Raw genomic sequence first — 288,358 nt, forward strand, 5'->3', positions numbered from 1 at the left:
GAAAGGAAACATGACCAGGATGTGTAGTTATGCAAAGATAAGCAAAGGAGGTGCAGAGAGTGCTAATGAGCTGTGAGACACTGCCATCATAATTCTGTGTATAACTCAGTTATCTAAGTATCAAAAGTTTTGGAAGGGTTTGCCGTGTCACACTCCAACAGAAGTCAAGCGGTTCTTCTCAAACTTGATCTGATTGACACCACGTGGTACTTTTTCACATATTCAGATGTAGCACATGAATACATCAAGACGATATCGCATCAGAGTTGTGTTTTTGTTCAGTCGGTACCGTGCATGTCACTCTCCTTATACGGACGAAAGTGATGCAATGACCTTGATGTTTGAAATGACTTGCTATCCTTTCTGACATCGTTACGATCACAACAGATGCATCCGGCGCTCGTGTCTTCCACTCAAATGCAAATATTGTATTGTACTTTGAGATGCGCTATGGCGGTTGGACGTCAGCAACGCCCGACCGGCTTGTTACAAAACTGAGGCTGGGGACTCTCGGGAATCTCGCCGTCAATCTTTTGCGTGTCAATATCCAAGCGATTCTGGCCCCAATAAGCACAGAGTGAGAAATCAACCATGGTCAGCTAAATCCTGAAATCAGCCCATTTTCCATGCAGTGGCCTGTGAGAACACCAGCTGCCGTGGGGCCATCGTGGTGGACGTGAGCCCTAACACAAAGCAATTTACTCTGCAGAAGCAGGGCACCGGGTTTTGTTTGTATCGGATGGCGAGGTGGAGATCGGAGCGCCTGCTTAAATATGCCTCTATACTGGTCCCACGGGGGGGACCAGTGTAAGATCCTGGGTTTGTAAAGTTGAGACAAAAAGACCAACATTGATTGAATTATTACAGCTCTGTGCTCTTTGAGCTGCGCAGTAATGATACAGTGATTGCCAATGCGTCTCTTCTGGCCCCAACATGACTCGTCTTTCAAATGGTACTGAAATGTTGTACTCGAGCGAGAGAAGAAAATAAACCGAAACCCTCTCGAAGCAAAATATGTGTCATGATATTTAAAATCTGAGGGCATTTTTATGGATAATAGGGCATTTGGGGGGTATTGTGTTAATGTTTTATCATATATTTTAACACTGTTCAATGTTTTGTAGTTTGTTGAGTTCCATTTTCAATAATCCTGAGTGGCAGGGTGTTTCTGAAGGTTAGGTAGATTGAAAGGAGAACATGGTTGTCCTGGGGCCTGTTTCAACTTTCTAACCTAGAAAATGTGTCTGTATCTGACTCCTACAGTACATAGCTGACTCCGGCCTCCTCTGAATTTTAACTGGGAATTCATTATAGGTCAGTTGTATTGAGCTCGGCCACAAATTAAATATTATTAATAATTTAGGACATAGTTTCCAAATTCATTTTTACCTGTAATGGAACAACAAACCAAAAAAACATTTTGGTGAGCTACACAAAAGCAACACTACAATCTGATGTTATCAAATAAAATTGCTCTCCTGGACCCATTTTGACCTCTGCACTCAATCGTTTGTTAATTTGTCATGCTGTCACAATGTGCCATTTGCAAACCAAATCATTCTACGTGTTATTGTTACCTGTCATACAGGAATGCATTTTTGACCATAATAAAAATGTTTGGTTTAAATCCAATTTTTTAAAAACAGTAATCAGAAACCTGCATGTACAACAATCACAACATGGCAAACTGAGTATATTTGTGCATATCTGAGGCTGAATTTAAATTATTAATACTGTTGGGAATAGATGCGGGGTGCATGCATCTCAAGACAACATATTTAAGTGATTACTAGTAGTTTTGCAATATATGATGACATCCACACGGTGCTGATTGCATGTCCTTTGCGTGGTAGAAAAACCCATTAGCAAATATGTAATTTCCCTATGTCCCATTGATGAGGTAATAAAGCCTCCGATAGCAAATATTACAGAGATGAGAAAATGCACAAAGATCACAAAGCTCTGATTGTAAAACACTATCAAAAGATCATGTTTTACAAAGCTTGAGAGAGCAGGTGTTATTTCCCTGTGGAGTACTGACAGAAAACAACAACAACATGTATATCAGACACATTGGATTATATAGAAAAAAGGCTCATATGGAAAGTGCCGGTTACCGTCAGTGCAGTGGTGGAAAGGCACCTTATGAGCTGGAGTATTTCTGTTTCTAAAAACTGAAACAATTAGATTTTTGCACCTAATAAAACTAATAATTTTGTGTTATCTTGACACACTGTTGTGAAATGCAAGAAACACATCCATAGACACATCTTTCCGAGAATGAATTTCTCTTTGTCTGCTACCATCTTTAATAGAACACCCTACCATGTACCCACTGCACATCATTACACAGAAGTATGCTGCAGAATAATTAATTAAATGTGGACTGAAAGTATTAGTGTTTATCTCATTGTGATAAACACTAATACAATAAAATAAAACATTAAATTGCAGGTTATTTGCTACCTCTTTTACATATCTTCCACAAATGATATGCAAGCACTATTGTATGCCCAAGAAGATTCAATATACAATATACTCTTTATTAATATGTTGCAATAAATTGTGACCCTCCTCAGTCAAATCTGCCAGGACTTCTTTCCAAATAAAATGACAACTTTCAACAGAGGGAGACAGAAGCAAAAAAAAATTTCATTTTTTATTTAGGGGACAAGGGCTGACTGAACATTTTTGTCCCAGTGTCATAATAACACAGATGTATACTGCAGGAACAGATAGTTGAATACAACACTATGCATCTTCTTCAAAGCAGGCACATTTAAATTGACCTGAGTGTGCTAAACCTGATATCTGATATAAACTTTCCATGTATAACTGGTTCACCCTTTTTTTGTATTCTTTATCTAAAAAAAGAATTTCCCAATGTGAACCATTTACCACAACAAGAACAATATACTGTAGAATGCAAATCCAAACACACACACACACACACACACACACACAAACACACACACATACAATGAAAATGGAAACACAACACTAAAAAATGAACAAGTGTGAGGGAAAACAAGAGACAGGGGAATATGAAGTGAACATCAATATAAAACAGGAACCAACGACAAGGGATAAAAAAAGTGACTTAACAGAGTTAAATAACCTTCCAAGTCATTATAATAATAATAATAATAATATAAATTTTGTTTTATTAAAAAACTGAGGTGGTACACTAAGTGTTGAAAATACATTTGTAAATGTTGTGGATTCATTTCATGATGGCAACATTGTGTGCTGCCTCAAGTATCTTTAAACGTGTCAAACATCTGCACTGTAATTTCAAGATGATGATGATACCAGGCTGTGACGAACTGATTTTCCGGTTAATTATCAGTCAGGCCATTGTACAATTCAAAATCCAAGCAGAAGCAAACAACACTGCAGACTTTCCCTGTCTCATTTTATATAAATATATATATATATATATATATATATATATATATATATATATATATATATATATATATATATATATATATATATATATATATATATATATATATATATATATATATATATATATATATATATATATATATATATATTGTGGCAGTGACCTTTGCTGTATGCGTAAGTAGTGGTTTTCTGCAGTTTTATTTTGGAATATTCTGTTTTTTAAAACTACAGAAGAACATATTAAGGTATTCAGTGCAAAGCTTGAGACGAAGACCTTCGGTTGTGAAGAATAACAATAAAGCAAATTTCTATTTTATTTCACCACCATTTAAAAAAATTAAATTAAATAAAAAAGACCGAAACAGCCGATGTCCTGCTCATTTGAGCAGCACTTCAACTCCTGAAATGGACCACATGGAGAATTCAGCCTTCACGACCGCTGTCACTCAGGCCCAAGCTGAAATGGATTGTGCACCAAGTGTGTCTGGATTAGTTGTGTTTTCGATCAGTGGGGAGGATTAAATGCTATCAGTGACAAGTTGATGCATATTAATGTATTGCAGCTTAGCCTAAACTTTTGTCTCCCGCTTTGTTTGGATTCCGTCGTTGATCCTCCCACTTGGCAGGCGGGAACCTAGAGAATCTCATGTTGTGTCATTTTCAGTGGAAACTCTGCATTTTCAATCTAACGCGAGGATGAAAACAGTATGATACAAAGCCCCCTTTTTTATATTGTTTCGTGTGCAGGTTGGTTGCACTCTCACGCGACGCCGGAGACCTTGTTAAATGTGCCAACGTAAGTGACACAAAGCATAGTATGCACGGTCCCAGAGGTAAGTGAACCGGGTATTGTGCTCCTCTGCATTACAGATCAATGTCAGCACCCATGTGTGTTTTTTCTTTTTTGCCGAACCCACATTGTCAATACATTCTCACTGCTTAAAGGGCACATGAGTAGAATTCAGCTCTCAAAGATCTAATGAAATGACTTGGAATTGACCTTGAGGACACATGGGATTGATTCTTTACCACCATCCTCATGGTAATTAGGTTTGCGTTGTTCTGCTCTGAATTATAAGTGAGTTGTATAGAGAATGTATGTCACACAAGAACGCTCAGACCTTCAAGGTTTACAGTTCAGAAAGGCAACAATGGTTCCTCAGGGATTAGGGATGTGCATGGTTCCATGCTGAAAAGCTGAAACGCAGCATCAGCATCCAAAACCTGAGCGAGCACACATCGTTGTGAGCGATATACTGATTCGAAACGTTCTGATTAAAAGCTGTAATGGATTAGAACATGCCGAAAAAACACTGCATTAATTTCTTGTTTGGCAATGAAAGTTAGTGATCCGACTGATTGCTTGTTTAGATAATGAATGAAGGAGCTTCACATGTCATTTACATTTATTCCCGCTGAGACAAAAGCAGAGGATTTAAAAGCCTGGGATGCATTTTTCCAGCACCGCAGCTTTCCCCCCAGGTGGTATGGCCAGGTCAGCAATTTGATTTGAAGTGGGAGTGGCGTGGAAGGCCACTGTGCAAAATTGAACCAAATTCACCCGGCAGCATGTTAAACCAAGTGTAAAATCCTCAGGATGGGCTTAGAAAACGATCCCCGGCTGGAGCCGCTGATTTCCCCCCACACACCTGTCTTTAGGGATGGTCACACTCGTTTCCGTGCACCGCTCGTGGGGACCTTTGAAGGTAGAGGGGTGTGCAGGAGCCCATTAACTTCCCCTGTGCCCGTGCCCTGACGCCCAGACACCAGGTCGCCAACCACCGTTTCCCAAAAAAAGGTGGACAGCTCTTTCTCTTTTATCACGGCACAGCCAACTGTCATTTTTTTTTATTGCATCCCCTGCAAGATTTCAAGGGAGACACTTGGTATGCGTCGTAAAATGGTCCGTGTGGTAATAAGTGTTGATTTTGCAGTGACGCTTATTTGGAGTTGTCTCTAATGTTGACTGCAGGCTTGTGTTTGTCTGTTCGTGGAGCCGTTGCGGCTCAGGGGCGGCTGTTCAAAAACGGTTTAAAGGTGTTAAATTGACACTGCCTGCTGTGGGCACATTTTAATACATTAAAACCACTGGCGTGGTGAACAGTTAAGACTCACACTGACAACAAACATGGACAGAATCATCACTATACATCCTTTTGGAGCCTGACAGATGGGGGGTCCGGGGCCCAACATTGGCCCCCTCTTGACCTCACAGATCATAATTCATGATATGGTTAAAGGTCGTGCGAACGCCTATTGTCTAAGGCAACCCTTGTGTCACACCGGTGTTGTTGTTTGGACAGTATACCAGAGGATTCAGGAGTATCCCTAGGTGTTCTCCATTGGTGAAGGCGTCTTCATTAGTCAAAAGGCGTGGGCGGGACTCTTGCTCTCTGCAGCGAGTTAAAGAGAAAGGCAATAAAGGGAGGCAGGAGCTGCACTTTGCCGACGAGCATCTCTGCCGTCCTGCCTCACTACATTAACCACTGCGCCCCCTCCTCCTCCTCCTCCTCCTCGGAATCTGCGAACAATACGCACGGACTTCTCCGGAACGGGCAGAGTTCATCAATGTAACTCCGGTCGGTCCGACAACTGCGCCGTTTACCTGGATAAGTCCATCCCGACGAGAACACACAGAGACAGACATCGAGAGGGGGAGAGAGAGAGAGAGAGAGAGAGAGAGAGAAGAAGAAGAAGACTGAGACCACCCGAGTGGAGTGTCGACGTGACGTTGTGCAGGAAAAAGAGAAGAATATGATTGTCAAGCAGCACTTTGTCCTCATCCTTTACAGCCTGTGCGCGAGCGTCTTGAAAGGTGAGCGCCGGGGCTCGTGTGCGGGGCTCGTGTGCGGGGCGTGGTGTGCGGGGCGGCGGCGGCCGCGCAGCGAATGTTGTCATGTCAAACCCGCGAGTTGAAGTGTTTCAGTGCAAAGGGAGTTGATTATTATTATTATTATTATTATTATTATTATTATTATTATCATCATGATGTCTTCTTATTTAAATGATGCGTGTTTTGCCGCTGCAGCTCTGGCCGGCTGTGCTGGAATGTCTGGAAGTTGAATTGTGCGGCGCAATGAAAAAGGCACAATGCGGCTGCACAAGTTTGTGTGTGTGTGTGTGTGTGTGTGTGTGTGCGCGCACGCGCGCGGAGACAACTCCGACGTTTCCCCCCTCGCCTTTGTGTCAAAGTGTCAGACAAGACCCCGGGCTGTGGATGAGTGGTTCACAGTCCGGTTGTGTCCCGTTGCCCTGACGCGGATTCAAGGGATGCAAGAAAGAAAAAAACAAACAAACATGTTCCAGCGATCTGCGTGGCGTGTGCGTCTTGGTCGTGGCGAGAGCGGAGTCAGTGAGTGGATCACATCCAACTCGCACGTTTTGCTCTATCGGGGCCGTTTGAGTCATTTTACGCACGACTTTGAATCAGCGGTTCGGGGAAGATGCAATTCCTGCATCTGACTTGAGCTTTTTTCCGTGTGTCCGTGTGTGTGCGTGCGCGCGCGCGTGCGTGAGTGTTAGTGCGCGCGTCTTATACTGACCCTGCAAGTCATGGAGCCGCGCAATGAAAGTTGGGACGGAGGTGCGGTGGTCATGTGTGACGCCTCAGTGCCATCGGTGACTCCTCATGTCGACTCCCCGCAGACCGTCCCGCTCTCGGACATGCCTGCGCAGCCACCGCCCTGCAGATACAGACCGCACACAAGACGGGGGAGGGGGGCTGTGATAAATAAATACATAATAACATAAATAAATAAATAAATAGATAACCCCATTGACCCCAGCTTAATAAGATTGTGTCCCACAAGACAAGAGGAGGCAGTTTCCGGACACTGCTGATTCAGTATGGTGAGGAGATAACAGCGGTGGCACTGTCAGACCTATAAATACAATAATTGTAATGATTATGAGTTAATTTAAACTATTTGTGTTCTATAGGGTCCAACATATAGACCCATTGAATCAGTGGGAATCCTAGAGTCAGAGTCTCTGAATGGCTGCTCGTGTCTATCTTCTCATCAGAAAATCTAATCTTCGATGACTCATTTTTCAGTCTCTTTCAGTCTTTCTTCAAGAAAATCACTGAAATGCCATTACCTCGTTGATGTCTGTTGCTGTGGGAAGTCTCTCTGTCTCTCACTTTGGCTAGTTTCCACCTGACACATTTCACTGTAGCTGCTCAACTTGAGGTGCCATCAAGTGGTGCACATCCGGCTGTGACTTGATGACACGTCCGGCCACATCCTTCTCACACCGTGCCCCCTTGCCAACGATCACTTTGATCATTTTTTTTTACACCGTAATCCTTCGTCTGAACAAGAAGTTTCCCTGTTCATTTTGAGCATCAGAAACCTTTATAGGATGCTTCCGTGAGCTCTGCCATGCTCAACATAAAGCACATCGCTGGCGGTGTGCAGCACTGACAGATTCATCTGTCACTGAAGGGTTTAATCAGCATTGTGTGGACTTGTTTGGCATGAGCTTGAATACAACTGACATTCATTTATATGTAAAAGTCCTGCAGTCCAGCTTTAAAGGTTCGTTGTTTGGCAACAGACCTGGAACACACACACACACACAAAAGTGATAAATTACTGCACATGCTGGTCTACCTTTGTTGCTTCTAGCAGTTCTATCCTGACTGAAGTATTCAGAATAATTAATAAATAATATAATATTAAAAGTAGTTTTTATTTAAATGTCAGATGCATACCAGAAATACCAAATGTTCAATTCAGATGAACCCACTGTTGTTGGTTTAAGATGGTTTATATTTACATTACATTACATTGTATTATATTACAGCATCTCTTAAAATAAGTGCATTCAACCATGAAGATATTACCCAAAAGTGCAAGAATCAATAGAGTCTGCATATGAGTTTAACTAAATTAGCCCCAGAGCATTGGGAGCACTTTACCTGGTAGCCTTATAGCCTGAATGAATTATAAATAAACGTAGAGAGCTAGTATTTGCAGCATGAGGAAATATTTAAACCCAATAATTTGACCGAACATATGAAAACATGCCAATTCTCATATGTTCACACGAAAGGCCCCGAAAGCGTTTAAACACAAGGTGGAGCATGTTAATGCAGACAAGTCTTCAGCTCATCGTCTTCAGATGATGTGCCACGTTGGTTGCTGAGCTGTTGTGCCCAAACTGTGCAATTTTCACGGTTGACTTTTTGGTCATCCGAGCAGCCATACAGACGACTTCACTGATATGGTTTCAATTCATTCTGAGCCAACAGAGGAAACATTCAGTAAACGTTAAACATGGCAAGTGTCCATTTGGTTGGAGCCTCCTCCTCCCGCTGCCTAAAATATTTTTTTTTATTCTAGATGGCTATCAATGTATCACCTCTCTCCTTTTGAATGTAACAGTCAATGTTAAAATAGGGCTGGGCGATATATCGATTTTTAAAAATACATCGATATATTTTCAAACACGATATAGGATAAGACAATATTGTGTATATCGAGATTTACGTTTCGTTAAAATAACGTTATAAGTTTCTTTCTTGGAGCAGCCAGTTCACCTATTTCTCCTCTCCCTGTCTGCCCCTCGCACAACTTCGCCTTGCCCCGCCTCTCTGAGCGAAACCAATACCCGCCCCTCCCCTTCGGGTTGCAACTAAAAGTTAGCGCACGACGAATCTCTACCAGCGTTTACAACAGCGCCATAAAGTGCACGAGGAGTGTGTAAAACGTTGTGCTGCAACCCAGATCTTCAAGCCTTGGCAGCTTCATTTAGCCTTGCTGTGCCTTGTTTGCACAGCTCTTTGTATTCTGTTATGCAAGAAAGGATAATTTTTATTAAAGGAACATTTTTATTTAATAGTATTTTTTATTGTTATTTAACAAGCCATGAGTTCATTTTTGTGTAAATTTCATGTACATGTTGATATTGTGCAGCTGGTTATAATTATTATTATTATGTGACATCTGGTTTGACTTGGATCTGACTTTGTTTTTGTTATTTCTTTACCGGAAAAAATATCGAGATATCTATCGAGTATCGCCATTCAGCTAAAAAATATCGAGATATGATTTTGTGGTCCATATTGCCAAGCCTTATGATTTTTGATTGGACAAAATCATAACCCACCAAAGAAAAGCACATGATTTTGGTTGCTTTCAAAACTCAAAGCGGCATTAGCTTACACTATAGTGTTGAGAATAGAAATGGACGGCAGCAAGCTAGGCCATTTTGGAACAGTTTTGGGTCCATGACATCCTGCCAAAGAGAACAGGGCACCGAGTTTTATCATCTTGTCCAAGAGCTCTGCAAAGATAGTGACCACTTCAAGGGCTACTTTAAATATTAATGCTACGTGGCATAACTTCAAACACATGGAGTAAGGGTGCCCAGGGCAGTGCCCCCGAAGTCTGTGTCTGAGAAACTGAAACACTTACTTTGAAGACGACGTGAGCAGTTCAACAAAAAAAGACTAATCAAATAAATCTAGGAAGCATCCAGATTGTGCACACCTCCGAGAAGTTTGCACAATCTTCCAAGTGTGTCGTTATTGTAAGACTATTTTCTTTTCAATTTACTCTGGGATCGGGATCTGCTGCTAAATACACAGAGGTGGGGATTTATTGGATGCAGACTTTTTCATGTGTCAAGTAAGAGCAGCAGTATGTGTGAAGTATTCAAAGAATGTTCTATCTTGCAGTGTTAACAGGTCCTCTTCATGAACTGCTGATTTCCATCTTGATTTAGAAGCCATTGCTTACAGGGATAGTTCAGTGATTTTGAAGTGGGGTTGTATGAGTTACTTATGCATAGTTAATATGTTACCTTATGGAGATGGTGATCAGCGATGTCATTTAACGGAGTTTGGAGGAGAAGTGGAAGTAGCGAAAGTCCTACTGTTGCAGACACGTTACCCTCCCCAAAAAATATATACGTTCAATTTTAAGGCTAAAGGATTTAATTTTTTTTTCTGGTGGTCCCCTCTGCAACAGTGGGACTCAGACTTTTGCTACTTCCACTTCTCCTCCAAACTCCGTAAAATGACATCACTGACACCATGTCCATAAGGTGACATCTTAACTATGCATAAGTAACTCATACAACCCCACTTCAAAATCACTGAACTATCCCTTTAAGCTTTCAACAGATTTCATTTAAATCTGCGGACCGATTTTGAGACGCCACGAAGGCCAACAGACAAACAAACCAACGAGACTGCAAGTAGAACCCCCTCTGTAAGCAATAAGGGAAATGCATCGTCTGTGTGATCGCAGCCTAATCGACAGTTAAATTGCAATGCGCGACATTACACACTGCATTTACATTGTAGACAAGACTTCAGCATTAGCGGCTTTGTTCACGCTCGACAATGCTGATAGTCCATTCGTGCAGGCTCATCCTTCTTAGAACAACTGCATTAAAGTATTTTTGCTTAAATGCATTGCCGGACTCTTATCCACAGCTGCAGCCTATGGCGCGCTTCACTGCCTAAATGTTTAATATGCTGTCGTGACCGAATGGATTCATTTTCATGAAGGGTTTATCCGTTGTACCCTCTGTATTGTGCACCAGTGGGAACGTATGTCACTCTGTGAAGTGTCGGTGTATCACCACACCAACGTATTTCAGCAAACGCAGCCGATGCAGACACCTGACTGACTTGTCAGGTGTCAGGCAGGCTACATTAGTAACGCTAAATAGCCACGTGTCGCGGCTATAATTAGTCCTTTTGCAGACCTGCAGGCTGGTTTTGTGACGGATGTAAGTTTTATGACCTGCACGTTTCTTTGCTGGTTCTCTGCTTGGTCTTGCGTTCCTTTTCCTCGAGTGTTTCATCATCATCCTTCTTACAGAGCCCCAAAAAGCCCCCCATCCCGCCAAGGGAACTTTTCTTTAGTTTGACCACGGAGCCTTTCATCGTTTCCGACCGTGTCAGACATTTTGGCAAGAACAAGCAGTGGTGTGTGTGGGTTTGACCATAACGTGTGGGGGCAGTAATGAGGGCAAAGTGGAGAGTGTCTCTCTCCCTTTTTTTTTGTCTCTTGAATTTATTCAGGTAACCAAACACGTCAAAACTACAGACAAGGAGGTCGAGGATGAATAATTCCCTCATAATGTAAATGAAGAATTTCCTCCCTGATAAGGGAGGAAGCTTGTCATCAATTATGCAAAAGTGTCTGTCCAACGTTTGATATGTCTTTTAAATATTGGCCTAAGCGAAGACCCATGCTATGATAATTGATTTGAAATTGTGAACATATTGTGAAGGGTAGAACACGTTCATCCAGAGTAGAGTAGTTATTGAAAAGTAACATCTACTGCATCGCAACATATCATAAAATGTCTGATCATGTGACACAACATTTGACAGAACTCTTAACAATGATCCTTGTACACTTCCTGAAATATTAGAGATGCAACAACATTTAGGTGATTGGAAATTGTTTATGATTCGATATTTGAACACACATTCAAAATAATGTTATGCACAATACATGGGTGGACATTAACACATTCATAACATGTGATCAAATGCTTTGAATTATTTCATTGCCTTCATTTGCATTCATCAGGATGGAAGCTTAAACAAACAGAGTGAAACTGAAACAAAATATACAGAATTTATTCTCGTTTGTATGCATATTATTTGGCCCATATGCATACAGTCCAGTAGTCAACCGGCTTTCACCAGAAATATGAAGATGAAATGAAAGGCCGCAGAATTTCCGATGATTCCGGGATTAAACGTTTTTTTATGTGCAGATCTCACTTGGCTTATTATAGAATTCACTGATGAGTCACCAAAACTGCCATTAAAACCCTTGATTCTTGCTGCTCAGCTTTCAGAAAAGAGAGTGGACATCGATGTGAATGACTGTCCTCCCCTCACAGTGGATTGAGTGCACTGTAGCATCGCCGTCGGTGCGCCACCTGTGCAGTCCTTCCATGTGAGAATGGAGTTCTGTTTCAGCTCGGATCTGGTTTGTTTTGAAAATGTCCTGAAATGAATACATATTGGGCTCAAGTGCAAGTGAACCCCCAAAAAATGTCACATATTGTGAGACACGGGAAGCCCGTGAGATGTATGCATGGGCGCATCCCCTGTGGGTTGGAATAATCAGGCACGAGGAATAAGCTGGCTGAGCCGAAGGCGAGGTATGGCAGGAAGGTGGTTTACACTCAAGGAGACCCATTCCCCTCTGCTGAGGGGTTTGCTTATCCCCGCAGAACGTCACCCAGCTGCCAAGTGCCGGCTCGGGAGCCCTGCTGCCGTACACCACTGCAAATGAATAATCCAGTAAAGGGGACAAATGTGTTTTGTTGACAGATATACATCTGTAGGAATAAGCCTCAAGCCAGAGGCAAATGTGCTCAGACAAGTGGGGAATGGGCTTAGAGATTAGCCGCTCGCTGCCCCAACTATGCGGCGTGCTGTCAGTCCGCCTTTGCGATGCTCTTTGTCACAGCACTTCTACGCACGGTGCCCTCTCCGAGTGGGTATGAGCTCAGCAATGAGGCTGATGGACTGTAAGGGCAATTACACTATTAAAGATTATTTTGACCCATTTTTTGGGAGTGAAAGAGGTTAAGAGATTGTTCTCCTTGCCAAGAAGCCTGTCTGAAGATACTCGTGATAAGTTTAATGCCACAATTGGTCACGCCGGATAGTGGTTAAAGCAGTGCTCGCTCCAATCTCAGGCAGCTGAAGGGGAACCTGCCGTTCTCACATCCTTAAAGCGGGAAATCCACCTCGAAGCAGAATGTATTCCTATCATCTCAATACTTTTCTTTTTCTAAGCATGAATAGGTTTGCCGCCCAAGCTGCAAACCCAGAGCACTAAGTATTTAATTTGTCATGTCATCAAGTAGCAGCGGTGCCACTATTTACGACTGAGAGAGCTGCTGCGTGTGTCGAGTCTCATAGCAATGCAGGAGACCGACTTCATCGCTGGGGTGGGATTTTATATTATCGTTTGCAGCCGCATTGATCCAAACCCTGAGGGAATGGAGGCTGGATGTTAGAGTCAAATAACTGGAGATTGGTAATGCAGGGAACACTTCCCATGTTGCATCTTGAGTAAACTATGGCTCAAAAATATAGGAAAAAGAAAAATAATTGAATAGAATTAATAAATACGGTCTATCAACAGATCCCCCCCCCCCCAAAAAAAAAAATCCATTGCTTTATCAGGGATAATAAACACTAAACTATGACAAAATGATATATTGGTCTCTGCTAAACATTATATATTGGGGCGACCTGCTTGGGTAAATTAGCAACTCCACATTTAATTTGTTTGCCATTGCACGCAAAACTGATCTTAAAACTTGCCACTTCTTGTCATGTGGGGTTTATAAATGACTAATATTTACTTTCTGTTAACCTTGCAAACGTATTAGTGAATTATTGCATCCATTACTCATTGTGCTCCGAATATAGCACACTGCTTCTTAAAAAAAACAAATAATAGAAATGAAAAATGTTGAGCATGAGAATTATTGCATTGAACACTGAAGGTTGCACTTTTTGGACAAAACGACAATCCAGCCCCAGACTAAAAGCTGATGTGTTAATGTCTTAATACTGCAGAATTTCACTCTTTTTTTGTCACAAAAGTAATCTGTAGTCCACCGCTGAAGGATTAAATTGTCCTCAATGTTAAAAAATTTTTTGACTATAAAGATGCACTCAAATCAGTACACCCACATTATAAAAAGAAAAGAATGTACTCAAACTGCATTCGTAAGGAATCGGCACAGAATGGAATACAGAACATTTCTGGCTGAAGTTTTGATGAATGCGATTCAGCTGTCTTGTTGGAAAGATGCTACTGTAGTTGTCTGTTCTGCAAGAGCTTTATGCATTCCCCACATTTCAGTGTTGTGGCCAAAATGAAGCCTATGCTTCATTTTTGTGCCGGTTTGCAGTGTTGACCTTTACCAATCTCTCTTGGCTCTCATTTCTGTTCAAGTGGGCTTTGTGCCCGACTTTTGGATGAGGCCTCTGAATCTCATATTGCCCATGTGATGATCTCCCTTTTCTCCTCTTGCTGGAGTCGACATGAACAAAGTTAGTGTTTTTTTGTTCAGATATGACAGCCGTGCACCAGACGATGACCTACAGGGCACGTAATCTGTTTTTACGCTTTAGTTTTTTTCTGGAGTAGATGTTGTATCACCCTTATGTCACCTGTGTGTTTTTTATTATTGTCTGTCCAAAAGCTGCATTCTTCGTTGTCTCTGAAAATCACAGAGGTGTGTCACAAACGTAGTGCTCATTGCAGAGAGATGCCGAGTGCACAGTATTAACCGTGACATACTGGGAGCATCGTCTGTGTGGTTGCCACAATAGATGTCCCTTTTTGTCCTGTGTCTGCGCTGCATGTTTGGGAGGCCTCCAAAAAGAGTGATTGACTATCTGAGGGCGTCGCACTGCAACCAAACACCTGGCAGCCTGATCCGGAGTGTCCGTGCTCGTTTTGAGTAATGTCAGGATCTTTTGCCAAGGCGCAAACAAAGCTGCAATACTGACAACAAGCTGGGTGAGCCTTTGTTTAGTGCTGTATGGCGGATATGGCGATTGGCATGTGTGGTAAGTTCTCACAGCCTTTCTTCATGTCAACCTTTGTTTATTTGAATCTCTTTCAGCTCTCCTGGGCTATTCTTACGAATAAGAGTCCATTATCCTTTCAAATGCTTTTATTATGGACAGTATTCCAGAGGTAGCTCATTAGTTGTAATGTTTTTAAACATCAGTGTATAGTTTGAACCAATACGACTCATTGTGCCGTTGTGAGCACCTTGCTTCCCCGCTTCTTGTGGAAAATCATTTTTTTCTGGACATTGACGTGTAGGCGGCCAACCAAACAGTGGCCTCACAAAGTATTCAGTCCGTTTTTTCATTTTTGCATTCTTCAATTCATTTAGATTTAATACGTGATGGATAAAATAGCATCTTTTGCCCATCAGTTGACACACAATTATAACCTGTAATCGATAACGTGCTCACGTGTTTTCAGAATTATTTTTTTTTTCCAAATGTATTTTAAAAGCTTTCATTTACCAAAAGTATTCAGACCCATAGTTCTGCGTTCGTTTACAGCTTCCGAGTCTTGGCCCCCGCCCTTTATAGTCCGGCATTAAACCCCACAGACCGTCCTGGAGATGGCAGTTCACATCTGATTCGCCTCTCAATCTGACGAGGCTTGAGAGGATCTGCCAGGAGGGATGGTCTCGGACTGCACAAGTGCAGAGCGGGTGTGCAGAGCTCTCAGAGACTCGCCCAGGATGACGCATACGGTGTCTGTGACGGCTGCCGAAGGAGCAAGTGAATCAAGGCTCTGAATACTTTTGTAAATTACAGATTTCAGTTCTTCATCGTTTTGGGTTATTGAGTGCAGATGGTCGGACAAAAAAAAAAAGACATTTGATCCATAAAGATATATTAGTATATATATATATATAAGTGTGCAAAAAGAGGAGTCCTACTATCTTCCGAAGCCACTGTATTTCAAACAGTGCATTTGGAATCAACGCAGAAATTCCATTAGTCTCATACAGTCCACAGGATTTTGCATCAATGGGTTTGCTGTGCTTGTAAAGTCCCTGCAGTCCAGCGGTCGGGCAGGACATCTGAGCTCCAGATAAAGGAGACTCTGTTGCTATCTTTGGAAATTTGATGGCTTGCTGGAATAAGTCATGCGTTTTCATCGACTTGTAAGCAGCAAATCATGGTACATGTAGTCATTTATTCCAAGGCGATGTGTTGTGTTTCATGGCTACATGTTATTATGCGGTTTGCTGCACAATACAAAATTAAAGACCCAGGAAAGAAAAGAAAGAGGATTCGACAAACCTGCTGAGAATAGAGCTTGTAACTATTTGTCAGGGCATGACTAAAAAACATTTATATTCCCAGCTTCCTGGCCCCCCTAGAGGAGCTGTGGAGGATCCCAGCATACATTTTTGTAGAACGCAGGCAGGTCGCCTGTCCATCATAGAGGCCAATCGTACACAGACGGGGGAAAAAAAATCCACTCTTGTCATGTATATCTCTAAATTTGTAAGGGAAACCCACAGGAACTTGGGGAAAACATGCCACCTTAAAGAGAACACACTGTAAAAATGGTGAGGCTAATTAAAAATGTCTCCAAGTCTGGCAGTATTTCAGAGCGTTTCATGACATTTCCCCATGTGCTTTTGGTTTTTCTCTTCTCCCCAGTGTTGTTATCACTGCAATATCAGTAAAGGGACTGTTTATGTGCATAAGAGCATTCTGGAGAAAAAAAAAAGAAGAAATTGCTCCAGTCCAACCTGCTCATTTTCTTTTCCAGCAATTATATTTGACAATTTTGCTGAGCAAATCTTCTTGTAGTCATCTGTAAAATTAATCCCCACTGCAGAGACTGTTGGAAGGCAACCTCGGCATCTTCAGAGCCGCCGTTACAGAACCAGCTCCTGACAGTTTTTCAAAGAAAAGTTAACGACTGCATCCATGAGTAATGTTTCACGTAAAAATTATTTTTCTCTTGATAGCCACAGACGTTATGTTATATGGCTGGAGCAAAGCCCATATTTCATAAAAACATTCATATCATGCTGTTTAGCCTGTGCATAATGAGTGGAAAAAAGGTAAATACATTAAACAACATTAATGTATTGAGTAAATTTAAACAGACAGTTGATATCAATATTTCTTTATTCACCTAACAGCAGAAATATTTGAAATTCTCCTTCCGCTTCAACGTAACAACAGGAAGAAACGATTTTGTTCTCCGACCCCTGCTAGAGTGAGATGCATCCCGCGAACCTAACTTTGGAATAAAGACACAAAAAGCACAAACTTAAGCTCATGCATGTTTATACCGTTTTATTGACTTCCTCTTTAAAGGCATCCCACGGGTCCGTAAAGCTGAAGTGTAGATACTGAGCGCAGGCATATTTGCAAGTGAAGGTGGGGGATAAAAGCATTGAAACTCATGTCCTCATAAAGAGGGATCAGCAGAGTGAACGGGAGCTGCATACCGATGCAGGAGATGCCAGTGCTCGGAGCCAGAGAGCATGCTTTGCTGAGAGAGAGAAAAAATAAAAGGCCTTAAAGCTGCTAAGCTGAGGAGCAAGACAGGGAAAGGAAGGGAAGGTGTGAAGTGGGAAGGCACACAAACTGAGAGAAGCTGAGAGATCTCAGATTTACATCTGCCATTTCCTTCACGCGCTACTACAGCTGAGAATTGTGAAAGAGGTTAATGCAGTTTTAAAATAAAGGTTAAACCATTACATGTGGGACGGCATAGCACATTCCACAAAGTTATCTCCGATTCACTTGGTTTGGTGTGACTTAAGAACTGAAGAGGAAAATCTCGATATATTTTTTCCCTCTACAGGTTTATGTGAGAAAAGGAAAGCTTCGGGATTTGTGAGGAAATGAAACATAACATCTAAGTCCCGGTGAGTTTCCCTGTGCTCAGTGGGGCATTACAATTAGTGAAGAGAGATGACCCCGTTCGAAGAGACAGCATTGCATGACACCAGGATGATGCCTTTTGTGGAGAACGTTTCACCACCCGCCGGCTGCTGCACGAGTGGGACACCGACCGAACACTGGTCGGGGAAGTTCATTCCCACCCTCGAGCGTTATTCTCATTTCAGGTGCGTTTATTTTTGCAGGCACGGACTGCGCCTCTCAACTTCAGGTGTGCACGTTAATGAACTCATCATACATGTTGATATCTCACTCTCTTTGATTTCGTCGTTGAAACCAGATCAGAGTTTGCTGGAAGTCATTTTTTGTCGAGTGCAGGCACTTAGTTGCAGTTTGTGTCTGCAGCCTACATAAAACTAGAGATGTTGATTTTCCTCGTTGAGACCAAAAAGCAAAAGAAATAGCGGAAGGTTAAAAAATCCATTGGAATCCACATTAAGAATCCACAATCTATAGGAGACTGGTGAATGTTATTTTTCACTTTTTTTTTTTTTTCTTTCTTCTTTTTCCACAATTCCCCAAAAGCTCGCTGCAGCAGAACTGTGATTTGCCCGACTATAATTGTGTCCACACAGGCATTGAGAATTGAATCAGTCCACGCCTTTGGGGAACATTTGGTCCGACTAACATGAATTATTCTATATGGGAGTTTAAACACATACAGTAGATAACACAAGCGGTGTACCACTGGGTAAAAAGAAATGCCAACTTAGAGAGCCATTTGGACAACGTCCACATGGGCAAGGATAAAAGTAGTCTGCAGAGGGGCCGTACGCGCAAGTAAAGACTTAATTCACTCATTTAGCTCTTATTGATATGGATTTCTTGAAAAGAGAGAAGCGAGGGCTGACGGATCTCTGCAAACCATCCGAATGGTTGAGGTTTTGCTTGAAACGTGACGAAACATGAGCGATTATCAGATTATCCCAAAAGATCCCGATTGCATGTCCGTCGGTCGACTGAATGATTCATCGTGCAAACTGTTGGTACCTTTGGAATATACAGTGCCGCCTGAAACAGCGGATACAGTGCACCCGAAGAGAGGAGCAGGCACTCGCTTTGCGTTCGCTATCAATTTTGAGCCCAATATGCGTCCAGCTTTCACCGTAGCCCGTTATGTCTGCTATCTGTTAGAAAATACCCCAGGAAAGATGCACTATTTTGGCCGGGATATAAAGCCAGGATGGACCCTGCAATAAGCCCTTATAATGGCCAGTCTGGATAGACCCTGCCTTTCGTGGGCTCAGAGATGATTACACATTTAGTATCCTCCAGTACTGGTGGAGTGCGAGGACATCCGGTGAACCAGGTGACCTTAACTACTGGCGCCGTAGCATCCCCCAGATAATGACCACTCTGAACGCAGGGAGCAGGCCTCATCACCCCATAAATACAGGGACCATATGGACTCGCGGTGAAAAGCTGCCGGCAGTCACTTTTCAAATGGACGTACACTTGTGGGAGGCTTTTGTGCTGTTGGGGGAAAAAAAAAAAAAGGCAGGGATGTTATTTTCACAGGTTCACAGCAGTGTGTTTTGTAGAGGCATCGAGTTCAGTTACACTGGCCAAAGGGCAGATGTCTCAGAAAGTATGATGCTAATTCTTTTTTTTTTTTTTCAGCGGAGGTCTCAACTTGATGAAAATGATATGGTCAGATACAGTAAAGTAACTGGATTCACGGCTGTGGGAGAAAGGCCCGTCAGTGTTCGAGTGCCTTGCTTGGGGCAAACTCAGGGTCATCGCGCGACGGATTGCGTTGAATTCCTATTTAGCAAAGAGGTGAAGTGTTTGTAACAGGGTGTCATGAGCTATCATTACCTGTTATTTTAATTTTTTTAAATATTTTTTAATGATAGTGAGACATTGCCAATATGACAGCGTTTACATTTCAAAAACAACTTGACCGACAAAGCAAGTATGAACGATGCACTTTAACAGAGTGGCAAATTAATCGGTGAACAAACCATTGTGAACAAATTGAACTGAACTCACTCGACCTTCTGCGGACAGGCCTGAACTCAAACCCTCCTCCTGGTCCACATGGACTCACACAGGGCGCTCGCTTGAGTGTCATCAGACACATCAGACGGAGATCACCGCAGAGGTGCTTCTCCTTCGCTCTCGCCCGCAGACAGACGGACTTCTCTCTTTTTTTTTCCTGAAGGCCTAACCCTGCGCTCGGCCGCCACAGCGGAGACTGGAACTACCAGGGGGAAGGTGGTGTACATGTGCTTATCGACAGCGAGAGTGAATTGCTTAACGTCAGTGTAGATCGCCCGCAGTTTGCTAATCCGTCAAAATGATGGAGGGGCCTTCCGACTTTTTTCCCCATGAAACAAGTTAAGTTGATGACGGAAAATATTTGGTCAATGCCACCCTTGTTTTCAAACTCCGAATATGATAGCGAAGGCGCTGTTGGGAGCCACTGCCGTCAAAGTGCCCTTATCGATGCTCGTTGACAATGTCACAGGGTCCGTAGGAAAGGGCACGTGAAATAAGAACATTGATCACTCAAACCAATGGGGATTTTCAGAGCTCGCAGATGATTAAACATCTAGATTCCCTTCTTTCCCCACAGTGTATGACGTGTTTGCCTGTATTTATAGTTTCAGTCCTGATTGAACAATCACTGTGTGAGGCAGCTTGATGTAGAAGTAGTCTCTCCTGTAATAATGGCCGTCCGTGTTGTACGCCCGACCGCACCCTGCTGCTGCACTACTGCCATGTCTTGCCAAAGCCGTTGTGTGATTGGTTGGCCTCGTCTAATTGTTTGTTTATTTGTCTGTTAGCGGGATTTCCTCAAAAAGTCAGTTCTCGGGCCATGGTAACAGGTGATTCAATTTTGGGAGGGATCGAGATCTGAATCCAGGAATGGTGAAGAAGGAGGTCTGTTTAAACTTGCATTTGGTAGTAAATTATGTAACAACAACGACAACAACAATATTCAATTATATACAAACCACAAAAAGTAATAAGGACGAAAAAGAATCTATTCTCTTTGGTGCAAGTGTTTAACAAAAGAAAAACAACAACATCCATATGAACAACAATGGCCCTCGGAATGTCACGCTCCAATGTCGAACATCTCATGATTGTGTAGTTCTTGTAGTAGAAATATAAAAGAAAAAATGAATGGGCCTGATAACCGAAATTATTTATTTGTTATAAAACGTACACAAAGCGAAGAAAGAAAAAAAAACCTGAAACTCCTTGGTAACGGTTATAACCATTTAAAGTATTTTTGTTTATGTTTTATTGAAAAACAACACTAGATTTTGACAAATATCCACAACATTATTTACCACACGTGGGACTTCGCTGCGGCTGATAGACTCGGAGTATGTTTGCGTGTGTGAACAATGGCTGCGATCGCTGTCTGTTTACGTCCCGGTGTGTTTGTGCCCGTTGTTGTCTATTCACGTGTGAGCAACCTGGATAAACATCACATCAACTGTACTCGAGTTTGCATTATTGGTGTTCCCTTGCGCCCAGCTGAACACAATGCAACCGGGACGCAGCAGCTCTAGTGCCACGACTAAACTCTGTCTGACCTCGTATCGACACGTGATCTGCGTCTGGACGTCTTATCTGTGTAATGACATCTTCTAACGGCCCGTTGCGGGGCTTTTTTTCCTCTCTATTCTGCTTATCTTGATTTTTGGCCCCGCGTTATGATTGGATCCCTCGATGGATGTGGAAACGTTGGATATGCAAATGATATAGGTGGAACTGTATGATAGTAGACAAACTCTGGTTCAACTCAGGTCAAGAGAAGCCAAACTGCGATAGTATGGCCTTTCTTTCTTCCTTTTTTTTTTTTTCCATTTCTGAAGGGACAGATTATCTAGCTTGAGATAGTGAGATGTTGTTGGGGGGATTCATTTCCGTAAAGTGTGGCTCGGTAACAATATGGGTGTTTTTACATAAACAAGCCTTTTTCCGCATTGAAAATGTGATGCTCAGAAGCGCATCACGTGATTGTATCTGATGTGAATACGGTTTCTTTGTTGCAGAATATCAGGGTGTTGACTGTGTGTGTGTGTGTGTGTGTGTGTGTGTGTGTGTGTGTGTGTGTGTGTGTGTGTGTGTGTGTGTGTGTGTGGGGTGTGCTCCACACTGATGTTCACATTCAGCAAAGTCAGTTGAAAGGGTAAACAGGGCAACTACATTAGTGCCCTTCATTCACCCAGATAAGTTGCCTTTTTTACCTTCTTTTTTGAAACAATGATGATGATGATCAGTGTTGTCGCGATGAGCACAGGAGGATTAAAGCGCCACTAAGTGGTTTCAGGTCTGCTTCATTAGACGTCTTTTCATGTTTCGTATGGAGCAACAAGAAAAATAGAAAACGATAAGTTTCAACACTTGGCTTCATCGGGTGAAAAAAGAAGAGTAATAATGTGCGCAGTGCAAGTAGAACTGATGATACTCGCCCGTGTGTCCGACTTTATCGTGTTCTCTGTGCTCCACTTTGCTCGGTTTCAAAGCACAATCAGTGAAACACAATCAGGATATTTTTGGACTTTCTTTCTCGAACAGCGCACAGGGCTGATCCTGAATTACTTACCCTTTTGCCAATGGCAACACAGGAGCAGTAATGGGAAATGTGGGTTTTCAAGGTATTCTCAGCTTTGCAAAGACTTTGTCAAATTTGCCCCAGATTGACGGGCTCCAGTGGGGATTTCCACACGGAAGCGACGACTCGCTGTCATGTCTTCACTGCAGGACCAGCGTGAGCACAGAAAAATGGTGTGAGGTTTGTGCACGTTTGATCAGGTGCATATGCTTCTTTGAAGATCCTGGGGTTTCATTTAATTTTTTCTCATGATATTGGGTTGGCTCCAGCCCCCCCGCGATCCTTCATGGATAAAGTGGTGTTAATAATAGGATGGATGGATGGATAATGGGTTTCTGTCATAGTAATATATAATATAACAATACTATATAACAATACTATAGAATAATATATTGACTATCGTCAGATAAATGAAAAAAAAATGTCACACTTGCTTTAGAAGACAATATATTGTTTGGAGTTTTAAATGCTACAGTGAATTTATAGTGAGTAAATTGCAAGTAAATTATTATCTGCTGTTATGAGCTCGGCAAAGGGAATCATTCGGTTTATGAAAGGTCTAAATGGCATTTCTGTAAGGTGAAATTATTGTTCTCATTAAAGGGGCAGTAAGAGATTTTGTTGTGGAATTTTCGACTGTGCTGGTCGGGGCTCGAACCCGAAGCCTCGGGTATATGGGAGACCGTCGCGCTCACTACAAGGCCAAAACCCCTGAGTTGTACTGTCTATCGCTTGCACGTCTCTTAAGGTGTCGGGAGTAATGTTTATAAACTGCACACACCGTGATGTGAGATGTGGTCCTCACCATTTCGAAAAGCCGAAAAAAAAAAGCCGGGAAAAAAAACCCGACAGCTAGCGGACCGCGAGGAGATATTGGCCAAATTTGACTTTGATTTGTGTGTTGGATTAAAATATCCATCCGCTTCTTACCCCATTAATTGTACTCAAATATGTGGAATGATTGGAAATGTTTCCCAGAGCAGAGAGTGCCTGAATGCGACATCACAACATCATGGCATTGAACTCGCCCTGCTGCACAGCGAGCACCCTGCTGCTCGATATACTGTACCTGATAATGATTTGACACTTTGCATTTAATGCACGAAAAGCAACTCATTCTGACTCATATTCTCAAGTAGCAGGTGGTGTGCTGTCAGGCATTCATATTTTGGCCTTTGCAAATTATTAATACCCCTCAGATTCTTTGCTCTGAGAGGGAACTAAGTTGATGCATTATAACTGTGAATTAAGAGAAACCATGGAAACAGCCCTTGTGATATGCAGTCCTGAAGTCAAAGAGCCCAGCTCTTAGAATTGTTTCCAATAATTGACGTAATACTTCAACAACATAACGAATCTTTTCAAAGAACAGAGAACAGCCATGAGCACGTTTCTGCTGCAAACAACATACATGAATTATTCACTGTTCTGTTATTTTGACATCATTTTTTCGTACCCTTTTATACTGACCGAAGCTGTTTTAATGAATCCAGTAAAAATACAATTAATGTTGAGATTTAAATAATTTTGTGCGCAGAGCTCTGAGTTTTTCAGTAATTGGAGATATGCCGTGAAGACTGGTTAGACGGCTAATTTGCATTCAAATGAAATTTACTTTTAAGTGAACCTCTAACGATTGAAAGGTTTGGATATACAGTATAAAGTATGCAAATATCTGTTATGAAAAGAGCGCAGAGTTGCAGCAAATCCTCAACGGTGGTTCAGGATAGCGCGGATGAGAAAAATAAAACAGTTTTTTCTTCTACCACATTTTATATGTATTACATTAATGAAAGTGATTGGCACGGGAGACTATAATAGCATAAGTAATTACATTGATAGACATTTAATGCTGCTTACACCTTAAAGAAACAGCAGTACGGGACAGTCTGAAAGCAACATCTATGGCATGAAACCTAAAACATAAAAGCCAAACTTTAAATCATTAGTTGCCGCGACTTTTCTTTTCCACTTCAAATTGACAGAATCTGTGCTAATGTCAATGTAACTCATGTTAATTAATTTCTGGTAAGTACAGTATGGTCTTTAAATTTATACACCGCTTTGAGTTAAGTGTAGCAGCAGAGGTCTGCCAGGCGCTGGGTTGTGCATAATGATACCGCACTAGATTATTCACATCCTGCCTCTCTGAATGTAGAGGTGAGCAGTCAACCTTTTCATTTCCTATCAAAACAATTTGTTTTACTGTATACATGGTGTTAATCAGTCCCGGTCTCAGGAAATATAGAAGTCTTATTCAAAATATGTCGCACATACGGTGTAGGAGTTGAAGCCCGACGGGCGCCTCTGCAGTGGCTAATGATTCAAAATCAACAAAAGAACAGGAAGATATTTAATATTATATTATTTGTCAATGATTTGACAACTGATCATCGCATCAATGTATTCTGTATTGCTGCAACATTGGTGCAGCATGAAGAATGTCTCGATCAATCAACATCCCCAATGTCCCATTCCTTAAAGCACAGGCGGTGATTTCCTCCTCCAGCTTACAGCTTCAACCCCGACAACTAAATTTACAGCAGTTGTAACTAATTTGAAGGACTAACTCTTACACCCAAGCCAGGGAACTCCAAACATTAGTTACCACAAGTGTATATTGCAAATTGTTTCAGTGTTTAAGGTCTGCGCATATTTGCTCTCACACACTGTGATGACAATATTAGCCATATTTTATATAACAACAATAGCAACATAGCATATATTAAAAGCCCCTTAAATGCCAGAGCTTCCTAATAATGGATGAATCATTCATTCATCCATTATTAGAATAAAAATAAGAACAACCCCTTAATCTATATTAAAAGGAAGTGCTTCTCTTTATGATATATAAGGCGAACAATTCCTCTCCTTTCCCTCCTCTCGTACGAGAACAGCGCCTACACTGAGTCGTCTTCACCGTGGGGTGCTCACATTCTCCTCCTTGTTACATTATGATCAAATCAAACGCGTACTTCCTTCAGTGTATCCTTAAGGAGACGGGCGGGACGGATTTATTTGATAATGATTTGATATTTGATGATGTGATCGCATTACAACCTTTCCTTCCACCGCTCCTCCATCAGAAACGTTGAAGCTAAACGGATTTACCAGGAAGTGCCCCACATTTTTTGAAATACATTTACGGTAAAGCACTTTCCAGTGACTTGCACATTTGTTTCATACTAGTGTCACCGTGGAACTGATTCGAAGAACATTTAAGAAATGCAAATGCTGAAACCGGAGTGCAGGAGCAGATGTTGAGTTTTCTGATCCTCACTCATTTCATTCCTTTACACTTTCCTCCCACTTGATGCTTGAGGGAAAATCTGGGCTTCTTATTGGTTTGTTTGGGGAACTACTTCTCGAAGCAACTAACCCTGACCATGCTGCAAGGAAAAAAAAGAAATTTACTCTTTGTTATTGATGGTGGCAAACCGATGCCAGAAATTGTGATAGTTAACTTTCCACAAGCCAGACATTATTCCTCAGTGTGTGCAGGGTGTTGAAGTGCTTTTTGCTCCGGCCTGCTCCGTCTGAATGGCAGCACAGTAGCTGCCTTATACGTCTGTCTGTGTCGAGCAGTTACGTAATTGGCCTGCATTCACAGGAGATTATAGTGGGGTGCTTGTTGCTTGGGGTTTTCACTCAGCCTCTATCAAAAATGTATGTTAGGCCTAGATTAGGTGGTTTGACATAATAATACTCCTAATTAGAAGGGTGATTTTAAGTATTTTCAAGTTACATGTTGTCTTATTGCGTCTTAGACTCATAAAAGGTGCTTTTTGGATATAATCATGTAACACCTCATAGCGGCTGTATGTAGTAAGTGCAATTAATAATAAAAGCAATTGGCAAACATTAAGATTGCAAACATTGTGCAAACAACAGTGCGAATTGGAGATGCAGAACTCGCGAGGCCTCCAGAGCTCTCCTATTGCACATGTAGTGTATGGGTCGAAGTTATTTGTTAAGAAAAACAGGCCCCTTATTTACAGCTGAACACCAAGTGAGACTGATTAGCTGGTCACTTCGGTTGATGAAACAGAATGTTTGGGAAACCGGAGAGCACAAGGGCAAAAAAAAAAGCTTTAATCAGCTGAGACTCAAATATTGGTATCAGCACAATAGCCAGTCAAAAAACTGTAATTACCAAACGTATCTCATCAAAAATAACCAAGAAACAGAAGTGATGAGGCACAATCCTCTTGGTTTGCTGATCAGAGGAGAAATTACTATTGATTTATGTGTCTCATTGTGGACAGAGATATTTATGAAAGCAAACCCCCGCGACTAATGACGGCCATGCGTCCTCAACTGATCACCAAAGTCTGTCGAAAGCTGTTAGTCATCCGTCCTTGATCCAAAAGGTTCTCTTTTCAAACGGTCTAATACCGTGTTAAATGCAGCTTCCAGGGAAGCGAACTAGCTCGTATTAAACGTGACACTGTCGGTTCGGAGGGAAGCTTCAAGCACTACCCATGTTTCCATGCTCATCATTGCCACTGCTGAGTTTCGAGAGGCTTTTTTTTATGCTTATCAAAGAGTGAATTATCAAGCACGACATAAACGGGCATAATTAGACCATCAATCAAGTAAATTAGTTATGGATTATCTCTCTGTAATTGACCCTTTTGTATTACAGGTTCAAAGTGAAACCAAGTCGAAGATTTTAAAAAGTGGGCCGGGTGGCTGTGATTTGTGTTTTCCTTCCTGCCTCTTATGAATATAGCGGAGCCTTTTGTATATGCTCATCAAATTCCAGCAATTATAATCTCTCTCAGCTCGGCTGCCGTTATTTTTTTCTCTGCTGCATTTGTTGATGACGGATCCCCTTGAAATGTGTCTGACGGCTCGGATAATGCCATGAGAGAATGGATGTACTCTGGCTTTTATTATTATGTTTTCTTAAATGAAATATTTGATCGTGAAACAGGGCGGGGGTTTAAGTAATAAATCATAGGCTAATACTCAAAGGCAAAACTTGGCCGCAAGCGGCCTACGCCAGTGTGGCACGTCACGGAGCCTGCAATGTAAATGCTTTCTGGCCAGGTTTCTGTGAGATCCCTAAATGAACTTGACGCACTGTATCAGAGGAGATAACAACCAAAGAGCTGCCTGTGTGCGGAGGTGATTTGCATCGAGGCACTGCTGGGCCCTCTGCTATAGCTGAGTGAGCTCTCAGACAGGTTTCCAGACACGCTTTTGGTAAAGCGAGCGGCAAGCCGGCGATTGTGATGTCTTGAGATGTTTACTGCGGAGCTGAGCGCGGGGAGGCGGCGCCTCACCCCCTGTATAGCCCCACAAGTGCGTGATTGTCGCTTGGAGAAAGAAAAAAAATCACTCGAGCAGAAAGCAGAGTGCGAGGAGAGTTGAGTGAGCACTTTGAGATCTGGGTTCTGTGTATTCATATTGCCCTGTGTTTTTTCCCCCCAGACATTGTGGCTGTGGGTGTTTACTGTATGTGCTGCTCCATGACACACGCAAGCTCAGCTCAAAGACTGTCGGAAAGAGTTCATTCAGCGTTACGCGATGCTACGGGATTTGTTGCCCTTCTCAGTATTTCTGTCATTATAAGTAGAACATCTCTGGGTTTTAGACTGTTTGTAACACACAAAAAAAAAAAATACAAGCTGTTTCCTGTTTTACCTACGCGACCGACATTTAATGTCTTTGTTTATTATCTGTGATCTGAAAATATGGGATTTACAAAGTCAGAGAAAGTAAAAGTACGTATTAGGTTTTTCACCTTAAAAAACACTCTAGTTTGAACTAATTTGACCTGACATTAATATGTTTTTTATATGCATTCCATAAACTGTATATAGTACATTGGTAAATAATTGGTTAACTTGTGATGGTTATTTTTCACTACATTAATACTTTTTTTCAAATTGCATACAATAAAAAAATAAAGATTATGTATCTGTGTTTTAAAGCCTCAAATGCTATCGGTTACTGCCGACTCCGTTAGAGAAAAAGAAAAAAAACACAACATAAGCACAACAGAAGTCAGGTCTGGGAATTAGTGCGGTTTATCAGCAACCACACAGTCGAGTGTGATAGCATGAGACACGTCAGTCAAGCGAACTGCGGCTCAAACATACTCTTTATACATGAATGTCCCCTAAGCAGAAATGACACATTAGAAGAGGTGATATTAGTTCTTCAGAGTGCAAGTTCTGCCAAAAAAAACGCCAACCAAACAAACAAACAAACAAAAAGCAGTTGACTTTGTATTTCCAGAGAGATGTTGGAAATGTTCCCATTCACTTCAAAACAGTTATTTTCAAAGCCAGCATCTAGCAGCCATCAGGGAGCTGCATCTTAAGGCACTTGCACATTCATTTCTGCGTTCAGACGTGGCTGCTGGCGCTCCAGGCTCAGTTTGGCATCCGTGGACCTTGGCAATTCTTCTTGTCCTTTCACGGTGACTGAAAGCTTCCCAAGTTTGAGAAGAAAAAACTTGACTGAACGCATTTTGGGGTTTTAATCCCTTAATTTTGGTTGCATTTACATCATTTACAAATCTACATGTCATGTCTAAGTGTTACGGCAGCAGCAGGAACCAAATAGAAAGTAGTACATGGCTGCGCTGACAATGACTTCTGCTGTGGTTTACAGAATACGCTTCTCAGGGGCTGAAAAAGGTCGACGTCTTCATTTATTTTATTAACTCCACACACAAAAAAGAATGCATCAAGGAAAGTAAACCTGCCCCCTATTAAATCGGAACATTTTCTGTCTTACAATCGACTCTAACAGATGTGATCGAGCCCCTTTTTTTCTATAGGACATTGTGAAATTCAAAACTAATTGGCATGAAGATCAAACTAGGTATGAGTGTGTTTGTCTGCTGTGTTGTATCTGACATGAAAATATTAGAACATATTCCTTTAAAAAACAGACACCCGACACCTTCCTCATCTGTTGAGAATGACTTGAGAAGGACTCCTGACTCCCTTTGGACAAAAAACAGATAATGACGAAAAAGTGTGATGATATTTCGGGAAGCAGCATTCCACTATTTCAGACTTTCTTGTTTGAAAGTGCTAATTCCCTTGTCTGACCTATTTTCCATTTTACCATTGCATTCATTGTAACATGAGGTAATGTGGAACAGCAGTGTCCTCAGTACAACTGCTGTCCTGTGTTCCACTTATCAGAGTTGTGTGTGTGTGTACAGGAGCCTGCAGGGAAGACCCAAACTGCGGATATCTGTCACTACACTATCCCAAAGAGCTTATCACAGAGAGAACATTTTCTTCTTCGCAAGTTATTTGAGTTCTTTCTGTACGTCTGAGTAATACCGATTTTCACGGGGTGAAATTGGCGGTGTTAATATGCAATATATTAAATACCAGATGTGCCACCTTTGTGATGCAGATATACCAAACTATTTTAAAATTCATCTAACATTGATCGAGGGCATTAAATGATGTCAGCTGACCCCAGCAAGTGTTTCTAATTTTACAGCAGCGTGAATATGGAACTTTTTCAAAGGTTACCGTATTTTCGAGAGCTAAATTAACATTCACCTTCGGTGTAATTGTGTCCCCGCGATGAGTGGAAGGCTTTGCATGCGGCGGCTCTGTGTTCTCGCAGTACGTGCGAATGTCAAAGCCGGGATGTGGCAGATGGCAGGGAGATGCCTCAAGTGGACGTCCTTAAAGGCATCTGTTAATTGTTTTTTGAAGATGAACACAAGTTGCTGCCGTATGCACGGGCAGTTGCGGGGTTTTGAAATACTCCTCAGTTTGATTTCGTTATCATATCAGATGATCGGAGGACTTTCTGATCAACATCAAGCACATTGCCACAATCCTCTGCGCCGATCGCAGTTTTGGACTTTTTCAGAGCTGATGGAAGTTGTGAAGGATTTGCTGGTACTGGGGGGTCCGACTGACTGTGTTACAGCACAACGGCTTCTTGATCATGATATAATATAAATTACGCATGTTGCGAATGGGTGAGAGATTCTGATAATTATCTGCTGTACAGCAGAATCGCAGTTCACAAGATAAATGTAATAGGAAGTACATTTTCCACAGCGATCATTTCATCTGTACATTAACTTAGTAATGTGATAATCACTAAGCTGCTGCTCTCACTTTCTCTTTATTCATATAAATAGTTTTTACCTCATATATTATCTACATTCATTTTTTTAAATACATTTTAGGATACCAATCAATCATCCTGTAGCTATTACTCTTGAAAAGCCTGTCCACAAATTGAGGGATCATGCCCTGGTTTTTTATTTGAATAATTTTTGCAGAATACTTTAAAGTTCCACAGACTTTAGCTGTAGGCAAAGTGGAAGTGCCAGGAAATTATTAGTGAATTACAACAATATTTCTGTCAAAAAAAGAGAGAAACCCAGTGATGCACAGAGGTGAGCTTGTATTTGAATTAGCAGTCTGTAAATGTCGATCATCCTGAGTGTATCAATAAAACAGTTTAACATGGAGGGAATGTGAATTTCTGTGAACACCAAACATAATCAACAGTAAATTAAAGCAGATGAGGAAACAGAAAGCCGGAGACATAAAAGCCGGTTTCAAATATAACTCAGTGTTTTTACTCTGATGCACGGTTTGCACATACAAATCAGTTTTAGAATGCCTCTGTAATGTTTCCTGCGTTATGTGCAATTAGTTAATACAGTGTGTCTGTCAGCTCACCTGTCAGGTCATCAGAGGTCTAGTCAGTCACTTTTCAACTTCAAACACACTTGAAGTAATCTTAAAATAAATCCTTAATATTCATGAGAGTTCAACTGATTTTTTCTGCAATGCTTCTTAGCAGTGATGAAATGAACCGCCTGCAGATCATCACTACCACACAAATGCATGAACGAGGTTAAATGGTGCTGATGTGCAAAGTTCACATGGTTGGGACTTTAGATGAAATGTCAAATGTAATGTCCGTCAATGCAGTGGCAACCCTTACTCATGATAGATGTTAGGCAAATAACATAAAAGAAATGTCAAATAGCATCCTGACATTCATAATATTTGTATTTTACATCCCACCGCTGCTTAAATTGCCTGCAACACATTGATTTGGCCTCTGTATGCACTGACAAGCCCCATACTAATTCCTCGAGTAAGATATTCAGCGATTGCCCTTTTTAACAGCCCAAAGTTTCCTGACCAACTTCGCGGTAATAACCAATCGGCCCTAGAGTCTGGTGTTGTGTTGTTGCCTGGAATTTATTTGTCCCCCCATAAATTATTCAGTATTTTGCATCGACTAACTGCCATACCTTTAAGGTTGTGGATCCAAGACCTTGGCACACCTTGCATGTTAATATAGCCGGACTCGCAAGGTGAAAGCCAGTCCCAAGATGACCAAGGCTGAGATAAGTTTTGTCATTCTTTCTTATTGTTCGTCAACTTTTTGTTGCACCGGGAGATTTGTCCAGAAAATGTCTCTGCCCTGTGTGTCATGCTCTAAGATGTAACAGATTGTCGGGCACAACGTCCGATTATTGCACAGTGGAATGCTCCTTTGTTGTCAAGCCAACATAGTGTGAGGTATCATGGCCTGTCACCATCAGGATGTCAATGCAGAGCCTCGGTCCATCTGTCTATAGATATCTACTGTGAGGGCACATCCCACCCACCCCCTGACACTGTTCAATTAAAAGCGCCTGACAGGGACAATGGCAGCTTGCAGCCGTGATAAAATAAGCTCACAGTGAGCCTTATTGCTTACATTCAATCTCAGAGTTAGGTCAGTAAAAATTAAGTTGAACCTGTACTAGGCGGTTGTCCAATTGTTGTAGGAGCCTCTATTGACCATCATCTGAACTAATGGTACAGGGCTGTTACACTGTAGCTGGTCATGTCGCATAAGAGCAGATTTGTGGTGTTTTAAAATTTATTTTAACTTGTGGTCAGTTTTAGTTTGATGATATTATGTTGCAATTGTTATTCACAGTGTTGGACATCACAGGTACAGATTATAAGTATAGAAATATTTAGTACAGCTTTATTTTTTTAATTTTTACTGCAGAAATTGAAGTGCTAAAAGTCAATGATGTTTTTCTTTTAATTTTCTTTTAATCTTCTGCTCTGTATAATAACAGAGAAGGACAGGTGAATCCTTTCTATCGTGCACACTGAGTTTTCCCACGGACCCAGAAAAGTAGTGAACATCTCAACTTTCAGATTATTCTCCAGCTCATTTGTTAATCTTACTATTATATGTGCTGTGGTGAGATCATGTACATCTCATCCTAGTGGCAGCTATTACAACTTGGAGCAGAAACACAGAATGAATTTCCTTCCACCTCGGTATACATCCTTGCATTTTGACCTGTTTGCACAAATTAAGAAATCGGTATAAAAAAGTCACTGCAGATTTGACCTTTTTACTGTTGAAACATTTCGCCTTCAACCACCAGCCGCTAAGAGGAAATATTCCAGGTCCGAGTAATGTGCCGCTCCCTGACGTCATGTGAGATAACGGATAATGAAGACCTTTAAACTTTCAAAAATTGAAATGCCTATCTCCTGCTGCCACCTGGGGCTACTAGAGTGCAAAGTTTCCTACAGCAGGTCTTAAATGATGTACAGATGTACTGATCAGCATTTAAGTACTTTGAAAGAATATTTACCTAAGCCTTAGCTGCAAACATAAGGGGTCATTGAATACGTGTGTTTGTGTGTGTGTGTGTGTGTGTGTGTGTGTGTGTGTGTGTGTGTGTGTGTGTGTGTGTGTGTGTGTGTGTGTGTGTGTGTGTGTGTGTGTGTGTGTGTGTGTGTGTGTGTGTGTGTGTGTGTGTGTGTGTGTGTGTGTGTGTGTGTGTGTGTGTGTGTGTGTGTGTGTGTGTGCTGTAGCTGTGGATGTGCTATGGGAAGGTGAGGTGATAAGACACCAGGGGTGTAAAGAAAATCACACCCACTTTAGGTGCGACTTTGGTTTTTGGGGTCACTGACGACTCACGCTGCTCAGAACATGTAGCACCTCAGGCAGGCTCCAAAATCACATGTTCGCTCGGTACGGTGGAACCGAGTGTTTGAGTCTTTTGGCTGATCTGGGCCCCATCTAGACTTCTTATGTTTGATTAAACACGATGAGTGGCAGTCTTTGATATTTAGTGTGTTGAGGAAATAGCCCACTGTTTTGGGTAACTGTGCTTGAAGAAGTCTTGCTTGTTCCTATTCCTTTTTTTTCTGAACTTGACATTCCATAAAATTACTTTCATCAAGGTTCATTTAATTTCTTCTTAATTTCAACGAAATATCTGCATTCTGCCAAACTCTTACAAATGCTCCGGTGTCACCTTAAAATGATGCAGGATGAATTGTGACAACAATTTTGCTGTAGTTGGTTCTATCAGCCATTTTGAAAAAATAAAATTAAGACCATTCGGTTGAGCACAAATTGTGTCTCTATAAGTCTAATCAATTCTAAACAAACGCTAAAACTCCTACACCAAATGTTTCTACCTCAAAGCAATCTAGGCTGACAATATTACTGCCTGTGACTTATTTTAGTTTGATTGTTGCTTTTCAGTTTAATGTGTGTTGCATGCTGTTTTTACCATTGTTAGTTGGCAACTCTGCTAACGGCTGACGAGTGTTTCTTGCAATAATCCCTGGCAAATCACAGCGTCTGCCTCTAGAAAGTAAAACATGTAACTTCTTTAATTCAACAGGATTTTAGGGGGGGAAAAATATCCAACAGTAAGTGTTCAGAATAGTCATTGTAAAAGAGTTAATCTGTGTTGGATGGTTCACTGTTTTGTTGTGACAGTCAGCACAGGCACTGGTAAAACATAAATGTATTCATGTTCACATGTTCTGGATTATTACTTTACACCGTTGAAGCTCTTCATTGAATGGGAATACAAGTCCTTGTGTAAAGTGCACAGAAGTATTCCATTGAGAATAATAAAAACATCCAGCACTGCAGGTAGCCATGGGAAGCTACTGGTGCAAATGGAATCTGCTAACTTTGCAAGCATTTGTATTGAACTAGCGAGGGAGTAGCTGTCTGACGTCAATGTACTGACACCAGCCATCTCGTTCCTTTAAATTGGCTCAGGCACAGTAGTGCTGATGTGGTGGCTGCAAGCAGACCAGCGTTTCCCCGTGTAAATTTATTCAGGGAAGGATTGCCGGCCACAGATGCTCACATCGCTCCATACCTCACATTCGAAACACGCCCACACATGGGAGCTGCCCGGTACAACGAAAGTCTTATGCTGCTGATCGCCGAGCAGCTGAAGGTTACGTGCCTTGCTTAAGGGCAGCTTTAAGGTAATCATGAAACAGATTTTCCCAAATGATACATGGATTAGAACCAATGACCTTCTGATCCTGAGTCCGCATAAGTTTACTGCTGCTGCTGCTGCTGCTGCTGCTGCTGCTGCTGTAGGTTTTTAACCCCAAGGCTTGAAATTGGCTTTATTTGAACTGCTTTTTTCACATCATGAAGATTAGCATGGTGCAGGTTAGTGAAAAGCTATATGTGATGACTCTGCATTGACATATTAACTTCTTATTCTTGGCAATTTTGTAATTGACTCCAACATGTGGGTTGGGTAGTGTTAACCTTAACTTGACACCTTTTAAAAGGTAAGATGAATGAATGAATGTAATGTAATAATGTAATGAAACAGTCCACGTGGCGAGATATTGTTGGTACAGTTTATTCACACTTCATAATTCATGTGTGTGTGTTTGTTCACTTCTGCATCCTCTGCCAGTTCCTTAAATATGCTTAACTAGATAACCAACAACATTTGCAAATAATCTCCATGTGACTCGAGAATCTCGGCAAAGAAGTTTACTTACTTAGATAAAAGGAAGAGTCGGAGGAGGCGAGAGGAGGACTACACATCGAGTCTGATGTCCCACGCTCAGCCATTGCAGCAATATGTTGCATATGTGTAGTGATCGTGAATAGTGCTTTGTAATAATCACTTAAATTCTGCAAGATAATCATTCTTTGCCAGTCTGGGTGTAGAGGTGTTTTAGATTATCCAGTAAAATGTGACATTTCCAGTAATAAGGGATGCTGCTGGATAAACCTGAGATCTGCTGCATTGCTGACAACTAAATGGGGAGTTTATACATTAAGATTAAAGGACAATTCAGAGCACTTCCGAGGAACAAACCAGTCTTTACAATTTCAGTGCTCATCTAAACATACTTACCCTTGCAAGGTTAAAAGCCTGATAGATTCAACCTCAGAAAATTCACTGCTTTTTTCAGCTCTGAGTTTGCCTCCATTATGCTTTGTTGGCTGTGAGCTCTGGAGTTTGCAGAAAATTGATGAAGGTTGCTTGAGCGAAATGCCTTCCATATTCAAGCGAAGGACGGTTCTTATTTTAAAAAACTAGACGGATAATTATGTATCATTTCTTCCAACAATTATGTGTCTGCGAGCCAAGCTCAACATCAGACATAAGGGGGCTAACTTAACTGAGAAGTGTTGATTAGGATTCCAGTTTCAGGATACTGGGACCCTAAGGGTGCTACACACCAAATTGACAGTGTTGACAGGTGTGCTCTGCACCGTTGAAAGTGTTGGCCATCTATACTTGTCGATAAGCGGCTTTGAATCGGCGTCGGATTCAGTTGACGAAAGAGATAACTCTGGTTGGATGTTCAGAGAAACAGAAGTATGAAAGAAAGCAAGCGAGGGGAATCAAAAGGAAACACACTGAGGTTGCCAGTTCATCTTCATCGCTCAATCTGGGTCGACATGGCTGTTTCGACCAAAGTCGTGGAGTATCAACTGATCCAAGAGAGGCCACCCCCTTACAACATTACCAATAAACTTTCTCTCACGCAGGCGCAGAACTTACGAGCTAGTTGGCCCACTTTGGCAGTGTGTTGTGGCCAGTCGTATGCGACGAGAGAAGCCACAGCAGGCGTTCTTTGTCAATGTGAGTTGTTTGACGACGTGTTGGTGTGTCCCTATCTTAATGGTAGGCCTGGTATCTCTTCTCTCCTCCTGCAGTGGAGGCTTTTTTGATTCCAAATTGTGAAAAGAATTGTGAATATTTTGTCCATCACTTCATTAGTCTTCTACAATATACAATACAGGATGAAATAGTCAAGATTGTGTATTTTTTCAAGTAGGAAATAGCAATACACAAAGACGTTTGAGTGCTTATTTTGCTGAAAGTGGACTTGGGAGCTATGATGTAAATGACTTTAAAAATGAATCACCTAGTTACCAAAACAGTCCAGCCCTACCTTACGGTCTACAAAAGAGGGGGTTAAGAGTATGACTGTAAAAGGTATTTTGAGTTGTTTCTATAGATTTTGTAATTCTAAGCATTCACGGCTGAAAAGTACTGTGGTAATGAAAAATAAAATGTCTGGAGGAAATGTTCAAAAGCAGCTGATGGTGTAAACCAGGGAGAGAGCAGGTACATTGGTGTCAGAGAAAGTGTGCAAGATTGAATAGTTTGCTTGAGGTAATGTGCAGATTGGAAAACCGGCTTCTAATCCTATAAAGCAGCTCAAAGTTGTGCAGTCCAAAGCAGTATTGCACCAAGTCATTACATAGAGCTTTAAAGGGTCAGTTCATCCAAATTATCTGAAGCCATATATTTCTGCTTATCTATAGTGGTGCTGGGCTTGGGCTTATTAATTTCAGGTATGCATCTTTTAGATTCTTGCTGCCACTCCAGTACAGTGGAGGTGAACGGATTGAGCTCGAAGTGCAGGGAAACTCAAGAGAAATGTCTTTTCAGTGTCCTGGTTACTTCGGATAACAGACTACATTCGAAAGCTTATAATCACAATGTAATTTTTTTCAGCAACTATCTTCATAACCTCTTATATTCTCTGCCATGGTTGAGATTAAAAATTCCAGCAGGATTGGACAGTTATATGAATTCAGAGATTCAGAAAATATGCAAAAACTAAATTTACGTCATCGTCTCTGCAGTAAAATTGGTGCCCGCGCAACTTCAGCCTCCCTCAGTGCCAGAATCTCATCAGATGTGTGTTATGGAAGTTAGCGTGTTTGGGGTTAAAGTTCAGTTTGTATTATAAATCGTTTCCTTGCTCTGCGTATGTCAAGCTTGTGCATTTTGTGTGAAAGCCCTGTGTGAGTGGTGGTGCTGGAGCTACTGACTGGATATTGTTCATGTCGTCCCAGTAGGATATTGTAGTAAACTGTATCATGGGATAATCTCATGCAATGAGTGTGCTGACAGTCAATATAAATTACACTCAGCGCTGAAAATAAATGGCATTTCATTAGGGCTACACAATAAAACAGACATTATCATCAAATATTAAAACGTGAGTTATTCTTTGAGTGAATCCAGTTACAGGCTCTCAACTGTTGCCGACATCAAATCAGCCACCACATGCACGCACGCACGCATGAACGCACATACACACACACACACACACACACACACATATTTATGCTTAACAACACTGCTGTGCAATTAGCATTTTGATTTAATGGAATTACAGGTTCCTGTATACTGCATTATACAGTAATGTAGTATTTAATGCAAGTGCTGTTCATGATTGTCAGCATGGAATCAAAAAGAAAGTTTGTTTTTCTCTAAAGGCACATATATGATAGTTTATTAAACATTGTGGTCTGATAACCTCAATTATTTATTTGTCAAAAAAGGGATGTGGCACCGTTTAAAATAACATACAAGACGCATATGCTAAAACTAATTAAATTAACCACAACTACAAAACGTGTTTTCTCTGAATATACTCCTGTAAAGTAAAGGTACACGCAAACGCTGAATGGTTGTTGATTGTACTGGATGAAAAGGCTGCTTTGCAACAGAAAATGCGATTTATTCTCACCTTTGTTTATAAATGAATCTATTTTTTTAAACTTATTTTTGCAGTTGCAGCAGAGATTAAAAACACATCTAACACTATGACTATGAAGAATTTTAAAGATGTGTGCCATGCACTGACAATTTTTTAGAGATGCACCCTCCAAATCTTTAGCAAACATTTCACGATGCTCTTCAATATTAAACTAATGTTGTATATTGGTAGTTTCAAAAATTTCAAATGAAACAAATCCTTGCCAGCAGGGAGTGGCAAAGTATCCAGAAACTTACTTGAATATTTAAGACTGTCAGAAAATATTGCACTAAATAGTAATTGGGGATATGCACGCATGGTTACATGGGATTAGACAAAACAATTGTAAAGGAGCTCCCGAAGATTTATCTGTAATGTAATGTATGAAAAAATGACACGTTGGTTACAAGTTTCCATACTGGAGCCCCACACTTGACTTGTAATGTCCCCGTTGAGCTATCAGATAATTGGGAAATAAACTAGTCGCTTAATAAACGAGATATTACTTCAGTTGGTCTTTCCGCTAAAAGTCATCTGAGCTGTTAGGAACCCACGATGGGCTCATTTCCATATTGTTTGCAGTTGTATGACTCAAAATTAGCTTCTAATTAAAGCTGAGGAATTCACACTTGAGTGGAGACTGTGTGTCAGTCTGTATGTTCACATGTCTGAGTGTGTGTGTACGTGGGTGGTTGTGTGTGTGTGTGAGTGTGTGTGTGTGTGCGTGTTTGCACTGCGTCCACCGGTATTCCTTCCGTTGTTCCTCACAGAGGAGGCAGAAAATAATGGGTGGAACACTCAAGCGAAAACATATCATTAGGCATCATCAAGCAGATCTGGGAGTCAGATTTTGACGCGAGTACAAGACGTTCAGGGGTTGATTCAGTGAAATTTCTGAGAACCAGTTGAATCCCGAAAGCTGCCCACGTCTGAGAGTGGAATATGTCTTTTACATATTTAACAGGTTTGGCACAGAGAAATGGTGTAGCCGGGTTTTAGTTGTATCGATTCTGTTATCCATGTTTCTACACCCCCGGCATTTCAGATGTGGTTTTCCTCCACTTTGTCTTATCCTGCCAGCTACTGCATGGTGTCTAGCCTGAAAAATCACTTATCAATAAATGTGTTGGTGCACGCTAACAATCAGCAAACATGAGGAATGCAGCAAACTAAGTAGAGAAACAGTTTTCCTCGTCTCGGCTTTGAGTCTAAATGGCATGCGATATTATTCGACTGGCTTTTGTTGTCTCCCTTTTACATGATTAGCACTCCTTGATTTATGGTAATTGCACTGTAAGCTCATCGAGACAATTTGCTAATTTACTGCACAATGTAAGTGCATTCCTATAAACTATTCATTTACTTCAGCTTTTTCCGAGGCAGATGGTTTCATATGTATGTGGTCGTTAAACCACACATCCTGAGCTGATAGGTTATTTGAATTTGCATTTAAATGTGTTTGACCTTGAGACTTTGGTCATGCTGCTTCCTCTGTTTTTGCTTCACACCTTTAATTGGCTAATTATTTTTGGGTTTTGTGCTCGGCCTGCTTCATTATGCTTTGTGTTTGCTTTTGCTTTTTCATGGGTTGCTGGCGAGAGGTGATTAGGCAGGAGATTTGTAAGTGTCGGATTTTCCCAGTAATTTTATTTTTAAGGATTCAGTGGATTGGCTTGGTATCTGGCAAACACTGGGTGTTAAACTGTTATTTGTGATAAGGCTGCATGGCCATTTATCCTGGCCTGCTGTGAAAACAAGTTGGTGGTTATGAGGTCAGCATAATCTAAAATGACCAACTGACTGTGATATCTTTGGTCTGTTGTCTTGACAGAAATATGATAAACAGTCAAGTCTGCACGGGGATCACGGAAGAAGAGCCTGTGCGGTAGACCCAATGATTTATACAAAAAAACTTACAGTAATAAGTGGTAGGTAACAATAATGTGAGCCAAGGCTAAAAATGCACTTTTAAGATGAACACATATTGGAGCCTTGTCGTCTGTGTTTGTTAGACTTTGCCTCTGTGAGTCTCTGAGGCATGCAACGTTTCAGCTGCATTTTGCTTAATCATCAACAGAAAAATGATTAGAAAATGTTAATATCTTGATTCTGTTGATCACAATGAATCAAATATATTGACACATACACTCTTCAATTTGTGGTGCAGCTCACCTAAAGCTGACGGGTGATGTTTGCCATGCACATAAAAAAAAAATTGCCATGACAAATCCTGCAGGAGGAGTCCAGTTCAGACCTGTCACCTGCGCACCAATGTTATGTAAAACCAGAAATATCACGGCTACACCTCATGGGCTACTCTATATCTGTCCATCCCTCCGTCCATCCATCCACATACAGCATCGCACTGCAACGCTCACTACAGTAGTTGCTACCCCACGAGAGTGTGCTGTGCTCAGATCACAGCTGCGAAATAAGTTTTGAAAAACAGACTTCTACCGGCCGAAGCATCTCACACGGAGTCTCCGACACTGACAGGAGATGCAATGCGTTTATTTTTACCAGTGTGCCTGGCAGCTGGCAGCACACTCTCAGTAAGAACAGAACTCCTCTATTGGCAAAGTGAAAATTAGTCAATCACCTTTGTTTTAAACAGGTTTAGCTCACACACTTTTTAAACATGCTGATTTGGGTGGAAACGTCTGCAAAAAAAAAAATACAGGGAAAAATAATGCCTCATGACCTTAAAAGCTCAATATTACAGTGGATCTTTGTGCCTTACAAAGAGGAAGCCATTCTAAGGGAGAACAAAGGTAAGGCTTGTGCTTTTTTAACCAAGGCACAGGGACTGTGCACTGAATATCTAAGATTTTCTTTGATAAGATCGTCGATTACGTTTTCCAGGTTTATATTATGTTTTGTTAGACTGACTGAGTTATATAGAGACACTCACTGATGAAGGGCAACAGCGTGTATGAATGAAACATTATGTCCTGCTTGGCAATATCCCGGCAGGAGGGGAAAAAAAGAAAAAAGAAATCATGTAAGTGATTAGCTTGTTGATGCATCTCTGTCTACCTCAACAAATTACATTTTAATTTGACATCACACAAGGATTTTAAGTCACCTTGGATGTGCTGTGGTCCTCCCCATCAGGAACATTAGCATGCAGCGATGATCCCTGCAGCCTTATGAGCTTAATGCCAAAGAGCTGTCGCATCACAATAACAGTTTGTCATTTTGCTCAGCCGTCCACCTGGGCACAAACCACAGCCACAGTGAGGAGTGTTCATATCCCAGTAAGCAGATGACACAGATAGCCGAGCCCTTGTTTGACGAAGAGTCGCGGAAGCAATTGGGTTCATTTGAGGTTACATAAATATTCTAAGCAGATGGAAATTGCCCTCTTGCGAATCAGTTCTGGAAGTTGTTGCAATGGCTAACTGCAGATCGGGAGGGACTGGTCTCTGTCAGAATGGGACACGCGTCTCTTTTCATGCCCATCATATCTGTCTCTCTCTCTGTAGATAAGATCGGAACACAGACTGCAGGTTTGAGGAGCTTTTCAAGTTTCCTGGCTGCTTTTATTGGGCCTAATTGGCTCTTGATAGAGGAAAATACAAACTGGCTTGGATGTGTTCGCTTTCCCTGCAATCCTATGCATGTTTCAGTCCAGGTGTTAGTTGGGAGCGTCTGGAAAAAGACAACAAATTCCACATTAGGTGCCTGTGGGCCACAGTTTTCTGAGTATCGCCGGCCACACCTAACAGCTCTTGTATCCAGGGTTTACAATGAGAAGGATAACAGAAGCTTATCCCTGCTAGTGTAACACAGTACAGTTCAAGAGAAGTTCTCCTGTGTTGTACACGTGGGTCAGACTTGACCATCAAAAAGATAATCTTCATTTAAATGATATTCATTCGGAGAGGAAAATGCCAACGAGCAGTCTTTATGGTGGCTAAAGGACAAACGTTAAAACCTTTCCCCATTATGTGATGCAAGCCTGGGGAACAATAACTAAAAATCTAAAATGTCAAGGAACCTCTTCATCTATCTCTAGCAAGATGGCAATTTGAAGCCGCATGAAGAGTGCTCTTGATTGTCTCCTTTAGTTTTCTACGTTTTTAGCACATTGTTGAGTAGAAATTTTTAGGGCTTTATGCAATATAGACCGAATTGTATCATCAAGCTCGAGGACCCCCTTTGATGGATCTCAATGCTTCTCAGTTTTGAGACAGGGAGCAACACCATCTGTTTTTGTGTCAGGAAATGGAAACACCAACCGGCTTACTCTTCAGCAATGTGGTTGCATTCTATGAGAAAATAATTACAGCTTTCTGAAATTATTATTCAGAAGAAATATGACTATTTTCAAATGTCTCTTGATTACACCAAAGTTTCAATTGATGTTTTTTTGGATTTCAATTTTTAATACCACTTTCATAGCTGAGGTGCAAGTTACTGCTAATGCTACAGTAGCAGAGTGCAGACGGCATTTATGGCTTTAGTAGCAAGCTCCTGAGATAATTAACAGTGAGATCACTCTGTGTTAAGAAGGTAGCTAGTGTATCAGTTATAATTAGATTCAATGCTTCACTTCAAATGGTCTGAAATGTTGCATTTGTTCAGCATTCATGATTGTTGTATTTTTATTGTGTCATTAATCATTACCCTTCATGGACCCTGCGGCTTTCATGTTTAATAATAGTAATAAGTAGTGAATTTCTCTCTCAAAACACACATCACATCTCTTTGCTCTCAGATTTAGAACAACCACTGGAAAGAAATGCAATAACACATGATTTTGTCACAGTACCAAAATTTCAGTGGAGGACATGCTCTGCTCCTTTTGGGGCATGGCGCCATAGTAGAAGATCTTCTACTTCACCCTGTCACTAATTTATGTTCTGATTTTTGGCTCTGTGTTGTTGTATTGCAACGGTAGAAGGTGCAGGCCATTTAACAGAACTAATGGAGAGGAGCATGACCCTGTTTTCAGGGGACAGTAAAGTCCCCAGATCAACCACATGAAAAAATAATGAGATCCGACTGTAAAAAAAAAAAAAAAAAAAAAAAAAAAAAAAAGACGCCGGCCACAGCACAGGTGCAGGAGGCTGGGCCCAGTGTGAATACTAGCTGCTGTTTATGACCAGCGCCCATCCTCTGCGTCCCCCTTCAGCTTATTGTGCAGAGTAATATGATATCGTAACATGTCCTCAGATTCACATGAAGGACTCCAGCTGGTCATGTTTTATATATAACTTTTTTTTCGACCACTTACACGACTGTTTGATTTTTGTGTTTGATTTCAAGTTGTTGATGATAGCGTCGAGTCAGGAAATCAGCTTATGGTCTTTTTTGTGTCCTGGCGACATAGGGTTCATACCTACAACGGGGTTTTTTTTCCTGTTTTTTTCCCAAATCCATTTGATACTCTACTCTGCTTAACAGTGTGCTGCTGCCCAGGTATCACCATACGAATGAGAACACATGTAGATAGACTGATCTGAGGTTTGCCCCTTTCAGCTGAGGTGTTGCCTCATAATTAATGTCAAAAGGCATTTCAAATATGTTTATATTGGGTCTCATGTGGTGGGAGATTTTTCTTCAACCAAATTCATCTTTGTCAAAGTGTAAAAATTACCAAAAACACCAAGCTCTCCATTAGATGATGAATAATAAGCTTGGACATTTGCAATACATTTGCAAAATATTTTATCCAAGTTGTACAGCAAGTAATATTATATATTATTCAAGTAATATGGCAGGATATCGCCTGAAGAATTATACATATATATATGGAATTGTCTTTATCTTATAGTTCATGATTTATTATTACAACTTTCTACCTAAAGAGAAGAAAAGCTTTTACCAATGTTGCTTTATTTTGTTAATACACTTTAAATTGTTTTTATACAGACACTGAAGACAGCTCAACAGATACACATTTCTTTGTATTAGTAGTGTCAGAGGTTGAAGGCCAGTCGAGTCAGAGCAGGTACAAAAGTGTGCTGAAAAATATCTGTTGTAGCAAAGTGAAAGTTTACCTGAACAAAGGGCAAGTAAATTGTTCTTTTGTGTCATTTTTTTTTTTTTTTAAAAAAAGGAGACTTTTTGTCAAATGGTTCAAAGACAGAAATGCCAACCGGATTCCTCTCTTGAATTATTCCCTGTTACTGTGGATATTTTTGCACAATGCTTGCACGTAATTGTATCCTTACAGCTTTGATGGATGAGGCTCAAGAGTCAAAGTCATATAGATTATGTAGGTTTGTGCAGTGTTATTTTAGTAGTCTCTTCCGACTTTCCCCCTTTTTTCCCCCTTTTTTTTAACAGACGGATAAAGGTAGGGTATGGGCACAGTGAGGGCAATGGAGTGTGGCTTGCCTCAACCCTGTCACTTTGATAGAGTGAATACATTGTGAGAGATAATGGAAACTTTCTATTCAGCGAGGGCTGGAATAAAGAGAGCCTTCCTACTCATTCATCAACATTGATTACTGTACAGCCCGTGGCCTGGAAAGAGCATGGGAGCACTACTTCTCACAAAGACTCTGCTGAATTGCAGGTATAGGAATCAGAAAACAACAAAAGTGCAATACTGCCCTTTTAAGAAACATCACCCCAATTTGTTTTAGGGTTGAAACCGAACAACAGCTGAAACACTGAGCTTCAGGATTATAAGGAGGGTTGTTCCTGTAGCTAATGTTTTATTTAATGTACACATGCAGCACAAAGGGCAAACGGTTATGGTGCAATTTACATAAGGCAAATAATACTTTGAATTGAGGAATCTCTGTTCGTCTGTCCGACTGTCCTCTGTTTTTCCTGAAAGAAAATCGTCAGAGAGGGATTCCTCCATTTATTTTAAACTGTAAACCGCACATGGTTATCAGGTTTTGTTCCAAATCAAGAGACAAGCCTATGGCGTCAGTTTAGTTTCAAAACTCGCGAGAGAGCAGATCAACACCGCGAGCGTAAAACACACCCGCGAGGGAGCATTACTACTCTGCACGCGCGCAGAACGGCATCCGCGCGCCCCCAAAGGCATTCTCGCGTGTGGTTTGTGCGTGCTCACGCCGTACAAGCCATCCATAACTCAATCGATGGTCTCGCTCCATTGTGATGAGCAGTGCATTAGTGTGAAGAAACTCACATTGACGACAGATTAGCACTTCACCAGATAGTGATGGTTTGATGGCTGCTCTGCTTCCTCTCACTTTGGGATCTTGGTTGTACGACTCAGGTTGTTATGACCGCTGGTACCAGGCATTTCACTGTGTCGCTGTGTCTTCTGATTGTCTCAGGTAGATATTCACACATTGACTGGGAAATTTAAGGTCAGTCCTCAACATCATTATCATTTTTGCAATATTGCAAACCAAAGGTAGAAATAAACATTCTTTTTTTTATTTAGTTATTCCCTTTTAGTCAAACCCATTATTTTTGTTCACCATGCACTGCAAGTAGAGATAAGCTGGACTTCATATCTTTGTTGACAGGCTTTTTCCCCCCCTTCAGACTTCAGTACGTCGTTTAGCCAAGGAGTTAAAGCAGCCCTTTCTTTGCAGGATTCCCCAGCATGTGTACTGTATATAATTAACTTGTTTTTCTCCATTCCATTAAATGTCACAAAAATACTAGGTAACTTCTTTAAATGGCTGCTTTTTTTCTGACTTACTGTCCATAACACAGAGATATTTAATTTACGATGACATTTGCAATTCTAACAATTGAGTATGTCGGCCCAAGTTTGGCATTTTTGCTTGACAGACGACGTGATTCAGATTCAGACGGGCGACTGTGGCCCAGGAGGTAGAGATGGTCTAACCAGAAGGTCGGCAGTTTGATTCCTGCTTACCCCAGTTCACATGCTTCAGTGTCCTTGGGCAGGACACTTAACCCGTGACAGAAAAAGTAGCAGGGGTGTGTGAATGTGTTCTGAGTGGTCGATGAGTCTAGAAAAGCTCTATATAAATACAGTCCATTAACCATACAGTAGCTTCTGTGCTTTGGGGCCTTTGCTCCAAACCCCCGTTTTTTTCTTCCTCTTCTTCGCAGCCTCTCAAGCCAGTTGGAAAAGACACATTCAACTTCTGTAGTCATATGTCATATGTGTGCAGAGTTTCCAGAGTGAGCTGCTGAATGTGAAGTAATTCATGTGTTTAGTGACAATCACAACCAATCCAAACTAATTATTTTTCCCTCTGCTACTTGATGATGGTTTCTCAGTTTGCTTCGACACACTCCAGTGGTGCTTGCTTGTCAATATTTTCCCCTCTACATCCCTGGAGTCGGGAATGCATATCGCTCACCTCCTGGTTGAGCACCGTGTGTTGTGCACCTCATTTAGAATGTGGTCCCTCAGCATTACTCCGGTGTCATGTCATATCACGCTTTAAGTTGGCCATCAACTTAAAACCGTGTGAGCTAAACAGACCTTGTTTCCCTTTTCATTTATTTGGGCCCAAGAGTCACTGTTGGCAAATGCTGCATCAGAGGGCCGCCTTCTTAAGCCCCTCTGGGTGTGGATTTTCCGGCCATATCTTTTTTTTTAATCTTTTTTTATCCAAATGTAAAATTCAAACAGGTTATGTTCTAAAACAGGGGGAAAAAAATTCATCATTCATTCAGTCATATAAAAGCAAAATGCTCACTGATAAGGATGCTAAGGGATTTGCTAAGGCCTTCTTCACAAACTAACAGCTGCGAAAGCTTTGTGAGGATGTCCCAGACACATGAGAGGTGGTTTGATGTCAATAAATTAGGATGCAAAGGGATTTAGGGTGGCACAAAGACTGCTTTTGTATAGAGCCCAGGATTTTTTGCTGCACCACTGCTTGCCACACTTCTTAATCATAACAACTCCAGGCTTTGTTTGTGTTGACATAGTTTTTCCTGCTCACTTGTTCTTGGACAAATTGAGCTACCCTACTTGTATTGTCAGTACGTAAAGGCCTGTTTACTCAGCATTAACAGAATGAGGCTTGCCCCGACAGACATAATTACACACGGCGGACAAAACACAGACAAGAATGGATGAAAGTTATCAAAATACATTTCTCCCTGCATGATTCACTCATTCAAGGTCTCACACTCTACAGTACGAAAGGAAAGTGTTCTTGGTGACCCATCGTTGCAGTAATGTCGCCGCAATGGTTTACAATCAGAAGAATAAGAAATCTAGCTGAATACGCTGTTGTGTGTTCATACAGCATGTTTATCATATTTCAGCTGGAGTGCCATTATAAAGCTGGCCCATTGAAAAGACTTTCATTTCAAATCTTCTGATGGGCTTTTGTTGGTTATTCAAGTGATAGGTACAATAGCAGCAAGCTTACAAATGACATAGCTGACAACATGGCATTTTTATGATTTCTTTTGTACACTAGTTAATCATTTAAGCATAAGCATAAATTCATTGAATTGGATTAAATGAGTCCATGTTTAAGAATTTCCAGAAATTCTTGATTGGTAAACTCTTGTGAAATGTCTGCACTAAAGCTAGGCAGAAGTGCAATCCAGTAGCTAGTGCCCTCAGCAGGTAAACAAAGATGTGAATATGAAAATGAAGAGTGATCTGTGCTACAACAGCTGGTACTTGCTTTCAGTACATGTGTCGGCCTGTTTCATTTTACTGTTTAGCATAATGCAAGTTTTGCAAGGTGGCTATTCCTCAGGGTAGAATTGTTCTAGAGGAAATGGCGGGCCAGATGTGTCTCACCAAGGATGGTGCATATGCAAAGATTTAAATGTGGCTTTCTGCGTCGGTGTCAGCTCACTTGCATAACTACTTCCACACAAACACTGAAAGGCGAACAGAATAGCAACCACAACACGAGCACAAAACCTGGCACAAAATAGCGGTTTAATCTTTAAGTTTTCATGTAGCGGCAATGGTCTCTTGAAAAGAGCATCAGCTATTCTTGTGTTTGTAAGACGAGAGGTTATAATACGCCCTCCGAGCGGTGCGACTTCTACGGTTGGCCTGATGTCTAATGAATTGGCTCATGACAATGTGTACAATGAAACATCGTGATGGACGATGACATCAGTGGGGTGGGTTGGGGGAGTCTGAACAGGTCATCCGCAATCATTATCGGCAGTGTAGAAAAACATTCAGTTAAAAAATACATTCAAGATGCTCGAAAAACATTCTCAGTACCGTAGCCTAAAACTTCCCCTTCAACACCTGAACCTGTGGGGATTTTTTTCTGCTTCCCTTGTGATGATCTTGTGATGTCAAAACACACTGCCGCAGCCAGATCTTGTCCTCATTTATACAACTCATGCTGAGGTGAACTTAATGACTCTCATCTGGCTCACCAGGACATATAGATCGACTTGCAGACTCAGGCACAGTGGCATTAAGAACTGTGTTTGACCTTGAAGATGTAGGAATTTGGCTCAATATACCATGGAGTCCAATCCAATATGAAACAGTCTTTCGTTAAGATTTAATACACAGTTTGACACAGCAAAATGGCCATTCTGAACTCTTACGATTATTTTTTTATTTTGACAATGATTTTAATGTTAATCCTCTTACGTTATATTGTTTCTAACATGACTGTAGCTTGTGAATGGGTGTGCTGAGGACAGTCACATTTTTCAGCAGGCTTCTGTAGGCTTATTAAACATGTTGGATATTAGGTGGGAAGACAAATATGTCCTTCACGCAGAGGATTAGATACTATCAGCTTGTGCTTCCCACAGCTATCCAAGCCAACTCTGTGCAAACCTCAGCACTGCATACTTCAGCAAACAGAGAGGGCTGAAGTCAGGCGTGGTCGCTGGCAGGATGAGGAGGAAGACCAGGGAGTCTGACAGCAATGTAGAGAGGGCAGGAATTTACCTGTTTTCTGTATTTAGCCTGCCCCACGTCCCCATTTTCTGCATGTGTGTGCTCTCAGGTTACCAACCACTCTCAACAGATGATTCTATAGATTCGCTTCTTTGTTCACCTGATCACCGCCTCATTATTGAAACTGACACCTTAAATTTCGTCAATATCATTGTGCACATGTTGTTGTCATGATTTTCTGCTGCAATGCTGGTTTCTCATACGGGGCATGCTTCTTAAAGGGGGGGGGGGGGGGGGTATTCCTAGTATAACATTCCTATCCTGGACCACAATTGTGCTCTATGGGATGTAGGGGTGTAACGATTCTCCCGATATCTGGTTCAATTTTTGAGTTACAGTTCGTTTTATTCCTCAGTTGTGTGAAAATGGCAGGTGATCATTAATGACTGTGTGAACAAAGATCTACAGCCCAGGTGACAACAAGGTCAAACTCAACTGCAAGTTTATCGCATCATGCTATAGCCTTGTTTCAGTAGTCATAACACGGTACACCACAGTGCTTCCTAGTTTTCTAATGAAGTCTGCTTGTTGCGTTGGGGTTGAGGGCTGGCTTGTCATGGCCACCCACTGAAAATCAAACTAGTCAATTTTCTCAATGCCAGATTCACTTGATGGGATGAGAAAAAAAGATTGAGGGAACATGAGTTCAAAGACTTGCTAAGATAAATCTGTCTGAACTCTCCCATTATGTGGCAAGTGGGATGCAGAGATTAAATCTGCTGTTGACTTGTTGTTTTATCAGCAGTCACATCGCCCTTGGTGAGGCCTCCCATTGCTTGACTTAAGCGCCGCTTGTGGGCATGTTTGCCATTTTTTGGGGGTGAAAAAGGGTTAGCCTTTATAATTGAGATGGGAGAGTTGACATCAAGGCCTTGATAGTCTGTCCCATTTCAATGCTTTTTCGTTGTACTCCAAGTAAATTAAGTTTACTTTCTCAATGTAAGCTAAGAGCGTCATGAGCACTGAGCCCTCAATCTTTGTGGAAAGACGGTTCATAATAATTTTTGTCATGAAATGAAAAGCTTGCAGAAGCAATCAGGCTATTACAGACAAATGTATGACAAAGTGACAATGGGTATGGGTTTGTCAATTGCTGGATGCTGTTTGTCTTCTGTTGAGTTTAACCCTAACCTAATTCAGATTGCTGTTGTGCTTTAGTCAACAGTTTTTAGATAAAAACAGAGACTTACACATCTACTACATCGCAGTAAAACTGTCTTGAAATATTCATGTTCATGTTTTTTATAGATCAGCTACAGTGGCTTGATTACCAAAATGATTGTCGCTGAACAGGAATATTAGTCGTTGCAGGCAGACAACAGATGATATCTGTGTCACCTGATTGTGGGAGGCTTATTTAACTACACCATTGTAATCAGGGCTGATGGAGCGAACTTCAAGATTTGTGTTAAAGCTGGATGCTCTTTCTCTTCTGAGTGTGCAGTTTGACCCGAAAATCACCAAAAATCACTTCTGGAGGGCTCTCAGAAGACTCTGCATAGCGTCTTGTGCAATTTAAGGAAGGCAGACCCCCTGCAGTTCAGGATGAGTTGTAGATTAGTACCAACAGAAATTAAAGGAACATGACTCGAGTCTTTAAAATAGGAATTATTGCATTGGAGCCTGTAAATCACTGCCTGTTTTGTCATAACGTTGCTCCCTTTATCATACAGTCAGTTAACCAGAGAGCATTGAGAGATTTTTCTCTGTTCTCTGGGGGACGGTAATTGATTGTAATCAGATACACTCTGTAAAATTCAGCAAACATTTCCTCACGAAATATATATCCACTAGCTGTCGGTTCGTTGTGTGCGCAAAAAAATAATCAGATGTGCGGACCGCACCACAAACCACTAACGTATGCAGTGTGTAAACTGGTTTACCAACCAATTCAAAATGCGTTCCGCGGTCCATGGCGGAGAACATGACTTCACCCTTTGAATTGAGTTATCCAACTTTGGCAACTTGACATTACCAAGGCAATGAGTTCAGGCTTGTTTATTATCTGTTTTATCCACATTTCGCCAGCGTCTACAACACAGGCCAGAGATGGCATCTGCCTATGCCATTTTAGGTTTGGTGCCAGTGGCTGACAGTTTACAAGGGCACTAGAGCTGGCCAGAGTATCACTGCAGTCCTTTTCAGACGTGACAGATGGATGTGAGTCATAAGCCAAAGACTGCGCCAACCAGTGGTCGATAAAATGGCAGATGGGTAGGAACTTGTGAAGTATCCCATTAACTATGTGGTATAACTGTTATCTTCCTAATTACTTTTTGACTTTGGATCACTTGGACATGATTTCACCATTTCCAGCTAAAGAAGTTTTAGAAAAAAATTACTGACTGCTCCAATCTGCTCTATTCATGCTGATATGAGAAGAAAAAGAAATCATGGCCATATGTCATTGCTTGTGCTCATATCATTCATTACATTTTTTCTCAAATGAGGCCATTTCACATGAATTAAATAAATAAATGGAACAATACAGCTTAAATGCACTACTTATCAGCATTTCACTGATGTATGTTTTTAAAATCCTTTTGGATTTCTTATTCAATTATGGCTGGAGTTGTCGGGGGCTATGGGGGAATGATGGTCCACTGATGTTGAATAATTAGATTAGGACAATAATAGGATTCAATATATTTCATTGTCCTCTGTGGCAGATATTTTAATAGGAGTTGAGACCCTACCAGGCCATTAGCCAGATGGGTCAGAGCAACTTAATCTCCAAACAGTGTCTTCACTGGAGCAAATGACCTAATTAGCTTCATAATATTGGACATACCATGCAGTGAGTAGCAAATGAAAATATGTAATTGTACTTCTCTATTAGGTTGATTATTATTGCATTTTTAAGTGAAACAGACAAGCGATGAGAGGCACAATGACAAACCAAATAGAACAAACTTGCTCTTAGTTAGGAAGTGAAAGTGAAAAAAAATATTTAACCTTTTGTCACAACTGAAAGACAGTTGAGGATAAAAGGCTCTCAAACTAAACATATTCACTGCTAGATTTGAATACAGAAAGACTGATGAAGAGGTGATAACCTGCTCAGTTAACCTTCATTAACTTTGTCAAGTGACTTTGAAAGGGAATCTACTCTGTAAAGCACCTTAAGGCCCCGAGGGTGCCATCACGGAGAACTGCTCATCTGGCAAAGTAACATGGATCATTTGTTTTGAGACAAAATTTATTGGCTTTCGTTTACTTAAATTCAGTCTGTTGTGACAAGCTGCTGCACTGATTCAGGAAATCCAGTGTGATGGGCTCCACACGTTGTGGAGCGACAGAAGACAGAGCCTGACGGAACACAACCGCCGTCCATGTGAACGACTTGGCTGGTAATGCAGGTCTGGGGCGGATCATGGGTCTGAAAAGTTGGAAAATTAATCCTATTGCCATTTGTGAAATGGCTCACTTTCGGAGGAAAAATAATCAGGAAAGAACTAAATGTTTTAATGTGATAATGTAAAAATTAAATGTCCGCCATATGGTGACACTCACCTCAGGCACTGACTTACACTGTATGTGACATTATACTAAAGAAACCTCAAACGAGGTAGTTAACTGATGGAACTTTTAGATGAGCATGTGATTTACCATGTGTCGTCCAAATGAGGTTAAGAGTAATGCAACTGCAGTCGTCCAGTTATATCAGCTGGGGTGCTAAAGTATGATGTGTAAATCCAGAATGCACACACAGTCACACACACACATAAAAAGTGAGGATAAGAAAGTGACGTTATTCCCCTAATAAACTGGTGGCACGCAATGACTGTGATACTTACTGACAGTAGTTATCAGTCTCATTTATGAGCACAGGGGGGGATTGTGGGAATTACACGTCCTTAGACTCTCCTGATAACCACCCACCCACAGCCTTTGTTTAACATCCCCTCATGCAGAGTAATTGTTAGTTATGAATGGGTTGTGTTGAACTGGCATGTGGCAATGGCGGCTACATTTGTGAAGAGACATTGTGCAGGTGTCATTTCCAGATCAAGTGGCCATTATCAGGTGTTTTTATTGTGTTGCTGCAGTTGCTTTGGTTGTTGGGCTCCCGGTTTATTCTTAAAAACCAAAACAGCATCGAAAACATAAAATTAATCAATTTGAATATATAAGGGTTGCAATAGTATGACATTTTCACGTTATGATAACGGTCACAGAAGATATCATGGTGGATAGTGGTTAGCGCTGTCGCCTCACAGCAAGGAGGTTCTGGGTTCGAATCCCAGTTCCAACCAACCAGGGCCTTTCTGTTGTGGAGTTTACATGTTCTCCCCGTGTATGCGTGGGTTCCCCCGGGTTCTCCAGCTTCATTCCCACAGACCAAAGACATGCAGAATGGGTTTAGGTAAATACAAGACTCTAAATTGACCGTAGGTGTGAATGTGAGAGTGAATAGTTGTTTGTCTCTGTATGTGGCCGTGCGATATGCTGGCGACCTGTCCAGGGTGTACCCCGCTTCTCGCCCAATGTCAGCTGGGATTGGCTCCAGCCCCCCCGCGACCCCCAAATTATTAAAGCGGTAGATCACGGATGGATGTTAGCAGCAGCATGTGACTTAATCAAAAGTACAGCTCTGACACTTACTGTTAGTTATGAATGAGTTGTGTTGAACTGGGGAAATTTGGAATAAAACAACGGCAGTCAAAAATATGCCAAATAAACGTACATATACACAAAGGTGTTAAAGGTTTTTAGGTGATAATAGGTGATAATCATGAAGTAAAGAACAAGTAGACATTAAGCATAGTATAACAGATTACCCACAGTAAAATTGCTGAATTATTGTAACTGAATCAGTTACAGGTTTAGTCAGAAACACTTAAGGTTTTTTATTTTACGTCAGCTATTTTTTGACCATGTCAAAAAGTACATAATTTCTGAGGTCACAAGTGGAATGCATTTGTGTGATAAACGCACCTGTACAAATCCATTTGTTGTTTCGTAATGAAGAACCTGCCAGTTACAGAAAATGTGATATCATGCCATGGTATTCTAATTCCGAGAGCACATGCGAGTCACATTCCCTGCCTTTAGGCATAAATGTAAGTGTGAATGATTGTCTGTTGTAGCGCGATGATTAACTGCCATCCGTCGTGTTTCCCCGCCTTTTGCTCCAGTGTGTTCCTGGATTGTCTCTGTGACCCTGAATAACAATAAGGGGATTAATTATTTATTTGATATCGTTCATTTTCACATCTGATTGAATCTGCTATGTACTATAGACTGTAGCGCATTTTGGACGTGATGCATCATCCTCGCAGTGAATGATGGGTCTCCTCTTTTAATCCCATTAGCCAAAGTTAAAGTCTGACTCGTCCTAAATTGGCACATGAGCTTCTGGGATTTTTGTTTGTCCTTTGTCGTACTTCAACTGTTGGAGAGTGTGCCAAATCTGTTGTTAGTGTAAAATGAAACATCTGACTACCGTGCCAGAAAACAAGCCCAGGGGTGTGACATCCCAACTGATCTTCTACGCTCCAAGCGGAGCAGGGTTTCAGCCCTGACATTGAGCAGGGTCATTTCATCGGTCCGTTTATTTTAGATTAATCTTTTTTTCTGAATGCTAATTCACATATATCTCTTGACGATTTATCCCTTTTGAATAATCATAATGTGTATTATCACCTGTATTTTGTATAAATACAGTTGTATTATTTAAACATGCTTAATCTCTTCATTCAGTTTTTAATAGTTTTTGACTGATTTTCTTGAACTTCAACATCCTTAAAGGTTAAGGGTTGTTTTTATGGTTTTGCAATTTAATCTTGCAGTTTGGGGGAATGCCATTATTTATTCTGTCAAAAGCTATTGATGATTTGCCTTTTTTTGCCTGAGAGTAAAATTGCCTTTATTGTCACATTTATGTCTGTTGAGACTCCACCGATCTTTGTCGGTGTTATTTATTTTATTTTATTTTTTCATTTTATCCTTGGATCATAAGTTGTTTTATTTATTTATATATCTTGAAAACACAATCCATTTGTTTTGACAGATGCTTGTTCTGGGGCAGCGGCCAAAGCTCAGCTTGATTTTCTGGATTGTCAAGCAAGACTTGTGGTTTATACTTTGTTGGGAGACAAACAAAATTGATTCATTTGGCACATTGGTGAATAATTATCTCTCCTCAAAGGGATGTAATTGTTGAACTTGTTTTGGTTAGTGGGGAAATGCAGGCCCAACATTTTTTTTGTTTGGAAACGTGCTATGGCCAACCACGTCAGTTTGGCTGCCATAGAAAGCTGCGGATGTAGCTCTAGTAGTATTTTAAAATACATGTATCTTGGAAGGTGACTGCAGAAAGATGAATTCTTTCAGGTTTGATTCCAGGGACAGACACACTTTGAAAGATTGAGAAAGTTTTCATTTGCTCCAGGCAAAGAGGTTTAGTTCATGTGTCTGAGCTGAGTGTTTTGGGCAGAAGAATGGCTTGTGGGAGATTCATGCTGGCTGATCAGGAATCACTCGAGATTTCACAAGCCATGCCCTTTATGCACTAGCTGTTAATTATGTGTTTAATCGTTCAGGATGTCTTTACTTTCAATCTTAATAACTCACCCTTTCCCTTCAAGCATTCAGCACATGCAGTAGATTAGCAGTCATGTTTGAAGGTGTATCTCTAAAGGTGACGGCAATGTCATTTGTCACGGGGCATAAAGATTGGTGCCTGTCAGAGATTTTTATGTGGGCTTGAATAGGAACCAAAATGTCTGTGATATACAAAGCGGGAAGAGAAGTAGAAGCACATCTATTTCCTGTTGCTGCGACAGCCCAGAGTGATCAGATTTAATCCTCACAGGTAGCTAATAGGCTTTTATAACTGAGGAGGTATGTTCCTTTATTTGTATAGGAATGGAGCTGTTAGCGAACACACTGCTGTCCCCGCTGACAGGGGCGTGCTCATTCAACTGTATAGCGTCAAATACAGTAATCACGCTGTTTCTCCCTCCATTAAATTCTTTTAAATGTGTTGGTTGTAATGGATGCACACACAGTTTTCTGTTACAAGAACCTTCTGTACGATTCCTCTGAAGAGCAGATCATATGCGAAATAAAGATCGTCCGCGGTATAAGATCACCAGATCGCCCACCCCTACCTCAGAGAACATTCAAAAAACGTTTTGCAGTTTTGTGCGCCTCATTTATGTTTTTCTTCAGCTTTTAGATTGAAAACTGCTTCCGTTTCGAGCTTTATATTCTAGCGTTATATCATCACAGATGTTTGCAGCAGCAATCAGTAGGTAACGGTTCACACAGCCCCGCTCCGGCAGCTGGCGTTACCTCTGAGGAGTGGTTCAATCACAGGAGACTTTCATGTGTCAAAGAATTTGAATGGTGACCTCTGTGACTCGGTGGCACACTGGAGATGTGTTCTGCAGGTTGCAACGCTAATCTTGGCTGAAGTCTAAACAGGGAATTTATTAGCACTGCTGTGTACATGCATAACAAATTCCCATCTCAGCCACATTTTAAAAGCTTTTGAGTATTCTGGAGGTGTCTGCAAGGATATTTGGAGGTGAGTTTAATTAGAGCGCAACTCCCCTCTGCAGTGCTGGCAAAAGAATGCATAATAGCTTGAAGACACAAGAAAACCGCTTTATAAGCTTGTCATGGTTTTGATTTCTTTCTTTCTACTCAAAGTTTTAAATCAATTTGGTCCGCAGCAAATCAGTGCTTACATTCACAAGCAAACAGTATTGGTTGATGCAGGGTAATATATTAACCACACCATATCCCAAAGGGTGTACAAACTAAATAACTTTCTGTTATGTAACGTTTAATGGAAGACTTTTGAATAACATGTTTTCCATTTCAGATTATGTGAAATGTTAATGTCAGCAACTGAAAAGGAGTATGTTTCTTTGTGTGTGTTACTCATATGTGAATGCAGTGTTCAAATGTGAACGAAAAAAACATATTTTTCCCTTTCCTCTGGGAAGGAGCCAACATGAGTCTGCCGCATGACAAAACAAAGGAAGGGTAATCATTGGTCATGTGTATCTTGGCCAAATGTTGGCTCCTCAGACATCACACCAAGTTGTGGAAGTGGGCCAAAGAATAATTCTCATGTAGCTGCCAAAGCCAATCCAGCTTTGACCTTATAATTATGTGGAAACATTCAAACTGCACCTTTTTATTAGGATTCAAATAACAGTGAATTCAATGGGGAAAAAATGTTAATGACCCCAAACAAGGTAAGAAGATTGTCACTGTTAAAGACTTTGTATGGATTGAGAGACAATGGGGCACAACTGAAAGAGACAGTTTTCCGAGTGAATGACTTTATCTCATGATTATTTGGCGAGGATTAGGCGAGTAATCCAGAACTGGCTTCCTAGCATTCAATCCATCTCTTAATCGTGTTTGGTTGCTCAGGTGGATTGTCACATGTTATGTGTAATTAGTTTCATGGCTGCAGTTGATGTGAATTTAATGATGTCACAAGTAAAAATTTTGTGGGGCTGTCTTTGTGCTCGATTTTTCCCTAGCGTTTGCTAGTTGGCGGGTAGGCCACTAACTAACTAGGTAGGTGGTCCTGGTGGGCCAGTGGACTGTCCGTACGAGACAACTCGAGAGCGGTTCTAGGACTGAACTCATTGGCCACTCACAACCAAGTGTGTTAATGCGATTTTACGATTGTAGAATCTACCTGAAGTAAGCCTTCTCATGCCCTCCCATCCACCTCCACTGTGCGTCAAAGACAATTTCTTTGCTTTAATCCCTTTATAAGGCGTTTGTTGTGACTACATGGTCACACAACTTTTATTAACCGTTGCCCTGGATATTGAAAAGAAATTTAATGGAAACCATCAGACCAGCACCCTTGTTACGTAGCCGCACAAGGTGAATGCAAATGTGAAATTAGAGGCCCTTTTATTCTCTTGTGTGTCTTACCCTTGTTTGAAGCGTTTCTCCATTCTTTATTTTCAACGTAAATCACAAAGAATCTTTAAGGGGAATTGAGAGCGCAGTTTTTCCTTACAGTGAACCCTCAACATCGAAGCAAAGCAGAAGGGTGACCCCTCTCTCTCTCTCTCTCTCCCCGTCTCTCTCCTGAATTGGCGTTCAGGTATGAATCAGACAGCCAGCTGTGACGGCTGATCATGGGAGCTGTCAGCCAGAGAACTTTTCAAGGCAGACCAGGTTCATCGCCAACTGCTTCCAAGCAAGATTGATGCCAGGGCTGCGTTGAAGGATTGCTCTGTGGTGCAGTCATCGGGCACGGAGATTGAGACTCACCCATGGCAAAGCAATGGTGACATGACTCATCACCGGAAAATTATACGGAAAGAAAGGAGATGGAAAACAAGGCTCCTACTCAATCAATCCTGTTTACTGAAAATTCAAAATGAGCGTTGAATGGGGGGGGGGCTCGAATACAGTAAAACAGAAAACCTGGAACCGACTTGCCTTATTTTTGCAGTGCTGCTGTGTTGTTTTTTCCTACTGAACGTTGCTTGATGTGCTGAGTATCACAGCATCCCAGTGGTTCACGAATAAACCAGCAAAAATAATGGCTTAAACAAACAACAGCAAAACCCAAATTCCCCATGCATCTCAATGTTTGTTCATTGACAGAGGAATAAACCCTAGTTAGTTAGCGTAGCAGGAGAAAAACCAGCAACAGGGTCTTAAAAGGATGCATTTCAGCAGAAATATGGCAGTTCAGCTGAAACTGAATTCTGAATACACAGTATTTGTCCTCAGCAGCCTTGTTTCCCAGTGCGTGGTTCTGTATGGGTGATGCGGCAATGTCATTGTGCCACAGAGCAATGTCAATGCTGTGTTAATATTTGGTCATAATACATCCATAATGTGGCTTTCGATAAGAAAGGCATTTGTATTCGCATTCTCAGACTGATACAGAGTGTGCTGTGCGTATTTTATTCAATAATAATTCTTCAGGAAAGCATTGTCATTCTGTACTGACATCGTCGAAGATATGGCATGTTCCCATATTTCTTGCTTCATTTGTTTTTTTTACACTCCCTCATCCATTACTTTCATCCCCTCATGGTTTTATTTGGCTCCTCAAAGGTGACTTGTGTCCAACGAGTTATTATTTATTTATTTTGAAGTACAGATGGACTTTCTAGACAATTATTTTAGTGGAGTGAACGATTACCTCTCTGAACAAATTCCTTCACCTATTCTCACCAAGGAGGACTGAAGGTCATCCATCTGTCTGGCTCTATTTTTCCCTGTGCTTTGTTGTTGAGTTGCTTTTCCAATATGTGAGGAGAGTCATTCCGTTCAATACACCGCCTGCCCCGGCACTACTGCTCGGCACAGTGATAAATCACAACACAGAGAAACAGAACTTTATTTGCATTCAGCTTCCATCCACTTTTGAAGCCGCAGATTTGAAATTGAATTTTTTCCGCTCCCAGCTCTCCCTTTCTCCTCAGTATGAGGCTATGATCTCAGAGCTCTGAGGTATCTACCTTGTTTGTTTTTTTTCCGGGCACACCTGATTCAGCCTGAAACTGTAAAAGCGCAGTGAATATTTTGCATACACAAATAAATGCCACCTGCAGGTTGCAGTGTTCTCGGCTCAATACCAGATCCATTGGGGGACTATCGGTTGTGGTGCGGCAGTCTTTCAATCTTGACAAAACACCTGAAAGTGCATGGTCATTTATGTCCCCATAAGTTATGGTGATTACGGTGAGAGGAGAGCGCGGCTGGGGCAGGCCCAGAGGATGAAACCCGCCACCAGATTTTGGAAGATAAACAGCGGGGCATGTGGCAGGATGTCGACTGGCTCCCTCCTGGCTATGCAGGCTGCAAAGGGAATCTATCACGTCAAAGAGGCCATAGCCTCCAGCACACTCCAGATTGCTCTCTCTGCATACGTATACACGCACGCACGCACGCACGCACGCAAGCACGCACGCACGCACGCACGCACGCACGCACACACTCACTCAGACAAGCGTGCCTGCTCAAGGGCTGGCCCCTTCCACTTGACCGCTCTCGGTGGCAGAGAGGGTATAATCTCTGCGTGACAATGGCACTCTCTTGTCCTCCTGGAGATGGAGCTCAGCCCCTCCAACCTGCCTGGCTGCCGAGAGCTGGCCGTCGACCCTCGTGTGCTGTGACCTTCATGTCCGACAAGCAGAGGTGAAAAGCAGAGTAATCCTGGCCCTCTCATCCGGCCTGACGCTTGGTGTGTCCCGTGTTTGCTCGTTCCGGGCGAATTAGAGATAATTTCGGATTCATCTGCGAGTCAAATGAGTCAACAGTGTCGCTGGTGTGGACCCGGGCTAATCTGCTTTGCCTCGATGCTGTTTGGAAATGACTGACAGAGTGCTGATAAAGCCCAAACAAATCCAAAGCTCAGGCCACCGGTTAATCACAAAATGCCAAAAGATTGTTCCCCCTGGACTCGGGGGACACAGGAAATCACTGTGATAATGGAACATATACTATATTGTTCTTTATTATTTTAGAATATATAAATCGGCATTAATTAGAACCACGAATAAGCATGAATATAAACTCATGCAGTGACATCTGCAATTTGAAATTAAGGAATTTTCCTATTTCTTAAGAGAGGTCAAGCTTCTAAACCTATGCACTTCTGTGGAGGGACTGCACTGTTGGTGCTGCATGGATTTATATTAGATCACCATAATCAAGACAGAAGTTTTAAAGGGGCACCTTTTTCAATAATATTGTTTGTGTTTATTTTTTTTATTTTAGAGATGGATGTGTCTTTAGACATGGATTTGTCTCTTAAAGCACAAGACATTAATATTTACACCCAACAGTTTCAGACTACCCCACCAACAATTGGTGACAAGAATTATCACAATGAAAAAGCAGGGAAAGAAAAAGACGGCCAGGCAGCAACATCATAGATACATATGTACAAAATCAGCTCTACGATCGTTTTGTGAGCAGGGGAATGCAGTTAACACATTTTTAGACCCTTTGGTTGCAGTCACGGTACCACCGTTGGTTGGAGGTCACTTGGGATATCCCCAGGCCATGTAAGATTTACCTTTTCTGCAGAAATTCTGTGGTTTTTATGCTCTTAATGAAAGTAAGACACAATAATCAAAAGTTTCTTGGTGGGATTATTGTGTCTCATAGAATAATAGTATTTCCTCAGTTACTTCACATACATGTTTTGTAATGCGCTGCCGGCCTTAACAACATTAAATACACTCAGCACGCCTTGATTAGATCTTGAGTGAAGCTTGAGTGATGTGAAAAATTGATTTGATCCATAAAAAAATCATTCCAGCCCTCCTTAAATATTGTCAATACAGTGGGCAGTAATGAGTAGCATGCAGGATGGAATTTGAGGTCCTTCGACATTTCCCTTGGAATCCCAGATTGCTCTGGGCACAGACATCCCTCCTTGCGAGGCCTAATGAAGCATCATGCATTCCTGTGGCAGCCTACTTATTCTCCCTAGCATGGCTGCATTGTTTGAGAAGAAACCATGCGTTGGGAGGTTGGAGGTGTGATCCTAACTACCCATCAGGAGGTCACAGAGTCGATATAAGGTGCCATCTGCTCACCTGTTATATCTAAGGTTCAGTCAGAGTTGAATGCTTTTACTGTAGGTTGCTTCAGCATCTTTAGACTTTGATTGCTGGTGAAAAGGAAGCGTGCCTGTCACGCAGGTGCTTCTCAAACAAGCGCATCTGTAAAGTATGTCTTTGCTCTCTGTCTCCTAGATCTATATTTTATAACTGGGTATTATTGGCAGCACAAAATGATAAGAAAACATAGGAAAGTATGTACGTTTTATACTATATTTTGCATTTGGGGATATAAGGTGAAATCTGATTCCCTGTGTCTATAGAGTTTTTTTAATTATCTAGGTCATAATAAATCTAAAAGTACAATGTCAAAGGTAAACGGATTATCTCTAAATTATCAAAAAGGGTACTTTTTACTGTGAATATGTCTGTTTCTGCATCGTAGCTCCTCCCTCATGTAAATGATTCTTGCTTTTGACAGACAAAACAACCATTTACAGTACTTCTCTCTAATCTATAAGACGGAATGCTGCAGTTGCCATTCACAGCACTGTTTGGTTAAACGATGCAACACAGATACAGGAGAGAAGGATTTTTTGGGGTTGTTGGTAGCTCTCACTGCACGCTGGATACCCTCACTTGTCACACTTTGCCACACTGGAAGCCAACAGTACGCATCCAGAAAAAAAAGTTTGACAGCCCCTTTGTTTCTGAAAGTGCTGCAGCCCTGACGCTGCTGAACGACGACTGGCTTCCCTCCTTTATTGATTATAGAGTCAGCGGGTGCTTCACCAGATGTCATCACACTGTTCTGTTTATATTGGCATGTTGAGGGGTGAAACATTGTTATAGAAATGCATTAACACCCTTCATTAAACTGAGACCGGTCGTAGGCAGGATTATGTAAATGAACCCTGATATGAGAATCAGTATGCCCAGGACAGAGAGTCGGGAGTGCCAAAAAGAGCTGGCTAGGTCGCTTGCACTCTGAGCCAAGAGTCTCTGGCTCCAGCAGTGGAGAACATGTGTCGGTCTCGATGTTGGAGTTACTTTGCATTTTCGCTCCTGACAGTCATCCGTCTGGAAATCACAAAGGTAATTGGGGAATATGTCAGCACAGGGATAAAAAGGTAGTCATTTACTCCTCTTGGAGAAAGCGTTCTTTCTTAATTGTTCGGCATTGTTCAGTGCAGTGTTCCAATTTGAGTACGATCTCAATGCAAATCAATCAAGTGTTGACCTTAGCCATCTGTGTATCTCCCAGTTCTTCCGTAGCATCAGACTGGCTTGCTGCAATCTAGCACACACACACACACATAGGCGCATGCATAGAGACACACAGAGGGCAGGTGACACCCAGTCATTAGCAGCTTATTTTTTGAAGTAATCACTTTGGTCCAGTTGCTGGAGCAGTTGCAATTAATCTACACTGCTTGTTATTCCACAAAGAAAACTGCGCCTCCATGATAAGTTAGCTGCATGCTCTGTAGAAACAAAGGAAGGGATAAATACATACATACTTTCAGATTAGGCTGCATTGGACACTGGAAACGTTCTAATTCAGAAAATATGTGACGGTCTCATTAAAGTGATTCTGATCTCGTCACCTCAGGGACAGGGACCTGCTTAGCTCCATGTATCTGCTCACTCTCCCCACACAATAAAGATGGACATCTTCCCAAGCGGGCACCACCAGGCACATTTTTTTAATTCCTGCCATAAGGAGCATCAGCATGCCTGAGTGTGTGGCTGTCCAGGGAAGTGAAGCTCCACAGTGCTGAAGGTAATGGCCACGTTGCCTGCAGCTCTACCTGGGGAGGGATGACTGTGCCGGAGGCCACTGTCAGCAGAGGAGGGCTGAGCGCGGTATTTGTCAGGCTCCTCTGTAAGAACCATTTTGAGATCCCTACCCCAACGGAGAGCTTTCCCCCCGTACCGGTGGAGGAAAATCCCACCGATATGAAACCACTGCTGTAACAAACCTCTGATGCGGTCTCCGTGAAATGGTGATCAGATGACAGCAGCTAGAGACATGCTCTGGATTGAAAATTAGACTGTATTAATTATTCAAAGATTCACCTGGCTTCTTCGCTGGCTTCCTGTCACTGAGATTCTGTGACGCTCCGGCCAAACCTCTTTGGGATGTTCACGGTGTGGCAGAGGCAGCCTGTATGGATGGCTGTGTAAAACAAGAACAACATTAACTTTGACTGATGTCACTTGTAACCATAATTAAACTGAACATCATCCCTAGGGCTAGACATATAAGAAAAGATGAGTCAGTGCTCTGGACCTGTGGAACGGCATGATGTAATGCCCTTGGCATCGCCACGGAGCTGCAGACCGCAATGTGCAGACCCCATGGCACCGAGGACCACCACTGGGCAGTGGACATCATTACAGAATGGCAAGTTGTTCTGATGTGATTTAGTGTCTACCCAGAGGACGTGCTGCACAGACAAAAGAGCTATTTCTTTCCTTTTACGGTCAGTCTGTTAGTGATGTATTGTACATAATTCAAAATGAGTGGAAATGTGTGTCTTTCTTTAGTAGCCTTTAGCATCTCACAGCGCAGACTGTTGCCTTACTGATGTCTTTTTAAGTATGTGGGCTCTTTCAGTTCCTTTGATATCAAATTGTGTGTTTGCAGGATTGTGATGAAAGCCAAAACGGATCACAGCACATTCACAGTCTTTTTTTTCTTCTTCTAACATTCAGTAAATGACAGCACGCTCTATCTTCAATGTATTTAGGTCGTTTCCAGGGAGTGTTTACAGTCTCTCACTACCCAGTGGGGGACGAACACCTTGCCTATAGAATTAGAGAGTTGAAGAAGAGGAAAATGATTTTGATGGACGCATCATTGAGAGCTCCAGAGCACTGTCTGAGTTCTCTGTGACGGATTATACAGAGGTTAGTGTAAGAGGTGCTTCTCACTTCTGCTAAGCTCTTATAAGACCCAGTCAAACGTTGTAAGATATTTTATGAACAGTGCAATAACAGTGACATTGCTGAAGTTGCCAGTGAGGTTTCCTTTTTCGTGTTTGAATTGTCGTCGTCCGGTTCCGTCGAACAACTCATTATTATAGTACGAGTTCAGAATGCCTCACTTTTGAAAAACCCAAGGGTTTTACCATTTATAGAAATCTCATCCTGTGCATAATCAATTAATGGAGGCATTTGGCATTGAGAATGACGGATAAATCTAAGGTCAAAGAGAAGAAGGAAGAGAAGCTGTGGATGTGCTGCAGCTGAGCACTGGAACTTGAGGCCAAAATATTGGGCAGCTCTGGTTGCTCTTTCTGGAAGCCTGCTGGGCCCCTCCCGGGAGCAGAAACATGATCAGATTTATAGGGCAACAGCTGCCACCCCGCTAAGTTCAAGCTACTTGGCTGGAGGGAGATTTGTTAGTATTCACTCTCATCACTGATAATCTGATACCCATTTCTGACAGAGCGGCATAATGATGATAATTCTTAAGAGTGTCAGCTTATCCCTGACTGCTTCAGTAGATCAGTTAATTCAAGAGTGCCGCTTCTTACCCTCGCACAATAGAAAGAGGGTGTACGGTCACATTGTGTGTGTGTGTGTGACCGTATGGATATTTTGAATGTCGCCGGAGAATTGAGTATAGGGAGGTGTCGAAGTGGGGGTCAAGCGCTCCAACCGTCCTGATGCACATTGATCTGTCTGCACAAAGTTCATTGACGGCACAATCAGTGTTAGTTTTTTTTTAAATGCTCAAAACGTTCAAGTCTTGTTCGGTTCAGCTCAGTGGTATTTTGTTTCAATGAATCCATACGCTGATTTGTCTGTGAAAGGGTAGCAGACATTTTCCATCAGGCTCTGGGAGGACCTACTGAAGCATGCAGGCTTGTCAAATCCTGTAATGCCACTTCAAAAAATCTTTTCAGTCCTCAACTTTTAAAGGCGTCCTGCTCCTGCTTTTGACGGGTCTTGTGTATCAGTGTATTGCATCCCACTTTTAAACAGAGAAATAGCTATCTTTGTATTGACTTATGAGATGATTAAGCTCTCTTAAAGACCTGATATTACTACTCCAGTACTTTAATTTTACTTAATGGTAAACTGATTAATCAGTCACATTTAATGGGCATTTAAATTTAAAAAAAAAAATGTCAGTGAGAGGTCAGTGGATGCTGATTACCTACGAATATTTATCTCGTTGATACATTGTTGTGTAGTGCAAGTGTATCAGATCATGATATTGACATTATATCTCTGACATTGGCCGCCCTGCTCTCTAAATATCTGTATTTGCCAAACTTATATTGGTCAACCACTTCTTGAACTGGAATATTTTTTTTTCATTGTATTACTAAAGTTTTGACTAAAACTCACTTGTGCTCAAGCTTTTTTTTTTTTTTATCTCAGAGCCGTTAAAAGCAATGTCTACTTGAAAGCAATCGTCTAAAGCGGAAGTTTTGAGAACCGGTGGATTCAGTAAAAAAGTTTTCAATATTTCTTCCACCACTTGTGGTTGAAGCAGTTGTGTCTGTGGAAGTTTTTAGGACAAAGTTGCAGTTGTACCATATGGGAAAAATACTGTCGGGTAAATGGAGAGGGAGAATCCAGTGTGGTACCGTTCTGGCCTCACCGTGGAAGATGTGTGAGCAGTGGCTTGTGCTGGCGAGTCGGAGGAGCTGTAGTACTGAGTCACAGCTGTGCATCCTGGGAAGCCAAGGCTCGATAGTTCCGGTGAAAGAAAACGTTCATGCTGAGCAGATGATACAGTCTACTGGAACTCTAGAGATTTTCTGTGCCTCTGTGTTCTGCCCGTGCTTCCTCGCCAAAATTGGATACCGTCCCCCTGTCATGAGTCATTGGTTCTTTTCAGATATGTGAAACCTGTTCAGTCTGGCTCCTTCTCGTGTGCCGATGAAATTGAGTGAACAGAACACTTGTAACAACAGAATAATTTGCTGCTCTTCATGAAAGAACATCGGTTTGCCCGAGTCATTCTGTGGCTTTACCCCAGGTAACATCTTTTAACTTGCAAACAGACAGGTACAACAGACAAATGTTACCATCCGAACTTGGCTGGTCGATTCTTGAAAAAAAAAAACAGGTCGTAGAGGAAGCAGAAAAGGCTTTCACCCTGTTTGACCCTCCTTACAGACGCGCAGAAATACTGATATGGTGTTTCCCCAGTGCAGGAGTCTACCTACGGTGCAACTGAGACACTCATTAGTTCTCTTTTTCGCTGTGGCTCTTGGCCCAGATGCTTATGCTATAGTAGTTCTGTCAGGCCCGGCTGCTGGTGTCAGAAATAATGGTACTGTAGGTGTATGGGTAAGAAAAGTGCGATGAGTGCAGTTTCCTTCTCTCCAAAAGAGGAATAATGAAGTACATGGTCTGTGGTTCCCATGGGAGGTGTAATTTCGTTTGCACACCTGACAGTCTGTGATGTGCATTCCTTTCTCGGGGCAGAGAACATGATTTATTTGCTCTGCTATATTTGTCTGACCTAATTGGACATTATTCACCTCACATCAATGACAGGTGTATATCCACCCGAGGAATATCAAAGTTAAATTTTATTCCCCAAAGGCTCAAAATATACACGTTCAGGCTTTACAGTGATGTATAAAATACTTTATGCTTGCTGACCTTGGTTATTGCTATATTTCCAAAACTCTGTCAGCTCAGCCCTGAGTCACAAATTAACTGCGGGGAGAAAAAAATGCAAGCAGAGAAGTATTGTGACAAATTCCGGCTCATCTTTAAACCCTTGCTGGGCTGGAAAACCTGATCATCGCTGCCCATGCTGTGACCACATGTGGCCAAATGAACGGATGTCGTATCACCTGTGTCAACACATCACTATTAACTTGGGGTCCACTTTTGATGGTTCTGTTGCCGTTGCAACTTTCAATTTTACTGTTATCCATGTGTAAAATGTTGTTTGGGCTGCAATCTGCAGTCCAATATCCGCTGCCCCGTAAAACCAGAGCAATCTCTCCGTGCGCCTCTGTTATGGGATGTTCATCTCGCAACAGATGTGTCAGTAATGTGGCCCAGATAGAGGAGCTGCTGGTATTATTGCCTGGTATAAACTGAGGCCGTGTGAGTCATGCTGAACTTCATCAGGGATATCATCTATGACCAGCCCATCTTGCGATGATGATTCAGTTCCATGCAAAAAAATTGAACCCCGATATAATGGGCTTTGGGCTTGCAGTCATTAGCTTGTGTGGACATGCATTTTAAAAAACCACAAACAGAATTAAGAACTTAATCTACATCCGTAATATAACTTAATGTCTAAAAGATTTAGCTGTTGTCACGTTGTCATGATTATTTGAATGTTTGCACTGGGGTGTGATTTAAAAAAAAAAGAAAAAGCAGTAACATGAATTGGGCGTTGCCGTTAAGTGGCATGTCTTGCAGTCAGGGAGTCTCCGAAGGGTCTTTTAGCCTCATTGGCTGCTGAGAGCTGAATAAAACTTTAAAGTTTTACCCAGAGCATGTATTAGTTCACCATATGGCAAGATTTTTGTGCTGTGGAATAAGCATGACTGAGATTCCAGGCCTGTGTTGAAACATACAAAATGAACTGTTGCAAGCGTTTCTACATGCATGGGGGTCGGGAACCTTGTGAGGGACATTGTTCTAAAGATCTTTTATTTTTCTTCCTTGAACTCATTCATGAATGTGTTTCATAATGACTTGTTCCATACACCATATGCAATTTAGGGGCAACTGATGAAACTGCTTGTAGGTCATACTTTAGAAAATGTACAGAACATGTGCAAATGTACAGTATAATACACTATGCATTTTGATGATGTGGTAATTTTATTCATCCTTTAATCAATCTTCATTTATGATTCTCTGTCCAGAACTAAGCTATTCATAGTTTCACAAATCACCTATTTATCAAAACTCAAGCGATATTTGATTTTGATTTCACACCTGTGGTGTGTTAGCCTTGACCACCTAAACTTTCCAATTTGTCCTACATATAAAGTGTATACATTTTCAAATACATCAAAACTACGCTGAACGCAGCTAGAACCTTACTTGCCCAAGCCCGCAAGGTTAATCTCTGCCGGCAGCTAACCGGTTGCAATCAATCTCTGCAGAGGAAGAGTATTCTGACTGTCCGTTTTGTGAGGAGTGTGATGGAGGGCTCAGTCAGGGACATCACTTAGCTAACACCCTGCCATGGCTCTGCCCTCTCTCTAGGGGCTGAGCTGATACTTCAGCAACCATGTGTGAACAGCCCCTTCACACATCGCGCATCCATCACTACAGACACATAGCAATCCAGACACATTAGTCCAAGGTGATTTTATTTTAATTGCAGAGATGTTGCTCGAAGGGTGATGTAATAAAATGCTGGGTAAAAGCCACGGCGTGCCTTTTCTTTTTCGGCATGTTTTAAACAAACGCATGAATAACAGCCTGCACAGAGGTGCATTTTGTAGTCAAGGGCATTCGATGTGGCTTGGCTGGGATGGCTGCTGAACTGACAACGTTAATCAAACTGAAGCTCTTGTTTTTCTGTCAACATGGGGACATGAGCAAATCTGATGATTGTTAGTCTATGAAGGAACTATCAGCAAGTCTGTCATAGATATCAGTTTTGACAGTGCAAAATTACACATTGCACAGGCGGCCGAGAAGAGAGTGAAAGATACACTGGTTTGGACAAGAGGCTGAGATCAGAACATGCTGAAGTTGTGGTATTCAGAATGTAAGAAGCTGGCCCTGGCAACAGCAGTCAATACTTATGTCGTTCCTATTTCCTCTGGAGTGAAGAGAAAAGCCATGAATGCATAATTGAACAAAGGCGAAATAGTCCAGTGCAAACAACAACAAGATCTATCAGTATTAGCTGCTTGAGCTAAACAAAACATGAATTTGACTTCCTCTTCAATGCCGCTGCACTGCGAATAAGGACTGGTGGCAACATGAAATGCTCTAAGAGCAGACAGTCGTCATCACTGTACAATGGATCAAATCCTGTAGCAAGTCACAGCTTCCACACGATTGCAATGATGAACATACCCGGCCTTATCTTGAAGCAGTGTCTTCGCCCTTACACCCTGGCGACTGGTGGATTAGAGAGCTGTAATTATTGAACACAGTGTGAGAAAATGGTATTTATTGGCATTATCTAAGTTCATGATGTCAGCCTGACTCGATTAACTCCTCCAGTGAAGAGTGAATGAGGTTGTGGGCCTTATCAGGTGGGATTGTGCCTGTGAGCTGTTTGCTGTTTGCCTGTTTGCCTTTGTCAGTCACAAAGACCTTCTTATTGATGGCCGGGGTCCGGGGGGCTAAACCGATATTACAGTTTTTAATGGCGGCCGTGCAGATACTGTGCTCCCCTGTACTGCACTGAACCTTTGTTCTTCCTGCCTCTGAGCGAACATGCCTTTAATCAACTTCCAGACCTTGCGCTGAAGAGTAGCTTTGGAGATATGTTAATGGAAGCAACCAAGGAGCACATACTCCGTGTTCACACGGGCGAGGGCTGACAGTTCAACACACTGTGAAAGCTATTTGCAAAGCTATCATCCCAACAGCTTATGTCTCCGCTCGTACTCTTGGCTCAGATTCAGCCCGTCGTAGGCATCATCTGAGGTGGGCAGACTCAGATGGTGCAACACAGACCTAATGACCGATGAGGTGTTTGTTGTTAGCTGAAGATATCTGTGGCAATCTAGGCAAAAAAAAAACAGATAACACATGATGGATGAACAGTGTTGACTGCTTCTTCATTGGGTGCAGGCTCCCAAAAAAGTGTAATGAGTTTGAATGCTTACATCCATTTCACAAGATTTCAGCAGATCTGTTCTTATCACGGGGCGATATGGATTTTATTAAAAAAACATAACATGCTGAATGTACCTTTATGACAGTGATGCCATAAAATCACTATGCAGGAATAATGCAACATGGAATACAGCTACAAACTGCAAATTATTTTTAAAAAAGAAAGAAAAAAAGGGAGAGAGATGTTTACAGCGGCAGGTGATTCATTTCCAGACTGCTCATTGCGCAAATGATGGTGATAATCATGAAGGCATCGCAGACGTGGTCAGTTTCCCGTTCGGAGAGGAATCAACAAGTGGACTCAGCTGTTTGATGTCAGGGTTATTTTCATACATATGTTTTTTTTTAAAAAGCTGCCTCTGAGAGCCTTGTTCATTTGAATCGTTGTCAGCTGCTCCCGCGTGGCGATGAGAGGAGGTTTAGGTTAGAGTGTGACTAGGTGGTTTGAATATATACATATTCTAGTGATCAAATAAATAAATACTAATCTACCCTCGCGATTGGCTAAATGTAAATTTTCCATTTATTATTTCCTACAGTCATGGGTTATTCAAAGCGGTGTCCTGTTGCTCAGAAGCTTTACAATTTCTTTCAAAGGCCTTTCAGCAACGGTAATTGGTGGCATGGCGCAGTCTCAAGGTGAATGTGTTCCATTTCTCTCCTCCGTTCCATGCGGCATGTTGCAGAGAGACTGGATGCCCTCAGAGAACAACTTTGATGATCGCTCGTGATGGCCTGCCCAGGTGCAAGTATAACATTAGACCTGCTGGACAGGTGGCAATGCGGAGAGAGGAGGGCTTGGAGGCTCAATAATGAGGGGTACAGCTAGACCCCCATCTGTTGCCATGCACAGAACTCTGATCCATTAAATTGTGTCACACTCAAGTTTTGTCACAGATGAGGAGATGTCTACTCCTTGAAGCCATTTTTGGTAAGCACATATTTCAACAGGCCATCTTTTGTCCTACTCTTGAGCGTTGTTTGCAATGGCAATTTTTGTCCTCATGAAGAACAGCTACTATTTACATGCAGAGCAACAGCATCTTTTTTTTATCTATTTATTTTTTTATTTTTCACTAGAGCATATTCAAGCATTGAGCATATTGACAGAGCAAGACTACTATATTATGACACTATACATATGTTTAGTTTGTGTTGTTATTAATTTGACTCGATAGGTTGTACTGTAAATACCATAGGACCAATATCTCCCTGGTAATGAGGCCTACATTGTTGGTATGTGGAAAGCTTTGGGGAAATATTACTTAAAATAAGCAAAATTGTGGGGGGAAAAATTACCTCCAGAGATTTTTAAAACCATGAAAAAATGAGCTTGAAACTGGTAGAATATCCCTAACAAGAGTCTGGATGTATCAAAAAAACAAGTACACTTTGCCTCGATTTAAGATATTTCCTGTTTCATATGTCAACTTACTTAATTCATTTTTTTTGCAGTGTACCTGCTCTCGCTCTCTCATCTCCATCCCCTTCCCTTTTTCTTTTTTTTTTATCTCAGTTTAATGTCTCTGTCTCTGTCACCTCCGTCTTGTCCCGAATCGCCTCCCTTCCCGAAGATGAGCTTTAATTAATGCAGTCTCTTCATTTCCGACTGGGTCAGTGAAGATGGTAAACAGGGTCAGTTTATATTTACATGCAAATGTTGCCGCCTCCACATCCTGCGTTGAAAACAAAAGTATATCATTGAAAGACACTGAACTACAGGCCGTCCACTGGTGGTAAAAGTCTCCTGTTACCTGTGTCTGGCTTCAGCAAATTCCGATACCAGTGTCGTTTGTTGACATAATCAATAATCGGCAATGTACAAGCAATAATGCCGTTTATCAGAGGAGAAAGTCAGTGATATTGGCATTGCACGGTATCTTTGCAGCATCACAAGTGGAGTCCAGACCTTTCAGTAGTGGGTACAGCATGAATGAGTGAAACATAATGTGAATGGGACGAGTAAATTTCTCCTTCCTTCCCCTCCAAAAGAATCCACCTCTTCAGAATAAGCACACAATCCTTAATGTCAAGCCCTGAATTATGTTCTTCTTCCTATACTGTACTTACTCTGTACATCTCCTCGCTAATCTACGGGGAAGCTATTTTCAAACAGTCCCTCAGCCTGTGTATTCACTAATTAGAATACGTGGCAGAGCTTGGAGGAAAATGCCTCGCAGGCAGTGAAGATAAAGAGATTAGAACTCCTTTAAAACAGTAAATGAAATTGATAGTTCTTACTCTCAAACCTTTTTTTTCTTATCTCTTTTAGAGTGTCAGTTCACCCAAATGATAAAGAAACATATCTAGCCATTCCATCACGATAAAATACAAGGATGGTTACAGCCGGGTGTTAGGACGATACAAATTGAAGGGGGTGTATCTGGAAAGGCACATTACTGTTGAATTCTTTTAAAGATGATTTTATCGATTTGAATATGAGAAATCAAATTACACACATGTTCATTGAATTTGGATTTATGACAAATGAGCCTGGAAAAAGAATCTTCAACTGTTTTCACAGATGATAAAAAAAGACAAAAGAGGATCCTGGCAAAAATACAAATCTTGCTTGCTCTGTGTGGCTTCCATAGAGATGGGCAGAAATTGAACAAATATTTCAAACGTCAGCTGACTTGTCGCGAACCACCCTGAGCAATGTGATACTGAATAGAAATCCTGTCCTCACCTGGGAAGGCTCAGAGTGACGTGTGTAGGTCACAGTGGGAGAAAAGGCACATCTGAGTAAACACGTCTGCGAGCGCATGTATCTGCGTTGCGCCTCTCACTTTGAAAATCTACTTTGACAATTACACAGTGGATGTGTCAGGAATAAGCCACCGTATCCATAGGGATGAATGTGGCTAAGTATTGCCTTGTTTGAACCCAAACTGTGTCTTTCTTCCGCTATCTTTTTCTCTCTCTCTCGCTCTCTTCCAAACGCTGTCCTTTATTGTAATAAATCCAACAAAAGGCATAATAGGCACGCTTATACTAAACATGAGTCGTGTGTCTTCTATCTCTTGTGGCTCTGCTTCAATATTATGGATTGTTGAGGGGAAAGCGGTAGTCTAATAGGGATTAAGAGTAAATAACGGCGCTGGGAACTGTGCTGCTGGGTATGACCCTCTCGACAGGGATGTTTGCAAGGTGAGCAGTTTCCTTGGATTTCCCTCTGTTGGCCAAGTGGTTGCTGTGTTGCCAGAGTCCCGCGGTGTGTCGAAGGAAAGTGAATTCCCACACACCCTGCCTCGACCAGTGAGGGGACTGCGCTGGTCCGCCGCCATGCTGCAGACACGTCGTCTCATCCACGGCAGGGCGTGTCTTGGTGGTCGTTGCTCCTACCCCTCCCTGCCCCGCTCCTCTTATCCCACCATGTCCGGACTGTGGTTGACTTGACTGTATCCGCGAGTAGGAGGAGGACCTGATTGCACTGAAAATGGGGTAGGGTGGGGTTGAGTCGGTGGCGTATTTGCTCAGTATGTTATCAAAACAGTGACATTATGTCATCATCACACTCAAGTATTGATCTTACTGCTGGATAATCTGCCAGTTAGTTTGAAGGGCTACTTCTGAATGAAGCGTATTCTCTCACACTCAGACTCCTGCATTAAAATAGTTTCAAAAGCTGAAAAACATGAACATGGAATACTTGTTTTTTTGGAGCATGCACTAACAATTACATTCTATTTGTTTGAGTTTTGCGCTGTCATTGCCTTTTTGATTAGGCTTTATATTTATTTCTGTTTCCCAATGGCACCGAGGCGGATGCTTTACCTTTAAGTGAGTCGCATTGACAGGAAGAGGGGTTTGATTTCTAGATAATCTCAATAATGAAGGGTAGCCACCAATCATTTGTTTGTTTATTTTTAGCAAAACTTAAAAATAATTTTTACTCGTCAAAAATGCAGTCTGAAAAAAAGGACAAGTATTCAGTATTAACGAACTCCATGAAACTCAAAATGATGTAGTATTGTCCGAAAGATGCTTCTTAAAATGATGTAGTATTGTGTGAAAGGAGCACCTTGCAAGGGTGTGAAAAGTTCCTGTGATAGGCGGCAGAGAAAAACAAATCTTCACTTGATGTGACTTGCATCATGTTGCTCAGAGGAAGCAACAGATAACCACCACCAGCTTGGACCCTGTTTCTGTTTCTACTGCCACAGTCCTCTGGGCGAATTGTGGCCCAGCTGTAGCTGAATGTCGTTGCAGCCAGGTGAGACCAGGTAACAGGTGCTGTGGATCCGACCGGCCTCTTAATGTCCTCCAGCAGCAGCTCTTGATGGCTCTGCAGAGGGGACTCTAAGCAGGCACACGATGAGGCATGGAGATGGACTGTTTGGCAAGGGCCTGGTGCCAAATCTTAAACTGTTTGGAGCTGAGGATTCACCAACTTCTTTATGATACACAGTTTACAATAACTGACGTTACTCTAAAAAATATAGTTTTTTGTTTTTTTCTTGGATAGTAAAGTTCCCTTGTGTTCATTTTTTCGTGGCTGAGCAGCTGCTCTGTTTAGATGTTTTGGTGTGTTTAGTCTCAAGACTGCCTGTCACTGCTGGCAGAGCCCCAGTGACTCTGCCTGCTCCCACACAGTAGGAGAGTTTATTCATACGATTTTTTTAAAAAGCCAATAAATAGTAAAAACAAATGTTAAAATTCTATAGTCATTGGCTGTCAGTATCTAGTCTTGTTTACAGTTTGACATAACTGCCTTTTTAATGCCACTCCTTCCATAACTGTACTTGACCAAAAATAGGCCAGTTTAGTCATCTCAGTACAATATATGGTCTTTGGCCTTAAATTGTAATTCAATGTGGTTCCACATTACTGAGTACTGAGACACTGAGTTGAACAGAGCTGTGTGTGTGTGTGTGTGTGTGTGTGTGTGTGTTCTATCGGCACCAACTTTTGTGGGCTTTAATATGAAATAAGACAAAAAGAAGAAATGTGATAATATTAAAAAATGCTCTGTTATGCTGGTGCCTGCTCCATGAAAGGAGAATTTGGTAGAGGGTTCCACTTTGCATAGAGACTGCTCCTGGTGAGCTGGTCAACTTCCGTCTCGCCTCCAGCACCTGCCTTCTATTACCACCTGGTTACAATCTGTGGTGCTTAACTCCTTTCCAGGAGAAATGCAACTTTAGCGGGTCGACATCAAGCACGCTCTAAAATAGCACTTTTAAGAAAAGCACTTAAATGTCAAAATCCCCAAATCCCCAAGGTGGAGTAACTCAAAAAGCAGTGGGGTCTTGGAAGCTGGACTTTATAGTGAAACCTCGAGAGGAAGGCCTTGTTACTGATAAGTGGTTCCCAGCTCTCAAACTCCAAGATTAAGAGTGGGTGGTGAAATTCCCTGGTATTCCCCGGAGTCTCTGTCCAAAGGCAGACCCACATAGTGTGCCAGAATCGCTCCCCTTGCCACCGGCACCCCAACATCAGTGACTTGGAAGCACTCGTTTGCATCTGCATCGCCCAGGAGCGTGACGGAAAAGCTAGCTTTGTGTTTTAGTATGCAAGATATCAGCAATTATGGCCCTTGAATGCTTTCTCCCTGGGAAGAGGCATAAAGGGAGACATAACTTACTACTTCTATTCAATACTTCTCTGTAGCAAAAGCAGCTACATGAATACAGTTGGTGTGATTTCGTGGGCGTCATGTAATTTTGTAACGTGGGAAGCTCGCAGTTGATGCAGCCAAACAAGGAGGAAGAAGGATGTATGTTCACCCATGCTGTCATTGAAGAAGGTGGAACATAGAGCTGGTGATTATGAGCTTTTTTCTCCATGAAAAAAGTCAACATGTACGAAGCGTCAAGAGAAGATCAAACAGCCTGAAGTTTTCACCTCATTATGTTGAGTATATGGAAATCACTGTCATTTTCCCCCTGCCCACAAACTCCTCCTCTTTTTGCCAGGAGTGACAGGAGATTGTTGCTGAAAAACGCTCACTCATTGTAACCCAGTGAGCCAAAGAGAAAACAATGGCATGAGAAAATCATAAAGAAAATTATCAGAAAACTGTCAATGAAAAAGTCAAAAGGCAAAACAAATTAAAATACAATAGCATTGGAGGTGAAAAACTCATAAAACTCTTCAGAATTGCTTTTATTTCAGTGACAGTGTTTGCATTCTCCTTCAAATTTAGATTCCAACGACACTGTTGTGTTGTGTCATATTAAATGTTATAATCAATGCCAAATAACACGGTTAGAACCAGGCTGAATGGATTGGAATGTTGGTCTTGACATACTGACAGTGAGAAGTACCTGACATTGAATCATCTCCAACACTTTAGACGTCGTTGTTCTCCACACCTTTTCAATTCAGGTTGATGTGTTGCGGAGCTCAACGGTGTTTGCAAGCCGAGGTTATTTATGAAGCATCTATTTCATATCAAGGTGGAAGTCGACACGTTTAGAATGTGAACAGATTCATCAGAGTGGATTATCTTTGCTGCTGGATGTACTCTCCAGAGGCTGACCTTCTTTAGAATTCCATCACTGGGACATAGAACACAACTGTGAGCGTGTTTTTGAAAGATAAGACACTGATACACCAGGAGAGTGTGTCTCACATGTAGCTGTGTACGACAGTTTTCACCGCAGAACATTTGTATGAATTACACTTGGTTGACAGGTTCGTCACCAATGACAACCAGCTCTGTCACAGTTTTCCAGCAAGTACTGACCTGGAGAGAGTCACCTCCTCTTCATTCTCGAAGGCTGTCTGTATTTCTACCTCTAAAGGATGGAGAGGTGAGTGCAGGCCTGACGTGACAGACCAGGGAGGAATCAAAGTGAAGAATGCTTGACCCAACAGTTCAATCATTTACGCATTTAACTTAATCCTATATGGTTCCCATAAATAGTGTCAAAACTTTTTTTTCTACTTGTGACATGTGTTTGCTCCAAGTTGAACAGGCTTATCAGTGTTTCACAGCTTGAAATCCTCTTTACAGAAAACAAGGGCAGGGGCTCTGTTTTACCTTTAAAAAAAATTCCCTAACAACATGGCAAAAGTGTGTCCCATCAAGAGGACTGTATACTGTATTTTGTGTTATTCTTCTATTCCTCTGAAATGTTTGTCCCTCCTTCCTGCTGTTAATCAAATTTCTCTTAAAGAGTCCTTTCCTAAACATTATGTTACATTTTGAATATAAATGATCTCCTGTGGAACCAATTCCTGACACCACACACTTTCCTCACTACAGCATTAATGCCTTGTACTTGTAGTCATCCAGCATATATGGCCCAATTCATACTGCGTTAACTCACGCAAACCTGCGCATCCCAATTTTGCAGTGCTGTAGTCGGAGTACAAATTGGGTGCTTAGCGTAGAGGAAAAAAAGGAAATTGTCATCTCAGAAATGATTGGACTTTTATCATTTTATCAAATCAAATGAAGAAAATGTCAGCATAATGTGTAGGTATTTCTCATTTAAACTAGTGATAAATCCTACTCTCGATATTATTGTCCAACATTGATTGTAAAAATGGGGGTTTGGAATTATGCATTTCCCTCGTGTGCTACATGAAGATACGAGGTCTGACAGTGTCACCATCCTGCTAGACTGAAGCCCGAGGAGAGGAGTGGGGTGCATGCAGGCCTACCATTATGCTGCTGGTTGGCAGATAAAGACTTAGGAGGGTTGAGTCCTGGATTGCCTTAAGCGGGGACTGTCATCTGCATGCACAGGGCTCCTGCGAGACATTGTCGCAGCCACATAGTGTCAAACTATTTTCTGTATCATAAGGAAGATTTGATTTTTAGTGGAGCAGGGAATAGCGATGGACACTTCAAAATCACTTTGAAACATCTCAGTTTATATTAGATACAGTTCAGCTGGACTGAAGGGTATCCTCATAGCATGGTATCATGCCCCCCCACGGCGTGCACACCGAAGGCCATCTAACAGGTAATGCTGGGTAATAAAGGAACTGTGCATGTCTTTGGGGTAGTGTGATGCCATTGACACAGGTGCTTTATTGTATAGCATTCCTCTACAATTGAACTCAATATCTTGATCTATTAAAAGATCTCCGCCACTCACAAGGATTTGTTTTGGAGAGTTTACATACGAAGTCTGACTCTTTTATTTCGTTGTATTGAAAACATTTCATTGCAACCTCTGTCAACAGGGCAATTTTGTGCCGAATGGGCAATTGAAATGGTAAATCTTAAAAGGTTGTGCCTGAAGCAAAAATAAAAGAGGTGATCCCGTAATGGCATGGTAAAGTTCAGATCTGTTATGGACATAATGGTGTAGAAGAAAACAAAAGAAAAGCAAGGGACTCACATTCAACCTCATCAAAGCAGAGGCCTCAGCCTCAATCAAATCATCAATCTCTCTTCACTCTGAAAGTCAAGACTCCTGTTCTTACCACGAATAATGGCTGCATAAAAGACACTACTAAAAATTATGTTCATGAATTAAACACAGGGAAGGATTTAAACCTCAGCTGAGTGTTTAAATGACTACTTTTGTCAGTAGTCGCCATGTTTAAGGTGGCAATTATGTGTCAATATAATGACAATAAAGCTACTGTGAACTTTGAACTTTGAACTTGAATTATATTGGCCGTTAAGCCCTGTTCAGACCTGATATTAGCATCCACCTTGGGTCATCCAATCACAAAAGGACAGCTCTAAGTACCGGTGTGAACCCAATCACTACGACCACATTTGGAAGTGTTCTGGGACGCACACAGCCACATTCTTTTTAGCTGTATGCATCCCGGGCCACAATGAACAACCGCCCTATTTGACTGATATAGATCATCATCTTTATTTGTTGACTTTAGATTGAAAGTATTTTAGTGTTGTTGTTGTTGGTGGTTTTCAAAGTTGCATCGATGTGAAGCCAGGAAACAAAAATAAGGACATTTATTCTGTGTTATTGTATTGATCTCAGTGCAGTTTGGGCTTTACTGACACCCTCTATTACTTTACACAAGGATTGTATGTTGCATTTATTTTTTACAATGCCAGTGAGTCGTGAAAAGATGAGCCGGTCGTATTTATTAAACGGTGGCTATACCATGACATGACGCAGCTGTGTGAATCAAGATTTCTCAATTACTCCGGCTCGCCTCTTCATGCTTTTGTTGCTCTAACTGGAGGGACACTCAGGTCTTCGTTACGTGAAGTGCTTTCAATGTAACAAACACAGTAGAGACAAGATGAGAACATTGGAGAAGGAATTGGATTGGGGACGTCATCGAGAGGCACAACATGTGTGCCTGTAACGCTACCATACACAGTGCTCTAGAAGTCTGTTTTTTATTGGACCAGTAGCAGAGATGCAGGACTCTGCAGCAGCATATGCTACCATGGTAAAAGGAAAACAAGCTTGTGTTGCTCTAAAGGGCTCCTGTTTATGGAGGAGCTGGCTCTTTTAATCGGGTAATTCATTCACTGTTATCGCTGTAAAAAGTTGGAGGTGCTGACCATTTCTTACTGCTCAACCTCATCAATAATCCAATAAAACACTAAATAATTTCCAAAACTCCGGACACGAGTGAGAGGATATTATGGCTGTTGAACTTCACCAGCGGTGTCACCTCCTGTTCAGAATTTGCACTGTCAAAGTTTCTGCTTGTCTGTTTACCTATATGTCTGCTCAGGGATTTATCTTGAGCTATATACTGGCTGAAAGTTATACAGCAAATCACCCCGCACACAGAAAAACACTGTGGGGATTTTTTTTGTCAATCAACAACTCCACTATTGTAGATTTTCATATAAATATACAGTGTTACTCACCTGTAGCTGTATCATGAATTGGATATATAACTGAAATGACTCTGAATGAAATGCCACAGTATAAAGTTTTAGATTTCGCTATACACAGTCATTGTGTATGCTAGTTAATAGTTGTTAAGGACATGAAGCAAACTAATAATACAATGATTAGTTAATTAATTATTGGATTAATAAAAAAAGGATATACAACAATTTTAATCAATTGAAAGTTTTAGTCATTTATTAAACAAAACAAGTCATACATTTACTTCCTGATTTTTCTTTCCTGATGTTATATCTATATTTTGAAATGACGGTGGGTTACAACAAGCATTTTGAAAATGTAAATATTGGCCTGAGACACAGCTATTAAAAGAGCTTCAGTTAACACTGGGGAAAAACAAATGAATCCCCCATATTACTGTACTTGACCTCAGATTTGATTCACCATCAGCTGCAAACTCCCACTGGAGACCAAATAAATCGTGACTGTGTGTTCTGCACTTCAATAACCCAAGCAATTGAGGAAATAACATGCTTTAATATATCAGTCATCTGCAGATATGTTTAAACATTCCCTATCGTTAGTGACAAAAAATGTATTTCTAAAATGAAATGAATCCTGCACAAAACAGCTGTCTGATGACCTATGTCACATTTAAATGTGGATGTTAAAATACAGTAAAAGGCTTGGCAAGAGGATTACAAATATTTCTCCTTTCAATAATTCCTGTAGACCAATCTGTTCTGGATTGCGGCTGCTTAATTTGATCTCAGACCACAAAGTCTTTTCTATGGATACTGAGAAAGCCTTCGAGAGGGTTCAATTGTATGTGTTCAAATTAGTGGAAATATTTTAGTTTGGTGAGTTTTTCCTTTCCTGGGTTTTTCATTGTTACTCATCTTCTCGGGCAAACATTTTCATGTTTTCATGACGCACTATAAAATTCCAAAGAAAAACTCTTCAAGTGGCCAAGAGTTGGGGGCATTCAGCATCCCATTTGTATGGGCACGCAAGGTGGCGTGAACAACAAAAATGGCCCTACAAGTGGCAAGATGGTACAACGGATTGGACCACTTTTACCATTTGGCAGTAAATGTACAAAGTAAAATTCACACTAGCATGCACAGCTGCCCACAGCAGCCATTAAAACTCCCCTGTGCTTTCATTTGTGAACATGTGTGTGTGTGTGTGAGCTGAATATGATGAAGTGCTTCCCTGTCAAAGGGTTACTTACAGCCACATTGTCCCGGGAGAGTTTGTTGTCTGACATTGGCAGAGGGAGAGCAGTGACCCGAGCGATGGCTGGCTGAATAACAGAGGCCAGTTCTCACTGTGTTAGGGGACAAACCTCTCAGTGGTCGGTTAAACTAATCACCACAGGGACCAGTGACTAGACTTTCGCTACAGGCCTGCATCCCCACTTCAGAAAGAAGTCTGACAGATAAATGAACGGGGCCTTTGAGCCTCACAAGATGCAAAATGAGCTAACAAGCAGGCCAAGTGATCCAAATTTATACGTCTGGTGTCCAAACTGGCCAAAGTCCCATCTTTCTGCCTTGTTGTGCTTCTCTTTTTTTTTCTTATTGCTTTCTTATCTCATCTTCATTGACGGGCAATGATCCATTTTATTTATTATTACTGTATTTTTATTGTTCCATTACTTATTCCATTTATATGTCGGGTGGGGAATCTCATTCTCACTTCGTTTTTTCTCTCAATGTTTGTTCCTTGGCTTCACTGAGACTGTTGGGTAAAGCCGGAAAAGCTATTGCAACATGCAAAGGATAAAGTTAATACCCTAACGAATGAATGTATCTGAAAGATGATTCTGTTCCTGCACAGTCATTACAGATTAATGTTATTAGTTGTTGTGTCAACTAAGACGATACAGTGTTTGAGATCCTGAAATGCTACTAACAAATAAGATGAGCAAAACCCTTGGTTTGTTTGAGAGAGAGAGTTAATTGTGCACCTAGCATTTTGTCACAGTCTATGATAACCATATATCTTTTTAAAATGTGATCACAATAAAGACTAACTTATTGAGGTCAAGCATTTAGATGAACAAAAAGAGATACAGTAGGTGTTTGCAGTATTTCTACACACATACCATCAGATTTAATAAATGTACTCTTGTACATGTAGCCGTGTGAAAAATGTGTAGCCGTGTGAAAAATGTGTTAAACACATTGAGATTCTTGCAGAGATGTGTGTGGTTACATGCTTTGCTATTGATTTTCAGTGAAGGTCCTCTTGGGAATGTCAAGTGTTATACTATGCAGATAGACTATATTGATATGCTTGCCATGTGCTTGTAAACATTTCCAGTTCACAGCAAGGAGAATCTTATCATGGTGTCTGACTTTGTCAACACTATTAAATTTAGAGGCAGTCAGAGATTAATAACTTCCACATAAGGAAAAAAAAATAGGAGGAGGGAGGTGCAGGCGTGGGAGCTCCCCGAAAGATTAATGAGTGTCAAAAACAATGAATTTTCCATTAGATTGTAGAATGACATATGTTTCCTGTACGGTCTTCCCAGTTTCCTCATCAGATAAGAGCTTACTCAAGGCTAACCAAGAATTGACCTATTTTATAGATAAACATTTTGTCCTTTCTGCAGACTTCAGATTTACACTGACCTATTTTAAAGACAGAAATAGTACTTTTTTTCCACAAGGACACACCCTCAGCTAAAGTTATTGTAATGTGCAAAATGGTCAGTAATTTTATCAAACATTTGGCCTGGCTGTAAAAGAAATGCAAAGAAAACTGTTATATAGTTATTTACAAAATGTGTCTCATGGAGGTTTGTTTTCGCAATATTATTTAGTCTCAAATACTGCAGATAGCAACATGCACTGTAAACACACACACACACACGCACCTGCCTCTCAAATGGCCTTCTCTGCAAACATGTCATTATTGTTGTGATTGATGCCCGGCACTTTTCAAATACCAGCAATGGAGAAACACAAATATGCGGCTTTAAAGCATGTTGAATACAGATGCAGCTTTGAGCAGCAGTAGGATGGTAAAAAGCCCAAAATCATTTTTTGACAACAGGAATCAATGAGGCGTCCATGATGTGAACAATGTAGCCGGCGACTCCAGCTGGAAGGGAACAGGGGCCTGTTAGCTGTTAGTTCTTTCCCCTAATAGACAGGATGTGTCAGCTCACAATGCATTTGACCAGACCAGAGGTGGAAGAGAGGTAAATACAACTAGAGGAGCTTATTTCTCCAGGAGATAAGAAGCGTTGCTGTCAGTCAGTCACTCTCCATGTCTTTAAGTAACAGCACACTGTGTGACCCCCAGTCAGTGCAGATTTGGTCCGGGGCTTTTTAAAGGAAAACCTCCAGTCCTTCTTCACCTGCATCCCTGCTGGAAGCATCGAACATGGCGAACAAAAGAAATATGGGGGGAAAAAAATTGTTAACAGTTTGATGGTATAATGTTGCAATTTACAGATGGATGAAATCAAGTGGCTAAATATGCCAGATTATTCAAATTGAAAAATATTTTTTCAACAGTCCCGTCTCGCTGCACAATTTTCAATTCATGAAATGGATGAAAACAAAAAAATGCGCGAAATCTGTTTAAAAACTTTTTTAAATCTTTCTTTTTTCAGTGAGAATAAAACATTTTAGGTCTTACTTATCTCTAACAATATCTCACTTCTGATACTATTCTACTACCTAAATAGATGTTTAAATCTTCATTCTTATCTACTAAATATTGTACATTATTAGTTGTAGTAGTAATAGTACTAGCTAGTTTCAGGGCAGTGCCAAATCTGTTGGAAAGGATCCTGTTTTCACTCCTCAAAAAGTCACTTCATTAATATACCATTTAGACAGTTGGTGGACCATATGAGCACCCCTTTAATTACAGCTCCTATTATTGTGTGTCTTACTCATGTAGTACATTATTTCAGAGGGTAATGTCAGGGTCTGAGCCTTCTTCTGAGGTGTTTTGTCATATATGAGCTCATGGCTTTGCTTCTGATTGGCCTCCAGTGCTAATTTTGTTCAGTTCATGCAAAGAGTCCTTTTCAAAATCCGAAGGTTACCGGCAAATCGAGTGTTAATATTTTCTAGACTGAAGCCTTTGTAAAAAAAATGTTCTGTCCTCATTACACCTAACAAAGTGTCTCCACCTGAAGACTGCTAAGCACCTTCGCTTTTGTAACCACGGGAGACAAACAAAGCGCCAGTCTCTTGAGTGATGATGAAAAGAAGTTGTTTGCCAATCTGCCATGTTGCTGTGAGTATAGCGTGTAATTTTCACAGAAGGTGAAAGTTGAAAGTTATTGACTGGAGTTCTTCTTCCTAGGCGCTGTCAGACAGATGTGCCCTGAAGGGGGCATTTTGTTGTGAATAGCAATTTTACAGCAATTCAGTGTGTGCTTTATTTACTATATCCCATGATCCTTACATGTAAAATGACATGATGATGAACCAGATTCAACATAATTACCCATGACTTGGAAATATTATGCAGGCAAAGTCAAGAAAACTTGCAGATACAGAGTAATACGCTGTTGGCGAAATGTCTTTTAAACTCTTTATTTACAACTTTTGCAACTTTTTTGTATTACACCTGATGGAAGCGCCATGTTGCCTCTATAGGCCCCGAGGAGAATGTTGTTCTGCTGTGAACCTTGTATATGATTAACCAATTATCAATCATTTATTGGGGAGAAATGTGACATTGTACAGTGGAATTGATGCAGTCAGTGTTAGTTCAATCGCAGGTTTATCCTATGCCATTACTCATCCTATGTGTAGTTACCTGTGATAGATGTGTTTTTCTATCTTTGTAATGTGTATTGATGTTTAATTCTAACGTCTAACATGTCATTGCAGAGTATGGTAAATTAATACTATATATACTTCTCCCATTTCCACATTCACAACATTTAATATTACAATTTCTGTCGCCATGGATGCAGCAAATAATCACCCTCATTGTCGATGCTTTCCCGTCGTACCGCCTATCTAACCTGCTGTTTTCTCACTTTACCCCTTCACGCTTCCAGTGGCTGGCACAAAAAGCAAAGCGAAAGGTGAGTTATTGCCTCCATTTTCTTGCTGCATGATTTATGTCGCACACTGTTCCCAATAAACAATGTTTGGATCGCCCTTTTATCTCCCCCAAGAGCCCGGGAAAACATTAACATACGACGTGTGTTGGGAAGCTTTCAGAGCATTTATTTAGTCTTCAACTTCTCTGGGAGAGGTTTGCGGAACATGCATTTACATGTACATCTTCCCCAGAAACAACCTGCTTCATATATGTATAGATTCACACGTTCACACCAGGGAGCTGCCTGCTTCACCAAAATCATTCTTTTCCTCTATTTGACCACTGTGCAGCTCCACTGGAGCAGCTGGGGGGTTGTTCCTGGTTCAAGGACACCTATACGAGGAAGGCGAAGAGCGCTTCTCATTTGCTTTCCCTTCCCAGATTGTGTTTCAAAACTGGAGACCTCCTAGTCACCAGTCTGCCTCTTACACTCTTTATTTCCTCACCTTTAGTAGTTACTGCTTTGTCCTGATTTTTGGTGTAATTGGTGTTCACTTCATTGCCACAGATTTGTATCTATTGCTTAATAAATTGTTATTTTCAGATTTGTTTGGCACTCAGCTGAGAAATCCAGCACATACTGAAACATATTTTTATTTTTATTTCTGCTCACGCGTAAATTACTTCGACCCTTGTGGATTTTTTTTTTGTTTGTTCATCATTTACACTCCATTTCTCTTCTTTTCATATTAGTCAACATTTTACTGTTATTGCTCATGTTCTTGCTGACTGAACATCTGAACGCCAATGCCCCAGTGTCTCAGTGACTCTGCCTGGATGGTTATTGATGCCACTGCTGATGAAAAACAGAAAAAGAAATGTTATCTGTTCTGGTTTGTTTGCTTAGTGCGTACAGTTGACCAGTTTGAAATTTGAGCTGCCTGCTAATGTTCTTCCTGTGCTATATAGTGAAATAAAATCTTGCTAAGAGGCCTTATTAACTATCATCTACTCATGCATTATTCAGGTCATTGTTTTTGCTTGGTCTTTTTTTTATATTTTTGGGACTTCAACCGAAACCACTGATTAATGTTGTTAATGTCCATGAATGAATGCTGAGGGCTTTTTCTATTTTTTTTCTCATTTTTAAAAATGCAGTGTTTTCTAATTACAGAAGTAATTAGGGGGCTAGTTTTTAATTAACGGAAGATACACATTCAGCATCCGTACCTCTGAAATCTAGTTCAACATTGGGTAGCCTTTTCAGACGCACTATCAAGACACTAATTACAGTCAATAATTTGTATCAATAATGATGAAGATAATGAATATAACCACGTGTATCAGTGTTAAATAAAGTCTAATGGATTTTGGTAGTTTTCCTGTTGCATGCTAATATTTACAATGCAATGTGTGGAGTAAAATATAAAATATATATATAAGAGATCCCCAACAGGATAAAAGATCATCATGGTAGTTGTCATTGGAAAACATGTTTTTGCTCTCTGGGGATGACAATATTAGAACAGTAGAAGCAAGGCCTTACCTTGAAGTAGGGATTTTTATTTTCATAATTTTTTTTGCCAAAGAAATGGGAGAAAAATACAGCAACTATGGCAGATGTGGAACATTAATCAGAAATAACAGGTTGGTTTTATAGTTGTGTTTTGAAGGGCACAAGCAGTTTGAGTGTGAATTCATCAGCATTTCAATGTCAAGTGTTTCTGATAGAGGTCATGTTACATTTGAATCGAGGATTGTCAATGTGATAAGGTTTTCACTGAACATCTAAAAGAGCAACATATTCCTGATCACATTATTCAGTGGGCTTCGTGGGAATGAAAGGTGAATACATCCGACATTGTGTCCTAGAAATTACAGTCCTATACCACTAGAGTAAAAGAGTTGCTGGCTAGATTATGTTCAGAGGAAATGTTTCTTTTTTCATTTTAAACGAATGAAGCGCTACAGTAATTAACAGCGGTGGAGTAGCTGGCACGTGGTTGGGGTGGACCCACAACATCCAGAGTCCCATCTGTGGTGAGGTTTAGGCGTAATGAATGCTTTACTTAAAGTTAAGGAAAGGTTTCTTTCTAAACATATTTGTATTTTTGCGCTTAACTTGTACAGAAACTGGATTTCTAAGAGACAGGGTTGATCAGTGTTCCTCACCAATCAGCTGCAACAATAAAAACAGTAATCTGTTTTAATGTTGGGGCTAATCAGTGTGTATCGCACAGAACAGTCTTTGTAAGTAATGTTTAAAGAGCATGTAATTATAACTATTCTGATTCATTCCTACCCCATGCCTCCGAAGGTTTTTAAAGGAAATCCATACACGAGGGTATTGAGAAAATTTGCCACATAATTTACAATCAACGGTGTGTTCCACTTTAAGTGTTTATCGTCTGTTAGAGGACCTCTAGAGTTGGGTTGATCACGCTCAGGAACACTTTCTGTCCGTATTTCCGTTGTTTGTCACTATGTAGACTTTAGACTCCTAATACACCACCAGTTTATCAGATTGTTTCCCTCAGTGTGAAGCCGAATGCTTATACAAGCACCAGGATTTGACAAAAAAAATAGCATCCCTGTGCTCACTTGAGATACATCACATGTACAGTCTTGTACAGTTGAACGTTTAATTTCCTGTTTCACCTGGAGACTGTAAACTATTGCTGACCCACTTTCTGAAGCTGATGTATTGCCACTTTCCTCCTTCCGTTTTTTCCCCCCTGCACAGCAGAAAAAAACACTGCTAAGAGTTTCCCCCAGCAGGGATATTTATTGCCAGTTCTTTGGATTGTCCACCCCCCACCACTTCGCTACCTCCCCCACTGTGGAAAATCACAGGGGAGGACGGCACTCAGTACCACCTCTGAGTCGAGTGAGTTTCACTTTTGCTCAGGTGCTACTCAGTAACAGGCACCAAATGTCCTTTTTGATGGAGTGTAAAGCTGACAGACGGCTCACTCTTTCATGGTTATTTCCTTTGGACCGGGATTCGTCGGCCTCTGTAACAACTCAATCAACTGACTGCATCGTTTAAGATCACGCTAGCGGCGCCGAGCATTAATACAATGCAGAGCTGTTGTGTGGTGGTTGTGGTGGTGGTGGGTCACGGCAACATTGTGCATTGTGCCATGTGTGATCCGTTGTGAACTGCTCTTGTTTACAGCTGATGAAAGCTGCACTGCGGGAAACCACTGTTCATCCCAGTGCAGATAAAGAATGCATACAGTCAAAGGCGTCTTGATAACGTTCCACAGAAAACACGTTTACTGCTAGAAGAAATATATATATTCGATCTTACAAAAAACACCTGTCCGGGAGCCATTTGCACCTGGATTTATAACCAGATCCAGGTTGCATCTTAATTCACTTTTGTTCATGAGTGACCGGGACATACAGTATATTGTGTCCTCCATCCTCCTTTACATTTTCTACTTTACTGCCAGATGCAAATGGTGTGTGAAAGAGAGTGACATGGGGCACAATGCTAATCTGGGCAAAAGTAATCACAGCCTTTCCTTTTACCATAATTACATATGGATTTTCTATGACTGGATAAATTGCATATTTAAAGGCCTGTCTGGCAATATTTTTTAAATGTTCCCCGTTGATTTTAAATTGTGATTTTATCTGAAGCTAACTTTGTTGGAACCAGTAGCTATACAGTTTTGTGAACATGCATCACTTTGGACAGGTAATTTACAGATTAGCCTCAGTTAATGGATCAGATCTAGATTTAGTGCTAATTAGTTGCCGCCCTTAAATAGTTGCTTAAATCTCCCCAATCAACGAGGTTGATAGCTTTTGAAATGCCACAGCTTATCGAGTGCCTCAGATCAGCAGGTTGGCCACAAACATTAGACACTCCTCTGCTGATGTTGCTTAAATTACACTGTCAGTGTAAATGATTGTTTTCCGGTGACAGATTTGACCTTCACATCATCAAATGAATGAATTATATGGAATGTGTTTTTTGCCCATGTTTTCCTCAGAAATGTTCACTGTAGGTGATAGGGATCAGATATGATGAGGTTGCTTCAGGGGACAGTTGATTAAAGCTGTCCGTCATATCTACTCTCAACCATTTACTTTCAAAGCATTTACTTTATCAACCCTTAAAGATGGTTAATGAAATAGCATGCTAGCAATCATGTTTAGTTATTTTTAAAATAATGGATGGGAATTCATTATGGTGTTTTGATCCCCCTCCCTACCATTAAATGTGTCTGTATGCATGGATATAGTTGATGTGTTTATGGTTTGTAATATTTCAGTTGGAATCTGCGATTTTGCCCAACACTAAATTGATCAGAGGCCGTTTGTATCTGCTTTTCTTGTTTTGTTAAGATAAACATATGTTTTCTCACTTGAACATACTGTACCTCCATCACTTCTCCCACTAACACAAGCTTTATCACATGCCCCCAACAAATGAAAAATAAAATATCACCAGCTGCTAACAAAGCTGTAGTGCAATTTCTATTTGAAACTCCGACAGAGAGTAAGGGGTTACATCAGTATTCAGCCTAAAACTGGCAACAACTCGCCAGTATTTTCAGAGGTGGTCTTATTTGGACTCCCCGGAATGGAACATGTTGTTTACATGACATGCCTCAAAGACAGTTGGTGCACTCCAGCTACATACAGTATGGAATATTAATGTGCTGAGAAATTCACTGTTTAACTATCTGCTTTTAACCAGCTGATAAGGTACTGGCAGAGCTGCCGTTAATAGCAGAAGCTGATATTATATAGTCATTATTATTATCATGGTTTCATTATTAGAGTCATTCACATATTAAAATATGACGAGAATAACACATTGTTTTTTATGTTGTGTATTAGGCTCACGTTGGACATGTTGTAACGGATCGGAGTGGATATTTCTCATCGTAGTATATTCCTACGCATGTTAGTTTTCAGCAGTTCTCCACAGGAGGGTCAGCATTAATCTAATCCAGTTCACTCCCTTTGAGGAAGGGGTGGTGTTAGCTTTGGCAGGAAGACCACATAAATGCTATACCAATGAGTAATATCAGTACTACCGTGGAGAATGCTGTGACAGGCAGACATTATCTGGACAGCTTGAGAGCTTTTGAACTGCCAATTCTAAATTTGGGCTTGAAAACGTACTCACTTTTAATCCATTTTTGATCACATTTGCATTTGACGGTATATGCAGATTATTCTTATCTCAAAAATATCACCCGTGCAGGTCTCTTGAGGGAATCCCACAAACGACATAAAGTTGCCAAAAAACACAAAAAAAAGTCCACTTAGCTTTCTTAAAAATAGTATGAGCTGAGACTGTTGTACTTGAATCCATCAGCACTCTGTGTTGCCACACATGTCTGAATGCTCATTAATGATGATGAATTAAAATGTAGGGCTCAGGGGATTTAGACTTATTCATTTTTTTAATCCCATGTCAGTCAGTAGTAAGTAATCGTGAAGTTCACAGCAAAAAGAGTGTTGCAGAACGTTTTTAGGTGAGCTGGTGACGTATGATACAAAAGAATCCTTTACTCCAGAGACTTTATCATTATCTGAATTTAAGGAAATGTATTTAATGTTAAGTGCAGTACAGTACAGTACAGTAAGATGAAGAAGCTGAACCTTTATTGATTCATTATTCAATTCAAAATTTGACACAGACACAAAAGAGTAGCAGCATGTAATTAGGAATAAAATAAGAATAGAAAACAGAATCTAAGGTAAATAAGATAAAATAGAAATACCATATACGATAACAAATACTGTAAAACAATTAAAAAAGGTATGAAAAATGAATATAATGCATTGTATGGCCACAGCATTTGTGCCATAAGCTTTTTTAAGTGTCAGTCCTTGGGTGGGCCTGTTGAAATACATAAAGCTCAAAAATGAAACATGTTTTTAAAAACAGCAGAAAACACAATTTACAAACAATGATATATTAAAAACACCAATAAACCTTCTACTGTAAGAAATGGTCAATGGGAGGATCCTGTAATGTGCTGTGAGAAATGAGGCAAGAAATGAGAAGCTGCCAATTTTCACTCCAGGCTATGGCTGTGAACTTTCGCTGGAGCTACATTTAAACTTTAGTTGACTTTGGATTTAGACTGAAGTGGAAGCCGTTAACTGTGTGCAGTAATATGCAGGTTAAAGCCAGCACTTTACCAAAATACAAAAAAAAAAAAATTCTAATCACAAAGGCCAGTTTGACTGAAACAGATTCATTCGGATGTTATAACAATTTCAGAATAACATTATATGCAGCAATGTGTTTCATTATCTTCCTGTAAACAACTTTTGAGAGACCTTTTGGACCGTTAGTGGTTTGGATTCCTATTTCAGCTGGACATTGGACATGTTTTTCAGTTGTTTGAACCTGGAGCTTATATATATGTATATATATAGTTTAGTAGATACATATATATATATATATATATATATATATATATATATATATATATATATATATATATATATCAGTTATACTTTGAAAGGACTTACCTTGTATGTCTCTTCCTTAAATGGCTTCCTGATTTTGTCCTGTTTCTCGCTCCTGTGATTTTTCTGCCCCGCCGTCATGTGTTTCACCTTTGTTCAATTACCCCTGCCCCCCTTGTGAATTGAGTCTCTGTGCACCCAGGCCCTTTTCTCAGTTTGTCTGTTCAGTCCAGGTTCTGCTCAGTTCTTTCATGTTCATTTCCCCAGAGTGCCCCGTCTTCCTGAATTTCACCAGTGTTTCTGCTGCTTGTGTTTGGATTCCTCAGTTTCTTTGTTCCTGCCACATGGCAATGAGACTGTAAGCCTTATTTTTATTGATTCAACATTCTCTGTTCTGCACCTGCTTGCACTTTGGGTCCAAAAAAACCAAAACAAAACATGACAATGTGAGCATATACAAGATTAAACATGCTGGTTTGGTATAGTTATAGGTGGACAACCGAGCATCACTTGGAAGTCATTTATGCACTGGCTTCGCAGGGTTGACTTTGTGCCATGTTCCATTTTCACAGTTACTTCTGCTCAGTCTCCTGTTCCTCTTCAATAACCTTATTGGAAAAGAAAAGCTGAATTCATGCATTAATAACCCCAAATGTCCTTGGCATACAGTGCATGCTGCTCATCCATATTGTCAGACCCACTTTTGCCTGCTTTTTTTTACTAACTTTTATACTAATTCCCTATTCTAGCAACAGTACATTCTTTATAAGTAAAATCCAAATCTTGTTGCTGATGCAAATTACCACTGTTGCTGTTGCCGCTGCTTCAAAAAAGGTAACACATCAAAGAAGCGAGGGAAACAATTGAACTTGAATTCGAATAAGGGCTTTTTGCTCTGAGGGGATTTCAGAGGTGATTTTAAAGGATGATACTGATTTAGCAGTCTGAGCCAGTCTGACAGGACAATCGACAGTATAGGTGTCCTGGCAGTAAAGTTCCAGTCATATTTCATCTTGAACTTAGACTTAGCAGCTGCCAAGAGCCCTGCCTGTGGTGTTAATGCATGCACTCAGACTCGTGAGAGGCCAAAAGGTCAGATATAGCTGAGGGCAAAGCCGTGACAAACCATTAATGTTATCAATAAAATCTTGACATCTGCTAAAAGAAAAAAAGGAATTGGTTTCCCAAATGGGTTTAATGTGGCTCATTCGCTTAGTCCTGGTCAAAAGCCTTGCTGGATGTCATTATATGTGCGTCTGCTTGTTTGCTAAAATGGATAAACAAAGCATGACAGACACCAGGAAGGAATAAAAGCATACACAAGCAATTTCATTCTGGCATGGTTTCCTGATTAGAGAAAAACATTCACTGGACTAAAATCAGGAATTACAGCCAACATTAAGAATGTGTACTAAAATGTATAAGTAGTACTGCAAAGCATCAAATTGAAGTGAGGGAAAATTCAGCTTCACGCAGTGAACTGCAGAATATGCTTGAAATAGTCTGTGTGTGTGTGTGTGTGTGTGTGTGTGTGTGTGTGTGTGTGTGTGTGTGTGTGTGTGTGTGTGTGTGTCTTAAAAAAAAGCCACAGTAGCGGCCTTTTATTAATGTTGTAATGGAAGAAACACCTGTACGACAGTACGATGTATTGGGAATACAACAAGCCTGTGGAGGAATCAAGGTCATTAATAGAAAGCTTTTTTCTCCACAACCATTTGTAGTATTTCCAGACAAGCCCACCGTACAAACTTTAACTGCTCTCATTAAAAATAATCATAAGCATTTTTTTTCTGTCAAGGTTACAGAAGACCCCACATATTTCAGGAATGTCTTGCATGTTATCACCAAGAGGTGCTTTGAAATGATGAATGATTTATAAAAAAAAATGTGCGTGTATAGGGTTTTGATAAGTAAAAAAAGGTCAAATCAAGGTCAAGTTTATTCTGAGGACGCTAGACTATATTGTAAAATGTGTGACACAACCATTAGCGCCGTGAGTTATTTACAACAGAGAAAGTAGTTGGTGCTCTAACCTATGTGAACTCTGAAGGATGCGTCAAATATGATCAACTGTCTATTAGAAAGTGACTGAGTGGAGAGATGACAGTTTGCTCCAGAACAAATAAAAGTAACGGGAGTAACCCTGAGAGTCCAACACAACATTTAGAGAAAACATGTAAGTCACGCTTTTACTCAAACTTCGCACCGCGCTGAAAGACAGAGCCGTCTGTATTTGTCTCATAGGGGAAACGGCGAGCTCTGTTATTGCTTGTTCTTTCCACCAAGGACGCACACCACAAGAGGCCTCACGTTTTAATTAAATGGAATATTTATACACTGTGGATGTTCAACCTTCCCATTCTCTCAAACATGCTGGCAAATAGGCCACACAGTTTAGAGTTAGCCATTTAATTACAAATTTGTCAAGTCTGTGACGAGTCAAAGCAATTGCAGTTGATTAACTGTTATGTTCTCAAGTGAATATTGTCTGTTTAAATATACCTTGTGGGTAATAATGCAAGACAATTTTCTTTTCTTTTCCAAACTTTGAGTTCTCAGATTTTTACAACATTCACTGTGCATATTTTTAAGGATCATTTTTCTTTCTACTTTTGGTGATTCTTTTATTTCTTAGATTATTTCTTAGACGTGAAAATGAAACCATATTTGACAAATAGCAATCTAAGATTCAATTTCCCTCAAAACGATGGAAAATTTTAAAACTGAAAGATATTTTCTGTTTATGTAAATCAGCAGTTTAGTAAGTTTTTGTTCATGAAAAAAGGACTTCTTCCTTAATCATTAGTGGCATAATTTAAATTATCCTCTTGACATTATTCCACCTGACAATTATTTCACCAACAACTCATGCTTGATTGTAGGAGACAAATAATGGTGTGCATTTGTGTGATGCGGCAATTTATTTAAATATATGATACTATTGACAAGATTATTAAAGATTTACAAATTCAGACATAATCTTCACTTTGTGATATGAACAAATTCATGTCTGAAATTCATTATCGATACATATGTGATTTGTAGAGACAGTATGATGTTGATGCCAGATGTTATGTAGCATTTTATCGTTAGCATGCAGATGGGAGCCCAGCACATCCAACATCTCTTGTCAGACCAGAGGTGAATTCATTTCATGTACGAATTAATAATAGTTATTATTCCATAATGAATGGATGCATCGGTAACTATTCTCTGAGTTATTTGTTTTCTTTTTATCCCGCCTGCAGTTTACAGTTTATGCTGCAGTGGTGTGCTTGACTGCGCTCCAGCCATTCATCAAGGCACTGCTTTCCATTATTTGGTGCAGTCAGCTGAAACTGAGAAAGGCTTTTGGGGTGGTACGGCTCATTCTTCCTCCACTAACTCTCTGTTCTCCACAACAGAGATGTACGTCAGAATTTTTCACATTGCGCGCCCGCGATCATTGGTCATTAGATGAGTCAGTGAAATTACATATGCAACGCGGCTCTCTAACGATCCAGTTATCAGACCGGGTTTTTCTCAGCATGCTGTGATTTTCCATGAGTATGGTATATGAAAAATGGAACCAAAAGATTTCCACATCCTCAATTATGATAAAGCACCCCATTTACATTCATCTGCTGCCGCTCTTAATCCTCAGTTTAAGTGGAGTCAGAAAGATTTCTATCTTCCTCATAATCATGTCTTCTAGATACCAACCCAGGCTGCAAAATCAATAACCTAAATATCATATTCTTGGCTTCTAATATTGCCGGACTTGGATTCACCAGGGCATTGTCTGAGATGCATTCTGATAACGGCATGAAGAGAGGCGGGTTGGGATGAAATTAAGCAGTTTATCCTCAATGCACACTCAGCAGCCAGCGATTCTGATCATCTGTATTCATATTTATACACCACACCTGTAGCACGGACCGCAGGGCTAAAATGTGAGATGAGGAGCGGACACCGACGGTACATCTAGTCTGTTGTTTTTTCGCAGATGTCTTTCTGCCTTATTTCAGCTGTGCAGGTAAATATTTGATTCATGAGGCAGTGTCACTTGATTCTGTATGAAAGTTAATGTCACAGCAGAGAGATGTGTCAGCAGCATTCTGTGTGAAGCACAGCAAACAACTTGACTAATCTTGTGTGTGCTGACATTGTGACTGACGATCTGTGTGCTGGTGGCCCACCTGAATGTGCACCATAATCTCCCAGCTCAAGATGATATAGCCTGTTTTTTTTTCTTTTCTAAGAAAAAAAAGCTGCTCTAAGAGCCATGTGACGGTCATAAAAAAAATATTGTGAAAGAGGAAATCACTGCCAAGGGACCAACTGTAGCTTTAAGAGTTCGGACCATGAGCAGCCTGCTGTTGGGAATGTTTTCATTAGGAAAGAAACATAACGATAAAAAGAAGCTTGGATTTTGATTTGAGATGAATTTAACTGTAAAAATGTTTTAGTTGAGGTTTCATCATTTCATGTTTTCAGCCTTGACCCCTTCTCCTGAGAGCTCGTTGGGTGGGCTGGAATTGGAAAGAGAGGGAGGGGAGAGTGAGAGAGCGAGACATATCAATGTGACTTATCAAATATTGATTTTTTTTTCTTTTACTATAGCACTTCATGATATTCATGGAATAAAGGAGGAGAGTTGCCAAAGTGGGAAAAAAAAGCCAATGCTAATGGTATTCATGTTTTAGAGGGCACCAGCTTCTTTCATCAAGATATCTCGGGTTCCTCACCTCACCTATTCACTGTCATAGCCGGCACCATGCATGCCGTCTGCTGTAAATATGTGCCAGCGGTCGACATGCTGGGGGCCTTGACTGAAAATAAGCAGCTCTCTCCGAGTCAATATACTTCTTCTCAAGTGCTGCAAAAAGTGAACAGCAAGGCCCAGTATTGAAATTCTTTAGCCTGTAGAGCTGATGTACTTTGTGTTTAAGGGATGGTCTGTCCCACCCTAAGGCTTATTGCAAAAGAGCGGTTTTACACCTCATTTCATCGTTGCACTTCACTGAGTCATCTTGGATCATCTGTGGAGCAAACAACCTTCATACCTCGTATTACTTCTCTCAGAAATGTTTGTTCCCTTTCACTGGGCTTGCTTTTAGAGAAAAACATAGCCATGACTAAACATAATCTTCTCTAACTTGCCTTTACCTAGAGGCTTTTATTGTATCCTACCTAGAGTAATGTAGTGTAATGTATTTAGTACTTATTATTAGTATTATTAGTATTATTATTAATGATACTAATAATATTGTTATTCTTACATAGTGAGTTTGGTTGGAGATAAATAAGACATATAGTGAAAATGTATGCAGTCTAAGTCAGAAATGTTCAAATCCCAATACTTCTTGTTACAATACTACTTGTTATGTTGATTGTCTCCTTAGTTCATAATTAGTTTTTTGTTTGTGCGTCATTTATGAAACCCAATGTATTGTATCTTATCTTTTCTCACTATTGCAGATTGAAGCACAGTTCAGTTTTACCAAGGTAATAAGGGGTTGCTTGGTCATATCACCTGTTGTGTCATGTTATGTTTTGTCTTATTTCACTTAATATTTATCAAAAAAGTGAAAAAGGTATTTAACCTAAATAATGTTTACTAGTCACAGCAGGAAAAAGCACCGGTAATACTAATGACATTACTGTCTCTGTTGTGTTTAAGTGTCCCGTGACAGTGTGACAGTGAGCCTACAGGCACAGTAGCAAAACCCTTAAACTGAATCAAGAGTAAATTAACTAATTTGTTTTTATATATATTTTTTTTTCCTACTGTAACATGTCAAAATGTGGGGGTTTTTTGGTTGTTGTTTTTTTACAAGAGATCACAATAGAATAAAACACATTTGTGGCTATGCAAGGACTTTAACACACTACTGCCAAATGATGTCATCTGCACGAGATGGCAGCGCACACTTCCTGGATATTTTGTCTAAAACAAAATGTTTCACAGTGGGTCGAAGTAGGGATCCATACATCCATCTTTACTGACAATTTATGATTATTATTGATAGATTCTCTTTGATTCTTGCCCTTAAGTTTTTGCCCCAGTATAGAAGTTAAACCATGATATGTTGTTGTTACCTTTGTTATTGTCATGGTTTTATCACAGTATTACTCTGTTTGCTACCAGATATTAACCCTTCACTACCTTCCTATTACAGAGTCGTAAACTGCCACCACTTCTTTTTGTACAAAATGTGCCGCAAGTTAAATCATGCACCTTGTCACACACACCTGAACATATGCTTCTTTAAAGCAAGGTCAGTGTACAGGGTCATGCAGCCCAGTGTAGCAGCGTCCTTTGGAGCAGTTTGTGGTTCAGTGACTTTCTAGGATATTGTCTTGCATTTTACTGTAAAAGTAAATCCTGCTGCCCTCCAATCACTATCCAGGGGGGAAAAAAGCTATGTATTTGGCACTGGGGATTATGTTTCCTCAGAAAGGACTGCATCTGCCACACTCTAGACTGCTACAGAATGTCAAGGCAGTGGAATTTCATGAATGTATTAGGTGAAGCCCAGTTGGCTGCAGTGCACCCAAACCTGCACTCATACTTCTTTGAAAACAAAGGACACAACATTGTGGTACTTCTGATTGTGTAAACAGCCTTCATTGGACTCGCAGGTATAATTAAGAGAAATGCCAGCAACAGGTTTTGGCCAAAGCAATCCTACAGACCCCAACCACAGTGTTACCTGAGGGACTGAGTGCTATATTCATTACTGTTTGGATTTTACATTCATCCCACGGCATGCCAGTCAATAGTGAACAGTGTGTACTAGAGACAGGTACTGGAGAGATGGTGGGGTAGATAGAAGTTGAAACTTGACAATAACACCTCCGCATGGTACCTTGCACACAATGCATTCGCATTCGTTTCCCTTTTTTATATAATGACACATATTGCTGGTTTTGTTGAACTAGCTCACTTCCAGCAAACTGCATCTGAATTATTATTATAATGAAGATAGGATGAAATGGGGGCATATTTATTGATGTGGTGTAGTGAGATTGGACGCAATGAGCAGATAAGTAATGTGCACTGTTTAAATCTCTTCCCATTACTATTTATAGACCGCCTCACCTTCACCTCTGGCTGACAATGGCCTCCATCAGGACAATCGAGGTCGAGGAAGGTCCACAGACCTATGGCTGTCCCAGCCTCCTCTGCTCCCCCCATGTGAGCGGGACTAATGAGGCAGACAGATGCTCCCATAGCTGAAATATCCCTGTGGTGAACTGTACCTGGGTGAGGCAGAGACAATGTCACCTTCATATTCAGGCACATTTACAAGTAGCAACCAAAGCAGACCTGGGAAATCAAGAATAAAAAATATGTTCAAACATGTTCAAAGATTAGCTTGTGGACAGCGAAATGCTCCCAGGCAAATACAGCACATTCAGCATCAAGCATGAACTCTTACACAGAGCCGTGTCGTCCTCAAAGGGCCCCGCTCTGGTCTGGATCATATTAGCCTGCACATTGTTTTTTTCTCACAATCCCCTGCAAAAAAGAGTATTGGTTTTGGACATCTGTTACTGAAGCTTGGCAGAGTTCAATAAAATACGGGCAGGATAGAAATGCTTCAGCAGTGTAATTAGGGGACTTTGCTGAGACGACAAGTACAAATGTGGAATAAGAAGGTAAAATCCAGCAAGGCCGGGTGATTAGGCCTCATTTGGATGTCTTCTGCACACTGTGACGAGCAGGGCTGTTTTGGGGCAAGGCAGTCGCTCGGATCGAAGGCCCACGGTGTCTAGGATTATGTGTCAATTTACCACCCAGCTGCAGCTCTTGACTCTACAGCAGAACATGACTACCTCTAATTAGGCCATGCTACCAATTAGGGCCCTGCAATAAGGCAGTGACGAAGGCACTCTGGGAGAGTAAAACCCACCATTGTCTCCACCATAAAAAACCCCCACAGTTTTCTGGCTACAACAGATGTCGACGGCTGGAGTCCATGTCAGCCAGGCTCTCATTAAGCTATCTTTGGTTTACGGTGATGTAATGAAGACATTAATGTAATTGGGCTATGGTGATGGCAGTACATTAACTTTGAGAGATGTCAAGTCTGAATGGTACATCGACGTGATTCAATGAAAAGACAGCAACGGTTCGTCCGAAGAAGCTCTTTGCTCGTGCCACGGGCATGACTTCAAACTCTTTCTCACTATCCCCACAGGTGGCCAAGGTCAGTTCCCCATAACTCAGAATGTGACGGTGGTGGAGGGGGGCACAGCCAACATGACCTGTCGTGTGGATTACAATGATAACACTTCCCTCCAGTGGTCAAACCCTGCACAACAGACCTTGTTCTTCGGGGACAAGAAAGGTGAGTAATATGCACCGGGGATAATGGCCGTAATGATAAAATGATGAGACATGATGAAGATGTCTGAGACTGATTGTATTACCAGAGGAGACTTCTTCATTAAATTTTCAAATTTTCAAATGTACAAAACCGTCCCTGCCTGCCTGCGAGTGTGCAATTTCTAGGAACACAGAGAAAATACAAGGTACCAGGGAAATGCATATCCCACAATGTCGAAGCAGACTTTTAACAAATGTACGTCTCCGCCGATGTCCCACGGCGCGCACTGAACAGAAAGAGACTGTTTCAGAATTGAACGTCTGTGATCACGCTCCACTGACAGTGCTGTTTACAACACAGTGACGCCCGTGGATTGTGAGATGATTGGGCTCAATTAGCATTTCAGCTGGCCTATATTTATGTAGCTGTTTGCATGTCACTCTGAAGAGGAAGCGCACTGCTGCGACCTCGTGAAACAAGGCCCACGCCAGAATGAATTTTAATGTGCTCTCACCAGCCAAATCCAATTTAAAGGTGACAAAGTCTGGAGTTGATAAATTGGAATTGGGGTGAAAGGGAGTGTAGCAGTGGACCGGTCTTGTATGGGTTGGGGGGGGGGGGTGTTCATCTTTCAGTGTTTCTGCACAGCATATTACCCATTTCATTTGTGCTGTAGCTGCTAATACAATATCATTGGTTCAGTGATTGAAGATGAACTTTCCCTTTGAATAACAATTGATGGGAGAGAGAGAGAGAAAGAGAGAGAGAGAGAGGTGCCAGAGTGAACCAGGAGAATGAAAGTAACAGTCTAGTTTGAAGAAATACCTCATCCCTCAGAAGTGATTGGATTTAGTAATGAGGTCTAAGGTGTTTTATGAGATGAAATTACTTCCAAATACAATTAAACAAAACTTAACTGAATCTTAAATAGATACTCTCATCTGAGTGGTGTGAATGTGCCCCAACGATTTAGATTCAAGCCAAACGTCATTCAGCCAAAGCCACTCTTTTTATATGAAATTATTTGTATTCTCTGGTGTCAAATAGATGTGGTACTTTGCAGAACCAATTTTGAAAGTCACCCGATTCTATCAGGAAAAAAGCCCAGTCCTCACCTTCACACGTGATGAATCTTTTAAATCGTAGCTTTTTCATTTGTTTCATTTGGAATAAATGCAGCCGGTCATTTGCGATTTGTTCACATTTCTCATGTCCTGTGAATCTAAAGCAATAATCTGTATCTACCTGTAAATCGACGATGTCACTGGTAAGGAGAGCGCAATAAGCATGAGCCACTTGTGCCCTTCTTGGGCAGCCATTTATATTGCATGACAGAGTCCTTTTCCCGAGCAATACGGATGACAAAATGAATGTAGTCCGCTCAGCAGAGGTTGCCAGGGCTAAGTGTGGGAACACTTCCTCTCCATCTCCTCTTAAACAGCCAAATGAAAAGCTTCATTGGCACAGCTAATTCGATGCCTGTGAGACCATCAGGAGAAACGGGAGGCGTGGAGCAACACGAGTTTCATGCGAGGAAGAGGGTGGGACACCTGGGAAGAAATCTCTGCTGTGCCAAATCACCAGTTAATTGCTTGGCAGAGGGCTGCAACTGTCCTCCTCCTCCCGTTTTTTGTGCCTTGTTGTAGGGGCCAATGAAAAATGTTAGATTCAACCTCATGCTACCTTTTCAGTCCAACAACCAACTGCAGACTGGCCGAGCTTGAGGCAGGATGTCCTCTCGCTCTGATGAACAGCTGGACAGAGACTGTCACTGAGTCGATTCGATTTATGCAGCTCTGTTCTATTGTCTTGTTTTCACTGTTAAGATATTCTTTTTTTTGAATTCAGATGAATCTGTCCCTGTGCTCCTTGTTACTGTCCATTTCTCTCCATGCAAACTATAATCCCCTCGAGTGGCCATACCAGCATGGCCATATGTTTGCATTTGGTGCACATGCAAGTTCCCCCCACTCTTCTCTTCGCAAAGGTAGTTTGTCATTGTGCCTGTGTAAGCCCAAGGAAATTCAGCTTGTGCAGCTTTTATGTGTGATTCCGGATATTGGACACATACAAGTAACGATGATAAAAATACATCTGCTGGTCCGTCTTAAATTAGACAAAACACTCTGTGAGGCACTTTTTGAAATCTACTCTTGCTCTTTTCCTCAAGCTAAGTATTAAAGATACGGGCATTTGTCTGGATGTGTTTGGAGTTTGATATAAAATAGTGCAGAAAGAAAAAAAGAATATTAAAATGACCTTTTAAATCCTTTTGAGCTGCTACGGTGGAGTAAAGAGATAAATTTTAAAGGGAAAAAAACACACAAATGCTGAAGTTCCATATTATATCAATTGAGTCTGACAGCTGCTGGGCAAAGTAAGACAAAATCTGATCTTTGCTCCAACTATACTTTGTTCCATTTTAATTCAGATTTGGCAAATGAGAATATGAAGAAAAAAGCCCTAAAAAGTGGCTATTACATCCAAGGAGAAAAGGGATTTCTCTGTCTTTCTGGAATTTCAAAGACACTGAATACGATTAATCTACTCAGTAAAGCGGCAAGAAAGGCGAGCATGTGTAAAGTGTCCTTTGCATCTCTACATAATGTGTGAGTGCCAGTAATGAAATTGAATCATTTAATTGGGTTGTTTGTAAGTGCCTTCCAACACTGTCACCTCTATGGTAAAAGTTTGCTTAATATGAAGTTACTAAAACTACATAATGTCATGAGTAACAGATGCCGACACTTAGTAAACCAAACCACTGACCCCAGCATCCTCCCTGAGAGATTTTGCATCATTATTACAATGTCACAGTATCTCTGCCTTTGCTTGGCTTGAACCCCAAACCATAAAAACAGGTCATTTGAAGCATTCGCAACAACTGATGACTTCTTTTTTTCTTCTGGTGAGGACAGATTCCATTAATGACAAGACTACTCAAATTAACCTTCTGCTAATTTAATTGCAACATGTAGCAGAGTAAGGATCAATAGCACATGGGGTCCTGAGGCAGTTAGGTAAAACGTAATCCCTTGCAGTGCCTCCTACAAATTGTGACCTACAATTTCTCTAAGAAGCGGTAGGACGGTAAGAGATGCGGTTGCAGGTGGTAAAGAAGACCCGGGCAGGTCACAGCTCAGTAGCTCAATGTATCATTGGTGCTAGTGTAAAAAGGTCCTCCATCTAATCCCCTACCATTACGTGCTCAGTCAAACGTCATGGAGCAACAAGAGAGTGTTAACCTTGCAGCATTCCCAAAGCCGATCCATATGGGTCTCTGCACATTTGTCTACAGCTGAGTACAACCCTCCTCTTATATTGTGCCAGCTGGCTCCCTAGCATCCTCCTCCTCATCCATTATGTATATCTGAGTCTTGGTTGATTGTTGCCACCTCAGAGGCTGCGGACTACACTGTGGCAACATGCGGATACCTGTGCCCTACTGCCACCGACCTGGGACAATCAGAGATGGATCACTTTAATAGCCAGGCCCACACATACGTACAGCCAATTAATGAGGACTGTTGGGTGGGAGTGGTTTTGTGGTGGAATACCACGATGAAGGAATCAATTTGGACCATATGGCTTTTGTAGAATTATGCCTTTTATTAGTTGCCGGGGTTATGAATTATTTTTACTGAGCAGGACAAATGAGAACAGAGCTGTCCTTTGCTGTCTTCATTATGATTTACTTCACTTTGGGTTTCTGTGGGGGAAGGATAAAACCTAAGTAGGCTTGCTGTGGAGAATGGTAATGACATTTCTGGAGGCCTGCAGGATGGGAGCAGAATCTTCTGTCAGATACGGTGAAAATGAATAATGCAATTAATGGGAAGTTACTGCAGGTTGCATGTCAGAGGCAGATAACAAATAGCTCATTTGATCTGCGGTAGGTGCTTGTAGCACAGATATGGAGATGTATATGGTATATACATACTATATATGTGGCATATTATGCATCGCTTTTCTGTATCTCAATTTCATCCCTCAGAAGTTTGTGGTTCATCATTCATGACATTTAATTGGAGCATTCAGCCTGGAGCATAAAGGTCACAGAGCAAAATTGATCTTAAGTGGCTTGTAGTAATCAAAATGCTGTTATGTGCTAAATGAATGCTCTAATGTGAGCATTAAAACATTCATTAGCTTGAGAGAATGAAGGATAATTACAAAGGATGCAATTACTGTAGTGAGCACCGTTGAAGCACATTGGAACATCCATTCGAGAAACACACAACATTTGATGGTGGGTCTGTTGTAAATGAGCACAGTGGCCGCTTACCTCAGCTCGGCCTCTGATGTCTGTGAGTTGATCTGTCCTCTGTCGGAAATTTAAACAAACTACATTGTTATTATTATTATTTCATCATTTTTATTAGATGGGAAAATATGCAATACCAGGTTACGCTTCGTCACATTTTCTTCATATATTTTGCGAAATCTTACGCTGAGGTGAGGCAGAGTGTTTTTCTCTTTCCTTTCAGTGACTGCTCAGTGACAAAATAAAGAAAGGATCTCATTGCCACAGCTAATGTCTTTCTTCAGGGACTAATGGAGTTTTAAGTGTACTGGGTTACCTTCAGCTTCACTGCAATGTGAATCTGCCATAATGGCACAATACCCTCAGATATTATCAATAATGTGAAGAGCTGCTCTTGCACTAAACTGTACTAAGCTCTGGGCTGCACTGCACTTTCATGTATAATGTACATACATTAGCTCTTTAGAATAATGAAGAATATGTTCCATTGAAATTCCTGTGAAAGATTTGACACCCCTCTGAAAGATACAGGGACTACATATTTCTACTGTAATGTATCCTTACACACATAGATATGGGTAAAAAGTGCATTGTAAACCAATAGAATTATGTAACACCCCCCCCCCCCCCCCCCCACACACACACACACACACACACACACACACACACTGGCACGTTTTAATAGAAATTCAATTTAGGGAATTCTTGTGAAAAAAAAAGGACTCAAAGGGAGAAGAAATCCCGCAGTGTACAATCAGGCTTATGTCAGTGGGCTGAAAAATGGATGGACAAAAATATATTCTGTCTCATTATTTACCACTTGAAAAGGGGACATAGCGTTGCTGGGAGAGTTGCTTCTTATCCTCCTCCCCCCTTCAAGTGCTGAAAATGAGTCCAATTTGAGAAGCATCTGCTCTGTGGGATCTCTGAGAGTACGGGCAGTAACAATGGCCCTCTGGAACAAGGCCCTTTCCTTCTCTTAATTGCAGCCACATGTGTGGTGGGAACGAGCCCCCTGCCTGCACCACTAGCCCTGGAACGCGTCCAGAATCGCCCACACAGCCACTGAGCGAGCACAGCCAGCAGCAAACACACTCTAATTGCAAAGAGCAGAGCCCCTGGCTGGAGAGTGTGGGGTTGCGCCAGGGCCCCTGTTCTCACTGAAGGACAGCTAGTGCTTTCACATTCCAGGACTGGCTCTAAGTGGTTACAGGCCATACCAAAAAGTGGCCAAATGGGGACACTCTGTGTTACGGATGTAACAAAGTTTGGCTGAACCCAAGAGCCACCGGCTTGTTTCCAAGAATAATGGATAGATGTGAAATCTCCTTTTCTATCTGGATTGTGAGGAAATACTTCATGGTTTTGGATTGGAAATGTTGGTGAACATCTGCCTGCTGCTCAGTGGAGTGAGGAAGCGAATGCCATGTGCTAAGTGTACCCCCGATTTCAGTTTTATCTGAGGACAGGGTTAATGTTGTTACAAAACAGAACAATGCAATGTCTAGTACTAAATCCTTTTAACAGCAATTTTACACGTTAAAACTGGTTTTTGGACATTGTCCATTCACATAACTTTCGGCAATGTTTCCGAGTTATTTAGAACTGAATCAGACAAACTACGGTGTTCTTAGGTGACCACAGATTGGTCTTGTACTGACATGGTCAGTAGAGGAAAGGACCATCAGGGAAACGAGGCGAGCATTACTTTGCATCAAAGGGCCATGGCAACAGTATCCCTTGCCCGGAGCGGGAACTGGGCTGTCAGTTTTACTGATTTGAGACAGCCTTGGCAAGGCCTCCATCACAGGAGATGTACTGCACATTAAGCTGCCATGCTGCAAGGCTGTAGCATACACAAGGTCAGGGTGCAGATTTATGCTTCCTCCTAAGCAGAATGAACAGTGCAGGGCCTATCTAGGGTTTGGGGGAAATGAACCTTTTCATCACATTGATTTCCTAAAGCACCTGGAAAAAAAGCTTTGTCAGCCGCTGGCATTTGGGTCTGATTGTGACAGATCTGCCCATATTCTGGGCCTCTAGCTTGAATTGGATTCTAGCAGTATGGTTTCCCGTCCATATGTTGTTTGAGTAATAGATAACACTTGTCTTTGGGTTATTCAAACCTTTGTACGTCTCATTCCATCAATATGTCATTGACCCACGTGCTTTCTAGGCTGGCTGGCTGGCTGTCCACCAAAAATGCATCATTCTAGTGTTCTTGTTTCTCAGCCTTCAATTCAAACTATCCAAATCTGTGTTTTGGCAACTGAAATGTATGGTAATGGAATATTGTTCAGTAGCTAAAATGAGGTGCAGCCCGTTGGGTAGTTTAAATGTCACTTGAAATTATTAGCGCTCTATACTGTATTTGGCCACAGTTGGTAATTCAAGAGATACTTCACTTGTATTAAGTAACAGACAGTTTTAAAGGCTTTTTAATGATGGTCGTTTGAGCGAACAGTAGCTGTCTTCAGCTTTATTTCGTGTCCATTTCAATGGACTCCAACGGCATTAGGTTTCAGCAACCAAAGACATTTTTAGATCAATTTCTGCAGCATAACCCATCCATATGTTTGTGTTCCATCAGTCATAGTTTTGATGAAACATGTGCTAAAATTAAACTTCGAAAAAGTGACGTATTAAATGATGATTTATTCAACATTGAATCTGTTATAATAGTCGAGCTGATCATGTGCTGCTGGATCAACAGCAGAAAAACTGATTTTGGTTAGCATATTACCTAACGATGTTGACTTTCCCTTCACGGACTCCTTTTAGTAAACAGTCATACCATTTATCAGGATCTCGGAGGTGTTTGTGCTTCGAGGAACAGGGGGTTAAGATGAAGAAAAGTAGGTATTTTTCTCACCGTCTTTACTCAGCCTGTTGCGGAGATAGAGGGATATGGGCCAGGGGAAGAGCGGTGTGTCATCTTGTCCAAAGCTTTGATCCTCTCAGCCTGCACTTTCATATCTTTTGAGTTCCTGTTCAGTGTTTGCTCAGACCCCATCACCTCTCCAATGCATCCATCCACCAAAGCGTTTGCTGATTTCTGTCTAAGCCTCTGGGCATTTTTCAGGCTCTGTAGTGAGGATGCTTAACTACAAAGAACATCGGGCAGCTTTGTTTCAGGATGTGCTTTGCTACAGTAGGACTACCAAATGTTTGTATTAAGCCCCATGGTACATAATAAGCTGGCACTCGGATGGCACAGCTTGTTATTAAATTTTAATTCTGGCTTGAAGATTGTATTTATTTACGCTAGACTTTATTCTTGGATAACAAAGAGTCTATAATAAGAAACTTCCTAGGGCCATCAATATCTTTACAGCCAATCTTTCTCTTTTTTCTCTTTTTAGCATGTGAGTGATTATGCGATAGTGATCATCAAATGTTATGGTGTAATTGAAGCTGAAGAACGGCGCTGTAATGACCTCCGTCTGTGTAAATCTAATAACCATTTCAGCCAATCTAATTTAATTGTGAATCGCATGTCTGCTGTGTACGTTTATCATGGAAATCAAATGGGAGTGAAGCCAGTGACTAATGATTTTCATGGAGATGTCTTCTTTATCTGATGGGACGCCACTTTACATTGACCATGTTAATTAAATCCTAATAAACACCCACTTCTCCAGCGTTTTGCCAGATTTGCCTTGGTTGTTCAATCCAATAGAGTTCAAATTAGCTCTGATGAAAGAGTGTCCGGGGAGAGAGCTGACCAGGCCTAAAGGGACCAAGGATTAGGCATGTGTAATTTACTCGATGAAGACTTTCCTCTCTGCCCTGCTTGGTCGGTCGCCTGTTGGAACAGGTGATTCTGAATTTTAAATTGTATAAGAGATGAGAGGTGCAAGATGACCTTTTTCAGCTGAGCTACATGGTTTTCCCACGTTAATATCTCTCAGGTGTCTTAAGAAAACACTTAAAGGGTTTTGTTTCAAGTTGTTATCAAGGAATCCGATTGTGTTGATAACTGTATAGCGGACGTTTTGAATTATAGTTATTGATTGGTACTGTTCTCATTTTAATGTAAATCAAGACAGCAAATACCGGTACGTGAAAGAATTTAGTATAAGTTTAAGTATGAATTATTTTTAAATTTCTAAGACTAATATTTCAGTTTGCTCCAAATAATAAATTGTGACAACAGACATTTATAAATAACAGCATATTATGATCATCCCAATACGAACATTGACAATTAATATACAGTGTAGTGAATTATTGCCCAGCTGTTGTGTGTACAATGTTCTTTTAGTACTCTTAGTACAATTATTTTGTCTTTTTTTTTCCAGTGGAAAGAGTTTCTCTATATGGTCACAGTAAGGTTCTGGTATCAATGTTCAAAGTGAGAAATGTCACAAGCAGAGCCATTTGCTAAGAGTGTTTAAGTGAATGTAAATCAATGCCTCGGATGTGGAATGTACCTAAATAAATATTGTAATCTCGGACTGTAAGCTTTTTGTGCTGCTACGCTTCAGTGCATCCCGCTGATACCTTCTATATCCTGGCTGACTGTGAATAAGACTGTCAGCCTAGAATGCAAATCTCAGAAAAATGTTTCAGACCATTGGCCACGGTATGTGTTTGCCGCATTTGACAACAATTTGAAAATAAATGAAAGCACAGTGCATTCGACCTTGTTCTGGTAAAGGTCATCTGAATTACACATGGCACTGCCACAAGTTAACTGCCACCGCTGAATCATTAATGAACGCCTTGCTTGTTTTCTTTGTTTTTTCTGTGCTATCTGTGACTCTTCGTGTCCTCCTCCTTTACGCAGCCCTGAGAGACCACAGAATTGAGCTGGTGCGAGCCTCATGGCAGGAGCTCACCATCAGAATCGGTGACGTCAGCCTGTCAGACGAGGGCCAGTACACCTGCTCGCTCTTCACCATGCCTGTCAAGACCACCAAGGCCTTTCTCACTGTTCTGGGTGAGCATGTCCGCTTTAGCGCCGTCTCCACAGGCCAATTACTTGTGGCTAATTCTTCACGTTCTGACAGCATGAAAACCTGCATGATTTGAATTATAGTCTGTCGCTTTCCTTCACCAGGCCCCATTTTTGCATCGTGTTTTACCATTTTCTACTTGAATAAAGGTTGACAGTCATGCACATTTATTTAGACTAACATTTTTGTAAGACGCACTTCATGAAGAATCTCACAGGCTGACAGGAAGACAGTGGCCACAGTAATTTTCGAGGAGTAATATGTTTTTAAATGTTTTTAATGAACCACAAGCTTAAATGTTATGTTTTATTTTCTCATTTATTTTGAGCCATATCCCTTATAGATTTCCTGTTTTTTGTTTGTTTGTTTTTTTGTCTTTCTTGTGTTCTTGACACTGAGATAGAAAGGCATGGATATCTGAAAGTGAATTTTGTCAATCATTAAATCATTATTAATTGTCAGAGGAATGCAATCTATGCATATGTATGTTCAGTATATTGTTAATAATCAGAATTCCATGCACCTCAGGAGCACCAGGACGGCCGGAGATCACAGGATTCACCAAGCCCGCCATGGAGGGGGATGTGATCACCTTGACATGCACCACAATGGGCAGCAAACCAGCTGCCAACATCCGGTGGTTCCGTAATGACAAGGAGGTCCAAGGTGAGCATGTGTGGATTTCACAGACAATTGTATCCTCCGTTACCACTTATTATCACTTGTTACCCTATTGGAGGCACATTAACTGTCAACTCGTTCAGATGCTGCATTCCTCTTGTGCTCATATTCATGCATTGTTCCACTGGCCAGGGTCGAACGGCGCCAAGATTCACCTGGCTCACAGCCACCATTGCTGCTGTTGTTGGAAACTGTCCAAATATTGCAGGACCTAGCCACGGCCGTCCACATTTCATTACCTGACCGAGCTGAAGACATGAGTTCCTTATTATGGGTTCTTCTTGGGTAGCAAGAAGGCTCTGGGTTCAAACTTGCGGGCCTGGCCTGGGCCTTTTAAGTTAGTACGTTCTTTCTCCCTGTGCCTGCATTGATTTTCTGCGGTTACCACGATTTCCTCTCACAGTCCGAAGACATGCTGCTCAGGTTAATTGAAGAATCAAAATTGCTTGAGAGTGAATGGTTATTTGTCTGTATGTCAGTCCTGCTATACACTGGCACCCTGTCCATACTGCGCCTCTCCCTCAACGTCAGCTGGGATTGACTCCAGCCCTCCGGCGACAGTGGACAAATAATGGAAATGGAGGTTAAGGTGATTATCACTATCAACAATGAGAATGTCAAGGCTAAAGGGCTTTCTCTTGTTTGTTTTGTCCTATTAAATACCCCAAACCCCAAGATGTTAAATTTAAAATTAAATTAAACAGAGAAAAGTATCAAATCATTTAGAAGTTGGAATCAGCAAATGTTTAAAATGTTTGACTAATACAATTTCTTGAAGCTAATTTATGACCACATTTTTGTCAATTAAGTTTATTTTAATCAAACAATTGATCCATTAGTGAGCTGACTAATCATGAATCACCAATTTTGTCATGGGCAATAATCCATATTTTGGTGACGGGCCATTGTAAGAATACGAGCAAAAAAATTGCATTCTTTCAGTTTGACTGAGGTGTGCTCACTCGGTTCAAGAGTTCACAGGTGATAATTCATCCTACCGTTCAAAATGCTGCGCAGACCTCAACACCGTTCGACTTGATGAATTGATCTCGCCGGGCATCCGTTCTTTTCAGCTACATAACCATCGATCCCTTGGTAGCTCGGACTGTGTGCTTTATTTTTTTTTACATGAAGCAGGGATTAGATATGTCGCACGAGTCAAGGAGGATTCAAGAAGAGGCAAATGCAAACTCAGAAAGGCCACATACCTGGCTGAAAAAAATGCACCGACAGAAAAAAAGGCATTAGGCAACTGATGCAATGCAATGTGTGCTCAACACACGAAACCAGCAGTTTAGGTTTCTGTGCTTTCACACAGTTTCCACTTTCTTGTATACCTCATTCCAAACTGTTTGAAGCTTTGCACTTTGTATTTTCACAGCTTTTATCACCATCTTATATCTGCTTTAAAAAAGGACACAAAAAAGACAAAAACATTGAAAAATAGGGATGGAATGTTTTTTTCCTCCTTTTGGTGGCCGGGGTGAGCTGTGTGGAGCTCTTTAATGTAATGGAGCCTGCTGCGGAGACTCGGCGTGACAGTTGCGCTTTATTGAAGATTTGCACCAGAGAGTTTTTTTCTTGGTGGTTCTGTCTGTGTCTGCCCAACCTGGCATTATGATTGATGGGCGAAGGGCTGGGATATGAAGTTTTCTTGTTGAAATGACATGCACGTAGATTCCTGAAAGGCCAGTGGAGAGATGGCACACAGCATCACAACCAGACTTGCCGTCCATCTCGAGAGGCACTGAGATGATCCATTTTTCTTCTTTAGAATTAATCTTTTAAAGCTCCAATCTTTGTATTCTGAACATACATTTGAGAATACAAAGGGGTGACAAAATGATACACGTGGCTCCAACTTCCATCTTCTGTGGATACCTATAAAACTGTAATATCATCCCCAGGTCAGAAGGCATCACAGAAATGCATAAAGGAAAATTAATAATTCCCTACAATTGTATTTAATGTATGACGGGCAATATATATGTGGTGTGTGAATTACATATCTCTATAAAATGTCATGTACCCCTAGTCTGCTAGTTAACTGGTGTCTTGTATACAAATGTTCTTTTTACTTGTGCACGGGAGGTTTTATTAGGCCTCTTGGGCAAACAGACCCGATGTGATGCATCCCCAAGTCAAGGAGAGAGAAAGAACAAAGCACAGACTGGAAGGCTCGTCTTAAAAACTTAATTTCCATGGCAAAGTGTCAAATAGGAGGAATGTCAATCAGTGCTGCAGATCCAAGTCTTTTGTAGTCGCTGCTTTAGAGCCCTCTGCAGCGAGAATGTGCTGCAAGCAGCATGTTTTGCCATGGGTTCCTGCGTGGTGGATCATTGCCGCCAGTGTCTGCTGTCAGTCATATCTATCCCCGCTGGGGGACCAGTCTACGGAGCGCCAAGACGACAGCAGGTGTAATAGCAAAAACATGTCATATTTATTTTATGCTCTGATGATTTGTTTTCCAACAATTTGTATTAGAAGCACACAGCATTACAAACCTCAAAATGCAACTGTCATCCAGTGTCAAACAATTTGTTTGCGGCGTATAGAGCCATACAAATGACTTGTGTCACTGAGTGACAGCCAGGCCTCAAATTGTAATCTTTTGAGGAATTTTTTTTTTTTTAAACCCACCCACTCTCAGTTTCTCTGCAAACATGAAATGGCCTATATATATTGGTACGGGCCCAAGCTTGAAGTCAAGAAGATTCACCGGGAGATTTGTAAGAAAAGAGGCTCGTTATTCACCCAAAATGAAGACTATAACGATTTACAAAACATGCAAGGAAGATCTGGGCCCGTAAAAACAAAAACTAGAGTCCGGTAATGCTAACTATCAATACAACACAACAGGAAACGTTGGTCTGTCAGTTTAAACATTCCAGGTTCTTTGGTATTGTCCAATTGGCTACCGCTGTTCTCTGTCCTTTGCAGATTGCCCACATCATTTGTGGCCAACACGTTGACTTTGCTGCCACATTTGATCGTCGAATGTGAACGCCAACAAATGTCTCCTGTCAGTGGAAAGACACATGAAGACATGCTTTCTCCCAAAGAATCTGGAAAAACAAATTGGTCCAGCTGATTTGTGTTTGCACTGCTTGCTTCTTTAATCTCAAGATTTCTGATCATCACTTTGTCCCATACACAACATGTGCTGCAGGGAAGAGTGGGGGCTTTGGTATTTATTTTCAAATGCAAACCAGAAAATCATATCCTCTGACAACGTCTGGCCATTATGTTGTGTCTGAAATATGTTTTAATTTTATGTGACACCATTCGCTGATTTCATACTAACATTGCTTTAAATGTTTAAGTAGTTTCAGTCCTACTAAATATAAGAAGCTCCGAACACAAACATGGAATTAACTGTTCAAAAGGCTATAGGTCTTAATTTAATTTAACCACTGTGCTTGAATTTAATAGCACCAGTCACAGGCAGTTTGCCTCTGGTAACAACCAGGAGAACCTGTTAATGCAGTGGTTTGGACACAATTAATAAAAACATATTTACATATAATAACGCTTTAAAATGTATAGTTTATGCTACAGCTTGTTCATTAATAATTTCAAAGTACCAATGAATGGTTAAAAAAACCCTTACAACTGTTACGTGAAGCAAAAATATTTTTCTTTACTTAAAGGGCTTTAAACTGTTATGCAGCAGGAAGTGCAATGCAAAGCAGGATGCTCTCGTGTCAAAAGAAGCAGAGTTTGACGTAAGTTTGAAAATGAACGTGCTATTAGAAAATGCCCCTGATGTCTTCCTAAAATAAGCAAAGGCTCAAACCTTTGTGCAGTTTGTTATCATCAGGACTGAAGACTTAATTCACAATTCATTCATAAAACAATAATTAACCTAAGGGAACTACCACCTCGAGTATTACCCTTAATTAGAGCTGAACTTATCAAATCCTGCCACTGAGGAACCTTCCTGTAAGGAACACACACACTGGGGAGGTGATTCCAGGAGTGAATGCAGATCTGCAGCCTTCTTGGTGATCTTGTTTCAAGCCGGTGCACCTGGGCACATTAGCATCCCCGCAAAAGCTGCCCCTCTGCATGCTCTCTGGCGATGCTAGCAGCTGCCTTTAAAGACTCACCGCTTTCCCATGGTTGCCCGGATGCTGCAGGCGACTTGATGAACGAGAGGAAAAGCTGGAGGGATTTGGTTTGGCGCCACGGAGGCAATTTCTACCCCCCTCGTGTACTGCAGGGCAATATGCATGGCCTCTGACTTTCCCGTTTGCTCAAAAGATATGTGATGTTTGAATTTCTTTTTAAATATTCTCATTTGAGGCGTGCATGTGTGTGTGTTAGTGTGTGTGTGTGTGCGTGTGTGTGCGTGTGAGTGAGTCATCCATACAAAAGGAGAGGTATCGCAGGTAGTTGCTTCCTGCAGCAGCAGACTGTACAACCAGCTCTGCTCCGAGACGACCACATGATCCACATTCTGCTCTATAAACTCTCTCAGGTTTAACTTCATTTAATGTGCAATAGTCGCTGTCCCTCTGTACAATTTAATATCTAATGTGCAATCCTGTTACACTGTACATATTATCTTCACACTGTACATACTCTGTTTTTTTTACATTTCCTTTTGTTACCTGTTTACTAATTGCTTTTTACTGATGTTTCGATATTTTATGATGCCCCCTGCTGCTGTAACATTGCAAATTTTTCCCACAGTGGGACTTACAAAGGTTTATCTTAAAAGATGCCGGTGATTACTATGAATCAAATAGGACAGAATAGAACCATAATGGAACGCATGCTTCCACATTTTGTTAAAAAGTGAAAAATAACAATCTGATTTCCAAACTGCTCAAACATAGCAATTACTTACCTTAACCCTAACCCTATGTGACAAAATTATTTAATTGAAATAATATCGAAGACTAAATGAACTTGACATTCCCATATCTGGATACTTTAAGAGACAAAAATGAAACACTCCCTTTCATTCCCTTTTTTTCATTATCTGTTATTCACTATATATCAGGATTTTGTAAAAAAAAAAAGACCTGTTGTTTAATCAACCCACCAACAGAGTAAAAAGAAGAACTCATGTAGTAGCAGGCGCAGTCATAGCATAGTGCTGTACTTGCTGTAGTCACAATAGTTCTTCCAATGCAAAGTCCAATAGAATATTAGTCCTCTTGCACATGAACAAATATAAAGAGATTCAGTGGAGTAGAACAAATAGAACAGATCAGCCCAAAGTGATGATGATGATCTGGGTTTCATTGCAAGGGGCTTTTAGTGGTTAATAGACCAAGTGATTGAGCAATGTGTGGTGTTTGTGTGTGTGTCTGTGTATTTGTGAGTGAAGGAGAGAAGTGAGTACATACGTATGTATTGATCAACTCAGGTTTGCACCGGACCGCAGAGAGTCTGGGGAGAGGAGAGAGAGAGAGAGGAGTGGAGTGAGTGTAGCCTTGCACAGATGTTTTTCCGTAGAAAATTGAACAAACAAAGCAGTAAAAGCAAAAAAATAAAAAAATAAATGCTTCCAATTATAAGTTAAGAGGGAAATTACATTACAGGGACGGGGAAACAAAACAGATCAAGATCTGAAGATTTGCAAAAGGGCGAATGTTTGGTCTTGAAACTAACACAAAACAGAGGAAAAGGAAGGTGAGGTGTGACCTCAACTCTGGAAAAAACCCACCCCACGCTGCTGGGGGAGTGTGTTTGTGTTGACTGGGATGTTTGAAAGAAGGTCCAGGAGGGGCAAACACACCCAACCAACCGAGTCAATGCTCACACCGCTCTCTTCTCACTATTCAGTCTGCTTTGACTTGATTTTCAAACGCCGAGAATTCTATTCCTCAAAAACAACAACAACAACAACAACAACAACAACAACAACACTGCAGCCGTCTGCGTCAGGAAAGCAACGTCTTGAAATGAAATTTCGCATATACGAGCAGATTTCAGTTTTTCTCTGTCTTTTTTTAAAGTTCTCTTTTTTTTCCCCTTTTTTGAAAGAGCTTGCACAAAAGCCAGAAATGTTCCCCAGTAATAATAGTTATTTTCACAAGTACATTGCAATCTTGTTCAATTTCCGACTCTGCAGGCACTAAGGAGTTGAATGCCACAGGTAAATCATTCGCAGTGAGGAGCAGCCTCCAGTTCCAGGTGGACAGACGGGACGACGGCGTCGCCTACACCTGTAGCGTGGAGCACGTGTCTCTGCCCAACCCCTACATGACTACTGAGGTTCTGGAGGTCCACTGTGAGTGCGGTCACACACACACACACACACACACAGACCACAAAGCTGGATTAGGTATAAGATTAGTATTGAGAAGAAATACAAGGATTGAGATTACATTTATGTCCGCAGGTTTAGTTTTGCATTTGCTCAGGATTAGTGTAGGATTAGTTGGCAGGTAAGGGATTAGTACCAAAGCAGAACAGGGAAATGGGCTGGAGCTGCGAGTTGCCCAATGGGTAAAGAGCTAACTACCGTTGTACTTTGTTGGTGTTAGAGTTAAACCCTCTATCACATCGTGCTCTCATTGCGTTGGATTTTTTTTTGCGTGTCTCTTTTCCACAGATGCTCCCCATCTGGAGATCGCACATTCAATGATTATTCCACAAGAAGGGCAATACTTCAAATTGGAGTGTCGTTCCATAGGCAACCCGATGTAAGTTGTAAAGTTTTTGGTCAAAAGTGTGATTCTTCTTTATTATGCAATGTAATTTTTATTATATTTCTGTAGTTTATTTGTTATTAAGAACATGTGGTCTCCATTGCTGTCTGTTTTCTTTCCTAGACCTGATTTGGTGCTGTGGTCTAAAGATGGAGGCGAGCTGCCCGACATTGAGCGTATGATTGTGGAGGGCAGGGAACTAACCATCACTACACTGAACAAAACAGACAATGGCACATACCGCTGCGAGGCGAGCAACCACCTGGGGACCAGCAGCGCTGAATATATACTGTTTGTATACGGTGGGTACTTCAGTAGTATTCAGTCTCGTTACGGATGATCGGTTCTGTTGTTCCCTCACATCCGTGGCTTTGCGGCGTATTGTGTGCTCGCTCAAAGACGGCTGGTGTTCATTACAAAGTCGACGGGGGGGGATTTATCCGTCCTACAACTTAACCTAAAGAGGTTACCCCTGGTATAACTTGTTATAAGAAATGATGCATGATAACAAAGCAACATATTTGAAGAATGTCAATGGAGGAAGATCACACGTTTCAGCATCTCCTGGAATCAAAGTGTTTTTGTCCAATAATCCTAATGACGGTGGAAGACAGGTTTAAGGTATTTTGTTAATGCCAGATTTGTATGCCGAGTAGTCTGCAGACAGAAAACAGTTGACTTCAATTATTTAACAGTCATTAGTGATTCATTTATGAGCATCAGCTGATAGACTCCAGTCACCCACAGCCCCATGAAGGATAAGCATGTACAGATAATGAATAGTAAATGGATAAATACATAAATCAGCAAATATATTTGGATTTAATTCATCAAATTATCATCAACAATTTCCTTGAATTATGTTTACTTTGCTTGTAAAGACCTGCACCGATTTGGTTTGGGTGACATTGGTTTAAACAGATTTCAAACACTTAAAAAAAAGAGGTTGCCAGTGTGTTTGCTAAGTTGAATCATGTGTGCTTGAAAGTTTTTTATGCATTTGGGACAATATTTTTCTTACCATTCAAGGCAGCTATTGGTTGCCATTCACTTTAGAAAATATCTTTCAGAAACAAACGCAAATCTCAAAAAATGTAGCAACATGATAATTTGGCTGCACCTGTACATAACATTTTTACCTCTGTAGGACAAAGAGCTTAGCAGTTTGTCTCCATTAGGTTTTCTGGAATTAGGGCTCAGTGTCCTGTTCAAGTGTTGAGATCAAACGTCCAACCCTGTGATTAAAAGACAACCTGCTCTACCTTAGTGCAGTACAAATGATTTGCAGTAAATGGGAGGAAACATGTAAAAACACTGGTATGGTCCTTTATATTTTCACCTCCATATATAGCGGCCAACAAGATCGGATAAACTAGAGTTAAAGGTGGTTTCCACCAACAGCTGACAACAGTATTTAAGTGTGAAGTAACTTCATAATCAAGCGTCATTAAATATGTTTCATCTCAACAGAATCCTGTTTACACACTGATTCTTCGAGATTCCTCTTCCAAATGTTGTCTCTGTGCCGGATGAACCAGTTTACTTCACTCTACCGCACATATCTCTGTTTTAGCTTTTGGACTCTCGCTGTGAAGAAGCCGGGAAACAAAGTGTAAAGGAGGCAGAATTTAGCTTCCAAGTACGGCCTGGGGGAGAGATAAGTTAATCCGAGACTGTGGAGAGAATAAAGGCAGCATGGTGTGGGAGACGGATCATTAAGGCCTCTGTAGCACATGTTTGTAATGTTTTATCGAACACAGCCACGTTTAAAAAAACAACAACGCACAAAACACGGACAGTTTGTATAAATTCAACATACATGTATTTGTTTCCATTTTTGCCAGTTAAATTAGTCCCGCAGTACAGTTTTGGGAGCTCCAGCCCTGGACTTATTCAAGCTCACAAGCAGTAGATGCACAGCAGCTTTCATATTCGAATTTTAAAGCCAGAGGCTTTTTGGGGAATGAAAGCCTTTCTTTGGGGGGGAAGGAGGACGACAACACATTCGTCCTCTCAGCTTTTGTCAACCTGGTCTCTTCTTTCAGCATGCTCAATGAACGGAGTAAGGCAGCAATGTCAGGCTCGTTCATATCATCCTGTCATATCTGGGTTCCATGTGCTGGTTTTATTCCCCACATTTCACTGCCAGGGAGATTTCTGCATTATTTCAAATTACATATAATTCATATTTGTTGAACCTTGGTCGTTAGAAATACAGTGCATGTGCCAAGGAGCTATTTCTCCCCCTCTTTGTGAGATAACCCTCGGCAGCCCTCCCACTGTAACTACAAAGATCCTGGTTACGAGAGAGGGATGGAAATTTGAGTCAAGCAGGTGAAAGATGCGCGAGACGGGCTCATTTCACCGACGATGACAGGACGTTCTTCAGCACCATTGTGTCTGGCTAAATACTTACCGGGTCTTCTTGCATCATCTCAGCCTCTTAGGCCAATTTGCTAATGACAGGAGCGCTGCGGCGCAATAAATGTTATCGCCCCGCCACAATTCATCATCTTCTCCCGATGATGCTCCATGATACACCGTATTAAATAAAGCGAGGAAACACCAAACATGATAATGACTCTGTCTGAGACGCTGGATAGATGGTAACAGATAGCAGTTTGCTTAAATACAGTTGAGAGATGCCGGCATCTGTTTGTGAAGCTGCAGCCCTGCCGCTCACATTCTACATTTCACCCATTTATTTTTACATTTTTAACCTCAACAAGCATGAGACACTGGAGAGGTTTACATTCTCTGTGTGCAGGCCATTTCCTACCCAATCATCAATTTAAGAAGTAGAAGTCCTTCATGTATGGCTCGTCCATTGCCCAAAGATGTTTTTGGAATGATTTTCACTCAGAGCTTGAGTCATTTGTGCAGCTCTCGTATTCATTCATTTCTTTTGTATTCACAATGCAGCGGCCATCGATTTTATGCTGTTCCTGTAAGTTTTCTCATGTTTGGCCTGTTCCTGTCCCTGTGGATAGGTTTGTGTTTGCTCCACGTTGTTCCGTGGGTTCATTTAGTGCCTCCACCTCAACCTCCAGCTCCCCTGCCTCCCACCCTAGCCTCCATTCTTCCGGTCGGCTAATGCCGACATTCCCACATCAGGCATGGGCAGCCAGTCACAGCTGCGTTTCGCAGGTACGCTTGCGCCCCTCCCCCATGGCCTCGCCTCAACGCTCCGTGCACTCGCAAACATGACACTGAACACATACTGGATGATCGATGAGCTAACAGCCAAGGCTTTGAGATAGAAAATATAGCATTGGTTTTTCTGGATGAATCCAATACTCCATTTTTATACACAGCACTGTTCCTTCACAAAAAGCATTGTTTTTTCTTCCCATCACTGTTTCTGATCAGAGTTTTTTATTGGAAGCTGACAATAAGCAGACATATTGTAGAGTGAGTTACCACATGAGGTCTTTGCAGTGTCATGATTTTGCCCCTTGTTTTGTGCCCCGTGGGCTTGTGTTCTGTTTATTTATGCTTTCATTCACCCTTCCTTGTGCGTCTTTCGCCTCGGTTAAGTTACCTTTTGTTGTCCCCCTTTGTTGTTTAATCTTGAGTTTCTGGTTTTATTTTGACATGCACTTCCTTTTCCCCTGTCACTTGTCAGTTTGTGTGTTCCCCTTTTCTCTCCGTGTTGCTCCCAGTGATGTCTTCTGGGTTTTAAAAAAAAAAAAAATGATTGCTGGTTTTCCCTCGAGCTATGAGCCTGAGTTGGATTTTACTTTTAGTTTTTTTCCCTATTATGAAGTTCACCACTTTTTTTCCCTCTGCATTCTGCATTAGGGTCCTGCAGCAAAAAAAAAATTGTTGTTAACATGTAACCGGTTTTGTATTGTTTTGGTACGACTTTGTCATGTTTGGCCATGAGAGCACTCTGCGGGTAGAACATGCCGAATGCCTTAACAGTCGAAATAGCTTAGGTGTGTGAGAAAAGGTTACTTTGTTCCACATGCCGATAATCAACTCACAACAGGTTTTCATGCCAACAAACAAACAGTTTTTCTCAACAAGATTTAGTGTGTATGCCTTGAGGCCTTGCGAACACGATGGATGCATTTCAATCCTCATAGGAATATTTGCAAAGCTGATTCTGTTTGGCAAGTTTTACATTGTCCATTTTCTACATCCACATTTACGAGGTTACACATGTTTTTGAGCCCAATTGTCAAACTGGCAGCGGGGCCGTGTGTTCATGCATGTAGACCTTTGTTTTTCTGGGCATAGTACAAACAAAACAGGACCCCACTCATAAAAACATTGCTCCATAGCAAATGAAATAAAACCCCACAGGAGACCACTAAACTGTAAAGGTAAAAGTACTTTTACTTCATCTGCACCTACTTAGGTGAATGTTTTCAGATAGATGAAAAGTCCTGAAGGTATTGCTTGGTCTCCGTATTAAGGAGTCTGTCAACACAAAATGCAAAAACATTTTTTGTCACGTACCTCTGGTGTTGTAAAGATGCAGATGTTTGTTTTTTTTATCCTCCCAGGTTTTTTGGATGAATTACTAGATATTTTTCAACCTGGGCAAATATTATTTGCATGGTAACATTCCGCTAGAGGTTGGTGAGAAAAAAATGTTTATTTGTAATTTTTGCCGAACAGACCCATTAAAGATTACCTGAAGAAAATCTCCAAAAAAAAAAACAACTATGCAAATTCCCATGTTTCCTTTAAACCTTGTGGTCATCTTTTTGTTTTTATCACGGTGTTGTTCCCCCTCGTCTTCCCTTACTGCTGTCACTATCTGCAACCATGGCAACAGCCAAAGACTTTCCAGGGCCTACAACAGGTAAATATCCCACTAGACGATCATTGCAAGCCAGATTTACAGTGTGTGTGATGCTGGATCCGGGTCAAGACACATCACGGCCTCTGCCCAGCATGAGCCTAGCCATCACCATGCATGGATGCTCACTCTGCTGACGCCAGCCGCTCTCCCTCTCTAGCCGTGTCACAGCCTGCATAAGTTATCACGCAACATGTTTTCGGTTTGGTTTGGTCTTAGAACCATCTATTTCATTGTGCAAGCGGAGTGATGCTGGGTTTGAGATTGTAGCGGTGCCAGTGTAAAGGCATTTGATTTCAGGTCATGTGAGTTCAACAGAAATGGAAGGGAATGACCAAAACACTCTCATCACCCACATTTCGGATTTCATAGTTCTTGAAAAATATTCTTTTACATTTATTGCATGGTTGGAGCAATTCAATCCGACACACTTATTTTTCTAGGGTTTAAAATAGGTGCAGTCGTGTCAATTAGAGGCAGGATGAAACCAGAATAGAATCAGAACCCCCGGTTCATGTTGCCCTTAGTGTAACTAAACACCACATCAAGCTAAATATGGCATTGAGTCATTGAGGTGCCTCTGTGCCGATTTAGTGCCTCTAGGTTTCCTCTTATGCCAGTGTGTGTGTGTCTAGTTTCTTAAAGAGGCAACAGACAACTTTTGTGCCCCTAAAGGGATCCTGCTGGTTTTATTTTGTGGTCACTGTCATCAAGACGCTGCGGTAGCAAGACGCCGTTAAGGGCGCACATACTATTGAGGAAGTTGTGGAGGAGAAGGAAGAAGTATGTCCAATGAAGCTCCTACTTCGTTTTCTTCTTCTAGCGGCAGCATCAGCATCGTGATTAACTGCCAGCTGTTGTATTAATAAGCAGGGGTGTTGTGTTACTGACTGGTGTAGTAGAAAGAAGGCGAACTGCATGTCGTTTTGAAAAAAAAAAACGTAAGCGCTCTTCGTCGTCCTCTTTTATCTCTTTGTCTATTACTCTCTTTCCTCCGTCAGCAGGATTCTTTTTTCCCTTTGCGAAGTTGAGTTGTTTTTGTCAATTGTGCTGCCGTCTCCATCACTGGGGATGGATACCAGGAGAACGCCAGTCTCTTCCATGTTTCGGTCACACAATGTGTGTCGCAGTTTTCCTTTGTGCAGTAAATCGAGTCGTCATTTTTCGGCAAAGAAAACGCATCCCAGTGGCCAAGAGAATAAGATGGTGGGAGCAAGGCTTGTCGTTTTTCTCTCGACACATACACGGCAATCAGTTTTCACATCATAATGACAAGTTTAAGCCCGAAAGTTGTCTATTTCCACTTTAAGTGTCATCCCCACGAGGTTTTTTTCTTATTTTGTACCGTCATATTGATTTTAGTAGTTCCAGGTTCGACGTGTGAACAGTCGGTGTATTAACGTGTGAATCAAAGCTCACCAGATCTGGTTGGACAATTATAAATGCTTAATGGTCGTTTATTCACAAGCTGTTCAGCTTTCCTGTGAGCCGTGAGCGCCAGCCAAGTGTGATATGAAAATTGCTCCTGCTCCTTGTTGACAGTGGAACACCTGTACAGATCATTATATCCATCAACATACAACCAAAATTGAGATAATTCAGCTGTTGTAGCATTTAACACTTATTTGCTTCTTAGTCTAAAGTGCCTGCCTGTGAATCCCTGATCAAAAACAGCTGTGGTTCCACTCTGCACGATGTTACGCTGCATGTTTTTTTGCAATTTCATTTTTTTCACCCCATTTTTTAATGTCCCTCCCTGTGGGTCGCTGAAAATGCGGGTTGCTTTTCTTTGTTAACGGAAGGAGTGTAACGAGGTTTGTACAACAACATCCCCGTCGTCATTTCCCAGGGTCACTTTGCAAAACTGAGCACGAGCCACGGCCATTCATCAGCTTGAGATAATGAGAGCACACGAGGTGCCCGGTGAAGACACAGCCACTTAAGGGGTTATTACACAAGTGACACGAAGGCATGCTCCTGCCTGGGGAACCTTCGACTCGCTCTCTGCCAGGACGCCTAATGTTAAATTACACTAGTTAAAAAATAAAAAAAATAAAACAGATCCTCTGCAGCAGAATGTGGCAAGGAGCAAAGACAAAACACTGGGGGGTGTGTTGAGGCTTTGGCGAAAAAGAAAGTAAAAAGAAGTAAAGCATCACTCAGAGCTAGACTTTCCCGCAGCACACTGCTGTTGCTAAAAACCCCATTTTTGAATTGCGTAGAGATTTGCGGTATTTCCTGTGATTGCTTCTTTTATACATCATTTCAGGCACTTCAAAGCAGCAATGTCAGGTTGCTCTAAATATGGCAGAAGCTCATTTGGGGCTGTTGTGCTTTGTTCGCCGACGTGAAAGCTGCATCTGGATTTCTTTTCTCTTTTTCTTTTCTTTTTTTTTCCAGGATAATTGCAGAGGCAAAAATATTTTCATTGCTGTTCAGTAAACGTGTACAGCTGCGGCCGAACATGTTGCAGGTGTTAATATCCTCTCTCGCACATCTCCCTCCACCTCTCCCTGGCATATTTCAGATCCTAATGCTTTGGGACAACATGGACCTGACCACGCTCTAATCGGCGGCGTTGTTGCGGTCGTGGTCTTCATCACCCTGTGTTTGATAATAGTTCTTGGACGATATCTGGCCAGACATAAAGGTAAAATGGGTCACCGGAGCTCTCTTGAATAACACTGGGCCTTCCTAGAGGAAACTGTGCGTGCGTGTGCCTCGGCGAATGACTTGCTGTGGCCCTGTGTGTGTTCACAGGGACGTACCTAACGCATGAGGCCAAAGGAGCAGAGGACGCCCCCGACGCGGACACAGCCATCATCAATGCCGAGGGAAACCACGTGCATGCAGAGGAAAAGAAGGAGTACTTCATTTAGACTCCTGTTACTCTTTTCCTTTGTTTCGTGACAACCTATGACAGCAGACGGGCAATTTTTAGCTGCCTCAGCATCACTGTCTGTTTTACTTTACTTAATATTCTTTTTTCCGCTCCAGAAAGCTCATGCTTCGATACACTTATTTTCGAAGCATTCGCTGAAAATATAGCCTTCTCTTTTTGTAATCGATGTTCCCCTAATGTGCAGTTCGATGTGTCCATTTCAGTATTTACGGTGCCTAAACGCTGTATATTTTTCTTTCAACGCTCGCATTATCTCTATTCTCTCTTACTTCAATTGCTACACAACTTTTTGCAGATTTTACTTTTTTTTTACATTCAGAAGAAACAAGAAATGTGCTTCAATTCGACCCTAGAGTCAAATTTTAGCCCTTCGAACTGGTTTGCTTAAAGAACAGATTATGTTATTTACATTGATTTATCGAACCTTAACATCAGAAGAATCTTTTTTTGGATCGGATGGTCTCGGGTGTTGTCTGGAGTTTACCCCCAAGACAGTCGTACTGCCCATTTTTAACAATATCATAAAAGAAGACCAGGCACTTTGACAAAACAAAATGTAGAAGCACAATCTATGCGATTGTCTCCAGATGAATTCGAGCCCCTCTTGTCGCTGTCTGTGTACTCCTGCATTGATTTATTTTCAGTTTTTACTCATGCTGTTGATATGAACAAACTGAGAACAAGTCAGCAAATTAAAGCACAAAGTCTGAGGACTAACACAGAGGGAAAAACACATCAACTGTCTCAGGATTCAATATGAGTCTAGATGGAGAGATGGTGTCAGACACACGATGACGATTTCAGTACACTGAATGATTTCCGTTATAGTCATGGATGAGGAACTTTCATTTTTGTTTTGGCGATTTGATGTAAGATCCAAACTGAATGAATGGAACCTTGTGTGGGTTCATTATTTATGTTGAATTTTATTGAACAACTATGCTCAATGTGTGGATATTGCTGTAAAATACTTTGCCAACGTGAATATTGGTGAACAATATTGTTGAATCTTGGGATCCCTGATACATTACAGTTTGTATATTAGCATATACAGTAGCTAAAGTCTTTTTTCCATCAATCTAACAAGAGGTTGCTTTGCCATAAGGTATGTAAATAATGTGTAAGTATTCAATTTAAGTAAAATGAGAAAACACTGGTTATAGCTTTTAATTTCAGGTCATATGAGTTCATGTCACTTTGATGAGATTGTTTTCACACTTTTGAAGATTTCTTCAAACAGGGATTCTCTTTGCTTAATTGCTTAAAATGTAAAAAAAAAATGGTCAGAATATATGTATTTATTATTATGATTGATTGACATTCATTACACAATGCTATATTGATTGATATTATTGCTGTTATTACTAAAGTAGTTGTCTGACATTAACTTTTCCATTTTCTAATTCTCAAACCTATCATAAAAAACAATACAAGGATCACCGTTATGGCCTTTGAGTTTGCTGCAAACAGTACTAATGACATGTTGAGGCATTGGTGAATCAGACATCCCCTCACTGTATATAGTCACTGTATCAAAGACATTGAACCTCATTGCCAATGCTCATACATGTTATTTTGTTAGTTCAATATGATGCTATAAATAACTCATTTTGTACAAAGTTTTAATCGCTGTAATTAATTTGCTTTTTATGGGGGATGTGTGAGGTTTTGCTTTTTTCTCAGTATTGACTATTCACTTTTCAACTATGCCACTGTAAAAACAAAATAAAAAGAACAGAAAAAAAGAGAGACAAAGTGCGAATTAAAACATGAACAAATTAAAACAACCGTTTTGTTGTGACCAGGTTTGTACTTTGAAATGCACTCGTGACTAATGCTTTGTGCTCTTGAATTACAGTGCTATCACCCACAGTCACAATATCAGTCCAGGTGTCTCCAGTTATAAGAAAGGCAGCATATGTTGACGGACTGCGGCTTGACCAAAACAGCACTGTAATTGTTATTCCATAAATCTGAGATTTACTTTCCATAATATATGCAAAGTGTCTAACTTGTAGCAGGATTAAAAAGCCATGAAGCTCCTCAGGAAGATTGCCCGAGGCTCTCGGCACCGCTCATGATTTGTGCATTAATACAGGGTGACATAGGGAAGACTCGAGTCTGCCCGAGTTCCTCCCGTCTCACTGGAGCTGAGTTCAACATGCTTGAAGTTGCTTCGTGAAACTAACCACAGATGTCAAGACAGCAGGCTGCTGTTGCCCTTGTTTGAACAAACTAGACAGAGGAAGTATTCTGGGTGAGGAAAACTGGAGGCAAACCACTTTGTGCCACACGGTGAAGGATGTTAGGATGCAGCTGATTGCTTTAATTGGGAGATGAAACTTTATTAATCCCTGTGGGGCAATTATATGAATGAAAAAAAAAAGTAGTAATAGCATCTAACAAGGAACAATACAACTGGGATACATTCAGTTGAAACCAATAAGCAATATATGAAGAAAGGAATAAAGTAGTAAAATTGTTTAAAACAGATGTAGATAGATATGCAGATGTTGCCTTTGCATTGGTGCAAAGTGGATGGCTCATTGATCTATAGATTGGTGCAGGTATTTGTTCACGTCGGCATGATAAATATGAGCTATAGATGATTATAAGTATGCATAAGAATAAAAGTCTTTCTGAAAATACCACCATGGGGAAAACAAATCAAGAACATGCAATTTTTAATAAGCTCCAGGCCCTTTCGCAGGTCCCTGCTCAAAAACGACATGCACAAAATGACATGAGTGTATCTCAGCAACTATTATGTCTATATGAATAAGATTCTAGCAGAGATGTAAAAATTTGTATAAATGTTACTCGGTCAGAGTAAATGAACATGGAACACAACATGAAAGAAAGATTTCATGTCCGCCTGAAAAAAAGCCTGCGTGAATATCCCCTATGTAATCATGCATAATGCCGTATATCAGCTCAAAATGACGAGTAGCCTTTGTGCTAGCTGGCGGAAGCTGATTTATGGACAAAACATCAAAGGTAAGACCTCATTTATGTATGTCACTGTTTGATACAAATGTTTTTTTCTTCTCTTCTTCGGCTGCTTGTTCGATGACGGTGTTTTGGAGTCTGTAGAGTCTGTGCTTTGCTATCATATGCAACTTGTGGTGTAAGCATGGAATATCATGACTGTCATATTATCGTGTTTATGCGATATGCTGATTTAGTTGCTTGATTTTTGAAGTGTGTTTCGTTGATATTGGCGCGTAGCCGACTTTCTCCCTGTTCTGTGCATATGCTGTATGGCTATATTGCTTAATGTTAAGCATAATTATATGTGATTTATTCCAACTGGTTCGAAACAAAAAAAAAATTTGGACCCGTAGGATTACAAAGTGTATATTACAGGCTATTCGCATTATAAGGCCAAATGTATGGATGTGAAGTGTAATGGACTGTAGATTAGCATTATAAACCTCATTAAACTAACATTTGATCAAAGGAAATAGTATATTGCATACAGTTCTGATCTGGATACGACATAAGATGAGCCCAACCAATTTAGAGAAACAAAAAAAGTACCATGTATAGTCTATTATCACCGCTTCAGTGACACAGATTAACTTTTGGAAATTTGAGGATGGATATAATAGCCCTTTGCGAATTACTGACCTCATATTTAATATTTCAACACCCTTAAAGAGAGATCTCGTTCCAGGACACAGGGGCTGAATCATTATGATCTTCCATTCTTCTGCTCCCATTGACCTTGAGCATAATGTTGCTTCCCAGCAGACTAATGTTTGCCATTATCAGCGCGCTGTTCGGCCAACCACCTGCCTCCTTCACACAATGCGTCGCTCCCCTTCTCTCACGGAGATGATTCCCAATGCTCACTTCATAATCATTACCACCAAAAGCCCAGCCAGTTCAAATAAACATCAGCTCACACTATCGCACTCCTCTGCGTTATTAAAAGCTCAGTGCTTCGTTAAGCTATGTAAATTGAGATGGACTGTCTTGAGTAATGTCTGACAGAAAATAATGCTAAGAATCCATCATAATTTAGTAATTAGATAACGAAGGGGTGGGGTGGGGAGGCATCCGTGTGCCGTCGTAAGAAGGGAGTTGGAAAATGGATTTTCTCTTTACCCGAGAAATTGGAGAACCATACCCTGGGCAATGTAACAACCGCAGCGTGACCTCTGAGGAGGGCTTTGTAAGTCTTACTAAACTGAAGAAACTGATCTCCACTGTACCCTGTAGGCAGGGTCCATATCAGTCCTCCAGCTCACAACAAGCTCTTATCATAGCTGAACAGAAGTCTCTGACAAAATCCTTCAGGGGACAAACTGATTTTTTATACATATTAGGTCTAAAGCACAATGCTGATTTTACATTGATGAGCTAATAGTAGTTGTAGTTGTATTTCCAGGCCTGTACGATTAAATAGTCCGTCTGGGTGTGCTACTATGTGTTCGCCAGTTTTCTAGTCTCAACAAAACCCCTTCAACTCAGACCTGACTGTTGTCAGCGCAGCCTGCTTCTTCTCTTTCGTCCCACAGGTCTGCCGTAGATTAGTGACAACTGGACGAGCCACAGCTAGACTGTGCTTAAAAAGTCCTCCAACCCTGACACGAATAGTGGTCCTCTTTTTGGATTAACGGCACAACATTTTATGCAGAAATAACGGTAATTCCACTTGTTTTCACTATCCAAGCATGTAAATTGCCCCGTGTAATTCATTGGCCGATTTGCTGAGGAAGGAAAAGGGATCAAAGGATTTCAAAGATGGAATGGGATTGCAAAGCAAATGCGGCACGCTCAACAAAAGTGATGGACAGCTGTTTGTCCTCTGGATCATGTTTTTAATTACAAATTGAAAAGGTTATCAGTGACAATAATAACAATAAGCACAATATCCCCAATTGTTATTCAACTGTTTGTTTTCTTTTTACTTTATTCATACTGTGTCGACTCTCATATTGCTTCCCAGCCAGGACAAATATTTTTGGAAGATTGTACTGGTAATCATTGCTCTGCACCCAACGATGAGGTGCAAAGAGCAGACAGTGGGAGATGAAATTCACACTTTTTCAATATCCTCCTTTTCATTTTCAGAACTTTGTGTGGGGAGTCTGTTATTGTTGCCCTTGGAAGCCCGAGGTTGCATTGTTTGTGTAAATGGCTTTTGTCTTTGATTGACAGTTCATTCTAATGGAGAATTGTGTAGAATAAAAACGGCATGTTTACAACACTGCTGTTCCCTTAGAAAAGGAGCGATCGCAGAGAAAATACCATGGTGACACCAGCTAGGATAGCAGGTACACTACTGGGAATTTATCAAAATACCCATTAGCTTAATGTATTCTCACTTTTATACGTTCGAACAGCAAATTTTCCTGTGAAGGTAAAAAAAAAAAGGTGGAGTGCAGCAGAGTTTTCCGTAGCCCCCTTTTAACGTATAGCTACAACATTCACGCCTCATCTGTATCACTGCTGAATCAGAAGGCTGTAGGATATTATCCTGAGATGTGTTTTGCCTAATCATATTTGATGAGATTAAACAGATCACTCACACTCTCACTTGTGACAGGGCCCGAGTGGAAGTTCGGAGGAGTCAAATGATCTGGAACAAAGAACATGAGCTTGTGTATCCCCCTGGATGCATCACCATGCCATTAGTCTAGATGAATGTGTACAGTCAGATACAATTCCCTTGTTTGCTGCATGAGGGCTTCCACTTTGTGAGGCAGCGGCTCCGCTGTTCAAATCAGGCCACATGCAGGCCTGTGGATTGATGACTGAAACAGGGCTACCAACTGTATCTTAAACACATTCATCCACACTGACTCACATTCTCTGTGGTTCGTCTTTAAATAGCCTGCCCTGGGAATGTCTGTCTGCCATTTGATTTATTCGATATTGTATTTTTAGATCTAATTAAAACAAACTTTTCTGTATTGTTTGGCTGAATGTTGAATCGTGCAGGCCCGGGAGAATACACAAAGGGGAACCTTGTCTTGGGAAGTCATTTGGGGGGGAAAGCTAGTACCTGTGGCGTAAGGTATGCAATAAATAGTGTGCCATCTGTTTGGATTTGAGCACTTGAGACTCTTCCAAGGAACTCACCAGAGACTTAATTAAAGTTGGAATATTAGTGAGTGGGAGACTGATGTTCCTCCAATAAAATAAGATAATATGAGAAATCATAGCATGAGTTTGTTGACAGAGATTACATGTTCTTTAATGTGAAAAGACAGTGCTCCATTTTATTAAAGTGTGTATCCTTGGAGATCATCATAAGATATAATTGGAAGCTTTTTTTTTTTCAATTGTGTTTGTCGCCCCTCGCCCGTTAGTTTCTGTTTACGCTGGGGTGGACACTGTTTGGAAAAATTTGCCTCTGGGGCTTTCCATCAGAAAGCCTTACTAGCCAAAAGGCTTTTTCAGTCTTTAGTCAGTTTTCAAATTTTAAGTTAAAATTTAGGCAACATAACCACATGGATAGGTTGAGGAAAAGATTGTGTTTTGGGTTAAAATAGACCCTTTAACAACAATAACCACGTTGAAAGGCTTTTGGCAGAAGGCCTTGAGCCCAACTTCTTCCATGTGCTGCCATTTCCAGCTAATGTGCACATCTACTGACAGATCACACAGGAAATATGTTGAATGTTGAAGAGGGCTGTTCGTGGCCAAATGGACAATTAGCCAATTAGTAGACAAAAAGACACAATTTTTGGAAAGATTATGTGGCACTAGCTTACTGTCTCTCTCTGAAACAGGCTAAGTGAATGGTTGATGCGCTCCTGAAGGTTTGATATAGACGATCATCTCTTCCCAAACAAAACAATGCCTAAAATTTCTTGAATGCAATGTTTGGAGACTTTGGTCGTCAAAGTTTTCATGTTTCTCAATACTGTAATTTAAACATTCAAAACCGCTGACATGAACCCGTGTGATTGAAACCAGTGTTTAACTACTGCTGTTGAAAATGTGTTGGCCTCTTATTTTTAAAGCCGTCCTGGTTGCATCACTGACGTAAGAAGTAGATGATTGAGAGCAGGACAAGGGTGAGCCTGATTATTTTCATTCAAAAATCAAATTAATAACAACATTCTATGTGTATTAAATGTAATTACCATTATAACATTATTTCTCCAGTATGTTCAAGTATTGGATTTCCCTTTTTCAAATAGCACTCTCTCTGATGTAAACAGAAATGCTTGATACATAAACATCATATTAAAACGGTTCTAACAAACCGCTGTCCCTGCAGGATACCAGATGAATGTGGGTGGACATCAGGTGTTGGCATCAGCCTCATTATCATCGAAGGGACTTTTTTTTTAGTATGTATAATAATGGCATGGGATGACACCAGTCTTAATTGCCCCTGGTTTAAAATAGCACCAGTAACACAACATATGCTTTGGCTCAATGTGCTGCTGTCTGTTGTTTGTACTTATACCGGTTATACCTTATATCTGTTGCCTGCAGGAATCACAATTATGTACATGTATCCTGCATGTAAAACACTTGATTCTCTCGCAGTTGATGCTCTCCTAGTGTTAATTCAATTCAGATTTAGCGACTAATCAATAAGTTACTATTAATAAGCACATGGTTTGTGTAGGAGTGTAGCTGCATAGTTGATGTCATTGTCGTTCACCAGTGTTGCAAAGTCTACCATAAAATGTTCAGGAAAAAATACGCTACGCATGATATTCTCTGATATTCTCGCAAAAATTCTGAAATCGCTGGTAAATAACACAACGCCTCTCAAAATATTCCAATTTGAGCCCTCACCAGACTGGTTTCAGATCTGTGCATGGTGCCATCTTAGCAGTTACAGTACATTAGATGTAAATTACATGTCAAAAGTGTTAAATAAAGTTGATTATGGCTTATTCAGACACTGTAATATTAGGCTGGAGCCAGTCCCAGCTGACATTGGGCAAGAGGCAGGGTCCACCCTGGACACATCGCCGACTTATCGCAGGGCCAACATACAGAAACTTAAATTTAGAATCTCCAATCCACTTGACTGCGGGAGGTGAGTTTCCTTCTTGCTGTGAGGCAACAGTGCTAACCACCACACCACTGTTCCACCAATCCAAGATTGTGGTGATTGGATTTTACAGAAATGCTGCTGTTTCCTACCACAGATCATTGCATTCAGCATTAAAAAGCTGGTTTGTCCATTCTGGTGCAGAGGTGTGACAAGCACATGTATATTGCGGTCCCTTATTGGACAATCACCACACTACATAGTATCATTGTTGGACTGGAACACAGTACTCTACCAAACTCGCAGTACTAACTGTCTCATGCTTCAAGACCCACGGGTTTATTCTGTGACACTCTCACTGCCCCATGGACAGATTGAGACTGTGGTCTCCAACCACTTCTCCTCAGTGTACAATTTTTTTCACTGAGTATTGTACTTTTGAAGTTTTGAACTGCATATTTATCTGTAAATAATTTGAAACCGCAATTGTTGTGAAGGCTCAAATGAATGTTGTCTTTGGTTGAATAAATGAATTCATTTAAAAAAGAGCAGACACAAAAAGGGGGGAGGAACCAGTGGGATAGCTAACACTTGAATACATCCAGAGCAGTGTACCAGTTGTCTTTATAATGCCAGTCAGTGTGATGGTGAGCCTCAGGGATTACTCCAGACAGACAGCTCGGTAAGACAACTGATTAAGTAGTATTGAGAAGAGAGAAAATGTTTAATTCAACCATATTTAGTATTCATGGGATGGACAGACATACAACAGTTCACCTTGAGGGGTCACCAGGAGAGGAGGTCCAGAATCCCAAAGAGCTGCCAGGCCCTGGTTCCACATAGCACTTGGAAACACAATTGATTGTGTTTTTAATTGTTTTTGATTGTCATGATATACATAGTGAATTAACAGACTGATGTGCTGTGAAACAGAGTTCTGCTGTGCAACTCCTTCTGATGGATTTACCATGACAATCCTTGCTGAACTCCAAGCTATGGATATAAATACATTTGTCATGCGTTCAATCTGCTGCATTGGTTTCATCGCAGTCAGCCATACTTGTGTGCATGTTGTATGACATTTGAACGTATCTGACAAAACAAACTGAAAGATTGTGCTCATGAAGAGCTGCATTTTGAGGTTATATTCTATTATATTACCTGCTTGTCACCACATCTAATATATTGCAGTACAGCCAATTCTCCAATTAACTTTGATGCTTACCCGGGAGGATTCTTTCCAGTTGGCTTTGAGGATTATTTATATTATTTCCAGCAATCAAAAAGAATAAAAAATATTGTTCATGTTAGGTACAGAAAATGTGGCATGAAGTGTAGTGTGTGTAGTGCCACTTTCTCAGGACTGTGAGGCTTCCTAAGCATAAGTTTGACAACTTTTCATCATAAGACTAAAAAAAAAACCTTCTGTTAAATGTTTGCAGCTTCAAGTAATTCAAAACAATACGATTTATATTGGCTTGGCTCTGTGACAGAGTGCTCGCTATAGCAACAAGATGAAATCCCTGTGTTGAAATACCTCACCATGACGTTCAAACTAATTCAATTATATGCACCACCAGTCCAATAGACCCACAGAATTGAGTTATTGTCTAAAATGATGAGAAAAAAAGGAAAATACCAGTAAATCATGTGTGAATGAAGTTTAATGTAAAAATGATTTTCACAAGGAGTTGCAAAAAAGGGCTTTGAGAACAAGGGATAACAGATGATTTCTGCAGACATTTTTTTAAGACCTATTAACTCTGCATCAACTACGGATGCTATTTACTCTGCATCTTAAAGGTAATATTACAATGTAGGGATACTATGGTGACGGGTCAAGTTTCTTTTTCTTTGATGTCTAATACCTATATAGGCAGACTGCATCTTTAGCTGCGGTTAGTAATAAAAAAAAAGGGAGCCATGCATCATGCAGTGCTCTGGAGCATTATTGTTGATTATTACACTGTAAAGTCTGGCTCTGTAATTCAAGTCTACACATTTGGGTTTTGATCGATACCTCATCGCATCAAACACAGGGTGTGAAAACATTTGCGAAAAAAATTAAATATGGACGATGAGCTTCATAACAAGAACCAGGAGATTCCCAGAAATGTGGTCAGTGGGTAGAAATCTCCAACTGCAATGTTGGCTGGTTCGAAAGCGGGTCTTTTTTGTTTTTCTCTGTCTTTTTCTCAATGATTTCACGATTAAGCTACCAAGGGTCACCTTTAAAAATAGTAGAGATCAAAGTATGCACCAACAATCACTAGTCAGCAGGTCCATTAAGGTATGGTTTGTTCCCCCACTATCGTTCCATGTTAAAACATTAATATGTCACAGAACAATGAAACACAGTGAAGCCGGTTATGGAAGGAAAATTATGAAATAGATAAAAAAGACTCTGAACAGAACCTTGACCTGCTGAGCCATCTCATTGATACCGAGCCAAAACGTCCAAGTGGGCAGGATAATAATCATACTTACATAAAACTATGAGCCAAATTGAGTGACAGTGACATTTTGCATTGTTTTGTTGTCGGCACTCCAAAAAATGAAGTAACGGCTCAGTGGTGACTCTCGGCTTTAAGAGTGTTAACAACTGTATTAGTGGAGGTCCAAAACAAAACAAGCCGTGGGAGATAATGACCGCAGTAGACAAGGATCATAGACTTCACACAGTTTTTAAACACAAAAATACACATACATATGATTATAAAGTGCCTTGTAACTTTTTGTCCCCTACATTATATCTGCTCATCGGAACGCATTGTCTTTGTTTCATTTCCAACACAAAGTGCTGGAGTTCAAAGACAGCAAAACAGAAATCTGCCACTGTTCTGCCTGTCGTGGGCTGCGCTGCAAGCAAGGATGCACAATACAGAAGCCGCGGGTCAGCTACAATAACAGAAAAGATAATATCGCTGCTAAGGAGTGGTCCACACTTGACCTGTTGTGGTGTATTGACCAGAAGTTGTGGTAATTACCTGCACTCCAGCAGTAGCTGCATTACAGGTCAATAACACTGCTTCATTGCCGAAAGATCTGTACTGTAGACAAAGAAGTTAAAGCTGGAAACATTGTAAATCTAGTTATGAGTTATGAACCTCTGATGGAGGGAGCAGTTTGCGCAAACTAAAGTGTGCAGCCATACTCCACTTGGCTTTTCATAGTCATACCTCAAGGCACAAATTCATTAGTTAGGATGGCAGTTATTTTTGGCGATGTCAGGATCAAACGCTGGAACATCAAAAGTGCTACTCAACAGTTCACTTACTGCAGAGAATGTTGGAATGGGACATTCACGATGTCGAACATGAAGTAAAAAAGCACTGTACTGTTCTCCTTTGAACTAGCACTTTCGAGTTAATCTTAAGAACATGTAGTCCGCTCGTCTGTTTGTCCACTGTTGTACAGTCATGGTGGCTAAGGAGTAAAAAGACTAACTCAGAGATGATGAAAGAGAAAATCCATAAAGGATCTTGAAAGTCATGTGTGCATGGAATTAAACAAATGAAAGGTGTGGAGTAAACACATTTGTGTCTTCGCTGAAAGAGCCTCACAACTAATTTCTTTCTTTTCAGTGTGGAAATTCACACACCATTTGTCATTGCTATGTTAAAGCTATTATAGAATGTCGCCAATCGTTACATGAAATCATGGCAGGTGATATTTACAAAAATAGACATTTAGACATATAGACTGATGTCCAGATGATCCCAATTAACCATTTGAATCCAGTAATGCATTTAATATATTATAAATAAATATTTGAAATTTGAAACATTGAAACAGTCCTTCAAGTTTGGGATGCACCTGATAGAAAAGCTGATTGGTCTTCTTACTAGGCAAGTCAGAGTGGTCTTAAGGGCCAAGAGGAAAGGAGTGAGTAACCACTTCTTGAAGGCAAACAAACAGTCCAAAACATCAGCAGGAGCAGAAAAACTGGACTGACGCCATGACCAGCAGCTGAACAACATCTCAGGCGAGACAGGCCTGCATGGGGCTCAAATCGGCCCCTCAACACGGCCATCTCTGAATTGGATGTCTATTCATTGGTTGGCATTTCTGGGACAAACACTTTAGTGACATAAATTATGTTTTAAAAAATCATTATTATCTTATTTCCTCTTTTTTTTTAAAGGTTAACACAGGTCATTCTGTATTAGTTTTGAAATCACAGATAAAACCCAAGGTTGCCTTATTTCCAACTTTGATTAATGCCGCCATCTGCTGGGAAATGTACACCAAGCACGTTTGTACACAATGCAATACCTGCAATAACTGCTGAACAATTAGCTGTGTAATTATGTTGCGTGTTCTTGTCGGGTTTTTTGCCACCATTTAACTAGCAGTAGTCGTCCACATTTCCCTTACCCGAGTCCTAGTCAAACAAACTTAATTAATTTCTAACTAAGTCCAAACTCTGAAATGTTCACTCATTTGTTTTCTTTGAGGAGATAATTACCAGTGGCCTTTCTGCTGCGTTGAATTATACAGTGTATTGTGCAAGACTATAACTCTTACAATTCTTGTAATGATGTTTGTATGTATTCATGTAAAAAACAATCGTATGAAGTGATTGTGTGTAAGCAGTGCATCACAATCATAAAATATCCATAAATACAATATATTTTATATCTATGAACCCATGAGAAACGAAATCCCCATTTAGATCACGTGGATATTTTTAACATTAGGGGGGCAAAAAAATAAGAAATTCATGTTCACGTCAACCAGATTTTTTTAATTTCTTGAGTATAATCCACAATTATGAACAATTCATCAAGCAGATAATCTTTCCAAGAAAATGGGAGACTTTTCACAGTTATGTTATCTATAATTCATAAGAAGAGAACCAACAGATTTAATAAACAGATATCTAACATATTGTTGACTATGTTGTCCAATTATTAATGTGGTATCAGACCTGAAAATCCCATAATTCCATGCTAGTGATACACAGTGGTGTGATTTGAGGGAAGAAACACCTAGGGCAAGATGTGATCTGTGGCACATGCAGGAGTATTAAAATTGCAAATTGAACTGAGGTCCTTGAGAAAATGCTCAGGTAAACATCTTTTTAACGGTTCTTTTTGAAAAATATACCCATTAGCTACAAAGAGCGAGAACTGCATGTCTCAAATTGCAGACATGTTGTTTCTGTCTTTTATTCCAGTGAGGTCCCTGGTGTAACACCTGAGCAACTTCTATAATAAAGATGGTTAATTTATTTCAGGTTATCAGCCTCATGTGACCATGAGCTCACAATACATCTGTGTGCTTGCACGCAACAAACAAAAAACTAAAACAGCAATGAATGGTATTCTCAGGAGCAATTAATTTGATTTCAAGACGCCCAACAAACATTCTTGTGCATATCTATGTTTGCCCACTACCTCCCTTCAATCCCAAAATATATCTGAAAGACGTCACAACAGCCCTTCTCATTTAAGAACTGGTAAAGTTGCCCAAGGTCCATGTGATTGCCTCTGTTCCCATGGGGGTCAAACATTGCCTCGTCAAAGCCTGTGAATTTGCGCAAGGATTCAATGCTGTCCACAGTCCCGCTGTCCTCGCAATGACCATCAAGGGGAATGTCCTCCCTATGTCGAATCATGATCTTCTTCCACGTCAGAACCTTCACTCTGTGAAATGGGTGAAGGAGAAAAGATCGGAAAAATTACAAACCTCGCAACTCAGCAAGCTTCCGGCTGCGACATCAGCTGCTAAAAATAACCACACTCAAGGTACCTGGACCAGAACTCCTCGCAGGCAGACTGAGGACCTTCCACACACACAATGCCAGGCTTCCCAGGCATGCTGAATCCTGACAGGCCCAGCTCCTTGGACCACTCCAGGATGTTCTTCCTCTTTGTCTTGTTGTAGATGTGGTGACTGTAGATCCACAGTCGGCTGAACACTTCCTCCGTTCGTGGAGAAGGCTCTTTCCTCGGGGCTGGTGCTGCTGTCAAACTCTTATTAATGAAGAACTGCAGGTTGTCTTTCACCCAGTCCACAGCAAGGAGCACACACACTTCCCCCTGGCCGTTTTCTGTAAGGTACGTGTTGAGTGCTGTGTGGAGCTGCGTCTGCTGGGCCCTGCTAAGGCCAGCACACCTATGGCACAAAAAAGAATTTGCTATGTAAAGGATTCAGACGTTTCCATCCTTGAGACCCCAAAAATTATAATAGAAATCTTGAGGAGGCTAACATTTGCACTCTGAAACAACACAAACTAATGTAATGCATACTGATTAAAACCAATGACTACTGTCATTACAACTTTTCCTAAAGGGAAATTACAAATAGAGTTATTCCTTTATTGCTGCTGCAGTATTTTGCATTGTGGTCCAGGTTATCATCTCTTTGCTCCTATATTTCGTCTCAAGTATTTGTGACAATGTGATGGGTGTTTTTTGACTCAGTTACGGTCCACTCGATTAAAGTGGATGGCAGAAGATCCCATGACTTATCCTCCGAGGCTAATGGTCAGTAGTCATTGACAGAGGTTGATACATTGACACATCCGTACCCCCTTTAGCAGCTTTTGTGAATAACTATATATATATAAAAAAATAAAACACAGATAAACCAAATATAAAAATATATAACTGTTTTCACAATTTTTTTTTAAACATAAATGCAAATATTTATTATCCTTTTAAAATAAGTTTTCAGCAAACAAAAATGCCTATACTGAGATGTCTGCGGAAGGTCCATATTGATAAGGACGTTGATAAATGGCTCTGGTGGATAGAGTCTTCTTACCGGACTGTTATTTCTGGTAACACACTGGGATATTCAGACGGATAAGCGCAGGAAAGACTGACGATCTGAACGGAGCAACACAAGGAGAAAGGAATTATATTTCGGGACATGCTTAGATCACAGTGACATAGAGCATGGCAGTCTTCATTGGGTCACCGTGGCCGCGCCCGCCGACTCCACCCTCTGTGTGATGAGAAACTGGGGTCGGAGGGCGGCGGGGCGCTCCGCCGGAGCCGACCCCTCCGCGCGGTCCCTCAGCTGCGCCACCGCCAGCTGGTCCGTGAGCTCCAGCTCCCGCCGGCTGGGGAACATGCTGGTCAGCAGCTCCAGCTCGGCGAGCTGCGCCTCGGCCCACTCCAGGCGAGACATGGTGTCGATGGGGCGTCGGCCTTCCCAACTAGGGTACATTAAAATGAGTAGGATAAGGACGTGAACGACGCGCCACGTGTGTCAATCAACAAACGGAGAAACCGAAAAAAGGGGAACAACACGCCACGTTGTTGTTTTTTTTGGAAGTCATCGGCAGCGACTCAAATTGAACTTCCTGCAGAAAAGTTTCGTCGGGTCCGAGAAGACCGCGGAAGAAGCCGCGATGACACAGTAAAGCAGCCAAATGTATCCACTGCCCAGACCTCCACATTACACCGGGGCGGGCGGGTTCTGCGTGACACTAGCCCCGCGATCTGCTTGTTTCAACCCGGACTGTTTGAAAATGACGCACACAGGAAGCGCACACGACCGAGCGGTAGAAACAGTGGCACCGTCACATTGTGTTCCTCTGTTGACTGCATGTGTCAGCTGGCCTTTTTTTTTTCCCCCATCCAAATCATTGGAGGGGTTATGTTGTTTTTTGAAACTGTGTAGACCATATTTTCATACGCGAACGCTGGCAGTTAACCGTCGGAATCAATAACCCTGAGCGGAATACGTTCCTATTAGATAGTCCGTCCACTCAGAGTAAACCCAACCGAAAGACAGTAAGTTGACTGGACCGTGATGGTGTTTGACGTGAGATGACTCGCTGTCTTTGTCTGGCACTGGCTGGCCTGGTGCTACGTGTTATTTGTGTTTTAAGCAGCATCGCAGTCTGATCAGGTTGTTAGCCCAAAGCCAAGTGTCTCATTTGATATATGTCTCGATTTGCGCTTAGGTTAAAATGGGAAAGAAGAGGGCGAAGGACAAGAGCTCCAGAGAGGACGAGGATTTTGACCTGATGGGTAAATACCTCTTTATGTTCACTCTATGGTAAATACATAATATAATCATATCCATGTCATATGGTAACATGTGAAAGAGCCTAGGGGGACTTTCCCCTCATCTTGTTTTACTTTTGATTTCCACAGGTCCATCCTGTAGGCATATTAAAAAGGGAGCAGACCAAACCCTTCTAAAGAAACTGAACGGGACTTCTGATTGGACTAGTTGCCAGGATTGTAAGCCTGAAGAAAACAAAGAGAACGACAGCACTGCCCTGCCACGGGACTCTGAAGAGGGAAAGGAAACCGTCGCCATATGGATGTGCTTGAAATGTGGCCACAGAGTGAGTTCATTCAACCCGTTCGATATTCAAATGTTAGACTGGGTTTGTAATTTCTGACTTCTGCTAAATTGCCAAAGCCATCTCTTCGACCAGGGATGTGGACGACACTCGGAGAACCAGCACGCCATCAAACATTATGAGACTCCCCGGTCAGATCCACATTGCCTGGTGGTCAGCATGGACAACTGGAGTGTGTGGTGAGTATGTTGCTGTAGTGTGTTGATCATGGACGCACTCAGTCACTTATTGCACATAACGCCATTATTCATAATATGCGTTGGATAGATAGATTTAATTCTACAACGCAATAAAGGGGGCACAACGTGCAGGGGGTCTGAATACTCTCTGTTCTGTTTTTTCATGTGTTGTCAATGCTACAGGTGTTATATATGTGATGATGAAGTCCAGTACTCCAAAACTGGACATATGGCTCAGCTGGTGACCAACCTAAAAAAGCAAACCTCTGCAGATCCGCAGAAAAGTATGTTTATCGATCACTGCCGTTGTGTTTTTTAGTTTTTGTTATTTTCGTTCAAAAAGTATTATTGGAAGTGCCTATAATATGTCGACCATGTCATGTTTTGTTACCTAGTAGTGAAAGAGGAGGACATAGTGTTGGAAGTTGCGCAGGAGACGGAAACTGTCTCGACAGAGGAAAGTGAGGACAAGGAAAACAAAGAAAACAAGCAACATCAAAAGAAAAACACCAAGAACGAGAGCAACGGGAAGAAGTCCAGCACAACTGAAGACAAAGTTGGTGTTCCAGTGAAGGGGCTGAGCAACCTGGGAAACACATGTTTCTTTAATGCAGTCATTCAGGTAGGATTGGGTCTCATCGGCTGCAATTATTAAGTTAGAATGAGAAAAGTCCCGAATTCCAGTCATTACTTAATGCTGTCATTGTCTTTCCCAGAATCTCTCTCAAACACAGCTCTTAAGACAGACTCTCAACAAAGTGACAGAAGAGAAAATTAGTGTTGACATTGAACCTGCTGCCTCCTCAGAACTGGTGTGTTGCTATTATTCTCTAAATGTTTGATTTTAAATGTAAAAACTGTAGATTTATCTTGCCTTGAAGATTTACTTGAAGATTTGATTTTCTTTTCATTATGAATGCAGGAGCCTGTCGCAGTGCAGTTGGATCAGCCCGGATCCCTGACTGTGGCTATGTGTCAACTACTCAATGAAATCCAGGAATCCAAGAAGGGTGTGGTAACCCCGCGGGAGTTGTTTACACAAGTTTGTAAAAAGTGAGCGTGGCTACATATTGAGGTGGAACTCAACCATGAGATGTGCTTAAATGTACCTCCTGTCAGCCATCAAATGTCATTCATTATCTCAACCACTTTCTGCAGGGCTGCCAGGTTCAAAGGATTTCAGCAGCAAGATAGCCAGGAGCTGCTTCGCTACCTTTTGGATGGGATGCGAGCTGAGGAAATCAAAGTATACATTCAGTTAAAATATATATATATATATATATATATATATATATATATATATATATATATATATATATATATATATATATATATATATATATATATTTATACTTAAAGTGGACACTGTAGCTGTCCATGTAGCTATATGTTTGACAGAAGTATATTATTTTGACTCTGGAATAGTATGGCAGTGAAAAGCTTGCAATGTGCTTGTAGATTTTTTATTCAACCTGACTGGCAGCAAGTCATTCAGACTCTAAATTTAATAAAAAATTTAGGGAAACACCTCATGCATAAAATGTCCCGAGAAATATGGCCAAATATTGTTTTTCTTCTCCTTCAACGACCGGAGAAATTTCAAGAGTGGAGGTTTTATCACATTGTAAAGAAGCTGAAATTATTGATACGTCTTGTGAAAATGTTTTACGGCTTATATGGGCTATTGTTTATCAGACAGTTCATTTTTATCCTTTACATTCAAAAATGGTGTTTGTCTCTGCAGAGAGTAAGCTCAGGGATCATGGAGGCATTGAAACAATCTCGGAAAAGCACAGATGGCGAGCAGCTGAAAACCTTAGTTAAGGGTAAGTTACTGGGATATAAATTAAACATGTGGTAGACATTTTCAAATGAGTAAACTTTATGGCATCTTTCTTTAGCATCCAGTCGGGGTACACCTATAAGTGAAATGTGGCCCTCTGACAATGAAGTTCTGATTTCAGAGTACGAGAAAAATGGGCTAACAAAAAACTTTGTGGACCACGTTTTTGGTGGGGAAATGACAAGCACTATAATGTGTCAGCAGTGTAAAACTGTAAGTATTTTTGAAGAACGTTTAAGATAACCGGTCAGTGTCGTGTCAGTGTGAAGCTTAATGTCCACTACTTTAACTTGCAGGTTTCTGTAGTCACAGAAATGTTTTTGGATCTTTCTCTGCCTGTTTCTGATGAGGTAAGTCCGTTAACTGTGGGGGGGGGGGGGGGGGGGGTGTTCTATGTAAGTTTAATGCAAGTGCCTTCTAATGAATACATCTTACAGGCTTATAGAAAGAAGAACCAAAAAAAAGTAGTTCAGAAGACCAGTGAGTCGAGCCAGGATGGCAGAAACAGCCCTGCTCTGACCAACGGAGAGGATGACGATACCAGCGGGTCTGGGAGCAAGTACCAGCAGAAGAAAGCCAAGAAGCAGGCAAAGAAGCAGGCAAAGGTGTTTCAGTGAATTACATAAATGACTGTTGCCCCAACTTGTCTCTTCATTGAGTGTTGAATTATTGTGCAGAATATACTAATCACCCCCCTTTGCTTACAGCATCAAAAGAGGCAGCAGAAGTTTGATGGTAGATTCACCTTGGACAGTATCGCGTCTCCCAGCCATGCAGAGGAGGAACAAACTGATCCTGCTGCAGATGCAAATGAAGGGGAACATGTTGACAGTGAGATGCATGAAGAAGCCCCACTGAGTGATGGAAACCCCGTTGAGCCAGGTGGACAAACCCCTGACACAGTCCAGCCTGCGAGAGAAAAAGAAGAGGGAGAGGATTCAGAAACGGATTGCGACTCATCAGCTACTTCATCGGTCAGCAACCGTTTTACTGTCTTATCAAAGGAGCCGAACTCAAAGGATAGCGTCTTAGACGATGAAGACATATCTGACCTGGCACAGGAAGCAGAGGAAGATGCACAGCTGGTGGGCGAAATGGAAAAAGTAACCCTGGATGATGCCTTCATAGAGGACTCCGATGCTCCGGAACAAGGCCCTGAGACTGAAGATGAGCCCCTGGAGATTAAAGAGTACACTGTGGTCAATCAGGACCCAGAGCTGGCCTTCCACACACTGGCTACCAGAGCGGCCCCCGAGAAACAGGAGTGTTCTGTGCAGTCATGCCTGTTCCAGTTCACAGAAGTGGAAACCCTCACGCAGAACAACAGCTTGCTGTGTGTCACCTGCACGAAACGGCAGGGGAACAAAGACAAGGCTGGAGGTGTGTGTAGTTTCTCCCCATGAACCCATTCAACTGATGAAACCGAATGTTTGTGGATGTGGGGTTGTATAGTATCACAAATCCAGTAGTTCTAACAAGGCAAGACAGCCAGTCAAACTGTGTATCTTAGGTCTTTTTTTCTAGCATTTTGCAAAGTGACTCATATTTTTCTTTTGGAGCTTTACAAAGTGTGTTGCCTTTATTTTTGTTCTGTTCAGGATCCAAGAAGAATGTCTACACTGATGCCTTGAAGCAAATGCTGATTTCCTCTCCCCCACCAGTGCTTACCCTTCACTTGAAGAGATTTCAACAGGTAAAACAGTTGAAGAACATTTCTGCACTTTTACATATTGGATCCACTTGACTGTCAGACAAGTTATGTTAAAGAGCATGACAGATCATTGATCATATAAAAATGATCCTGCTTGTTTTTTGTACGGCACTGAATCGCTTCCCTTTTTGAAGTTAATGAGATCACTTTTGTTGTTTTCCTCTAGAATGGATACAGTATTTGTAAGGTGAACAGACATGTCCAGTTTCCCCTAATACTGGATCTAGCTCCGTTTTGTGTGGTGAAATGCAAGGTAAATATTAGGATTAACATCTTTACTATACACCAGTACTATAGGGCTGTTTGTATATATATATATCATCATTGTTATATTTTAATACCAACAAAAATGTATTTCCATACAGAACATGTCAGAAGGAGATGCTCAGATTTTGTACAGTCTGTATGGTATCGTAGAGCACAGTGGAACAATGAGGTCCGGTCATTACACAGCCTATGTGAAAGCACGGCCTGACTGCCCAAAACCCATGTCCAACGGACTTGCAGCAGGAGGTAGGTGTGACAACCAGCGGAATAATAACTTGCATTTATTATTTAAGTATTTGCTGTAACTCATCACTTTGCTGCAGGAGATGCAGAGCCGCCCAAAGGATCCTGGTTCCATGTCAGCGACACAAGCGTTCAACCCGTGAGCGAGAACAAAGTCCAGAGTTGCCAAGCCTACCTCCTCTTCTATGAAAGGATCCTCTAATCAAACTGTGCCTCATTACTCAGGAAAATCCAAACAAGCCAACCTGCTGCTGCTGCTTCAGCTGCCACAGTTGACCGACCTCGCCTGTTTTGTCAGGGACTCAAATTGAGCTGTGATGAAATTAAACTGAATAAACAGAAGAGACATTTAACAGTGTTGACATTTGTGTCATACAGCATTCCAGGTTTTAAACAGGACAGCTGTATGTGTCTCACACTCATGGGAGGAGGACACGTGTCATGAAAGTCAAGATGGACATTGAACAGATTTTGGTAGTATTTGTTAATCAATTTCAGGAAGCAAAATGAAAGTTGAGGAAAATGATTTGTAAAAGAAAATATTTATGTATTTTTTTCTTTCGTTTTTTAATCGACGTCTGTGAATGAAACGCTTCAAAATGAAAGAAGTTTCCTTGTCTGTCTTGTGGTTTTCTGACGCCTCTGGCACTGAGCATGCGCAGTGAGTACTCAAAGCTTTCCCTTCCTGGTCCAAATGGTCACATGACGTGAAGAGAGTGAGGCTCCGTGTCCACGCTCCGGACGGCCACCGTCATCTAGACCCCACATTTACAAATGGCAGTAAAGTCCAACTGACATGGCAGGTCAGTGAACCTTTTGCCTTTTACACGAATATTTATTAAGTGACTTTTCCATAAGCCTTTGTTTGTTATTGTTTGTTTTTAGCCAAATACAGGAAGTTCGGTGTAACTAACTAAGCTAACGGTCTGGCCTAGATAGAGCGTTTCGGCACGGATAAAATTCCCAACTATTACATTAACATGTTAAAGATGAATGTTGTTACTCGTCGGTAACACAACGGCTGACTTTTATTACTTTGGATATCGTTCGTTGCGCCTCTACCAGGCCAAGCTGAGCTGGGTAAACATGAGTCATCATTTTAAACTTGCTGCTCCAAGTTGTGTTGGGAAATGAAATCCATCCAGGCTTCCGTAACTCGCTGATCGTCCGAGTGTTGCTGCTCAGTAAAGAAAGCTGTCAATCTGATTCTTCATCCATTCACTAAGCAACTTATAACGCAAGACCCCGTGTTCAGCCGACGTGTTGGTGATAACATGAAATATTATTCAACTTTTATAAATGATATAGTGACATTGCATTTTGCGCTCTTGGCTTGCTCTCATGTTATCAATAATATCCTTGAATTAGGAGGTTCATTTGACCCTTACTCTTTTCTGCTGTCCATAACAATGACATCACTCAATGTGCTGAAGTACTGATAGTTCATATTGATGATTAAAAATTAATAAATAACAAAAACTCGGCATTTGAATGTTTTAAGGTATTTCACTAATGAAGTATTCGTCCAGAAAACTGGGATCACCCATGTGTTTGGTAAAAGTGATGGAAATAAACCAATATGGCTGCAAATAACAATTAATGCTTCGATTTACCCAAAGACTATTATCTTGATTAATTAGTTTCTGTATAAAATGAACACAAATTCAAGGTCACATCTTTAAATATCTTAATTTTTCCTACCAAAAATCTGAAGCCTGAAGGTATTGTGTTTAATGACATAGAAAAGTAATGAAAGCAGCAACCCGTGTATTTATTTTTTTACTCAACTATCAGAATTGTTAATGGATTAATTTTCCATCGGAAGATACATTGAACACCGACTAATCATTGCAGTCAGAAGCCACACTGTGGTCTATTTTGACTAGTGTGTATTGTGATCCCCCTTCACCAGGCTGAGCTTGCAAGAACCATGACGCTCCACGCTCCCCGCCTGTCGGCGTTCACGTTTCAGTCTGCGGTGCACAGCGCCCATGTTCTCCAGTGCCTGAACGACCAAAGGCAGCAGGATGTCCTGTGTGACGTGACGCTGGTGGTTGAGAACAAGAGTTTTCGGGCCCACTGCTCCGTCTTGGCCTCCTGCAGTGAATACTTTCACAGCAGAGTTGCCAGCGTCACCCGACACAATCCCATCATCACCTTGCCTGAGGAGGTCAGTGTCCTGCTGTGCAAATGAAGGATTTGGAAGGGGAAAAAAACTGACACTGCAGATTTTTTTGGTCTGTGCATGAATGTGTTGTTGGTTAGGGTTTGACAGATATGTGTTGAATTCAGTTCCTCTATTTCAAATTCATAAGTCAGCAGATCTTTTATTTTTAAATGAGGAAATAAGGCAGTTCTGTACTTGAGCAGAAAATGTAGTATTACAGCTTTATACAATTATGTGTTTGCTTTGTACCGGGGTTAATGCTGCTGTTGGAAGCGAATTGTGTCTGCTACTTTTTCAGCTGTTAAAGTATTTTTTTATACTGGCGTGGATTTTATTGTGGCTCAAAAAATGTGTTTTCCGCACAGGTGACTGTGGAGGGATTTGAACCTTTGCTTCAGTTTGCCTACACATCAAAGCTGCTCTTCACCAAAGAAAACATCCATGCGATTCACAGCAGCGCTGAGTTTTTAGGATTTCAAGACTTGGAGTCGGCATGCTTTGATTTCCTCATCCCGAAGTTTTCGGGAGGCAGAAGAACCTCAAAGGAGGTCAGGCGTAGAGCCTGTTGTCAGAGCGGGGATCCCAGCCCCGATTTTGGCTCCAGTGTAGAGGACAGCCAACCAAAATCATTTGAGTCTCACAGCTCAGTGCCTTCCGCAGGTGATGTGCAAACAGACTTCCCATTGCAGAGTGGACATGGTCAGGCGAATAGTGAGGCAGAAAACTTCTGTTTGGAAAACTGCGGGCCACAAATGGCCCCCTTATCTCTGGAGTTGACAGCAAATGGTGTGTGCCCCATGCTGCCGTTGCCATGCCCAGACTCTGACAAAGCAGAACATCCGTCTCAGTTTTGTGAAAGAGACATTTTAGAGATAGGAAATGTGTGTAATCAAACTGAGTTTAGTTTGGCAGACTGTGGCTTACCCTGTGAGCTGTCAACCCCTGGGGATGTGAATCCGCCAGACCTCATTGAGCCAGCAGGCAGAGATGTTAAACAAACGGTTGAAACGCTTGGCGCTGAGACCAACAGTAAGCCCGGTTCATGTCCAATCAACACATCAGGGACAGAAAATTGCAGTGAGTTATTGGAGCAGAGTGGGGCTGGCCTTGAACAGAGAATAGAAGGTGATCTCTCGGACCCCACGCTAACTGCTTTGAGCCACGAAGAGGGATTTGGGGAGAGGAGCAGTGTGGAGAGGGAGGTGGCCGAACATCTGGCAAAGGGATTTTGGTCTGACCTCTGCCCATCTCAGGATCAACCACTCCCCCTGGATCCCGTCGACCAAAACAATTTAGCAAAGGCATCAGACTTTCATTGGCTTAAGCAGCTGGACTTGAGCTCCAGTGTAGGAGACTGCCCTTTCTTCAGGGACCTTGGGACAGGTGATGACCTGGCCGCACGCACCGACAGTCTGTCGCAGACGGAGAAGAGCCCCTACTTGTCCTCCTCTGTCAACTCTGGGGACGACTCAGACCTGGACACAGATACTGAGGCCAACAACATAAGAGCTGCAGAGGTCATTGTATTACACAGCTGATGTTTGACAGCTGAATACATATATATAAAAGTCAAATAAATATAACTCCTAAACCCTGTTCTCTACAGATTCAGCTCCCGTTCCCGGTGGAGCAGATCTCAGCGCTGAGCCGCAGTGCCTTCCAGCAGCTTCTGAGAAACCATCAACTGACTCAAGATCAGCTGGAGTTTGTGCACGACGTCCGTCGACGGAGCAAGAACCGCGTGGCTGCGCAGCGTTGCCGAAAGAGGAAACTAGACAGCATACACCATCTAGAGCGTGAAATCAAAACATTAGTAAGTTACCTTTGAAAAGAATCCATGACCGCAGGGGAATACATTTCTTCATTGAAAATTGCATACTTGTAAGTTCTTTTAGCACCTGCATTTGAATGGTTTACATGTTGAATGGACTGGGCCAGAAAATGTTTGAATTTCAAATACTGTAATCTTACGAAAGAACATAAATATCCAAATCTTTGTCCATAACAAAGGAATTGTCACTTGCGACTGAGACTTCACTGTCTCCCTCTCCACAGAAAAGTGAGAAAGTGCGGCTGCAGCAGGAGCAAAGTGAGCTGGAGCTCAATCTGGAGGAGATGCGGCAGAGTCTGTGCGGGTTATATAAAAGTGTCAGCATCGAATCGGGTTCGGATCAGGACCACTTGCAGCTCCTTGCCAAGTTCTCCTCGACAGACTTCCCCGTCTCCCCCCCGAGCCATGTGGCCAAAGACGAGGGGTCCCAGACCACTGTCAAAACGGTAAGTTGTTTTTCAGAGTGTGACCCGAGCGGCCGGCCGCCTTCAGACTCTGTTCAGACTACTGCGCCACAGGCTGGTGCTCAGACACAGCAGGCAGGTTCTCCACAGAGCTGCCGTGTTCCTGCGTCTCCGCTCAACGCTTGTCTGGACATGAACAGCGGCTTATAATTGGACTCAAATTCCATTGTCAATTCTAATCACACAAGACCACAGGCTACTGTAACCCCCTTTTGGGAAAGACATGCTTTCTTAAGTACTTGACTGAATAGATTTTTGCCTGCAAGGAGTACCTTAAATTGACTAAAGTAAATGTCAGGTTTCCTTCTCTGCATTTCACTGTAGTAAAAACAAAATCCAGTGTCTACCATGTTGAAGGTGCTGACAACTTTCAGGTAATTCCCAATTTCCATTTGCAAATTGGCAGGACTTATTAATTCAGTTTGATTTTCTCAGGGGCACATAATACCTGACTGTGTTTTTATTGCGAAAATAATTCTCTTTGCACACCCACCCGGCTCCCCTCCTCACACCCACACAGACTGTGGATGTTTTTTTAAAATTCTCGGTTAATTAGTCTGTCATCGTAATTTGACACATACTGTTTTTTTCTACCAGTAAATATGCACAGCACTAACATGACTTTTGTTACCGTTGATTTCAAGGAACTGTTACAACTAACGTTACGTGTATAGTTTGAATGAATAACTGTCAGCTTCCTCCAGTATTTGTGGAATGGCTGCAGTGTGTCTGAATTATGCTTTTTGATGCAAAATGTGCCTTATGCAGTACTGTAGTATGAATAGAGAAAGATAACCTAATCTTTGTTAACTCTTGTCTCGAGCACTGTTGCACATTAACCCAGTGCCCATATTGATCGCATCCTCTCATGTTAAGGTCTGTCTGCATGTCGAGTATTTTGTATGAAATGCTTTTCTCAGATTACTCTTTTGAATAAACAGCATTTCGTTACTATTCAGTGTTTTCATTTCTGCTCACGAGAAGCAGGAATATTTTGCTGTCTAATGGATGTACAGTACCACAGTTTGGCCAGTAGATGGAAGTGCAACGCCATGAGGAACAGAAAGCTATTTCCTGTGCTTCAAAATGTATGTAACTGTGTTTAGCAATTGTAGTTCCTATAACTACTTATGTTAGTAAAAAGAGACTCTGTTTGTGGCAAAATAATGATGGTGATAGTAGTGTGATCCTATAGTCAAAATTAAACAGATGCATATATATTAGTATGTTGTGCGTTAGGTCTATATAGGATCATTAGGTAGACATAAGATGTTACTGAATTGGGCCTGAAATAAAAAGAAATCTCAGATTAGGGTGATAAACAATCTAAGTTACATAAAGAGTGAAGGGAAAAAGGTGTATATGGCAGCCATCACGGCCTGTAGTGCGAATGTAGTTGTAAGGATCCTTCAAAAATCTGTGAAAAATGAAATGAATTCTGACTCTTTGTAAATCTTAAACTGTAAATAATTGGGTTTGTCATCTGAAGAACATTTGTGTAGCCTTACGTCATTTTTTACTTTAGACCTTCAGGACCTCCTGCCAGCTGACAAACTGACTAGTTCACAAATGTGCGCATTTATGTTTAGCAAGGTGCAGATTGAGCACGAAGCAGAAGGTGCTCAGTCGTCATTAAACCGATTCCATAGATACCAACCAAACCACCTTTAGAAAAGGAAAGCGAGGAAGTCACTGTAACACAGTTGTCATTGTGCATTGCCTCAATATGACACAAAGTGTCAAAACTGCAGCAGATGCTCCTCACGTAATTGCCCACATTTCTACATGTGCAGGTCCACGTGTAAAAAGATTGGCACCAATAAGTGGATCAGGTTGGACTGTCAGGTTGCCTTGGTTTAATGCAATAATATATACAAACTGTAAGGTCTGATGTTCCCGTCTGACAAAAGCTCTGCATTAGCCACGAGCTTGCCACGTGTTATGCTGCTCTCCAAAGACCGTTTCAGTGACTGCTGTTGTGAAACTGTGTCGGTCATCATCCTCATCAGTCTGAAAAACAATGCAGTCTTTCTGTTTAATAATGTTTCTTAATATCATTTTAGGTGCAAATGGAGGTAATCTCTGATTACAATTCCTCACTACACAATCTTCTTTGCATCACAGCATAGTAGCAATCACTGTATGACTCATAATTACTTCTATTTTTTATCGTATTGTGTGTGTGTGTGTGTGTGTGTGTGTGTGTGTGTGTGTGTGTTGACTTAGACCTGGTTCTGCTGATGACCTGAGTGTTGGGGTGTGAATTAACATCCTTAAGCTTGCAAAAAATAACTGGGATAAACAGTATTTAAGATTTCAAGTTATTGGGAGTTTAAAGAGTGATAATCTGAATTGAGGATGGTCTGAGTGCTCGCTCTCATTTCAGAGTGGAGATCAAACAAACCAGTATTAAGCAGAAACGACCAGAAGGAGAAAAAAAGTAAGGTTGAAGAAGCAATTTTTGTGAAGATGTTTAATGTCTTTGGATATGAATTTCCTGTGCTGATCTGTAGCACTTGGGGACAAAGAAATATGAAGCAATCACATTGTGTTTTTTCCCAGTGCACTATCCTCAAGTGGTAATTACTTTGGTAACCCTGAAGCAACTAATAAAAATTGGACTTATCTTTGAGAACACACACACACACACACACACACACTGACACACAAAGCTGCAACTCTAACTCCACAAGTAGTGTTGCATCTAAAAGTCAAAAGGATTAGATGATGATAATGCCACGGACATCAGATATCATCTCCCCATGCTGCCACGACACACATCTGTAGGAAAGCCTCAAGTTGAGAATTGTCAACTCCGGCATCACCTTCAAACACCATGGTACTCCAAAGAGTTGTGAGTCAGACCCTTCTGAATCCCCCCCCGCCCACAAAATTAGGATTCTTCCCTGGTGTGTGTGTGTGTGTGTGTGTGTGTGTATGTGTGTGTGTGTGTGTGTGTGTCTTTTATGCACAGTTTAGATTTTGGAGCATTGTAGCTCAAAAAGTAAGATTATCCTCTGTTGCAAGCTACACTGGACTTGCGACTTGATTTGAGGAGGAAGCAGCTGTGCGGCATGGCAAGGTCAGAGGCCCATAATCCGCGGCCTCATTCATGCGAGATTAAAAACCTGCTCCGAGTTCTCATTAAGAACGCAGGGTTAGAAGATTAAAGACCAGCAAACAAAATGAAAGCAGTTTAAGCCCAATCCTGGAATTCATCAGAATACCAAAACCTTAAACTGTCATTACAACGTGAGATTAATGCAAAGCCCCCTTGAACTCTGTATCTGTCTTGATATATCTTCTGTGTCAGAGTCTATATTTCCTTTTCCCCAAAAAATCTGGATGAAGATCTGTCACTTTTCCCCCCCGTAATTTCCCTCGTCTCAGATTTTCTTCTTTCGTTTGAAATGATATTTTAAAAAACATGATAATACATTGTCACTATGAATTGGCTCAGATTACTGTTAAATCTAATTACAGTCCATTTGGGTTTTTTTGCTGTATCACAAATCATTATTTAATTATTTTTTTTAAAGTTTGATGTGCGTCCCTTTTACCTACTATTCCAGTGATCCGAGTCATTATCCTCAGACAGACAGACTCCACAATACTTAAATTGCAAGGATTAGGAAACAGGAGGTGTGTGGGGGGGACAAGGATTAGAAACTAAAACATCTGGAAGTTAGCTTGCTTGCAAAAATTGCATAATCAGAGAATATTTATGCCAATAAAATTCACAAGCACTGGTGTGGCAGTCATGGAGATTAAAAGCCTTTTTTTTCCAGTAGGCCAACAGTGGCCGGTTCTCTTGGGGCCAAAGACAAATGTTACGAAAAACAAGTTGTTCTTTTTAAATAAGCAGAAACACGGTGAGATGGACTCCAAGATCGTGCTGGTTAATGCCCACTTTCATCTTGAGACCAACGTGAGATATCTGGAAACACCATGCAACGCAACTGTTTGCAACATCAGGACGAGAGAAACCGAGACCTGTGCTGTGGCGTTCACCACAGTAAACACCAGATCACAGCCTGATACGTCAGGGACCCTTCAGATTCCTTCTACTTGACTGTAACAGTGCACTGCATGTAAAATTACAGAAACGCTTTCTTTCTGTCGTGCACTACTGAGTGTAGAACTATGAAGTGGACATCGTGCTGGGGTTTTCCTTAGCGGGGGTCAAAATCCTAGAGAAAGACACAATACTCGTACAGTATAATCAATTCCAGCATAAGGTCCACGACCTTCTTGCAACACAGCGAAAGTCTTATAAGCTGTTGAGCTACTGTAACTGATTACATGCCGCGGTCACCATGAACCTGGTTTTGGGGTAGTGCAGGGAGAGGGGGGGGGGGGGCTGTATCCCATTGACAGGATTATATAAACGAGGACCATAATACTGTAATCTCCCAGAGAAATGAGAGAAACCAGGGGGACATGCTGAACCGAGCTAGCAGGCACCCTGCAACTGTCATATTGTCAAACAGCTGGTTGTACATTGAAAGATTACATTCACACTGTGCTCTCGTCTTAACAGACCTCACTGCGTTGCGTTTGTATAACTCGAGAGGTACAAGACGCGGCCCTCCATGTCAAGAGCTGTCAAAGAAGTCGCGCCCTGTCGGATAGCGACCATTTAACCGGCCGTGGAGAATTTTGTCAGAATCTCCTCTGCACTTCTGCCAGGAGTGTTTGTTTTTAATGGAGTGCTGTGAGAGTTGGATGAATCATTGGGAATTTCTTCAGGGGATGAGTGCAAAAATCAAACTTAAAGGTAATTATCCTTCGAAGCAAAGTCACCCACTGTAGGTGATTGGTGTTCGCTGGTGTTGATTATAATAACCAGAATTAATAGTAACACAATATTGCACCCACAGTTACTTGTTTCTTTCATGTTATTTAGAACAAATTATCTCTTCTGATTCCACTGATTCTTTTGATTTGAAAACAATCTGAACAATTAATGCATTTCCAACTAAACCGTGAGCGTCGGTTACAAATCGTAGTCAGTTTTGTCAAAAGGTGAGCAGTTCACTTGAACCACTATACCGAAGCAGGCTCATGGCTCTATGAACAGTTTGAGCAAATATATGGGACTCACTTTTATTAATAAGCGTGTATGAAATGCATAGAACAGCATTTAAATAAGTGTAATTTAAAAACTCAGTATTTACGAAATGTGCAGACCAACTCCTTTTCTTTTTTTAACGTTGTTATTCATCATAGAGGAACAATGTGTTATCTGCTCTCTTCTTGGCTTGAATTTGTCTCCGTCTCAGAACACAAATTATAGAAGCAAAATCTGTAAAAATAAAAAAAGAAACAAAAGAAAAGGAACGAAAAAACACAACATCTAACCGTTGTCAGGTCAAAATCAAACAAACCATTGTACTTTTAACTGAAGCACTAAAAACAGCTGAGTTCCAGGGGATTTTCACGCGGCATCATACTTTTTCTTTGAGACAACTCAAATGAAAATGGAACAGTTTAGTGTTTGCCACTCAGCACTGAGCGCTGCAGAAGTCTGTAATCTCTTGTTTGATGATTTTTTTTCTCAGGACTTGAGAAAAAATGAGTCAGAATATGTGTCTCCTTGTGTTGTCGGTGGGCCATCACACTCACAGTTGACCAATTTGAATTTAAATCTCACATTCACAGTTAAAACATAACTTCTGAAAAATCATACCAGTCTTATAGCCAGTGTCCTTGTGTGATGCTTTAGTGAATGCAGCACGAAACTCTACTTAGCGCCCGAAGCAATGCTGTCTGTGTGATGCATGAAATCATGTTGTATCTCAATAATCATCCCTATATATAATCATAATCAACTTTTCCATTTGCTAATTGATTCACTGTCAGAATGAATGATGTGGCATAGGACCAAGACAAAAAAACAAAGAGAAAAAAAAACAAATGTGACCCTGGACTGAACTTAATGTTTTTTGTTCATGGATCCCCGCTCAACTCTCCTTTAGTCTTAAGCGATGATCAAATCCTGTCTCACCATCTTGAATGCAACACAACGGAAATCCTACAATGCAGCGGCGAAACAAGAAGAATTTCATTACATCTGCAGGGCTTTTCTAATCTGCGTCTCGGGCCCTTGTGTTTATAATCCACTACCTAATGAGGATGTTACTTACAAGCCAAAGCCTGAGCAAGGCTCAAAAAGAGAAAAGTGATTCAGGGACGCCACTGCTGAGCTCGTGGAACGTGTCATCAGCCAGTGTGACGACCTAAGTGACCACCCACTCGACAATGAACACAGAGACCACCTCTTAATATCTGCCGCTCGGGGACTGATTGCTTTACATTCGGTGCATCGCTTGACCCCTTTCAGGTGATAGTTTTAAATGCATGACTGGATACACAGCTTTGCACTACTGATGGATGAATGTGGGCAAAAAGATTTGCAAATACAGAATAGCTGTACTTAGGGCTGCAAGCAACATCTATGTATGCCAAAAATCAGACCATACAGTGTTAAATGTTAATCTAAAGTGCAGGTCTTAAACGATAACAAGCAAACCTGGTGGTTGCGTAAGCCCTGTTTTGTGAGTGAGGGTCTCGTGAAAATTGTTCCGAAGAAAGGGCAAGAACAAACGCTTGAAAAAGAACCAAAATCAAAATTGAGAAAAATGGGAAAGCTACATTTTGATAGGCCTACGAGTTCTACAAGACTCCAGATCTTCTCGGTGTGACCCAGACGTCTTGTGGATGAAAATTAATTAATGTGCAATGATGTTTCCATGCAGCAAAGGGGAAAGGCTGTGCGTGCAGAAAAAGGGAGGCACCAAAACCAAAACGACCAGAAATAAAGGTAAAAGATGTTATGTTCGCACGTAACTTTATCATTCTGAAACAATTCCAACACGAGAGACTTAACATGCATGTTCATGAACTCAATGATATAAAAGAAAAACATCAGAAAAAAAATCTTTAGACATTAAGCAACTTGATGACATTTCTGAGGGAGCACTGGTCCATAAACAAATTGGAAACAACCGTCACTGAGTGAACCAAAAGATGCTCCGAAATACATGAGTACATACAAAAGTGGTAAGACATAGTGCTGTTAATGTCAGTGTCTGTGCGCTATGGATATGAAAATCGCAAACATTGCATAACAGAATCCTGTCAAACCTACTGCAAACCTAAATATACCACTCACCATCACTTTCCCACAATATAATGGCAATGACAATGACATTTCGTTTTCACACAAAAAAACAATGTTACAGTGTTACAGTATTTTTTTTTGTTTGAGAAAGGCCAAGATGGTCAAGTGTCATGATGTCAGACGTCGACGACCATCTGTCATCTTAGAAAGGGGTTTCAAATGTTTTTCTTCCAATCAGGACTAAAATGTTCATGTGCTCTACATCAAAAACTACTAAAAATACGAAACTCTGCGTTAAAAAGTTATCTGTTTTGATTGTAACAATGCAGTCCAACACATTCAGACTTCTTTTTTTTTTTGTGGCTGGCCCAGTGATTACTGCAGTCCCCCGACGACAACAATGACAAACGCAAATCTGTAGTAGGTTCATAACAGTCTCGGGATGAATCCCTCTGTGTGTTAATACTTGTTGTGCCATTCGCACTGGCCGACACTCACCTCCTCGATGTCCAGGTTTTTTCTGGATTTGTAAATAAACTCTCCGATCGCTACAAAAACCGAGAGGACCAGTCCAGCTGCCAGCACAATGAAGATCCCCCCTATGTTTTCCACACCCAGGGCACTGGCCTCTTTGCTGTCCTCCTCCGGGCAGCCATTGCCCCTCCACCATTTCTCCTTCATCATGTGCAGCTTCCCTTCCTCCTGCAGCTGCAAGATGGCGATGGTGACCTTGTCTCTGTAAGGGGAGCCTACAGTGGGAAACAGCGGCAGATTAAAGATGAATTATTACCGCTGCCATTACAAGCCGCATAACCTGCAGGTTTGTTGTTTTGTTGACATTTAGGGAGCAATCTGTTGATTACCGTAGTTATGATGACGTGTATCATTTGTGACTCTCGTGTCTCTTACCAATTGGGGTTCCCACTCCATAGCCCTTTGAATCGATCAAGCCTCCGATCTGTGTGAGGTTGCAGTTGCGCTGGCTGATGTACTCGATGCTGGTGGACTCCATCAGAAGAGCGTAGTCCGTGGTGAGGACCCTCTGAATCCCCTCCCGGTTGTTTTTCACCAGGGCTGTGTTTTTCCTGCTGCTCATGAATGCCCACATTTTCTCATAGGTTGAGATCTTGGATTTCTGTTGAACCAGAACAAGGATTTTTGGGAGTTTAAAACAGAACAGATGATGTCGATAGATCGGCCAGTGGTTGATGCTTGTTCCCGGCGTTTCAGAGACTGACATATCTGCTGACCGGAGCGATCATTTTGATGCACGGCAGGAGATGGGATGTGCAAATCTGCCAAGTTCATTCCGTTTCCACAGTGAATTTAGATGAACTGGTGGATGTGCTGCAAGCAAAACAATAAATCACTGCAATCTTTATGGGGAAAACTGCCCACAGGCTTTTGTTCGGCTCCATGTTTGAGGATGTTTCTAAACAGCTAACCTTTAACCTTACTCTTTTTCCCCCCGAACTCTGTTTTCTACCAACCCATCAGGCAGCACATATCATGCTATTGTAATGACTGAGGGCTGATGGCTCACGGGGAAAATGTGTCAGGCTAACTGGACTCAAAAGTAGTCTTCTTGTTTTGCAGCCCTCCCCCAATTTTTGCTCCATCACTTTGTCATTCGCTGCGGAAAGGAGTGTTACCTTAAAAAAGGTCATGGTGGAGCCGTCTCTCACAGCGCCGTACTCTATTTTGGTTTGCTTGGCCAAGTCATCCGCAGAGTCAATCGGCGAGTCCATTCTCTCCACAGTGAGGAAGGCAGCCAGGTTGGCAGTGTACGAGGAGATTATGATCAGGGTGAAGAACCACCATATGCCACCAACGATCCTGGTGGAGAGGGCCTTGGGCATCAGTTCGGATCCTGTGAGACAAAGGCACATGGTAGATCAACAATTCTACAAATATCATTCATATCATGATGAGCCCAGTTTAAAATAAATGGTATACCTTGCTGCATAAGTGCTCCAACTCCAAACCAGACACTATTTATGAGAGTGAAGTTGTTTTCAACCACGTCTGAGTCTGGGTTGCAGGGGTGTGGGTTGTACCACTCGTAGGGAGTGAACCTGAATGGGGAAGAATTAAACAGTCATAATTTATAGTGTAAAACCAAGACGAGACACATTTAGGTCTGTGGCAACAGGTCTAAATATTTAATCATTACTACCTGCATTTAACTTCTTTTCCAGCTCTTTTTCATGACATGCAGAAAATTTGTGTTGTGTTTGTGTTATGCCTTTTATATATAGAAAACTCAGTACAGGGAACAAGTTTAATGTGAAGTGATATTTTGCCAATAAGTGGCTTATTCGGTGAATATTACATATGCTAAACCCTGACACATTTGTGAGTCAAATCACATTGTTTTACCTTGCAATGACAAACAGCACGCAGCTGACACCGAGGCACGCCAGCAACACATACATCCAGATGTCAGGAGAGAGAGGGTTGAGGAAGGAGAAGACTCCCGGGTTGGTGCCGTTGGGTTTGTGGTAGAGGATGCTGATGCCCAGTGTCATGAAGGGCTTGGAGAAGTCTATCACCTTTTCCCTCACATATGTGATGGTGAGCGGAGCCACGGCCAGGTCAGCCACCTGGCACGGAACAGAATTGGCACTCAGCTGATACTGTCGCTCGCTCGAGTGGCTTTTTTCTCTGCCGGTAAAGAATTGATCGGCACTCACGTGATCGATGAGTTCCCGCACCATGCCGTTCCACTCCCCCTTGTCGTTCTGAGCTCCATATTTGCCGTCTGACACCAGCTTGACCTCATAGGAGAAGCCCAAAATGTTGGAGAGCTCTTTGAGCAGGTCGAGGCAGTAGCCCTCAAAGCGGTCGTTTCCATACAGCGGCTTATCGGATTTCTTGTACATGACATAAGGATTTTCCTTGAGAAAGACACAGATCATTAGTCTTCACAAAACATGCCTGATCAAAGTACTGTGCGATACAGATTTGACTTTCATCCGTACCAGAATGGTAGTGACAATGAGGGTCCTGTTGGCCATTGAGTCGGTCACATTGGTGGATGAGTCCTTGTTGCTTTCTGTTAAATTAAGGCCTGTCTGGGAGTTCCACACACCGATCTGTAAAGAATAACATATGAAAATAACCACACAGAATGATCTCTGATGACATCAAAGATCCAGAGCTGCCTGAGTCTCCTTCACATGATCGAGGTAAATAACACAAAGAAGGGCACATGAACGAGGACTGGGAACCACTGACATGATAAACAAATAGAGAGCAGAGGAAGGAAAATAGGGAAGGAACACTTAACACAATGTCCAGTAAAGAAATGTTGAACATTTCTTCCCACCAGAACCTAAAACTTATTTATAATGAACGGGGAGACGCCACAGAGAGCATCAGGTCGAAATATAGACACTTGTAAAACAGAGTCAGCATCCCTTTAGTCTGCCAGGGCAGCCAAAGTACAGACCTTTTTCCACACTTTATTCAGGCGGTTGTTCCCTGCGATCGTCTTGCAGAGATAATAAAGAGAAAGCATTATAATCACAGAGGCCTGAACGTGGAGAGAAGTACAACAGTGATGGTGAATGTTGGCTCTTGGAGCGGCACTGAAATGACAAATGCAAGTAAACGGTTCAAAAAAGTTCCTTTTTAGAGCGTCAATGGATTTGAAGATCTGTGTATTTTTCAGTGACTTTAAATTACATTAAAATGTTTTGTCATCATCTTACAAGTTTGGAAAAAAACAGTGGCCTTGTTTTTCTACTGGAATAGAGCTCTACTCAGATGTCTACAGCCTCTCCTGACAGTATAGACACGGGTCAGATGTTGAATTGAATAGATTTTTCTTTAAATTCAGTCACCACACATAGTACATAGACAGTGTAAACAAAGTCTCAACAGTCTTTGTCTGAACTCATTGATGAACAGGCTCAGGCAAAAGCAAAATGCGTACGGCATATATGGCTGCCTACTTTTTCTTAGCAATTGCAGCTACGCAACAGAGAAACCCTTGTAACCCTCAAACATAGCTTTGCAAACCAGGTTTCTAAAAACCAAAAGCGAATGACACATTAGTTATATTTATAGAAACACTTGTCCTGATGTTAGATAGCTCACCTTCTCCAGGCCGTCCTCCTTCAGGCTGATGACGTCTAAATCAAATTCTTTCCGCAGGCCGTCCGTCTTGTTTATAATTATTTGCCCCGTCAAGCCGTTCCATTGTACCTGTGGCGGAGAGGGGGCGGAAATCAAAACCAATGAATCCCTCATCTTTTATCGTCATACACATGAATGCCAAGTCAGACAGAAGCCTACGGGGCTACAATTCTCCATTAAGAAACAAACAATGACAGCGACTCACTGCATCCTAATGGCTATTTTCTTTTGGCTGCATCCTCAATGGAGACATTAAGTGTCTCTGAGTATAGAACACAGTGGACAGCGATGTAAATGGAGCAGGCAGCCTCGACCTCTGTCCGAGGGGAGAGCAGTGGGTGGGCCGCAGAGCTCAGAGATATTTGAAAGCAGTTGATAATGAAGTGAGCTCAGCTGAACAACAGTCGAGTTACATCTGCATTACCGACACCCGGAGAAATGAGCCGCAGCATCTCTATCCTCATATAACCCTGTATGGGAAGACGGCTCAGCTATAAATCAACACAGCCACCGGTTAAAGTAGGTGTGGGGGTCTCGGTTTCCAGTGAACGGGAGCGGAACATAACAGCCACAAAATGAATTGTCACTGTGTGACATTTATATTTTACAAGAATTTGTAGTGAAGCTCCTCTCAGAAGTAGAACACATTGGGGACACTGTGAGTGTGTCGTACTGGCACATGCTACCAACTGCCACAAATCAAACTCTGTGAATGAATAAATGGATTTTCAGGTGAGAGAAAAAAAAGATGCTTCCAAGTGAATAGTCCCTCACTGCAATAATCTAAAAAATCAGGGGTATCTAATTTCGTTTCACACAACACAAAGTGTGGGATTCTACAAAATACTCTCAAATATTCTTTTGTTAGAAATCAGTGACAGGTATATTAAGAGATACGGTGACTCTTTGTAATTCATCACTTTGTTCTCTCTGTCCTCAAACAGAAAGGTGCATCACTTTGTGAGTCCGTTTACATCTGAGAAAATAATTCTATTCAGTCCACGGGAGCCAAAACACATGTGTCCTCTCTGTGCCATTATTATGAGCGACAAGCAATCAATGATATGACGTTGAGAGTGAAGTTCATCCAACTCAATCATGCTTTTGTTCTATATGACTTCACAAGCTTTGAGTCAAAGGTTTGGTTCTGAACAAAGAGAAATGCACATTGACAGAAGTGCAGTAGTGCACATTGGAACTCAGGCGCACGATCACAGTATTTAAGTTTAAACCAGACATCGTAGAGTTTCTAAGATCAGTTTCCCATGAAACCGTCCTCAGCATCCACGCACAGTTACAGGGTATCATTCGGTGAAGTTGCTCTTTGATTAGTCCGCTTTACGCGGTCTTATTGCACACATCTGTGAGGCCTACATGACCCCTAAATCCAGATTTATTCCTGCCATTAAGTCGCCCTTTTAAATCCTCACCAATCAAAACCGTCTCCGTCGCGACCATGTGTTGGTTTCATTACTGTACACGTAGCGATGACAGGAATCTTCTCGGATTGCAGAGTCCAGATGATATCGGAATGAGATTTCAATACAGCACTGAAACCTCGCTGGACATCCATTGATATACAGTTAGTGAAGAAAAAACGGTCAAAACATTTGGATAAGAAAAGAAAAAAACCCCACTCTCCTCCTGCAAGCCCACAGAAACAAACTTGTTCTGCCTCCGTTCATTTGAGGGAAACAGTCAAGTGCATAAAGCTGAACTTGATGGTCTTCAACTTTTTTTTCCCAAATCGCAACTCTTAGTTTGGATTATGAGACACTGTGTTGATTCCATCATTTTCCGTGGCCTCCCCCACAAGAGCAGAGTGTAGGCCGAGCCACGGAGAAGATCCCCTGGATCTAATGTCTTCCTCGTGGGTCTTAAGGGACCAAACCAGTTCTCTCGCATGTTTTTATCCAGTTAACTTCAATTCTCTATGCCATGCTGGTGTGGTCATTTTGCAAAGCATATATTATTTTTTTCTCCCATAGTGTATTTTACACCATGCAGGCAGCCGCTGGTTTCTGTTCAATATCAAATTCATTTAGAAGAGACTTGTATATTACTTGCGATACATGCTCCACCACAGTAAACACCATGTTTATAATTTCATAAATAAATTCATATCATGGTTTCTACCAGTTGCGTTTAAATGTTGCCTGTTTTCCTGCCAGACAGTTTTCTCAAAGCCTTCCCACTGAAGGCTATAACTGACTGTTGTTTATAGTATAAGCTTTGAAAATATATCAGCTGGCAATGTAAAATATGTCGTCCGAAATGATTTTTTAGAAATGGACAGAAACATGGAAATGAATTAGTGCACTGCTACAATCACAGCCTGAAAATACTTGAGAGGCTGGAGGACGTTGTGTTCATTGAGTGTAAGACTGAGCACAGAGCAATGCGCTGTTCACCACTGGTAGGTAAGAAGATCATATTTTATACTTCAGTGTGTTTATGTAAAATAAATGCTGATCACAAGTCCAATTATGAAAAAAATCTCCAACCTCACAGAGCGTACATCTGGGAGGTTCATTTACTCCCACTCTCTGGCGTCGCCTGTGTCCTTCAACACTCTGTCCCCACTCACAAACGAAGACACTCATTTGTCAAAGAAACACATACAGTAATTAGAGAGAGCAGTATATAACAAAGGTGCCTATTGAAAACCCCGGAGCCAAGACTGTACGTATTTGTGCGGTTCTGCATTTTACTTGTCCAGACTCTGAGCTTCAGCACGTCCAAGTCGAACTAGAATAACAGATATTATATTACAGTGATGTTTACATTAGTATGTGAGGGATATAAAGCCCTTTTAACACAGAGTGCCCAAAGTCTAGGGGTTCAAAAGTAATTGGACAGCCGCTCACAAAGTCAAACAAAAATGCTGGTATTAAATATTTAGCAGAGTGTGGTTTGTATTCAATGACAGCCTGAAGTCGTCGACCCACAGACATCAGCGTACGCTCTGTGTCCTCCTCCTCGATGCTCTCCCCGGCCTTCGGCGCTGCCACCATCAGCTCTCGCTCGTTGTGGCGTCTCGCCGCCTGTAGTCTGCTTCTTCAAGCAAGCGAAGAGCGGTGGAGGAGATTCCACCTCTTCACCCTGAAAAGCCCTTCGGCCGCTTTGGCCGTTTGGATGGTGATGGCCGATGGTGCGTTGGGCTGAATCTCAGCACACAGAAGAAACCACCACCATGTTTGACAGATGACGTGGTGGCTCTTGGTCATCAGCTTTCACCATATATTTTTTCACCGTTTGATAGAGGATGGTTTGTGTTTTATCAGCTCATGAAGTTTTCTTCCAGAAACAGATTTCTTTAAATGAATGGTGCCTTAATGTTTCTCAGGTTTAACAGGGTTTTTTTGCATCTTGTGCTGACGAGGATCTCTGACGTCTTAGTCCCGGAGAGCATTCTTGCTGCGCAGTCATAAAGAGGTTTTGCTGCTGCTTTTTTGGCGGGGGGGGTCATCCACAAGACTTGTGCTCCACAATCTTCCAGGTCAATGGAAGACAGGTCAGACCATTTCCTAGTTTTTATTTCTAGAACATACACAACTGTTGATTTTAGCAAACCGACCTTTGATATGTTTTCGCCTTTTCAGATTCATACAGATCTATGAAACCATAAGAGAATAGCTGCAGATCTCAGTGGACAGCCATTTGACAACCCACCAATCTGAGAAACCTCCAGCATGCAAGCGCATGGCGTCAATCCCTGTCTCCTGAGAGACATTGTTTTGAATATGACCGCTCACCGCGTCTGATCCAACTCCATTGTTTCTGCTCCCGCACTCGAGTAAAACGAAAGGAAAGGCAGCGGGCGGTGAAACGGACGGATGGATGGAGGGGAGGAGGGTGTCACACATTCACGAAGCCAACTCACATCTTTGAGCATGTTCATGAAGCGCGATCCAAAGCGCCAGGGTTTGTGTCGGTGGCACTGGAGGGAGCTGACGGTGATCTGGGCGGCGCGTTGCGAGGCGGCGGCCACCATGTAGACGGCGTCGTGCATCAGAGCCGCTTCGGTCTGCGAGAGAAACGCGGTCGTCACAAATCACACGTCATGCAATTATCATACGTGCACATATGGTCTCTCAAAGCATGTACTCCCCCCTGGCCCCAACCCCCATAAAAAGTGCAGCGCTACTTTTAGAAACTACATGGAGAGCAATCAAACAGGCAAGAACAGTCGGCCACGGTGAGCACAATTCGATGAGTAATTTTATCCAAAGTACCTTTCTGATTGTACGGACAATCGGAAAGCAACACGGGGGCACGATGGAGAGCTGCGATTAAATCTGGGCGAAGGTCTCATGCAGTTTCCTATAAAGTAGGCGACACGTCCACACGTTCATATACAAAGTCTCTCAGGGATTGTTTCTGTATCGAGAGAATGGCCTCATTTGATATTAGGGAACAGGTTCGACCGAGTGTAAGTGAATAAAATGTCACATCTGAGATTCATTCGTGGAGCCAATCCCAGCTGAGGATGGGGGCGGGAGGCGGGACACATGGAGTTTTGGAGGGGAATTATATGTATTCCTTTACTCTTCCAAAAAACTGAAAGTTTAATAACTGTAATCAAGATTGTCCGAGCACACACGGGGTTCCTGATGCGTAAGCATGAAAACGCGCTGCCAACTTTTAACTGCTGACAAGCTTGTAAACTGTCACTCTCCGTTGTCCAGTTTTAAAGAGATTTCCTGACACCTGGTGACCACGGCGCCTACAGTAGGCACACGTGCCGCCTTGCAGTTGATCGACTGAAATATTGTGACCAGACCTGCGGAGCCGATAGTCGAAAAGGCAAAAGGGAACTCACGGTCATCATCCCCTCCATCATTCCGGTCTCAGCTTTGGAGGGGGCCTGCAGTCGTTCCATGGCCCACCTCTCCACCACTGTGGCCACCTGGGGGCTGTCGATGTTGAGCAGCCTGAACCCCGTCATGTTGACCCCGCTGTAGCGGTACGGCTCCAGGTCGAGGGCAAACAGGTCCTGTGGAGGGGAAGAAAGCGACGACGTCAGTGCCGAATTAATGCTCTTGTGCTTAAAAGAGGATGTGACTCACTCGGCAAGGGTAAAGGCACAGCTGATTAAAAACAGTGGAACCCTATAATACTATGGATTTATGCCAAGGACACTGAAAACACCCAGCAATCTTACTATAAAACCACAGATGTTTGAGTTCATCTGCATAATCTTGATCTCCCAACGGAATCTCACTCCTCTGAATTTTCCCGGGATAAGAGGACACTTCATTTCCACAATGGACCAGCCAGTGCTTGTGCGGCGTTCTGAAAACGCACACGCATCCGCCAGTTTCAACGCTAAACCGCAAGAGTCGACGTTCCAGTGCAGGCGTGTTAAATGAAGCAAGCCAACGTGTGTTCCTGAGATCAGAGACGTTTAGGACAGGTGGTTTTCTCACCAGTGTGGTGAAGAAGAAGTGGTAGTATTCAGTCATCATCCCCATGGACAAGATCTAAAAAGGATGAGAGAAGGAAAGAGCGGTGTCGAGTTTCCACTTCATTTGTAGATTCACACCACATTTTTTTGCTCCCGCCAGTAAAAAAAATAAATCTTCTCTTCCCCCTAATGCCACATTTATATTTATATCCTTCATTTTTGGGGGGATTTGCTCATTATTTATTGTTTGAATTGGTGCAAATTAACAAGTACTCATGTGACAATTTGCTTTTTGTTAGTGTAGTGTCCGATTCATCTTGTGTGCAGCTTCCTGGTCTAAATGTGTATGTCTGGCTCAGAAATAGGCTCTGCTTGGATTTGGAAATGAACATAGGATTTCTGAAGGGGATAGAATTTGACTAATCTTGCACATGGTAAATATTAAACCAGCAAGCAATGAAGAAGTGGAAAAAAACTGATCGCGTTGAAAAATTTAAATTGGATCTCCTATGTTAACAGTGGGTTTCTGACAGAATGTTTTATTTCAGGTTTGGAGTTATGAACTAAACACCGAGGTCAATGACCTCTGCCAAGCGTAGACTACTAGCGCGATGGTAGATGTCGGTGGTATTGACCTGCTTGAGGACATCAGCAGATGTCTGGTAGGAGCAGTCGAAGATGACATAGAACTCCTTCCCCTTCTTCATCTCTTTCAGCAGAGGGCGGGCGTCTTTACTTCCTGTTGGCAGCTGGCGGATCTTGATTTTAATGCTGTATCTGGACGGAGCTTTGATCAACTCTTGCAAACGGATCAGCCCTTCGACGAAAAGAGACGACCACTGTTAGACTCAACAACCACATGTTTAAAACAAAGTCACCCTCTGAAGGTATTTTAACAGATTCAATATAAAAAAAAGAAAGTGGGCTTCCAATCAGTTGTGCAATTTGGGAAAGGCTGTAGAATTTAAACAAAATGTTTTGAGATTTGAGTGTTAAGGTTTTATTTTATTTGCAGAAATGCATCTGCTTCATTGACTGGTTATTACTGTCTCAATAGCTACTGTAATTAATATGGTTATGTTTAGGTGGCTTTTGTCAGGACAGAAAAAAAATGTTTATAGGCCCCCGATAAAATCCACCAAAAACGTTCATCGTTCTCATTTACCCAACATGCACAATGTCAGTGTTTCCCTGCTGATAGATCATATTAAGAGGAGCAAAGAACTTTGACTTTAGTAAATGTCAGTTATGCAGGACTACACATGATTTCAGCATATATACTCTAGATCATTCTGTTTGCACAAAACAAAATAACCCAGGAGTTTTAGTTATCGGTACACTGTCAATTTCATGGCACAAATAATAAATATGTGCAGACAAACAGATTTGTGTTCTATAAATCTTCAATAAAAACAAATGTTATCATCCAGTACAGTAACCATTTATGCAGGACACGAAACCCACAGAACATAATTTCACCGATGCTACAGTCATATATGGCAGAGATAGGTTTGTGCCATCACACTGTGGCTGTGACCAAAGAACAATCAACGAAAATATTTTCATTATAATTTTGCTGAGCTCATCTTTTGACGGCGTCGGTTTGGTTAGCATGCGTCTTGTGTCTTTGCTTTGGCGCCATTTAATTTGATATTGCAGTACAACATTGTGACCACTAGAGGGTCAATGAATTGTTATGAAAACATCTCTGTTCAATTGAATGCAGCAGCACAGTGGAGTAAAAACAATTCAACATTTCAGAATATTTTCTGTCAGCTCGTTTCGGATGGATTCTGGTTGGTCACTCTATTTTGAAAATGTTGATGGGAAGCGTGAGGACGCAATGAGGTTTGCAATGACGCTAACTTGGCTAATTTAGTCGTGCAGTTCCATTGAGTGACGGCTAGAGGGCAGTAGACAAATATAATTAGATACAACAGTGATTTCTGTAGGGACAGACAGCTAAAGAAACTTTCTCACACGGCTTTACGTTGGTCGACTGAATGTTGAGTTGGGTGTAGTTTTCTGTTCTGTTTCTGTAACGTTTCATTTTTTTGTTCACATCTGATCACAAGTTGTGTGACTTTGAAAATATTCAATGGAAGTCCACGTGTTCATTGTTGGTGTTTATACATTCAGATATATGTGTATTGTCACATCATGCCCCTCTGCTGTCAGTTCCAATGTGATTAATCCGTAAGAGATTTGCTCCTAAATATTTAAAAAACGATTGTCATATCCTGCTGCATTATGTATTTGTTTCACTGTGAAACTGCGTTTTACCGCCCTCTATCGGCCAGGGCGACAACATCGACTAATTTAAATGCGTTAAGCTAGCGTCAGTACAAGCGTATCACAATGACCGCTTTTTTCAAAATAAAAGTTCGCATTCAACTAAAGCGTCGACTCCACTACGAGAGCGGATGTTGCACACGGCGCAGGTGTAGCGGTCCCGTGTGTGATTGGCAGGTGCAGGTGTGTGTCGAAGTCGCATCGCCGCATGACGCACGACGCCAAGCGACATGTTTGCAGAAATGTAAATGTCATTCCTGTGCACACAAGTCAGGTTCTCCAGCCGAACCTTTCATTCATTTATTTCTCATTGGGGCTCGGCAACGTTCGCACACGGCAGCTCTTTAATGCGGCCAGAGGCACGCGCGTGCCGGGGGCGGCGGCTCCGCGCGGCGACGGCGACGGCGGGAGATTTAACGCGGCGCGCGGGATTGTCAACGTAACAACAGCTGGACGTTACGGTACTCCGCCGGATGCTTGACAGCCAGACTTGCGGAAGAGATATTATCTCTCTGCCCTGCCTGGACACCGCCGCCATCACAATGTATTGCAGTGTAATCGGCGGATGCACAGGGACGAACTCTCTGCGGAGTGTGACCCCGTGACCTGCTGGAGGGCGTCGATGAGAACACGAGGTCGAAGAAGAAGCTTCTCTAAAGGTAAGAACCGTCCCGTCTGGCGTGTGTGTGTGTGTGTGTGTGTGTGTGTGTATTCTGGTAGGGATGCCAGTGGAGATATTTGATATTTTTAATATTCTTTTTATATGACATTCAAGTCCACTTTGGTTGTTATGCTCAGTTGTTGTTGTTGTTGTTGTTGTTGTTGTTGTGATTCCTCCAGTCTCACACAACCCTGTGTAAGGTGTTCCGCTCTTCTGACATTGATTCATACGCTTTCTGCCACTGGACGATGGTCAGTGCAGCCATTCTGTTTGGTCACTCTATTTTGAAAACGTTGCCGGGAAGCGTGAGGACGCAATGAGGTTCGCAATGGCGCTAACTTGGCTAATTTAGTCGTGCAGTTCCATCGAGTGACAGCTAGAGGGCAGTAGACGTAATTAGATACGACAGTGATTTCTATAGGGACGGACAGCCAGCATCGTTGGCTAATGTGCTAGCGTTACTTACTCTTGATGAATGTCATTAATAATCTCCACATCTAAGAAACTTTCTCACACAGCTTTACGTTGGTCGACTTAATGTTGAGTTGGGTGTAGTTTCTGTTCTGTTTCTGCAACGTTTCATTCTTTTGTTTATGTCTGACCACAAGTTGTGTGACTTTGAAAATATTCAGTGGAAGTCCACGTGTTCATTGTTGGTGTTTATACATTCAGATATCTGTATTGTCACATCATGCCCCTCTGCTGTCAGTTCCAATGTGATTAATCCAATGAGATTTGCTCCTAAACATTAAAAAATTATTGTCATATCATGCTGCATTATGTATTTGTTTCATCACTGTGAAACTGCGTCCACTTCACTTTGATACTGTGAAATGCCATTTTAAGATATTTACATCGACCTTCAAATATATAAATAAAGTGGACATAATACTACAATACCTAGGTGCAGTCCAACAGCAGCACAAACTACAGCCTCCAAAATCACAATAAACGAGTCTCTATAAAAACAGTATAACTCATGGGTATGTCCAGTAAATCGGCAACGGTTTAAAAACCCATGAGACTTTCTGGAGGTGTTGATGACAGTGTAAGCTAAATTTTATTGAAAATGTGACCTTTTTTTCCCTGTTCAACTGATATTGTTATAATCAATCACAAGGTTGTAATTTTTATATAATTCTGTTTATGGAAAGTATGGAAAACAGCTTGAAAAGAGATGAGAACCATTTCATCCTTGAGCTGTATTTAGTGTGATATGGCCAGTCATTGTAACAGATTTCCTTCTTTTCTATGACGATGCGGCTCAAAACTGGGACGATTTGACCTGAACTTACCCCTTCACACGGTAGAGTTTACTATACAGTAGAGTTTTCGTCAGCTTGTTGGCACATTTTTTACATTTAGTCATGTGACTGTGTTTCGATAACAAAGTGTACGTGCTTCCTGCTGTGTTTCGTACATCACACTTGTGCCGGTGGTGTGTTTTCATGCTTCACTGCTGCTTTGATAACTGAATGTCCCTCTGGGATTAACGCCGCATGTCTCCCGACATCCCACCTCATCCTCACTCACCAGTTGCGTCCTCGTAGACCACAGTGACCGTCTTCCACTTGTAGTACTGCACTATGTCCAACACAGCGCGGCTTATGGAGGCGTATTCTGGGTAGAGGTTGATGAAGAAGCTGTCTTTGTTGTCCACTGAAGGGTGTTTCCAGCGAGTCTGGATGTGGGGGACTTCCAGGGCGTTACAGATGGACTGGACCGCGCTCACGGATGAGCTGTGAGAGGGGCCGAACACGGCCCCGACACCAAGAGCCAACTGGTCGCAGGCTGCAGCAAGGAAACAGAAAGTGGACAGAGGAAATAACGAATGACTGCACCAAACAGGAGAGGCACCAGAGTCGGCGACAACCATTGAATTGATTCTTCAACTCGTATGGCTTTCACAATGAAATGGCACGATCCTTACCTTTTCTTGAGGCCTCAAAGCTGTCGAATAGGTTTATTCTCTGGATGTCGTAGGTCAACGTGGTGTTTGGCATTAAGGTCCGGTTCCTGTTAATGTTGGTAACGGCAAATTTAAAGGCCAGTTCTTCAACACTTATGGGCTCATTTTCAAGTGTCTCAAAGATGCCGCCTGTAGGAAGAGGAGAAGCAGGGATTGGTGAGATTAACCTGATCAAACCGAAGTAATTGACTTCACACAGCAAAGTTTTATTATCTTTTTTAAATATTTTGTTTTATAAAATGTTATCACAATTACATCCAGTTGCATAATTAGGAACGACGTCCTATGTCCGTCTATCTAATCATACTACTGGTTGAGATTTAATCTCATTCAGAGAAAAGCTTTACGGTCTTCACTCTATTTTCGTGGCCTGAATTTCACAAGCTGACACACTTTTATAAAAGTGTGGGATGATTCAGTTTGTTGTTACACATTCAGTTGATTACAGTGCCGCAGCTAATGCATCAAGAGAGATAACACATCCAATAATACATCATCGTCATCATGGCAGATATTTAAATCCTCCTTCTGTCTTTTTAACGTCAAAAAAGTAATTAACTCCAGCTCGACAGATAATAAGCTGTATTGTTTCACCTCATATTTGCAATCTTTTTTATTTCCCTTCTCTAGACAACAGGATGAAATCTTACTTCTGCTCAGACTGCCAAAACAACCTGGCAATGAAAACCTGTCTTGACTCCTGACCCATAACAAATATCTAATACTTTACTCTCCAAATACCTACCTACTGTGTGCGTTCTAGCAGATTTACTTATTAATTGGGGTCCGACCTTTTTTCTATTTTGATGTATTGATTAATTGATATAAACAAAGGCTTTGAAGTGTCACTGTTCATAGAAACTGCTCCACTGTCCCTTCATATTACACTGGAAGAGAAGAGGGAGTCTAATTCATGCTTCAGTGGATTAACTGAGCCACTCTTTTTTCATGTCAAAACTATATTGTAAGACTAAGCATCATTTTTCATTTACTAAAACATACTTAATCATCAGGCATGCAAGGAGGATTTCTGCATCATGTCTGTCTCCCCAGTAATTATTTTGAGTGCTGAAACGGAGCACTTTTCATAACAAAATCAGGTTTAACTACATTCAACAAATAATTACTTTCATGATTGTTTAATTGATTATAATGTTTTTATCAATTAATTCATAATTTCATTCATAATTTTTGCGACGGAGTATTAGGGCCACATAAAGGGAAAAAAATAACAGATTTCAAGAATAAAGTTGTAATAGTATGAGAACAAAAAGTTGTAATATTACAAGAAACGTCTTAATATAATGGCAATTATGGCAATTTCAATCCAGAAAGATGACCGGTCTAGCATGCAATGACTGGCAATATGGCCATATATTACTCCAGCCAGGCATGAGCACTGCATACAGTGTTTTATGTTTCACTTACATAAAGCAACGCATGAAAAACAATAGGATTAAGGCCAGAAAAACACTGGATTGTCACCAACTGCACTGGGTGGGCAGAGTCGTGTGAGACGTGGTGTCTTCATCTCTGCTGAAAATGCCCCAGCACGTCGATTTCACTCGAGTCTTTCAGATGTAAATGATTAAAAACATCTGGGCCGTCACTGATGGGATTTCTGCAATAATGCATGTCAGGGTGATATGTATGTTCTCACTACAGTGACAATCACGAGCGCAGACGGGACACGAGGCCAGTTCTGAGCAGGCAGGCCAAGTTTGTTTCTGTCCTGAAACAGATGTTAAATAAACGGTTTTCTAGTTTGCCACATTCACCTGGTTTTCCTCAAAACAAAACAAAGTAAAGGAAGGTACTTTCTCATCCATTTAAATTATTTAATGAATAGTTACATTAACCATGAACACCAATCATTAAGAAACGATTTCACTTTTGCAATAGTTTGCAAATGACCTCACTTCAACACAGAGGCTGCGCATGGCAATAGGTCATTGCCGTCTCTAACAGTCTTTGAAGAATTGCCTGTGAAATTTTGATTGATTTGGGAGGAGAAAGGGCTTTTAAAAAGATCCCCTTGAGACCTTGATTGTGAATGACCTTTTTCTTTGGTGTAGCATAGCCTCAAACCCCAAACTGAGAGGGCTTTGTCTGGACTCCCTGCTCACTAAAAGCATGCTTGAAAGTGCCAATCCTAATTATGGTTATCAAGCCTGAGTGGGCAGCTGCTGGGACCTGTTAAAAGTCCTCAGTTCTGTCTGCTGAAATATGAAATACTCAGGCAAAATAATGGTAACCCTCTATTAATTTTGCCAAGGAAATACATTCCACTGCAGCATCTTTGATGTGTCTTTGAAGTTGTTTTGAATTTAAAAAAGTGACATTAACACGAGTTTTGACCAGCCCGTCTTGATTTTAATTTGCTTGAAGTGCAGAGGCTGCAGCAAATGTCACAGGCCTCATTAAGAATTCAGCAACAAAATTATTCAAGTGGCAACATCACTGCATCATTTCCGATCAGTGATTTACGTTTTCTCATACCCAAACAAGGCTGCAAAATTAGACGGTCCATTATTTCACAAGAGGTAAAAATAGCTGCTGCTGTTTAGAATTTCTGATTTACATTTTTTGTAGCTGGCTTAAAATCATACTGGCGTCCTAATGGCATTCTAATGCAAGAGCTCAAAATGCAGCCACATGTACTTTACGAATCTGCAAAGAATGTTTAATAAAATAATACAAAAGAAATAGCATTGATTAATGAAAAAAAATATCTACTTAAATGTCATGAGGGAAAATTAGCTGATAAATTCAGCATTTATCAGCTGCTTTTAATTATATGCTGATATGACACAACAGCTCCTTCTGTTAAATGTACTTAGAGTAATTAATGTTGCCTAATTAAAAAAAACACAAACAGCAATTATTTTATAAAACCTATGTCAAAATAAAAAAAATTAAAAACTCAGACGTATTAGCAGCTGTCAGACTGTGGCTACAACCACTGACATGTCAGTATGAGCGCTGTGTAGAATCAGACATGTTTGGTTAAGCTTTTATATTTGAAATGACCTATATGAACAGTTTACAGACAATCTTTATTGTCAGCTCAAGGGGAGTTTTTTTTTATTGCGCTGTTCATTTATTTATTCCCTCTTTGAATCTTGCTTGACAGGCGCGTCTCACAATGAAAGAAAACACATTTATCTCTCCTCTCATTTCCACTTGACATAAGATCTTTCTTTTTTTTGTTAAAGTTTAATGAGTTTCTTGATTCCCAGACATCGACCCTTGGGAGTCTGTGTGATCAGCTTGAAGAGCGCTGGTCCACCTCGGCAAAATACGCTACTAGGAAATATTTGTATTGTTTAAAGAAGCTGAAATCTTTTTAACGACACACATTATTAATATACTGTACCCAAGATGGATAAACACTAAATCAGGAAATGACTAATCCATCTGCATGCTTGGTTATTGTGCAGCAGAGAGCTAAGCTCAACGATACTGTTAATATTACCGTCATGACCATCATCAGCCATCCAGACATATGGAGTGAAGTAGCAACAGTATTCATGTTTGGAAAATTTATTTCAAATAAGCTTCTATATTCATGTGATTGAAAACCGAGGCAGGAAATCATAGTCTTATCTCTACAGGCATTTTCAATTAAAAGACCTCACAAAACACTATGAACATATCACCAGAAAATAATTAAGTTTGTCTCTACCCCAGGCTCCAACAATTATTGACCAATTAGACTGGGTCAACTTTGAAGTGCAGGGCAGTAATTATAGATTTCATCTGCCTTTCAGGCCGACTTTTTAAGGTTGAACAAACAATCTCTGAATCATCCCCGATACGTGGAAATTAACCAGCTTCGATCACAGTTTATTACAATATTTCATCTCCATCTCTTTTGGTGGATCCAAACAGGCACAAATGTTGAGGTCATAACATCATCGCTGCTTTTCGAATTGGAGCCCAGCAAGATACTGGTATTAATATTTTAAAGTTTAAAGAATAGAATTTAGCAGGCAACATTAATTATCTGACATGGATATATATGTAAAAATTCTCGATACCTTAATTTTGTAATTCAAGTATTGTGACCAAAATCCATACTGACATACTGATCATGTCACATACCTTCGGCTTATTGCTCATTGATCGCCACCCATTATGTTGAAAAAAATATCTTAAATAATTTGACTAGCTTTACTTCAGATAACCAATAACCTTGAAAAAAACAATAAAAAAAAGTTTAGATTTGAACATTTAATATCGTTACTTATTTCAGACATCGGTCGCATAAGTCATAATAATTGGTGAAATTATTTTAAAAAGTAAAAATTGATAAAGGTGTATAGTAAATATATTGAAGAAATTAATCCTCTGTGTACAAAACCTGACTCATCTCTGCAACTCCAAAAATGGGTCATGAGATCATGGCTGCATCTTTATATTCTGCACTCTTCTGCATTCACATAATAGAGGATGACAAACCCAAAATCGCTTCCATTTTCATTCGATGCAGATAAAATGGGGAATTAGCCTCTCACACGTTCTGTTTGCAGATGACACACGGATCAATGCACTCACTCAATAGGCTATTAGCAAGCTGATGTACAAGAAAGGTAGAGCTTTCTTGGATAATTCACACTCAAGTAATTACAGGTTTTGAACTTAGAGGTACAGGTAAAACTATAAAGTAAGAAAAATCCATCCATATTCAACCTTCAAAAATGAAACAAACGTACAAGCACAGCTCCTTTTGCAAGAGAAGCCGTGTCATTATATTAACTGTCATTCTATTTTATCACTGCTTAATGATTAATGCAATCTAGAAAGAAAAGACAAATGAAAACTATTGCTATAGTTACCATTAATTACTTTCCAATATAATTTTCAGGATCACTGAGCTTCCATCTAATCTTTAATAGGCCAGACAATGCTGTGGGGTGATGCATGCTAGGAGGTCACAAAAACAAAAGCTTCTGCTCGTGCTGCAAGCAAATTATGATAAAAACCCTTAGGCAATGCTTTTTTTTCTTTTTAAATAGTCTTCTGTTCCCCCTTCAGTGCAGAGAGCAAGAAAAATAAGGTTTGAGTTCATTTAGCTGGATCTTTAAAAAAAAAAAATATCCAGAAAACCCAAAGTAAGAAAGAGTTTAATATAAACAAACTGATCTTTAAAACCCCGATTCTCATCTGTGATTTTGTGACTCTGCAATATCACATGAAGGAGACTCTTTTAAAGCAGAGGAACACAATGACGTAGTGTTTTGCTGTCTCCCCTTTCCCCATCCGGGGCCAGTTCCCAGTGAGAACCCCCCACCCGCCCCACAACACAACACCACCAGCACCACTCAAACCTGGGCCCATGCCAGACTGTGAATGAATAAGGAGGCCCTAACCAGTCTACTATCTTCGTTTGATGTGGAGCACTGAGGTTTCTCTGTTTGGAGGATAGCTGCGTGTGACCCACCAACAAAACATTTAGACCGAGGGAATAATAAATCTGCATCAATATATCTGGAGAGTTCACCTAATTTAATAAAAACGGTGAACTGCCAGTCACACCTTTCACAACACGGGGTTCAGTCATTAATAAACAAATTAGATACCACCTATGCATAAAGAATTCCATTAAGAGGAAACGGGAATTTAGCAAACAGCTAGAAAAAGAAAAAAGTGCAGGCCAAGCCACAAGCTGCTGCCTCTGTGCTCTCCCCAATGATGCGATTTGGTCGCTGCCTAAGTACCAAATTTGGGGAAAGAGACTTTATGCATAAAGAAGATTAGTGTTAGTTGTTTAAGGGCTTGCAGTGGAAGATTTACCATTATTACCGACCCCAGTGAAAAGAGTGAAAGCTGAATACAATCTGATGCCAACACTTGCTAAGACAGAGAAATGTTAATTGAACCAAGCCACACACCATATGGGAGAGATTATCATGGGCGCGGGTCATGAAGAGAATGACAGAGATTAGATGGGCTAGGAGAGTGATAGATGATTGAGAAAGATTAACGATATATTGCACAGATCGGGACCGGGAGGGAACAGGGAGGTGGCACCAGCCTATTAGCCTTCATAGTTATGCAACGCCACAAGTCTGATTGTTTAAGTCTTTGGAAGTAGAGCAAATTTGGAATAATACAGTTGCCCTGGGCATTGAGCAGAGCAGAGTCCTGAAGCCTACATTTTAAAGAAGCCATTTCTGTGATGCAATCTTCGAACCCATGAGAGGTAAAGTGACTGTCCAATGGTAGAGGAGCAGAGTGCAAACATCGGCTCGTTGTAACAAAGTTACATCAGAAATCAAAGGGGTGTTTTTGGAGCAGAAGCTCATTTTGTCTAAACGCAAGTGCAGTGTAGAGTTGAAAGCAGAGTTCTTGTCAATTCTCAAAGGCTTAACGGAAAACGTTGGACTCGGAGTCCAACAGTCGACAATTCCCAGATGCCCTTGGCTATCATACATACAGTATATGCTTCTCATCTAAATGACCGTAACTTTGTCAGGCAGATGAGGAGCCAAATAGAACAAAGTCCCACCCTTCATTCTTCAGCTCTGTATCCATTTCACGTCAGTCTGTGCCAAAGACATTGTCATGCCAACAGTGCATGCTTTCAGATGCAGCAGTTGACCAACTAATCACTCATCTGCCAACAGAGAGAGAGAGAGAGAGAGAGAGAGAGAGAGAGAGAGAGAGAGAGAGAGAGAGAGAGAGAGAGAGAGAGAGAGAGAGAGAGAGAGAGAGAGAGAGAGAGAGAGAGAGAGAGAGAGAGAGAGAGAGAGAGAGAGAGAGAGAGAGAGAGAGAGAGAGAGAGAGAGAGAGAGAGAGAGGGAGGGAGAGGCGGGGGGGCTGGCATTGGCCAACCATACTGGATTAACATGATTTTGATGAAAACAGAGTTGTGGACAACCAGCACTCTGCCCTCAGTACCTCCCTTTTTTGATAAAAACCCAAACAAATAAATAAATATAAATAATCTCGTAATGACATATATAAAGGCACTGTACAAACATAAAAAAACTAGTGGGAAATGTCTCTCAAGGACAACATTTTGCATTGATGCTCATCAGATCAGGATTGAATGACACAGGCCCACACACTTTGCCATACTATACTTTACTATTCAGAATACTGATGATACAATTGTAAAATTGAAAGATTGTTATGAGACAACAGCATACAACATTTAACAGCTGTAGGAACATTGAAAGAATTAAATGGTTTGTTTTGGTTGATGGCGTTAGGAGTCAAAGGTTATCCTGCAGCTGCTGAATTACCTACAGCAACTGAGCTGCACTATTGCCATGAATAGATATCCTCGCACGACATCCACATGTATAATCTCAGCATTTATTATCGTGGTTGCCTTTGATTAAATAGAATGGTTGTTTGGTCATGTTTAGAAAGAATAGAAAATACGTGCTCCATAGGCACACGAAGAGATTAAAAAATAACAAACATTATGGTAATGATTTCTTTTAAATTACAGATACAAGCGAGAGCGCATTATCAATTTCAATGGGAAATGAGCATCAATCTAACTCTTGTAATCACAGGGTTTATGAAAACAGGTGATGTTCGCACAGTGACAATGTGTACATTAACTGTAAATAGGAACATAGCTAACACAAAAATATCTGACAATCTCAGCACTCACCAATTCTCAGGACTTGCTGCGAAGTGAGCCAAAACTCTGCCATAAAGTACAGCAGTGAAAATAACAGTCCCTTCCTTTTCGCCATGGTCCTCCCTCAGAAGTCGAATTTAACATTGATGTCAGTTACTCTGCCCTCGGTAATTCATGCTGATAACTCGCCAGTCCTTGTATCCGTAACAAAAATAAACTGGCATCCGACCCACATCCATTCCTCACACATTGTGATGAGAAAAAAGACGACAAAAAAAACAAAAACACACTCCACTTGCAGTTGTCACAGATCAAATGAACTCCAGTTTTCCCATTCTAAAATCCGTCATGTGCCAGTTATGTTTTTGCTTCCCATATTCACTGGCCAGACATCCCTGTTAACATGTTTTTTTCCCGGTGCACACTTGAATTGTAGACTGCAACTGAGGAGGAGGACCGTGAACTGTGCTCCTGCTGTCAAGATTGCAAGAGTAGAAAGCGGCACTTCTGGTTCCACCTTTCAAAGTAAAGGCTGAATTTGCATCAATGGAGGGAAAAAAAACTCTATTTTAAGCAAACGAAACGAGTGAAATTTGTATTCACATAATTTTCCTATGAATATTTTTTAGATGTTTCTCATTTCTTCCAGATCATCGCCTGACCGTTAATTAAACTTTTTTTTCCCAGTGCAGTACAAATATATATTTTCAGATTTTGAATAATCTATACAACTAATTCCCATTCAATCAAAATGTCTTGTTTGTGATTCTAATTCCCCAATCCCTGAACCTTAAAGTATGACAATAATCTGTCTACATGTCTGCAGCTGCTCTTTCAATTAAAAAATGTAATAATGCTCTTATCATGAAATCCAGCTGGCTCCCTTTCTGGTCTGACTCTTGCTGTTTTTGGCTGACTTGACACAACTGAGCATCCCTCCCGTGCAGGCACTCAATTGAGGACACAGCCAAGCCGCTGATCCGCAAACATGGATACGTCCTGAAGATTAACTTCAAATCTGGCAACGTTCGACCTCGACAACGTCTTTGCTTTGGTACACCGAGGAATGATTAAATCTTTGCTCCAGTCCTGATGGAAATGCAAATCTAATCTTCGAACTGGTCAGTGTCGTTCCCTTGAAGATTAACTACCTCAAACTGTTTATTTGACACGGTCTCATAGTAAAATAAAATGTGTTCACATTAGCTTAATCCACTTTGCCTAATTCCTTTAAGCAGAGTGGTTTGCAATGAACGTTAAACACTTTTGTGTCACTGATGCGTTACAGGTTATAAGCAACCGGAGAAGCCGATGAGGCTCCAAACCACTTCGCTAATCAAGGGAAAAACATCAGGAGTGGGATGATATTTTTTGGGATTAGTGTAATCTCAATCTTATTTAATTCCCCAGAATTAGATACTGATTGTCAAGAATCATAATCAATATACACCCTGACAGCAGGAATATCCTCAATTGGAGTTTTCTGTGGAAAAAAATATTGCAGTAATACACAATGTGTAGCAGGGTAAACTATAAATTAAGAATATAGCATTATTTTTTTTACATTAGAAACCCAGTTTAATGTTAGTAAAACTATGTTTTCATAGAAAAAAACATTCCCTAATGATGTTGAAAGTCAAGAATTCATTCAATCCAGCATGCTTATCGTTTGCCTTTATAGTTTGTAGTTTAAACCAGATCCTAATGTTTTTCGATTAATTGCCTTAATAGGAAGCTCTCCAATTAAAACTTCAGCTAATGAAATTCAGGGGGAGGAGGGCATTAATCCTCGGACCCCTGCAGTGTGAGTGGGAAAGATTGCACTCTCTGTTTGGGGTCTAGGACACTCATCACGTTCTCTGGCGTCATCTAGTGGTGAATATTGAGAGCGTCTGAGATTGGGTCAGTGCCCCTTCGTTGGGAAGTTTGAGCAATAATCACAACACATTAAGTATTTCTGCTGTTGATACAATAGAAATTTACACATATATTCAAACAATTCCATACACTAGTTCAACATCAGCGCCAACATCACTGTGTAATTCTTTATAATGTCACAAAAGCCTGTCCTAGCAGCAGGCATTTGGCAACATGGAGGGAAACTTACTTGACAGGTTACCAGTACATCGGAGATTATGAAGCCTCTCAGTCCACCCTAAGTTGTTGCATTCTTCAAACTAAATGTGACACATTTGACACATTTAATGATCATAGTAGTACTAGAACAAACTATAAAGAAGCAGTTCTATTCTGTTTTCACTTCTATTTGAAGAGGTGAATGGACATCTTGGTAATGAACGACATTGAAAAACATACCACACTGTAACATGTACAATAAAAGTACAGCATATTGAAATTTATAATGGTTTCAAAGCTTTAGTCTACGAAGTTCTAAACAGATGATTTCTCATAAATCCAGGGGTTTTGTTACCTTTGCTTACATTAACAGAAACAGTTATGTTCAACATGTTCACACAGCCCATGTATTTATTGCACAATAAAAATGACAAGGGTATTAAGAGTAGAAAAAAATCTGAACACACTAATTAGTCTGAGCATCGAGATAATCCTTACATAAACAGATATAATTTACCTTCACCTTGCAGCTAATGTACAGCAGTTTACATTTGCTTGTGATGCTGGAATATTAAAGTATAAAAAGATTTGTTCCTCTATAGATAAATCGGCTACAAAAACCCACTCGTGATTTTGTTCTATATGTATACACCAGTACTGCTCCCACTGTAAGACTCTGGTTGAATTATTGACCCATGATATCCAATGAAAATAGGAGAGTGTGGAACTGGATGAAAGCTAGACTGGTAGGACGCGGAGGTATTGCCGTTATAATTCAGTGAATATGGTTTGGTGTTTTGACTCATGTACAAGGAGTTTCCTGGAGCATACATGCTTCCAACATGGTTAGAACTCCGCATGGAGGAATGGTGATGCCTGCTACCCGGATAGAACAATGACGCATTTTCAGGTAGACCTGGGTTATAGGCAACAGGAAGGTTGATTAGTGCTCCATCATTTGTCATAACTTGAGGGACAGTTTCCAGTGGCATTGCAAGTTGCGGTCCAATGGAGCCATTGGTCAGCAGAGAAGGATGGTATGCAGTCGATCGGAGGCTTGAAAGACTCGGGATGGGATTGTACCTTATCAGAGTTGGCCTGCTGGGTGCTTGCTTGTAACCTAGGAAGTTGGGCGGCGGGTACACTTCAAATGAGCCGTTGTCCGAGGGCAATCGGCGGCATAGGAACAACATGGCTGAGGCAAAGAGGACGGCACCAGTCACCCAACCGATGTAGAGAGCCTCTCCTAGCTCCCTCCTCTGGGCATCAATCAGCAAAGGATTGTAAAAATCTGTAATAATGACGTGACCGGTCCATGACACGGGGATGAAGACACAAATGCATGACAGGAGCTGCATAACGCCTGCAACCATCAAGATAATGGTCTTAGCCCAATCATTACCCTGAAAACAGGAAATACACCGCATTCCTGCCAGAGCCACAAGGAGCCCCAGTCCCGACAAGGCCAGAGAACAGCACATCAGACCCCTGGCTGCCTGTAAGTCCGGGGGCAGGAACAGCAGTGAGTCGTACACCTTACATTGCATCCTGATGTTGGCCTGCCGGTAGCAGTTCATCCACAAGCCCTCCCAGCGTGTTTCCATCACAATTATGTTCTCTCCAATGAAAGCTGTCACCTTCCACATGGGCATCCCTGTGGTAGCCGCCGCCCCAATCAGCCCGATAAGCCCAACGCACACTGCAGCTATCTCTGAAACGCCTTGGAGCATTGTGCAGCGTATGAGCTGTTTCTAAATCAAAAACTATGAAAGCTCACATCGACAAAAAATCCTGATCCTGGTAAAATCCTAACATCTCAGCGTCGGAGCCGTGTGTGAGGCGGTGAGGATCTTCTCATCTGATGCAGTGTGTCTGCTGTAAGAGGTGATTTGTTGTGGGAAATATGCTTTGCTGTCGCCTGGTTGGCCCAGAGTAATGGGGGTAAAGAGGATCTTTGCTTATTTTGTGTTTATGGTTCCTCGGGCATCCGTGCTCTATCTGTGCCATCAGCTTCCCCAACAGTAAACGCTGACAAGGCGGGAGTGTCTCACAACTTTAGAAAAAAAATCACTTTCCATGTTTTTATTTTTCATATTATACTGTCTGAGATAACAATTCAGAAGCAAGCAGATATACAATGTATTGCACAAAAGCTTCTTCAGTACTTCTGTTGTCCACATGAGAGCAGAGATGACCTTCAAGTTGATGAAACAGAGGGGGAGCTCATCAAACAGTCCAAATACAGTTCTTGATTGTTGAGGACCTGATATGTATTATTATAAATGACAAGTAAACGTTTCATGTTACAAGTTAACATATATTCTATATTTGCGTAACTCTAGGGCTGCTGAGTAGGCATTACATGGACAAACTGACCCTTAATTTTAGTCTAACTTTAAGTATCACTAAAGAAAAAATTGCCTACAGTTAAATTTCTAACTGCTATTGAACCCACAGAAATTGAAATGAGGTGACCCGGTAGTTCAAGAACTACGCAAACATATGGAGCTGAAGTAAACCAGGAAATGAACTTAACAAGCTGTGTCCTAAAACCATGTGCTATCTCCATTCAAAGTGGCGTGCAAACTCTGATCACATGATCATGCTGTCAGGTTGTCTGTCTGACATCTTCAAAATAACAAAGCTCCCCTGACTGAGTTAGGAGTTTGGTCCACACCTTTAACAAGCAGTCTTAAACCTGCATCTCATGTTTACTCAGTACGATCAGTTAACACAGGCTCCAGGGCATCATACCAAAAAAAAAAAAGGCGTACAATAAACACATACACACTCAAGACTAAAATGTCTGTGTACTACTCACATAATCTCTCACCATAATATCCAATATATAAGTTGGTGCTTATAAGACCTGCCTTTTGGTTTGTGTATTGTTGTCACATACTTGCTTAAACTAGTTACAACTGAGAAGGAATATATGAGGAAGTTGTCTGAGGGTGATTGATGTCTGTGAAAGATCATCTGTGATACACAGGTCTGTGGTTCTCAAACATATGTAGGTGTTTTGTTTTGTCAGTTCATAATGAAAGTTTAAGGAAATTGGGTTGAAATGTCTGAAGTATTAAATTCTGCACAACTGCACAACTCAGTCATATGTACAAACAACGTATTGCAATTTAACAGAAAACACAAATGCACATGTGCTGTGTTATTTGGTGGTTAAATGTTGTGTGAATTGTTACAACGTATACATACAAAATGATCATACTAATATACTAATAAAATCAAGGTTATCTGTGTAAAACTTGATAAGACAAAAAGCATGATAGAAATTACTGGCTTGACTAGGCATGGTTTTAATTAAGTTAATGGTTGATACCAAGTAACTAGTGCTGTTTAACAAAATATCATGTACTCCACATAAAGAATATAAAAAGAGTTGCTTTAAAACACAGCCATATGAATAAGATTGATTTGCTTTCACAGTAAATATTTTCATTACAATGTGGTTTGGTAAACCTAAAATACATCTTTTGACAGCTGCACTGCCAATCAAAATAGGACAGGACATTCCCTTGCCTATAGTGACCATAACTGATTATCAATACGTCAGTCAGTGTTCAGAGATAAGCCACCCCACTGCGTATAGAGGGGTATCTGGAGTAGTTGGTGTAGATAGTTGATGGGTGTCTTGACAGCATTGGCTGTGGCTGATGTTGGGGAAGTAGCACCAGCTGCTGAGGCTGGAGGGGCTGTGGGGGATAGGCCATGTAGTTGGAGTCTCTGGAGTACACATACCTCTCTGAACCTTTGTCTTCGGACATCAGATTGCAGCAAGTAAACATGCATCCTCCAACGAACAAGAAAGCGGCGGCTACCCAGCCGATGTACAGAGCCTCTCCAAGCTCTCTGCGCTGGGCGTCGATCAGCAAGGGGTTGTAGAAATCCCTGATGATGACATGACCGGTCCACGACACAGGGATAAGGACGCAAATGCAAGCAATTATGATCATGCTTCCTGCAATGATGAGGACCAGACGCTTGGCTCGATCGTTGTTTTGGATACATGATGTGCACTGCATGCCCAACAAACTGATGAGCAGACCGAGGCCACCCAGTGCCAGAGCGCAGCACATGAGCCCCCGCGCCGCCTGAAGGTCAGGGGGCAGGGCCAAGAGGGAGTCGTACACCTTACACTGCATCCTGATGTTGGCCTGCCGGAAGCAATTCATCCACAGACCCTCGTAGCGGGTCTCAAACACAATGATGTTCTCCTCAATGAAAGCTGTGACTCGCCACATCGGCATCCCAGTGCTTGCTGCTGCCCCAATCAGCCCAATCAGGGTCAACAAAAGACCCACTATCTCCAGTGCCGAGTTGGCCATCCTGTTCTTTTCTTATTCCTCCAAGCTCATACGTCCAGAGAATGCGCGGATACAGTGTGACTATAGTTGGATGCGGTAGATCCCCTCTACAGAGTGGCTTTGCATCCCAGGGGAGGAGGAGGAGCAGGTTGACGTTCACCCGCACTGTCTCCTCCCTGTGTACAGGAAACTAGAATGGAAGGGGTGGGAATTGCAACCTGTTGCTATGGAACAGAATCCCCCATGACTTTTTTTTTCGTTGCACACCTCGCCCAGGAGCTGCTGTAAGCTGCCACTTTGGTTATTTACACGTCTCATTTTACATTGTCAGATCTCACTTTACAAGGAACCTGAAAGAAAATGACTTGGGTGTTTTATTAACAAGTGAGATAGTTTTTTCAAGTTCACCAATTTGTTATTAGCTATGTCCATATAAAAGGACTTTATATTAATGTATTACCAGTTATTACTACAGCTATCATATACAGCAATCAGCTCTGGGGCTTAACGCAGTGTTTGTCCTAGTTGAACTCAAACCAGTACCAGGGTGGACTTGTGGGTGTAAAAATTTGACTGCAATGGGACTGAAGAGACAAAACATGAAACACAAAAGAGCATTTAGAAACTCTTTTACATCATTTGTTTCTGTGTGTTTGACATGGGATGATGTACCCATGTGTCCCTGCCAGTATTGGATTTCTTGTCTGGGACTCTTGATTCTTCTGTCTGAGTCCAGAGAAAGCTGGCAGTTGCAGCTCTTGCTTGGTTGGTGGTTTTGTATTGTGGGTGAACTTGTCAACATTCTGGTTTTACCAGTTTAGGCACATTTTTCTACTGGAGACAACAGGACAACTATCGATGTACACACAAGTGACTCTAACAAGAGGAATATCAGTAGGAACTTTTGTATCCCAGGCAAACCTGAACTTCTGGCAAGTAGTGAAACACCGTCATGTAAGCTATAATTTACCCTTACTTCTTCTCCTACCCCCTCTTAATTAGGCAACAGTAAAACAAAACACAGCACATTTCTCAGTTTTTTCTGAATGTTACTTTATTGTAAGCCACAATTTTGAAAAAAGTATGTACATCCACAACAAAAACAATAAACAGTGAACTTAAATCATTTGGAGGTATATAATTTGAAAAAGGCCTAGTGCATAATTTGTTCTCGAAGAGCATGTCAGCAGAGACTGTGAAGATTATGATATGACAGATATCTTACATTATTGCAGATTAAAAAAAATATTGTGCCTGATGAGTTTTAGTGAAAATAAGCATATGGAAACCAACAAAGCAAAGAGTTCATTGTGTTTAAAACACACTTAGTTCCACAAATAATTTCAATCTCTGCAATACATTGGGCCTCTTTGAGAAAGTAGTGAAAGATCTGGCCATTTCCAGTAACAGCCTCTAGTCATTTTTGTCAGTAGATTTTCAAATGCACAAAATCTTGGCTAAGTTTAAAAAAAAAAAAAAAAAGGTAAATTGTCTTTGTGTTTAACTTCCCTCACTAGTACTGACTTGGTGTATATGCTACAGATCCTGGCGGTGGTGCAGAGTAGGTAGGCTGGTAGGTGTACGCTGGCTGGTACGTGTATGGCTGGTACGCGTATGGAGGTTGGTAGACATTTGCGCCAGGGTTGTACACAATCCTCTCATCTGGCTCCTGGGTGCGGGGAGCGTGACGGCACAGCAGGATCACACCAGCAGTGAAAAGCAAAGCTGAGGTCACCCAGCCAATATAAAGAGCCTCCCCAAGCTCCCTGCGCTGGGCATCAATCAGCAGAGGGTTGTAGAAATCCCTGATGATGACATGGCCGGTCCAGGACACTGGGATTAGGGTAGTGACACAGCCCAAGAGGAACAGACAGCCTCCAGCCACAAGAACCACATGCTTGGTGCGAGCCCGATGGTCCACTACTTTGGTGCACTTCATCCCCACTGCTGAAACGATGAGAGCGATCGTGCTCACGGCCACGGAGCTGCACATCAGACCTCGAGCAGCCTGGAGGTCCGGGGGCAGAAACAGAAGGGAATCATACACCTTGCACTGCATCCTGATGTTGGCTTGTCTGTAGCAGTTCATCCATAATCCCTCCCAGCGGGTCTCCATGACAATGATGTTCTCCTCGATGAAGGCCGTCACCTTCCACATCGGCAGGCCTGTCACGGCTGCCACACCGATTAGTCCAATGAAACCGATAATGAGGGCCACTACCTCACAACAAATGGCATCCTGGCGGTCCTTCTTCTCAACTCTCTTTTTTTCCTCGTATACAGAGTCTTGATAATCTGAATAGGCCTTGGCTTGTTTCTCATCGTAGTAAGTGCCTATGTAAGATTGAGGTGGCTTACTATAGCCACTATACGCAGTGTAAGAGGCCATCGTGGCATCTGGCTGCACTCTCGCAGCTTCGGGAACGAATCTGAGGAGAAGAACAAGTCAAGGAACTTATACACCCACTAAAATGCTAACAGTGCAATGCAACCTTACTGGTTGAGCAGCTTTACAGCCATCAGATAAATGGAGACACACCAAAGAGTGTTACTTCTGAATGCAAATTCAATCAACACAACAAACAATCAACCATTTAGTCTTGTGATTAATCAGAGACAAATTAAATCTTTTAAATGTATAAGGTCACATGTGATCAAAAATAAGTTTAATCTCTTTTACACTTTTAACATGTCAATACTTTTTCAGTACTAAACAGGAAAATGTTTTCCTAAACTAAAGAAGGATTTAAGAATATAATTTGATGTAAGTGCTCTACTGGTCGAAACTTGGAGATAAAAATCAAACAAGTAAATATGTTGGGTTATTTTAATCTTGGAGAAGAATTGCCTTAAATTCCTATTTTTCCTTTGAAGCACAGCTGTTTTGAAGAGTGCTATATAAATAGTCATTATCATTTTTAAAATCAAAACAATTAGATTTTGATTCACAGTATTATGTGAAACAAGAAAAATTGCTGTCTTTCCTTTTTATGGATGTACATTCATGAATGTGGTAGCTGCCTTAATGTGTGTAGGTTACAAATCTGTTGTCTCTCTCAGACTGAACCCTGACAGAATGATCGCAGATGTCAAACCGTCTCCCCCTTTAGATGTAAACTGAGCTGATGAAAAAGCTGTTGAGCACAGAAACCTGAGGAGGATTGGTTTCATTGTAACACAGTATTGTGTACTTGCCAGCAGTTCTCACCTTGTACAGGCACACTGAAGTGTCCTGCCCTCTAAAACAAAAACTGTATGTTTGAGGTGAATCATTGAATGAACTTTCATTGAAGCTTTATTTAGTTCGGAAAAAAATAACTTGAGAGGTGTATATGGAGAATTAGCATTCATTGGTTAAACGTTTGTATTCAATGTTTCTAAGGTAGGCATAATGGGAATATTCACATTGGAAAAAAAGGTAATTGCACAAGCACATGTAGAATCAAACCTTTATTGAACTATTGGTTGACAAGGCTGACTGGTTTTCAGACCACATTAAAAGAATCAAGAACAACTTAGCAGTTAAAAGTTAAAGTTGAGAAAAAGTGAACAATAAAATGGCATGGCAATACAAAATAAAAAAAACAATTCTAACAAACAGTGATTACATTTAAATCATTGAATTTTTTTTTTTTAAATTTTGCAAATGTGAAGCATTTGGGTAGACAATACAAACAATGAAGAGGAGACCTCTATAGTGCAATAAGAAGTACATTCATCAATTTAAGTCACAGTGGCTAAAATGTGTATATTATACAAGCAAATTTATATAGAATTCGCACACCCCTTTCATATTTTAATCTTCTTCAGGCAGCATGTTTTGAACATTTGAGACATTTAAAGATGGAATTTGCACATTGCAGGCAAAACAGTAGAGTTGTTTACACATATTGGTGATGCTTGTGAAGGCTGGATGGTGTCCTCTCCAGGTAGATGCTGCCCTCTCTGTGTACATCCCTCAACACCATATGATGAGCATTAGCATAGGGCTCTTCTTCCTGTGATCTCTGCTTGCTGTAGCTGAACAGAATGATAATCCCGGTGATGAGCAAAATACCAGAAGTGGCCCAGCCAAGGAAGAGGGCACTCCCCAGCTCCCGTTTTCGACCATCCACCACCAGTGGGTCGTAGAAGTTGGTGATGACAGTATGGGCCACCCAGCTGACGGGGATGATTGTGGTCAAAAAAGACAGCAGATACAAACACCCCCCTAAGGCCAGGGTCGTGTTCTTGCTTTTCATGTTGTCACCACAACAGTTGCTCGTCCGGCTCCCAAATCCTGTGACAAACAGGGAGATGACGACCAGAATTATGGAGACACACATGAGCCCCCTGGCTGCCTGCAGCTCTGGTGGGAGGATTAGCATGGATTCATACATCTTGCACTGCATCCTGATGTTAGCCTGCCTCCAGCAGTTCATCCACAAGCCCTCCCAGAGATCCTCCATGACGACGAGATTGGCACCAATGAAGGCAGAGACTCTCCACGTGGGAATGGCGGTGGCAGCTATTATCCCAAACAGGCCGATGACGCCCAGGGCCAGGGCTATGACCTCCAACTTTGCTCTCATGGTTCAGACGGAAGTGCAGTCTCCTCTCTCAGCTGATGAACTGTCCGAGTGATCAGTTTTGCAGAGCCGTTTATATGTGATTGTATCAACTTGCGCGCAATGTCATCATACTGGTTTGAGTTGACTTGACCTGAATGAAACACTTCTGACTAATGTGCAAAAACAAGTGTTAAATATTTGGCATCATTGCTTGTCATGCATGACCAGCAGCAGTGAAAAGAGTATGACTACGGGCCCGTTCAGACCAAGTTTTAAAATCCAATCACGATAACACGTGAAAGTCTACACTACGTCTACACTTAAAAAGATTAAATTCATTTGATATGGCATTAATTCAGCTTTTTCCATAAAGCATGTCAAACTACTGAATAATAAGGATAATAAAACCTTTTTTTTTCAAATTAGTGAGTAACACTCAATTTAAATTAGAGCGGCAAATGTTAATCAGTTTATCGTTTTGTAATCGACTACTTAATTAATCGCCAACTATTTTGATATCCGATTAATCGGTTCAAGTGTTTTTTATGATTTTTTAAAAAATATTTTCTGATTTCAGCTTCTTAAATATGAATATTTTCTGGTTTCTTTGCTCCTCTGTGACAGTAAACTGAATATCTTTGGTGTGTGGACACAACAAAACATCATGTTGGAGTTTGGGAAACACAATAGACATTTTTCACCATTTTATGAACCAAACAACTAATCGATTAATCGAGAAAATAATCGACAGATTAATCGATTATTAACATAATCGTTAGTTGCATCCCTAATTTAAAGACGGCATTGTCCCAGGGTAAAACAGCATGTGTGGTCAACAAACACACCCATTGTTTTCCATGAAAGCCCACACACAGGTGACGTGACGTAATGTTTTTCTAGGGAGTCTGTGATAGATCTATACACATCTTATATGGCTTAGTGGTTTCTCATTTAGGTAGAACCTTGGCCACACTCATTGGCAAGGTTTAAAATTCTTAAATGTCAAAAGGAGCATGGTCTGATTTCAGATACGGAGGAAATGTTTCAAAACAATGGGGGATTTGGCCGTTCTCAGGAAGAGCCACTCCTTTGTTCAAGCTCAACTTGGTCTAGGGAATGGTAACACCCCGTTGGTTAACCTGTTTTTGAGAAGTAGGCGAGACAGAAAAGGAAACAGAGAGAGGTGGATGTGGGGAGAGGTCATAAAACCCGAACAGAAACTGTGGAACCTGTTGAACAGGTTTGCCGAGTGATACTGTTGTCACATCCTCAGCTGTTTTAAATGTAAACAGTTACGCTCATACAGACGGACCCATAGCTGTGAACTCATTTCTGTAGAGTTGTGACCTATATGTTTTCTTGTATTGCAGTGGGGGCGTTTGGTTTGACGTGGATTTGATTTAAAATATGACGATGATATTAAACTAAGACTTAATGGCAGTTAATGAATACACAGCAAGACGTAAGTGTGATGTAGTGGCACAGGCAGTCACGTACATCTACAACAGACTATGTCCGCCACCTGCTGTATGCAAATATGACTGCACGTTCTTGGGCAACAACAAGATTGATACAACATTGTGCAAATCTTTATGCAATTTCCATTTTCCCATTCATGCCTACCAGTTCTGATTCAGTATTAATTTTTAGATTTAGATTTAAGATATTAGCTCCTTCAATGGAGGGCTTTAGCAGAGCAACCTTAGCCTTCTGTCATTCACCACCATATCCTATATTGATGAAAATAAAATGAGGTCTGAAGTGATCTTTATCTTGTCGGTGCAACCAGGGGATTCAAATCAGTCTCATAAATATTAGTCATAAAAGATTAAAAACATGAAAATGAATGGAAAATCTAATGTAATTGTTAGTTTTTCAATTTGATTGTGATTATATCACAACAACCAGTTCATAAAAAATTTAGTATTATTCTGCTGGCAGAGGATAGACTTAGATATCACGGCAGAAATAAAAAGTCAATCTTATTAAAACACCAAAAGGAGTTTATTACATTTAAATTCTGTTACATACCAATTACGTGTATAAGCCATGGTAGTTGGCATAACAGTGTCATTTAGAGACTTGCAGTTTCTCTCTGTCTGTCATACACCCCTAACCCTCTGTATATAGTCCCTGAATACCTTGGATGCACCAATAATCTTAAGGAGCACCGGAGCCCTTGTGTGTGTGTGTGATTGACAAGAGTGAGGGGGCTGGTGGACCCGGGTGACGGGATGTCCACAGAGCTCAGAGACAAAAAGAGGAGATACGGCTGGGAGAACAATGTGCTGCCGTACTACCCTTTGTCAATTTGGAAACAGGACGTTGGGAGTGGAAGGCTACTGTTCATCTCTGCTAATGTAATGATCCTTGATCGGCATCTTGATTTGGGCATGATCCTCTTTTGCAGTGTTAGTGACTGATGCTCCAGCATTTCAGAAGACAAAAGAAGAAATTAAAAATTCAAGGAGAACCTCCTGGAGAGATGCAGCAATTGCATAATGCACGTAAATAGTCCAAGTATAACAAGAATTGAAATGAATAAATAAGCATGAGCTAAGCCATTAGTTTTGTACGCGTTTATACATGTCTAAAAAAGGCCTGTAGTGATAACTCCATTTGTTTTTTGCACGATATATTGTCCCAGAAATTATTGCAATAACAATATTATCAGCATTTTAAGAATCATGTGAGCTTGCGGTACAGGCCGGTTGGTCTTTGCACGTTCAAGTCTTACACGATTTGTGTGTTGCTACTACTTTAGACAACTAGCATTTAGGCCTCAGACAAAACAAGCAATGTGAAGGCACGATGCCTTCAGAAAAATACTAAGAAATCCATATTTTCTGACATTTTATTGACCAAACCAGTGATTTATTAATTATCAGAAGCAGCGAGACTTGCTAAACTGTTTTTGACATTCATTATCATGTCAACAAACATGCATGTAGACACAATGGCTTTTGTTGAGGTCAATAAAAATGATTTCATATTCATGTTTCTTACGATAAGTCGATAATGTAATTATCGTGACAGGCCTAGTCTAGAATTGTTAGTGTTGCAGGATATGGACCAATAGACATTTTTGTATCTCGGGCCTTATCGTCTCATTCTGTCCCAATGTGTTGACATCATGGGATCTTTCAGTGATAATAGGAGATTCAGCTCCTTCTGCGTCAGACAATGCCATGGCTTGCGAACGCACACTGTTGCTCACAATGTTTCTGAGGTCTTTCCCCCGTTGTTCTGCAATTGCATTGTCTGAGTTGGTTTTGAAGCCGAAGAGCATTGATATGCTGCATAGTTCTGTCACTGGGCATTTGTGTCTTTTCTCACATCATATTAGATGAAGCAGAGATGCAGAGAATGAGTTAGGCTGTTGTGGTAAAACCACAAGGACCAATGAACCACTGCAGAGACGGGCTTTGAATTATAAGTATGAAACAACTGTATTTATTATGATATCAATACACTTTTTTATATACACACAGTAATACAAAATGCAGTCTTAGTAGCACAATGAGTTGTTTACAAGTGACTTCTTTCTCTTTAGGCATTCTGCATGTCTTTCCCCTTGATTGCCTGAGCACATTTGGACTTTCTTTGACAAAACTTAAAATGGCTACTTGCGTTTGCTAACAGATTAATTTACAAATGAATAAATAAAAACATTGCTTTGTAATTCATTACAGTGAACAGTATTTTTGAACACACAAAACCCTTTTAAGTAGCTGATGTGCAAATTCTCTACAATACAGAGTGTGCACGTGAAATGTTAGGAATGAACATAACGTTGAGTGTTCTTTGAATGGCAATACTGAAGAGCAAAAAACAGAAAAAAAAATCAAAAAATGGTTTCACAGTAAACAAAGACATTTAACAGCAAATTCAGATTCAAGTAAAACAGGATTATGCTAAGTTAAAACAAATTAAAATCCCTTTGCCTCTGTGACATTGGGGCTGTTACATAATTCCACTATTAAATGTAACAAGAGATCAAACAAAAATATTTCCCAGGCTAAAAAGATAAGTCTGTAAAACCACAGATCCAAATCGTATAATACATTACCAGGAAATCTGTCCCCAAAACATGTCAGTGTATATTCTGTGAAAATGTACAGTACAGTTAACTGTGCAAGACGAGACTGTCCTTTAAATTATGTATTCTATTTCTTTAAGGACAAATAATATACAGCCCTTAACTAAGATAATATCTCTGAGACACTGACAAAACGATTATTAATGTTCTTACATTACCCAAATTTGGCAACAGCAGGCAGGACCACAGAACGCTGCCCAAAATGTGCAAACCATGCCAATCAAAGCAACGGATTAGACTCCATGATTGTACCATTAGCTCATCTCTCAAATCTTACATGTAACAGCATTTGATTTGGGATAGCGTTCCCTCATTCTTCACTCCTGTATTGCTCCACTGATTATCTTCCCTGTACAATAAGCAGTAGGCAAAAAGTAAGGTAAGGAAGGATATTTCTTCTACTAGCTTAATGATATACAGTACGTCAATGCCCATGCATTGTTGGTAAAGACTGATGACAGATCGTTATGGCGCCAATGTAAAGCTGATAAAATATTTCCTCTTCAGGCTGGGGAGGACCCGGACGGATCCCGTCGTACCCAAATCTCACCCCTCTCCGTTTGATGCTTTTGATCCGCCACATCGTCATTGTTCGCACCGCTCTGCTTCCCTGTGTCGACCAGCTTCAGATCATGTGTCTCACTGCCTGTCGGGGACTTAAGGCTCTCGCTTTCTTCCTTTTCCTCACCCACCAAGGACAAAGCCATGACGGGCGCCTCCAGGTCAGCCTCAGCGGACCGCGCTCCGGGCGTCTGACAGCTCTCATCATCCTCGTCACTCAGGATGTCTGTCTCCTTCACCTCTTCCCGGTCCTCGTATTCCTCTAGGTCGAACTGTTCTTCCACCCAGCGGTCTGTGTCACCTGCTAATTCAGACTGCAGCTGATTTGGTTTGTCCTCCTGCTGCAGCCGGTCTGAGCCGGGCTCCTGTGGGGAAGCCAGCTCTTGTTCAGGTTCGCCATCAAAAACAATGTCTGTGTCGATAGTGAAGCGGTTGCGTAAAAGCTTCCTCCTTCCTAGAGTCCTGGTTGGGGCAGATGCTGCCAAAAACAACAGATCAAAAACATTAGTTTAGAGTATTATTCATTTTTCAACTGGAGCAATGTTGGTGTATAGCACAATGTTAACAGATTATAAGAAAGGTTGTCCTGTCTGGACAGGATTGACTATTACAAAATCTTGCTTACATTGTAAAATAGTTTGAGAGCTATGAACTATGAGTAAAATTTAACTGTTAGGTTACTTTTCAAAAAAGCAAACATTATTACAGTACAACTATTATATAGATGTTTTGGGATGTGCATGTTTAAATGTTGCTACCCTCCCTGGTCTGCACCATTAATACTAGTAACTGTTGAACTAGTAAATTTAATACTTTATTGATGTTCAACAAAGATTATCTATTGCATCCAAGATCTTATGCAGGTGTCTGACACTAGCTGGGGCAGCAGCCCCCCTCTGCCCGTGCTTATGCCCAAATGAGGGCAAAGATGACATCTTGTGCGATTTGGCAGTATTTTGATCAAGAAATTTGTAGGAAAGTTGGCTGTGTCAGAATTAGATGGCATATAACCACTTCACAGAAGTCAATGTATATCTACATTTACCTCAGACGTTAAATCTGCTAGGAAAAAGGCTTGCTAACTTTCACAACACCCATATTGTTTGCCAGCAGATTCTGTGTTCCAGGTCTGTTTACTGATTGTTTTCATACTTTCAGACCAGTCTAGTAGTATTCACTTTTGTTTAGGAAAATACCTAGTCTCCATTAATAAAATAAAATCTATGAAAAACAAAGAAAATAAATTTGTCCCAAAAACTCAGAATTGGGACATGTAACCGCAGACTGGCATTTACCTGCTCTATTTATGACAGGACGGGCTCCCTTCAGGGCACAGAGACGCTTTCCTCCAAAGGGTACATACTGCTGGTTGAGGGGTAAACTCTCGGTTTTCAGGAGCTGCCGGCGGTGCTTTTCCCTCAAGATAGAATGGACTGTTTTCAGGAAGTCTTTTCTACTCTCCGGAGAGCTGAAGGAGAAAGAAAGGCATGTTATCAGTCTGTCACTCTGTAGATACCAGCACACAGGACTTTTATCAGAGACGCAGAAGATTCAATCTGCAGAGGAATTCAACGTCCATTAGAGGAGATTCCTCACCTACAGCACAGCTGAAACGTCCTCTCTGGCCGTCCCTCTGACTCTGACTTTGTGTGGACAATCTCACACACAGCAGAGCTCTCGCCATCTGAAGGAAAAATCCACACTCACGTGATCTCTCTGAAATAGTTCTTGGATTTTGGGAGCATACAACATCAGTGTTTCAAAACAGACATTTTATTTATTGTGTCACTTACCTGAATTGGCCAAGGATCTAACTTGAAGGGCGTTAGTGGGGATCATGTGACGGAATCGGAAAGGGTCTTTTTCATCTGAAGATACGGACACTCGATGGGAGCCACCCTACAATCAATCAAAAAAACATGAGATGAGATGCACTTTGATCTAATAAGATTTGAGGATTATTTTACAGGTGACCCATTCGGCTGATTCTGAAAATGTGTGAAGTAAATTCTCAATGCTGTAAGTAAACAGGTTGCATTTTAAATAGCTTTTGTAAAAAAAAAACCCATACCATTTTCTTTTTCTGCTTGGACCCATCCTTGCATACAAAGACAACTGCCATTTTGAACACTGGAAAGCAATGAAGGAAATTCAAAAACATCAGCCATTGCTGTGAAAGCTTTGCAAAATCTGTAATCGTGCTGTTAATTGCAGTAAAGAGTGGTGACTTAATGTGGGAGGACAATAAACATGAAAATATCTTTGTCATAATCATGGAGCACTCTTGTTCACAACATACCAAATGTTGCCATCTGGGGCTCCTTCTTCCATTTCCCCAGGGAGGCCGGAGGGTTGATCCAGGTCACGGTGGTGTGGAGTAACAGATCACCCATGGACAAGTCAGCAACCTGGCAAAAGCAACAGAATACCCAGAGTTAGTCACTCCACAGTACGCTGAAGTTTACAGAGCCAGGCCACGTTTGTCCAACATACCACTTTCTTTTCACCACTTTGCTCGGTGATGAGCAGATCGAACACTGCTCCAAACTCCTCATGGATCTTCTGCATCTCGTTGATGTGGCTGGCGACTTTGTTCATGGCTTTCATGGCAACTGCAAACAACACGGTTGGAGTTGAAATGCTGTCACTATGTTTTCAACTAGGTTCTCCCCTGTCAAAATAATTTCATTGTCTCGTGTGACTGGGTCTTACCATCCAGGTGGTAGTGCTCCTCACTGTCTGGGTCCGTGAGCGAGTAGAGCTCCTTCAGCAGGAGTGGATACTTCAGCACCCTCTGGATGGGTTTGATCAGGTATGATTCCAGGGTGGAAGAGTGCTGCTGCTTTGGGTTGCGCTCGTCCAGGAAGGCCTTGAACTCGTGGTCCGTTTTGGCTGGAATGATCGTCAAAGCATACTTAAGATATGTCGACGAGTTGCAATGTTTTCATCCCCCTTGTCCCTTCTGTGACTGATGTTTGCATGTACAGATGATTCTACTATTTAGTGGTTTACTCAGGTAGTTTTATTATATATTATCTAATGTTGTGGGGCTTTTTAGCCCTGGGAGCCACCAGCTTGAAAGTATGTGGAGGTCAAATGGACAACTCCGCAGAGCAGATTTATGAAGCCTTGCAGGATATGGCTGATGGATAGATACATCCTCTCCTTTGAGCCAAAGAAGGAATGTTGACCCAAGAGCACATTTACTCACCCTTTACGAGGACCTTCGGAACTTTGGTGTGGCTGGCGCAGAAAGCACTGTAGATTTTAAAACGGTCTGCATAGTACAGGAAAGAGCCTCCCAGGGAGAAGAGGATTTTCTGTAAAAAATAAAGACACGTTACCCAACCAGTAGTTAAATAGTTAATTGTGGTAGCTGGTGATATACTTGTTCTTACGCAAAAAGAGGACATACCTTAAACTGATCCACTCTCTCCAGCTTCTCCAGATCTGGAACCAATCTAGTCCCATCTTCCAGGGTCTTGAGGAACTCAACTTGAAACTCCACCATTTCTGGCAAGTTCCCAAACAGTACGTCCAGCTGGAGGAGAAGAGCATGTGAGCAAAATCTAAATAATTTCTCCATACCACTTTGAAATGTCTTTCTTTGTGTGCGGCATCCAACACTAGTCCCTTGCTACAGTTAAAGCATGGAAATGCTCAAAACATTAATATAACCAAAATAATGTCATTATTGCAAGTGCATGTAAAAACATCCCTTTATTTTGTAAACACCCCTCAAATTCACCTCCATCGGCTACTCTTTGCATGATTATGTAACCCACTTTTCTTTAAACAGTTCTGACATTTTATGGCCAACTACCACTCACCTCATCCTGAGTGAGAAAGGTCTCTTTCTGCAGTGGGGTTAAATATCTCCCGATGAGGCAATTGAGATCCTGCAAGATACAAGTGGTTTTTGTTTGATTCAAGGTTGCCCATGTAATTTCGTTGAATACAGATATAAAAAATATGCTGCTTTACATAAGGTTAAATCAATACTCTTATGGTGCACGGATACTCTGACTCCCTCCAAGATCAAAGAGAGGTGCTGGCCTTTCTGCATGAACTTTAAAAAGGTTAGGGAGCTATATGGAAACCCAATTAAATAAATGACTGTGGCAACAGTTACCGTTGTAGAGCCTGTGAGATTAATAAGTGGCTGTTTAAATGGCCGGTGGTCTTAACAAAACAATGGACTGCAATTTACACATTTAAATTTTCTTTGCATTGTTAGTTCACTAATAATCTCAATTAAGCTTCTATCAACTATAGAGATATGTCCATCCTGTAAAAAAAAATGCAGTCAATCCTTATAAGGAAGTATCTAAAACAAAACTTAACATGAGACATGTACCAACACCAGTCACAAACATAAACTAACAACAGGATATTATGTATATCTTGATTGGTTAGTTACATTGGTGCTGGTTAACTAGCAAGCAGTTTAACACGAGCGGCCTTCTCTAAGTGTTAAAATTACACACAGACCCATGCAGAGCACCCACATGTTTGAATCTGGGTAATTGGAACAAATAGCCAAAGTCCACCAAAAATCTAACTATCCCCTTTGAAGGTTGCACAGGACGCCATCAATTTTGCACAATGGGATTTCCATGATAAGTATATATGTGCCCCCTGTAACGAGGGATAACATTTTAGATTGGCTTGACATTATTCCATTATGTACCCTCTCTAACCCAGTTATTCTGCTGAGCCACATTATATCAGGCAGACAAAGATTAGGCAATATCCAGGCAAGGGCACAGCTGTGTCCCCTCATGCCTCCTGGGACACAGATAAATATGGATTGGACATGTGGAATAGGTAATGTGTACGGCTAACACAACCCAACGCAGATCGATGGACAGAAGGAACACACACACACGCACTCACTCACAAAGACCATCTGCCTCTAACAAGTAAGATGAGTGATACTGACTTTGACATAGGTCCGCTCTGTCTCCACGAGCTCACAGATGACTTTGCGGAGCTTGTCGGCATCAGAGAGCTGCCGAGGAGTTGCAAGAGGTGGGAAGGGCGAGTCCGGGCTAGGCGAAGAGGACACGCACTCCGAGGGATTCATGTCATGGAGACTGCGGCAGAAAGCGGCGACCTGCTCCGTGCTCTGCAAAAGAACAAAAAAGGTCTGAAAAATGATTCACTCCAGTTTGATGTCAACATATCCAAATATTAATCAGTACAGAAGCAGCACCTCAAATATTAACTCGCTGATGTGCACAGCTCCATGACTATGCAGAGAGTGAACCTGGAAAGAGGTAGCTCTGAAAATAGATCAAATTAACTCAAATGATTTTTTTTTTTAAAGTCTGTCATAACAGTGACTCTCTGCCTCCCTCTCTTTCACTCACTCACATCTCTCTTTTCCCTGGTGTTTTCCTCCAACGGCCGGATCGGTGGTGTACTGATTCATCCCTTTCACAGAATCAAAATATACACACAATGTCTGTCCACATACAGGAAGGGGTTGCCATGGAGACCAGGCTTGATGTACATTAGACTATTATTTTGGACAAAAATAGGCCCCCACTCAGCAACCGAGTGGCGGCACCGCAGAACTAATAGTTACTTTGTTTGCAACAGACTACAGCCATGTCAACAAAAGGGCTTTTTACATTGATACAAAAACACGAGGGGAACCCCAAAGATAACTCTTTTCCCATCCATCACGCACTTACTTTGTTTTATGAGAAAATCATTTTCTATTAATTCTACAGAAGATGATGCGTAAAGATTCATTGAGAAAGTAACTGGGAACAAACCATGATGGCCAAATAACAGGAATCACGAGCCGGTATTGACACAGGCGAGTGCATAATACAGAGAGCAGAGGTTTTTCTAGTTTGCGATGTTAGAATTTATATCGGCCAGATTTAAGCAATTTATCCCATCACACCAACAAGCTCCTCTGGGAAAGTCACACCGCTGCAGAAGATTTCCAGATTTAAAAAAAATCTTAAGATCAGGGCTACTGTTCTATCAATGATCTACAGATCTACAGGCATCATAACAACTTGATGTTTTCCATATTAGATATCACTGTGCATAATGAGAAGTGTAAATACAGAACGCAACGATAGAAATGACAATAGTTTGGATGTCTATTCTTCATTCATAAAAGCATGATGGAAAAATGAATCCCAAAGCAAAACTTGAACCGAATGAAGAAAGCTTTCAAATGACAGTCATGCAGCTTTGCAAAAATAATAATGGTTTACCTAATCAGACAGACACATTCATATTAGAGGCACGACAGACCTTTGTCCCTTTTCGACAACGTTTCCAAAAATAATCCGGCAGCCTCCAGATTTACATATGAACTGGAGTGTGCCATACTGTCTGTACATGCTGGTGGTATTTTTGCTAAGTCTGTAGTGCCAGCTGCATTCAGCATTTAGTCAACTTTGATGTTTTTGCTGATTAGATCAAGACAGGATATAAGTAATCAATTATTTCAAGTCAAAACACTGGACAAAAATATTCCATTAATACATTTTACATGTGCAGGATTTGCATAAAAATCCACATGATGGAGCCTGTCGAAGGAAGTGACATATGCTCCATTATCATCCAAAACAATGTGTCTTGTTGCAGGACATTAACACTTATTTACACTGTATTTCTTTCTCCAGTACTTCTAATATGATGAAGTCAAATTAAAATTGTGAAAGCAATTCAATTTAGAAAAACAAATACACCAACAGCATACAAATAAATAAGGGAGACTGTAAGTAAAACTGCTTTTTTTTCAGTTCTTCCAGGTTTCCGGACTCCAATAAGACAGTCACAGTACAGTCATAATCTTCACTCGGCTAATTAACGCTTTAGCTGCATGGTTATGACATGACAGAAAGAACAGAAGGAGGTGGCGGATGAAAGCCTTCAATATCGCATGAAAAGAACAACATGTATATAATGAGAATGTCTTGTCATGCGTAAAACTGAGATGCAGGAAATGAAACATAGATGAAAAACCCCTTTAAAACATCAAAGCACTGATGGTGGGGTGAGGAGAAGATTGCAAGTCTCCTCTCTGGAAGTGTGATAAGCCCGAGATCACAGCTCGGGGTGCGAAGAAAGAAAACTATGCAGCAGTCGCTGCATCAATGGTCGGGCTAGTGTGTCAAAGACACGTTAAGCCCAAGTCATATGGGATCAGTTCTGCAGACACTCAGTTCCCGCATGCAGCGTTTTATTTTGGCATCCTGTGAAGCACTCCACTGATTATGGGGCAAGTCTGCGACAACGGTGACTCACTCCGTTTCCTGTTGCAGCCAGGGGGAGGTGTGAAACAAACACCGAGAAGCAAAAGGTGTTTGACTCTCAAAGGAATACAACAACAACAGCGAACCATCTAACACGGCAGCAGAAAGAACTAACCAGGCAATGGAAAGGTGATACAAGGAAGAAATCTCACCAAATGAAGCATGTCATAGATGGAGTCTGAGGAGCGCTTGGTATGCTTACTCCACTTCAGCATGGACATAGCCGGGTGCAGGTGGACAGAGTGCCAGAGAGGAAGAGACTCCAGGCTTTGGAGTCAAGTCTACACTGCGCCTCTCCAACACATTTCTCAGCCCTTTTGTCTTTCTTCTCTTTAAAAAAAAAGAAAAGAAGGTACTGTGGTGCTTGTGATGAAGGATGAGTGAAGCTGCTCTGCCTCCTCCTCTCCGCCCACCAGCACTTACAGCCTTCCAACTCCCCTTCTTTTTCACCTTCCGAGTCTGCTGTAGATCTGTCACCAATATTCTGCCGTTTTCTCTCTCTCTCTCTCTCTTCTCTACAGGCTGGGCAAACTCGGGCACACAGTGTGAGTGTGAAGATCTGGCCAACTCCAGCAGCATTGTAAATCAGTCTTGATAATCCTCCAGACCCAGGAGAGTGCAAAGGAGCAGGAGGGAAAGGAGTCTCCTCCTCAAGGTTGCAGTGGAGCAGGATTGGCTGGCGTGAGCCACACCTCAATAGAATATAAATGCAGAATTTGAGGAATAGGGGGGCATGGATGGGGAGAGGGGAGCTGCAGAGGAGCAGGCTGCAAAGGACGACGAACACAGAAACAACTGGTGCAAGGGGTTTTGCAGAGACGGAATGTTTTATGCGTGGCCAAAAAAAGGAAAGAACCAAGCCCGGAAATACCCTTAAGATCAGTTAAGGAAAATGCACCTACACACATTTACTAGATGCTTCAACAACTAAGTGTGATGATTTACTTTTCTTGTGTGTCCCCTTCTTACAGTGAGTAATTTCCTACTTTTCCAACAAGGCCAACACCACGACAAAATGTGTAGTAAGAGATACTGACATCGATAGGGTACAGCAGAGTAAACTTGTCACTGTTATTGGCTCACAAAATATCTTGCACGCAGCCAGTAGAGAAACTGGTTCTGGGTCCGACGACACCTAAATGCGTCCCAAAGCAAGTAAAGGGGCCCAGGAACCGTGCCTAAGTTGCAAATAGCTTATTTTTCCTCACAGTGGCGTAGCATTGTTGTTATGATTAATTGGATTCATTATTTTGCCCTTTACTGCAGTGACAGGGAGATTTGTCTCTGTTCCAATTTACAAAATAAAATAACATTTTTCTTCAGGCTCAGGTTTATTAATAAGTACCAATGACCTGTTGACTACTGAAAGTGGGGAAAGTTCACTTTACAGCCACTACATCATCCTGTTTAGAAGCTAAACCCAACAGCTTGTTGGTGCTCCAAGTTTTCACTGAGTGTAAGAATAGGAAGGAGTTCAAGGAACATACAGTCATCATGGTGTGCACATCAATTTTCAAAAAGCAAAAGAGTTGATCAACTGCTGTTGAGTTGTGCAAATCCTGATATCATTACCATCTTTCAGATTCAAAGTCAGGGTGCAGCTTCTGACGCTGAACAATCAAATCTAGCCTCAAAGAGAAAGAGCCCATCTACATTTAAAATAAAAAAAAGTTTAAAAAGACTGAAGACAGTGTTTGACAAGACAAGACACCACCTACACAGACATCTGCTACAGAGAGTTCCATTCCCTTTATTATGCTCCTATCCTAATTTGGCTCATATTCTCTTAGTGGAATTAACTATTCCACTAAATTATTATCATTAATCATTACACAGACGATAAACTGCACTTGGTTTTTGATTTATTTAAGTCGATGCTACTATATTCAGTTAAAACCCAAGATTTTCGAGAAAGGAAAAGATAAACTTCATGCGACTTTGCATGACCCTGGATAATATACACTGCTCTGTTTTCCTGAACAAGATCCAATGAGCCAGTTACAGATGGCGCGTCAAACTGCAAACTGTTCTACAGCGCTCTTCATAATAACAGATTCGAGGGGGATGCCGTGAAGGACAGAAAACAAGCAGAGGAGCCGGCGCATCGTATGAAAGATGTGCCGTCGGGTGTTTTCTGTAGTGATATTAAGTCATACGCCACAAACGAACGCTGCTCTTACCTTACTGCACGCAAAGTCACTGAGGATCTCGGAGTCGTCGTCCAGGCTGTCTCCGGAGCTCTCCAGAAACAGACCCACCCCATCATCCAGGATCTCCTCTGCAACAAACCACAGCCATATATGAGCAAAGTGGAAACACTGCATAAGATTTCTTTTTTCTTGAAATGAAGAACAAGCACATAACGTTTACTGCCCTTGCCTTGTCATGGTTATTCAAATTTAGATTCATTGTGTTTGTATAAATGAAATGTATAGATGTCTCTAATGACACTGGGAAGAAGTTGTTTTCTTCTCATTTTAAGAATAATCTGATCTTTAGATCCATCTAAAAGTGGGTCTGGTTCATTTGCTATCCTTTGGTATATAGTGATTACAACCCAGCTGGGTTGGCTGGACAGGTTTTCTGGGAATTTTGGAAACTCTACAAGTCAGATCTGTGCATCTGCCAAGTTTCCCAGTGCAGCTTTTAATGGGCGAGAGAAACCAAATATTAAAGATGGACTGCGTATGCCTGTCAGGTTCACCTTGACTCTGCGAGAAGATGTCGGTGTAGAGATCTTCCTCTTCGTCTGAGCGGCGTGGCGGCACATAGCACAGCTGGCGGCGGTCCACAGAACGCAGAGTGTTGACCGTCAAAGCCAGCGATGCTTGTGAGAATGCTGCCTTCATGTCGGAGAAGTTGAGACTGTGAGAGGCTTTTCCGTTCAGCTTCAGTATTTCGTCCCCTGCATATAGACCTGCAGAGCGGGAACACGATCAGCTTGGAATTTTATTTACTGCCCGTCATGCCTCCACACACTAGACCATTTATCCCCCTAACGTGAGATAGTAAACATCTGTCTCATTTTCAGCATTGATTAACTCACCCTTGAAATCCTAATTAGGCTGAGATATTATTGTAAGAAACCAAAACAAACAGATCAGCTTTGGAGACCATGAGTTGCAGATCCTTTATATTTTATTTGCCTCAGATTCACAGGCATGACCCACTTGACCAATGCACAGCATCGCTGCATGTTCTCTGTGTGCACCATAACAAACGAACAGCAGGCAGCGCGGTTATGATTATAGTAATCAAGCCCGTTGAGAACTGCTGTGTTCTCTTAAACATGCGCTAATGCATTTTTAAAGGGAAACTGTAAATATGCATGTTGACCTTGTGAGAAAAATGCACTGGTTTTATACCATTTGTAAAGAATGGCTAATGCACCACAGATTGTTTTCTTTTTAGTCATCAGTGCAGAGACTATGAAGAGAGTTAATTTGATGAAAATGAAGGGTAATAAACCTTTGGCGAAGGCTAATCCACCCGCCTTCACGTCAGTGATGTAGAGCTGCTGCACTCCGTCCTCCTCCACCACTGAAATGGAGAAACCTGGAGGAGGAAAGGGAGGAGAGGGAGGAGGCGAGAAGAATATAGAGAGATGAAGAAGAGGGACTCTTATATAAAACACTGAGGGATTTGTTCAGTAAAAATGGGAATAGTCTGAGAAAAAAAAACAGGTTGTGTGTAGGTCAAAGTAAAGCTATTATTACGCTCAGGACAACAACACCACATTATTGCATTTTAGCTGAAAACAAAAATCACAATCCATCGGGGAAAAAACGCCACGGGATCATTTAAATGGTTCCTACCGTAACCAATCATGCAGGACTCATCTCTGTCAAACTGGATCACTTTTGTAATCTTGGAGCAGAGCTCGATTTCCTTGTAAAGCTGTGAAGAACAAAGACGAGTTATATAAATCGTGAAACAACAGCCTAGTTTATTCACATTCTGGTGGGCGGGTTATTGACAGCACGGGAAGAGAGTGTTAATTTTCTGTATTTCTAGACGAAGCAGCTTGCGCAGAGTCTTTATGCAGGAACAATCCATGACATGTCATGATGACATGATGTAAATACAAGTCACTAATATTAGAAATTCTATATAATGGCTCTTCTTGTATAGATTTATCTTTTGATAGATTTATATCGTCCTGGACAAAACATGAAACCAAGAGGATAAAACTACAAAACCTATTAATAATTTGGAACATGGGATGTGTTGGTCGGCCTGCAGTATTCTGCAAACTGTCTTCTAGCATTTCTTTGACTAACAAAGTAGGAGGAACACGAACACAAGCAGGTAGTTACATACCAAGTCGCATACATCCTCCTCTGGTTTAGGAATGTAGAACTGCACTTTGTTTTCGATTAGGAATTTGAGTCTCAGGTAATGCTTGGTGGGATCGAGCTGATGAGCCTGTGGGGTGAGGGTAAAGGAGACAGAGAGAGGATTTGTATCCAGAATTATAGCATTGAGTATTTCTCACTCTGTAAAACTGGTATTTGTCAAGTTAGGTGATGTGTTGACAGAGCAGACACATTCTGCATGCGTCTAAGCTGCATATATACTAATGCCTTTGTCATGCAGACATTACTGGAGTGAAAGGTGAAGTGTAGGTTCAAGGCGGGTCATTTGAATGGAAGCCGTTACCTTGCAGATGGTTTCCAAAACGCACAGCGCAGATTCCCCTGGTTGGATGATGGTTAGTACTGGCTGGTCATTTGGCAGACACACCCAGGAGGGGGTCAGGTGGTCGGGGACCCAGATGTCGCTCTCCGTGCTGGGCCGTGGAAGGCTTTTCACAGTTCCCGCCTCGCTTTTCTTCAAACAAACACATTCAAAGGCTCTTTCAGTTTGATGCTTTAGAATCTTTTTCCTTTACTATATACTGCAGTATAATTTGATTAAAATGCTAATTTCATTACTATGTTTTAATTTTTTTACTTTTTTTTCTATAAAAAAGTTAAAAGTTAAACAGCTTTGTATGTGTCAGTACACATACAAAGCTGTTTCAATACATTTTTCAAAGACTTTAGCACATGACTGTACATTTGGTTGAAAAGGAATGACAGAAAATTACATCTACAGCTGCTTAGGCAAATCTCTAATGTGCCAGAGTAGCTGTTGTGGCTGTAACCTCTAGGACTTTAGTAGAGAAAGTTCCCATTCATGCTTCATTTATAGCCCACTGTCAGACTTGGTTTATGTTTCTCTGTAGGATCAATGCCTATCAAAGGCTTGTCACTGCCAAAATGTGTGTTCTTCCAACAATGCGAGTGAAGTTAGTTTAATTTGAAATCTCTGCAATGCAGAAAATAGAGTATAAATTGGCCTTCATGCATGAAAAATTCCTCCTTACTGTATGTTCCTTAGCATGATCGTCATATATGCCATCTACAGTCTGTTTCGCAGGGTCTTCACCATCAGCAAAGACCTGCAGCCACAAAAAGAAAAGTCATGTGGTCAGAACTCAAGCAGAATTGTGGATGACAAATGCTTGAGGAAAGCATAAGACCTCACAGACCTGGTTGATAGTGGGATGGGCTTTTGTCTTTTTCTTTGAGGTAGTATCCAGACCCCAGAGGGAGGAGAACCTGCTCTTGCGTTTGCTGCAAGAACGGGACATGGCCTGTGTTCGCCGTCTCACTCCGGTCTCTGTGCGTGCTGCCACCTGCAAAAAAAAAACAACGACAACAGTTCAGTCAGTGCTGAAACACACCAAATGAGACGGACCGAGATCCATTTGGATCGAATTTCGCAATGCGTGGAAACGATTTAATGTATTAAGTATATCAACACCTTCAGAGCCCAAAGAAAAGAAAAAAACTAAAGTGAAACAAGAACAAGAAAGTGAAAAAAAAACAATTAGCTTAAATTACAGAATTATGGGGAAAATATTTATGAACTAAGTTTTCTGCAAGCAAAAACTGATCAAGAGGCACCAGGCTATTGCTGTAGAACGTATCCTTAACTGACCAAAATAGTAAAATAAAATGTGGAAAATAAGTCTCATGGGCGTTAATGTGAGCACACAGATATACACAGTTATAGAGTTACCATGTCTGCTTCACACATGAACACTGGGCTCATGCAGAATCTTACACAAACCTGGCATTTGTGAAATTGAAAAAAAAACCAAAACATGTAGGAGTGAGCATGCTGATAACTGCTCGCTTAAGCTTGGTACTCATTCTGTATTATTTTGTACCGTCAGCTTTTTTTCAGCCCTTTTTGGACCTTTTTGTGTCGATACAGGTATTCATGGAGGTGGAGATGAGTAAGATAGAGAGGAATGAAAGAGATGTTCAAGTGTCTCTTTTGTTAGATGTCCCACCCTACGAGCTCGCAGCTCAAACGCCCACATGCTCTGCAGCACCGTGTTGGTAGAGAGGGGGGAAAAAATACCTCATTGATCTGCAAACATCACTCTATAAATCAAATGGCTGTTATTCTGTGCTACTGTGGCTTTTAGCCGTGAAGTGCATAACCCCGGTGCAGCAGTGGGAGGCTCAAACTGAAGCAAAAGCTCCCAAACAGGCGCCCCGCTTCAGACTCGGGCTCTAAAATCACAGTCATTATGGAAAAAACTGGTTGGACACCACATATTTTAGTTTCTGGACTCAACAACCCTGCCTGGAGAATGCCCAGGTTTACTCAACTATGTACTTTGCTCTGCTTACAATCAAAGAGATCTCAATATAGAGGACAACATAATGTTGAGAGAGATCAACATTATACATCCTAGATCCCCCTGAAAGGTTATAGATTTAATCCAAGCAACTATTGCAACAGCTACAGTCTCTGATGCTGAAACAAACTATATTTGATCGAGACATTGTTTCCTCAAACATTCTCCAATTTCTGGTCAGATTTGTGTAAGCTCCATCTTAACGCATACAAAATGTGTATTTGTACAATGTAAATAAATTAAAAGAAAACCTAAGATGCTTTGTAAAGGAGTATCTAATAAAGGGCATTTAGTAAACATGAAGAAACAAAAGGGGTTATATTTACCAGTGCGTGGAAGGAAGAAACGGAGAAAATACCCAGTCGGCCCATTGCCAGCTTGGTGGGGCGAGAGGCGAAGGCTAGGAGGCGTTTGGGGTTTGGCAACTCTCCTCCCTGCAGGCTGGCCAGGTAGCACCTGAAGCGGAATAGATCCATGTGAAACTGCTCCAGGTTCTGCTCCCAGAGGAAGATCTGTAGAGTGAGAGGGACAAAAACGGTACACCCATTAATTGTTCACCAAGGCTCCTGTTTGTCAACTTCAGACCAAGATGGAGAGCCCCCGCTCCCCCATAGCTCTGTTACAAAGTTGTGCCAATCTGTGCTCTGTGTGCCTAATGGTTTGATGTGTACTCGGGCAATGGAACAGGACATTGCGATTATTCACTGGGGTGTCCCCTCCCAGTCACGGTCCTGCGCCGTTGTGTGGAAGAGGCGGCGGGCACCATGGCGGAGGGGCTCTGTGTCACTGCCAAGTAGCCCAGAGACCAGGAAGAAACAATACTGCACATTCCACTGGCAGATAGAGAGGCTGGGAGTGTTTCAGCTTTCCAAGGCGCAGGCCTATATCCATTCTGCTCTGCACAATGTGAAACCTAACACTGCCAAACAGAAGCAGGCAATATCTAACGGACCAAACAAAGGCCATTTGATCTCCCGAGTCCCTTCACTGTAAACAGACCTGTCAAGGACAATATGAGCTTTGCAATTAATTGCTAGAATGGCAGGCTGTCGAAAGGTGCCAACTGCACACCATGTAAAGGAACCAAAAAACAAACAGTACGCAGCGTGGTGGCCAATAGGTGCGAAGCATGAGCAGCCTCTAGCAGACGATACCCCTGTTGGGACTTAATACCCTCCTTACTGCCCCCACTTCTTTGTCCATCTCCTTTTTCTTGTATTAGAAAAAAAACGACTGAAAAATCTACCTATGTATTATCATGTTTGTAATTAAACCAATAATACATAAAAATAACATTTGTTATTGTCCCTTTATCCAGTTTTGAGTGATAATATCAGAAAGATAGTTTGTTTCGTAAATTGAACCCTAAGTTGATCCTGGAGTAGACCTCCCAATTTTTGAAGGTAAGCTGTTGTGTCAACAGTCACAAAAAGGAGGCTGGTGGCAAGAGCGTTTACCTGCTACTTTACCAAAATCAGAGACTGACTTAGCTTTTCCATTATTTTATTTTTTGAAATCAATCCTTTAGGGCTTCTTACGGTGCCTCAGTAGAGGCTCTAGTCTCCTGTTCGACTGGTCAATCGGTTGAGCGATATTTTCTCATTCGACCAAATTCTCATTGATCGGATGTTACATTCATTAGGTGTGTGAATATAATCCGAAAAGGCATATATTAAGATGTTTGCTCTAATAATTAGGTTACAATTATGACTACTCTCATACTAAATTGTGGGTCATTTAGAATAATCTGCAGTTCTTCTTCGAGGTATACGTTATAGAATAAAACCTACTTGATCCAGGATCGTCTTTCTCTTCTTGGTGTCGGTGACAGCCGACAGTTGCATGTCTCCCATCTTCTTCATCTTCTCGTCCATGTCGATCTTCTGCTCCAGCTTCTTGATCTCGGCGCGCAGCAGCCGCACCGTGTCCTCTCTGTGGTGCTGGCGGGCGACGGCGGTGGCACACGCTGAGTGGATGGCCGTGATCCAGTTCTCCAGCTCCGTCTGGCTGCAGGTCTGCGTGGGGACAGACAACGAAAAGGTCGGAGGTTAAACAGCGCGCCAGCTCCTTGACATTCCAAATAACCAAGCGCTTTGCTTTTCCTGCGTTGATTAACTGCTAATTATAATTCAGCGAATAGGGTCATGGGGATGTTTGCCCACAGGATCATTTTCACTTGCTCACAGGTCAGATGACATTTGCACGTGTTCTTACCTGGAACAGAAAGGCATCTCCCAGGGAGTTGCTGAGACAGAACACAAAGTCCTTTTTGGGATGCTCTGGCACAGCCTGGACAATACTGTTCTCTACCCAGACGGCGTGTTTGGGAATACTGCTGTTGTCGATCTCTGAGCCCCCATCGGTGTCATAGAAAAACAGAGTGCAACCTGGAAGATCGAAAGAAATGTGTGACTTGACGACACAGACGCTTGCTGGCCCTCGTCTCAGGGAAAGAACAACAATGATGGTATTCGCTTGAGCAATTCCATTCTGCTCTCCAGTGGCCAACATTAAGAAGTGCAGCATGGCTGACTGTCAGTGAGGCAGGCATCGTGATCATTGAAGTGCTGATTTGATTTCAAGCACAGTCAAGTGGCAAAAAATTTGATAATGAGGTTTGTATCGTGCTTGAACGAAGGTCGATCGAGCTCAGATAAAGCAGATAAGATTTTAAGAGCTACTGTATTTTATTATGGAATTAAGTGTGGACACATTGAGGGAGAAACAAACCTTTCAGGGAAACCCAGTAACTCTTCCACTTGCGCCTGGTGGCTGACTCCACTTTCTTGTTCTTCTTGTGTACGAGGAAGTTCTTGACCGCAAGCCTGCCAGCTTTCCGCACCATCCCCTGGGCAACGCTGAGCAAGGGGTCAGACTGGTAGGCGGAGCTCATTGTGCTCTGCTCATCGCTGAGGGCGGACCCTGCCTCCTCCAAGCTCTCCGTCTGGCAGGAGCTCATCTCGAGTTCCTGCCGAAAGTTCTCGTACACGCCCTGTACACACTCGCCGGCCCCGCCGCCGCTGCTGCTGCCGCTGTCGCTGCCGGCGAACATGCCTCGGCCGTGCGCCGAGCACACCGAGAAGGAGGCCGACATGGTCTTGTAACGTCTGGACTGGTGCTCCGGCTCCACCGTCACCCCGTCGATCCCGCTGTCCTCGTACTCGCTGCCCTCCCCGGCTGTGACATCCTGCGGCGTGGCAGAAGCACAAGACAGGTGAGACGGCATGGCAGCCACGTTTTCTTCATCCCCAAGAAAGTAGCCAGTTAGCAGAAAAAAACAAAAACACTTTTCCCTGACTGACAACTAAGCCGTCTTTGCAGATACAGGAAAGAGCCATTCTTGTAAAGCAAACATGTTGCATAGCCTGTGACTGTCGAGGCCTAACAAGAGTCTTAATCCTGAGGCCAATTCAATTACTCACAGCAAAGTGCCTAGTGCTGTGTGAGTGCAGCCTGCCCTCCCTGTGGCACCACAGGGTCTGCCCTCTCCTACCCCACATGGCCAAGGGCTCCTGGGAGACGAAGGGGGTTACACCGAGCTCGGTATCTCCATCTGGTCACATGACCCAATCATGCGCTCCAGAGCCCCATTCACCAGGGCTGACGGTGCCCCGCAGTGACAGGGCCACCACACACGTTTTACTGTTACACTCTTCCACAGGCCTCCCCTCATTATCATAACAAAAGACTGAGGCATTTCAAATGGGGAGTGACTTTAAGCTCTGCCCCCCCCCCCCCACCCACCCCATCATCCAAGTCTCCTCCGCCAAGAGAAACAACAGTTTCATCTAGAAACAAGGCACCGCTCCCTTGACACAAGATTTTTTTTTTAAACTTAATCTGTTTCAGCAGCTTATTATCTGTGAGGTGAAAGCAGCAGAGGAAATGCTCAGACACAGAGGGGGGGGACTACATTAAGATTCTGCACAGCTTTTCATACTCTGTCCAAGAAGCACAAAGGCGCCATGACATAGTTTCCACAGTTCAGGGCCCTGACATTTCACAAACATTAAGAGGATATCAAACGGATATTAATACACTGGTTGCATATTTGTGGATTTAGGAAATTAATCGTTTCATTTTCTATGAATTGAACCAATTTAATGGTGTAAAAAAAACAAAAAACAGCACAATTTGAAATTACTCTACGCCTTACCTGTATGGTCTGCGCCCTCCTGCCCTGCATAGTGGCACACATGGCGGCCTGGTGGCTGCTCAGGCCTTCGGACAGGCAGTGGGAGCGCCTGCAGGGAAGGGTGAATGCACCGTAACTGTTGCCATCCTCCTCCGAGGGGGAGAGCAACTTATCATCTTCGCCTTCCCTGATTGCCCTGTTGGCCTCGTGCCACTTGGAATAGCGGCCGTGGGGTTGCCTGCGGGCAGGGCTCTTCTGGCTGTACAGCTCGTCCAGGGAGTTCGCCCTGTCGGCGGATTCTGTGGGGCTGGACTGCAGGTGGCCTTCGCAGTCGGTAAAGTCTCTCTCGTTGGCTGCGTCGATGATTTCCTCCGTGCTCGTCAGCTGCTCCTGGCTGAGGTCGGACAGGGAGAACTCCAGGCTGTCATCTCGCCACATGTCCGCGGACTTCGACCTCTTCTTCTTGAATATGATGGTCTCCTTGGTACCGTCCCGGGTTTTCTGGAGGTACGTTACTTCGCCCGTGTACACATCTTGGTCCTGCACCTCCTCTGCAGTGGGCCCGGGTAGGGTTATGTGCATTGCATTCATGTGCACGGAGGGATTGGCCAGGTCATTGTGAAAGGACACAGGTCGCAGATTCATGGCCACGCGGTCCACCCAAATGGGGCTTCCAAAATCCGGGAGGACATTTGTCTCATTGAAGGGCTCCAGGCCATTGTCAGCCAGGGACTGTGGGATGCTGGGGGTGCTACTCGAGCGCGTGCTCGTCTCAGAGTTCCGGTGCTCTATTTTCCCCGATGAAGTATGTCGAGAGCGCCTGGACTGCTTGTTGGAGATGCGAAGTGACCGAGACATGTGCTTACGTGACAGATAGCTGCGCTCGTTGCCGTAGAGGCCATGGTCCCCAATCTGACTCTCGACATTTCCCATGATTCAGAGGCTGAACAGAAGAGGACACACTGCATAAATCATTTAAAAACCACTACAGGAACAAAATGCATTTTTTGGAACTTATATGTCAGACATCAAATGACAGAATTGCCTACCTGCAAGATGGTGAAGATTGTTCTGGCATTTTGTCACTGGATCTTCAGACAGTTTGGTCCTTGAGCTGCTGGTACAGTCCACAAAGCTCTGAAAACAGAGAAAAAAGAATATTATCGACATTGTGCCATGTGTGCTTTGAATTAAGTTTATTCTGATTTTAACACTGCCCCAAATTTAACAAAATCTTTAGTTTAAAATCTATATATACTTCCCCCTAGAGCCCTGCAAACATTCACAGAGTCTAATCCATGAGACAAAACTTTATCCAGACGGCCGGAATATAGGAGTAAGATATGAAGATCCTGTGATTGCATCAACGCATTTCTCAAACAGTTCCTTTGTACCTCGATATATCAATATCCATAAAAGCATAACCCATTCATCATGGTTTTAGTTTGACAGGAAATTACTTATCAGAACCACTGTGACCTACAAACAGAGAGAGAGTCCTCTGATGCACCGAGATTCATTCAACATCGTTCACTTCCAAAGATACTTGTTTACTTGCACTCAATTAATGATAACGCTTCAGTTGATGACGTGGGTTGATCAATGATATGACTCCCAAAAAAATTGGACGGAGTTGAGAGTTGTCAGAAAGATGGTGAATTCACCCTTTTATCTTATTTCAGCAGGATATCCCAAAAAGAGAGACACCGTTTTGGTCGAGCCAGCGAGATGAACACAGCCCCTCGGTTTGACAGAGGATCCACTCTGCCTCTTTCAACATGCACGGGGGTTATGTGAAGTGGAGGGGACGTAATGACGAGAAGAGCACTGTGGCAGCCTGAGTGAGCATGAGTTATTCAGGGCTGAAGTGAACCATCTATATAGTGTTGTTGTTGTTATTGTCTGGTCTCGGGCACTATCTCCTGAATTAGAGAGGACTGGGAGCAGGAAGCGGGGGGCTCAGAATTTCTCCCCATAATGCACATTTGGACTCCGTGTACCTGCCTTCAGGCTGGACAGCCTGCTCCGGAAAGGTCCTGTAACATGCCTGGGACCACCAACAGATGGGACAGAAGATTAACCAACCACGCTGTGGCTGCTGTTCCTCCTGACGTGCACTCCCCTCCTCTCAGGACAGACCCTTTTGGGGGGGCGGGGGGTGCAGTGTTGTTGCGTTTGAGGCTGACGCAGACACGTGGGAGCCCAGCCTACTGCTGCTGCTGCTGCCGCTGCTGCTGCATGCGCTCAGGCTTACTGTGAAGAGGGGCGTTGCGTAAACCGGGGCTGACCCCGTTTTTCATGTGGCTCCCTCTCTCCTGCTCATTTTGCTCACTCATCACCCCTCACCGCTGCTGCAATGCACAATGCTTAACGTTGATGGAAGTCCTTCTATTTTTCATACAACCCCTGCGGTTTACTGCCTGCTTCATTCAATCCTGTCCGCTAGAGGAAAAGAACAGAAAGGGGGAAAAGGAGGCTTGGAGCAGAACTATGAAATACCACTGCACTCATCACAGGAAACATTATTCACTTAGGGGCAATATACTCGTATGCTTTCAAAAGGCTTGCAGGGACGTTACACTGAGGGCTACTTGGAGGCTTGTTGGTACCCTTTCCCCACATAGCACAGTCTGTGAACGCCTAATGGATCGGCAGATGTCATCCCTTGAGAGAGACAGAAATTTCCAGTGTGCTTCAGCCCTGGTCATCTCTCTTCTAATCACACTGGGCCTCATAAAAATGTTAATCCGATAAAATAAAGCCCTACGAGCATCTTTTTTGACAGGTCTAACAGTCGGTATTTGTGGAAGAAGGTGAGCTCTGATATCTTGCTGTGCTGGATTTGCAAATGTTCTCAGCGGTCTCAATGTTAATATGATGTGAAATTAGCCAGAAACTAATTGGACTGTTTCAAGCAGAGATGATGGGCTTAAACGGCAGAGGTGGTTTCCTCGGTCAGAGCCGGTAAAGGCAGCCCGCTGTGCAGTGACCTTGGATTTTACAGTACAACCTCATTTTGTTCAGGCCTGAAATATCTAACCCAGCTGGTCATACAATATGATAAAATGAACATAGCTTGGTTTTACTAGAAAACAAAAGAAAAAGCTAGTTCGTGGTTCAACATGCCACTATCGAATTGGAATAATCACAAGGACAACAGATCTAAGGACGTATTCATAACTAGCACAGTGGGTGATCAGATCACAAGTGGACAGGTCCAAGGACGCCACCTCCTGCAAAAATGACCCAATATGGTCTTGCAGAAAAAGCCATTTTTAGTGTATATATTTTTGTGAACTTGTCTCTGATGAAGGTCAGATCACCATTTCTGATCAATCATTTATTTATGGTTTATTTGATACATATAGATACAATGTACATAGACAAAATGAAAGTCGGATGCTGCTCTGCATCACCCGTCTGTAGAAGACTCGTGATAACAAGAGGCAAACAGAGTTCTGCAAGTCTCAATAAAACACTTGATTATATACAATAAAAATACTCACAAATCTAAAGAAAACTTTAACATTGAGGCAGAAGGAATAGAAACGACAGGAAGATATAAAACACTCTGTAGTCATAACATATCTACAGAATAATGGACATGCGTACACGTTTGTTGCCGTGTAATCAAGTAAGACTTAGTAGCCTTCTTAAAAATGGTAAATACAATAAATTTCAAGCGATCGGGCAGTCGGAGCAAAATAGGTTTTCAGAAAGGATCTTTACAGGTGTCACTTAAATCTGTTCCACTGTTGGATCTGCTGCACCTCTGTAGTCTTTTCATTCAAACACTGTGTAAAGCAGGTCATTCCAAAGGGTTCACACACTTTTCCTGCTACTGTCCAAATTCTTTAAAGAAAAGAAAAAAACAACGGGACTATTGGGTTGTGCTGAGACACCAGAATGTCTGAATCCCAAGGTTAAAATGGCCTCAATTCTGCACGATGTGTTATTTAAAGCTGCAATGCTGCTGGTTCACAGAATCTATCAACGGCATTTTATTAATACACGTGGAAGAAATGGCAGTGCTGGAAAAGATGACTCTAGACCACCCAATCCCCGGGATGCCCAGTCAGGCTCGTCCAATACCTGCTAACACACGTCACCAAGTTAGTCCCCCTGTCTGTCCTTTATCACTATCGTCCTTCAGACATAAACAAATAGGAAATCATCAATTAGACTGGAAGACGCTGCCCGTAGGTGTGACAGACTGTGGACCCAAGTAAGTGGGTCACATCTCCTTTTCCACTGGGCAGCATAAGGGAACAGGACAGCAGGACTCGGATGATTTATCTGTTACAAGCCCCTAATGAAATACATAACCACAGGAGATCCCAGCCACCCACAGACCAGGAAGAAGAATAGTTTTATTGCGACTCAAGATCAACGACAACAACAAATCGGCTTCAGGGGAAAGCACAGAAATTCACAGTAGCCACTTAGGGAAGATCCGAACATGGAGAGTTGCTTCCAAGTGAGAGACTGATGGGCAAACGTCAAATTCATGAAATCCAGTTCTCACGTCAAGACAAACTGTGCCTGGCACTTTATTAGAGTCGCACGAGGCTGTGTTACACAGTAAATGCTGAATGTCTAAACATATTATATCACACCGTGCAAGACATTCTGTTTTTATCCTGAATTCTGCAGATCTGTCATCCATCCCGTCAGCTATAGGCATATAAAAACACAAGTTACTGTCAGAGACAGTATATTTCTTCTGTTCTCACTTAGCTACAATCTGAAATGGGGGGGAAAAAGATATATATATAGATATATATATATATCTATATATATATAGATATATATATATTTATCTATATAGATATATATATATATTTGAACCTAGACGTTTTAAGTTTTGTTCCTTCTCCAGTGGACAAAGCCTTGATTTATGGCAAAACAAAATCCTCCACAAAATGCTATATAGGCCCTTAATATCAGCATGACAGTATTACAACAGAAATGTCTCACATTCTGATTTATGCCACAATGATATCTGAAGCTGTTTTGGGGGGAGCCATGTTCATATTTCCATTCCATGTTCCGTGGGATTTTGTCATTCCTGAAATATGTGACAGGTAGATTTAAGGTCCTTCGGTTATTAAAGACGACTTGAAAAGCTCGGCTTTTATTTGAAAAATACTTGGACCTGTTGGAACAAGAAACAAGGGGGAAATGCCCCAACTCCTGCCTGCACCTCTTCTCCTTTAGATCCCTCAAGACAAAAATGTCAAAAATGTTTGTATCATTTAAGGGAATTAAGATTCTTGCACCATGCCCAGCAGCTGACTTGAGTCTTTCAACAACTGACGGTGTCAAACACCCGGTCAAACAGACGCATGAGCTTCATGAAAACAATAAAAAAAATGCAAATCAGACCAGACAAATCTGAAGATGACATGAAATATCTTAGTTGCCATTGACCCACTGAAATCAGATGGGACACAAGTCATGAACAAACTGATCTCAAGTTTGACACAATCTGATTTTGACTGTCCCACTCCTGCAAAAAAAACAATCCTTTCATAACCTCACTACACCGGTGAAAGGCAAGAATGCACTTTGCCGACTAGTTACAAGCTCCAACACAAAACCCTGTAATCTGAAACACTCCGGTCTCTGGAGATAATAACACAGGTAGTTGTAATGGAGGAGAGGGGGTGGGGGGTGTTTACCGCTGAAAGACTGGACTCACGACGGCTCACATTTCCCTGCTGATATAGAGTCATATGCTTCTGTGCGAGAGGAAATACCAAACGGCAATCTCTAGTTCCCCGTGACTCATTCTCTGCTCCCGAGTGTGTGCAACTGTGTTTAAGGTTCTATTATGCCAGAGGGACATTTAGCATCAGCAAAGCCTGCATCCTCTTCCATGCCGGGGAGAGACATCCTCACTAGAGAGGCCTTTATTTGGGACGTTGATGAACAAAAGAAGTACTTCCTCCAGTCATCGCTTAACAGCTCAAATGAAAAAAAGGACACACACACACACACACACACACACACACACACACACACACACACACACACACACACACACACACACACACACACACACACACACACACACACACACACACACACACACACACACACACACACACACACACACACACACACACACACACACACACACACACACACACACACACACACACACACACACACACCACTGTCATGCAGCCAAAGAGTATCTTTCTGACTTGGATCTGTAGCCCTAGAAACACTGAATAGCAAACAGCTGGAAAAGGGGTCTTTTAGTGATAATCAGAGCAGCTTGACTAGTCTTCGAATAGCTTAGTGCCAAGTCGTGGCACAGAATGTCTCATGAAGCAACGGGCTAGTCAGGATTCGGTTCATCCGGCCAAGGTTTATATACAGCCTTCCAGCGGGTATATTAAATCAGAATGATCGCCAGTGCCCATTTATATCTGCCAACGTTCAACATGCACCCCTTCCTGTAACAGTTTCATTTACCTAGTAGAAGATAGAGTAAGATCACACAAATTGCACAACATATTTCTGCAGCAACACGCAGCCACCCAAAATAGACCATTTTCATTTGCTGCTGAATCAATTTCATGTGTCTTGCTGTGCGTGACCTGCGTGACCCCGTCATCAGAGGCTCAGGCGGTTGTGTGTTATGAGACGTTGTTAATGTAGGAGAGCAGCTTCAGGTTGATGCCAGCACATGTCAAGCGGAATAATGGCTGACAGCAGAGCCGGCGTGAGACCTGGCGAGATAGAAGCAATGGATTGGTAAAAGTAAATACTAAAGGTGGATCGGCAATTTGAATTTAAATGGTAGATTATGCAAACCCAAGGATCAAGAAAGAATTTCTGATTCTGAAAGTGAAACTTTTGTCCGTGAACACTGCACACTAAGCTGAGTTGGACATGTATTGTTTGTGACAGCTAATGTGGTGGAAGAGTTTAGTGAGTTGGTACCCACATTTACATGATTCAAAACTGACGTGGGGTTTCGTTGTCCTCGGATGACAGGAACGCTGAGTTAGCGCGACTGATGTTTTCTATTGGACCAATGGGCGGCTCTGTGGAGCACATACATGTGCTGTTTCTACGATGACATGTTTAACTATTTTGCATTAAATCTGCAGGCTCTGACTTTTGAGCCTGTAGTTTGGCGACAGCTGGCGTTAAGCCCGGTGACACCTTTGTCCCTGCCAGTGTTTCTCCGGGGCAACGTTGTGTGCAGAGGTCACCGCTTCTGCTGGTGCTTTGTGCATCGCAGATGCTGCGGGATTTGTTGGGTTAATAAATCTCTCGTCTGCTCTGTAATAACAGTTTTCAAACCAATACGGTCACTGTTAAAATGTGTACTTACTAAAGTGTATTTTTGGCCATATTGCCAGTCAAAATTAGCATCAACTAAATATTATTTTCTTCTTTTTAACACTGGATCCTGGTTATTAAGCAGTGAGTGCACAGGAAGATGTGTAAAACTGGCATTAACATAACATTTAAAAAAATGCAATCTCATTTACAAATGTATTCGAGTCGACGCGATGGCGAGAGCAAATATTTCTTGCGGTGTGGCGTTGTGCCAGAGTCCTTTCACATCCTGCCCGTGGCTCCTTAGCTCCCCATTGACAACCTTCTGAAGTCTTCAGACAGCTGTTAACTGGACGCATTTACATGTTTACACTGTTGAGTCAAATGGGTGGGGGGGTACAGGTTGAGATTTTGGCGAATCCCTCACTACAGCTCTGTGGGGGAAGGGATCTGTGCTCTTTAATCTGCAATGCCACTTAAAGCGATTACAGCCGCTCAAAGCGGATCTGTGCACGTTTTCGGTTTTACCACACAGACTACTGCATTAGAGCAAATCATCACTTGAGCTCAGATTAAAAGGACAACCGACAACACGGTTTGAAACGTGCAGCCGAACCACAAATTAATCCAAATTAGTGTGTCAGATGAACATACGGCCCCACTATTATCACCTTTGATGAATTTGGATTCGCTAGGATAAAGGGGAGTTTTGCGGTGTATCTCAATTACTGCAAATGTCCAATAAATGAACTCTAATTTCATTCTGTCATCTTGCTTGAATTGCCCTTTTTCAAAACCATAGCTACACTGCTCATTTTCTCAGTAGTTATGTAGGACACGTGTAGTTTAGGGGAGGTACCTAATACCCAGCTTCTAGATCTGGAAATCTACCGCTGGCTATCTGTAAATCAAAGCTCTGCACTTATTTAAGATGATTTGGATGAAAGCAAACGTATGAAAGTGAATCCTCCCTCAAACGTAACTCTCAATATGATACTCAAATGAGATGCTGTAGACATTCTCACGTCCAGCCACTGAGCAAGATCACAAGAATGAAAGCGCAACGTCTAACGGTTTGTGATGGACAAATTCATCCGCGGGAGCATAACATGGCTTTGTGTAAAGGAAAAGGGCGGCAGTCGCTGTGACAAGTTACCACGACCACAATCACCAGAGACTAACACGTTGACCTTCTCATAGCCTGTAACTGTCACTGCCGCTGAAAAGGTCTCCCCTGGCTACATGGAGCATCACCGCTCGTCTGCCTTCGCATGTTTCACATTCCAGACTCACAATTCACTCCTCCGCGGTCTTGACTCAGATCACCACCGCAACAATATGCTCTCACACGAGGAGCAACTGCGCCCGACAGTTTTATGATTATAGATTCGCGATCAACGGTATCAATGCTGGGAACCCCCCGGTTACCAAAACACAGTCTAGTGTTTCGCAGGGTTTCTGTTGCGAGGGCAAATGGTGCCTGCACCGGGAATACAATCTACCGAGAACCGGCACAGGTGGTGTACACGTAATGCAGTTGTAAACTGAAAATAGACAATCGTGGAAATGTATTACGTTGGGACAATATAGGCAAAAATTGTTTTAAATTGACTTTTTGCTAAGGGACAGTAGGGTCCAGCTTTGCATCAGCACACTTCCACCGAGCCCAGCTGGCTCTGCGCTCTTTGCATTATAAGAAATTCAAATTTAATCAAATGTCCTGCTCTCATTCAGTAAACCAGCAGTGCCACACAGAAACCACTGAATGGTTGTTGATGCCTTCGGAGCAGAAGCCCGTGCACTGCTGTGAGAGCCATTCACCTTCCAATCGCGGTGTGACAGCTGACTTGTCTTGTCCCCTTGCGGGCAGCGGAATGGACACAATGCCAAGGACACAGAGGAGCTGCGGTCCGGCTTTGGAAATGTGTTTTCTCATCTGATTCACTCAGGATCTTCCTCCACAGACGCAATCGTTTTGCTTCCAGGTCAGTGAGTGGGAATACCAAGCATGGCTTAAGTTTGAGTGTGTTCCTTTTATGTAGCACCACAAGTACAGACGCACAATCCAAAATCCACTCAAAAACCCATCTGGGTCAACTCCAGGGCCCGTTTCTGTCATTTTGATTCCATTGTTAATAGAGAAGGGGTTACACATCGTAGGTCACGTTGCAAATCTATATTAAAAAAGGGAGAATACGCATAATCCTGGGGCTCCACCACGTTGAAACAAGGCAACACTTGCATGTTCCATTACTCTATGGAAGTAAGGCCAAGATTTCAAACGAGGTTTCTCAAGAATCAAGGGTGTTTCTAAACCATATTTCATCAGTTACCAACAATGTGTGTGTAACATTCACATGTGCTAAGGAGATTTAAATCCTATCTCTGGACTCAGCCCATTGAAATTCATCCCTGAGCACCACCTCAACCATAACACCCCCGGAGCTCCCGGCTCGCTGCCGTGTTGCATTGTGCACTGAAGCAGTGCCAAGCTGGATCCTGACACACATGACTACACAAATCTGGGTGGAAAATGTGTCCACGTCCTTCAAGTGGTCCTGATGACAGTTTCCAGTACAGGCCCCTTTTATTTCCCCTGTGATAAAATGTCACTTCGAAAAAGACATTTCAGCATTTAACGGAGTTTTAAAACCTGGTAATAAACACCAAGTAAGGTATCCAAGCAGGAATACAAATCTACAAAAGACACTATATACTACCGTGGCGCAGGACCATTTAATCAACTTACATATCAGCATGTTTCACAGCTTGTTACAGCTGTAAACCATATCATTCCTATACAATTAGCACTACAACTATCCACACTGACATATTCAATTATGAACAAGTTTTTGGCCAAACACCTTTCTATGAGTACAATGTAAGAATATTAGAGAGTTCAAGAGAAAGCTTATCTTTTGCTGAAATTAATATAATGACTTTAGATTGTTCGAGAGTCAATTTCATCATCATTATTGAACAATCAAAAGCCCACATACCTGTTCTTATTTTAAAATGACTACAGCTTTATGGGACTAATTTGCTTTCATTTGAGCCCTGCTCTTCCACAAAGCTCAGTAGAAGGCAAAAGTTCAGTCAAACCTGCAACGGATTATCACAGTGGCCCAGCAGTGCGATATAATCGTGATGATCACGTGATTTATTGCAGTATCTTCCATCTCCAGCTCGTCATGTTTCAAGACGCTTTCTTTTAAACTATCAAATGACAGAAGATAAATCAAGAAGTAAGAACTGAACTCAAGACAGTTTGACTGCGGGAAACAGCTGTCCATACCCTCGTCTTTCTCTTCTCCTCTTAACAAATACACGTCAGCATGTTACAAATACATCATTTTTTCTTACTTCCACTACAAGGCGGACCAAAAAAAAAAAAGTGTAAAATTAAAGTCTGATCGTGAATAAAGAAAAGCATTGGCAGCTGAAACTCCTGCAAGCGCTTCGTGTTCAGAGGGGGCTGTGCATTCAAGTGGGAACACATTTTCATCCTTCAAAACAACTTTAAACATAAAAACATGGGGATGCACAAGTTAAGTGTAGAACAAATAAAGTTCCATACTTCTGTACAGGACTACTGCAGAAGTTGTTGGCAACGCAGCAAATGTTACAGCTGAAAATGAGTATGAATAAAAGTCAGAACAAAAATGCAGAAGAGTGCAGTAGTTGGAATTTTGTCGTATGTAACAGAGCAACTAGAAAATGTGCCATCATGCTGAATTTTGCTATACATAGTCTAAATTTTATAATAGGTTAAGTAGCTGAAAGATAAGATGTTCCATTATTCGTCCCAATAACGGAGATCATCTGTGTGTTGCAGAAGCAAAGACCACATAATCTCTGATACAATCTGCTGGCCTGCAAATCTACCGGTGTCCCATCGTACTCGGTGCCTTGTGACACAAGATAATGCAAACCGATCATTGTCCACGGTTATTGTTTATCTCAAGAGAACAAAAAAAAACAAAACTGTTCGGTCAAATTAAGATTGAGGACAAGGACAATTGACACTGCAAGTGTTCACACGTGTTCAAGTTATTTTTCAAAGAATTCAGAGTTTGTGTTTTTGACAAACTTGCTTCCCTGCAGTCATAACGGGGGCCTTGTCACGACTTACACGTCTGAGAGCTGCAGCCTGACCTCCTGTCCCACTAAGCCTCGAACGGTCAATACATTTCCATAACTATGACACCAGATGACCACTTCTCACCCCTCTCCCCACCGCAGGAGTCACACAATGGCCTTTCAAACACAAAGCTGGGATTTTTAAATGAACTCACACATCATAAAGTCCTCCTGCAACCCCCCCCCCCCCCCCCCCCCCCCCCCCCGCCTCCCCCTCCCTCCCCCCAGGATGCACCCTGGGAATTCTCCTTGACTTTGACCATCTCTCGCATTTGCAATTCATCATATCCCTGGCTTGGCATCACAAAACCGCTAGCACCACCGCCGCTGCTTTGTTATTACAATGACACGGACACAAGCTGCATTGTCCTGCGTCTGGCACTGAGTGGAGAGCAATACAAAAGGCAGTTGTAGGTAAAGTGGCTCCCTACACAGGCGTGCTACAGGTACAAACATGAGGTGGCAGCCCCACCCTAAACACAGGCTGCGGAGACCCCAGCATTCAATTACAGCACACACAGAAATACATTGGATTTTCAAGATGGGAGCATGTGCATGTAACCAAATGACAAAAACAACATGCAGGGATGATAAATCCTGAAAAGAAAAAACTCCAAAAAGACACACCATGACTTACAAGAGCTTTGGTTGCATATGACAAATTTCCCTACACTCTGAAGTACACTGAAACATATGATTGCAGCTACACATTGACTCAGTGTGTGTGTGTGTGTGTGTGTGTGTGTGTGTGTGTGTGTGTGTGTGTGAGAGAGAGACTAAAACTGGTGTTATTTAACACCTCTTTTTGAAAGTGGGAGATCGGAGGCTGGAGAGCCATTTGTCTCTTCTGTCTGCTAACTCACAGCCTAACACTGGTGTAAAGAAGCAGAAAAAAAAAACAGGAGCAAATGCAATGACTTACCTACTGTGCACTCCTAGGAAGTGTCACTTCTGCCCTTTCCCCTCCCTCTGTAGCCAAGAGAAATCCCAGACATCAGTGCAGGGTCAATTTAAAGCTCCACACGAGGGAACGATTGATACTTCTTCCGTCCGAGGCAGACTGACTCCTGTATGCAAGGATGAGTTGAAGAACTGAGGGAGGGGGGTGTGACTGTTTGTAAATCTCCCCTCCTCCTCCTGACTCTTTCACACTCTTCGCTCCCTGCCTCCCTCCCTCCTTTCTACAATTCCACCCCCCTAAACTGCAAACCTTCTGCCACGAGGAATGTGTGTTCCCCTCCCTTGTCTCCTCTGTAATTGCCCGTCCACTCCCCGATGAAAAGCACAATGTTTACAATTAATGCTGCAGCATTTTTTATTGTAGTATATGAAAAAGAAAAGGTTGAGCTTAAGCATACAAGTCATATTGAGCTCTTGTAAGCTTAAATGTAAACTTTACCTCATTTTTGTCTTAGACAGAAAATACTCTTGCTTCCATCTCTTTACTCTGTGGATAAAAAGGAATAGAAATTGTAATTCCAGAATCCTGGAAAACTATTTAGCAAATTTTACATTTGCAGCAAGCGTCTTAATGTGTTGCAGTGCATAGTTTGGAGAATCAAGCGGCAGCCAAAAATGGACCTGTGAACGAGAGAGGCTGGGCTTTGCTGTTGTCATAGCACCGGTGATGTCGTGCGGCTATCACGTCAGCAGTGACAGCGGCAGCGCCCGTTTCATTTAGAGACGATGGAACCGGCAGAAGGAAACCGGGGGAGAGAGGAGCGAGGGCACGGAGGTGTCTGCTCGACTGCAGCCCGCATCATGTGCTCCAGAGGCAGCTGTGCATGCACAGCGAACAGGAAAACACACCCCGAGCTGTGCGAGGCTGTACACACACCCCGACAACCACACAGGGGGGGAACAGCGAGAGCACTGAGCAAAGCCTCTCTGAAAAGGAGTCCAGAGATGGAAGTGAATTGCCATGTCTAGACTTTGTGATGACTATGACCAAAATAAAAAGGCACTCAGCACTGCGGTCAGACGGGCTTCCTCTGTCCTGCCAAGGTTGTGACCCCGATATTAAATTAAACCACTGGGGTTTCGCAGTAAAGACAGGAATGTCCGGTCTGCTGAGGGACCCAGACATAATAATCTGAACGCCTATCTTATCACTGAGCTGGATTTCCCACAGGTAAATCTATGAGAATAAAAGATTTTTTTCTTTTGAGTGTATTTGTGCCACATTTGCTACAAATTCAAAGTGTCTGCCAATTTCTGCTTTTCAATTAGCAAAGCAATTTGTTGGGATGTGATCCACTGACAACAAAAGACTTTGATACAAGATGTCGAAGGGAGCATTAGACTGACAAACTGCTTATAAAGCAACAAAAAAAAAAGAAGGAGGTAGTTCCCGGACGGCGTGTTTTGATAGAAGGAACTCCAAACCAAACATTCATTTAAAGCAACTACTGAAGTATTCTCTTATCTAACATTTAAAATTAATGAATATCTAACTTTATGTTCGTTTTGTTTCATGACATCTGCTTATCTGCTCTTGTCCTCGCCAAAAAAAAAATCTAGGCCCAGGCAGCAGCGCAATAAATGTGTCTCTATCAGTGAATGCAGACTAATGCTGAATCCACGTCTGCGCTCGCCACAGGCATTTTAGAAATGCAGATTGCTTGTTTGGAGCTCAGCTAAACAAACTCTGCTTTCTCATCACCCAAACCACACAGGCTATTATCCCCAGTGCTGTCCACACTCAATTGAGGATCTGATTAAGTCGGACATCCAATACATCGACATGCCATTCAATGCCGCAGGAGCAATTTGGCAAGCGAGACTTTGGTTACGGATCCACAGCCACACTTCAGACTGCTGATGCAGTGTCACAACCACGTGTCACAACCAACTGCAATCACTGCCAATCACCTTCAGGAGAAAGGACAGCTGAAGCCAGGAGACTGACAGACCTCCGATTGCCAGGATCTACAGTAAGTTCACTGAAGGTGACACGTCACCAAAACGGCAACGACCTCAAATATTATTTTTTTTTGGGGGGGGGGGGGGGGTTACATCTCATAATATTGTTTGTATTTGACTTATATTAACAATACTGCCTTCGGAAAAAAATAAAGAAAAACAATATTCTTCTTTTGCAGCAGAAATTGGAGTGCAAACGATATTTTAAAACCATTTCAGTGAAAACTTTTTTTATGAGATTATCCGAAAAATTACACATTGAAAAGATTTGAAGTTCTGCCCTTGCTCAAGTTCCCCCGGGAAGCCTCAATAGCAGTTATGTTAAAAAAATTTCAGTTTTTCCAAAAAGGTTGAATAGGTTCTTACTTCCACTCTGTGTTTGTATGCGTGTTCTAGCCCCTACCAGTAAAACGGCTGAATCGTTCACCACCAGTGTCGTTTGTCTAAAGTGAACTAAATAAATCGGCAAATCGGTGGTGTGTGTGTGTTTAGCATGCCAGTGTTCCATGTCTAGAGCTGTCACGTGTAATAGCCACCATTCCAGCTCTCTTTACACAGCCATTCACTCGTCTCTGTGACAACCTCCGCCAGCGACAAAAGGCGGAAAATTGACGCGCCATCCATTCTGTGTAGGTACCTTTAATACAAAATGGCAAGGGGGAATACAGGTGCATCATTCCCGCCTTGAACAGGCTGTGTATTCAGTGCTACAGTAGTCTCAAGATGATTGATTTCAACCGAACTGAGTTTTAAGTGTCAAAGTGATTGAATATTCCAATATTGATCATTTTGCTGCATAACTACACAATAAATCCAAACTTGCCATTTTGGTTTACTGCATGGAGAAAGCTCACAAAGTCCTACCTCTTTGCTCTGAGACTGTAAACATCCCAAAATGCGGGGAAAAAGTCAAGAGGGTGCATTCTCAAGACACAGGAGCCCAACATTGATGCAAGCATCGCCCCATTTTTTTTTTTTTTTTACATAAACGTCAGTCAATAATTGACAACACAATGCTTTTGCATAGCAATTCCAAATGGACCACAGGACGACACATCATTCAAGAGGACGTAGCTCTAATGTAAAAGCCTCCTTTGTATTCCACTGTAAAGGACACACTAATGGGGTACAGTCAACACCACTGCAGATCAAAACAAAGACATACAGAGCTAAGCGTGACTGTGACTGACCATGGTAATGTAATGCCTGATAATGTGCACCACAGCATGAAAATGCCAAGTCCAGTACAAAGCCAAGATGCTCTTTCGTCTCACACCAGCGAAACCCTCAATCGACAGACAGGGAATGAGTATTACTCACAATTGGGCATCAGGATGTAGATTCAATAACTGTATGTTGTTTGTCGATTCAAACGTAATTCTCAAGACTGCACACAAAGCCTGGTCAAAATAGAATCTATTTCCAAAAGGGTTCAAGTCTTAATCTTCTTGAAGGTCTCCTGAATCACAATCACACGCTATCCCCATGCCCATCTATGGATATAACCACAATGATCTATTGTACTGAAAAAAAGAACACCATGTACAACTGATCAAAGAAATAAAGCAAGTGTTATGCAAGACATAAGAGCAGGAACCCTAGACCGGGTACAGATCATTAGTGGAGGACCCAGTGGTCTCCTGCAGTGAGATGCCTCTCAAGAGTCAACATCAAAGACACCGGTATAGAGAGGGAAATCATTTAGAATGCGGAGAAGATACTGGAGTGGATTGGTCAGGACAGAATCTATGCCACATAGCTGGCTCTCAAACATTAGTTATTAAAAGATGCTTGAGAATATCAACGTGTAGTGGTCTGTACTTAAAAAGCTGCTGGGTAGGGGGTCAACTACACACGGATCTGGTTATATAAGAATGAACATTTATTTAATGCTTTAACATGCATTTCAATAAATTCTGAAACTACCAATCATTTCTCATTGATTAATAAAATTATTTCTTAACTCAATAAGTTGCAACATGTCATCACAATTTCTAAGACCTCGTGGGCGATGTTTCCAGACTTAATTGTTCTGTCCAAATCAAAAGTAAAAACACTAGATCTTCACAAATTTTGGCATTTTACCTGCATAAACCTGTATAATATATACATATATATATATATATATATATATATATATATATATATTATACAGTTAATTTTCTGTCAATTTACATTGAATTGACATTGCACCTGGCTTTTTATTTAGGCCCATTGCATCATTCACATTTAGACATATTTTGACCAGTTACAAAAAAGCAATATGTTTTAAAACTGAGACATATTAGTGTGGACATATCTGAACTCCAGCCTCCCCAAGGTGACTCATAGCCTTGGCAGTTTAGTGCACTTAGTATTTATTATTCATCCAAAAAAACATCAGCCATGTAAAGTTAATGATCGTAATGATGTGCGATGCTGACAGCCAATCTAACATTCCTGCTCACAGCTCAGAAATAGGAGGAACAGAGCTTTGATGAGGCCCTTTAATGCTCATCTGTCATGTCTTTCCAAACCCCATGGCCATTGTGGAGAGCCAGTAAGGGTGCTACGAGATTTCATCCACTAGTCTGCATATAGAGTACACACACTCCAAAGCGAGGTATCCAATAGTAGCCAACTGTAAATGGAACAGATCCATTTCATGTGAAATGTCTTCCCTATGCATGAAAGTCAGGCTGAGATACGTACCTTGCTTTCTAGGGTTAGTGGAAAAGAAAGTTTTTCCCAAGTCAAATGGAGTGCATCATAGTCACTCTGAAGAGCAGCTCTGCCAGAGGGGATGTGGGATCAAATCTTGGCAAAGCATCTAGATGCTTACAGATTATGCTGACTGTTAGCACATGATGAATTCATCATGACCTCCCTTTTTCTTTTTTTTTTTAGATGCTGGTAAATGTGGCAAATTCCAGTCTTCTGCATTCGGTATTAAGTGAGAAAAATTATGCAAAGGTTTTTGGGTTTATTTTTAAATTCATGTGATATGTCCAAAAAGGGTTTAACAGTTTAACAGCACTTGGACCAGAACAAAACAGCTCTCGCAGATGTGGATCATGTGGCAGATTGTGGAGAACAATGGAATTCCTCTTTTCAACTGTCCAAAGATGGCAGAAGACGGCGCGATACAGCAACGCATCAATACTAACTCTCTAATGGAGACAGATGTCCCGTCAGCGGGAACAAGGGAAAACCGAGCCCTTGTCTGAAAGTCAATACAACATGGATGTGAACAGAAGTCGTCCTTCATCCATCAGCTTGAGCTGGAGAGAGAACAAACGCTGGTGGATTTAGTTGATTTAGTAAAAAGACTTTAAATACAATTATCTGATTTACATATTCTGGAAAAATAACTGGAAAATATAAACTATTGCATATGAATGTCTGTCTCATTCTGATACCAGTAATCTGTTTTGTGTAGTAAAGGCTAATTATTCTAGCAGGACAATTCTGGCAATCAGCCTGTGCAGGCTGCATTCAGAGTTTACAGAAAGGACCACCCATAGCTGCAACATCAGCACTGTACACAATGTTGTTCCATTACGAGATTTGTACGGGAGAAGGCCACTTTCACAGTCTCCATTTATCCAATCCCTCTCCTCTACACTGAAGATCAAAAGATGAACACGACACTAGACTTCAGGATTTCAGCTTTTATTTCCTGGTATTTACATCCAGATGTGATAAATTGCTTTGACAAAGACCAACACATTTGGTTAAACAAATTGGCCTCTCGCTTTGGAATAGCTGCCCGTGGTAAGTGGAACGTAGTATTTTCAGAAATCACTTTTCCCAGGATACCACAACCTCAAAGGAGGCTTTGAAGCTGGAGTCAATACACGTCAGTGCAGGTGAGCTGGCTTGTTTTGTGGGGTTAACTTGTTTTTAAGGTGCAAGCCCCAGCTACAAACCAGAGTTTTTGACTTTGATGTGAATGTTAATTTGGGCTCTTAATAACTCATGGGAAAGCAATGTGTCTTCTCAATGCTTGAAAGTCAAGCCAAGAATTTCAAAAAGGCCCCCGCTACAGGCTATAACTAAGGATTTAGAAAAATCCTAGGAGTGACTGACAGGTCTTTTTTTAAAAGGTGTTTCCTTTCAGATCCACTGTTTAAACATTAAAAACTCTGAATGTCTACTCCTGGTTTCAGCTTTGTGTTTCACCTGTGAAGACAGCGTTTGTTGTTAAAAAAAAAAAGAATAAACCAACATGAAGATCAGAGAGCTGTCAAACAAGCCATTCTGACGCTGTGGAATGGAGGGAAAAATTGATCAGAGCCATTGCAAAAATATCAAGGGCATGGCCAATACAACAAGTAGGACTGTGCAGAAATAGAAAGAAACTACTTGTGTGCTGAGCAACAGACATCGTACAGGTCGGCCAAGGACACCAGCAGCACTTGATGACGGAAACAGTGACCTGACCACCACTCTCCTCAGGGCGGGGCTGGAGGTAACGCAATGCAACGTTCAAAGAAGACTCGCGCTGCTTCTTCACATGTACTGAAGTCCAGCCATTTTCCTGAACCTTTCTGAGGGGCTGTATGCTGCTCTGGACATTTTCCTGAACCTTTCTGAGGGGCTGTATGCTGCTCTGGACATTTTCCGTGACCTTTCCTGCCACCCCCCTGGTAAAATTGTGAGCCCAATTGAGGATACAGCAGGAAAATATCTGTAAGATTCACAGTGAGCAAGTGTGATGACAGCAAACAAAAACAGCTTTCCACAGCGGAATTGTCGTCCTCCTGCACGCTCGACCCAGACGCCACAGAATGTTCCGCAAATGTTCCTCTTGGTGTGAACGCGCCCGACGCTGACAATTTCCTGCTTTCGTTTGTCGTATGAGAAAGGAAAACGTTCATGTCTGAAAACAGATTCAAAGAGCAGATAGAGGCCATATCACAAGATGCAAACCTACTGATCTGCAGTAGGAATCGGGAGGCTACATTTAAATTGGCATGGAAGTACAACATGAGCCGCAAAAGTTCTGGAACAACGTTTTATGGACTGAACATGATTAACCCCTACAAAAGGGATGGGAATACCCAAAGTACAGAGAACGAAAGGATCTGCGCAGGATCCAACAAATACTAGCGCTAATGCGTGAAACCCAGTGGAGGTGGCGTCATGGCTCGGGCTCTCGTGGCTGCTTCTGGAATGGGCTTGCTAATCTTTACTGATTGTGTAATTCAGGATGGTAGCAGCTGAATGAATTCAGAAGTCTGCAGAAACATTTTCTCGGCCAAATGGGGAGGAACTTATTCAGGCAGCAAGACAATGACCCAGAAACCGCTGCCAACACAACAAAGGACTTGATCGGGGGGGGAAAGTGGAACGTTTTAGACTGGCCAGGTCAATCGATGGCCCAGTCGAACATGCATCTCCCCTCCCGACGTAGGGACCGAGGGGATGTGTGGTCAACAGCCAAAACAACCCAAAATAGTCAGCTGTTGTCGTCTTTTTCAATGATACAAATCAGAGAGGGAGAGAATCCTTGTATGCGTAGGGGTCAAACCAGCAAATATTTGACGCCTAATCAGCGACTCGAAAGATTTATCTTCATCTGTCGCTGTGTCTCACTTGGACATTTTTTCAGAAATGTTACGGTTAAGGTTTAGGACATTTACAGACGTGTGTTCCCATCGAACAGCCCCTCCGGAAAAATTCATGACAATGGCCGACTTCAGTGCATGTCAGAAAGCAGCTCAAGATGGTATTTTCCTTCCACAACTGGAGATGTGTGCACGCCCCTGAGGCTTTAGCTCAGTTCAATACGTTCACTGTAATACCTATGATCAGCCACTTAGCAGAATGACACAAGTTTGCTAAATATTTCCAGCTTTGTGGTTGTGGTCTAACATTGGTACTTAATATTTCCACAACACCATCCCCCTTCCCCCTCTCTCTCAGATTTTTTGCTTACTTTAAAAAAAAAAAAGACATGTGGTAAGACTAAGTACTCCAACACTGGGGTGCAAGTGATTTCAAAACTAATCTAACAGGAGTTACAGAAGTCAAACGTCATGCAGAAACAGTCATTATAGCATTAACAATAAATAACACTGTTTTTTCAAAATTCAAAAGAACTCTAGCGATACAGTAGTTATTAGTGAGTTTGTATTGGCATGAATGGTCTGTGTTAGTGCCATCACACTAAGCTCAGTTTGTTATTCAGGCAAAACACTAGACTGTCTCCAGTATTTACTTTGCACAGCTCTGCAAGTGAATGAAGAGTTATGTGCAAGTAGGACGGACATGAATAATTCACAAAGACCATTTATGAGGGTTAAATTATGCGCATTTCAAGAAATCATCTGTGTTTGCTTGTACATTTGTGTGCACGCATGAGGAACAAAGTCACGGATTGTACAAAAAGACGACAGATTACCATATGAATGTGAGGACATTCTTTCATGTGTCGCTACAACAGAGGCCACGCGGCCTCAAGTCGGTATAATGTTGGAGATCTCTGAGAGGCAGAGTTAAAGAGTGTGGACACAAGACTAGTTAAAACTCGACAAAGACAGAAGAGAGGGTGAGGTCTCTGTGCAGGCATGTCACACAGGTGGGCTCAGGTTACTACCCTGAGGACACATCTCAGACCACTGAGGCCATTCTGCTGCTGGAGGTTTCCTTCGCATTGGTTCTCTACCACAGACAACACATTCTAGCCGCTGCGGTGGCCATGCATAGCTCCTGTAACAGCGCAAGAACTTCTTCTTCTTCTTCTTCCACAGGCTGATTATTGAAACTTTTTAGGGCCATCCTCTGAAACAGCTAAGAGATATAACAAACCAAACTTAAAAGGATGAATCCCCTAAAAACCGACAGCCTTTTTAGTATCTAACACTAGTATGTGGTATCTAAGACTGAATGTAATTGGACAAGTTTTGGCAAAATAACCACAATGGAGGAAAACAGCAGAGATTCAATGCAACAAATTTGACTGGTCACCAGAATAAATAAAACATAAAATCACACCCATAACAATAAATATTAGAAAATAAAAACTACACATGCATGGAACAATAACTAATATTTGGGTTGTGCGCCGTCTACACTTTTGTTTATTTTCTCTCCTGCAACAATTTAAGCTTCCTCCAACGTCCTCTGTTTGAGTATTTGAGTACTGCAGAATATGCCGCGGTTTGGAGGCTTGTGCCAAACTATAAAACATATATCTCTGTTGCATATCTCTCCATATACCATGAGTTGATTGTGGACCAGTTGGGTCGTACTGAACTAGCCATAAAACAAGCTGCTGACCCGAGAACAAAAACTGCACCCAATAGCCTCCAAGAGTCTATTTTCTTAATCTGCATTTGTCACTTGGCAGGGCAGACTGCAGGGAAAAAAATCGATTATGGCAAATGCTATCCAATGCAGAAACTATATCATATACAGACAGCTTAACAAATTGACAGCTGGACAGGAATTGACTGATCCAGCATTTCAATGTCAAGTTACAACATGGGGGGGAATAAATTGGCCCCCGCAAGTCTTGACCTGCAAACTATCATCAGTCGAAAGTGACCCCCACGGCCTTCAGTTCAGATCATCATCATCATCATCATCATCACCACCACCACACAGTGGTGACGCTGCAACAAACTTGACACCGTGAGGTCATTTGAATACCGCCGCCGCTGCACAAGACGAGGTGTCGCATGCACACGATCTCTCTTATTAATAAACGACGAGGTGTACTGAACACAGCAACCGCAGCGCTGCATCGACTGCACTCGCGAGGGAGAAAACGCAACGCAACGCGCCGCGACTCGCTGATCTCCGCTCCGCGCAGCAATCTACCGCACCGAGGAGGCTTCCTCCGTCAGCGCACCGAACCGCCGACCACACACGATCGGACAGGCGCGCGGTCACGGGCAGGGACTCCCTGCATGGTGGAGTCCTCTGCAGGCTTCTCCCTTTTTTTGAACCAGCATCCTGCTGCTGAAGTGAAGCACAGAGATGAGCAAATTGAAATATTGCGCACGTTAACCCCCTCGCTGCGTGTCCGGGCCACCGTCATTCAGCTGCATGGCAGGGGTTCTTTTTGGGTTTTTTCTAAGCACCGAACCGCGGATGTCTGAATGAATTAACCCTCGGCAGATGGCCGGCGCTCCCTTGTACAGAGGCTCGGCTCGGCTCGGCTCGGCTCGGCCTCGTCGACCGGACCGGAGCGGCGTCGGCGTCCGCAGCCTGCGATCAACTTGTATGATTGAGTGACGCGGTCATGCCTTCGAGGCGGCGCTAGGACCGCGCGGGAAGCGTGAAGGGACATGCGAGCAGGTCATGATTAGGGACGCCGCGCGCGTCCCGGTCCACCTCCCCTTCACCGTACGTACCTGCCGCTGTCGCCGCCGCCGCCGCCCGGTTCCGGCTGCGTCCGTCCTGGTGTAGAAGGCATCGTGTTTTCACACGTTGGCCCAGCCGCGTACCTCGGAGTCCCGCTGCCTCGTCCTCGTCCGCGGACCATGCGTGTTGTTTCCACGCCGCTGACGCGCAGGGGCGGAGTCCGCGGCCCCTTGGAGACGGCGCGCGAGTGGACCGCGAGAATGCCACTTATTCCTTCTCGGAGCCAATCAGCCGCGGCTCACCTCGACTCGGCGTTCAGTGACGGTGAATTGATGATATTTCAAAATCATAAGGGCAAACGAGGAGAATATACATATATATTTGAACGCATTATAACTGATGCAAGTCCGTCTGTGCATCCCATCTCCTGCACACACACACGCCTCTCCATCAACATTTAAAAAGAAATGTAATAAACAATCACGATCAAGTCAGCTATAATTATTATCAATACCCCCATAACTAAAACCTAGGGAATCACGGGCATGTTTAATAAAATATTATTATTGTTTCTGCATCATTTTTGTTTATGCTGAGTGATATTGTAAAACTGATAGAAGCCTCTCAGACAAATAAGATGGTTAAAAGTGTCATGTTAATCAATAAAAACCAAAACACCTGATCAAATGGTAGTCCCTATTTTTTTTTAATATTCACTTCACATAATCCTATAAGGCGTGATCTTAATGTACAACAGAGAGGTTGGCCATGGTTAACAGGCATTATTCCACCATCTACTGGCAAGACATGAAATCCTCTTCTTCAAAAATGAAATCAAACTTCCCTTGTAAAGACTTAAATATCAATGTGGTACAAACGGAATTGTTACTAAAAAATAAAATACCAAAAAAGTTATGACTTATAGATTTGTTTTACAGTCTTCTTCCATACACAAAAACTCAGGTGAGGGAATAAGCTCAAAAATACAGACTGCCCTTTTTTTTAAACCTCAAACTACCGAGATAACACACTGAAACATAAGCTACACAATTTCAAATATACAAAAAAGATAGTAAACTGCTACAAGCACGTAACGTATTTACAGCAAAGTCTTTTCTCTGTTAAACTCAAGGGAGCAGTGACCACATTCAGAACACCCCGTCTTGTTTTTCATTGGTTATTTGTTACTACAAAAAAGGTTCTGGTGGTGTAAAATGAAGTCTGAACCCGAGCTTCTGCAGCCTAGATTGTTTATATCGGTGCTTGTTGAACCAGATGTCCTGATGTCTATCAGTATCTGTCAGAGTGCCTCAGGATCCTCTCCGCTCGGGTCAGAGTCAACCTCTACCACCTCCCTCTTTGGAAAGGTGAACACCCAAATCCCGGCCTCCCATTTCTGAAATGCCTCCCTTCCCTGTCATCCATGCCCTCTGGTCCCATGGAAGAATGTTGATGGAAAGGAGGGCCTCGAGGAGCGAAGGGCATGGGCATTCTGAACCTCTCTGGAGGAAACATGGGTCCTCCTGGCATCATTTGCGGGGGCATGTGTGGCATGTTTGGAGGCGAGAGGAACGGTGGTAGATGGGGATTTGGCATGCCAGGAGGATGCTGCAGAGGTGGCCTGCCTGATCCGGGCCCGTGCATGACTGCTGGGCCCGGCATGGTCATCCCCGGTGCCACAGGTGAGCCCAGGTGGTTGTCACTGCCTGCATCGGAGGGTGTGCCCTTGTCTCTTTTAGATTCCCTGGTGGAGTCCTCGGGAGGTTTTACATTTCCTGCTCCAAAAAAAAAAAAAAAAAAAAAAAAAATCAAATATTGTGGCAGACCATTGAGTAAAAGTTTAAAGAAGTAACACAAAGACAAGAACAGTGACAACGCTACAGTAAAAATCTGTACATATTATTATCATTAAATACCATATTGCAGTCCAAAATGAAATTTAATTAAGCATGACGGTTCTCACATATACCCTTTAAATAAATCCCCAGTGTTTGCCTCCTTATACATGTCTCACCTGGTGGCAAGTTCGTCGGGTCAAATTCAGCGGGGATGAACGGGCCTCCTCCTAGAGGCATGGCCGTGGGGGACAGCATGATGGGGCCAGGAAAAGCAGGCGGACTTCCAATAGGTGTTACCTGTTGAACCGCAGGCACCTGGAACACAAAGAAGCACAATGGCATCCCAATTAAGATTAAAGTAAAACAGGCAAGATAAGACACCTTAAAGCTGTGTACTGAAAGAAGAAACCGTATTAAAAGCCTCTGGCTGCACAGCATGAAGCAGCCTCTTGATTGCATCCCGTGTGTGTGTTTTGTTGGTTGTTGTGTTGTCTTTTTTGTTCATGTACGAAGAAGTATTTTTGTCTCATTATTCATTATTACACTCCAGAGATAACAATTCAAATTACACCCACACATAAACCAAGACCGTACACAATCTCAGGCATCAATAATTGTGAAAAGGGATGTATGGTAGAAGAACAGCACTGATAAAAAAAAGAGAAAAGAAACAAACAAATAAAACAGTCTTTACACGTGGTATGATCTGAATCAATCTGTCGTCAGATCTATAAAATATTGTGACACGAGACTGGATATATTCAGTGCCATCATACTTATAGATAGGATATTGTATTCGTCAAAAGGATCAAATGTCAATTTCCACTAGTCCTTGACTATAAATAAAATAAAATAAAAACTGTCCCCCTATTAGAATCGGAATGAGACACAACATTGTTGCCCAAGTACAGTGTGTTTATGCTGGACATGTTGAATCCTGCAAATTCATATAGAATGAAAGATGTCCATGTAATTCTTTATATAATAAAGGATATTCAGGTGGAGGGGAAGTTCTACACTTCTACAGCTTTCGAATCACTTTGTGTTGTATTGAAATTGACACTTACCCCCTACAGACTGCAGATTTTGAACATAATGTTGTGATCTGTAAGACACTAGATTTTTGTTAACACTACAAAATAGTTGCTCACAGTCTCTCTATATGGAAGGATGTTTTCCTTTATGAAGGGAACATGTAAAAGGACAATTTGCTTTAATTGGCGGAGTTGGTGATGACTGATGAAGCAAACCGACATTTGAGGTAAATTATTTAACCTGATCCGCATTCCAAGGGTACAAATCGCCAACCTAACAATGCTTCACAGTGCACTTTATTTCCTTTAATACCCCCCAAACAACCCAAATGATGATTCAAGTTTCATGTCCATACAAGCACGCCACTACTAATTGACCGTGACAGCCAACACAATTGTTCTCCAGGTAAAGGTGGAAGACTTGGGTAAAGCGAAGTTTTAAGTTACTGAAGGAGTACCAACTGTACAAAACCCCTGGACAGGTTATGTAAACATACATGCATCCACACAATAATATAGACACACTGCCACAAACTAATACTAACTTTAATAAAAATGTATTCATGTGTTTTGAGATATCCTGACAGAAGCTATATAGACACTGATGCAACTTTAAATGTATAAAATGTGTTAATATTTTACAATCAACAAATACTGGTCCCCCCCGTTGGCTGATTATATTCATTCTTTATCAGCTATCACAGGGCTTATACACCAACAGTGACGTCATTAAGAAAATTCTGTTTTAAAACAGCTTATGGTAAATATATCAAACATTAAAATTGTTAATGATAAAAATCTATAGATGACAAATAATCAGATGTATTTGACTGGCATTATGATGAATGACTGAAGAAAAACTAAAGTTAGAAATGAAATCTTAGCAAACTTTTCTGATGTAAAGTGAATCAAGTTCTGTTGTGGAAGTCAAAATACACAACTAAAAACAAACATCCTGTGACATAACTGCACTCTTGCATAATTCAATTTGAATTGTAATTAGTGAGATGTTAGATAAACACATTTATAAGATCTGTGATGCACTCATTAATCCAAATTGCTAATTACATCTGGATTTTTGTTGTTGTAATATCATGCCTACAAACCTTAGTTTTTCATGAGTGTATAATTGCTGGTCAGTCACTGAGCATATGAAGTTAAAACTCATTTCCTACCAGATGCTGCAAAATGCCTTGATATTCACTCCTTGGTGGTTAAGGTGGCTGCAGGTACACAAGCTACAAAGAATTTCTCACTTATAAATCTTGTTACTGATAAAGAATGCACCCTGCTGCATCTTTTAAAGTGCACCGGCCTGCCTTTCCACTGTGAAACATGGTGACAAAAAATACAACAAAAAAAGTATCCCTATTGATTCATGTTGGTTTAAAAATCTCATCTGTGCATATTAAACAAAATCACCCCTGAGATGAAAAGCACCCAATTCTAGCTAAACTTAACCGTGTGTTGCATAAACCAAACACATTAAAGCAACTGAAGACAATATTTAAAATGAATTCTGTTATTTGGTAGAAATCATATATATATAAGCCATTCAGAAATATTACTGCACCTTAATTCTGACACCGTCAGGACTGTTCTCTGCAGGAGGGCATGTCTACTGCTTATCATGTATACAATACACACACAATGGCAGAAACCCCTGCAAATTGAATGAGACAGTTTGAATTTCTACTTATTTCTACTAAATAAAATTACAAAATGATGAGGGGAAAAAAACATGCACAACTAGGGAGGGAACAGAATTTGAAGGCACCACGTGTATATGTGCATTCCTGAAACTGCAATGTTCCTCATCACAAGATTTGTAAAAAGAGAATAAAAGGCAGCCAGAAAAACACAATATAGTTCTGTTTTGTTTTCTGGAGAGATTGTAGGATTTCAATGAGGGGTTTTTCTTGACACCTAGTGGCTGTCGGAAGAAGTGGATGTAAAGGTACTCCAGCACTGGGTTCAGACTTTGGGGAAGGTGCTTGTTGCTTGATTAACTAGGGCCCAGTAGTTCAAATTTTTGTACCTGGGTCAAAATGATCCAGATTTGGCAATTGTATGTTTTGCTATACAGGATCACGTAATCCATTTTACTTTCGTCCCGTTTTTTTAAAGCAAAAAATTGGATTGGATAAACCTGATACAAACTTTTCAAGATTACCAAATCCCAATTACCAGTGGTTTCAATGGAACTGCATATCATACTGAAGGCTACTAGGTATGTGGAAAAACAACATGTGGAATAGCCAGAGTCACTCAAAGTGTATTTATATGAAGAAACGGAAAACACAGAAAACAATATAAATATCCTTAAACTGTCAGATCATCACCTGACCCACAACAAATAAACACAAAAAATAACAAGTTTGAAGCCGTGCTTTTATCAGGTGGATCTGAATTCTGGCTTTGGTTTGCCGCAGTTGTGAGGGTGATTTGTTCCTGTGCCTGGTGAATCTGTGTTACTGTTTCTCATTTAAGAAGTTCAGAACGAGGGACCGACTGGACATGCAATAAGGGATGCAATAGTTCAAAACAATTTTTTACTGTGTGATTGTCATTTATATTAAGTGATAAATGAAAATGAAAATTTAAATGGTGACATTGACATCTATTTAGAGGATCATTTCAGGGAGACATAACCCTTTTGTTTAACCTTACTGTACTGAAAGCTGAACTTCTACTTAATCTACTTTGTCACTAATTATTTAAAAAAAAAAGACTGAATATGTATGAATAAATGTGTATATACTACACGATATACATTTTTATTTGACCAATTTCAAAGTTTCATTCGATTCGTTCCTGAAATCCAGTCTGAATTCACCCTTCTGATGGGATCGGAATAATGCAGATTTTTTTTTGGGGGGGGGGGGTCAAAGTTATCTCAATCCCACCTAAATGTTTTGAACGCAAACTGAAGATTTGATCCAGATTAAAACCAAGATTGGATTAGGTGATCAAATCCATAATGTGTTTTAGTTTTCAACAAGTCATTTTCAAGATTGAATCCACTCCATTATCCAAAATCCAGTTGGATAACTTTTGAAAAAACTGGGCCCAGGATCTAAATTTGTGTTGGTAGATCAACTACAGTAGCGCAATAGTTCAGTCTTAAAGCAGAACCAGAAAACTTTTGGCTTAAATTTGTCATCATGATGATTAAAACTGATTGCAACAGTGCAAAAGAGGTAGAAAAACGGCACCATCCGAACTTATATTGCTCACCATAAGCCTTGTTTGATGGTGGAGAATAGCATTCTCCAGGTAACTATCCCCAATGATGGAAATGGCAAGATGGTAGAACAGCAAATTGAGAAAAACTCAAGACAAAAAGAGTCCTGTTCACGGAAGAACAAAAGGAGAGTGATAGAAAGAGTGAACCTTGGATGAACGTTCACTCCATGGAGACACCTCTGGGGCTCGGGAGGCTTCAAAAAAACATGTATGCAGTTTGCCTTCTTTCAACTAGATCAGTAAGTAACACAACCAGCCTACTTATTAAAACTATCGGAAGTTTAACTCTAGGTTATTTGCTCAAGTTGAGATTGTTCACGGTTGTTTTCTGCTTTGGACACTGGTGAGGCTGCTGGCACTGAATTAGCCATGATGCTAATGCTGCCGCTAGTTAGCGCAAGGAGCCAGAAAACGACGTAGGAGCTTCAGTGTACATACTTCTTTCTTCTTCTCCGTTATCTCCAGTGGTGTTGACAACTTCCTCTGGAGTCGGCTCTGCGTCCTTACTGCAGCGTCTTTACCACAGTGACCGAACAACAATACCACCTGGAACCACTAGGTTGTTTGCTGCCTCTTCAACAGTTGAAAAATAGTTTCCCCCCTCCTTGTGAATACAAGAATGAAAGTAGCCTGAAGAGGCACTGTTGAGCATTGCGGGTTATGACAGGAGTTTGACAGATCAGATTTTTGTGCACACACAAGAACATAGGGTTGCTCAAACACACACTTTTCAAACTGAGAAATTGTGTATCTTGGCTGAAATGCCTCATCTGTCTTGAAAGTGGTGTACACGTCAATTTTAAAACTGCCATTCGGGGGCGCCAAAGAGGAACATTTTCAAATCCTACACATAGTAGCTTTAATGTTTCCATTTGCCGGTGCCTTAACCTCATTTGATGGGAGGTCCCAAGGGAGTGGGTGCCTTTTTTCCTGAAATTTTAGCTTAATTTTGCTAAAGTGGACTAAATATGTCAGCTTTAACAGCTGACACAGCTTTTTATTTTATTTTTGTCTAAATAAATTACAATTGCTTGATGGATGTGAAATTTATGTTATCCAGATTTTATATAATTGTTTACCTAAATGCAAAAACAAAGACTAGGCAATTTTCACTAAATTATTCCAAATCATTAACTGGAGGTATGAGATTGTGGCGGATCGTCTAATTACCTGCAGCCACGTTGTCAATCACAGAGCACCTATCATATTTCTGGCCAGGCCAGGACCTTTCATGCTTTAAAAAAATTATGAAGACACAATTGAAAGAAAGAACAAGCACTTCATAAATTTAACAGCCTCTGGGGTAGCATTACAGAAGTCTGTCCTTACCATTGTGTTTTACTCCATCAGCAGAAAATACAGGATAACAACCGCTTCATTTTTTCTGGAGGTTTATTCCTCAGAGGAAACCTGGAGGCAACCAGCAACCTTTGATCAGGATTCTGATGGGTATCAACTCAGGGCTTTCACTCTTCTATATAATTCCTTTGTTATTTTTACCTGCTTCTTTTAGGCGATGAGAAGACCGTTACGAGGAAGCTCTACGATAACATGGCCTTGAGATTGATTTTTTTTTTTAACGACATGGGAAAATTCAAAGTTCCTTTTCATTATGAATGCGCCTTGCATTACCTTTCAACCATTTCCACAGTATCATCCAAGGGAAGAAATCCCAATATCCAAAGATCATTTCTATAACACTCACCTTGGTGAGGACTCATGTCAGTCTGATGTTCTCCAGACTTGGATAAAGACCACTGTTGTATTACGTGATGTAACCGAAGAATTCCTCTTTCCTGGAATTTTTTTTTTTTCACAGGAATACGACTGAAAGGAGAAGACTTGAGATTTACATTATAATCCATGTCAATGATTTAGCAACCTGAGTCTAATCAGTACACGTAAGAAGGCTCCAGAGGGCCAGAGCAGTGATGTCTGCAACTTCTACAATATGGAGCAGTTTCTTAAAAATATGGGTATAAATATGGGCATAATAATAATAGAAAAACAAATGAATTAAGTAGAAATAAATAATAATTTTCTTAATCTCTCCTGTTTCTAGAGAATATTCACAAATATAACATTTCTATTTTAAGCACAGGCTCAAGGGAAAATAAATTCAAAACCTCTGTGAACTCAAATCCAAATATAAATCTAATGTGTAATTAATTAATAAAGTAATTACTTAGCATAGGTAAGCCCTTTATCAGAGTCACATCCACCTAAAAATATGGTTGAGATTGACTGAGAGATTGCAATTACTAATCGAAATTCTGCAGCTGCCAGGTAGAAACATCATAAATATAATTTTGCAGATTTCATTATATTAATTTCAATTCAAATTACAAACATCTATATCGATCAAACATAATGTTAAAACCACTGACAGATTAAATAAATACCATTAATGCGATTAGAATGACACCTGTACACTTCAGGTATTTTGCGTGTAGGTAACCCTGCAGTGGTAAGTGCCAACAAAGTGGTACAAGGCTAACAGGTAATACGGGATAGGGTCTTGGGCACAGACCCGTGCAGTCCAATCCCACAGAAGGGCCACTGTAGCACAAACTGCTGAAAACCGCGATACTGCAGAAAGCTTTCGGAACATGCAGTGCATTACAGCTTGACGCATATGGGGCTGCGTATCCACATATGGTTCAGAGTGCCCACGTTGACTCGTCCACTGCCAACAATAGGCATGGGAACAGCAGAACTGAAAAATGGAGCAATGGACGACGGGGGGCTGGTCTGATGAATCAGGTTTACTTTTACATAACGAGGATGACCTGGTGCATGTGCACCATTTACCTGGGGAAGAGATGACACCCAGATGCACTATGGGAAAAAGTCAAATTGGCAGAGGCCAACAACCGAACAATCTGCTGGGATAGAAACATTACAAAGAGCTCAAGGTGTTGGCTTGACCTCTGAACTCCCAAGATCTCAATCGGATCTGTGATGCTCTGGAAAAATCAAGCCAGCTCAATGAATGCCCACCTCGCAACTTATAGGACTTTAAGACTGATGCTAATGTCTTGGTTCCAGATACCAGAGGTCTTGTAGAGACCATGCCATAACAGGTCAGAGCTGTTCGGGTTGCCTGGAGAGGCCCTACACAGCATTATGCAGGTTGTTTGAAAGTTGTATCTGTATCGTGTATATGTGTACAGTCTAGTATTACAAATCAACTATATGTGGTATGTTTTCTTAATACAACAATTAAGTGTAAAGATAGGTTAATGTCTAGAAACGCAAAACTAAACTTAAGATTGCTATTTCACTGGCCGGTATATTTTGTAACAGTTATCTGTATTTTTTTGCATTCTACAGTACATGTCGTTGAAGTTCAAGGTACTTTCAAGGGAAAAGGATCCTAAAGATGTTAAGTAATAGATATTAACGTGCTCAATATGTGCATGAATACAGGAATTTAATGGAATGTAGAACACAGAAAACCCGCACTTGCAACTTTTGCACCTTACAGCACTCTTCCCCTTTGTCTCAGAACTTTAACTGACCCACTTGGGAAGCCCATCTCTACACATTTTTTCGTGTGTTCCTCAAAGTTCATAACAAAATATTTGCAATGCTGCATGATTAGGTATAATATAAAATATTAGAAAAAGAAATCATTTTCAGACTACTTCCCATTCATATATATTCAAATTTTATGTTTTGTTTAAGCTTTTTTTATTTTTATAAAGATAGTGTAGATAAGGGGATGACATGATCAGGAAGGAGCAATGGGAGGCCAAAGAGGTTGAGATTTTCAAATATAATCCTAATGTCAAATGCACATTTACCATCTCTGCATTCTCTGAGGTTAAAGCATCTTCTATTGTTTGCTAAATTAGCAGTAACATTTTGTTTTCATTGCCTTGGACTTTCACTTCTGGGTTTTATTTTAAATTCCAGCATTTTACAAAGATTGGCACTCAACAGAGCGCATACCTGCGCCATGGCAAAACCGTCTCTTTAAATGCAATCAACCGGCACAAAATTGCATAAATTCATAGATATCTGTGCCGAGTTTTTTCACCAAAACCTGTGCATTAATCCCGGAGAAATTGGTGAAAATGTCCAAAAGTGCCGCATCACGCAATGTTAAAGAAAGTTAAAAGATATTCCTGGATCCGTGCCAAAATGTAACGGGTTCTTACTTGGCCCGTGTCCCATCCTTCCATCAAATTCCTTGGAAATTCGTTCAATAGTTTTGCGTAATCCTGCTGACAAACCAACCAACCAACAGACAGGGCAAAAACATAACCTCCACGGCAAAGGTAAAAAAAGCTGCCATTACATATATTTTGTAAAAATAGTCTGGTTACCTGTAGCATATTAAAATTTTCAGACTTTCCAATTAAACACTGAGGTCATACAAACAAGCTTTGATATCAGACCCAATAATCTTCAAACAGCACAAGTGCATTAGAGCCAAAATGCTGGGAGTGATGTTTGGCATTTGGCACGAGATTAGGCAATGGAGGAAATTGTGAACAAGTCACAGGATTAGAGATCATTCACTTAGTCTTGCGCTGAAGAACTTGGCTGATCTAGGGTATCAAACAAACCAAAGCCCAGTCCTGTAAAATCGGGTGAAGAAACCCCTAAACCTGAACCACTGTGTGCGTGGGTGGGGAAACTTCCCAGAAAAAAAGTTTTAAATTGTTAATGGAGCATTCGGATTAATTCTGGGATGAAAAGATTGATTGTGGGATTATATGTCTGCTGTTCATTTTGATGATGTAGTAGATACTGAGTAGATGCTAAAGAAACTGAGTACCTTACAAGAGAGAAGAAGAGAAGTGACAAAAGCTCTGTCAACCCTGTGTGTTGAGCAGACATTGCAGAACACTTCAGTTCGACTGCATGTTCACCTGGCGCTGCTTAGTCACATGTCTTTCTTGACACGTTTTCTTCCTCGACCACTTCTTTCCTCCTTTCTGCTGCGCTTGAAGATGTCAGACATTGAAAATCCATCGTTTCAGTGCAACACACACTGGCCAAAAGATGAATGACATGTAATTTGACAGCCACACCACAAACCCAATATGCCATACAGACAGGAGCCGGTCAAAATACAGCACATTTGCTGATCTAGCGTGCAGATGTGGTGAAATTATAGCTTTGTTGGAGAGTTCACAAGCATTGATGTTGGATAAGGGAGAGTGACGTGTCCTCACGAGTACGTGTCAGTACGACATTAGTGTCATTGGAGGCATTATGAAGATATAAACAGAGAAGACATTGGCTGTGGGCTTTGAATGACAAAAATGCAGTCTGGGCAGAAAGTGTCTGTTGGCTGCATACAATAGTGATGCAGACAGGATAATGTTATTGGTAGTAATTTGACTGAAGACAAAAGAGAGTCACCTTAGTTTGAATTACTATCCAAATATCGAAACATGTGGTCAACTAATCTTACAATAAGCGTGATTTGCACAGGCAGAGCACAGAGGCGGATGCGCATGTAACTCAAAGGAAATCATCCTCCTGATCTACTCCTCACATAGATGCCATGTCTTTAAGCCAAAATGGCGAATTTTACATAGGGTGACGCGTTTGCAGATATAAGTGGTTTGTATGTTAAAATTAAAACACTTTTTGAAAGCTATGTCTAGGATTCAAGACTACAATCTAGAAATTTGAATGGTCATTATTGGAATATTTAACATGGCTGCTGCAGAACATTTTTTAATGATTTGACCAGAATAAAACAATGGTACAGTTTCAGACCTGAAAGGCTGTCAAGTGCAGATTTCTGTAAAATCTCTTCTGTAAAGATTTACAGGGAAATACAAAAAAAAAACAGGGAGATTTTTTCGTTTTACCCTAGCAAAGACAGTTCTAACTTAAATTTAGACTAAAAACATGTTAGCTTTTTCCTGTTACGTCACATCCAATACAAAACCTACACAAGGTATCTCATCCTTCTTAGGGGACAGTCCCTGAAGATGCTGTGATGACATGTTAAATTGTCTTCCATGAAACAATGCTTCCATGTCCATATATTATTCTTAATTTCTAAATTGATGATAAAATGTCTAGGTTGGTACATATTAAATGTTGTGTGCCATTTACTGGTTTCCTGTTTCCTGTTATTTTATAAGCTTCTGAGGGAAACAACTTGCAATAGTCTGTGCCTAGATAACTATGAACCTTTGCTTTTCGGTTTAAGTGTTAGAAGTGCAATATTCAAAACCGAACAATAATTCCAAGTTCGTGCCCCATTTGACTCTATGCTGCTCAATGAGGAGTCAACAGTATGAATAATTGTAAAATAATAAATATCTCTCCTAATTCACTGCCCTGAAATTGCATCTTACCAGGAATGGCACTGTGATGATGCACTGCATTAAGTATGACGAAGATCTGCTCATTAATCTTTCAAAAGTTGTAGGCCAAGCTTAGTACCAAATACATTTAATACAGTGTAATATCACTGTTGTGCAGGTACACATTTGGACACATCCCCATTTGGCCATACGTATTTGGTTTTATTTATTAATGGGGAAAAGTCAGTGCCTATTTGAGATTCAGAATTTAGTCTAACCCTAACCCACAAATTATAATTTTTTTTTATATGGTACGTTTGAGCTCCACACCCAGTATATAGAAAGGAATTAATAACTGCAAAAAGGAAAACTACTATATGTACAGAAGTATATGGACAGTGAGTTTAAAACAGAAAAGAACAATTTTGATCTACCTTTTTGAAAAAGTTTCTTAGGAGTGACAGTGTGATTTGACCATTTAACCTTTAATGAAGAATCCTGGCATAGTTTTGTTAAGTAATATTCCCCATAACAAATTCAACTCTGAAACAAATTCAAAAATCATATCTCCTCTTCAGTTGGCTGGTTTGGCTTAGTTTTTCACAAGATGCTAATGGTTCTGCCGACTTACCTTGTCTCCCACTTTGACTGTCTTCCTCCCAATCGGACCTTTACGTCCCACCAGTCGCCTACAGTCAGATACTCTCGACCACCACCACATGTAAGTTGTTGTAACTTTTCTTCCAAGGGACGTTAAGCAGGCCTGCTAAGTGTGGTAGGCGCCACACAGTCCAGCTGGATCATGTTTTATTTAAGCTAGTTTGTCGACCATTTATTCATCTTGTGTTCATTGAAAGACTTGAAAAACAAAACAAAATCTAAAATTTTGCCAAAACCTGATAAAAACTCAGATTTTGCCATCAGTTTGGATTATCATCTAACCGGTCATAAATTATATTTTCATACTTTTTATCACTTTTACCCGGTTGCTTCAATTGAGTTATTGCAGACTCACATTCAGAGTTCATTTCTGTTTTGTGTCAATACGGGTTGTGTCAGGTAATGTTTTTGGTAATTATGCGTGAAAACATTTACGTACACAATTACTGATAATTTTGCCAAACCCAGAGAAACGTTCTAGATTAGAGCTTCACTACTGAAAACAGAGATAGAGTAACATAAATGCTTCCCTCTACACATACAACAGTAATTAAAAGTTTTGTATTACCCACTTTTATTTGAATAAGTTAAACCGCACAATACAAGGTTAATGAGTGAAGATGCAAATCTTTTTCAAGGAAAAAGGAGCTATGTATAGGATGCAATGCCAATCAGCAGAGGGGCTTATCTGAACTGGCCAATTTGATTGGTCTGCTTATTAGGTGACTCATAACAAACCTTATGAGTCAGAGAATTATGTGACATGATGACAATTCCCTATTACAGAGTAAATTACTTTGATTTCTCTGATAGCACCTAAAAATACCATTATATCCGCATTCTGTGGCACTCACCTTTTATTAAAAGCACTGGCAGTTGCGACATGTTACCATTATTGGCTGCCTGAGCTTGATGAGAAAGCTCAGTGTTCAAGCCCAAGTCAAGACTACACACTGGGAAGAACAAAGTGCTCCCAAACTTGCTTAGAAAGGAGTTTTTCTCAAAGCTCCAACATTTAAGTTTGAGTATTGAAGGAAAATTATTATCAAGCACTTTGATCATGTTTCTTTGTAGGATTGAGTGACATATTTAACAAATCTACAATATTCAGAATGTATCCGATTTACCCAATATCATAAGTATCTTGATCTTTCTACTTCATCTGCATTTTAGGTAGAAAATATGACAAATAAACCATTCAGTGTAAAAACGTGGATATAGTTTATACTGCTGCCACTAAGCCTTATGGTGCCTTGACACTAACTGTCACGCAAATTGTTCGCGCAATGAGATTAAATACTAAGTCAATGCAAATATGTGATTAGCCTCCAATTTCGTGTCACTTGTGCCAGGCGATGTGACCCGCAAAGACGCAAAATTAGCTTCACTGGCTCGAGCAATCTGAACTCCAGCAAAATATTCACACAACGTGTTGTGCGTTGACATCTTACTCCGTCACTGTCATCAGTCACCCTGACGTTGCATCAGAAATGGAGGATAAAATTATTGTCGCTGTATGTGGGCACCCAGAGTTTTTGACCGGGTTGGGAAGGAGGAGAGGGCTTGGCAGAAAGTGAGCAAGGAAGTTGGACACTAGCTTTAGACCCAGTTAGCACAACGGCTTTGTGTGGCTTTCCCATCGGCATTTTTTACATTCAACAGTTCATGCTTTTTGGTGTGTTTGTTCAGAGTAGGTTTGTGGAAGGAAGGAATAGGCAAATATTTGGGTTGTCATTATTCGGGTTGAATAACACTTGTTAAAGAGGGTGGTTCAGATAAGCTCCACTACTCATGTACAGCAATAATTTATTTTCCTTGTGGCCTCCATAAGATGAATTGTGAAGTAAGCTTCCAACACCAAGGTCATTAAATCAATAATATTACAGCACTTGAAATATGAAAAAGAAGGTGTTTTAAAGACTGTGTTAGCAGTACCTGAATGCGAGCAGTGACCATTCCATCTCCTGGTACACTCTCCAATGCTCCATTTATAGCCGGCTGCCTGTTGAGGTCCTTGGCATGATTCCACTCTGTGCGTAAAATAAAATATATTGACAACATCAGGAAAACTGCACAAAACAGGTTAATCTTGGCCATGCTAAAGAAATAGCTACATATTTACCTGGATTTAGTGTCTCTGTGTCCAGCATACCCCCTTCTCGATAGCTCTCCAGCTCTTCAACTTTGACTTTGCTCCAAGGAATGTATGTTACTCCACGCTCAACATCCCAGAACTTTTTGTGTGCCGATTTTATACCTTTGTTCAAAGCCCAAGCAATCTAGGGAAGAACATTAGGTATTTTTTATAAAACTATCAAACAAAAGAAGTAATACAGAACCAACGAAATATGTGAAAGATAACATACCTTAACTGGCTTCTGATTGACCTTGTATGACCCCCTGCTGAGCTTGTTCAAAGCTGTATAGGCATCTTGTCTGTGAACCATAACAATATAGGCACAACCCCTCGGAGGAATCATCTAAACACACAGAGCAAAAATAGTGACATACAGGATAACATCAGGTTTAGATCATCAAAGCATACAGTGATGTGCCCAAACTTACATTGATGGAGTCAATTTGGCCAAACTCTTCCAAAAGGGACATCACATCAGACTGCTGGGTTTTCTTGTCTAGTTGTCCAACCCAAAGCGTGGTGGTGCAAACTACAAGCAAAACAGATTAAAGACTGTTTTAGTCTCTATTTAAATGGGAATGCTTCGTGATGAGTATTTATTTCACTGGTATGTATGAGACAGTGATATGTGACTACATACGCAGATGCACAATTAATGTCCACTCCGCTTGTTATACAAGCAGTCTCCTGGCAAAGTGAAACTATTTCCTCCGCAAAGAAGTGTTTTCTTTTACTGCCGGGCAAATCCACCCTTAAGATAGCAATATGCCAGAAGGTGGCACTCTGATAGGATTATTGCATGTTACACTCAAAAAAGGCCAGTGATTTATTACAAGACCACATACAACCATTTTGAACAATGTGCCTGGTAGGGCTGTCACCTCCAAAAATCAAGTTCAAGAAATTCACATGATGCATTCGAAGCTGGACATGGGCATCATCTGCTGAAGCAAACTACTTCTGACAGTGATGCATTTCTAGACAATATATATATATATTTAATTACAACAGGTCATTAAAGTTTGATTATGAATTTTTCCCCCAACATTCGAATTGAAATTTAAATAAAAAAAAAAAGTGACAGCCCTAGAGGTGCAGCAATTTTTTTCTGCCGTTAAATTATTAATGATGGCTTTGGACACACCCTTAAATGCTCTTGTGACATGTTCTTTAGATCACATTCTTAGATTTTAATCAGTTTATAATGCGCTCCATCACTATCACTAATATTGGAAGTGCATATATTCTTGTTTTGTGTAAAAATGTATTCCAGAGTTTATCTGAAGCTATTATTAGGCGCCAAATCAAGGGAACATCTTGCTAAGTACGTCCACAGCCAATATAACTTGATACATCATCCTGGAGGATTTATTGGTCAAGCTCTAATATTAATAGATAACAATATAAAATACATAAACATACTGTGATGCACAAGAAAAAGGCATAAATAAATATGGCAATAAAATGCAGGTTAATCTTATAAGACCACCAGACAAGTCACTCAAAATTGAAAAGAAACAATACATAAGTGACTAATAATAATCACTTTAGGTTGTGGTAGTCTTGGTAGCTTGTTTTAATACACTCAACTACTCAATGATTTTGAATATTAATCATCAAACTAGACAACTTGCATGTTGTAGTAGTAGTAGTTATACGCACTGAATTATCTGCATCATTCACAGGTTTGTTTCTGTTGTACCACATACCGTTGAGTGTCTGGCTCTTTATGCTGGGAAGACCTTTCTGTCGGCGCTCTCTGTCCTTCTCTCTTTCATTCCTGTCCTGAGAACGAGAGCGAGATCTCCAGCGTTGTTCTCTGGAGCGAGAATGAGATCCTCTATGCCTTGACTTTCTTGAGCGGGACGAAGATCTCGATCTTCTTCTTTTGGGAGATCTGAAACACAAAGTTGAACATGATGTCACCAAGTTATGCAATTCCAAAGAGCTCAGGGCTCTCTAATGCTCTCTAATGTAATGTTTCCTCCTGCAGATTATTAAATTATGGCTTAGCCCACTATAATATAAACAGCATTCATAAAATAGGCTTTGTAAGTATTACATGAACCACAATAAAAACAGGACTATTTGAAAACATCTAAAAGAAATTGTCTATACAGTTGTCTGTGATGAGCACAGCCTCTTACCTGGAACCAGATCTGGATCTGGATCTCCTGCCGAAGCCTCTGTGTCTGCCCTCCCGCCTCATATTTGAGTCTTCTCTTGAATTTCTCTATTAAAATTATGACATGACAAGTTTATTTTTCCAATAATAATTGAGCAGAGGTTCAAGCTATATTAAAAAAAAAAGTCATATTCAACACAGAAACATCCCTGCCAATTAAAGCAGCAATAGCATTGTCCACTGTGCTAACAAGAAAACTAATTCATGAGAAAAAGTTGACATTCAAATTCAAACATGGTCACGCTGCAGCTGAAAGCTTTTCTGACAGGAGACCTTAAATCAGGTTAAACTAAATTGAGATTTGAGATTTACCCGCAATTGTGAATAAGCCTCATCTATGGAATGGTATCCATCTGGCATCAAATGATGTTCACCGTGACTCATTGCTCCACCGCGCTGCTGGATGACAAAGAAAAGCCACAACTGATCACAGCACATTTTAACGGTCTTTATATAATCAAAAGATAAATCTTAACTATATTTCACTTTAACTATATTTTGGATTCACACTTCTTAGGACAACATTTGAAAAGAGCAACTTAATTTGCATCAAACAATTTGCAGACAGCATACTGTTATTAAGCAGTTGTTTTGTTATACTGGAGAGTTAGTTGAGTTATTATATAAAGTAGATATAATTGCATACCTCTGTACCATCGGTCTGTCCCATCATATGTGGATAAACATTCTCTGTGTTGGGCATCTGACCAGGAAACTGGTTAAAGACCTTTTCAGGTGTGTATCTGTCATGATAAAATACAAAAACAATGAGTGTGGCTGTTACAAACCGATATACGCAATCAAAGTATTGTCATAAATAAATGTTTTTAAACTCACTGTGGCTGGGCACCCAGTTCTTTAGGTGTCATATCTTCAGGTTCATCATCATAGTCAAAACGATCAAGGAGTTTCTGAAGAAAAACGCCATGAATTACACCATGAAGTAAATCATGAGAAAAGTAAACTGTATAGGTCCAGAGCAGGATATGTTGAGGCACTGAGCTACAATATTACCTCAGCTAAGGAACTTTTCTTTTCTGTATGTGCACTGTATGGGTTAAGCTGGGTCACAGACATAGGGGGTGGGTTTGGTATGTTGTTTGTGATGGTGGCTGCCAGGGTCTTATCTGCCTGCTGGAAGTTCTGGAGCATCCTCTGCAGCTAGAGCGGGGGGAGGGGGTCATTCAGAATTTAGATACACCTTATACTGCCATGAAACTGTGACACAAGTGTACACGTGTATAGTAAATCTGCAGGGACAAATACACCAATTTATTGCTTACCTCCTGACCATGGGGGGACTGAAACAGCTGTGCCACAGCAGCTAAGGCATCAGGACTGGGAAGCTGAGGCACAGCCTGCACAGCAGAGGCACCAGTGATAGGAGGCTGTATCTCTGGTTGGGGGTTAGAAGGAACTGGACAAGAGAAATCATATGAAGTTCATCAAATAGTGGAGACATTACAGCCTCACTTTTCTTTACTCTCAGGTATCTCGCAAGTGTAATGTTAGAAACATTTCTCTACCTTCTAGTGCAGCAGGAGGTACAATTGCTTCATCAGCCATATCCATCAGAGGCTGAATGATGTCCATGTCGAACACACCATTCTTCTGCCACAGGTTCAGGACTCGGACAATTTTGGTCTGATTTATATATTAAAAAAAAACAACCCCACTCTTTAGACATTTCTTATTATCCTTCATAGTAATTACATAAAATATAAAAAACAAATTCTTAGAGTACCTTATCCCCCTCTGGGCAGCGGTACAGATTCTGGAAGGTTTCCGTGAAGTTCTTCAAGAATCTTGGCGCAAATACATCCTTGTCAACACCAAACTGATGGCGTGACTGCCGAACAATGGAGTCAACCACATACAAACCAGGGACTTTTAATTCTGGCTTGCACTGATGGAAACAAACAAAAAAATAACAATACAATGTCAGTTTAGCTATATTCTCTCACTCAAATGTTGAACATAATGTACAGTAAGAAGCTCTGCATTACCTACCTTCTTGATGAACTTTTCAACAATCTGGACAACATGTTTGTAAAGCTAATGAAACACAGAAAATAACATCAGTTACAACATATGAGATAAAAGTTAAATCATGCCAGGAATAATCAAAGGGGTTGTGAACAGCAATAAGAACATTTGATGATAAGATTCTCATCTACTATGTGATTTGTCTAATCAGCCAGTTAATCTGCCAGTGGTCTGGTATTAAATGATTAACCCACCATTTTTTTTATTTAAATGATAGGTTTTTCATCTGGCAATCAGATACAAACAAGTTCTTCAAAATATCCCAGTGCCACACCACAAACAAACACAACATTAACCAGTAATATTCAGTTTAATGATCCCTTTGGAAATATCGCATCCCAAAGGAGAGCTCAGTTTGCGGCATAGTAAACGCCTCATTTACAAACTACTAGCCCTAAAGAATTCAAGAGTTTTATCTCCACTCCTGTAAACACACATCTGAGCATAATGGGTAAATTGATAAATAAGATATTCTTCCAGTAAAGAAGATCACATTTTCATATGCAAAAAATGACACTACAAAGGTGAGAAAATGATATGGAAATTAAAATGTATAGTTCTAGGATTACTTGAGGTATGGCTTATATATCTACGAGAAAAGCTTTTGATTTTTGCATGATGAAAGATAGGAATGACTATTTATTCCATATTTCAAAACCCATTGTTGGTCATAATACAGGTCATAAAGATCTGGGTATGAAGTCCCACTCTAAAAGAACTAAATCAAAAGGCCTAGGAGATCCACACTTTCATAAAACACTCCTTAATATGATAATCAACCTTCTAACAGTATTCACGTTACCTTGATAGCCTTGATGGCCGATTTTGTTACAGACATCATTTTAGCGCGGGATATTGGAGGCTTCATTTCAATCATGGAGAACAACTGATGGATTAAAAGAAAGAATCATATCAGTTCATTAAGGTAAAAAGACACTGGCAAACAATAACATTGGAAAAGATGCTTTGTCCTGCTTTGTAAGAAATTAGGCAGCATGAAACACATGTAAATCACGACACAGCCATTTCTTACCGGTGAATAACAGCAGATTCAGTCAAAGCAAAAACTTTCCTGATGTAACTTGGAAATATAAATACGAGTTATCCTGTTTTAAACCGCAGTGTGCACTGTCCTTCATCAACCTGCAAATCCATTAACAGCTGCTGGGGGATCGATAAAGATTGTCCCCATTCTCACAAGATCTGGGTTCAGCGATGCTTTAGTTACTGAAAATTCTAAGAATTTCAGTTCTTAACTCGTGAATGGTTGAGAATGTATCACAATCATTTATTATGTAACTATAATCACAGTCAAGTATCTCAATAGATTGGATGTTGCTATGTGGAGATTGGACTCTTTTTTATTGCTACAGCTTGGATCTAATTAATGTGAAGAAGATCAACTTTTTACAAGCATGTGCAAGAAACAGAACCCATATAGAGGGCTCTCTGTTGTTGGACGCATATTCAGTATTTGGAACCAAACACGGGCTCAACATTTTGAAAGCGCCATATTATTTTGGAAAGCAGGTTCTCAAGTGTTGCACGAACGAACCACTCCCCGTTCCTTGCCCCCGGCGCGCACACACACACACACAAATTAACATTTAGCTACCAAATAAAACGCCAGACTAAATCATGCTGGTGTGCGTTTTCACAACAAAAGCAACAATAACAACGGACAACACGGAACCTCCTCGGACCTGGCAACATTAGCAGGCAGCAGGGGCGACGTTTATCTGGCAACCCGCTGATAAACGTTAGCGCGGGGGCTTTCTGTGAGAAACTAAAAGCATGACACGTGACATCGACTAATGCTACACTACAGCAGTGAGACGCTGGTGTTGTTGTTGTTGTTGTTGTTGTTGTTTGTGTTGTTCTCTTCTCCGTCGTGGTCTCGGTTGTTATAACAGGTTGCCAGTTAGCTCGGCACCAACAGCGCAGGCCTTGCGAGAAGACCGATGGAGTCGAGGCGTTGAGCTCGACATTAGCTAATGGCTAACGAACCCACTCGAGCCACGTTTACGTCCACAGCAACCACCAACAATAACCTCTCCACGAATCCCCCGACTCCGTGGTTTGAGATGAATGTAGACACCGCTCGAGAGGATACAAATCAGCTTGTATTACTTGTCGTTAACTTTGGCACTCAGGTCGAGCGGAGCGGAGCGGGCTAAAGCACGAGCAGACTGTACCTCCATGTTGAACGCGGTCACCGCCTCCATGGTTGGTTTGTCGGAAAAGAGAACTGGATTGACGAAGGTGTATGTCACTCTTGCCGACCACGAGTGCACGCAGTCGTGAAGCTAGCCAGCGCCGGTGCGATGCTCGATGTTGACTTCGATGTGGTCACATTGCAGCTCCGCCGACGCCAGAGTCCCGAGGACGCGCAGCCCGTGCGTGACCGCGCGGCCGTCTGCGTGTGACGTCAGCGCGTAATGGGTCCGTAGCGCACAGTGCAGTCCATCGCGTCGTCGGATAATCCGCAATCCATTTGGAATTTAAAATCAACAACGACAACAACGACGAATTCAATCTGGTGGTTAATTGAAGAATGATAAAACTGATTTCTAAATGAATTAATTCAGTTTCATAAGTAGATCTGTAGGAGACGTCGCCACGCAACATAGGGTCGCATCGTTTGCGTGTTACCCCAGCGACGACTGACGCCCTATTCTCAATCTATGTCTATTCTACAGTGCATGAAACACGGATTTGGAAGAGGCAAGACTACTACGCATTGCTTTGGATCATATTGAGGATAAATAGAAACATAGAAAAGAAAGAAGTTGGGTACACAGTATTTTACAGTTAGTTAAAACTGTCCTTGGACAGATGCTGCCTGTGAGCAGCTGGAATAGTTAAATATTTCAACCGTGCTATTAAATAATAGCTGTAAACCGTCCAACCTAACACAAACGCATCGGGCAAACCACAGTCTACAAAGAGTGGCAGGATCTCTGCCATTAGAAGCAGCGATGAGCCTGGATTTCACAGTCAGATCTAGCACACACATGTAGAAGAGTATATAGCACCATAACACCTGGAAGCTACCTCCATCAAATCGTATACAGGAAATATGGGACAAAAATAATGTCCTGTAATTATGACGCATCTCATCAGACCAACTCATTCACTGCAAACAGGACACTAGAGCACAGCCTTGGGTGTTAGTGTCGGTTCACGTCACCCCACTCGGTCATTTTGCCAGAGCATTCCTCACACTGGATCACACGCGCCAGACGATGGCTGCAACAGAGAACTCTACCAGCACTGTTTCCTATGAATGGGAATACTATTATGATTACCTTGATCCTGTGATCGTGGATGGGAGCAAACTGCAGTACAATAAATGTAAGTCCTTTATGCTTTATATAATTCACCATTTGTCTTGTGTTGAAAGGAAATAACAAATAACATTTTTCCACTTTCCTTTCAGACTCAATTGTGATAATATTTTGGATATTTCTGGCTGCTTTTGTGGGATTTCTCTTTCTCTTTTTGAATCTAATGTCAAGCAGTGGAAACTATTCAATGTAAGTGTGATTCATAATATTTCAATCAGTCACTGCCTACAAACTGGTGATGTGTGTGTATAGATAGATAAGATAGACAGATAATATAGATAGATCGAAAGCTCAATCGATGGTTGATAAACAATTTCTTGTTGTCATTGCAGGAGTCACAGATCCAAAATAAAAGGAAGCCACCGAATATCAACTGCATGACTGAATGACATGAAAGCTGGATCTGATTGAAAACACTTTTTTCGTTGATATGAACAAAATGTGGAAAAATAAATGAGGTTCATGAACACAAATTCACAAACATAATGATTGTAATGCAGATGTGTTAACAATGTCAAGAAAACAGAGACATTTGAGATTTTACTTTAGTAAGTTCGCAAGAAACAGGTGTGTGTTAAAAGGAAAATGAGGGCTCAGGTATATCATTGCAAGTCATTGTGATGGTAGGTTCACTGTCTTCTTCTTGAATTTACTACAAAACACCTTTTGTATTGTAACACTAATTTTTCACACACTGATAGAGACTAAAAAAAGGTAATACATATGTTGCAAAAAGCATTTACAAATTTTGGACATTTGTCATTTTATAACGGGGTTTTTATAAGAACAAAAAAAACAAGCATTCTTTAAATGAGGTCTCTTTAAATGAACACAGTTGTGTTCCGAAGGTGTGTTTAACTCTTCCAGGTGATGATGTTATTACACATGGCTCTGAGGGCTGTTTGTGGTTCTTTGGATGTTTTCTGTTTCTTCTTACACTTGGCTCCGGTCACCAAACTGACATGAGACAAGAACAGCTCTGCTGATGTGGCTCCACTCCACTGCTCATGAATGTACAGCAGCAACAGATGCAGCCCTGCATCTGGAAGGGAGAAAACAAGATGCTTAATTTATTTACATTACAACTAATTACTAATTACATAACTTGTTTATACTTATATAACCAGTGTGACAATAAATCTTGAATCTTAAAAGTCCATCCCCATCGAGTTCAGTTTGTGCCCCTACTTTGTTGAAAGCCATCCTGCTCTAAACACCTCTGTGACCCCCGAATGTCAATACGACGGATCTTTTACTACTGTGCAGTGAAACATTTGGTAGCATTTGAGTGAAGTAGAGTATTTTTAAAATATTAGTATTCTTTGGCAGGCTCTTACCACATCTAGATGGATCATTAGTGTCCTTTGGCTGGCAGGCGGACACAACTGCATGATGCATCTCTGGAAGTTGGCCGTGGGTCTCAAGTAAGCATACCATAATGCTGGTAAATCGCTGGAAGGTTTCCACTCTTGCTGAAAGGCTGGAAACGCTCTGAGCTTCAAAGGTCTGGTGGTAGAGTCGTAGGAGGTCAGATTTCAAAGCGGGATCGAGCAACACGACATCTATAATTTCCTTGTGTTTTATCACAGCCTTTTCGAGCCAGTGCAAGAAGTCCTTTGTTCTGTTCTCATCGTACGAGCCCTCCACCAAGCACCTCAGGGACCACTTGGTGAGCAGGTGTGCAGTATCATTGGCCAACTGACTGGGATCCAGTTTGTCTCTTGGCTGAACCTTCTGGGGTTCAGAGAGCAGAAGCACAGGCTCCCAGTGAAGGAGGATACTGCTGAGGTGAAATTCACTCTCCGCCAGGAGACTCTCTCCTTGGCTCTCAAATTCGGCCTCCTTGGCCAGGTTGTCTTTTTGCGTGCAGGCCTGGGAAAAGGAGCCTTTACTTCTGCCCTTATCTTTCCCCATCCCTGAAGAGGAAGACAAACAAAACCATGTTAATCCCATCAAAGATGCAATGATTTAGATAATGTGAAACTGAACAAAGCTCTGAAGTTTGAAATGGAAAAAGTATGGCATGTAATGACATCACATAGCGTAATACATTTGAAGCCTCATTTCTATTCATTTCCCCACAGAGAAGAGAACATGGGGTTAGCATGAGAGCAGCAACCCTGGAGCAGTTTTTGACCAGAGCTGGTGGTGTTGCAGTATGATCCTTTGGGGGGCAAAACTTTATAACTTTTGTTTGGCTTTATTATAGGCCCTGAAAGCCAATAATAAATGTCAAATATTATTACGAGCATTTAAGTCATTATTTCCCTTTTCATTAGGTGTTTACAGTATTTTTTTCCACCCCTTAGATGGAAGACAATGATAGCTTCTTGGTGTAAGAGAATTTGATGAATGATGCACTTATTGGCACTCACCCAACAACTCCTTCACTTTGTGCTTTTCGGACAAGATTTGTATTTGGGTACAGAGTGGCTTGTTGCCTGACAGGGAGGCCCAGCAGAGGAGCAGGATGAGGGCTTCAGCACAGGAGAGAGGCTGCGGGAGGAGTGCGAATCGCTCAGCGTCTTTTTTTACGCTGAGAGCCGTCCCGCGATGCTTCAGTATGGAGCAAAGGGTCTGCAGAAACAGGCCGAGCTGAGCGGCCTTCACACCCAACCTGACAGGACGAGGACAAGCAAACACTCACACCCTTGACCAAAAGACAGTATGACATTTATCATGTGGGATGTTGGTTCTGATAACAAAAACCAGAGGAGTGAGTTGAAACTTAAATTAAATTAAGTTTCTACCACTTTTGAATTAATCCGAAAGTAACGGGGCTTTACCTGAGGTGTCTGCTGATGGTTAATGTCACACACAGGAATTCGCTGATGAGTGGGAATGGGAGAACCTTCACTGTGCTCTGAGGTTTCTCCTCTGTGGATGAGGAGGTTTTGGCTTCATCCACCTGCATCTCCTTCTGCCCAAGGTTAGTAAACCACAGCGCATGGAGCAGATCTATGATGGCACTTAGCAGATGCAGGTCTCGATTCCTGAGGTGGATAATAAGTACAGACAATAAGCAGAAAATACGAAACCAACTGAAGATGTTATTGTAGTAATATGAATAGTAATGTCAGTATTTGCCGGGGCCTTACTCTCAACGCTTACCTTTTTTCAACTACCTGTATCATCCAGGTCAGGACCCCACAGTTTTTGGTGAGGTTATAAGCTGCTTTGGTGACTCGGGCGGCCTGGCACAACACACGGATAATCTGAGCCTGGTGGAGAGATAAATGCAAAATAAATCCACATTACACATGAATCTATTTATGTTTTCCTGATGAAGTGTATTTCAATCACATCATCCTCATTAATCTGTTCCTTTTCATACTTGATTTCAGACTGTTAAGTTATAATTTTTCTTCACAGTCTTTAAGACTTTGTCATATGTCCTGATTTTCACCATCCATGTTTTGAATCATTGCGATTCCCGCAGTGTGTACCTGGGCATGTTCATCACACAGGGGACTGCTGCTGAAGCCTAACAGGCTCTGAAAGATGCCTTGTCGCTCGCACAATTCGTAACAGTGTCCATCGCCTATCCCTTCCTCCAGCACACTCAGGATCCACTCGCGTTCCATCTTGTGCTGCAGGGAAGAAAAAAACAGGACTGTCAGTCACTCATTCACAGTAACAGATAAGATCAGTCTAAATAAAGCCTGAGTTAATCAAAACAAACAGATGAAGGTTGCAAATTGTTGACGCACAAAGAGTTTAATTGCAGTCATTCATTCGTTCAGGGAAACATTTACCAATAATTAGGTTAAGGCCACAGTGCTACATTTCTTGTTGTTTTGTGGAGGGTGCCTGAATCTTTTTTTTACTCATCTGAATTACAAAGGCAGGGGGAGGTGATGCAGTGGGCCTAATTCCAGGCTCTGTTGTGACAACTTGAGATATAGGGTCTTGGAACTGGGAGTGCAACTCCCGTTTTGAGAAGCGGTGTGTTATTTATATTTCAAATCTGCTTAGGTTGTTGTTCTTTTTCTTTTGATGATGAATTCCTTATTCAAGCCATTTAAACCCACCCATTTATTCCCCACATTACCTTTTGTCGATCACTGGACTAATTTGAGACGATAAAACTGATTAGCAGATGGCAGAGCAAGAAAATAAAAAACAATGTTTTCAGCAGTTTCCAATAATACTATACCTCCATGTCAAAACCATAGAACAGCTTGAAGAACTCAGGGACTCTTCTGAAGTCCAAACTCTGATGTGACAGTAGAAACCGGTTTAAAACCACGTACATGTGGTCCTCTGGGAAATCAGGGAAAACAAGGAAGAAAAGGTCACTGATTCTGAGAGCATAGTCCGCAGTAGTAGCATATTGTATAAAGAAATGAAACAAAGCATACTAATTCTGACATTTACTTCCTATTTATTTTACTATATAAAAAGCCTAAAACAAACATTCTTAAGTAAATGGCATGTGTCAAATGACACTGATCAGGGACAAGAAAAACATTTCAGGGTTACACACCAGGTTTTAGCATCTGCTGAGCCACTTTACTGATGTAAGTGGTCATGACAAATGACAGTCTTTGATTATGCTGTTGAATTCCATTCTTTACTGTGTCCATCAAGTAAAGAAGCTGTTAAACAAAAAAACAACAAGCCCATCAGTTTTTTTCTTGATGTGATTTCTTTCCACCTTCTCACAAACCACCTCTCTGTGACTTTACCTGTCTCTTCTCCCTGAACCGAGCGCCCTCCAGGTGTTGGTAGAAGCAGCTCAGCACGTGGTACGCTGCTGCCCTCACCTTCGGGTCGTAGCTACTTAGAGCCATCACGGTTAATCCAAGAGCGTGGCTGGATACAAACTTGGGGCAGTCAATCACACACTCTGTCGCGTAGAAGAGGAAGAACGCAACACATGTAAGCCTAAATGACATTGACTCATGCTCTGGAGTTATTACGACAGCAGTGAAATATGCTCACCTGGCTGCAGTATGGCACTGAAGAGAGGCAAGAAAAAACATGGATCATATAAATTCCCAAGGTCCGTCACTGTTTTATTGCTATACAGCATCTCCTTGCCTTCCTAAAAGAGAGCAAAAAAAAGGTCAGTCAGGTTTTTTGATATCCCAGCTGTGAGATTTCTGCCAAACACACCTTTACATTGGAAGTGAGCAGAATCTCAAAACAAGAAAAGAAAAACAATTTGGAACTACTTTTGACCCCCAAAATAATTCAGGTGTCTCAAAATATAGTAACGTCCTATAAAAGTCTAGTGCTGGACAGTAAATAAGAATTGTTATGTGAACCTGCGGGATGATTCTGCGTTGTTGGGGAAAATTTGCAATGGTTTGGAGCATCCTTTCAGTATTCAGCAGGGCCAACAGGTCGTCTGAGCTCGCCTGCTTCCATAGAGAGGCTCCCAGGCTTGTCCTGGTCTTGTGATGCTCCACAGCTGCTGGGCCCCACAAGAAGGATCTGGAGTAGAAAACTCACGATGAGTGTTTGCAACAAACAGACACACTTTTTGTATGTGCAACATTTTTTAAAAAGGAATGTAACTTACTGGAACTTCAGCAGACTGACATGGTTTCTTTCATATTCTTGAAGGAGCAGTAACAGTTTCTGATCTGCAAAACAAAACAGGGTGTAAGAAGAAAGAACAACAACAAGAACCTTGAAAGTCTTTAGATGTCAAGCTTTACCTGAAACGTTCAGTGTAGCTCCATAAGCTCCCAAAAGTACAACAAAGTGACTGGTGTTACACACTGCTGGGCATTTCTTCACCAGACAGAGAAGAAGGGACACCAACGCTTCTGAAATGACAAGAAAGTAAACACGGTTACATCCAGTGGTTAAGGAATTGGGCTTCAAGTTTGTAATTTAGTCATTTTTTCTATGTACGGTACCTTTAGCCTGACATCTGCTCGGCTCTTCATCAGGGTCCAGCATGGTGGGCAGGAACAGCGAATGGCTGCTTGTCATCATGTGAAGTGTCGATAAAGGTATCAGATCCTTCTGGACTTCACTGCCGCCATACATCAGATCCAAAAGGCTGCTCAAAGTGTTCAGGAAGTGATGATCTCTGTAGCGATATCTTAGGTGGAAGAATATTTATTGGGTCAATCACTTGACCTGATCTGACACTGATGCCAGTGAAATTGCACAATGGATTTCAATGAACATCTTACTTCAGTCCATTCTTGACAAAACTGTTCCATTCAGATGCGAGGATGTCTTCGGCCGATGTCTGTGTAAAGAAGATGCATTCATGAAAGGCCTGAAACATCTAAAGCCATGGATGTATGGTGTGCAAGAGGAGAGTACACCCACTAGGAGTCTCTGCAGTCTTTCCAGGATGCTCTGCTCCTGCTCTGATGGAGAAGCAGCCTGATCTTTACAGTGACTGTAAGAGGTGATGAGACACTTGAGGGCAGCGGCTGTGACGGACCTCCTCCAGTTTTCTAGATCTTCTGGGCAATCAGCCAGTTTCTCAGTGAGAACTTCAACGAGTTGCCATCTGGGAGAGAAAACATTTAGTTAATAAATTGTGGAACTGATAATTTCTCTCATATTAAGAGTTTATTATTACCTTTCAAAACTGTCCACTTTTTGAAGGGCACTGGGCAGATTTTCTATCAAATCCCTGACGTCCTTGATGTTTGCAGAGAGTTTGATCAGACAGGCGAGTGTCTCAGCAGGCTGGGCTCCACAGACATCTGTCAGGCTTCCCAAAACACATTGGGACATTTTGGCCAGCAGTGCCGTCTTTAGGGATTTCAAAACTGCTTTTTGCACTACAAAAGCAGAGCAATTGAGATTAATTAATTTAACATACAGACAATGTTGGAGGGAAAAAAGAGTGACATAAATGCTGTTGCTGTAAGCTTTGAGAAAATAGAGAAGCTGCTTTAGTACAAACCATCTTTGGGTCTGGCTGGGTCCTCTCTACCTGCCACCTGCAAGTAGGTGTTGATCAATGGAAGGAATGTTTCTGTCTGGTTGAAGAGCTTCTCCATGTTTGCAGGCTCTAGACACCACAATTCAAAGCAGAGACGGTGGGTGGAGGAGTTCTGCAGCAGCAGAGAGCTGAGGGCGAGAGGCTGCTGGAGACAGTGTAGCAGCACATCTGTGTGGATGAGTTTGGCACTGCCTGGCTCGCCAGACAACGCCTGATAGAGGAACGCTTCCAGCGCAGGGCTGGAGCAGGACAACAGCAGCGTGCTCAGGCCGTGGAGGTGCGCCTGTGTCAGAAAAGTGCTGTGGTCCTGGGAGGGGTTGGATTTACACTCTGTGAGGATCTGCAGTGCGGCATTACCATAGACACTAAGCTTGGCACGTGTGCCCTTGCTGCCAGAAGAGATGAGGCTCTCCCGGGGGAGGAGAAGCAACTTGGAGACCACCTCTCTAAGATTACCAGGGTCCATGTAGCTGTGCAGGGACAAGAGGGCCTGAACAGGTCTGGACTGTGTCTTTGCAGCCTGAGAGCTGTTCTCCATTAATTCCTTGACAACAACTCTTTCTATCGTCCCCATGTAGCCACACAGAAGCTCCAGGTGACTCAGATCACGGAGGATGGGGGCGCTGGTCTCCAGCAGGGCCAGAGTGTCTTCAGTCAGCTGAGCACACAGATGCTTCAGTCTGACAGGGTTCAGAGTATGAGGAGGCAAAGCCGACGACTCCAGAGCCAGAAACCACTGATCCAAACACGGATGTTTGAAGATTGAGCCAAGGGCCGAAACAAGGATCTAAAGAGAAAGGGGCCCACATTAGATATACTCAATCTAAAAATAGAAATTAACATAATAGTGTTAGTCATAGTTTGAGCAAAAACGCATGTCAAATAAAAGTCATGAATAAAAGCTGAACTTTTTCCAACCTGCTCTTCACTGGCTTCTACTGCAGGCGACTGGTTGAGTTCCAGGAAAAGGTCTGATCCGTCTTGGAAGTTCTCTGCTGCTGCTGCTGTTGATGCTGGCTCAGACTTTTTGGTCCCCTGAAAGCCTTGTAGCTTAGTCATCAAATCCTGGAGTTGTCCCATTAAGGTCTTCAAAAGGCCAGCCCCCATGTCTTTGGAAAACTGTGCCGAAAAATATGATGTGATGTGTATATTTTTGACTTGGCAAGTTATTTAATAGTGAGCTTGTCTTGTACTCTTACCGTGCCAAAGTTTTCCACAGTTGATTTGATGTAGAGCAAGATCTGCTTGATTGCTACTGGGAACTCCTCCACAGACATTAAAGTTAGAGTTTCTTCCACATTCTTCCTGAAGGTGTCCTCGAGCAAAGCGCTCGGCCCTTGGCTATACGCAGCTTTCATCAGCGAGGTGTATGAATTAGCAGTTGGCAATCCATTTGAAAGACATTCAGAAGATTTGAACTGCAAAAAAAGAGAGAACTTTAATTTTCAACCTAAAGAATTTACCTCATTCTATCAATAAAACAATAGAATAAAAATGGGAATAAAAAAAAACTGACCAGTTCCTCCTTGTGCTGCTGTGGCAGCCAATTGGAGTAATACTGATGAAGGTGTTTGATGGCAGGATGAGGAGAAGCAGAGGGGTTGGAGGATGCGAGCTCTTTGTCATACTGCAGCAGAGCCAGACAGAGGGGCAGCGGCTCTCTCTGACAGTGCAGCACATCAGCCAGCACAGCAGACAAGTACTCATACACAACTCCTGATGAAGAAAAGACACAATTGTTTGACATTGACACTATACCCCCACTATAAAGCGTAAACTATTTGTCCAAATAGCAGCAGGCGAGCTTTACCTTGGTTTGCTGCTAGTTTGTTTCGGGCCTCCAGAGCGGCAGGTACCACCACACTGAAGGGGAAGGTTTGAATGATGAGGTCTTCACTCAGAGATGGACCAAACTCCTCCATCTCACCGTCATTACCTTCCATGATGACATCCAGCATGTCTAAGACATCTAGAACACATGGTCAAGGTAAAAATGAATAAATAAAACAAGTTTAACCGACGCACTTATCACATGAACAAATATGGATTCCATCTTTGAATGCTTACCATCTATGTGAGAGACAGGGATACTGACAGCGTCACCCTCCTGGCTGCTCAGGTTAGCTTGCAGGTAAGCTGCCTCCTGCACCAGGCTGGCAACCTTATCTGTGTACGTGTAAGAGCTGCACACCAGTTTCACCAACACCTAGAGTAAGAGACCAGCAATTTATGGTCCAGCATAACTCCTGTGGTATGATTCCACTTTTCGTATTTCTTTTAACTAACTGTAATAGATAGGAATATTGAGATTTAAACCACCTCACCCTCTCCAAGAAGTGGATGACAATCTCTTGTTGGTCTGGCTCTACTCTGGCCAGCTGATCAAGCCAGAGCTCAAGCTCAGTCCAGTTATACTCAAACACACCGCTGTCCTTAAGCACCTGAATACAAGGAAGGAAATACACTTCATTTTTTCCTAAAGCCAACATTTTTGCAATACTGTTGGGGGGAAAATGATAACGTTAATGTCAAACTCTGGCCGTTAAATATAAACTTAGATATATTTGCTGAGCTGCTCTTGCTTTATTATCTTCATAAATATGCAGTTTTACAACAGTATTATTATTTGTCAGGAGAAAACAAAGTTTCTGAACTGTAGGAAGTGAACCACTCTTGATTTAGCTGAAGAACTGCCCATGTGTCCTCTAGAAAAGATACTGTGCCATCAGGTGTAATGAAATAAATAATAACATTTAAATTGTCCTTTTACTCCTGACAATTTTTTTGAGAAAAATCCCACTGTAAATTAGGGTTAAACATTTATCAAGTCTAGTGACCTCCCAGTTGGTAAATTTGAAGTTAATATTTGTCAAATATCTCAATATCTGTGTCTCAAATATCGTGCAAACTGAGACCAAGAGCACAGAGGAAGAGGAAATGTTCCTTACTTTTAGAACAAGCATCTGTGTGGAGTTTCTCATGTGGCTGCTGCTGCTGACAAACATCTGGAGAAGGAGATAAAGCACCGACTTCTCTCCAGACGATGATTCAGTATCTGCAGCATCCTGGAAACAAAATTCATACAGGTCTCATTAAGAATAATTCTGGTTACAAAGCAACACCATCGAATCGACTACCATTGAGAATGACACCTAAAATGACAAAACAACTTCTTCACCTGTAGGCGGAACCAGGAGAACTTGCTTGCAGGGAGATCTAAAGCCAACTGCAGAATCTGATACTGCAACACTGGAGGAACCTCTTCTCTCAGTCCTTTCTCTGACACAATCCCTGGAGAAAAACAATGATTAAGCTTTTAAGCCTGTTGTTCAATATTACAACAATACTGAAAGTTATACTGTTTATACAGTAAAAAAAGAAAATTACCTTTTAAGAGCTTGCTGAAGTCAAATTTGCACTGACTAACCAGGTGTGGCACTACTTTCTGGTAAAGACAAACAACCTTAAGAATCAGAGCCTTGAGCAGGATGACCTCAGCTGTCTCAGACACTGCTGAACACAAAAAACATGAGTCAGTCAGTTGACATTGCTTTTCCGTCCTCCTATGTTTAACAAGAATTATCAGAATAAACAATATACAAGTACTGAACATGTTATTTACCGGGCACTTCATTTTTATCATCCGTCTGTTCAGCGCTCCCTGCTTCTTTGGTCTTGTTTCCTTCACAATCCATCTTTTCCTTCTTGCTGAGTGACTGCCACTTTGCAACTATGCTCGTCATATCAGGCAAAATCTGGAGCATAGCACACAAAGTAGAGACTTGAGTTGTTGAATGGCGCATTGTTAATATTTGTGAGTGTAATGACAGAGCTTTCCTGAGCTTACCTTACTGAGTGTCTCCCTGTACTGCTGCACCAAGTCTCCCATCAGGTCAGGAGAGTATACATCTGAGCTGTGCCACTCAGACTCATCCAGCAGGTACTCAATATTCTTATTGGCCCTTTTCAAGATGAAATTCATCATGGACAGAGTTGTAAGCTGCACTGCTGTGTTGGCGAACTGTCAGACACAAGAGGAGATATTCTGAAAAGATATTCCAAAGTACCATACCTTTTCAACGTTGTTCTTCTTTTAATTGCCAACCATGCCAATGGGGCTCAATCACTTACACTGAGGCCCTGTGTGAAGAAGGCCTTGTTACAGACAGGAGGAAGAGATATCACCATCATCATGGAGAGCAGACGAGGAAGAGGGATGACCTCGCCAGTCTGAAAGACTGTGGAAACCTCTGGTTGGGCCTGATAGATCTGAACCAAAAAATGCAAACAGAAACATTACTGTCTTTTAAACAATTAATTAAACAAACAAGGTAGTAGCCAACACAGATGCCTGAAGATAAATAAAAACACCGGAAATAATGACCTTTTTGAGTAATCTGACATTGTCCTGCCAAGCACTTTTGAGGCGGGGGGTGTAGGAATACTGAGTCTCCTTGAAGTATCTGGCCAGAATATCAGGGCAAGCTTTCAGTATGTTCACCACCAGCTCCGCCACCAGTTCATCTTCTGTAGCCTGCTTCAGTCCCACCAAGAACTGAAGTAAGACAATGTTACCCGCTCTGAAAATCAAACATAAAATCCAGCATTAACATATGGAGTTTTCAGGGGAGTGTGAGTGAAACTCAACATCCTCCAGATCACTTACCTGCCAGCTGTGCCAAAGCTGGCATCGTGGAAGATGATGCCATGCTTACGAGAGCAACATAGGTCCAGGAGGAAACTGTGAGCAAGTTCCCGGACGACAGATATCCCAGCTTGCTCTGAGTTCTCCACCATCTTCACCATTGAAAAATGAAAAAATTATATATAATTTAGACCCACAAGTTGAAATGTAAATTTTGCGGACAGAACTTTCATTTCATTGAACACAAGACAAAGAGCTAAATATCTTACTCTGTTATCATCAGTGGTTGCGTCCACAATCCCGTTCCATTTATACAGAGATGCGATGTTGGCCAATACAGCAGGTGTGAAAAAACGCACCTTCTGTGTTTTACTCAACGCCTTGTTTAGTAACACCTGCAGAAAGCCGAATAACAGCATAACATAACAACATGATTATCAAGTCTATACATTGAGATTCAAATGGAGGGTGTGAGCTGCTGAACACTCACTCTCGTCTTCAGTGTGGACAGTATCAGATTGACGAGAGACATCCTGTCCTCCTTCAGACCCGTACTCAGGATCTCTGGGAGCAGCTCTGACACGCCACATTAACATGTTAACAACACAACAGAGGTAAGTTTGTTTTGTAAACTGTCACAATCCATATTTAATTATTACCTTTGAGCTCCACTATCTGTCCAACCGTGGCACTGTCTCCAGACACCAAAAAGGAAAGCACAAACTGGATATAAGCCATGCGGACGTCAGGTCTTCCCTGGGGGATTTACAGAGAAAAAATATAAGCATTCATAATCTACAGAGCCACGGCCCAACAAAACCCAATGCAGACACGACGCCGCACCTTCTTATCCCTTCTCTTTGCCAGTCCCGACAGCGCTTTGTTGATGTGAATGTGACCTAATACTTCTCTAGCAGCTTCTGGGCCTTGGGAAACCAAGGCGGACAGGAGCCCGAGGCACTGACGGACGAACCTGCGCACAGGGGGGGGAATAACACAACCTTAGGTCCGCGGGCAGAGGCTGACGTCAGGGTCGCCGCACCGAGGTCACTCTACCAACCTGTGGTTCTGTGAATGGAGAGATCCCTGCACAAGTCTCATGTGGCCAGAAACAGTCTTTTTCACAATAGCGCTGCCGACCATGTTGAAGTGGGACAGGTCACTGGCCGTCCTCAGAAGGATCATCTCCAAACTCTCGAAGGCCAGCATCAACTGGACAGAGGGGAGGATTCGATTAGAGATTCGCTTGTCCAAATAAGGGACTCCCTCCTACTCTGAGGGAAGTGCTTCGGCTCACCTCGCTCTCAACGTGCTTTTCTCCCTCTAGCAATTTGAATATTTCTGCACACTCCATGGAGATTTTGATGTAGCCTTCCACCACATCATACAGGTCGGAGCATGGCAGCTTCCTGGCGGTCGATATGAACGTCTCCAGTCCTGCAGGTGATAAGAGGAGCCGCAACACTGACTGCGTGTATTCAGACACTCACAGGACTTAGAATCACTTCTGCTCAATGTACATGTGCGCTCACCCTTCTTGGCTGTGGTGGGTTCCCTTAGCATGGTCTTAAATACAGTCCCGTTGAACTCCGGAACTTTTTCTTTTTTTGCCGGCGTGTTTGACTCCGCCGAGTCTTCGCTCAGCCGCTTTTTACCCATTTTAATATGTAGAAAAACAGATGTCGACTACTTATATATATATTTTTTTTTATTCCTTCTTCTCGGTCATAGGAGTTCCGCCACAGTTACCCACGCTGCGGTGTAAACAGAAAGCTGCGCAACGAGAATGTCATCCGGTGGGAAACAATGTGCTGCCGAAAGTTCCGCATACGCTATCGTCTGTGTCCTTCAAAGGAAACTTATTGTTCCTGCTCCATCCTCTATAGCTCTATAAACCTTAAGCTACATTACCACTTAATAACCAACATGAAACTGTTTTGTACATTTTCAATGTACACCTGCCATGTATTTTGATGCATATTTAGGCCTAAACAGCCAAAGATGACACAAAGATGCCATTATTCACAAAAGCAGGTGTTAAATACACAAGAGCTGGGTGCATTACATGTACATTTGATAACGTTTAAATGTTGGTCTTACCAAAACAAATAGAACTGCTTCTGGCTCATTTAATAAATGATTGTCCCTTCGATCATAGTGACATACTTTTATTTGCAGCATTATATTGAACAACAATTGCTTTATTTTCAATCAAACCTTTGTTTCCTAATCAATTTATCATCCGCAGCAAACCTGCTTGTGTATTCTGTATCTAGTTTAGCAGCTGTTTTTGTCTTAAAAGTAAGTTTTCATATTTTTGTATATATTATGCTTGAAATTTTTGATCAATCTTCATATAAATTTGAGACAAAACAGATGTTTATCCGTTTTGAAAGAAGCCTCTTGTGGTCACATTCACAAATTATTTAATAACAAATTTTGTTAAACTTTGTGGAATCGATTTTAGAAACGATCATGGTCTCTGGGCATTTGTTTACAGTCTTCATTTTTCAACGCAGCATGTTTTAGTTTCAGCCAAATACAGCATAATTATTTTGCTGAGACCACGCAGACATAGCTGTGGTTTGGCTTTGTAGCCTATTTGAAAAGTGTGTGGTTTTCAACCACAGTGGAACAACCTCTCGGTTTTTCTTTCAAAATACTTTTGCAGGCACTGTCTGGCCATATCGCAAAGCTGATGTCAAACTGATAAGAGACCAATTGTGTTTAGTAAAGCATTTAAAATGGTTATTTCTTAAATACAAAACCAATTTTTGTCAAGTCATGGTCATCCTTAAATTGCAGTATTTCAGTATCTTTTAGTATGTAATTGTGTATTTATTAGATGGTTATGAAGAGTTCAAGTGGTGACTGCGCTCAACGCTTCATGAAGTATACGCTCCATTCTGACTTGCGCACAAAAACTGCATTTCTAAATGACACACATCTGCTGACAGTGATTCCTGAGAAAGGCAACAACTATGATTATTAAGTGGATTGAAAGAGACAATCTTCCCCTCACAAAAAGGAAAGGCAGCTTTAAATCTGTGCAGTTTGTACTCACAAGAATAAATTGACTCTTTAAGTTGTCGTTCAATGGCCTGGCCACTAGAGGTCACCTTTGCCTGGGTTGGGAACTTTGAACTGTCCATCCGTCCATCCATCCATCCATCCATTATCTACACCACTCCTTCAGGGGCACTCGGCGAGAGTCAAACAGCCATTCATTCTCACGTTCTGCCTGTCTCCCTGTCCTGGCAACCTGCTATTGTCTGGGATGTTACTTGGGATTCTGGTGATCTGATTACAGCTCACTGTTGTGCGTGCTATAAAAAACATCAGGCTGTGGTGCAGGAAAACACTATTTTAAGTGCATTTTTAGAATAAAGGTCTTCAATTTGGCAAATGAGGCTCTGCCTGCATTACAATACACACTTAACTATCTGTGATTTCACAGGGTGTAGCGTATAAAACTTCACTTTGAAGTCAGACTTCCGTTTTTAGAATTTAATTACAAAGGCCTTTTATTATACGCTGGTAGATTCTCATCCTCATTGGAATCCATTTATTAATCCTCAGCGTTGTGAAGCTTGTGATTTTTGTTTATACGAAATTACATCAGTGTTATTCTGTCTTTTCTTAGTCACATTGTATCCTTGGGTTCTTATGCAACTTGTGATCGGCACCTTGTTCACAGCTCCTAAATGAACTGAATATTTGGTGAATGATTGCCTGTGATGCATGTATCTTTGATCGTGGTGGAGGGACGCAAAACTATGTTAGATAATGTAATAAAAATAAATTAATAAAATATCTCTGAAAACTGAAATCATTCATGCACAGCACAAATAATCATATGTGAGCCCAGCAAAACATCTAGCTTGACAGTCAAACCTGATGACAATAAGTCTTCTAGTTATCATTCATCTTATATATATATTTGTCTGAGTTTTGATTGTCTCCAAGCCCATATATGCGGAACATTTGGAAACAATAAAAATTCAAACTTTTTTTTTTTTAGATAAAAAGACTGACACTGAACCCTTCTCTCATTTGATTTTAAGGCTGCATGGACTTCATCTTCATCAGATGATGCTCATTAGAAAGGGTCTGGTCCCATTGATACCAGCCATATTGTAGAAGAACCTACATATGAGTCTGATGAAGGGAAAACAGCACCACGATGGCCTTATGCTGTTAGAAGACTAAAATTTGTTTGCGCTGCAATACAAGTGTATTGGAACCTTGGGTCAATGGGATTTAACGCATGAGAGAGAAATCTGCCGTGCTGCCTCATTAGGACCTGTTGCTGATGCGCTCCTGCAGTGGGACCGAGCTTGGTTGGACGAGAGAGGAAGCAGGAGTGGCACAGCTATGCAAAGCCTTTTCCGGTCCATAAAGGCCGTGTTTATTTTAGAAGTCCTGGCCTGATGTGCTCTACTTCCTAAAATACCATCTCTGTGAAACGAAATGTTTGGTGTACAACGGCTGTCACGACTCTGTCAGGGATGATCAGGCCTTTACAGCCCTGGGAAGAGAGGAGCCGGATGCTCATCAGTTCAAAGAGGCTTCAGCCACGTGTAGCTCAGGCAGAGTGATCATGTCAGCGGAATGGTAACCTTCTTCCATTCTTTGCAGCGGAAAGGGAAAAAAAGTTATTTATGACATTGGTTTCTTTCATGCCACAATGTGCTACACCACTCAGCAATGATATATGATGGAAAAAACCTCTCAGCTTAGAAATTGAGTAAACCATTTTTTTTTTTTACTGAACACATCAACATGGATATTTTTCTATTAGCAGTCATTCTTTTTAATACAAAGTTTCAGAGCTTTCCACTAATTTTGCACAAAAACACACTCGGAGATCACACACTTCACTCTTTCCTTTCGGTGAAACTGTAAATCACAAGGTTACATGCTATACTTATGCGTCGACTTCCTCTATCATGATGCCAGTAGCGCAAACTGGATGTGGATAGAGTTGCTGGGTGGTTTCCAGGCAGTTTCTTTTCCACAGCTGAAGCCAGTTTGCCAGGCCTGTTTTCACCACAGTGCACCACAGGCCCTTCTGTGAGGTTGCTGTGCTTCCGTCGCGCGCCACTCAGGGCTTCTCAGGCCCCTCCACACAATAACACTACAGCCAGCGCTGTTGAGAGATCAAAGATCAACCCACGCCTGCCAAACAGCTAGACACTTGGCCTATCAGAAACATCTGGGAGTGGTTGTTTGCAGCTGTTGGTGCATGTCCACACCCCTGAAACAATCAGGACTCGGGGCCAGATGTGGAGATCATCACACGTAAGGTACTGTACAGATGTTCCTGCTCCTCAGAGCCACTCACCACAAGAAGAAGTAGGATGCTTTCTGAAGTCCTATTCAATTTAGAATGTTTGTGCTGCACCCAGATTGGGTTCGGTGCCTTGGGATATGCCACCGGCTTGCGGGTTGTCACTATTCAGCAAGCTAATTGAAAACAGCGCAGCTTACAAAATGCTTATGGAAAACAGTGAAAAACATTTTTTTTTTTTTTTTTTCCAAATGGGTGAGTGTAAACCACTAAATATCACCTAGTCCGACCCCACTGATGATATCGAGGCAGGAATGTTTTTGTTTTTCCCCCCATATATTTTACATAATGAACCCTCGTACTTGCAGTTCTAGAAATATGTTGCCAAAATTGGATTCCTGTTTAAATAATTTTATGTTTACCACAGGGCACTCCACAACATCCCATAACCTCTCAGTGTCAAATCCCAACAGCTGTTCCACTGGGGTTTGTGCAGTGAGCTTTTTGTGTGGAAGAAATAAACAGAAAAGTAAAAGTAACAAAACCAAAACAGAACAACACTGCTGTTGTGCTGTTTAATGTAAGACAATGTACTATTGTGTTTGTGAATTGATTTTTTTAAATGTAAATTCTTCCAAAAAATGCATGAATTGACTTTGTTCCAAGTTTGAGTTTATACAAGAGGGGTTTAGATATTTTTGCCTACTTTTACTTTGGAAATTATTTAATTTTTGTTTGTTTATAAGGAGAGTACATATTAACATTGCCATAAATGTGCCAGAATTAGCCAAGTGACTATCTTTTACATCTGTAATCCCTGGACACTGTAATAAATAGTGCAACAGAGTAACCCAAAGAAAGTAATATAAGAGTGATTTGCTTAATTTACACTATAAACATCCAGGATAATAATTAGAACAAATTATAATTTTTTAAAGTCATACATGAATTCAGGATTACATTGTTGAGTACTATTCAAGAAATTCTCACAGTACAAGACAAGCAAAAAAAGAGACAATAATCTTCATAGAAATATGGAAAAGGATCACGTTGTGCTGCAATGTTAGGCACTGACACAGAGCAAAGCAGAAGCACAAACATTAAAAAGGTTACACTATGTATGAAATGCATGTACAGTGTCTGTCTGACATAAAGCAAACCACAAAATAGAACAGGTAGATGAGGGCGGAACGACAATGCCAAGATAGGGAGAAAGCACGGTAAGGTCATCACAGCGAGACCGAGGACAATAAAGTGCAGTTGAGTGTGAGTGCTGAGATAGCGGAGTACTGACCAAACATAAAAATGTATCGTATGTTTTCAGTTCTATAAATGTAACTGGAATACAGCAGCTTTAACAGCAAATGAAGAACTTTCTGCGCAGAGTAATGCCACCCCTTCTTGATCTTGAGAGCTTGTCTTGTGCTGTTGTTGATGGTGTTTGACCGCAGCCGACGTGATCGTCATCCATGAAAAGTTATTCTGCCGCTTCACTTGATATACTGTGTTTCTCACGGAGACTTTTCACACACAGTGTCACGGCATGTCCAACGAGAGACGAACACAAGTGCCAGTGGCCCTGTGTCCGCGTCCAGCCTTATACATGATGCATTGGAATCGACTGTGGACGCGCAAAGTTAATGACACACAGACATGAAGAAACTCACGCGGTGATTGCAGAGTTGACATATTAATGCACTGGATGCGATGCTAATTGCAGACCTGAGAGGGTCTTGGGTGAGTCTTCCGCTCCTGCAGGCTCCCTGCGGTGATTAGAAAAACACTTTGGGGGATATTACACCCTGTTATTCTTTCCCTCTGCTGTCTCTGCCTGTTCCCTCTCTCTGCGCACCATTAAAACAACATCTTTGGCCCAGGCTCGCCGCGCACGACATCGGAAGCAACGTTTGGCGAAGTATACCCTCCCCGTGACCCCGTCCTCCCCCGCTCTCATGAATGAAATGGTTTCTGTGCTGTACATCAAAGGGAGGTCTTCTGTTTATACTGGCTTGTACTTTTTGTATATCTCTTCCTCAACCCTTTCCCCCGCAGTGTGAGCGTGACGAGTGTAGAGACCTGCGGGCCCCGGCAATGTCAGTGCCCTTGTTATGTATTTGAGTTTAGTTTAGAACTAGATGATTGCTGTGCCACTACTTTTGCTGCCGCTCCTTCATCAGTCTGTCCTCCAGCTGCCTGGTGGTCTTCAAAAAAGGCTTAATGTGGAACCATGCCTCTGCCCAAAGGCCTTTACATCTCACAGGGTGGTTACCTGTCAGAAGAGGTCACTGTAGCATGTTATTTGAATCCTGCTCTCCTCACCAGTGAGATCCTTATTCCAGATATGAAACAGTACAGTGGTGTAGAGCGGCATGAGCAGGCAAAATGAGGGAAATGTTTTTTTTTTTTCTGGTGCATCTGTCTGCAGATGTGGAACAGCAGCTCTTATTAACAGTGATAAATCTCTTTCTGTGGTCACATGATGTTTCAATCATCAATCAGGGGGGACATTATCATTTAAATGTGTGTCATTCAGCCTGACTTTAGATGTGTTTTTTATTTCCACATTAAAATTTCATGAGATATGAGGTTGAATGTCATGATGACAAATGACAATAAAGAATCAGATTTAAATAAAGTTTATTTATAACAGACACGCATGTAGCTCCAATTTTCTATCTTGCAGCTGTTGAAAAATGAAAAATGAAAAATCACACACACACACACACACACACACACACACACACAACCAACCAGTTAAGCTTATTAAATGTACAGGATCAAGATGTAATGTTGATGGACCTTTAATATAACACTAATCAATAATCTGTTTTCAAGGTGTTGTGATACTCAGGCGCACCAGTAGATGGCAGTGCAATCAAAATGACTTTGAACTACAGCTACAGCAAACGTGAAGCATGACCAGAAACTTAACATATAATTATTCTTGGTTGGTGATTGTAAAGGCCATCATTTCACCTGATGAGGACGTGTCCAAACGCAGCCAAGATAATTCACATGGTCTCTAGCAAACGGTTAGACGGCACTGTCTAACTTTGGCTATAAACTCCGGTGAGCTTACTAATGACCTCCACTGAGGAGGTTATGTTTTCACCTGTGTCTGTAACGTATATCAAATGCTTTCCGCACTATATGACCATAACACGAAACTTCCCTCCGTCCACGTCTCTCCTAGTAAGGTCTGTTGGATACAGTGAACATGTTTCAGGAGATTCTATAAAACCTGCTCACAGCTAGTATAAAGGGGTGCTGTTTGAGATGCATTCATTTACCAATTCCTGTATAATCCTTTTGAGGACATTTGAAAGAGCACAATGTATACTGGTCTGTACCTTTTGTCATTTTAAGCTCTTCTGGAACTTTACCCGACAGAATGCACATGTTGATTATATGAGCAATAGAAAGAGCAATCACGTCCGCAGCATCTCTGAGGAATATTGCCGGTAATTGATCTTAATGTGTCCCTTTAGTAGGATTCAATTCACGACGCAAATTAAAAAACAACAGCATCAGAAACTTTGGAGAAAACATTTTTTGCGCATCATGCGTTTTGTGGGGGAGGTGGTTTGCACAAATGCATACATGTGAATGAGCTCAACATTGACCTTCAAATATAATCACATGTTTGCTGAAAGTCTATTTTCCCCAAAGTTTTTGGTTCAGTTGAAAAAAATTCAGCCTTGGAAACACTGATTTTGCAGTGCTCACTGTGACCTTACCGACATGCAGGAGCCGTGCACTGTCTCCCATGCATCCCGAGCTTCTCCCGCCCTTCTTTGATCCCACAATCACTTTATCTCTGACGACAGCCTTGCCATTTGTTAATTATTTGGCTAGAGGCGTTGGCTCTTGGTTCTTGAACCGATGAGTCAGAGAGAGAGAAAGAGAAAAGAAGAAAGACTCCCTGTGCCTCAGGAAGAGGATCCTGGTTTGAAACCTCAGGGAACCATCAAAGGGTAAAAAGGGGATGTGGTTATTTACTATATCTGACATTATAAAAATAATTTATTTCACAATTAAAATGATTATACCGGGATATTCATCTGTAATTTCTGATGTGAAACGTTGCCTACATATTTTTAGTTGTGGGCTCGGCAGCTGGTGGATAGAGTGCTACTGATTATAGTCATTGTGTAAACCAAAGTACATATGGCTCAGTATCATAGTAGCCCTCTTCACGAACATCTGTGCATGACTAACTCAGAAACATGACATACTGATGTCAGATCTTCCCATGGGCCGTTTATGTACTAGATTTACTCCCGATCACCTTTATACTCCATTCCCCTCGTTGAGTGTGCTCTGGATCTCTGTGGCTTTGCTCTTCAGCTTTGTTCCTGAAATCCTGACAAGCATTTATCATGTTTCCCGAGACGGGCTTATTCTACACAACACACCGTGTTGCATGCAATCGCAGTTTACACTTGGGTGATTTAAAGTCGCAGATCATAACTGACCAGCTGTCCGGACTTCAGAGGATGGCCGTTACACGGTCACAGCTGTGTGTTATGGCCCTTTGATGTCACTGTATTCCTGAGATTCTCACAGTATATATGTGAGATTCCTGCACTCAACAGCTGAGCCTGCAAAGTGCAGTCCAAGCCTTCATAACTTGAAGGCTTTGCCCCCAGGGACAAACACAACAGAGACACGGAAGCCCACCGAGACATTTTGATGGTGTTTATCGCAAGCGTTAATATGGAAGATAATCACTCAAGATGCCAGCCTGTACCAAAGACAATCTTGATGGTATCTTCATTAAGCTCATTGGAGGGTTGTCAGATGACAGTGCCAACAGGCCGTGGTATTCTGTGTGAAGTATGTCCAGAAACGATTGCGTCACACAGTTTAAGGATTTTTCTTGCCATCTTTCAAGCATTTTATTTAGTAAACTAATATAACAATCGATTCATATTATATTGGAGTTTTGGTATTCAAATCATCTTTTTTTGTGAACATGTGCATTTGAGAAATGAACGATGGCTAAAGGATGAGCACACACACAAAAACACACACACACACACACACACACACACACACACACACACACACACACACACACACACACACACAGGAGTGTGTCGGACCATGGAGAGGATGTTGACCCTCAGGATACGTATGGTTCTTGAGCCTGACACGTTTTTGCCTTTGTTGCTTTCCATCATCACTCCTGGGTGTTGATGAGGGACGGACTTTTCTTAATTGTCCAAAAAGAGGCATATTTCTCAGTGCACACTTCCACAGACAAATGGCCAGCTACACTTGACCTCTCATCCCTGATTCCTGTTGGGGTTTCTGCGCATAGCTGGATGATGATGACGATAGCACTTCCCCTCCTTAGCTGTGCACCTGGTCGTGAGTCTGTGGATGACAGGATATGCCTTGGGATCAATAAAGTACACATATCTATCTATCTATCTATCTATCTATCTATCTATCTATCTATCTATCTATCTATCTATCTGTCTATCTATCTATCTATCTATCTATCTATCTATCTATCTATCTATCTGTCTATCTATCTGTCTATCTATCTATCTATCTATCTATCTATCTGTCTGTCTATCTATCTATCCATCTATCTATCTATCTATCTATCTATCTATCTGTCTATCTATCTGTCTATCTATCTATCTATCTATCTATCTATCTATCTGTCTATCTATCTATCTATCTATCTATCTATCTATCTATCTGTCTATCTATCTGTCTATCTATCTATCTATCTATCTATCTATCTATCTATCTATCTATCTATCTATCTATCTATCTATCTGTCTATCTATCTATCCATCTATCTATCTATCTATCTATCTATCTAAGCTTCACAACAAAACTATATATAATACTACCATGCTTTCCTACATGTTTGATATCCTTTTTGTTCTAATTATGAGAAACATAAATATAAAACAGGAAAAAGTATAAACCCTCAGTTTCTAAACTCTGAGTTTATGCTCGTTATTCAAGAAGCTGTCTCGGGTTTGCATCTCCATAAGGAACTGTTTACCCTTTCTAACTATTCAGCCCTGTTTCTTGTTATGTAAATGTTTGCTCACGAGCACGACCATATGGATCACGTGACCCTTGGACAGACTGTCGGTGAAGTTGGATGCCTCGAGGACCCGATTCCTTTCCTCAAAATACATAACTGGCCACATGACATTCTTTGCACACATGTATCTTTTTGAAGTAATTGCTGCAGCACAAGACGAATAAATCCTACCGATATATGTTACAAGAAAACTGTGCTGGGGTCGTCAATGCATCAGCATTGCTCAAAGGCACCTTGGCAACCTCTAGTTCATATGGAACACAATGAGACTGACACTTCTTTTGGCCACTGTATGTACTGGGTCTGTTTTCCCATGTAGACTTGATCTGGGGAGGTTAACTATATTTGGACAGTCGTGATTTTGTTCTTTTTCTTGTTAACACAAACGTGATCATGGAATACTGACATGAAACCTTTACTTACTTTTGAGTATTGATCATTGTCTGTCGATGTGTTGACGTTCATTGATAAGCTCAGAGGAAATTGTGAAATGCATTTTTTTTCTCCCACTGCCATAATACAAGAATATAATTTATTGGTGATAGGAGGGTGTGGGTCATTTATGTTTCCTGTGGAACCAACTGAAAGCTCCACATCTGCCAAAGAAAATGATCACAGCAACAGACTCATGGCAGAGAAAAATACTTTCCACTGTTATATATTATTTCAGTTTATCCTGTCACTCCATCTGTATGATGTTTTGAATGAGCACTCAGGGTTTTTTTTTTTTTAGCAACATTGGCTGTGATCTGCTCGTGTGGTAACAGAGTACGAGTTCAGGGAGGCTGCCATGGTGAAGACATGGAGGAATTTGCCAAGGTTGATATGTGCTGACCCTGATGGTGATTGTTCCTTTCGGTGCCAAGGCCTACTGCTATGGTGTGCTTCAAAATGACAGACCAAGCAAAGTCAAAAGTTTCTCAAGTTTCTCAAGTGACAGCATTGTGAAGTGTGGAGTAATGGGATTAGAGGTTGGTTTTTTTTCTTTACTCAAAGAAATGTTTGCTTGAGCAATTTAATTGTTTTGGGAATTCCAGGGCATCCCTCTCAATGCTGTGCATTCCTTTCCTCAACAATATACTGCATTCCTGGAGACTCAAAAGTGATCTCCATCAGAATAAGTTAGACTCCCGACAATGTGTGAGGAATTTCGTCCTGCAGGAGAACGACATGCAAGACTGCGTGATTGATAGTGTATTAATCAGAAAGCATTCAGAGAGGAGAGTGCCCAAAAGGTTTTGATCTGAAGTGGGCGTCATTGTTAAACGCCCGACAGGCTGATAACTGGGTAAGGACCTGAAGCAGATTGAGTCCTGCATAATACTTGGAAGTGATTGATTTTAAAGGCGATTATAATATATGAATATATCTGGTTTATTGTTAATACAAATACTTTTTTGTAGGTCTGAAGTATTTTACTTCAAATTGCAGAAACACCCAAGGTTTAATATTCAATTCACATTAGAGCGGTGTCCTCCAGCTAAAGACAGCCTTCTGCTGATGAGCTGAATCGTTTTTTAAAAGCAGAGTTCCCTTACAATCTAGTTACTCTCCCCTGCATGGCTTCAGGGAAAATGCCAGTTTTATTGATTTTGTTCTCAATTAAATTTATTTGCACTTGTTCCAAGAGTGTTGTCAAAAATATCAGATGTAAATTTATTCTCATTGAATATATTTCTCCCTACGATCCTGATTGGTCTATAGAAATAGCCATTTTTGTTCAGAGCCAGGAAAAGTAAAGGAACTTCATGTCTTACTATGCAGATATTGTACCACAGTTGGTTATTCAGCATCTTGTGTCCCAGTAATATCTCAGACTCCAATATAGTGTAATCACAACCCAATTTTCCAACCCTGAAGACCAATAGATTAAATCCTGTTATATACAAGACACATTTTTAAATTTGAACAGCATCATTTCAGGTCTGTAATGACACATATCGCACAAACCTTTCTATTGCGATGGCTGGGACTGCTTCTCTTTGGCACCTGGTGTCAGGTGGGAGGGATGATGATGCTACTGGCAGCTGGTTTCCAACGTCAGTCTTGAGTGGAATGAATTGTTGCAACAGTCATTTTTGAGAAGAAGCGCTCACAGTGGAGACGTTAACTTCGGTTGCGTGTCTCCTCAGAATGGGAGAATCCTCAGGAGTTGCATACAGTTTAAAGAGCTCGAGCGGAGGGATGCTGTTGTACCACGCTCTGATTTCATTGCTGCTTCGCAGCTCAATGAATGCGGGTTGACGGCTGTCAGGCACATGAGCTGGTTCCATATTAAACAGCGCATCAAATATGTTCAGTTCCTTTTGTCTCCATTTCATGTCCTGAAACTTCTCGCCAAATGCCTGAAGGAGTTTTTTGCAAACTTACCAGCATATCCAGACATCATAGCAGGCTTTTGTTCTTGCAGAGTTGGAAAATGCACCGTGTTTTCACCCAATGCACAATTTCACTTTGCTACTCTGCAGAGGCAATGAGGCACTCATTCACAAATTTCCCCCTCTAAATGAGGTTTCCGCTTCACCATTATTTGCTTGTTCGCTGCGAAACTTGCCTCTACACATCAATGTCTCTGACAGAATGGATTTCTCGGGGAAAGCTGCTTGTTTGGCACCCAGAGTTAACTTTATCGAAGAGCGTTTGTCTTTGCAGCTCATCCAGTTTAACTACGTTTCCCCGTTTAATGGGAGCATGTGCCTGCAAACTAGGCATGCTGACTTATCTATTTCTCAACCTCTGCTTTCCTTTACTTGACAGCCATCATGATGCTCGTCAGAGAATGCTATTTTTCTGTTTTGTTCACCCTGACCATAACCTGACAGGCATACAGCCAGAGGGTAGCTCACTGAAAGACGTGACAGTCTAGTAATTCATGTTATTTTCTTCTCATTGCAGAAAAATGTAATTGCTGTCATGAGGCCACATACGGCTGGTGGGACTTGTATGGCCGGAAGTCTTTTGACAACCCCCATCTCAACAGGATGTGAAATTCTCCAGGTGTGACCAGTTGACTGTAGCAATTAAAAAGATACAAGAAAACAAACATGGGCCAAATATAGCTGTCAATGCTTTTTTTCCTCTGAATATCGAGGATGAGTGTAATCTGGTCAGAATTGACTAGTGAGTGAGCTTCAGCAAATGAATACTCTTGATTTGCAGTGAAATACTGTCTTTTTTGTCTCCTGTTAAAATGTGGACTTTAGACTGTAGTTTGTAATACTTGGAAATTAGTGATAATAGAAAGGTCAGTCTGACCTTCTGTGTTCCTCAGTGCAACAAATGCAGAATCATCGATATCATCAGTTGTACTTACTCACATTTTTCCACCTGCAGTTAATGTAATTCTAAAAATCACATTGTTTGGAATATAATGAGTCGCTGGGCCATGATTTCAGGGTCCATTAATAATTGGGATTTTCTTGCCACTTTTACATGAAAGATTTATTATTGCAATTTCTGGAGTCAGGAAGCAGTAGTAACACTAACCAGAAATCTATAAAAGATCTTTTACATCATGATTAACCAGAAGATGACAAAGAGCTGGTACTCCCAGAACTTTTCTTAACCTAATGAAAACCACATGTGCCCTCAATATCTGATATCCATTGGTCAGGACCATGCAGTGTTAGTCCACATGGAGTAGATACAGTAAGCAGAGGTACGTGTCGGTACAGTCAAACCTAAAATAGTCTATAACTTGATCATGATCTTAGGTCTTTTAATTTGATTCCTGCAAGTGTGCAAGATACCTTCTGAACTTTCTTTCATATCTTTTAAAGGTAACATTCCACAAAAAAAAACAAGGCTCACATTTCCTCAAATGCAAAGGATCTGGAGGAAATGGTTGACCAGTGCTTCTGGTTAGTGTTTTGTCTCAGTAAAAAAGTCAAGACCCCTGCTCAAGCACATGCCCAGTCGCCCCAATACACCACTGTGGTTTCACCATCAAATATTTTACCCTTCAACTTTAAAACATTCAGTCCATTATGTTTGGATTAAATCTATGCTTTATTGGCTTAGGTAACAACTTAGATGTTGTTCAGATCTTTTTGGGGGGGTTGTCTATCGTCAAATATCATGAAAAATAGTCAAAATAATTGAAGATGAATATTTTTACTACTCATGCGCAAGTTTAATCATCATTGACAATGAAAACCTTGCAAGTATGTCAAACCCAAAGCAGACTTCAGTGATCTGTGGGTCAACTTCTGTTCATATCAAAAAAAGAATTAGAGCATAAAAAGATCAAAAAAAAATCCGAATTAATATTTGATACCTCATAAAATTACGTATTAAAAAGGCAGGACGATGTAGGAACAGCTGAAACCTATTCAGCTTTACACTGTATCAATATTGCATGCAAAGGCTCAATAATTATGGACCTCATCGTCTGTGGTGCAGAGCTGCGTTCATAATGTTTTTTAGAGAGAATGCATCACACACATACTCATCATTATTCTATTATGTTGTGTGTATCAGGTCGTTTGCACTTTTGTTCTGGTTGATCTGAATTCCTCTGATGGAATGCCCCCCCCGTCCCACACTTAACTTAAATCTTGATTAAACTCGATCTGTTTATTATTTCTCGTATGGACTTTCAGCGAGGCTGGAGGAGCCAAGCTCTGTGGTTTCTCCTCTAATCCATGTCAAATGTCAACAAAATAGCCATCACAGAAAAAAAAAATTACCAAGACCACAGCCTTGTGATGTGGATAGCATTTAACCTCAAGTAGAATTGCAGATTTATCCACCATTACAGTACCTTGATGCCTTTATTTTTTCTATTCAGGATTCACAGGAGGAGTCAAGATGCTTTTATTAATACGAGGCACTGGATTAAGTGGATTATATTAATTGGACAGTTTTGGAAAAAGAACATGAAAATTTCATTAAAAGTGTGCAGTGAACTTCAGTAAAATTAATGTGAATTAGATTTTAAGATTTAGAGAGCAAAGAAAAAAAGAGAAAGCTAGAAGTTATATTTTTGTATGAAACTAAATGGTTATTTGCCAAATGAGCAACAGATCTTGTTTGGAACCTCTGATGTTGTGATGCAGTTTATAACAATACCTAATCCGCTTGCTGTTTTTTCTTCTTCTTTTAACAAATACATCAGGTTGGCATTTTTACATTTAGCCTCGGTTAATCTTTTCATCTTTCATCATTTATCAAAACCAGAATAGGGAAGTCTGTGAAGTGAACATTTTGGGCGATAAGAATCCTGTCGACAGGATATTTGAAATTCCATTGTCTTGTCAACAGGCAGCATATTCTTTAATGGAAAATTAAAGAAAAGAAACCCCCAAACAAAGCAACAAAGGAAAATTTGTATAAAAAATGCATCCTGATAAGAAGATAATTTTTATCGATTGTTTTGTTTAATAAATCACAGGGACAGTCGAGATAGTGGGTCCAAGTCATAATTTGAAGTCCTACATGTAATAAAAGAAAATAAACAAAGTCTTTACTTTTTTTTTTACAACTCTGCCATACGTCTTAGTTCACTGACATTTTGACTACACACTTTTGTCTCGCTTTATCTCGTGCAATCTGCAAACATTACTTTGTGCACAGTGCACTAGTTGTCAGTTCAATTACCTTTCTGATCCTTTGCACTCAGATTTGTTTGTGCATAAAGAACATAACCAAACCCGGTGTCATTATAATATGTGTTGATGGAGTTAATGTGCCACTAAAACATATCAGGGTTCAATATTGTATCAGATATGTAGGATTGCCTCTGTAGAAACAAAGCTATAGGCAATTCTAAGTGGGGGGAAAAAATCTGATTTGGTGTGTGTGTGGGGGGGTGGGGTGGGGGGTGGGGGGGGGGGGGGTGCATGTGGTGTGGCATGTATGTGTGTGCATGTCTGTGTGAGTTTGCCTCCCCTGCTCGGCTGCCACAGTAAAAATGAGAAGCTGCCAGCTCTGGAACTCATTGGTGATATAGCAGCTCTCAGAGAGTGAGAGTGGGAAGACATAACTAGGTTGTTCGCAGGAAAAAAAGTTTAGCCAGCAAAAATGTTGAACTGTGATAGGTCTGATTGACCATGCAGTCAACTTTCCCCCCCAAAAGGAAGTTTTTTTTTAATTTGGCTTATTCAGCACAAACAGAATGATACAGCTGAGTTGGTACTAGGCATATTGACTACTGTATACAGACACAGTATTGGGCTCATATGATTTCTATAATACTGTAAATTATACAATATGTGTTTGGTGTTTGTGTCACCAGGGATGTGACGGTTTTTAGAATATGTTTCTTTCATGTTGATGATAACAATAAAATCAATATCAATACAAAAACAGTCACATTGACACAGCAGGGTCTGTCTGTTGTTCTTCTACTGTAAATTCAAAGTGACAAGGGTTTAATACCTTTCAGAGCTTAACGTGATTGTCGAGATAGTGAAGCAGGGTTATGGCTTTAGCACTGACAAGCTGTTTTCAGACATGGACTCTGGAAAATGGCCAGAAAATATAGGTCCTGACATTTTAAGGAGTTTGCCGTTCACCTATGAAGAACGCAGCAGGAGATATCCGGGTCAGACACGTTCACAACAGCAGGAACATTTCCAGAACAATCCAGTGAGGGGCTCACGGACATTATTCGGAAATTTCACTTGGGGGCTGGCAGGACAAGTTCCAGGAAAATGTCTGGAGCAACATATGAGATTTGCGTTCTCACATACAGCCCCCATGGAAACGTTCCGGAAATTGCCCGGACTCCGGAGGGCCTGTGTGAAAGCAGATTTAGACATAAAGGCAGAGCTCCTCTTGGGGGTGACTGGAGATGTAGAGTCACAGAATGTGAAGACAGATGTTGTCTCTTCTCTATGCTTAGATGAAAAATTACCCCAGGGGGTTTCTTGTCTCTCAACATCTAAAGGCATATCCTGCCCGTGTGATAGCAGTGATGCTGTGGTTTTGTTGACCTTGTTTGGTAAAGGTATTGCAAAGTAGGTGGACATGAAGTGAGCCTCACTGTGGCACTTGAGAAACAGAGAGGAAGTGATGATATCAAATGCATATTTTTAGTTCAAATGTAACAGTCGAGCACACTGTGATGCATTTTGTGATAAACCTTTTGTTAAATGTGTCTCTAAAATAACTATTAACATAATGTCCTGATATATAACATATAATATTCATATAGCAAAGTACCCAAGCCCTTAAACTTGTCATTCATCAGCTGTGAGCATAACCGTAATGATACCTTTTCAGCCTGCTGGTATACAGTACTTCATACTGGATTACCATACGGTTTTGAAACACTCTCCTTCCTTAATATGCATTGAAGATTCCCGATTGAAATTGTCCCTAATATCCCCGGACTGTTAACAAAGACTAGAGGTCATCCTGACAGTCAGTCTCATGTCAAAACTAGTCTGTGTGCCGCACGCTGTATCCTGTAGTGGTGTTATTCCAAATGGACCTTCGATAGGTCGAGAAATACCACAACTAAAATCTGTGATGCCCAACATTTCCGGGCTACACTTTGAAATGGACTAATTGATGGAGTGGACGCTGATTCAGGGAGACGGAAACCGTGGATGTCTTAAGCGGAAGTATTTATCAGAAGAGCTCACTATTGAGGAGACTCCCGGTTCGCTACACAGATCAACAGGTTCACAGTGAATCGCGTCCCAAGACAGTCTGCCCATCCCCGGTCTCTGTAGAGTATTTAGTTTAGTGTTATGTCGTCATCTCCCCGCGACTATGAGCCCTCCAGAGAGACCTCAGTGCTCAATGATTGTTTCGGCCTGCCGTAGATGAGATGACCTTGCTTGGTGCCTGAGAAACCAAGAGTTTCTCCGGGAGGATATAGACAAAATTCCACGACACACTCC

General features: G+C 41.5%; 12 protein-coding genes and 1 long non-coding RNA gene across 24 annotated transcripts; 4 read left to right on the plus strand and 9 right to left on the minus strand.

The window, feature by feature from the left end:
• The first annotated feature begins 5,841 nt into the window (after window positions 1-5,841).
• cadm2b (cell adhesion molecule 2b) lies at window positions 5,842-126,011 on the plus strand. Of its 3 annotated transcripts, XM_035623846.2 has the most exons (11): window positions 5,842-6,226; window positions 85,205-85,231; window positions 99,825-99,974; window positions 109,007-109,159; window positions 109,704-109,841; window positions 115,942-116,100; window positions 116,425-116,515; window positions 116,645-116,823; window positions 121,308-121,334; window positions 123,859-123,981; window positions 124,092-126,011. In XM_035623846.2, exons 1-11 carry the CDS (start codon window positions 6,166-6,168, stop codon window positions 124,208-124,210), a joined length of 1,227 nt encoding a protein of 408 aa, XP_035479739.2. In that variant the 5' UTR covers window positions 5,842-6,165; the 3' UTR covers window positions 124,211-126,011. The 3 variants fall into 3 exon arrangements, with proteins under 3 accessions (XP_035479739.2, XP_035479740.2, XP_035479741.2); XM_035623847.2 differs by lacking the exon at window positions 121,308-121,334; XM_035623848.2 differs by lacking the exon at window positions 85,205-85,231.
• A 10,917-nt stretch (window positions 126,012-136,928) lies between these two features.
• rwdd2b (RWD domain containing 2B) lies at window positions 136,929-139,637 on the minus strand. Its single transcript, XM_035622686.2, has 4 exons — window positions 139,130-139,637; window positions 138,974-139,038; window positions 137,957-138,322; window positions 136,929-137,850 (listed from the first exon to the last, which is right to left on the minus strand). Exons 1-4 carry the CDS (start codon window positions 139,379-139,381, stop codon window positions 137,598-137,600), a joined length of 936 nt encoding a protein of 311 aa, XP_035478579.1. The 5' UTR covers window positions 139,382-139,637; the 3' UTR covers window positions 136,929-137,597.
• Window positions 139,247-145,127, plus strand: usp16 (ubiquitin specific peptidase 16). 4 transcript variants are annotated; one of them, XM_035622681.2, is made up of 18 exons: window positions 139,247-139,375; window positions 140,124-140,190; window positions 140,317-140,513; window positions 140,607-140,710; window positions 140,894-140,994; window positions 141,106-141,332; window positions 141,427-141,522; window positions 141,633-141,763; window positions 141,869-141,956; window positions 142,455-142,536; window positions 142,675-142,766; window positions 142,850-142,903; window positions 142,991-143,158; window positions 143,261-143,933; window positions 144,152-144,246; window positions 144,431-144,517; window positions 144,630-144,777; window positions 144,855-145,127. In XM_035622681.2, exons 2-18 carry the CDS (start codon window positions 140,130-140,132, stop codon window positions 144,974-144,976), a joined length of 2,526 nt encoding a protein of 841 aa, XP_035478574.2. In that variant the 5' UTR covers window positions 139,247-139,375; window positions 140,124-140,129; the 3' UTR covers window positions 144,977-145,127. The 4 variants fall into 4 exon arrangements, with proteins under 4 accessions (XP_035478574.2, XP_035478573.2, XP_047191577.1 ...); XM_035622680.2 differs by lacking the exon at window positions 139,247-139,375 and adding an exon at window positions 139,755-139,950; XM_047335621.1 differs by lacking the exon at window positions 139,247-139,375 and adding an exon at window positions 139,757-139,950 and having other exon boundaries at window positions 140,124-140,218; window positions 140,591-140,710.
• A 310-nt stretch (window positions 145,128-145,437) lies between these two features.
• On the plus strand, window positions 145,438-150,190 carry LOC118299181 (transcription regulator protein BACH1). The gene is made up of 5 exons (XM_035622685.2): window positions 145,438-145,577; window positions 146,687-146,944; window positions 147,307-148,458; window positions 148,548-148,754; window positions 148,997-150,190. The coding sequence occupies exons 2-5, from the start codon at window positions 146,705-146,707 to the stop codon at window positions 149,384-149,386; spliced, it is 1,989 nt and encodes a 662-aa protein (XP_035478578.1). The 5' UTR covers window positions 145,438-145,577; window positions 146,687-146,704; the 3' UTR covers window positions 149,387-150,190.
• A 5,879-nt stretch (window positions 150,191-156,069) lies between these two features.
• On the minus strand, window positions 156,070-179,632 carry LOC118294675 (glutamate receptor ionotropic, kainate 1). 2 transcript variants are annotated; one of them, XM_035621664.2, is made up of 16 exons: window positions 178,459-179,632; window positions 170,790-170,957; window positions 170,393-170,650; window positions 166,542-166,723; window positions 165,929-165,982; window positions 165,322-165,495; window positions 164,383-164,526; window positions 160,461-160,568; window positions 159,811-159,852; window positions 159,341-159,454; window positions 159,053-159,256; window positions 158,739-158,962; window positions 158,316-158,434; window positions 158,012-158,229; window positions 157,269-157,494; window positions 156,070-157,108 (listed from the first exon to the last, which is right to left on the minus strand). In XM_035621664.2, the coding sequence occupies exons 1-16, from the start codon at window positions 178,541-178,543 to the stop codon at window positions 156,819-156,821; spliced, it is 2,610 nt and encodes an 869-aa protein (XP_035477557.2). In that variant the 5' UTR covers window positions 178,544-179,632; the 3' UTR covers window positions 156,070-156,818. The 2 variants fall into 2 exon arrangements, with proteins under 2 accessions (XP_035477557.2, XP_035477558.2); XM_035621665.2 differs by lacking the exon at window positions 159,811-159,852 and having other exon boundaries at window positions 178,459-179,044.
• On the plus strand, window positions 168,371-202,646 carry LOC118294801. Its single transcript, XR_004788060.2, has 4 exons — window positions 168,371-168,857; window positions 197,476-197,594; window positions 199,016-199,183; window positions 201,844-202,646. It is a non-coding gene; the product is annotated as an uncharacterized LOC118294801 (long non-coding RNA).
• LOC118294737 (claudin-8) lies at window positions 180,089-182,373 on the minus strand. The gene has a single exon (XM_035621670.2). The coding sequence runs from the start codon at window positions 182,232-182,234 to the stop codon at window positions 181,143-181,145; it is 1,092 nt and encodes a 363-aa protein (XP_035477563.2). The 5' UTR covers window positions 182,235-182,373; the 3' UTR covers window positions 180,089-181,142.
• On the minus strand, window positions 182,572-184,947 carry cldn8.1 (claudin 8.1). The gene has a single exon (XM_035621672.2). It carries the CDS (start codon window positions 184,845-184,847, stop codon window positions 184,083-184,085), a length of 765 nt encoding a protein of 254 aa, XP_035477565.1. The 5' UTR covers window positions 184,848-184,947; the 3' UTR covers window positions 182,572-184,082.
• Window positions 185,859-187,269, minus strand: cldn8.2 (claudin 8.2). Its single transcript, XM_035621671.2, has one exon. It carries the CDS (start codon window positions 187,213-187,215, stop codon window positions 186,340-186,342), a length of 876 nt encoding a protein of 291 aa, XP_035477564.1. The 5' UTR covers window positions 187,216-187,269; the 3' UTR covers window positions 185,859-186,339.
• On the minus strand, window positions 188,264-189,453 carry LOC118294785 (claudin-4). The gene has a single exon (XM_035621673.2). It carries the CDS (start codon window positions 189,395-189,397, stop codon window positions 188,708-188,710), a length of 690 nt encoding a protein of 229 aa, XP_035477566.1. The 5' UTR covers window positions 189,398-189,453; the 3' UTR covers window positions 188,264-188,707.
• tiam1b (TIAM Rac1 associated GEF 1b) lies at window positions 192,801-235,381 on the minus strand. Of its 3 annotated transcripts, none has more exons than XM_035621662.2 (27): window positions 234,858-235,381; window positions 213,204-213,291; window positions 212,176-213,097; window positions 210,750-211,206; window positions 210,234-210,406; window positions 209,810-210,034; window positions 208,346-208,531; window positions 206,856-207,002; window positions 206,691-206,765; window positions 205,982-206,152; window positions 205,643-205,747; window positions 205,138-205,219; window positions 204,791-204,877; window positions 204,027-204,239; window positions 203,503-203,600; window positions 198,979-199,164; window positions 197,867-197,935; window positions 197,452-197,577; window positions 197,248-197,356; window positions 196,749-196,928; window positions 196,530-196,648; window positions 196,336-196,444; window positions 196,108-196,166; window positions 195,830-195,935; window positions 195,633-195,720; window positions 195,332-195,504; window positions 192,801-194,514 (listed from the first exon to the last, which is right to left on the minus strand). In XM_035621662.2, exons 3-27 carry the CDS (start codon window positions 213,085-213,087, stop codon window positions 193,979-193,981), a joined length of 4,791 nt encoding a protein of 1,596 aa, XP_035477555.2. In that variant the 5' UTR covers window positions 213,088-213,097; window positions 213,204-213,291; window positions 234,858-235,381; the 3' UTR covers window positions 192,801-193,978. The 3 variants fall into 3 exon arrangements, with proteins under 3 accessions (XP_035477555.2, XP_035477552.2, XP_035477554.2); XM_035621659.2 differs by having other exon boundaries at window positions 198,979-199,185; XM_035621661.2 differs by lacking the exon at window positions 234,858-235,381 and adding an exon at window positions 224,516-224,654 and having other exon boundaries at window positions 198,979-199,185.
• Window positions 235,382-235,489: 108 nt separating this feature from the next.
• Window positions 235,490-256,658, minus strand: LOC118294701 (SR-related and CTD-associated factor 4). 3 transcript variants are annotated; one of them, XM_035621668.2, is made up of 18 exons: window positions 256,427-256,658; window positions 255,034-255,117; window positions 254,196-254,240; window positions 253,930-254,091; window positions 253,712-253,829; window positions 253,469-253,602; window positions 253,200-253,346; window positions 253,023-253,096; window positions 252,832-252,928; window positions 252,498-252,581; window positions 252,148-252,233; window positions 251,710-251,897; window positions 250,429-250,529; window positions 250,230-250,343; window positions 249,986-250,142; window positions 249,799-249,893; window positions 236,822-236,960; window positions 235,490-236,585 (listed from the first exon to the last, which is right to left on the minus strand). In XM_035621668.2, the coding sequence occupies exons 1-18, from the start codon at window positions 256,454-256,456 to the stop codon at window positions 236,152-236,154; spliced, it is 2,289 nt and encodes a 762-aa protein (XP_035477561.2). In that variant the 5' UTR covers window positions 256,457-256,658; the 3' UTR covers window positions 235,490-236,151. The 3 variants fall into 3 exon arrangements, with proteins under 3 accessions (XP_035477561.2, XP_035477559.2, XP_035477560.2); XM_035621666.2 differs by having other exon boundaries at window positions 252,498-252,584; window positions 256,427-256,657; XM_035621667.2 differs by having other exon boundaries at window positions 235,490-236,582; window positions 252,498-252,584; window positions 256,427-256,656.
• A 1,447-nt stretch (window positions 256,659-258,105) lies between these two features.
• Window positions 258,106-270,927, minus strand: urb1 (URB1 ribosome biogenesis homolog). Of its 2 annotated transcripts, none has more exons than XM_035621658.2 (39): window positions 270,678-270,927; window positions 270,443-270,582; window positions 270,206-270,357; window positions 269,989-270,118; window positions 269,805-269,901; window positions 269,636-269,721; window positions 269,415-269,540; window positions 269,167-269,297; window positions 268,885-269,080; window positions 268,632-268,769; window positions 268,348-268,521; window positions 268,123-268,255; window positions 267,888-268,010; window positions 267,679-267,791; window positions 267,449-267,565; window positions 266,825-266,941; window positions 266,568-266,706; window positions 266,311-266,469; window positions 266,017-266,216; window positions 265,700-265,918; window positions 265,419-265,619; window positions 264,462-265,287; window positions 264,132-264,336; window positions 263,873-264,059; window positions 263,731-263,789; window positions 263,449-263,636; window positions 263,245-263,355; window positions 263,106-263,169; window positions 262,849-263,017; window positions 262,523-262,625; window positions 262,267-262,427; window positions 262,065-262,176; window positions 261,735-261,841; window positions 261,025-261,168; window positions 260,690-260,799; window positions 260,365-260,571; window positions 259,954-260,195; window positions 258,916-259,494; window positions 258,106-258,620 (listed from the first exon to the last, which is right to left on the minus strand). In XM_035621658.2, the coding sequence occupies exons 1-39, from the start codon at window positions 270,802-270,804 to the stop codon at window positions 258,433-258,435; spliced, it is 6,780 nt and encodes a 2,259-aa protein (XP_035477551.2). In that variant the 5' UTR covers window positions 270,805-270,927; the 3' UTR covers window positions 258,106-258,432. The 2 variants fall into 2 exon arrangements, with proteins under 2 accessions (XP_035477551.2, XP_035477550.2); XM_035621657.2 differs by having other exon boundaries at window positions 267,888-268,013.
• Window positions 270,928-288,358: the final 17,431 nt, after the last annotated feature.

The sequence above is a fragment of the Scophthalmus maximus genome, chromosome 11 (assembly GCF_022379125.1).
Source record: "Scophthalmus maximus strain ysfricsl-2021 chromosome 11, ASM2237912v1, whole genome shotgun sequence".
In the NCBI taxonomy this organism is placed as follows: Eukaryota; Metazoa; Chordata; class Actinopteri; order Pleuronectiformes; family Scophthalmidae; genus Scophthalmus; species Scophthalmus maximus.

What these genes read in the sequence shown, in the direction of transcription:
- cadm2b (XM_035623846.2), top strand. Translation starts at nt 6,166, where the DNA reads ATGATTGTCAAGCAGCACTTTGTCCTCATCCTTTACAGCCTGTGCGCG. An exon ending in CACAAAAAGCAAAGCGAAAG is followed by an intron (nt 85,232 to 99,824) that starts GTGAGTTATTGC and finishes CTATCCCCACAG; the next exon opens with GTGGCCAAGGTCAGTTCCCC. An exon ending in GGCCTTTCTCACTGTTCTGG is followed by an intron (nt 109,160 to 109,703) that starts GTGAGCATGTCC and finishes CATGCACCTCAG; the next exon opens with GAGCACCAGGACGGCCGGAG.
- rwdd2b (XM_035622686.2), bottom strand. Translation starts at nt 139,381, where the DNA reads ATGTACCCTAGTTGGGAAGGCCGACGCCCCATCGACACCATGTCTCGC. An exon ending in AGTCGGCGGGCGCGGCCACG is followed by an intron (nt 139,039 to 139,129) that starts GTGACCCAATGA and finishes TGCTCCGTTCAG; the next exon opens with ATCGTCAGTCTTTCCTGCGC. An exon ending in TGCGAGGAGTTCTGGTCCAG is followed by an intron (nt 137,851 to 137,956) that starts GTACCTTGAGTG and finishes CCCATTTCACAG; the next exon opens with AGTGAAGGTTCTGACGTGGA.
- usp16 (XM_035622681.2), top strand. Translation starts at nt 140,130, where the DNA reads ATGGGAAAGAAGAGGGCGAAGGACAAGAGCTCCAGAGAGGACGAGGAT. An exon ending in CGAGGATTTTGACCTGATGG is followed by an intron (nt 140,191 to 140,316) that starts GTAAATACCTCT and finishes TGATTTCCACAG; the next exon opens with GTCCATCCTGTAGGCATATT. An exon ending in ATGGACAACTGGAGTGTGTG is followed by an intron (nt 140,711 to 140,893) that starts GTGAGTATGTTG and finishes TCAATGCTACAG; the next exon opens with GTGTTATATATGTGATGATG.
- LOC118299181 (XM_035622685.2), top strand. Translation starts at nt 146,705, where the DNA reads ATGACGCTCCACGCTCCCCGCCTGTCGGCGTTCACGTTTCAGTCTGCG. An exon ending in TCATCACCTTGCCTGAGGAG is followed by an intron (nt 146,945 to 147,306) that starts GTCAGTGTCCTG and finishes TTTTCCGCACAG; the next exon opens with GTGACTGTGGAGGGATTTGA. An exon ending in AGCGTGAAATCAAAACATTA is followed by an intron (nt 148,755 to 148,996) that starts GTAAGTTACCTT and finishes CCCTCTCCACAG; the next exon opens with AAAAGTGAGAAAGTGCGGCT.
- LOC118294675 (XM_035621664.2), bottom strand. Translation starts at nt 178,543, where the DNA reads ATGGCGAAAAGGAAGGGACTGTTATTTTCACTGCTGTACTTTATGGCA. An exon ending in GCAGCAAGTCCTGAGAATTG is followed by an intron (nt 170,958 to 178,458) that starts GTGAGTGCTGAG and finishes CTCTTCCTACAG; the next exon opens with GCGGCATCTTTGAGACACTT. An exon ending in GGTCTACGAGGACGCAACTG is followed by an intron (nt 166,724 to 170,392) that starts GTGAGTGAGGAT and finishes TTTTCGTCGAAG; the next exon opens with GGCTGATCCGTTTGCAAGAG.
- LOC118294737 (XM_035621670.2), bottom strand. Translation starts at nt 182,234, where the DNA reads ATGCTCCAAGGCGTTTCAGAGATAGCTGCAGTGTGCGTTGGGCTTATC.
- cldn8.1 (XM_035621672.2), bottom strand. Translation starts at nt 184,847, where the DNA reads ATGGCCAACTCGGCACTGGAGATAGTGGGTCTTTTGTTGACCCTGATT.
- cldn8.2 (XM_035621671.2), bottom strand. Translation starts at nt 187,215, where the DNA reads ATGGCCTCTTACACTGCGTATAGTGGCTATAGTAAGCCACCTCAATCT.
- LOC118294785 (XM_035621673.2), bottom strand. Translation starts at nt 189,397, where the DNA reads ATGAGAGCAAAGTTGGAGGTCATAGCCCTGGCCCTGGGCGTCATCGGC.
- tiam1b (XM_035621659.2), bottom strand. Translation starts at nt 213,087, where the DNA reads ATGGGAAATGTCGAGAGTCAGATTGGGGACCATGGCCTCTACGGCAAC. An exon ending in TTACTGGGTTTCCCTGAAAG is followed by an intron (nt 210,407 to 210,749) that starts GTTTGTTTCTCC and finishes TCGATCTTCCAG; the next exon opens with GTTGCACTCTGTTTTTCTAT. An exon ending in TTTTGGAAACCATCTGCAAG is followed by an intron (nt 205,748 to 205,981) that starts GTAACGGCTTCC and finishes CTCACCCCACAG; the next exon opens with GCTCATCAGCTCGATCCCAC.
- LOC118294701 (XM_035621666.2), bottom strand. Translation starts at nt 256,456, where the DNA reads ATGGAGGCGGTGACCGCGTTCAACATGGAG. An exon ending in CGGCCATCAAGGCTATCAAG is followed by an intron (nt 254,241 to 255,033) that starts GTAACGTGAATA and finishes GTGTTTCATTAG; the next exon opens with CTTTACAAACATGTTGTCCA. An exon ending in GCTGCCCAGAGGGGGATAAG is followed by an intron (nt 253,830 to 253,929) that starts GTACTCTAAGAA and finishes TATATAAATCAG; the next exon opens with ACCAAAATTGTCCGAGTCCT.
- urb1 (XM_035621657.2), bottom strand. Translation starts at nt 270,804, where the DNA reads ATGGGTAAAAAGCGGCTGAGCGAAGACTCGGCGGAGTCAAACACGCCG. An exon ending in AAAGACTGCAGAGACTCCTA is followed by an intron (nt 263,790 to 263,872) that starts GTGGGTGTACTC and finishes TTCTTTACACAG; the next exon opens with ACATCGGCCGAAGACATCCT. An exon ending in TCAGCAGATGCTAAAACCTG is followed by an intron (nt 261,842 to 262,064) that starts GTGTGTAACCCT and finishes CTGATTTCCCAG; the next exon opens with AGGACCACATGTACGTGGTT.